Here is a 288358-nt window from a genome sequence, read left to right as displayed (position 1 = left end):
AACGAAAATAATTTTATGGTTGGGGGTCATTACAACATAAGGAATTATATGAAGGGGTCGCGGCAGCATTAGGAAGGGTGAGAACCACTGCTCTAAGGAATCTTATCCAAGTGTTCAGTGTGCTTCCTTTTCAAATCCTAGCAAAGAACAAAGAGAAAGGAAGTATCAACAAATCAGTTATGCTTGGCAATCTAGGTTTGAGATTCAGAGGTCTAATCCTAATATCTCAAACCTGTGACTATCAAAGGGCCAACAGCAGATAAAATAGGAGAAAATGAGTTTTCTTTCTTTCTTTCTTTCTTTCTTTCTTTTTTTTTTTTTTTTTTTGGAAATGAGTTTTCAAACTTGTTCTGCTCTCTGTTCTGGTCTTCTGGTTCTATGTGTTTCTATGTTCAGAGTACAAATGTATATGGTTGAACGGTACAACATCTTTTATGTGGGAGACTCTTAGATTTGATTGCTGAGTACCAGCCAGGCTTTGTAGCAGGTGCTACTACTATTCCATTGCAACTTTATGTCCTACAAGAATCTTGTGAAATGAGTTTATCTCCACGGTACAATGAAATTTAGTAATGTGACCACTAACAGAGCCAATCTTCATCCCAGGTCTGGCTATACTGTCTACATTTGTTACTTTACATTATGCTGCCTTTTAAAGAAATTTTAGAGATCTGTAATCAACAGCTGTCGCTATGCAACAAACCAAAGATATCCACATATGCCTATCCACTTTTCTGTCTTTTCCATTTTTAGACACAGGTAAATGAGAAGTTTGGACTGCATAATTGCTAAGGTCCCTGCCCACTCTAATGCATTGTTTCTAAATAAAGACACTGGGTCAAATGAGTTCTGAACAAGAATAAGGAAACTGCTTCAACATGGTCACTGACTCTGACTAAATCATGTTATATATATTTAATATGTTCAACATATTATATATATGTAAAACAATCACAAAAAACAATGAATAATGTTACATTCTAGTCACAACAAATTGACTCATTCTTACTGATTTAGTGATTGTCAAATGCTATGCATGGAATACACATGTAAGGAGGAATACAAAATGTCATCAGGCAGACACAACTGGAAAACAGGTATTTGTGTTCGCTACTCTCTCTTACTGCTTTTTCTGCAAAAAAGACCTCCTCCTCAGTCATTCAGCATCTTGGAGCTCCATCTGCTCTCAATTAAATCAATTAGCTGTCGGGTCCCTTTCGAATATCCTTCCTTTCCCTGGGGAATTTCTGACTTAAGAAACTGTAGATCCCTGATGTTGACATTAGAATCTCAGGCTCTCTTGAAGATGGGGCACAGGTCTGCACAAAACCTAGAAATCAATATGCATGACACATACTAGACCAAGAATTTAATGAAATATTAGTTAACAGATATCCATTCATTTCTGCTCTGAACTAACTAAACAGAGGGCATTTAAATTTGGTAGACTGTAATAATTCTTACTATCCCATGCAACAGTGGAGTCCAGGCGTAAAGTAGGGTTTATATATTCATTTTATACAGTAAAAAAAGTATTTGTAATTTTAAGTGTTACAGCTCAGAGGAGAAAATCAGTCAGGAGTCAAGGAATACCACAAAGTCACATTGTACAACAAACCTCACACAAGAAATTTATTGGGAAAGATACAGGAGGGTGCCTCCCTCTGCTCAGGAGAGAAGCAGCAAAGAATGGAGCCAGAAGTAGGCTTTGTATAGGGTTTCTTAGGAGCAGAGCTTTCCAGGGTATCCTAGGATTCATTGGGTTTTGTGGCCTGATCTTGGGCTTTTTGCTCTATAGGGTGGGGCTTGGTCACCTGCTAGGGGATGGGTCTGGTCCTAATGGACTTGAGTGTTCTGTGGACAAAGCCTGGCAGTTGGAGGTCCTCAAGGGGTGAGTCTTGGCCACTCACATGCCTCAAGGGGCTTACAGTAATAATGAAAGATGTAATATTATTTACATTCTCTCATGCATTACTTTTACCCATTGTTTCAAATGTTGGTTACTTTCTAAATCCAAAAACCATGAGGTTGGCCATAGAATTTTGAGCTGGAAATGACTCTAGTGATTACTAATTCATTCACTTCACAAATTATTAAATAGAATAATACAAATGGTTCAGGCACATTATTAAGATTGTGGGTCTTGTTACTATATGAGCTTAGAACAATGAGTTCCTGCTTACTCTAGCACCTGTTTTACCTTATGTGAATAAAGAAGATATGTGGCCTGTAGATTCTACCCTAGCTAAGACTTAAACCTGACAAGAATCCCAGTGATTCATCATGAAGACCCACTCCACAGAAGTAATGAGATACAGACATAGCCAGGGTATAGCTATATGCTTTACAAGCTTGGGGGGTGGTAAACTCAAGTCCTTGGGTGTCCTCATGCAGGACACCATCAAATTCTATCTGAGAGTTACTAATTCAGGTCCAGTGTGAGCATGTGAATTTGAATTTCTTGCAAGTTTTCAGGTGATGCTAATGGTGCTAGAGCAATCTTATTTCAAAACTACTCATCGATTTCACCTCAAATCCAAGTATGTTTGTTTTCATTTACTCATTTCCAATACTTTTGGGATTCTCATTTGCAGCTCCTAATATTAGTGGTGGACTTATATAGTGTCTGAATGCAAACATGACAACAGTTGAGAGTTCACTGGAACAACGAAACTTAGGTATAGTTTCTAGCTGCAAAAAGGATGAAAAAAGGCGGCTTGTACTTCTTAGACCTCAAAGCCCACCCCCAGTGACATCCTTCCTCCAACAATGACATACCTATTCCAACAAAGTCACACCTCCCAAAGAGCCTATGGAGCCATTTTCATTCAAACTATCACAGACATCAAGGCTGTTTCCCTTTCCTAGATATTGTGAATAGAGAAGCAATGAACATGAACGAGCAGTTATGAATGTTCATGAGTGATATAGCTGGATAATATGGTACATTTATTTTTAGCATTTTTTGAGGAATCTCCACATTGATTTCCATAGTGGCTACAGAAGTTTGCACTCCCACTAGCAGTGAGTAAGTCTTCCCCTTTCCTTACATGCATACTAGTATTTATTGTTTTATTTTGTTTTCCTTAGCCATTCTGACCAGGATGAGATTAAATCTCAAAGTAGTTTTAATTTGCCCTGATGGTTAAGGATGTTGAACATTAAAAAAAAAAAATGGTTTTCAGACATTTATATTTCATCTTTTGAGAACACTGTTTAATTCTGTGCCTCATTTCAAAAATTGGGTTTTCTCAATGTTTATTTTTTAAATATATATTCCAGATACTAATCCTCTGTCAGATGTATAGCTGATAGAGTATTTGTTCTCATTCTGTAAGCTGTCTGTTAACTTGAGTGATGGTGTCTTTTGCTTTTAAAGAACATTTAGTTTCATGAAGTCATTTATTAATTGTTGATCTTAATGCCTATGATGTTGAGTTCCTATCTTGAAAATACTTTCCTATGCCAATGAATTCAAATATATCCCCTGCTTTTTCCTTTACTGGAGTCAGATATAAGGTTTTATGTTGAGGTCTTTGATCCTCTGGAGTTGAGTTTTGTGCAGAGAGATGCAGGTCAAGTTTCATTTTTCTACCTGTAGCGATCAAGCTTGACCAACACAATTTGTTGAAGATGCTGTCTTTTCTCCAGTGTGTATTGTTGGCTTCTTCATCAAAAACCATGTGACTGTAGGAGTGTGGGTGTATATGTAGGCCCTCAATTCTATTCCCAACCATGTGACTGCAGGAGTGTGGGTGTATATGTAGGCCCTCAATTCTATTCCATTGAAGAACAAGTCTTTTTTTATGCTAGCACCATGCTGTTTTCATATAGCTCTGTAGGTATTACTTGAAATCCTCGAAGGTGGCAAGTCATGTTGTTAGTTAGAATTGCCTTGGCTATCCCAAGTCTTTTGTATTTCCATATGAAATTTAAGATTATTTCTCCAATTTCTGTGAAGAACTGCATTGGAATTTAGGTGGGGATAGTGTTAAATCTGTAGATTGCTTTTGGTAGAATGGCCATTTTCACAATGTTTATCCTGTCAACACATGAGAATGGGCGGGTCTTTTCATCTTCTGGTAACTTTAGTACCTTCTTCAATTAATTAATTAATCAATCAATTAATTAATTAATTAATTAATTTTAGTTTCTCAATGTTTTTGCTGTACAAGTCTTTCACTTCCTCAGTTAGATTTATTGCAAAAAACATTTTTTGAGGCTATTGTGAATGGTATTGTCTTAGTCAGTGTTCCATTGCCATGAAAAGACACCATGATCAAGGCAACTCTTATAAAAAAATCCATTTAATTGGGGCTTGCTTATAGTTTCAGAAGTTTAGTTCATTATCCTCATGACAGGGAGCATGGTGACATGCAGGCAGATATGTTGACTGAAAAATAACTAACAGTTCTACATCTTGATCTGCAGGCAGCAGGAAGAAGCAACACTGGGCCTGACTTGGGCTTCTGAAACCTCAAAGCCCACCAATGAGGTCTCACTTACTCTAACATGGCCATACCTCCTGATTCTTCTCAAGTAGTGCCACTCCCTGATGACTAAGCATCCAAATATATGAGCCAATTGGGGCCATTCTTATCCAAACCATTACACCCTATAAGGCAATGATTCCCCTACTAGACACCAGAAGTTAACAAATAAAAAGTGCCAGGAAATCAGTTACTTCTTTTGGAATTGTTGGCCAGTGTGATCCCATAAACACCCAAACTTTACAGGCTATTTCCATTGTTCTTCATTACCCTCCAGAACTTGACCTGTTGCTTCAGCCTATCACTGAAGACACCAAGTGTTTGACTTATAGAACATGGAGAAATCAAGTTGGTACTGACCCAATTCATCACTACTGGCTAGCTCTCATAGTCCTATGTATGCTAGTGCAGGAGAAAAATAATCAAGCATATCCAGGTGTAAATCTTGTGAGCTACCATGACTGACCCGGCAAGACCTGTCTATTAGATAGTGTAATAGTGGCATCAAATCATGGGAGTAACCAACCACTCTGATCGGATTTAATGCCCTCTCAATAAGATGAATCCCATACCCGGCACCTTCGATGAACCAAGAACCTATGGCTACACAGGCCATGGGCACTAAGGGTGAATCTACTACTATAATTTTGCTAAATGGATGTATAATTAAACAACTCCTAATGACTTATCTTTACATTCTTAGATACTTTATCTCTCAACCCTTATCTGAGAAGCTTCCATTGGCAGTAGGTGGTTAACTATTGAGACCTATAACTTGTCAAAGTGCAGGAAATAAGAGACTATAGAATGCTCAACAGTCAACCATCTACTCCTCCCAATACTCAGTTTTCATTGTGGTAGTGGGGGTGGGAAGAGTTTAAGAGTCAGGGCTGATAGATGACTATAAGGAAACAGTATGTTCTAGACAGCAGGGCATCTGCACATATGAACTCACAGTCAATTGAGACAGCATAAAACCTTTGTAAGCTTACACGCCAAATCCCTGCACAGAGATGAGTGTTAGGCATGACATCCCACCCCTAACCATTGAGCTATTGGCAATTGTTAACTGCTGGGAGGAGAATTTCTTTTAAGAGTGTAGCCTCTGGTAAGTTGACTATGCACCAGTAGAAAGCCATTCATCCAAGACTATCTGGGCAGCAAAATTTGGTCTTGTTGGGTTTAAAAACAATAATTTGAAAGAGGACACGAAGTTGGGTGAGTAGGGAAGGGGAGGCAGATCTGGGAAGAGTTGGGGGAGAGGGTGCATATCAATCAAAACACATTGTATGAAAGTCTCAGAGGAATAATAAAATTTTTAAAAATACAAATGAAGTTTTAAGTTATATTCAGATGAGGTAATACCTTTACCTAAAGCTATCTATTAGCCAAGCTATGGAGACATACGGCATCTTCAAGTTATCTAAGAACCATTATTATAAAGAACTAATATCTCCCCTCTCTCATTTGGAATAATTAAAGTAATAGCTATTGAATATTCATTAAAGTTAAAGACCAGCAGCTGGAACAGAAGTAAGCAGCATCGTGGGAGCTATAGAATGCTTAGCACTTCAGATCACTTCATGAGTAAAAGTATGTTTTAGGTGTCTGGGGACCAGGCCATATAGTTGCAACAGCTATCACAGGTAATTCATTAACATTGAGTAAGAATTCAATTTCCCACTAAAATCAATGAAGAATGTGAATGGGTTGCAGATGATCTATCAATTCTTCAAAAGTAACTCACAAAGTATGTTGTACTTAAAATGAATTTGAACAGGAGAAAAAATTAGTTTGTCAGCTTTATTTTTGATAACAAATAAAACATTCCACATTTAACTGGAGAAAATATGTACTAGAACAGATCCTCTGAAGTTTCACCACTTACATAATGCTTACACAAAAATGTGCATAGATATTCTGCAATGTGGACATTTTATACCCATGCCACTTGGAGGCTGCAGTGAAAGAAGCTGTATTCATCCTCTCTGCAGCATCCAGATCTGCTGTTTTGTCTCTAGAAATCAGTTCTCCCACAGCTAGGCAACATGTCAGTACCAGCAATTATGGCTATAATGGCTGAATGCCATAGATCCCTGTGTGCTGCTATTACCACATTCTCCCACCGAGAAGGGTGTCAGTACATTTTAAATTATTAACATTAACCAGGGCAGTAGTGTGTTTTAGAGGACTTGTAACAGTACATGCATACTGACATCTGTAAAGAAGAAAAATGGATAAAAATGGATAAGTGAAAAACAGAACAAGAAAAATGTGCAAAGTATAGTTATAGTAGCATGGGAGACATCTGAAAATATGCCCTCGCTTCCATAAATGTTACTCCAAGGTTTTCCGTCAAAATGAAGGGTTCACCTTAAAGGATCATAACAAAGCAAGACAGCAGAAAATAAAGTACTAGGAGAGGTTTTAGTTTAGGGAAGGAAAACCACATGAAAGAAGTAAATGCAAGAGTTACTTTTTTATTTATTCTATTTTTATACATTTTAATATAGCAGATGTATTTTCTATGAAGATTAAAAACCCCTACTCTTTTTAGCCTAGCTAACAAACTTCAGAGCATGCAGTTGAAGGAAAATCAGATGCTTATTTCCTGGACCAAATCCATATCTCAAACTGGGCAAAAAGAATGTGAGATAAGAAAATGACTTGCCAGAGCAAACAATGAAAGCTGTCTTGTGCTCTGCTAGAGAGTTGTGCTATCAAGAATAAAAGTCAGGACTTGCTAGGCTTTGGAAACAAATATTGCTAATACTTCTTGATCTCAAGACGAACGTAGAAAATAGTACCCTTTGTGTACTGTAAAGAGGAACTTCCCCAATACACATGTTCAAATAAGTAAGGAGGTCTCATTTCAAAAGAAATATTCATTCTTAAATTTTTGTTCTGTAAGACTCTATCAAGGTATTAGGAAAGTCCTGAGAGAAGAATAAAGGGGTGGAAATAAGAACTAAAGTTGTAATTCTGTGGACAAAGTACTATATTTAAAATTTTGTGAAAGACATAAAGAAATAATTTGGGATTGAGAAAAAAGCATTATAATCATCATAATTTTTTAACCTTCAAGTCTAAAGAAAACAGACAACGGTGAATGAAGCTGTACTTAGGTAAGACATAAAGACTGATTGAGAAGGAAAAAAAGCAGACAATACCAACAAGAAACACAGGCTGGTAAAAGTGTGTGAAATGACTGGAACTCAAGGTCCCTCACAACAAGTTCTGAGACACATACCTGCTGCCATTCACTGACCAGTCCATAGCTTTTTTGTTTCCAGTTTTCTCTCACATCTGTTTTCAAAGCAGTTCAGTGGTCTAAAAGAGCTGGTATTTTTAGTTCAAAAATTGTTCTTTCTAATTTTGTGCACCTTTTTAAATGAAAATAGAATTACATCACTTTCTCCCTTCCCTTCCTCCAGCCCCTCCCAGGTATCCTCCCTCCAGCCCCTCCCATACCACCCTCCTACAGACACTCTCAAAATATTTATTCCTTTTTTTCTGACTTCTTTGTTTGTTTGTCGGTGAAGAGGACTGAATCCAGGACCTTGCACACATTAAGCAGGCATTTTCTGGGCTATATCCAAGCTTCTTGGATTTTACTAATTAACAGGCCTGTCTAGAATGATAGTATTAACAGTTTTGGTATTTTAGCATAATGGGATAAAACAACCTGTTTGGCAAAACATGTAGAGTGATCACTAAGGAAGAGAGATTATACTCCAAACTCACTGGCATAAATTTGAGAATTGTGAAAAGGCAGAGTTTTTGAAGAATCAGGCTTAGATAAAATGAATGTAAAAATATATACTTCAATACTTAATCCTCCACACCAGTGTTTCCCAACCTTCCTAATGCTGTGACCCTATAATACAGTTCCTCATGTTGTGGTGACCCCCCAATCATAAAATTACTTCGTTGTTACTTCATAACTATAATTATGCTACTGTTATGAATCACAATATCTGATTCCTGTAGGGGTCGGGACCCAGGTTGAGAACCACTGCTCTAATCAAAGAACCATATAACAGATCATAAGCAATGACAGTAAATGACAGACAGGATTTGAGTAAACCCTGTGTACCAGGCTATCTTACTTTACAGTTTTAAGTAGGTGTAACTCCCAATTTCTACTATATTACCTTTGTGAAAGAGCAATTTCATTTTACAGATGAGAAACCTGAGGCAGAAAAGCAATTCCTGCATGTATTTAAAAGGTCTAACAGGAACTTTAACCTTGAATCAACTGCAGCCTATACAGTCTATACTAAAGTTCTCATGTTTGAAAATGTCAGGACAGAATCATTTCCCAAGAATTCCTGATGATCTCGGTTGTCACTGTGCTTCCAGTTAATAAGAGGTGCATTTTTAATAAAACACAAGCTGATGTCTTTCAGGTTTGTTAGCTCTGTGATTCAAAGGTGGCTTGCACTTCTACCAGTGTCTTTTTTATACCTAATTATGTTATAAAGTCTTGCCACTTTTAAAGATTAATTTTTCCCTTAAAATTGTAATTTGTTTAATTTGAAATATCTATATAGTATATGAGTACTCCTAAGAGTATATGCTCTCATCTGCCTTTGCAGATTTGTTCCTGGTCACCCAATTTCACTATGGGCATTATAGGCAGCCTTAAAACTTTTGTTTTCACTTCGTTGGTAATGGTTTACCAATGTATTGAGAGCTATCATAGATTTACTAGAGTTTGTCATAAAATTTTAATATGCAAGTGCTTAATTGAAATTGAATAATTAGCAAACACCGTTAGTACAATTTATCTGATAAACTGTATCCTTAATGTGAAGAATTGTTAGATGTACATTTTATATAATTCACTGCAATCTGATTTACCATTTCTATATTCCAAATTTTTTAATAAAGTTTTTTTTTTTTTAGTTTTTCTTTAAATCATATTATTTGCTATTAACCTTTAATATTCTGCAACACTGTAATGAAAAATTCTCAGTATTTACTTGTGCTGGGAATATGGCTCAGTTGGCTGAGTACACACCAGGCCTAAGTCCCAGCACCACCAGAACCATGAAATTAACTCTTAAGCATAAAAGAAGCAAGGCATATTCCTGTACATTCCCAAATGCGCATATTTATCTTGAATAAAAAGACAACAAGATCTTTGGAATTCCAGACAGAGAAAGATGGAGAGGGGTAGTTTCCAATTCACAAGACAAGAAAAAAAAAAGTGGCATTCAGGGCTCAGAAAATTCGAGTGTAAATGCTACACACACTTATCCCACGAGATCCGCCAGGCGGGTGGTGGACGTCTTTTGTAAGTGGGTCCGTTTTTTACATCTATGAAGACGTCTTTCCACATCCCGGCAAAGGTCTGTTCCTCCACGCCCCCGGTGGCAGGCGGTACCGCCTTCGAGAAACCCGAGGCACCTGACGCTGGCCGACCGTTCCAGCTAATCCAGACCCGACAGGCGGCGGTCTGAGAGTCCCACTTCGGTGCCGGACAAACACTGACCACGCGGATCGGACGCCCCGCAAAGGTGTGCGCTGCGGCCAGGAGGAGTCCAGTTCGGGGGGCGCGCCGGACTCCGCATCCCCGCCCGCCTCGGTCTGAGTCTGCGCACGCGCGGCGGCGGCGGCGGCCCCGGGGGGGACGAGCCCACATCAGGACCCCATCCCTCCCTGCGGAGCCGTGCGCGGGCCTCGCGGCTCCCGGAAGGGGGCGGGGCCAGGCGCGGACACGCCCCGGCGCGCCGCAAGCGAGGGGGGGGGTGTCCGGCCGCGCCGTGTTTCCGGCGCGCTCCCCCGCGTCCCGCGTCCCGTGGTCTCGCCCGCCCCCGCTGCCATGTTGGATTGTGCGGCAGCCGCCGCCGCCGCCGCCGCCGGAGGACTGGAGGAGTAGCGAGTTTAGCGCAGCCGCCGGAGTGCGAGGACAACGACCATCCGGCCCGAGCCGAGCCGAGCCGAGCCGGGCGGGAGCCGGGAGCTTCCCTGTCTGCACGCGGTCCGCGGGCGCCCGCCGTCAGCTCCTTCCCTCGGCCTCCGCGCGCTGGAGGAGCGGCGGGATGCTGCGCCTGTGACTGCCCGCCCCGCGCCCCTGTCACCCCGAGTGGGACCCAGTGCTCGCCCACCTCCGGAGGAGACAGCCCTGGACGCTCCACCCCACCGGCGGCACCATGAGCTCGGGCCAGCAGCCTCCGCGGAGAGTCACCAACGTCGGCTCCCTGCTGCTCACCCCGCAGGAGAACGAGTCGCTCTTCTCCTTCCTCGGCAAGAAATGTGTGGTCAGTGGCCGAGACCCCTGTCGCCACCCCCCCCTCCACCCCCCAACGTCCCCTGGCGGGTTCGGGCTGCGGGGACTGGAGAGTAGGAGGGAGAAGGGGGGCGGGCGCGGCGAGGCTGGGGGTCCCGCTGCGGGCCAGGCCTCCAGCCTCCCGGGCCCTGGTGCTGCCCTCGCCCTGCTCCCCCGGTGCAGGCCGGCCCTGCCAGGAGCCGCCTCCCGGAGCTGCTGGAGAACAAGGGAGTGTCACCTCTGCAGGCCTGCCCAGAAGTCCAAGTCGGGGTCCGCGCCCTTGCAGCAGGTTCAAACTTTACTCTAGACCACAAGGGGATTTTCTTCGTGCATCAGCAGCTTAATCTCAGAACAGGATCCCAGCACTGGCCCTTGCTTTACTTCCTACTTCTGGATCTGGGCTATCTTCCTTAACAATGCTTAGAGGTCTTAGGAGTGAATAGATGGCGAGAGAAGCGCATCGGATTTTCGATCCCCCTTTAGGATTCCAGGAGAAGATAGAGTGCGGTGCAGGTTCATGGACACCGGATCAGAGCAAGGGGCAGGAAATACTTTGCCTGCTCCCCATTGCAAAGGAACAGGGTTTATTTCTCCAGCCTTTACGCCTAGGCCTAGTTTCTGTTCTCCGCCCCACTGTTTTTTTTGTTTGTTTGTTTTTTCTCCCCCTTGCATTGGTAAGAAGGGGTGCCGCTCTCTCCGCATCTATGCGTAGAGAAGCCGCAATTTCTAGTAGTTCTTGGCCATTGGAGTCAAAAGTGATTTTGAGTTTGGTCTTGTGGGGCCAATCCCAACCCAAGCTGGCTGATTGGGAGCGAGCAGTTCTGTGGGAAGGGGGAATGCTTGTTGTTGACGGAAGCATTCATCACGTTGGCTGCAGGCGCTTCTGGGGCTGGGAAGGTTCTCCCTGGTGAAGGCCATATCTTAATCGTACGGAGGTGACTCTTGAGTTGAAAGGGGGATTGTTGAAATGCTGGCTAGTCCCTTGCTAGCACCCGCGGGAGTGTGTGCCCCTGACACCCAGGAAACACGCAGAGAAGTTTCAGCTGAGCAGGACCACTTTATATTTTTCCTTAGCAATGTTAGGTATGTCAAATCACACTACACCTGCTTAAGAAGTTAAGAGTAGACAATTTCTGGAAAGTTACCAGCTTAATTGTTAACTTTATGAGCTTACTCTTTGTATCTACTTTTGGAAACTAAATCATTCCACAGTACTTAAGATGTATTTCTTGTTCTAAAATTTAGACTGTAAAGAACACTATGTCCACAACCAAAGTAGCAAACAGTGGTCAAAAAAAAAAAAAAATGGGGTGACAACTTTAAAGGTGAACGAAGACCTTCCTTCTATATAGTATTTTAAACAAATGAGAAAATGGAGCCCTTGGCCCCAAGTCACACAGTAATTTAGGAATGTAACTGGAACTGTATGTCCAGTCCCTTTGTACTTTCCACTACATCATGTTGTTTCGTGAGCGTTTTTTTCCCCCTTAATGATTTGGTTATCAAAGTGGTGTTAAAGGAATAACTACTTCATTTTTACATAAAACTAAAAACATTAAAATGTAAGTTTCTTAAAGCATTAATTTTTTGCATGTTTTCAGTTTAAGACAATCTCCAGCTTTTTTAACGTGAGCTGCCTGCGAACAGGGAAAAGGTCGACTTCTGCTGGCTTCGTTTAGTGTTTAGTATAAGTAGCTTACTGTGTTCACATACCAGGTCCATGAACTTCAGGCATGGAGGACATTGCATTTATGTGCTAGTGTACTCATTGCTCAGAGCTTAACTGTGGTGTTTACCCAGGGTTTCAAGGAAATGACAGATGTGGGAGTATATTTTGATAGACAGAGATAGCATGGCTCACAGTAAGCATAAGTGGGTTGCTGAATCGGTTACAAGTAGTCAGTGCTCAATTTCTTTACATATATTATTAATCAACTTTACCTTTTGAATTGCAGTAATTTAAAACCACATTGTTGCCTTCTCTTGTAAGATGAAATTATTGTGAAAATTAACTAAAATTTGGAGACTGGTTTAATAGAGAGCAATGTAAAAATCAATGTTTTGGAATAATCTTTGTAGGCCTTGCTCTCTTTTTTCATTTAAAACAACAGTGAAATGCATTGTCTCAAGTCGAGCAATAAATTTACAGGTCAGATCAAATGTAGTAAGCTGATGTGATACATTCAGAGCTCTATCTGTGAAGTCAAGAAATGAAACTAGTTCTGTGGTGTCAGATTATAAGCAAGTTCTTCATTCCTTGTTTGATCGAACAAACATGTATTGAGTAATTGAATGTTGAGGTCAAAAATCAAGATTGATGCTTGCCTTTGGGGAATTTAGTGTCTGATGAGGGAAACAATGTGTAAACTGATGAATAAGTCAGTACTTAAGAATAAATATGCAAGAGTTGCCTGTCACAAGCAGAACTATAGCCTTGTAGTCAGGAAATGTGGATTTAAGCTCAGGATCTCTTTGGACAAGGCCCTTAACCCTCCTGTTCTATATTTGCTTTTCCTACCTGTCAAATTAGAATGCTATCTCATGGAGTGGTTGTGTTGGTTAGGAGTATATAGAAATATCTAAAAAGCTATTATACAAGGATGAGAACCCTAGGGGAGAGTATATAAGGAAAAGCTTTATAGAATGGACAATACCTGAATAAGATTAACGGGTACTAATTAGGTTGATAAAGGATATGAAAGTACTTGGAAAATTAAGAGAGTTTGTTAGGGAACAAAGGTTTTGCCTGTATTTTCACATTTGTGTATGTGTTGGAATCATGGTAGGAATTACTAGATATGTGTGGTTAGGTTCAACTTCTTGATAATTACATTTTCTAGGTCTGAGTTAGAGCTTGGTCATTTGTTTTTATTAAGTTTCATGGGAAGATTCAAATGTGCATTATTGCTTGAGAGTAGAAGTCTGTTTCTGATGGCTAATTCTAGACATGTCACGTTGGAAACATTGGACATCGCATTGGCGATAATGGGCTTGCTTTTGATGGAGTTTGTATTTTGTGAGTAGTCAGAACAGGTTCTTTTAGTACAGTATTTCTTTGTCAAGATGGATTTCATAACTAAGAGGCAGATATAGATGAGGGAGGAGCACTGTGAGTGGGGAGCTACAGACCAGGTTTTACTTGGAGAGTGTATTTGGGGTAAGGTGGAGGCAGTATAGAAATGTGCTGTGGGTAATGAGAGGGGTGACAGAGGAGATCCCACAGGTGTTTATAGATGCCCCATAAAATACTAAGGAGGGCTGAATTAAAACAGTTTTGGGTAGAGGATTGAAGTATGATTGAAAAGACTCCCAGAATGACTAAGTCCCACTTGGATGCAGAAGGTAAAGGGAGGGAATTGCAGTAAAGGCAAACATTAAAGGAGAGCAGAAAGGTGTGTAGAAGTAGACACAGCCCATTCGCTGGAAACCATTGGTTTTATGGAGGAAGTGAATCTTAGAAATCTATTGTTACAGTATAGTTCGAATAGTTAAGACTTTATGTAAATTAGAGTTTCGTTTAAAGTTAAATGTAATATGTGAATATGTGTTACAACTTAACATTGGGTTAATAGTCCTGATAATATCATTACCTGGAGTATTGTCTCAAACTTAAAAAGCAAGATTCACTTATTATTTGACAGGGTTTTTCTGTGTCTTGGCTGTCCTGGAACTTGTTCTGTAGATGAGACTGGTCTTAAGCTTACAGAGACCTTCTGCCTCTGCCTCCCGCGTGCTGAGATTAAAGGTGTGCACACTGTGCCCAGCAACGTTCACTTATCTTATTGTGAAGTTCTGTTGATTTTCAAGTAGTGTGATAGCTAACTTGTGTAATTCTTGCCATGTGGACTTTAATATGTGTAGTCGCAAATAAGTAGGGAGTCAGTGGGGAAAATAACACCTGTAGCTAGTTCTGTCCCACCCTCTTTGTTCTGAATGGATTGAGGCTGGTGAGGATTTGCCATTTTTTCCTACCATACTCATCCATTTTGGTTTTTGTTTTGGTTTGGTTCTGTTTTGTCTTGTTTTCACTATTAGTGATTCTTAGAATTTTTTTTTATTAATTAGTGTTTTTTTTTAACCTTCATTTCCTTTACTTCCTTAGCCCTTGTTTTTATTACTCATATTCATCAGTTAAATTGTGTTTCCCAGCTTTGTATGCCATTCTGAGAGATGGACCTAACACCTTGGTACTTTTCTATAATTTTCGCATCTATCACAGGTGAATGAATACTTCGTGGTTGAATAATTATAATTACTCATTTGATTCAGCCTAAGGAACCTAGTCAGCATTTCTTAACTGCTTGATCAAGTTGAAAAAAAGTCAGACTCTTGGCAGATGTTATCTGGAGTTCAGTCTTGCTTTATTAAGCAAAATGGTTTCATTCCCCTACTAAGCTAATATAGGTGGTAGGAGTGGCTGTCTAAAGTTGTTTTGTTTAAGCCACACCTTGTATGTAGCAGTTCTTAAATCGGTGTAGAGGCAGAGATATATTTAAAAGATATTTTCTAGAAGATGGCCTGAATTAAGGCCATAGTGGTAGAATGAAAGTGGGAAATGCCTTTGACCTTGAGCAGTGAGGAGAGAAAACATTAAAATTCACTGGATTTGTAATATACAACCATGAAAAATGCCCTCCTCTGGTGTAGGAAGAAGGTGAGCACCAAAGTATGATGCAGCGTAGATTACATGAGCAGAGGCAATTGGGGGGGGGAGGGGGATATAGCCTACCTGTAAATCTGGTCAGTTTCAGTTCTTAGAGTGGGCACATTTCTCAACCCAAGCATCTAGATCTCTAAAAGGGTCTTACTATAGTGGGTTTTAGAGAATTCCATAGTTACGTAAATCATGGAAGAATGACTGCCACCTATGCAATACTTCAGGAATTTGTAGAAGCATATGAAGATTTTTGTTATTGATACTATTCAATGTTTGTTTATTACATTTCCCATTGATGGCAAGGAGATCTTAGGGTAAAAATTGCTTTGATCTAGGTAAATCAGTTCTAATAATTTTGTTTAAAGTTAGGTATGAAGTCTATAAAGATGAGCTTTTGAATACACCTCTCTGAAGAGTTTCTGAGCCTTTTAAGCCCATCCCCACCCACTAGTTCTGCCACTGTTTGGCCAGTTCTCTTCTGTTATGGGACAGTGTTGGGTGTTTTATATAAAATACATCATTGCAAAAGTTATCCTTTATTTAGTGTAAAAAATACTACTTAACGGTTAATACCAACTTACCCAGTCTAGAAATAAAATGAAGTTTACTAGAATAATTCAGCAGACTTTGCGGTTGGGGATTTAGCTCAGTGGTAGAGCACTTGCCTAGCAAGCACAAGGCCCTTGGTTCAGTCCTCAGCTCCGACAAAAAAAAAAAAAAAAAAAAAAAAAAAAAAAAAAAAAAAATTAGCAGACTTGGCTAGGAACTTCATTATCACTCATCTTAGAATCTGTTGGACGTGCCCTGAAGAGAGGAATTCCACCTGTAGTGCTGCTGAAACCAGTATTGTAGCCTTTAGAAACAATATGTATTTATTTATTGAGAAAAGGCCTCTGTCTAGCCTTAAGCTTGCAATGTTGGTGTGGTTGAACTTTAAGTCCTGATTTTTTGCCTCCAGCTCCAGAGTTATGGGATTGCTGATAAATGCCATCACAGCCTAACCTTCAGAGCGTAAAGCCTGATTTATTTCAAGTTTATAAAAACTGGGAAGAATAAGATTCAGATGAAACATATGCTGATAGCATCTCATTTATTTTATTTCTGTCCATATTCCCCATATTTTAAATAAATGATTTTAATGGAAATATGATAGCTTTTTCAATTTTAGGTAGGAAAATAATTTTAAAAGAGCAGACAGAGTTAGGCTTTGTTATATATTATTTTGTAGGGCTAGAAGTCACAGCTTTCCCACAGGTGATAACCTAGTATTACGAATGCAACTCATTTTTACTATAAAGATTCTGGAGGGAACACAACTCAATACATTCTTATTCACCTTTATAAAGTGTGCACTGCAATTTGTAAATGTAATTCTTACTGGCTTACTAATAACCTAAAATAGCAACTCTTTAACTGCTATTATTAATTAGAAGCTGTTTGACATCTTCAACTGTATTCATAAATGCTACATAGCAGAAATAAATCTCATGTTTATTTACTGTATCACTGTTAGTTCTCCTAGAAGTAGTAGATGATTCCAACATTTTAATGGTGATAAATGATAGTGAACAAATAATTAGAAAACTCCATTCTCACTTTTAATTTTCTGTTATGTGTGACACAGTGGTAACTTGCCTAGCATATGGCAGGTTCTGGAATCTTAGGATGGCCAAAAATAGAAAACTCACTTTAGAAGGTAGAGTCAAGTGAAAGTTAGGTAGTTAAGTTTTTATTTTAATTATCATTAACATTTAATTCAGTATCCTAGACTCCAAGATTCTGTTGTAGTATTAATTCATTTAGATTTATTTTTGACTTGTCATTGAAGATTTAATAAAGGAATCATCTGTAAAAGAAGTGCTCATTGAAGATTTGCTAGATTGAAGCAAAGGAAAAATGAAAAAGGAGTCTAAGAATACATGCTAATGTATTGGGATTATCACAAAGCTATATGTTTAGTAACAGTTTAAAAGTCTTTTTATTTACAAAGTTGAACATTTATCTTAGGTTTTTAAAAAAGCTAGAACTATTTACAAAGTACTTACCAGACCTGTAGTTCCAAATTAAAAAAAAAAAAAAATTAAGTCTTTACATAGTATTGATTATTGAAGTCTAGAAGTTTCCAAGGTTACTGAGGGACCAGTCTAGGCCTTGTTTGGCTTGGCCAGCATTGGAGAAGGATGGCATATTACTGTTCTGATAGCTGGGACAGAATGCCTGACAAAGCACCTTGCAGCACAAAAGGTTTATCTTGGCTAACAGTTTGAGGTTTCAGCCTATCCTAGAAAGGCACGTCAGTCAGAGCAGGTTTACCTGTGGTAGCCGCCCTACCGGTAAGGCAGTAAGGGTGAGGACGCGTGTGCACATGCCAGTTCTTGGCTCACTTTCTCCTTCTCTCATGTTTATTCAGTTGGGGACCCCCAAGCCCTTGGATGTTGCTGTTCATTCAGTGTGGTTCTTCCCTATCTGGGTCTGGAAATGCCCTCACAGGGATGCCTAGGATGTCTCTCCAAAATCATTCCAAATTCCGTGAAGTTGGCAGTGAAGATTAACAATCAGAGTGCTTTTTCCAAATGAGTTGAAGGGCTAGAGAGATGCTTAGTTTACCCAAAAAGCGGTATTTTACATACTGTTCAACTTACCTTTTTTTATGTTAGTGGTATATTTCCTTGTCTACTTATTCTTACTGCATTCTTTTTATTCTTGCGTTTAATGCTGTATTGCTACATTATATGAAGTTACAGTTATATGTGACTTATTAGTCTTTATTGATAATACTACAGATGTTGTAACAAAATACCACAAACCAGGTAGTTTATAGAACAATTTATTCTCTCATTGTTCTGGACCTAAAAATCTAAAATCAAAGTACTAGCAGAGTTTGTTCCTTCTAAGAAACTGAGAATGAATCTATTTCATACCTGTCTTCTAGCTTATAGCAGTTACTGGCAGTCCTTAGGGTTCCTTGACTCCAGTGTAAATAACATGGCATGGTGTACTCACGCTGTCTTCTCCTTTATAAGGACACTAGTCATATTGCAGTAGGGGCAGCCCTAATGACCTTATTTTATCTTGGTTATATTTCTAAAGATCCCTCTTCCAAGTAGGATTACTTCACAAGTATGAGGGTTAGGATTTCAAGGTAGCTTTCTGGAGGACACAATTTAGCCTAATATCTATAAAAAGAAAGGTTCAGTAATGTAATAAACATTCAAATGTGTTCTTTCCAGTTTTTATATAAAATAAGTTGTAAGGAAGAGAACTAGGACACACGCATTAAAAGTCCCATGAGGGTAGATAACTGCCTTACTGCCCTCCAAACAGTTGTTACAAGCTACGTTTTCAGCAGCACGGACGGGGTATTTAAAAAATGTCTTACTGATGAAAGAGTCTCATTGTTGTATTTGTAGTTCTTGTGAAATTGAACAGTTATCTGTTGAGCATGCATATTGTTCTTAGGCCGTTCATTTTTCTCTTAGTGATTTGGAGGAACTGTTTATGAGTACTGGATAGTAGTTCATATCATAGTATTTTGGAAACTTACTGTTTACCTTTTGTTAAAATTATCTTGATGTTTGTGGTCACTCTATAAATCTTAAATTTTCCTATGGGTATTATCTTCTCATATCTTCCCCCCTGTTTCAAAAGCTTTATTTTCATTTGGTTCAAGGTTTGTGAGTGAGGCACTGCAGGACACTTATAAAATTGTTTAGTGGCAGGAGAGGCTCAGACATCAGCTGACTGCTACAGAGTTCAGGAGCCTCTGGTAGGCCTCCAGGACTTCTGGTAGTACTTGAGGTTTGCTTCTCAAACTTCCCCAGAGACAACTGGGGCCTGGCCAACCCTGTCTTATTAATAATCTTCATCTCCTCATCCAGAAGTGGCTCTTGTGGAAGTCACAAAGATGAGAGATCCTTAGGGCAGAACCCAGGACAAGAAGGTCCAGAAAGCCTTGCTTCCGGTTATTATTCCCCAGGGCTGTCTCCATGGGCTCTGGTTTTACCCCCACTTAATCTTGGGAAAGCTTCTGTACCTCCTGCACAGCCCAGCTATGGAGCTAGTTTTCCATCTTGTATAGACAATCTTGGAGCCATCTTTTCTTCTTAGGAGTTTAGGAAGAAGTGACCCATTCATCTAGAACTACATTGCCTGAAAGAAATTGTTGCCTGGAGAAAGGCAGCTGTAGGTTCAGCTAAAGGTTCAAAATAACCAGGCAGTTTACTGTGCCTCCACCTCTGATCATGGGTGATGGGCAGTATGGGAGATGATCACAAATAGGTGGTGGTGGCCGTTTCTGGGGCTGGTGAGAAGGTACTGCTGGAGAGATTTAGAAGGCAGTTGAAAGTTTAAAGGAGGGAGTCTCCAGGTCTGTTCTGTAGAAACACTGTTGAAATAAGACACACATCTAGAACCTTGGTGTGAACTATCTTGTTACATCAAGTTTATTAATTAATTAATTGATTAAATATATTTAATAATTTATACTTTTTTACCAGTTTGAAACAGTCCTTTGAGTTTCCAGGTGTACTTAAAACTAATTTTACATTCTCTTCTGTTTTCTTTAGCCTGCTGCCTGTCTAGTACAGTTTCAGTGAGTATAGCTGTACAGTGATGATAGAGCTGGATTAGAGTAAGGCTTTTCTTACCTCAGTGTTTCCTATGACTTTGATTTTGCTTGTACTTAGTACCAAGGAAAACTATGCTCTTTCTACCTATCACCAGAAAATAGTTGTTTTGATTTTTTTTTTTTTTTTTTTTTTTTTTTTTCCTGGAGCTGAGGACCGAACCCAGGGCGTTGCGCTTGCTAGGCGAGCGCTCTACCACTGAGCTAACTCCCCAACCCCTGTTTTGATTTATAATAGCACTGGATTTTAGGTTAATTAGAAAGAATTGATACACTGAGGCTTCTTGTTGGTTTCGTTTCTTGTTGCTGTGACAAAAAGCATTCTTAGGGAAAAAGAATTTATTTTAGATCACAGTTTAGATTACAGATCATCCTAGCAGGGAAGTCAAGTCAGCAGATATTTAGAACAGCTAGTCACATTAGATCCATGTCAAGAGCAGAGAGAAATCAATGCAGGCACACTAGCTGCTCAGCTTGCTTCCTCTACTCTACCCTAATTCAGGACCCAAACCCACAGAATGGTGCCACCTACTTTGAGACAGTCTTCTCATACCAATTAACATAATTAAAACTGTCCCAATAAATATGCCCACAGGCCAAACCAATCTAGACCGTCCCTCATCTAGACTCTCTTCTCAAGTGATTGTAGATTGTGCCAAGTTGATAATTAAAACTCTGAATTTCCTTTACAATTTTGTAATTTTCTTATGCACTAGTCATTTTTTAAGTACAAGAGTATTGCTCAGATATGCTTGTTTAAATAGTATTTAAATATACATGTGTGTATACACATACTGCATTGCACAGAGTTCCTGGTTTTCCCTAGTATGATTAGGTTCCGCATTAAGCTCTTCTCAGTGGCTTGAGTCCCATCCTTTTTTGTGAATACCTACATATGTATATGTATGTCTGCATTTTATCTAAAAGGAATCACTAGGAGGTTTTGTAAAGAACAGATATATCTATCTCGTGCTTTTTTTTATTATGGGGTCTTAAGTGAATGAAAAATAGGCTAGAGTAACAAATCTAACATGTACCGTGGCGATCAACAGATAGACAGCCTGTCTTGATTGTTCTGTAACTCCCCTCAACCTTTCCTGGATTCTTTTAAAGGGACTCTTCAGCAGCATCTGTCTATCACCCAATCATTCTGGTAAAAGGTTTATCAAGGTTATTCTTTTAAAATAATCAGCTTTTAGTTTCATTGATTTGATTTCTATAGTTTTGTTTTCTATTTTATTAATTTTTCTTCTGGTCCTATTATTTCCCTGTGCTTACTTTGCATTTTTCAGGTTTTCATATGGTAGCGATTATTAAACTGACTTATGGCCCATATTCGTTTTTCTTTCTTCTTTATTAAGAAATTTTTTGTTCATTTTACATACCAACCACAGATCCTCCTCTCTTCCCTCCTCCCACTTCCCCTCCCCCAGCATCCCCTCTCCCAACCCACCCCCAATTCTCTCCTCTGAAAAGGTAAGACCTCCCATGGGAAGTCAACAAAGCCTAGTACATTTAGTTGAGGCAGGTCCAAGCCCCTCCCCCTGCATCAAGGCTGTGCAGGGTGGCCCACCATAGGTAATAGGCTCCAAAAAGCCAGCTCATACACAGGGATAGATCCTGATCCTACTGCCAGGGGGCCCCTTAAGCAGACCAAGCTATACAACTGTCTTGCATGAGGGCCTAGTCCAGTACCATGGGGCCTCCTCAGCTGTTGGTCTAAAGTTCATGAGTTCTAGCTTGGTTTGGTTGTCTCTGTAGGTTTCCCCATCATGATCTTGAACTCCTTTGCTCATATAATCCCTCTTCTTCTCTCTTTGATTAGACTCCCAGAGCTCGTCCTGGTGCTTGGCTGTGGATCTCTGCATCTGCTTCCAACAGTTACTGGATGAAAGCTCTGTGATGACAGTTAGGGTATTCACCAATCTGATTACTAGGATAAGCTAGCTCAGGCACCCTCTCCATTATTGCTAGTAGTCTTAGCTGGGGTCATCCTTGTGGATTCCTGGGAACTTTCCTAGCACCAGGTTTCACCCTATCACTATGATGTAGCCCTTTATCAAGATATCTCTTTCATTGCTCTCCCACTGCATCCCTGTTCTAGCTTAACCATCCTGTTTTCTTATGTTCTCATCCCCTACCCTCTTATTGCCCACTCCCATCCCTAGTTTACCCAGGAGATCTCATCTATTTCCCCTTCCCAGGGTGATCCATGCATCCCTCTTAGGGTCCTCCTTGTTATCTAGCCTCTCTGGAGCTGTAGGTTGTAGTCTGGTTATCCTTTGCTTTACATCTAGTACCCACTTATGAGTGAGTACATTCTGTATTTGTCTTTTTGAATCTGGGTTACCTCATTCAGGATGATATTTCCATCCATTTGCCTGCAAATTTCATGATGTCATTCTTTTTATTGCTGAGTAGTACTCCATTGTGTATATGTAGCACATTTTCTTTATTCATTCTTCAGTTGAAGGGCATCTAGGTTGTTTCCAGGTTCTGGCTATTACAAATAATGCTGCTATGAACATAGTTGATCACATGTCCTTGTGATATGATTGAGCAATCCTTGAGTATATACCCAAGAGTAGTATCATTGGGTCTTGAGGTAAATTGATTCCCAATTTTCTGAGAAGTTGTCATACTGATTTCCAAAGTGGCTGTACAAGTTTATACTCCCACCAACAGTGGAGGAGTGCTTCCCTTGCTCCACATCCTCTCCAATATAAACTGTCATCTTTGTTTTTGATCTTAGCCATTCTGACAGGTATAAGATGGTATCTCAGAGTCATTTTGATTTGCATTTCACCGATGACTAAGAATATTGAGCAGTTCCTTAAATGTTGGCCATTTGAGATTCTTCTGTTGAGAATTCTCTGTTTAGCTCTGTAGCCTATTTTTTAATTGGATTATTTGATATTTTGATGTCTAGTTTCTTGTGTTCTTTATATATTATGGAGATCAACCCTCTGTCAGATGTGGGTTTGGTGAAGATCTTTTCCAGTTTTGTAGGCTGTCATTTTGTCTTATTTACCGTGTCTTTTGCCTTACAGAAGCTTCTCAGTGGCTTATATTCTGACTTTTAAAAAGTAAGTATGGGGCAGGAAAGCTGGCTTATCAGTTAAAAGTACTAACTGCTCTTGCAGAAGACTTGAGTTCAATTCCTAGCACCCATATGGCAGCTCATTACTGCCTGTCACTGTAGTGTTAGGGGATCCAGTGCCCTCTTCTGAACTCCTTGGGCTTCTGCAAGTGCATGGTATACATACATACGTTAAGGCAAATATACATAAGATAAAATAAGTATTTTTTTCGAGTAGGAATTTATTGTCACCTATTTTCTTCTAAGAACTGTTGTAGTGGGGTCTCTCATACCCCTCTGTAGTGTATCAAACTGACCAATAGTTCTCAAGGCTGCTTAACCCTTGCTAGTTTTCTACCTACTAAGCTCTTTGACTGTAATTAGGAATAAAACTGCTTCCTGTAATTTTTTTGCCTCAAATATTTTAAAACTTTATTAGGTGTATAAATATTTGCAGTTGTTATGTCTTGGTGAATTGACCCTTTTGTCATTGTGAAGTGACCTCCTTTGTGCCTCATAATATTTTTCTCTAAAACCAGTCTTGTCTGAAATTAATATCACCACTTCAGCTTTCTTTAGCATGGGGTTAGAGTCTCCTTGCATTCTTCCTTCCTCAGTCTCACTGTCTTTATTCCCGGTATGTATTTCTTGCAGGCATGCTAATAGTTGTCCGTAATATCTGTGGAAGAGTGGTTTGTTTGTTCCACACATAATATCTGTTCTGCTGACTACTTTTCAGATTTTCCTGTTACTAGTTGTATTTTTAAGGGATCTGATAATGGTGTGCTTTTGTATAGATTGCTTAATGTTTTTGTGCTGGGTGGTAGTGGTTGTTTGTTTCTTGGGTATATGGGCTTACACTGGTTTGCCAACTTTGGAAACTTTTCTGGCTTTGTTTTTAAATGCCACTCTGCCCTCATGGACTTCGCTGGCATGTGTCATGGACTGCTTAAAGGCTGTGCTGTACATTACTGCTGTTCTAGTCCTTGTTTTCCTCTCATTTTATGTCTAATGGCTGTCTATGTCTGTCATAAATACTTCATCTGTAGTATCTAACTTACCATTTCAGCACTGTTTTTATAGCTGGAAGCTTAATTTGGTTCTTAGTCCATGTTTCTATATCATGTCTAATCCTACTGTAGCTTTAATATATGGAATACAATATAATTGTATTTCTTTACTGATTGTATCCTAAGGGCAGTTTTTCTTGACTCGATCTTGTCTTCACTGTGGAACTATGTTCTTGCTTTTTTTGTATGCTTGGGAATTTTTAGTTAATACCAACTATTCTAAAGTTTAACTAGCCTTAAATTTTTGATAATGTTATTTTTTAAAATTTTTGTCTAGCTGTGTGTGTGGAGGCCAGAGGTCACTTTGAGTCTTTCTCAGTCACTTTTTACTGAACCAGGGACTCATCTGACTAGACTGCTAGACTGGCAAGGTAGTGAGCTCTGGGCATCAGCTTTTCTCCACACCCATAGTAGTGTTGCTATGCTGGGTTTCATGTGACTGCAGTATACATTTACATGTTATCAAGGTCCTGCTTCACATAACACTGTATTGCCTCGTGGACAGTGGAGAGCCCTTAAAGAGTTTTTCTATCACCACCATATAAATTTGCTGCTGTTTTAGTTACTGTTGTATTGCTATTAAGAGACAGCATGGCCAAAGCAACTTATAAAGAAAGCATTTAATTGGGAGCTTGCCTACAGTTTCAGAGGGTGAGTCCATGACCATCATGGTGGAGAGCATGATAGCAGACAGTTAGGCATGGTACTGGAACAGTAGCTGAGAGCTTACATCTTACAGACAAGTTGAAGACAGAGAGAGGGAGAGAGACTAAGACTGGCATTGGCCTTTTAAACCTCAAAGCCCCAGTAACATACCTCAAAGGTCATACCTAGTCCTTCCCAAAATAGTTCTGCGAACTGGGGTCCAAGCATTGACATAAGAACTTATGGGGACCATTCTCATTTAAATTGCCCCAGCTGCCATTATTTTTACTTACTTAAAAGCTATAATCACAATTCAAAAGCTGTAGTCACTGAATGTTTCTTTTACTAATCAAATTATCTGTTGTTAGGTCAATTAAAAATAAGAAAAATAATACATTACATTTTCTGTTTAGCATCCTTTGTACATATTTGAATTTCTGTCTGTTTTGGTTCCTTTTCTTTTTTAAAAAATAAAAGTCCACATTATTGAAAATAATTTACAAATAAAAAATAGCATGTAGCTATATTAATGTAGCTACTTAAACAAACAAGCTCTTGCCCAGACCCAAAGTCTATACATCTCTCTCAGTGTTGGTTCCTTTTCTTCTATCTCTGATCATAAGCGATGTATGTAAAGAAGGGTTTATTTTCTCCCTTAAGGGTATATCGTCCATCATTGGAGCAGGAACTCAAGGCTGGTGGTCATGTTCCTTCTCAGTCAGAAAGCAGTGTTACAAATGCTGCTGCTCATCTTTCTTCCTCCTTGTGTCATTGGAGACCCCAGCCCATAGAATGAGGCCTCCAGTTTAGGGCAGATAGCACCCCAGTTAACCTAATCTAGAAAATACCTCACAGGCACACCTAGATTTATTTTTTTATCTCCATAAAATTCTAATTTTTTAAAGTCTAATTTTTTTACATTTACTTACTTATACTTTGTGTTGGAGGATGGAGAGGGACATGGTGAGTGTTCCACAGTGGATGTGGAGGTCAGAGGACAATCTTAGGGAGTCAGTTTATTCTGTCTTCCATGTAAGTTCCAGGGATGGAATTTAGGTCCTCGGGCTTGGCAGCAGGTGCCTTTAACCCATTGAGCCAATTAGACAGCCCTTTGTGGAGAAGATTCTAAGTCTCAGCAAGTTGACAATCAAAATTAATGATTGCAGTGGTCCCTTTTTTTTTTTTTTTAACATTTCTGTAAGTCAGTCTTACTGATAGCAGATTCCCTTCATTTATGTTTGAAAAACTATTTCTCCTTTACCTTTGAAGGACAGTTTGCTGGATACAAAATTCTGGGTTGAGGAAGTTTTTACATTATGAGTACTCCCATTATTCTTACTGTTTGTATGATTTCTGAAGACAGTTCATTGTAATTCTTGTCCTTATCCCGCATGAGAGAACATTCTTCAGTATGAACTCTTACAATTATTTGAAGCACATTTAGGGAACTCTTAACTTTTGAACCTATCTAATAATCATTATATTTTCCTATTTTTTGAGAAAGATACAGGGGAGTTTGTGAAGCTTTTTTATCTCTTTCATTAATTTTATTGACTGTAATTTCATTTGTAGCCCAGATTTATGCTCATAAAACATGCCCAGCCAGTGACTATTGAATTTGGCTGTCAGGAATCCACCACTGGAATATGTGGAGATCAGAATTAGATTCATACATGTACTCAAGTACATCACCAGAGGACTCCTGTTAGTGTAGCATTTTAAACTGACTTTTGGTATTGTTCCATAAGCTTTCTCAGCCCAACCTGTTCATTTCTAAAAACAAGCTTCTTCACAGAGTGCTAGGAAACAGCTCAAAGTAATCCAGAAAGTTACGTAATACACAGCTGTGAAGTTTTTGGAAAGGCTCTGATAACAGTCAAGTGACTTACTTTAAAAATGACTTCTTTCTCATTAAAAACAGTGCTCAGTATTAAAGATTTACTATGGTGATAGCCATATAGTGTCTGGTAGCCACTAGCCATGTGGCTGTTAGACAGTTGAAAGGTGATTAATTCAGCTGAGATGTTCAGTAAGGTGAAATGTGCTCTGGACTTCAAGACTGAGTACAGAAAGAATGCATCATGCTATATCATTACACCTGGTTAATGCTAACATTGTAGGAACTTTGATTTTATTTAAATAAAGTTTGCTAAAACTCATTTTGCTTACTCTGTTTACGTAGTGACTACTTAAGCATTTGAAATCTCTTACCTGTCATTTCTACTGAGCAGTGCACACTTAGGGAGGTTGCAGAGTAAAGTCAAGATCAAAGTAGTAATAACCTGTGAACTCTTATGCAGAAATAGTACTTATATTTTTGTCCAAATATTAGTAATAGATTTTGTTATGCATGAATTACTAAATAAATAATTGCCCACACATGCACTTACTCTCAGCTGACACACCTTGGAGGCACACTCATCCATTCTTTTATGGACATTATTTCATGTCAGTGAGCATGTCACTGACAAAGGTCATAATTAATATGTGAACTTAATGCTTCCTGGGGAAAACATTAACATTCTAACACAAAGTTGTGTTGTAGGGAGGTATGAATGTGTATTGGGCGAGGGGTAGTGAAAGCTGTTTTTGAACCTGTAACTCCCCTACCTCAGCTTTCCAAGTTGTTAGGATTACTGGCATGTATCCAATGACAGACTTCAATTATTTTACAATGATAATTTCCAAGAAATAGGCCTGTCTACTTAAAGGAAAATAACTTTTAAAATTTGACTTTACATTGCCAAATTGTACTACATGTTAAGTTGTGCCTCTTACAATGACAACCTAGTATGTCCTTTATAGTTCTTGATAGTTCCTAAGCCCCATGTAATAGCAAGCAAATATGAGGACCAATATTCTTTTATTTTATCCTGTTGAAATGTTCGGCATTTTAAAACATTTACCAAATGCCGGAAATACTTTTTCTGAGCATTCTTAAAGATACCTAATTTTAAAATGAAAATGAACAAATGAGGTAGATATAGCAATATACTTTCAATGAAGTTTGTACATTTTTCTGGTAAGTGAGGAGTGATGTTTCTTTCCTAAAAAGAAAATAAAGAGAGATTAATATTTATTGTTAAAAGGAACTTCTCTTGAAATTAGTTACTTTGAAGTAGGATGTATCAAACAAAGAAGTGGTCAGTGTTGTGTGATTTGCTTTTACCCCTTTCATGTTAAGACACTCATTATTTTAAAAGTTAAGCTGTACAGGTTGGGTATAGTGGTGCACAGCTTTAATCTCAGCACTCAGGAGGCAGAGGCAGGCAGATCTCTGAGTTGCAGTCCACCCTGGTTTACATAGTAAGTTCCAAGATAGCCAGAACTTCAAAGAAAGACCTTGTTTCCAAAGGACAAAAGACCAAAAAAAAAAAAAAAAAAAAAAAAAAGTAGGGCCTGGGAAGATGGCTCAGCTTAAGGACTGGAGTTTAGTTTTGGATCCCCATGTAGTTTTTTAACTCTGTGGAGATCCGCCACCCAGCTCCCAAATAAATACACAGAGACTTATTCTTACTTATGAATGCATGGGCTTGGCTTGGCTTGTTTCTTGCCAGCTTTTCTAACTTAAATCCCGTTTCTCTTTAACTATGTTTTGCCTCTGGGCCTTTTGCCTTTATTCTATATATCTTATCTTTCCTTCTTACTCTGTGGTGGGCTGGGTTGCTGGCCCCTGGGGTCCTCCTCCTTTTCTAGTTCCTCGCTCCTTTCCCTAGATTTCTCCTCGTATTTATTCTCTCTGCCCACCATCTCTGTCTATTTCTCTCTCCTGCCTACCTATTGGCCAGTCAGCTCTTTATTAGACCAATCAGGTGTCTTAGGCAGGCAAAATAACACAACTTTACAGAATTAAACAAATTCAACACAAAAGAATACAACACATCTTTGCATCATTAAACAAATATTCCACAGCATAAATGAATGTAACACATCTTAAACTAATAGTCCACAGTACCCCACTACTCACATAAAAGCTGGTCTGGCCTATCAGTAATCCCACATCTAAGGGTATGTGTGTGGTGGGAGAGGAGGTGTGTGATAGAAGTGAGAGATAGAAACAGGATCCCCAGGGCAAACTGGCTAGCTAGACTAGCTGAGTCAGTAAGCTCAGGGTGCAGTGGGTGACCCTGCCTCATTAAATACAATGGGAAAGGATTGAAGAAGTCACCAATGTCAACCTCTGGTGTCCATGTGCACACATAATGCAAACATGCATACTGCACACGTGCAGAAATTTATTTTAAGGTATTATTTACAAAGGTAAATACTCAGATCTTAAATATTAAGTTTGACAAGTGATATGCTATATATCTTATACTATATATAGATTACCTTCAAAATAAGCTTAAGAGTATCTAATGCCTCAAATAAAGTTTCTTTCCAGTTGTTTTCTTTTTCTGTCATTATTACTTTGGCTGCTTAGACCTTTTGATTCAGCGTATTTTGATATTCATCTATGTTACTACCTAGGTTTTCATTTTTTGCTCAGTAGTATTTCATTGATGAATATACTATGATACATGTTTATTCTCATATTTAAATCATTTATAATTTTGAGTTGGGTTGTTTATAGTGTTTTTGACTGTTACAGAAGAGGCTGCCATAATTGTTACACTCTTCTGTTTATGCACATCTTTTGTTTCCAGTGAATACCTGGAAGAATCGTATTATCAAAGGGTAGATGTGAATTTATCTTTATAAAGAACTGTCAGCCAATGGCCCTGCCAGTTTTGACTTTTCAGTGAATTTGAGCTAATTTCTCTTCAACATTTGGTGTGGGCTGTGATTTGGTTGGTGGTAGTGGAATGGTCTCAAGTGACTCTTACTTGTACTCACTTAAGGACTACTGATGTTGAACACCCTGTCATGGCTGTTGGCCACTTGGGCATTTTGTTCTTTCTTGGTTGGCTTATCTGCTGTTTGTAATGCTTTGTAGCCATTCTTTGTGTATTTGAACATAAGGCAGCACTTAGAAATGTGCACTTCTACAGTCTTTTAGTTGTCTGTTCATTTTAATATCATAAAGACTAATTTTTTTTCTTTTAAAAAAAAATTTTTTTTTGATTTCTAAGAGAACTTGGCCTATGCTGACCATGACAGTTCCTTCCTAGAAGTTTTGTGATCCTGAGTTTTTCTGTTTAGTCTTATGATTCACCTTTTTCTTTTCATACAGAGTTAAGGAAAAGAATCTTGTGGGGTGACTGTAGGACTTTGTCATTGCAGGTTCAGGTTTGTTCTATTTGCTGAGTCATTCAGTACAGCACAGCTTGTTAAGCTTTCCTTCATTGAGTTGTCCTGGAGCCTTGTCTCTCATTTAATGGACTTAATTTGCTCCCCTAATTTGTGTTTTACGATTTTTTTGTTAGTATAATATTAATTTGATTATTGCATACTTACCCTAAATCTTAAAATCAGTTATGGTAAGTCAGCTTTTTTTTTCTATTTAAGGTTGTCTTAGGAATAAATTCATCTCTCAGACTTTTTCAGAAGCTAGTGGTTTGATTGGCATTGTGATAATCTACTTATCAGTTGAAAGCAGCTATTATAACATTGCCAAGTTTTCTAGTTTATAAACACAGTAGCTCAGTATTTACTTTGAAAAATTGTTGATTGTTGGTGTAGGTGGTATTTAACTTATTTTGTTTTTGTTCACTAATATGAAGTACTATACAATGTATTGACTGTGTATCCTTTAACCTAGCTAAACTGAATAATTAGTCCTATGGGCTACCAAGATGGCTTAATGGTTAAGAGTGCTTGCAGCTCTTGAAGAGGACCTGAGTTTGATTCCTAGCAGCAGGGAATCCTAAAATAATTAGTTGTAATAGGTTTGGGTAGGTTTTATATTTTTTAATCCACATAACCATGTCCTCTATGAAGAATCTACTTTTTTTCTGATCTTTGTAACTTTCATTTATCATTTTTACTGGATTTGTAATAAGAATACAAGTGGTAGAGCACTTTTTCAGTATAAATGGGCAAAGCAACACGTGTCTGATTTCCTCCATCTAGTTAAGAAGCTCTGTCGTGAGGTGTTAAATTTTGTCCTATTATTTTCTTGTTGTTACTGAGATGACTATATTATTTTTTCTTTGTCCTTTTGTTGTTGTTAATGTGAAAACTTAAAATGTTGAGGCAGCTTGTATTCCTGGATAAGTAAACCCTATGTGATTATTATTATTACTGTTTTTCTATTTTGGTACAGAATTGTGGGCTCCATTGTGAGTCATTTTGGCTTTCGGACTCATTCACTTCAGGAGGTATTTCACTCTATGGCTGAGAAGTTTAGTAAACATGTTTTAATTTCCTCTTGTATGAAACCAGTTCCTTCTAAGGCTGGTAATTAAGAAATACAAGTAGTTTCACAGCACTGCTTGATACAAGTATTCCATTCTAAATATTTGTTAATAATTTTATTGGGATATTGTAGAGAAGTCATAGATATTTTAAAGAAGTAATTTCATTTTCTTTTTTAGAAATACCACAAAGTAAATTAAAAGCAATGCTTCATAAGTGTAAACAGGACATAAATCTCATGTTCTGCATTTACATATTCTGTACCTGGGTATGTATCCACAGTGGCAGTATACTTGCCTAACAGACCTGAGACCCTAGGGTTCAGTACCCAGCACCACAGGAAGAAAATAAAAATGATATGTTTTTCATTTAATTCTTTTCCTTCCTTTAAATACATTTTTATCAAATGCAATACCTGTTGTGTTTTTTTTTTTCCAACATGAATCTGTATATTAATAGGTATCGGACAAGTGGAAATCATGAAGCAGAGTAAACTGGAAGTAGAGTGACTCTGAAGGGGCTATTATAATACCTCTGGCAAAAGGAAGTGTAAATTTCAGGACTCATTGATATGATATGTAGCTTAGGGGAGAATTGAAATCTTCTAATCCCCTTTTAGAAAGTAGGATAATAAATATTTTCTGTGTTGGTGTCAAAGAGTGCTCGGCATTGTGGGCTCCATCATGAGGCAATTTGAATGTCAACTCCTTTTTGTTGTTTACTACACATCTGTTTTAATTTCCTCTTGTATGAAGTTTGCTCTTTCTAGGGCTGCTAGTTAAAATACAAAATACAAATAAAATTAAGCAGCATAGACAGGATGCAAAAGCATTTTGTTATCATTGGTTTCTTTCAAGAGTTCAGAAGTAAAAGAATGTGTGTACTTTAGGAAGTCTCTAAGAAGTGTAGTGTTAGGTAAGGTATTTTTTTAAAACAAATAGTGAAACTGACTTTGACTGGCTTAATCAGAAAGGAATTTATTGGTCACCGGAGGATTTCATGGAATCCAAAACAGAGGAACAGTAAATCTTCAGCAACGGCAGAAGGCTGGGATGCTCTGAACAAAACAGCAGGAACCAGTGGAACCTTCATCAGTTCCCTACATCACTCCCCACAACCTGTCACTGCTAGAATTAAGTTCCTGGGAGGTGAACTGAGTTGAATGGGAAGAAAGAAAAGGAGGGAAGTGCCATTCATGATTCTCTTATTTTGTGATTTGCTCTCAGGTTCACATCACTTTTCCATGCCCTTCCACTCTGATTGTTTATATGGAAGTCCAACAAATTAAACATAGTTATACATATGCTACATAGATACCTGTCTGTGACTGTCTCTAAGGGCTTGGATAATAGAGAGTTACAGAACGTAGAATGGCAAGTACAGAGTTAGAATACAAAGCCAGTCAGTTTAACTATGCTGGTTAATCACATTTAAGAGTTGAAAAGACTTGGCCTTCATTGTAGATGGGCCTTTCCCTGTAGAAGACAAAGCTTGCTTGTGACTGGACGCCTCTGTAGCTACATAGCATGGCATTAAGGAATCCTAACTTTTCATTTCTAAGCATGCGGCTCAAAAGCTATTTAAAATTTTCCTAGATTGCAGTTTGTCAGAAAGATGGTCTTTTCCAAGGCTGATACTCTGATGTGACTTAAACAGGTCATTAAGTTTTAGAAAGCTAAAACATCCCCTGATTTAAGAGCAAAAATAGGTGTGTAAAAATTAACAAAGTTTCTTTTGTGTTAGTCTGCATTTCCCAGCTGTTCCTCCCCTCTTTAAACACATACACACACAAAAGGACTAGGTAGGTGGCACCTGGAACTAGATGTTTCACCTTTGTGCTTACTTGGGGCAAAGGCAAATGACATATTTTCTTTCACCTTCTGTACATTTGTTAGCATACTCTTGGCCCTTCATTTTACATCTTTCTTTTTTCATAGAACTAACTTTATCATTACTTAAGAAGCACCTCTCTTCTTTCCTTCATTATTAAAGCCACTGTGTATTATCCTGTTGTATAGCTAAACTGGTTTGTTTAATGGATTAAACAAGTATTTTTCTTGTTGATAGAGAAAACTTCCATTGTATCTATAATTTTGGATATAGTTTTAAGGTTTAAAGATTTAAATTAGTGTAAGGTTTTTAAATCTCTAATGATTTTGCTAAAAATCTTTCTAAAATTTACTCTTGCTTAAATAGACCAAATACTACATTGAAATCATTTTAACACTTACATGATAAGACTACATTGTCGGACTGGAGAGGTGGCTCAGAGGTTAAGAGCACTGACTGCTCTTCCAGAGGTCCCGAGTTCAATTCCCAGCAACCACATGGTGGCTCACAACCATCTATAATGAGATCTGGTGTCCTCTTCTGGTGTGCAGACATACATACAAACAGAACACTGTATACATAATAAATAAATCTTTAAAAAAAAAAGACTACATTGTCTTTGTAAGCACTTGGATACTATCCATTTTATGCAATATTTACTTAGTCCAAAGTCCTTTCTTTTCTTGTTGGACACAAACTATCTTATCATGGTATTTTTGGAATGCATTCTTTTTTGACCAACTTGGCTTTTAGGGTTTTTGCTGAACAGTTGTAACTTCTTTTTTTATACCATATACTGTATGGTATTTTGCTTCTGTAACATTTCTCATCCCTCAGAAGCTTCAGTTTTAGTGTTTTGTAGTTTTGCTGCTGTCCTATAAAAACAAGTATTGTTGGAGCGTGATTCCTGTGTTTTCTGAAGTCCAGACATGACTGTAAGGTGGAGGGAAGTTCTTGATTGTGCCCTGTTCCCAGAAATCACTAGTGTATGTGTCCCTGGTGTGAAAACCCTGACTGGCTTTACCAGTGATCATCATTTCTCCCCCAAATGAAATTAGTTTTGTTTCTGAGCATGTTTATTTCTCCATGATACTTTTTGTCTCATCTATTCTTGATATTTCCTACCCACTAAAAATTTAGCCTAAATTTAACCCTAACCCTTTCTAACAAACCAGTCCCCTGGAAAAGGTTCAATAAAAGAGAACTACCCCACTCCCATTGTTCTCCCCCCCCCCCATATCAGATAGGTAGAGGCAAGAAAGTAGAGGCAAAGGCATAGCAGAATTGCCTCAGAGAGGATGGGTGGGAACTACCCTCTTTTGGTTAGGACAGCCCACCAGGCAGCTCCTGAATACAGTCTCTGCCATGCAAAGGAGGGTAGACCTACTAGGTGGACATTTGTTTGGGGGTAGAGACTGGGTAATTGTGTGATAATAACAGGTCATAGTTACTTTTGATTGGCTGCATTCAGTATATCATTTAGCTGCTCAGAGTTGGTGGTGAAGAAGCCTCTGTTCTGCGTTTAGGGACTCTTTCTGGGCAAACTCAGACTGAAAACTTCCTGGTAGGGGCTTGCTCTGTTTCATCCATTTGCAGCTAGCTGTTCTCCATTCCTCCAACAGCGGAATTCAATTTGAGGAAACTAATTGAAGGTGTTTTCTTCAGTAGTTTCTTGGAACCGAGCAGGGGCAACACAGGGCCATCCCTACCTATCATTTGTTAACATTGGCAAGGGCTTTGGGGAACTGTCAAAAGAGAACTATACTTTAGAATGCCTTCTTAGCTGGCTCAGGAAGCTTAAGGGATCTGGGAATTCCCATGATGGGGCTTAATAGGCTTGTCAGAGCACCATTTGGAGATGGAACTGTTGAACCTGGTATGATGTCCATTCTGGGTAAGTACTTGGATGAACAAAATCAGTCTCAGGAGGTCTGGCCAGAAGAAAAAGAGAAACTGTAGTACTCTAGCCCATGTAGCAGAGTCTAGAAACTGTACTGGGAGTGGTAGAAGACTAAGAAAGACAGACACCTTTCTGGGTGTTATAGGAGATTAAGAAAGACATAAGTAACATAAAGCTGGGATCTGGTGGGCCGTGCATTTGGATGGAGATGTACTAGCTGCTTGGATATGCATTATGTTTACATGAACAGGGAAGCAGGTTAGATAATCTTTGTGGGGTTTCTCTGTAGGGGAATAGCTTTAGGGGAGCATGGTCACATAGTCATCTGGACCAGGAAGCTTTGGTTCCATCACATACTGATTTTAGCTAAATTCATTTGTCAACATCTATACTAGGACCAGGGAAGGCCTTGACATTCCCATCTGAAGCATTGAATCCTTGACATGACAATGTTCATGTCGTGAATGCTCATTCAAACTGGGGTACACTCACTTCGCACACTGTAGGGTGTTGTCCTTGTTAGTTTTGTTAACTTGATATAATCCTAGAGTCATCTGAGAGAATTGCTTAGATCTGATTGGCCTATGAGCATGTCTTGATTGTTAATTTGATGGAGGAGGGTCCACTGCTCACTGTGGCTAGTTTCATCTCTAAACAGGTGGTCTTAAGCTGTATGAGAAAGCTAGCATGAGCCTGTGAGCAAGCCCACAAGCAGTCTTCCTCCATGGTTTCTGCTCACAGTCTTGCTGGAGATTCTGCCCTGGCTTCTCTTAGATATGGACTGTACTCTGACCTTGTGTAAGCCAAATAAAGCTTTTCCATAGGTTACTTTTGGTCATGGTGTTTGTCATGAAACTAGAACAGGTATTAAAAATGTCTGCCCTGCTGCTCAGTGCACAGTGAGAACAGAGATTGCCAGAGAAAAAGAAGTTAGCCCTTTTGTAGAGGTTAAGAGCAGTAGGGCCACCCTGTTTCAGGCCTTTAGATCACACCAGAGAATTTGCCTTGGCCAGAGATCCTGGGTTACTGATTATATAGTTAGTTTTTTGTTTTCTGTGATAAAACACCATGACTAGAAGCTGCTTGCAGAAGGAGTTTATTTGGGCTTTTGATTTCAAAGGGACAGGTCCATCCTGGCAGGGAGGCATAGTAGAAAGCAGCAGGCATGGTGGCTGCAACAGGAAGCTGAAAGCTCGTGTCCTTAGCTGGAAGTCTGAAGCAAAGAGCAAACTGAAGTTGGACAAGGCTATATACTCTCAAAGCCCATCAACAGTCTATCCTTTCTCTAGCAGGGCTGCACCACCTGTACCTGCCCAAATAGTGCCACTGTAGCTAGAGTTTTCCTGCCTGGCCCACAGTCAGGACAAATCTCTGTCACCCACCAGTCCCACAGCTGCTCAGACCCAACAAAGTAAACACAGAGACTTATATTGCTTACAAACTGTATGGCCGTGACAGGCTTCTTGCTAACTGTTCTCATATCTTAAATTAATCCGTTTCTATAAATCTATACCTTGCCACGTGGTTCATGGCTTACCGGCATCTTCACATGCTGTTTGTCATGGCGGCAGCTGGCAGTGTCTCCCTCAGCCTTCCGCTTCCCAGAATTCTCCTCTCTCCTTGTCCCGCCTATACTTCCTGCCTGGCCACTGGCCAATCAGTGTTTTATTTATACAGAAGGATATCCACAGCACTTCCCCTTTTCTTTCTTTTTTTTTCAAAAAAGAAGGTTTTAACCTTAACATAGTAAAATTACATATAATTTGGGAATTTGGGCGTAGCTTCTCTTACTACTTCCTGCTGGAGGGGGGGGCGCTGTATCTTATGGGGACACAAAGAAAATTTTAGGAATATAGAGTAATCCATGAGGCTGTATTGTCTGAGCCATTTGCCTTTAAACTGTTCTGGATGTTGGATCATCTAGGCCATGGTGTCATCGGAGACCTTTCAGGTGGTCTTGGCTGGTCAAACCTGATGTATCTTAATCTGGAACAAATCCATAGCCTCTGGATTTCTGTGGAAACAAAAGCAGAGCCTCCTTTCCAAGGCAACATATCCTTACATCCAAATTTTGAAGTCAAGGTACCTTTAAAATACACATTTTGGCATAACTCAGCAGCTTTTACAGTCTAATGTTTTTCTTCAGTTATGAATATCAAAGACAACATAATCCAGATTCTCTGTGTGGTAGCCATCTTTACATGGCTTTTTTTATATTACCTTGAGCCTATTGCTTTAAACTGCAGCATTCTAAGACTGAAAACGGCACTGTGGCTGCTGGCTCCGCCCACTTCAGCTTCCCAACATGGTGGTGGTACGTTTTCCGACAGCTCTGGGAGCCATCAACTCTCAGAAATAGTGGGTCTATGTTTCTATCAAAGCAGCGTGTAGCCCAGAAACCTTTTTTTGTTTTATACTAGCAAAGGCTAAATCCACTACACAGCTTAATGTGCCACTTGCAGAAGCCTCATTCCCGCTATACTGCAGGTCGAGCGCACACGCCAGGAACCTGCCATAGTAGCTCAATCATGCAGGCTGCCACTAACTTGAGAGAAACAACTAGGATATCCACAGCAGTGCCACCAAACTGGGGACTAAGTATTGAAATACCCAAGCCTGTCAAGGATATTCCTCATTTAAATAAACTACTGCACTAAGGGTGGAGTGCCCTTCCACTGAAAGGCCTTTTAAAAGAGAACTGGTCCTAGGGCTATAGGAATTATCTGTGTAACAGAGAAGCTTAGAATATTGCAGTTACTCTGGCCCCCAGCCTTGGGGGGTCACCTCAAATATCTCCAGGTAGAGAAGACAATTCCTAGAGGTGACCAGATCACTCATCTCCCAGGGTGGTGGCAGGCATGTATAGGAGCAGGTGGCCCCAGGCTTGAGTCAGGAGAAATGTGAGAGCATTGAAGTTGCTGCTCTCCTTACTGGCCACTAATATGGCAGGAAGTAGTCAGCCTTGAGTGGATTTGCTTATTAGACTAGAGCAGAGAAAGATGACTTTTGCAGCAGACAAGGGCTATAGCAGAACTTCCTAATGTCTTATGATTGGAGCTGATGAAATTGTCTTGTTAGACAGGCTTATGTCGGGTTATCTTCTCAGTAGGTCAAGTACTAATGCTTTTTGTTTTTAATATGTCTTTTAACCTTTGTATAATTGCATGCCATGTGCCTGTAGGGCCCCCATCATCAAGGAGATGACAGTCTGGTAATAAGACCTAAGCAAACAGATTATGTAATAAAGATGATACGGAATAGGAACATAGAGAACAAACCTCTCCGAGGCTAAACAAGGGTATGTGTTTCACATTTGGGAGCACATACTTTTGAGAGGAAGGATCAGAACATGAGAGAGGACCTTAATGACTCCTGATACAATTCCTTGTATCTTAAGCTCTGTGAGAATGGGGCTGCAACATAAAATTATTTTTATGATTGGAACCTAATTGGTTCTTTTATCATTTCTTCTATACTCTATACTTACCAGACACATGAAAGTTAATTTTAATAAGGGCCATCAGATTGGTAGAGGATTCATACATAACTCCAGTTAGATGGGGAGTTATTAAAATAGTTGGAGTTGATGAAGAGATGACCTAATAAGTAAACTTCTTCAGGGTCCATCTTTGTAGAAGTCAGCATGTTTTTGCCCTTGCATAGTAAGAAGCATGCTGTAAATAGGGAAGGGCTGTGTATTGGCGGTTTTGTTGTTATCTACAGCAACTACGCCTGCCATAGAGCAAGAATAAAGAATATAATGTCTGTGGGTGGGAATTGCCAAGAAAACAGCTAAGACTCAATAATAAGTGTTTTCTAACTTCACTGCTGAATGGCAAAGTACTCTTACTGTTGAAAGAGAAAGGTATTTTCCCTTGAGTATTGAGCCTCCAGTACAAATCAAGCATTTAAGCAAATGCAGTGTAATCATTAAAAAGATTCTTACACAAGTAGCAAAGAATCCCCTCCTACAGACACCCATCTTTGGCTCCTGCCTGTCTTTATCTAGTTGATTTTGAAATCGCTGGCTGTTGTTCCCTAAGTGGGTGAGGTCACTCAGTGTCATTTCAGTAAGTGTGCTTTAGAAAATGGAACATAGTGGTTTAGTTTTTTCTTTAGATACAAAATTCTGTTTTTCTGATTGTGTCATTTTTGTCTTAAGCCAATTAAGTTTTGTGTCTTGAAGTTTATATAATTTGGAGGGGCTCCTCTCAAGAAAAGGTATCAAGGTTAAATACAAAATAAGCATTTATTTTAGCACAAGAAACAACTAGAACAAATAAAAAACAAATTCAAAATTCAGGGAAAAACCTATTATAATATATCACTGTTTTTACTAAATGGAAGTGGACTATGTACTTGGTAAAGTTTATGATGAAATGATACCTAGCAGTTTGACTCTGGAATTCTACATAAACCAAATCCTACCAGCAGCCACAGTGCCTGCCTTTTCTCTTTGTTGTCCCAAACTGTTCCCACAGGGAATGAATGAGAGAAGCAGTAGCACTTATGTGTTGTCAGCCTATTTTCCTTCCATATTATCGGATTTAAATCCTAGCTGGTAATGCTAACCTTTGGTGAGCTGAGTTGGAACCCTAAGAGACCACCTTCATTCCCTGAAATTTCTAATCCCGGTATGGGGATTTACCATAATCCAACAGACTTCAAGAGGGAGACTCAGGAGACTACAACAAGCCTTGCCATTTGTAGTAACAGTGACTGTCATTGTGAGTTCAGATAATTCTAAAAATCTGTGCAGGTGATTTGTAGTTTATGAATTTGCATGTTAGGCTCCTCCTGAGACTTGAGTAAGGGTTGTAACTTTTGAATGATCTTGGTCCACTCAACATATTCCTGTCAGTGTGATTTTTTTTTTTTTTTGTCTATAAAGTGTTTGAGTTTTGTTGTTGTTTGTTTGTTTTTGCTTTGCTTCATTTTGTTTTGTTTTACTTTGAGACAGGGTTTGTCTGTGTAGCCCTGACTGTCCTCGAACTAGTTCTGTAGACCATGGTGGCCGCAAACACGCAGAGATCCACCTGCCCCCTTTTACCTCCCAAGTGCTGGGATTAAAGGCATGCACCGCTACTGCTTGGTTTATAAAATGTTTTTTAAAAATGCCTTCTTGCCACAAATCTGCTCTGGTAATGATAGTAAAGCCTAAAATTTTTGTCATTTACTGCCAATTTAAAGTATATGTCTGTTATAATTAAAATCGAGAAAAACACTAGAGCTGTTTGGTACAGGTGGCTCTTTAGTGTAAGCAGTCTTGAGTGTCTGTCACCCATTGCCGCAAACAAGCCACCTTACTGCTTTATGACTTAAAACAGTGTAAATTGATTTCTCACCCTTTGGCAAATAAGCTCAGCACTGGTGGCATCTAGACTTTGATCCCAGGTCTTTAGAGCAACCCTGCCTTCCAGAAAAACAGATCAGTGTATAAGCACTTTCCAAACTGGTTGTTTGCTGATGTCCTTTTGGTCAAAGCAAATGATAGACAGTTACAGAGTGAGCATGAAGGAAGACATAAAGGGAACTTGACTAGTGAGGTACCAGGGGCCATTGTAAGAACACTGTATCTCCAGCTAAGCTTACCAAACTGTATGGCTGTTTATCTGTCAGAACCATGGTGTTGAGCTGAGTTTGATGTTATTTCATAGTACGTCTAGGACCTTTCCTTCTGTGTTCCTTCATACCCAACCCCACACAGCGCCCCAAACTGCTCTAGCGCCTTTCCTGCTTTGTGCCCCTGATCCGTCTCTTTTCGTGTTTGGGTACATTAATACTTTAGGAAGCCCTTCTGTGATGTTTAGGTTGTTATCTTTTCCTTGCATTACCACATTTTCCCTCTGTAACAGTTACAGTACTCTTAGACTGCATGGTTCATGAAGACCAAGTCTGTCCCGTTCATTTCTCTTCTCAATTCTGCTTTGAGTCTTGCCTTCACCTACTCTTGTTCCCGTGCCTTATATGGAGTAGATACTTAGTAACCATTTGACACATCAGTATTCTTCCACAATAGTTTCTTCGTAGCTTATATGCAGTGATTGAGTGGTTGGAGGTCACTTTGCCCATGGTGTCTGGTCCCAAGTTAGTGGCTGTTTTCATCTGGCTTCATTTTCTTCATTGGGGATTCTGTTTGTTATTTTTGTTCATACTGTCCTGCTTTTCCTCTTCCCACCATAGTTTCAGCTTTACTTTTGTTTCTGTTTTAAATTTCCAGATTCTGTTTTGAGGTTGATGTTGAGCAAAAGTAATACTTATTTTAAAACTTCTTCATTGAGATCACTTCAAAATTATAAGAATTCAACCAAATATTTTGTATTTCTTTACTTTTCTGCTTCTTCTACACTGCATAGAGCAAAGTTTCATTCTCAATGATGAGTTTATTTCATTTGAAGGTGTCAAGTATTATATCAGTATCAAAATCAAAGCTAATTTTTAATTAAATACTTGTTTGGGAACAGTATGGCTAGGCTGTAAATACAGGTTTGCAAAAGTATTTCAGGTGCTATGGGAAATTATAATATTTTCCTGAGTAAGAAATCAGTATGGAAAGTTAGTCTACCTTGAGGTGAGATTTGTGGTATAACAATAGTAGTAGGTCCACAAGAAATTTCTGGAGAAACAGAAAGAAGAGCAGGCAGCAATGATTGGAGCCTGCAAAGCCAACCCTGGAGTATGATAGTGCTTTGCTGAAGGGCAGTGGGAAGGGAATCGCCTCACTTCCCAGGGTATACCTCCCCTCTCATTGCCTCTGACAATGAGAGTTCTGAGTGGGAAGGCCTTGCTAAGTTACTCAGTGCTGAGCTATCTGGAGTGCTTATAGTCTGATGGTTCTGGTTCTGTAAACGTCATTGGTACATTTGTCTCCTTCAGCTTAACAGATTCATGGCCTTTATTGGACTGTTAAGAAATGCATTTCTTACTCCAAAGCACTTGTCCCTGGGTTGTTTTTCATTAATATCTTCTCGATTGTGAAAGACAAGAGTCATATAGTTGATTAACTTCAATTGCTTTAAAGGAATGGAAGGAATGTTTATAAAAATTTAATTAAGCCACTGTCAATCTAATTTTTTAAGGGATACTTGGTGGTTTATCTTATTGTCTAAAATTTATATATTAAATATTTTGTGTCCAAGCTGCTTTTACATATACTGTAGTTATGCTATAATGTGTCATTTTCAAGCTTTGACAGCTTAAAGTAGAAAATGGAGTTGATAAATTTATTCTGATTGCAAACTTTTAGAAATAATTCTGAAAATTGCTTATTGTTGGGTTTTCCTTAGTGTTTTAAAGTGTCAAACTGTGTGTGAAAAATTATAGCATAGTTGAGTCTTCATTGCATAAGCAGATGTTTTAAACTTTTGTTATGTTCCTCATGTTTCCATGCACATCCAGATAATGGTCTGCAGTATTGGTATTGATGCTTCAGTAAAGGGGTTCTGACAGTAGAATTTCAGCATCTAGGCCGAAGATTCTTTTTTACTTTTCTGAAGCTGTTACTTTTTGGTAACAGATTAAATAGAGAGATTGTCAAGTGTCTTAGTATCCCGTTTTGTTTTGTTTTCTCCAGAAATATGTCTGGGCAGCACTATATCACAGAGCTGTAACCTCTAAATTTTCACTAGAACACAAACTTTAGTATTTGTTTAATTTGGTTTGGGTTTTGTTTTTGTTTTGTTTTTCCCCAAGTGGTATTTTGTGCTCTTTCTTTGTTGAAGTTTTCTTTGCTGAGGATACAAGTGGTTCTCAACCTTCTTAACACTGCGACCCTTTTAGTACAGTTCCTCATGTGGTGAACCTCCAACCATAAAATTATTTCATTGCGCCGGGCAGTGGTGGCGCATGCCTTTAATCCCAGCACTTGGGAGGCAGAGGCAGGCGGATCTCTGTGAGTTCGAGGCCAGCCTGGTCTCCAAAGTGAGTTCCAGGAAAGACGCAAAGCTACACAAAGAAACCCTGTCTCGAAAAAAAAAAAAAACACCCAAAAAATTATTTCATTGCTACTTCATAACTGTAATTTTGCTGTTGTTATGAAGTGTAATGTAAATATCTGATATGCACAATGTGGTATGCGACCCCCAAAAGAAGGGATTGTGACCCTACGGGCTGAGAACTGCTGGTGCAGAGGCAGGCAGCCTCTGGACTTGTTAACCAGACAACAGTAATTGTGCTACACAGCAATGCAGGCGTGTCTCCATTGGGCTAGTGTCTGCCCCTTGTTCTTCAATGTCATCATTTAAACCAGGTCCCAGAATATAGACTCTTCATGTTCCTAGGTTATCTTCATAATTTTTAATAATGTTTTTTGTGGAAATCTTCCAATTCCGTCCATGAAGCTTAAGTTTAAAAAAAAAGTTTTTAATTAAAAATACAACATTGAACACTGTAACCCAGAATATTTTTATGAACTTTTGGTTCCTAGTAGTATACTGATCTTACATTCCTGATTTTGACATAATTAAAGATTTATTTATATAATAGTTCAAAGGAATTCTTTTGCCAGAGGGAAGTCCCCAGCTGTAATTAGATGATACCAAAATACCGCACTTCCAAGTCTTAATATAGTCTGCTAAATTTATACAGTGCCACTATTTTATTGAATTTAGATATTGTAATTACTTAATCAGATCCTGATTTTGATTATTTAGATTGTATATGTTTAAAATCCCATGATTCATGACAATGGAAGGGGACTGGTTGGAAAGAAGAGCATCATTGGGAGTAAGGAGGGCAAGGAAGAGTCATAGGAGGTAAATATGAAAATACACCATGTGCCTGTATGAAAATATCACAGAGAAACCCATTATTATGTATAATATATGCAAATTAAAACTAAAAAAGGCTCATGCAGTAATTTACTTTCATATTTACATTGAAATGTAACTGTTTTGGTAACTAATTCCTTAAATTTTAGTTTAGGAATGGGATTAGTGGTCTGGAAACTAATTGTTACTTTCACATTTGTTAGTGCTGTCTTTTTGTGAGTGCCGCTTTAAGAGAAATAGATTAAATATCTGCCTTCAAAAAAAACTTATTTCAGAATAAGTGAGAGTTTACATTGGTTCATACTCACAGGAATGATGGCAACAGGTGCCCTGGAATACCTGTCAGCCCAAGATGTCCCTTGCAGGTGGTGAGATAACTCCTTTTCTGTCAGCTAAGAGCTCCACTGCGTCCAGTTCATAGGAGATTCAGTGGTCAGTCAGATTGGTTTTTACCCTCAGAATAGCTTTTTAATCCCTGTACTACCTATGCAAGTCACTTTAAATCTTTGCTGTGGTTTTACCATTTTTAAAAGAGGAAATATCATCTGTCTTGGTATGCTTATTATTAATAATCCTGAATCTTGCTTTCAGGCTTGATTTAGTTCCTTTGCTATAAAGCGGCAATTGTTTTATGGAAGTTAGCCATCCCTGATAGGATTGTTCCACTGTTTAAATGTTTGTGTCCTCAAAATGCAGTGTGATTAAGGAGATGTGAGAGTATCTCCTTAAGTCACACATTTCAGCTTTCTCACTTAGCAGTTTTTCTATAAGACACATTATTTATCCTCTTTAGTGGTGTGTTTTTTGAGTGTAATGTGAAGTTAGAATAGCAGTAATGATTACATTGGGTTAGTATTTTTCAATGCATGTTCCAGATACATTTTAAGAATCAGTAAATGTTACTTTTTTTTGTTTGTTTGGTTTTTTTTGTTTTTTGAGATAGGGTTTCTCTGTGTAGCTTTGCGCCTTTCCTGGAACTCACTTGGTAGTCCAGGCTGGCCTCGAACTCACAGAGATCCACCTGGCTCTGCCTCCCGAGTGCTGGGATTAAAGGTGTGCGCCACCACCGCCCGGCTTAAATGTTACTTTTTAATAATTATTGGTATTATATCACTTATGACTTCAAAAAGAAGTAACTAAGATAATGCATTGGTCATTATGTTCTGTTCCTGGAAGCTAGCTCAGTTGGGTGGTCCTGGCTTGGTGCTTTGGAAGGTTGCAGTCAGAGCATCAGCAGGGGCTGTGAGTCCAGTTGTTTTGAAGGTAATGGTTGTGCACTTGGTATTTTTTGCAGACTATGTCTTCGGCAGTGGTGCAGTTGTATGCAGCCGATCGGAACTGTATGTGGTCAAAGAAGTGCAGTGGCGTTGCTTGTCTTGTTAAGGACAATCCTCAGAGATCTTATTTTTTAAGAATATTTGACATTAAGGTAAGTTTTGTTTTGACTTCCTTTTAATTTGTTGTTGCCTATCTGCCTTGATTATAATTTAATCTAGATGTTCTGATTGTCTTGTGTGTGTTTAAATTGATAAACTAGAGGAGTGAAATTTATTGTAGATAGTTAAGGATGTTGGAACTGAGTGGGAACCCAGATAAGAATATTGTGACCCCTGTCTTGCCTATGACTTTGTTTTCTGTCCTTTAGTTGTCTGCTGTTAGACACGGTCTTGACATAAAAGTGAAAGGACAAATCCTGAAGCAAACAATTCATTAGTTTTACATGACTTTTATTACAGACCTTTACTGTAGTTGGTCTGTTTTATTACACTTCTTACTATACTTCAAGTATAATTAAACATTATTGTAAGTATGTTTTGTAAGGGAAAGCTGTACATAGGTTCTAGACATGAGTGAAATGTCTTAGAATGTGTACCTCCACTGATGTAGACTCCAGCAGTGCCCTGAAAGTAGCTTTATATTTCTTACCAACACCAAGAACCACTGTCTCAAAATAGAATGCAATACAAATACACTAAGAAGAAATGCCCACGGTAGTGGTCATAATGTATTTATAGCAGTTTCTTTCATACTTTTTCTTTCATTTTTGAATAAATTATACTTTATCCACTTATCGAAGTTCATCAAAGAACTTCCAAAATATTTAATCTTCATTCTTCAAGGAGTATTCATTCTCAAAGTAGGCCACCATGTCATATCTTAAAGCCCAGTGCACTCCTATACTCCTGTGGGCCTCAATGAGATGTCCTCGGTGTTCTTTTTCAGTGATGTGCTCATTGCCTGCCTTCTTCAGCAGCTTCTTCTCCTTAGCTTCAGGTTGGGCAGCTGCTAAACCCAGCACTTTCCGTCCAGAAACGGTGACATATGTACATAAGCAAAGCTCCTGAGCGCTAGCCAACATGAGCTGTCGATTTTTCGTATTTTAAATTTGTTTTGTAGGTGGAGTCTTGGATTTCAGGATTGGGCAGTGTTTACATTTTTCTCACTATTTAATTCTGACTGAAGGTAGCCATTGCTTACTACTCATAATTAGCCAGCCATCTTTGGCATGAAGAATAAATATATTTCTTACACTGTAGCTGTAGATATGGCAGTATTATGTGGATCTCTCATCTCTTGTTTAAACTTACTGTTGCACAGCCCAGGGAAGATGTCTTTGATTATTCTGCATCTGTAAATTGAGGAAAAGAGCAAAAGATATTACTGCAGTGTTTGATAAAGCATAGCCCAAAACTTGGCTAATGGAGCTACACAATGGTCATGGGTGCATCTCACTTGTTCATGGTGGTGTTGGTAATCTAGTGAGCATAGTTATGCATTTGGCTATGTGATGTACTTGGAAATGCTTGCCCTATTGAATGAACCCCTTATATACAGATTTCACTAAATTGTATGATACTGTATTAGCTATGTTATATGTATATGGCATATATATATCCCTAAAAATTTTTGTTTATAGAAACAGTTCCTTTAATGAGTTGCCTACTTTTAGTCCTAGAGGTATTTTTTTAGTAAATTTTAACTTTTCCTCTTTTTCTAGGATGGGAAATTACTGTGGGAACAAGAGCTATACAATAACTTTGTATATAATAGTCCTAGAGGATATTTTCATACCTTTGCTGGAGATGTAAGTCCTATTTTCTTTTTACTTGATAATTGCTGTACAGGCTGCTGTTTTAGTTACTTTTCTCTTGCTGTGAAGAGACACCATGACCAAGGCAACTTGTAGAGGAAAGAGTTTATTTGGAGCTTATAGTTTCAGAGGTTGAGTCCATGACCGTCACGGCAGTGATCCCAGCAGCAGGCAGGCAGGCATGGCTCTGGAGCAGTATTTGACCCACAAGCAAGCAACAGAGACAACAAGCTGGGAATGGCACAAGTCTTTTGAAACCTCAAAGCCCACTCCCAGTATCACAGCCTGTTCAACTAGGCTACACTTCCGTAACCCTTCCCAAACAGATCTACTGACTGGGCACCAAGCACTTAAACCTATGAGCTTATGGGGCCATTTTAATTCATACCAGCATAGTTGCCCTTTTTCTTTTCTTTTTTTTTTTTTTTTTTTGGTTTTTCGAGACAGGGTTTCTCTGTGTAGCTTTGCGCCTTTCCTGGAACTCGCTTTGGAGACCAGGCTGGCCTCGAACTCACAGAGATCCGCCTGGCCCTGCCTCCCGAGTGCTGGGATTAAAGGCGTGCGCCACCACTGCCCAGCTCAGTTGCTCTTTTTCAAGAGCAACTACATTATTTATTTATTTATTTATTTATTTTTTTTATTTTTTTTTTTTTTTGGTTTTTCGAGACAGGGTTTCTCTGTGTAGCTTTGCGCCTTTCCTGGAACTCACTTGGTAGCCCAGGCTGGCCTCGAACTCACAGAGATCCGCCTGGCTCTGCCTCCCGAGTGCTGGGATTAAAGGCGTGCGCCACCACCGCCCGGCTACTACATTATTTATAAAGCTCTATTGAAATCAAAAATAATGATTTTTTTTTTTCTGAAGACAAAGTATTCAGTTTCTGCCATGTTAGGAGGCTTTTGTATTAGTCTTAAAGCCCTTCTAATAGTCTAGAAGCCCTTCTGTGGGCTTTTTTGCTTAAAAGTTACTTAAATCATGAAGTGATTTTTTTTTTTTTTTAAAACTATCAGAAAGCAAAACTTTCTTCTTTGAAGTGTGCTTCTGTGGGTTGCCATTATTGTTGTTACATAAAGCTAAATTCATGTACTTTGTCCTTTTTGATGGAAATATTTCAGACTTGTCAAGTTGCTCTTAATTTTGCCAATGAAGAAGAAGCAAAAAAGTTCCGAAAAGCAGTTACAGACCTGTTGGGCCGACGACAGCGGAAGTCTGGTAAGCATTCCTTGCTCTTCTTTTTCCTTTCTGTACATAAAATGAGCCTGCAAACGGATTACCAAACAGATGTGAATCATTGGCTGTTACTATATAAACTGTAGAAATCTATAGAAATCCATTCATTCATATGCATACCGTCTATGGCTAGTTTTTGTCACAGCACAGTTGAGGTGTTGTGACAGAGTCCATGTAATTATCAAAGGCTGGAATATTTACTGTCTAGCTCTCTCTACAACAAAGTTCCATGATACCTCAAAAGAAATATTTTTACTCTAATAACCTTTTTTGCTGATGAAATTCCATGTTCACTGACTCTTAAATTTGCATTATTAATGCTATTTTTAAGCAAATTTAAGTACTTTATGTGTAGTGAGCAAATACTTTTAAGATGCTTAAGAACAAATTATCAGACTAAGTCCACAAATGCTGTACACATTAATTTAATGTATAAGACAACTCTTAACATATATACACCAATTAGGAAGTGATTCAGGGTACTGTAGAAGCTTTAATTAGCATAGAGCTATCGTTTGACAGCTGTGCCCAGCCTTGCTGGAGTGAAATAAAGGCTGATTAGAAAAGGTGAGCCTCCCTAAAACTATCCTGTTAAGCATATCAGTCTTAGGGGTCTTACAGGAGTGACAGCTGAGCAGATCGCTTAAAAGTAGCCACTCTGAACATCTTTGTGTACTTCTAAGGGTACATGTTACCCCAGATTGAAGATAAGTGTGTTTCCCAGTAGACAGAGGAAGGCACTGGATCTGAAATAGCAGTAGAAAAGAAAATACTATTTTATGTATTTTTATTGTTCTTTAATGAGTTCCAAGAAGGAAGACACTCATTGTGTATAAGGAGAGAACTCCCCCAAGTTGTCCTTTAATTTCCACACATAGTCTCGTGCCCCCCACTCCCTCTCCCTCTCCCTCTCCCTCTCTCTCACTCTCTCTCTCTCTCACTCTCTCTCTCTCTCTCTCTCTCTCTCTCTCTCTCTCTCTCTCTCTCACACACACACACACACACACACACACACACACACACAATTTTAAAAAAAATCCATTGAGATAAAGTAAACCAAGCTGTTGCTTCACTCTATCTTCTGTTTATGATGAATAAATAGGATAATCAGGGCCCTGCAATTGTACAGTCAAGAGCAGCTTACTTGTCTCTGGTTCAGAAAGTATTTAGTGTTCTGATACTGAAACCTTTAGGCATTATGGCTCAGTGTCTTTTTTCTGTTTGTTTGTTGTTGTTGTTGTTTTTCACACAAACATCCCCTTCGTGTGTGGTGTGCGTGCGTGCGTGCGTGCGTGCGTGCGTGCGTGCGTGCGTGCGTGTGTGTGTGTGTGTGTGTGTGTGTGTATGGCTGCATATTTGTTCCCAGATGTACCTGGTGTGTGTGTGTGTGTGTGTGTGTGTGTGTGTGTGTGTGTGTGTGTGTATGGCTGCATATTTGTTCCCAGATGTACCTGGCATGTAGAGGCATGAAAATGGTGTCTTGTGACTTTGGGTGTCTTTTTTTGTTGTTGTTTTGGTTTTTCAAGACAGGGTTTCTCTGTTTAGTCCTTGCTGTCCTGGAACTCACTCTGTAGACCAGGCTGGCCTCGAACTTAGAGATCCGCCTGCCTCTGCCTCCCAAGTGTTAGGATTAAAGGCTTTCTTGATCCTTTCTACTTTAGGAGTCAGGGTCTCTGTCTAAACCCAGAGCTTCTCAGTTCTGGCTAGTCCAGCTAACCAGTTTAATTCTGGGGTTCCCCTGTCTCTGCCTCCTGAATGTTGGGTTTATAAGCCACACCTGCAAAGCTTTTTTGCAGAATTCTGGAATCCTAACTCCAGACCTCACACTTGCTGGGCATGCACGTTATCCAGAGTTCGATCTCTGTGGGCCTTCAGTGTCATTTTTAGTGAGATTTTGTGGTGGTCATCTAGTGTACTTTTGGGAAAACCTTTAGTCAGAACAAGTGACATTTTGAAGTGAAAAAGAATGCAAAGCACCTGTTATGCCTTTTACCTATTATAGGATATTCTCCTGCATATAGTGGACTATCTCAGCTTTTAGGTAAAATGTTTCAGTTGCACAGAGAACATGACGTTAAGGACATAGCTGAGTTGGTCACTGTTGGCTGGCTCTTCATGCTAAGTCAAACCCTGTCTCCCTTTTTACCTTAGTCACATGGATCTAGCTAGTAACAATAGATTGATCTGATTTCTTTCCCTCGCTATATAGCATTTGTAGCCCTTGATCACATACTCTCTAAGGTTTTTCTGTAGTCTTATTGGTTCCAAGTTTTTGAAGTAGTGATACAGTGTATAGATTAAATTGTCCTGAATACTGTGCGTGCAGTTCTCTAGGTTATATGTCTTTTTCAGTATGTATTAGGATTTGAACATAGTACTCCACATTGTAGTATGAGTATTCCTATGATAGATACTAAAGCATCCCAAACTCCAGACACACTGTTCTGTTAATATTTTTAGCAAGCGTCTCATGTGAACCTCAGATTTTGTCTCTTCAGCCAAACTTTTCTGCTTATTTTCACTGAAATGACTTCTAACCAAGGATATATTTCTTCAGGAATTGCTCTTAAAACTTACATTTTGAGGACAGGTAGTGGTGGTGCATGCCGTTAATCCCAGCACTCGGGAGGCAAGGGCAGGTGGATCTCTGTGAGTTCGAGGCCAACCTGGGCTACAGAGTGAGTTCCAGGAAAGGCTCCAGAGCTACACAGAGAAACCCTGTCTCAAACAAACAAACAAAAACACTTACATTTTGAACCTTTTATTTCTCTCAATATATTTTATATTTTAAGTGGTCACCACTATGCATACAGAGATTAATATCATTTTGAAAACTAAAGATTGACGACATAGAAATTGCTTTCTTTAAATGATCAAATTGTTACTTCATCTGATCATAGGATGGAATGTTATATCTGTGGTTCCCATTGGTAAGATTTTTAATTTGTCCACCAATTGAATTTTATTGATTGAGTTTGTTATTATTTACAAGCTAATTATTTTACTACATTAGTCATTAATGTTTCTTTCACAATTTCAGACAAGTTTATATTAGAAAAATACATAGAAATTATATTTGTTTCAAATTCTTTAAACACAGCGTGTCATGGTGGTGCATGCCCATAACCTCAGCACTTGGGATGCAGGTGCAGGGGAATTGTCCATTAAATTGTGGCCAGCCTGACCTACATAGCAATTTCTAGGTCAGCCAATGCTACCTAGCAAGACCCTGCCTCAAACAAACAAACAAAATTGTTAAAAGTGCTTTTTTCTGTGTGTGTGTGGGGGAAGGTACCCTCTGTCTTCCCTATTATTTTACAGTTTTGTTTATATACCTCTCAAATGCCCCTTAATTTTAGCAGTCTTTCCCCTCATTCCCTCCCACTGCCTCCTCTCCTCTTCCCACTTGATCCTCCCAGAAACTCATATAAATATGTCTTACAGTTCCCTTTCCCAATGAGAACTCTCTGTTCCCTCTAATCCCTTACACTTTACCTACCCTGTGTGGTTCTGTGTATGGGTTGTAGCTTGGTTATCATTGACTTAACAGTTAACATCACATATCACTGGTTTCCCAGTGTTGCTATCCATTTCTTCTTCTGCTATCTTCTCCTACAGTACTGAGACTATACTTTAAGTGTAGATTTTATCGTGCCATTTATCCTACCTCCTGAGAGCTTTCTGTCACGTGCTGAGTAAACTCCAGTTCACACCTTCCGCTGTGGGTCTCACCCTGGTGAATCCATCCCTGACCTGTTTGTTGATTGACTTCTTCTTTGCTCTCTCCAGTCCTGTGTCATGGCATTCCCTCACACTCTAATCTTAAGCTTTTGGATAAGTTTTTCTTCTGTTTGGATATCTGCATAATTATCTGATCTTCAGAAAGATTCCTTAGCTATCACCTCAAGAGTAAAAATTTATATGAAGTATGTTATCAAGGTGTAACTTTTATTAGGCGTATAAATGTGTCTGTTTTGATGTATTTTATGTGTCTAATAAATGTTCTGATTTTTTTAAACAGAAAAAAGACGAGATGCTCCAAATGGTAAGCTTTTGATGATTATTGACGTAAAAAGTTTTCAAATTAAAGGTTAATTATTGTAGAAATGTGTACCATGGGTTAATGCTTAATAGTTATGATCAAATACCATAGTTTATTCTTATTTTCAATTATGGAATGATAGGCAAAATGTAGAAATTTACTGTTCCTAATTTGTTTCCTAACATAAAGCAAAAGTACAATGTGAAGGTGGGTATTACTCCATTCTGTACTCCCAAGTTAGTTGTTTAGGAAGTTCATGTGCTTAAGTCTTTCCTAAAGGTATTGCATTTTATTTGGTATATAACATATAATGTTTAATATTTGTCATGTGTTAGGTGACACACTTTGTGTAAGTATGTTTAGTACTAACTATTATGCACATAGCCCTCTAGAGTTTAGTAGTGAACTCTTAAGTGTGATGAATAATTATTATTCTTTTTTCCTCCTCCTTGTCCTCCTCATCCTCCATGTTCTTTTCTCTGGAGAGAAAAAAAGTAAAATCCTATTGCTCTAAGAACCTTAATTATAAGAGGAGACCTAGCTGCTGATTTTTAAATGCATTCCAAATCCTCCCTTCAGAACTTAGAAAATCATTCAGGAAAATTTGCATAATACCACGTTCTTAATATAGGATGACCATTGGTAATTATTAAGGTTTGTGTCTTTTACACAGATAGATTGCCTTTAAATCTATTTTCCAGATACAAAACATGAACCAAAGATAGATGTATTAAATTTCATTATTTAACCTTTTGATTTTTTAATAGGTAATTTCCTTCGATATTGTTTAATCTGTACCAAAATTTGACATAGTTTGCCTTTTGAATGGAAATATTACTTATAATAATTTACAGGAATGCTGTGGGATATAAAAGATAATCAAAATGCTTAGCATAATGGCTAATAAATGTTAATTATCATAAAGATAATGACAATAATAGCAGGTCCAGTTAATTATCATTTACCACCTGCCGGGCATTGTTCAATAATCTTCTGAAGTGTAGCCCCTTTTTTACTACCATTTAGTAGATAAAGAATAGGAATATATAAGTCATTTGCTTCGGATCATGGCGCAGTCAAGATTGGGGGCAGACTTCTTCAAGTAACCTGACCCAAGAGTTGCCCTTAGTCATTTGTTATGTTAAGATGACTTTGAAGGCGAAACCCAGGCCTATAAGAGTAAATAACACATCTCAAGATAGGAAGCTGGTATGTGGCAGAGACAAAAGGAACAGCTGAATCAGGGTTGTTCATCTATGAACCTTTAATGGAGTTTAGAAGGTTTTCCTGATACGTGCCAGTATTTTAGTGTTTGGGGTGTTTATTACGTTGTGTTTGGTGAGCGTATATTGAGTATGAGTTGTAAAGGCCTTCTGGGTGTACCATCTAATTTTTGAGAAAATAACTTGAAATATTAAATAATAGATGTATGAATTATATTTAAAATTTTGGAAACATTTATTTTGATATGCACAGCATGTATTTGTGAACAAACACTTGCTATGAATAGATATAATTTTAATACTCCTATTGAGTTGCTTACAATTGTCTTTCTTGAATTGATCTTAGTTTTGTTTGTTTGTGTAATTTGGTTTATTGGGGGGGTGGTTTTTACTTTTTGGTTTTGTTTTGTTTGGTTGGTTTGGGTTTTTTTGGGGGGTAGGGATGGGCAAGAGTCTCTGCACAGCCTTGACTTCCTAGAACTCAGTGTGTTGACTTCACAGAAATCCTCCTGCTTCTGCCTTCCAGTGCTGGGAATAAAGGCTGCTCTTGATAATCCTTAGTTTTATACTTTCAGTCTTTTGGTGTAATAGTCTGGGGAATTTTTTTTAATAGTATTGTTAAAGGGGGAAATTATGCATCCACTTTTGCCAATATGTTAATACTTTTCAGTTTATAAAGACATATGTACCTATATATCACGTATATAGTAGTGAGTGATGAGATGTATCATGAGAATTTTAATAATTTTTTGACCTTGTCAGTCCAGCCAGTTCTGTTCTCTCCACTGTGGGGAGAACAGTATATAGTTTGACTGTATTTTGATGTGTCACCACTAGGTGGCAGTGGATGCCTTAACTATGGTTTGCTCTGTCTGCTGGCACTCTCAAGTCCTCATGTATTAGCTTATCAGACCTTTTCAAATTGTAACTATTAAAAAGACACTTTATATAGAAGGTACATATATTCCTAAAATGTAATTTGCTTATCTATCTCAGTAGGGCTCTGTGTCACCTGTTTCTCAGCTATCTTACCTTAGTATGATTTTTTTCCACTGTAATTAAAAGGAAACTTGAGGTCCTTTAGATTTGAATTTGAAATTAAGATTAAAATGAAATGAAATATCTGTTGTTCATAGGAATGCTTAAAACCTTTTTCTTGTGACAGTTGTTGTGCATTAGGAAGGGGTGGCTTATATCTTCCTGTCTTCTTTACTCGTTTGCTTTTGTTTTCCTGTGTGTTTGTTGTTATTGTTCATGTAGAACAGTCTGGTCTTAAACTCAAGATAAAGCCAGGTTTGGCCTTCCTGGCCTCCTGTTCATTCTTAACGTTCTTCAGAAATACATTAGTTGCTCTTTCTCATAAGATATAAACCAGGCTTTCAGAAAACTTCAATGATTCCAGTACAGTTAAGATTTCAACATAATTGAAGAATTGCAGTCAAGTTGATATTAAATGATCACTTGCTGTGTATCAGCCTATAATTCAGCAGTTCTCAACCAGTGGGTTGTGATCCCTTTGACAAACCTGTCTACAAATATATTTACATTACGATTCATAACAGTAGCAAAATTGTAGTTAAGAAGTAGCAACAAAAATAATTTTATGGTTTGGGTCACTAAAACATGAGGAACTATATTGAAGGGTCACAGCATTAGGAAGGTTGAAAACCACTGCTATAATTTATTAGGATTTCTATTTGATGTTTTAAAATTCTGTTGGGGATTCCCAAGAAAACTTCCACGGTTAGGGACTCACTCGAACTCATAAGATTAAATATGTAGTTGTTCATACTGGAAGTATCCAGTGTAGTGAAGAGATAGCAAGCAAATTAAGCACAGAAAGCTACGTGGGATGAATTCTATAGACCTCTTGGAGCCACAGACAATGGGCTGCATCTTCCAGTAGCGAATTGTCGAAGTGTGTGCAGTGTTGTCTAAAGGAAAGGCTCATTAGAAAAGCTCATTTGAGATTCATTGCCTAGTGCTTTCACATAGCGTTTTATCACAATTCCAGACCCTTCCTACATGAAGAAAGCAATAGAAGTATAATTGTTGGCACAAAGTTCGGGCACAGTGAGCCCACCTTCTCAGGGAATGCTGAAAGCCCTTTCAAAGTTTATGTCCCCACTAGGCAGTTAAGATGCCGCCTGTCTGTTTTAATTACTACATTTTTGTTGCTGTGATAAAACTCCATGACCCAGGCAACTTATTAAAAAGGTGTGTAATTTAGGGCTGATAACTGTAGAGGGAGAGTTAGAGACCATGCCTATCATGGTGGGGAACATGGCAGCAAGCAAGCCAGCATGGTGCTGGAGCAGTAGCTGAGAGCTTACATCTTGATCCAAAGCAAGAGGCAAAGAGAGAGCTATCTGAGAATGGCATGGGCTTTTGAAACCTCAAAGCCTTCCTCTAGAGACACACCCCCTCCAAGGCCATACCTCCTAATCCAACTGGAGACCTAAGTATTCAAACACAGGAGCCTGTGGGCCATTTTCATTCAAACCAACACACAAATCTCAAGCTTTGTGAGATTTCTTACCTATAGGCAGCAGTGATATTTTGATACATTTTAAAAATTGTTAGTGGAATGATTGCCAAGAAACTTGTTCTGAGAGGAAGTTTTGTCAGAACTGTGTGTTTAAAATGGGATGTTGAAAGAACCTGTGTTGACTTTAAGTTCAGGGATGCAAAGACTTTTTAAATTGAATCTGTTGCATTGAGACTTTCATTTTTTTAGAGTATCTTTTATTATATACAAGTTGTGGAATAGATCATTTAGTGTTGCTCCTAAAGATGTTACTGACAGATATCTCTGAAGGTCCCTGGTACTTTTATCATTAGATCTTTGAAGGAGTTCTGAGTGTTAGAATTTCTTCCACTGTAATTATTTGAGTTTGTGCTTCGGATAGACAACCTACATATGCACTAATGGGAGGATATTAGTGGACTTGAGTCTGGCAGTGTGGGGGCAAGATGGTAGTAAACTATTTTAGAGTATCTTTTTTATGGGTAAATAAGGTTAGAACAAAGAAGACATGAGTAAGGATGTCATCACTGTCTTTATGATTGTTGTTTTTGTTGTATATATCATTTTACCAGAATTACAGTAAAAAAAGAAAAAACCTTGAGGGATTGGGTTAAAGTTTTAGACATTAATGTACTTCATGATACTTAATGTTGATATAAGTAAGCAGGCATAAGTTAAAAAATTATGATTATCTTATATAAGATTATTTTCTTAAATTGTATCCCTCTCATACTGTTTTGGCTTTCTTTGTAGGTCCCAATCTACCCATGGCTACAGTTGACATAAAAAATCCAGAAATTACAACAAATAGGTTTTATGGTTCACAAGTCAACAACATCTCCCACACCAAAGAAAAGAAGAAAGGAAAAGCTAAAAAGAAGAGGCTAACCAAGGCAGATATTGGAACACCAAGTAACTTCCAGTAAGACTTCTCTTCTGTCCTCTCAGCACTCAGAAGAGACAGCTCTTGCTATATAGCCTAGATCCTCCGCCTCAGCTCCAGAGCAGTACCCGGGATTGCTGGTGTGCACTGCTGCACCCAGCTTTATCTCCATTCTTTTCACACATTCCGTCCTGCTCTTCATTTTTAACTTGTCAGAGAAGTTTGGTTTGAGGGTGTTCTATGTAATACTTACTTCTCCGTTGCTCTGGTAGAATATCCCAACAAAAAGCAAGTTAAGGATGAAAGTATTTGTTTTGGTTTACATTTCCAGAGGGGATGTAAGCCATCATGGTGGAGAAGGCATGGCTGCAGGAGTTTAAGAGATGCAGAGAGGGCAGGAAGTGGGGCCAGTCCATAAAACCTGAGTCTGTCACCGGTGGGGACAAAGTGTTCAAATACGTGAGCCTATGGGGAACACTTCACGTTCAAACTACAACAGGAAGGATGTGTATATTCATTGGTGTTTTGTTTGTTTGTTTTTTATTTACACAAAGAGAACGAATAGATTTATTAGGGAAAGGTGAGAAGAAGCGCCGAAGGATCAGGCAGGCTTCCAGGGAAGAAAACCCATGTTCATCTCTTTTTAATAGTTGCGGATGTTGTGGTAGTGTTTGTGTTGTTTGTTTCTCAAGACAGCATGGATCTTCTGTGTAGCCCTAGCTGGCCTAGAATTCCAAGTGTCCAGGAGTGCGTGTACTACCAAGCCAGGCTTGGTCCATGAATCTGACAGTTTACTTTTCTACCCATCTGAAAAGTTATATGTAATTATTTTTTTATTCAACTAATTGTTGAACATGATTTTTTTTTAACTTTGATGTATAAATAACATGGAAGACACCTGTAGGAATTGTCTAGAAGGAAAAGAAATTGGACTGTATACAAGAGATTTCAAGTATTTTTATGCATTATATCACAAGCCCTTGTATACATTTACTTTTCTAATTTTTTTCTATTTTCTACTTTAGGCACATTGGACATGTTGGATGGGATCCAAATACGGGGTTTGATGTAAGTATGTTTTAAAGCTGTATTTCTTATTACTAAAAGTAAACAGAAATGTTATGGCTTATCCTTGGATTTTTTTTTACAATTTTAAGACCTAGTATGTATTAGAATTTGAATGAGCTGCGTTTGTGTGTGCTACTGAAGTTTGAATCCATAATATTATTCTGTCATAGTTGCTAAGTCCCTTAAGACAAAATTTTTGTATTCCTTGATTATGTGCTAAATAAGTACATTTTGTGTTTTGAATGCAAAGAGAGTTATTTTCTAAGTAATAATTTCAGTAATAATTTTAAATAATAATCTGTCAACTTACTGAAAAAATAGTATAACCAAAGGCTTAGTGTGCAGTTACAGACTCGTCTGTCCGGTGTGTTTCTCCACTATAATGATTCTTTGAGTGCTGTTGTCACTCATTTGATTAGCACTGTGACAGACAGCACAGAGATCCTTGCCCTCAAATCTTCAAACTAACTGTGGTGGTAATTCAAGATTAAAGCCAAATATTGTTTAGGACAGGTTGGAATAGATGAACACAAGATCTAGTCTTGAGTGGATTAATACAAATAGGAATAGAATGCCCTCTTTAAGGCATGGAAAAGATGAGAAAATAGAAAATCTCTCTTGTTCTTATCTTTTCATAAAAGAAAATGTGTTAGCATTTAAGTTACATAACCATTTTAAAGTCTGTGAACTTAACTGCAGAAGGACATGGGTAAATTCTAAGTTTTACCGGTTTTGTTTTGGAATAGAATTGCCTACTCAGAAGTTGTTTTATTTTTTGTAGCTTAATAATTTGGATCCAGAATTGAAGAATCTTTTTGATATGTGTGGGATCTCTGAAGCCCAACTTAAAGACAGAGAAACATCAAAAGTTATTTATGACTTTATTGAAAAGACAGGAGGTGTAGAAGCTGTTAAAAATGAACTCCGAAGGCAAGGTAACTTTTAGTCTATTTTGGCACTTGGCTGGTTTTCTCTTTTGAATTTTCTAAAGTCAGTCTTTTATATCAGACAACTGTGCACCCTTCCTTGAACAGAATGTTTAAATTTACATATGACAAATTTGGTCCAGCATCACTGGCTTTGAGCTAGACATGGTAAGATGGCCTTTAATTCCTGCACTCTGGTGGCAGATCAGGCAGATTTCTGAGTTTGTGTCCAGCCCCGTCTACTACATAGATAACTACATAGTGAGATTCCTGTCTTTAAAACAAGCAGATTAAAAACTTGACATGATTATTGGTATAAAAAGTCATAATCTGTAATAAAACATTTTCACGGGGTTGGAAATTTAGCGCAAGGCCCTGAGTTTGGTCCTCAGCTCCTGGGGGCGGGGGACATTTTCAGAATATAAACTATGTAAAAACTTTGTATTTTGAAATGTAAATACTTTGTTTAGTCCAGAATATAATTCTTTCTCTCGGTTCCTGTGACCAGTTTCCAACCTTGTGATGTTGGGTAGTTTAAAGAACTTTGTGTTTTGGTTGCTTCCCAACACTATGACAGTCAGGTGCACAGACAGCCTCTGCAGTCGCAGTCCCATTTCAGCGCCATCTGCAGTTGGAACCGAGCTTCTCCCACTCTGTACTCACACCAGTATGGCTGAGCTAGAGCTCCAGCTAATGCTCTTGATTCTGATTGTCATTTGAAAGTGGGTGTTTAGCTTAGTTTTGTCTGCTTTTTTACTGCTGACACTCGATCTTTGATTGAATATGTTCCTCCCATTCATGTAGTCAGTAAGGTCTCAGAGTCTTTGGAGCCAACTGTGGAAGCTAACAACTGTGTCTCTCGTTGCTGCTGTACAGCCACAGCTAGTTCAACAGAAAGTAGCATTCTGCTCGTTTATCTTACTAGCAGACAAATTACACTTAAAATGCTGGGATTTTAAAGCATACTAAGAATACAGTGTCATTTTAAGTGTGTACGGTCATGATGACTGTTATGTCCAGGTGAAGGAAGGTCTTCAGGACTGCTCTCTGTCATACCCACTGGTGCTTAGGGCTACTCAGCTCTGTTAGTGTGTAATTACACTCAGCATTATTGGCTGCACTGCTATCCTGTGTCCTTCATGCCTAAAGAAAAGTGGATCATACTTACTAGACTGGGTTTTCTTTAAACTTTATTACACTATTTTAAAGACAGACAAGGACTTTCCTTAATTGAGTTACCCTAAAAACAAAAAGTCACAGGCTTTGAAAATCATATTAGCACCAAAATGTCAAGATACCAGATTTTTATATTTCAAGAACCTTTTTTAGTATGGAACCTATGTTTTTATGTAAGTTTTTTTAAAAAGGGCTTTGTTTGTATTTTATTTGTAATTATGTGCTTATGTATGGTGGGGGTAGGGGTGGTTATGTGTATAAGTTTTATCAGTCAGTTGTGAGCTGTTCAACATGGATTAGGAACTAAGCTGAGGTCTTCTGAAGCAGTTCATACTCTTGGCCAATGAGCTCGTCTCTCCAAACCAGATAGATTATTTTTTTAGTAAGATCAAAAACATAAATTATGTATTTTTTTCTAATTAACAGACTTTTTCTAGAGAAAACACATACATAAATTAATATTCAAAAGTATGGAAAATACAGAAGTTAATGTAATTTGTCTTAACCTACTTAATTAAATCTTTTGTCATTTGTTTTATATAATCATGGAATCAGATTTATAAAGGCAAACAAATTTGTGATTTCCATATCTCTGTGTGTAGCTATTGAAGTCCATTAACTTACAACAATCTGTTCTTTAGGTCCACCACAGTGGAGTGGTATGTATGTAGAACAGTATTTGAACCACTGCTCTGAGTTTTGCATGGTTTGCTGTGTTGATTTTTGGAGTAGCTAGAGTTCATATGTCCTGCCTTGAAAAAACTAATGTTTTGAGCATTCATTTTTAATAAAAAGAAATATATGTATTTCTGAGTCAGAGCTTAAATATCATCTGTAATCTAGATTATTTTATTGAACTCTCCGTATTTATTGGGCAATACCTCTTGCCCACAGCACTCTAGTTGTTTTCACTGATACTAATTATACTAGTTTATAATTGCTTTATATACTTGTTTTCCAATAACCTGTATAAAATATGTTTATAATGACAAGGATAAAGGAGGATGGAATAATATTAGTGAGCACAATGTCATATATCCACTTAGAGACTCAACAGTATTCCCATAAATTTAATTATATTAGATAACACTTGTTTGTTATATTTTCATGAGAGAACATGACATCCATTCCTAAATGTTTTATGAATCCTATAATACTATATGCCTTTTTCATATTTTTCTGCTTATAATTCTTATATGATTCTAATTATATATAAGAAATATAATTACTGATATTCTTAATATTGATCTTGATTTGAAATAATAATTTTCAAATACATTAGCCTTTTTATGTACATTAACACAGGTTTTTTTTCCTATAAGATTCAGTATTCCTGTAGATTAACCAAGGGATTTATTTATATTTAATACATAATCTATATTTTATATGTAAAATATAAAAGAATCCTTTTTTATAACTTTATCTTTCATGTTTTCCTCTGTTGCTGTTTTAAAAATTGAAACTAGCACTTGTCATTTTCCTTGTGGTGTTTGTGGTGACTCTTACAAGTCTTTCACACTGGTGATGCTTGGGACTGTCCTAACAGTGGGTCATGTGTCTTCACTTCCTGTGTTCTTTCACAGTTGTCCCTGTGATGTAGTGAGTTCTTTGTGGTAGATAGAATACAGACGGTAATAGCTGAGAATTGGTAATAGATTATTTCCTTAAGAAAATGCAGTGAAGTTTGCTGTTGCTTAAGACAGCGGAAGTCCTGGGGCTGGAGAGAGGCTCAGTGAGCAAGCACTGGCTGCTCATCCAGAGGATGCAGGTTTGTTCGCAGCACCCACGTGACAGCTCACAGCTGTACCGCGAGTTCCATGGACTCTACACTCTTCTGGATTGCACGGCACTCATGGTGTATGACATACATGTAGGCAGAGAACACTCATACATGTGAAACTAAGTAAATAAATACTTTTTTTAAAAACAAAAGAAAATAGAAGTACCAGAGTGTAAGGGCTCTTTTTCCTTTTGTACATTGTAATAAGGTAGATATTTGTAACAGTGCGTTGACTAATGTTACTCAGTACCAGGTACACTTTCCATAGCTAAGATCTCTGTGTACCTATAAAGTCAGTTTCTCTGATCAGTCTGTAAACAAGTGGGAAATGATATACTGCTTAATGTTACATGGATTTGTGTATGTCATTAGTGAAATCATATCTCCAAAAACACAAGATTTAATCTTTAAAGGATTTACTCATATTCCCCAGTATATTCTTATATTCTTTTGGATTTGTTTTCCTAATGTATCTTATATCTTCACTTAAGTAAATTAAGAATAGAAATATTAACTACTGGGGTAGTACTAACTTTTTATTAACTGCAGTGTAATTTTGTAGTTTATAAAAAAAAGTCTTAGTTTTATAGTAATTCAGATCTAAATAAATAATTGAACATTTAACCAAGCAACCACCCTCTCTTAATGCCCTATCTAGAACTGCTGAACAGTTCTAGGTAATGTAAAACACGGTATTATAAAGTAGAAGGACATATGTAAATTAGGTAATGAAACTTTACATTTTGAAAGAAAGTATACTATGTTGGGGTTTAACTGATTAATGTTAATAAATTCTAAATGGTTTTGCCACACTATAAAATTTGTATCTAAATTGATTTTATACAAAATCTAAATGTATTTAATTCTAAAGGGAAGGTACTCATTATTACTATCAGAATGTAAGATAATTCTTACAAGCAAAGTGTTTAACAATGTATATTTTCTTAAATTTGTGGTGTGTATGTGTGTATACGCGCATGCGTCTACTCATGCCTGTGTGCATATGTTGGTACCTGTAGAGTCCAGAAGAATGTCAGAAGCTCTAAAGCTGGAGGTACAGGAAGTTGTGAGCTGCCTGATGTGGGTGCTGGGAACTCAATGGATCCTCTGCAAGAGCAAGCACAGCTTTTAACTCCTGAGCTGTCTCTCCAACCATGTTTTTTTCTTATGGCTTCAGAACTAGTACTGAGTCCTCATAATTAGATCCTATTGTTTATTGACAACAGGAAGGTAATCTTTAAGCTAAATATTTGTTTCCAAATAAAATCGTAGGGTATTACCAGTGCTCAGATATTTGTAAACTATATTGCGAAGTTTTGCTAATTTTGCTCTTCATTTTATACTGGGGTTATGTGTGTTAAAGTAAATTGCTTTATTAATATGTTTATGCTTTCATTTTTTTCTCTGTTCCTATTTCAGCACCACCACCTCCTCCACCCTCAAGGGGTGGACCTCCTCCTCCTCCTCCCCCTCCTCATAGCTCAGGCCCTCCTCCCCCGCCTGCCCGTGGAAGGGGGGCTCCTCCCCCCCCACCTTCCAGAGCTCCCACTGCTGCACCTCCACCGCCCCCTCCTTCCAGGCCGGGTGTTGTTGTTCCTCCGCCCCCTCCAAACAGGATGTACCCCCCTCCACCACCAGCGCTGCCCTCCTCGGCACCTTCAGGCCCACCACCACCTCCACCTCTGTCTATGGCAGGGTCCACAGCACCACCACCTCCCCCACCACCTCCGCCTCCCCCAGGGCCACCACCTCCCCCTGGCCTGCCTTCTGATGGTGACCATCAAGTTCCAGCTCCTTCAGGAAACAAAGCAGCTCTTTTGGATCAAATTAGAGAGGGTGCTCAGCTAAAAAAAGTGGAACAGAATAGTCGGCCTGTGTCCTGCTCAGGAAGGGATGCGCTTTTAGACCAGATACGACAGGGCATTCAACTGAAATCTGTAAGTAATGTGTCCTTTTTATTTTGACTTTTTTAGTACTGTGGGCTTTTACCATACCTCGTTATAGGGTGTCTGTCTTTGATCTTATTCTTTTACTTTTTATAATTTTTTAAATGTTTGTCTGTGTACAGTGAAATGTACATATTTTGGATGTGTACATTCTGAAGCTGTGTAGTCCACACTTAATATCAAAATGTGAAGTATCTGTCGCCATAGAAAGCTACCTTATGCTTTCTCTCAACAGTCAGTAATCTGATGGCTATGTGATACCTTTGTATATTCTAAATATCACATAGATGGAATCTTACAATATGTTTGCAATTCTAGACTTTAAATAAAAGATACCTTAAAGATACTACTTAATAAACTGAGGGGAATTAAAAATAGCCCACTTGGAAGCAGTTGTAGTAATCTTGGTAAGTTCAAACAAGTAACTTTATGAAAATGAAAGCATACTCTTAAACACTGAAGTTTTGCATTTTGAAAATAAAAATAATAAAAAATCAGACTCCACAGAAAATTGAAAGAGGTTCCAACACTAGAATTCACAACAGTGATGGTATATAAATTTGGATTCTCTGTCTCAGAGAAATTGATCATTTCTTCATCTTCTAAAGGTTAAGAAAGCTCCCCACATTGCACTTTAGTTCCAGTAAGCTCTTACCTTGCTGTATGTGGAGGCTAGAGATCAGAACTCAGGTCCTAATGCTTCTCTGGCAAGTACTCTACCCTCTGAGCCATCCCCAGCCCCACCAAGATTCTTTGCTAAGGATTTATAATTGAGTTATGATACTTTTCTTCTCCAAGGTGTCAGATGGCCAAGAGTCCGCGCCCCCGACACCTGCCCCCACTTCAGGAATTGTGGGCGCACTGATGGAAGTGATGCAGAAAAGGAGCAAAGCCATTCATTCCTCAGGTGTGTCCACAGGGGCAGGATGGGAGGGGCGGTGTGTTCATTCCTCAGGTGTGTTCACAGGGGCAGGGTGGGAGGGGCGGTGTGTTCGTATGATACGTGACGCGCTGCAGTTCCTGTTTACTTTTATGATTTCTTTGTTACCTTTTTGTCTGATCATTGGTATGAGTTTTTACAGTATATTTAATCAAATTGTGTTCTTAATGACTGGTCTGCCTAAAATTTGATAGATACCAGGACACCACAGCTATACAGCAAACTAGAAGAAAAAACTTTGTAAAAAGTGATGAATTCATTTTCTGTACTGGAAAACACTATAGAATTATTGACAAGGAGTCTCTAAATAAGGCATGAGATTTCCTAGATATTCTACTAATAAGAGCTACAGTGACAAAGATAGTGTTGTAGTTGTTTTTTTTTTTTTACTCTCTAGTCTTGGGAGGCCTGCCACCCAGCTCCCAAATAGTCATACAGAGACTTACTCTTTTTTATGAATGCCCAGCCTTAGCTTGGCTTATTTCTAGCCAGCTTTTCATGACTTAAATAATCTCATCTACCTTTTGTCTCCAGCCTTTACCTTTCTCTATTTCTGTTCATCTTTTCTTTCTTTCTTATTTCATGTCTGGCTGGGTGGCTGGCCCTTGGCACCCTCCTCCCTTCTCATTTTCTTCTTCTCTCTTTCTTCTCTTCCTATTTATTCTGTCTGTGTTCCAGGCCCGCCTATTTCTCTCTCTTGCCTAGCTATTGGCTGTTCACCTCTTTATTAGACCAGTCAGGTGTTTTAGACAGGCAAAGTAACACGGCTTCACAGAGTTAAACAAATGCAGCATAAAAGAATGCAACACATCTTTGCATCACTAAACAAATACTCCACAGACCAAACAAATGTAACACATCTTCAACTAATTTTTCACAACACAGTGTGGTACTGGTACAAAAATAGAATCCCAGACCAATAGGACACAATAGAGGAATCCAGACATAAACACACAGTAATGAACAAAAAAATACACACTGGAAAAAGGGCAGTCTACTAAATAAAGATGCTGGTAAATGGATATATCCACTTGCAGAAGAATAGAGTTAAACTATTTCCATTTGCCCTGCACAAAAAAATCAATTCAAACTAGATCAAAATACCTTAATTTAAAACTTGGAATGCTGGAGAGAGAGGATTAGATTTCTTTTGCTTTTCTCTACCTTCTATTACTTTTCAAACTTTTCAAGTTCTGGTATTAGTACTGAAATGGTTCCTTATAGAAAATCTGTCTTATAGGGGGAACAGAGAATATTCTGTGTTTTTATCTAGCCCACATATATAATGTCACATACACATTACTTTCTGGCTCTTTATCATTTTAAACATAAGTATTCAATACCATCTTTCTTTACAGACTTGGCTCTTATAGGTTTTGTGAGGTGTGAGTGTCATGGAAAATTGATAGATTGTGGATTTACACTCGTAGAATTAGATGCCATCAAAACCTGAGTATACTTAGAGAATAATGACTGATCGACCTCTGTATAGCACTCCTCTGCTGTTCTGGATCCTATGATATGTAACAGACCAAGACTTAGTTTTTGTGGAGCTTGTGTTCTACTATGAAGACATTAAATTCATAGGCAGTCTAAGAAATTGATTACAAGGAGAGGGACATGGAATAGACAGTTACCGATTCTGGAGAAGAGTTACACAGGATGGTCAGGAAAACCCTCTTTGAGGAGGTGGTTTCTGAGTGGGATGTAAATGATGAGACAGCCAGAAAGAGGAAAGAGCTACTTCAGATGCTGTAACAAGGAGGAAAAGTTTGGTGAGGGTGAGGGACAGAAAGGGAGATGATTGTACTAGAGGCAGAAAGTGGAGGGATGAGGAAGGTGGAAGACTTAAAAGAGGGCAGAAGGTCTGGCCAAGTCATGTGTGATGTTTCAGAAGGAGCTCAGCACGTCCAGACAGCAGTAGCCAGCCACAGGAGGCGTTCGAAGAAAGAGCATGACGTTTGAACTTAGAGTTTAAGTATCCCTCCATCTTCTCTGAGGTGATTCTACTGGAGAACAGCAGTCATGAGGCAAAACCTGACAGTAGGTGTGGACTGTGGTAGAAAGGAGGACACTTGATGGAGGAAGAGGAAGAGGAATGAATAGTGATTCGTGCCTGCTCGCCTGACAGAACAGTGATGTCATTCAGATGGAGAGAAGCAGACTGTGGGAAGAGAGAACAGTGGAAGTTCCAGGGTTACAATTCATGTAAAGAATGGGAAAGTAGTTGTGTTCACCACGTGAATCCAAAATCTAGAAAAGCTAACCCAAGTTTCATTTGACTCAGTAGAACCACACAGGTACTAAGGGGCTAAAACCCAAATCTTGGATCTCCTATTCTCATTTTATTGGATTAATTTTAAGCCATCTCAGTAACTAGATTTTAGAAGTTAAACGTTTGTTTCAGGAGTTAGCTAGTTGATGAAGTCACTGGAGAATTATGTCATTTTATTTATGTATGTTTAACTCTTGGTTTTGGGTTTTAGATGAAGATGAAGATGATGATGATGAAGAAGATTTTGAGGATGATGATGAGTGGGAAGACTGATCTATATATTATATATATTTTTAAGGTGAAATACTAAACACTACTTTCTGTCTATGGATCTGTAAAATTATCATGTAAATGTTCTACCAATTTGCTGTATATTTTTGTTGCCTTGTTTTTGCTTTTTTTTTTAAATTAATCTGTGCAATACCTCATTTAATCTGTAAAGGTTTGTTATAATCCTATACAAAGCTACTCCCTGTTACTGTGTGCAAGTTTACAGCAGGATGCTCACGTGACTTGTGAATATTTTCATTCCATCAGCAAGGGAGTTTAATTATGTGTGAGACTGACACAAACCTTAATGTAATTTACTTAGAATGCCAGAAGGAGAACACTATTTTCATACCCTACTTTTTCTGTACCTAAATTTTCTTAATAAAATTTAGCATAGCACTACATTCTTTTTCAAGTGATGTAAACTTTAGTTTCTTTAGCCCCTTCATTTTGAATATGATGCCACATATGAATGTTGAAGCTGATACATTGCACAATTCTCTAGACATCACTACACTGATGCAGTTTTTCAAATTCTAGCAATATGTTCTGCTTAAAATCACTACAGAGACACTAATGAATAGAAACAGTAGCACACCTCTTCTGTAGTACTGCTTGCCACCGGTAAGCAGTGGCATCTGCAGGCAGGAATCCTGATGAGCCCTCACATACCTGTACTTGACCAAGATTGCTTTTATGTTATGGCACATGTGACAGGCTCTTCTCAGCAAAGAATTGAACTCTTTTGGTATGACTCCCAAAAATAGTTTCAGTTAATATTTATGGAGGTTGTTTCATGCATCATAACCAATTGTAGTCATGCCCACATTTGACTCAAAGTGTTATCAAAACAATGCTAAAATGGTATGAAGTTATCTTTGTATTTTGCAGAGTGTGTGCATTGTTGTATTCAGAAATACGAATTGTAAATGTCAGATTTTTTGGCAAAAGTATGCACAAATGCTAAACCTCACATATACTGTATGTTTTTACTTAGATAGTTTCTCCAGGTTTTTGTCAAATATCTGATGAAAAGTTACATATTTCTTAAAAGATTGATGGTCCCAATGGCAAATTTCTTAGAACACATAACTGATTTGATAGATTTTTTTAAAAAATAAAACTTTACAGCCTGCACACTTGTTATGCATACTAGATGGTATGATAAAATTAGAACTTCCTTGCCTCTTTACAGTACACTAATCTGCCTAAAGGTGGCCGTTTCATATTTACAATGATAATTATCTTACCTACCTACTTTAAATAAATTTTAGGTAGACGGTTATCTGATTTAAATACAGTCATATTTTTCTCACATTGAGTTGTATGCAGAATGTAGCTTCAAATGTATTCATTATAGTCATAATATCCAACTAAAAATTATGCTATCTAGAAGTATACCGACCAAAATCTAGTATTGACATGATCTTGACAGGCTGGACCTGCAAGATATGGCTTGAATTTTAACCAGTTTATCACATAATCTTTAGTGATCATGTATCTAGTTATTGTCAGGAATAATTTAAACGGTTTAGTTGCTGAAAGCAGTTAAGTGGTACAGTAAGATAGTTAAGTTATTCAAAGAGTGTTACCTTCCTTGCGAGAGTAATTACAGCACATTGGAGAGATTCTCCGTTCTGTGTTTCTTGTAAAAAACAGTGCTGTCTGCTGCTAGGAGCCTTTTTCTGCTTACTGTCTTTTTCCTGTGGCTTGAGATCTGTGAGACTGGGGTGGGTGAGGCTGGACAACCACTACCCGTAAAATTAGGAGTTTGTCAAATCGTGATTATGTTACATAAATAACATCGGGCTTTTGTATTCTTTTTCTTTTTGACATAAAAAAACTAAATTCCTAGAAATGTCTTTTGAGATAATGCCAATTCTGATGTCCCATACCTTTTGGCCAGGAAGTTTGGGATTTATCCAACTAACTTGGTATTTGCCCAGGAGCTTGTCTAGAGACTTTCAGTTCTTTGAGTTGCGTATACATGGGGAGTATGTTATTTGCCAAAGATAATTGAAGTTCTTCTTTTTCATACAGAAGAGGGGTTTTGTTTTTGTTTGCTTTTTATTTTTTTGTGCTAAGTCTAAATGACAAGAGCTGTGGAATTCAGTCCAGGCATGAAGACTAAATCCACTCTGCCGAGGAAGGTATCAGCTGTGCGTCTCAGTCCTCCACCATCTTGCACTGTGGGTGGCACTACTTGTGCATCGTCTGGAAGCCTCATGGATATATCCAGCTACGTGATTGTCTGGTAGCCTTTGCATTTAACAAACTAGCATGAGGCCTTTTATATCTAAACGCTATGTGATAGACAATTTCAGCTAGCCACATATTGTATTATGAAATTCATAAAGATTTTCAATCATTCAATTCCATTTATCAACTGAAATTTTGTTTAGTATGTGAATTTTTTTTGAAATGTATAGTGAATAGGATGTTGCACTGGTGGCAATTCATCATGGAGCATAATAAAATTAATTTGACCCAAATAGTATAAAATAGTATGCCTTATTTGTTTATTAAGACATTAGAACAAAACTTTTTAATGGTTGAGTTTAGCCAAGAGTGCACAGCAGTGCTGGGTAACGGTTGAAGTTTCCAGCACTGCATGCCCTGAGAAGTGGAGTACGCCATGAAGTAATCAACATGGTGAGTGAGAGAATGCTGCAGCCTTTCTGGGAAACCTGACAGCTGCTCAGCATCTTCTGTGGAGCTCCTATGTGGTACAGTGCTTCTAACAACATTTGCAGTGAAATGTCAGTGTTTAGGACTCTTGGAAACCAAAAAGGTTCAAGTTTCCAGACTGGAATGATACTGGAGTTGACTGGGAGGTTAATAAATACCAAACACAGTAGTTCATATGGGACATAGTTTTTAATAAACAGTATTAGAGGTCATGTTCATTTAAACTGGAAGCTTAGTTTTTGATGAGTGAGATGTTTTGTTCTACCAACCCTGGCCCAAGTGAGAGTCTGAAGATGAAGCTGTGCTTGGTATCCAGTGTGTAGGATGCTACGGAACACCTTCCAAGAGCTTTGTTCTGTGGAAACGTTTTTGTTGTACAAATGTGAACACTTGAGAATGTACAAAAGAATTGTTACAAAGGCACTGTGCCTTAGAATTATCCTGTTCTCTTTATCTAGATTTCTGAAGTGACTACTTTAGGAATGGGGTTCCTGAAGGGCAAGTTTGTTGATAAGGAATGGTCCGACAAGGAAATCCTCTGCAGAAAAGTTGAGAAGTTTCACATTGTTTGACATACAGCTCCCTGTATAACACGGGTTTCTCTCATTATCTCTTGTTGTTTAATCTGTGATTTAAAATAAAAGAAATGGCGCAGGGCTGGAGAGACAGGTGGCAGAGATTAAGAGCACTGGCTCTTCCAGAGGCCCCGGGTTCAATTCTCAGCATCTACATGGAGGCTCACAACTGTCCATAGAACTGATCTCCAGTTCTAAGAGATCTGACATACTCTTCTTGCTTGCTCAGGCACCAGGCACACATGTGATGCACAGACATACATGCAACAAAACACCATACACATATAAGACTAAATAAAAATTTTTTTTAAGAAATTTAAATTTGGGAAGCCACTAGAGAAAGATTTGGTAAGCACTTGCTACAGATATGATGGGGCACATATTCTGATTTGTATAGGTGTGTGTCTAGATTTCACCTTTCTCATCTCCTGCGTGTTGATAGAAGCCACCAGCACCTGTGCCCATCTCTGCCCAGAAAAGCTGGAGGAATCAGCCTTTTCCTGGAACATGTGGTAATGTTTTGGCTTGATGGTGGTCACCCCATTGCCCAGAAGTTTAGTCATCACAAGATATTTAGGGGTTGACATGAGGTTGAGCTTTTGATTGTACATCCAAATTATTAAATTATTTTCTTAGTAGACATTATTTTTACTTGGGCTTAAGTATTTTATGAACTCTTATAATAAATTTAACCTAAAAGAAAACTAGTTTTCAGATGTGAGTGTCTGACTAATTTTTAATCAACAGAGGCACTGTCAAAGACTAGGAGTTCTTCCAAGGACAACGTGGACATTTAAACCCAGTGTCCTAGTTTACTGAGAGAAGGGACATTCTCATTTGATTGCATGCACTTCACGTTTATTAGAAAAGAATCAGAAGGAAAATATATCTTGTATTTCTCATGTTGAAAGAAACAAGTGGACTGAAGGGATTATTATCATGGAAAGTGTCTACTGGGAAACAGTGCTGATAGTATAGCAAACGTGTTGTTCTAGACAGCAAGTGTAAATAGTGTCTGAATCACCTCTGGCCTTAAAAAACAAAAACCTTGTAAGTTTTTAAGCTGGGCTAGAAGTTGTTAGACTCTTTCTTAGAAGACAGGAGAATTTGTGTTTACAAGCAAGTAGACTTGCTTGTTCCTTTCCCTCCCTCCCGCCCTTTTTCCTCCCCTCCCTCCTTTGACAGGAGAATTTGTAAGTCCACCCCCCCCCCAATGTTGCCCAGCAAATAAAATTTTAAAATGTGTTTGAGTTTATAACCTGAAGGGGGTAACAGGGAAAATCCAGTAAAATGGTTTGTTTGAGAAAGAATGTAAATGTAAAAGGGACAGCTTTTTTTTTTTTTTTTTTTTTTTTGGTTTTTCGAGACAGTATTTCTCTGTGTAGTTTTGGTGCCTGTTCTGGATCTTGCTCTGTAGACCAGGCTGCCTTGAACTCACAGAGATCCTCCTGCCTCTGCCTCCCGAGTGCTGGGATTAAAGGCGTGCGTCACCACCGCCCGGCTAAAAGGGACAGCTTTTAAAGTTGTACTATATTATTAGTTAAAGCTTAATCGATACTAGGCCATATAACACTAAAGGTGTTTTATGTTGGTTCTACCCCCAACCAAAAGTTCAAACAACTTTTGAATTTAAGGTTGCAATATAGTTGAACATGAGCAGGTAAGTATGAGTGTAGTGAGCATAGTCACAGAAGTGCAGCTGCTTTCTAAGCTGTTGGCAGATGAGGGTGCCCTGTAATGCTTTAGTGGACTCAGCCTGTCCATAGATGAAGTCATGTTTGCTTCAGAACATGCTATGATAGACTGGCTGCCTAGGCCTGTTTAGGTAGCTACTGTAGATTCAGAGCCAGGTAGATGGTTTAGGACTACACAGCTCCCACTGGTTCCTTATCCGTTATGCCTGATGTGTGCTAGATAAGAAAACAGCCAGTCAGCATGTGCAAAGAGCAACTCTGCTTCCCTGAGCATTTCCACACTTGGGCACTTTTATCTCCTTATCCAGGACCCCAAACAGCAGAAAAATAGATTTTGAAGAGAATGAACTATCTTTCTCAAATTTGTTTCTTTTTGTTTCCCAACCATCTAAATCTCTTTGAACCTCACATTATTCCAGGCAAATTAAGAGAAACAAACATATTGTGTACTTAGGTTGTTTTAATTCTGCAAAGCCTACTTTACTAATCATTATTTATTGCTAAATCATATTTAATGGGTTGGGAAAATTAGAATATCATGTGCATAAAAATGTGCTCATTGTTTCTACTGTGTGGCTAATAGAGACACTAATATTGGTTTATCTTGGTACTTGTAATCTATGGTCTCCACATATTAGGTGCATAGCATGTTGATAAACTTTGGGACGTTTTCAACTTATGAAAACTTACGGAATGTGCATATTGATTAGATTTTCTACAAAATGGAGTTTACAAATGGTTCTTTCTTTATAAAGCCTTTACAGAGTATTTTTGAGACTTTTCCCCAAAAAACTCAAATTCACCATTTTTAGGTACTGTTTTTATTTATTCTTTGAGAATCCCATACAGTGTATTTTGATTATATTCATGCCCCTCTACCAACTACCAGATCTCCCCCTACTTTCCTACCAACCCAACTTCATATTCACACACATAGCATTTTGTAAAACCCAGTTTGTATTGGCCAACAGCTCCTGTGCATGGGACCTGTCCTGATATGCTGGCTAGTTTTTATGTCAACTTGACATAGACTAGATAGTCATGGGCAAAGTGGGAACCTCAGTTAAGAAAATGCACCCACCAGATTGGCTTGTGGGAAAGCCTATTGGGTATTTTCTTCATAAGTGATTGCTGTGGGTGGGCATCCCACAGAAGGCAGTGTTACCCCTGAGTGGGTGATTCAGGGTCCTATTAGAAAGTCTGAGCAAGCCATGGAAAGCAAGCAAGTAAGTACTCCTCTATAGCCTCTGCCTACCTCCAGTTTCCTGCCTTGAGTTCCTGCTCTGACTTCCATCAGTGATGGACTAATCTGTGAGCTGAAGTAAACCCTTTCCTCCCCAAGTTGCTTTTAGTCATGGTGTTTTCACAGCAATAGAAACCCTAACTAAACAACGGGTTATCAATGTACCAGGTACCATATCATTGAAAACCAGCTTTCCCTCTTACAGCAGCAATAAAATGCCAATAGCTCCTTGGCTAGGGGTAGGACTTTTGTAGTGCATACTACCATAATCTCTGTGAGTTCATATGTGTATCTGTCCTGTTGTGTCTAGAAAATAGTTTTCCTTAAAGTCATTTACCACCTCTCAATTTGCCCCCTCGTCTGCATAGATCTCTGAGCTTTGTAGGGTGGGAGGTGGACATCCCATTTAGGGCTGAGTATTCTATATTATTCTCTACATGTTGGCCAGTTGAGAATTGCTTTATTAGTTGCCATCTGTTGGAAGAATAAGCTTGTCTGATGAGGGTTGAACTATGTATGATCTATGTCTTCTTAGTGGAACAATAATAGTAGGTTTTCCCCTGGGGCCAGTGACCTATGTAACAGGTTCTTGGCCTCATTGGCAGTATCTATGCATGAGTTCGGTCTCATGGAGCAGGCCTTAAAAATGTTCAAAAAGTGTTTGTTCCCATGACATCCATGCCACTATTGCACTCGTGAGCACAGTTTGACATGTTGATCAGTTTTGTAACTTACAGCATTTATAGCTGGGTGGGACTGATGATTCCTTTTCTCCTGTTTCCTGCATAACACATTCCAGCACTATAAACACTATATATAGTCAGTAGGGATGACAGTTTCAGTTACTTGAGTACCAGCTAGATTTCTCCATTCCCTATGATCCAAGTACATGGTGTCTTCAGCAATAGGGTATTACCATCAAGTTCTGGAGGGTTTCCAGTAGTGGTGGCAGTAGTGTGTCATGTTTGGAGGTCTATGGAGCCCCACTAGTCAGTAACTAAAAAGGTAACCCATCGGTAGTAGGCTTTTGGTTGGGGACAGCATATGGTATCTACTTAGGGTACTGCCCCCACTTTATAACCTCCATTTAAACTACTTTTACATATATGTGTATATTTGGGGAAGCTTCTCTAGTAGTAGCTTTCCATACGGCTTTCTCAAAAGGCCTTTAGTGGTATGTTATCCTTTCAAATATTTCATCCTCCACACTACCCTCCCACTCCTACATCATTGAATCCTTCCTATTCCATTTCCCCCTTTCTCCCTTTATAATGTGAACTAGTGAATGAAATAAGAAACAGAGGCATGAAGAAGCATTCTATATTATATTCCTGTCTTCATAAGTTCCCAGTGTATGAAATATTTTCTAAACCAAAGACAAATGTGCTTGAACACGTGTTAGTATCCTAATGTCTTACAATAAAGCAAGCTATTAGAAATGATACTTTTATTATAAATTCAAAGTAAACACCAGGATAAAAATCTCTCATTCCTTTTTCTGACCTCTATAATACTGGTTCTCAACCTTCCTAATGTTTTGACCCTTTAATACAGTTCTTTATGTTGTGGTGACCCCCAAGCATAAAATTATCTTGTTGCTATTTTGTAACTGTAATTTTCTTATGGTTATGAGTTGTAATGTAAATACCTTATATGCAGGACATCTAATATGCAACCCTGTGAAAGAGTTGTTGGACTCCTAAGGGGTTGTGAGGCACAGGCTGAAAATCGATGCTTTATAAGATCATGGTAATAGACCAAATTCATGTGACAATATATAATGCCAATCCCACTGAGGACCTTTTTTTTTTTTTGGTTTTGGTTTTTTGAGACAGGTCTCTACATAGTCCTGACTGTCCCTGTAACTTGATATGTAGACTAGGCTGCCCTTGAACTCACAGAGATCTTCCTGCCTGTACCTCCCAAATGCTGGGGTTAAAGGTGTGCACCACCATGCCCAGCCTACTGAGGAACTGTTTTTAAAATTGCTTCTGGCTCTTTAGCAGGTTTTAGTAATTTAGCAAATTACAGGTTTGAAGGTGTGCTCATGACCAGTTAAGAAAGGGCAACAAAAAGATAATTTCATTAGTAAAGTTAGAACCAGATGATTGGCACTAAATATTAGATATATACTGATATGTTCATTTCACGTTAACAAAGATAATTCTTGGCGTAAATTGCTTTCAGCATCCTTGAGGTGGCATATCCTGTTTTCAGCCATAGTAAAAGAAATTTGCAGAAGTTATATAATATGTTCAAAGCTAAATAGCTAGTCAGTGCAAAGCTGGGTCTTGACTTCCTTGGGACCTTGGCACAGATGATATTAACTGTCTGTAATGATCTGGGCAAGAAATTAAAATGTTATTTCAGCACCTTTGGATGTAGAAGCTTTGGGGTTTTCATGCTTCTCCAGATAGAAAGACCTGAGGGAAATGCCATCATGCTGATTTCAAAACAAAGCAAAATGCAATAGAAACGAAAATGCGTTATAACCATGCAACTAAGCCAACAGCCTCTAATGGCAAACGAAAGCAAGTTCTGAGATTAGGACGCCCCGGGTCAGTAGACTGAATAAAAGGTTTACCTTCTGTATTATTTTTGGTTTTTTTGTTTGTTTGTTTTTTGTTTTTTTTGAGATAGGGTTTCCCTGGGTAGCCTTGGCTGTTCTGGAACACTCTGTAGCCCAGGCTGGCCTCGAACTCACAGAGATCCATCTGCCTCTACCTCCCAAGTGCTGGGATTAAAGGCATGTGCCACCACCACCCACTTTGATTTGATCGTCCCTGATCCCATTTATCTCCTCTATCTCAATTAAAACATTTTTCCAAGTGAAATATACCACGTTAGGTAACTGTCATGTTTGAGTAATCCCACATGCCCAATCATTGATGATGTAAGAATTTATTTAGAATTGCCTCAGGATCCTTCTTGTGAATTTGAAGTAAACCCTGACAGTATATATTTGTTGTTCAAATTCCTAAATGGTCTTAATAAAAAACCTAGAGCCAGATATTGGGGTAAATGCTGAAAGATCAGAGAGACAAAGGAGCCAGCCACTGCCACGTCTCAACAACTCTACGAATCCTCTGACTGTTCGCTTCTGAGTTCTCAGCCGAAAGGCCTAAGCCAAAAGAGCTTCGGCCGAAAAAGCTTCCTCAGACAAAGGCTTTACCCAAAAGGCTTCCTCTGTCGAAAGGCTCCTGGCTCGTCTCCTCATGCCTTATATACCTTTCTCTGCCCAGCCATTAAAGGTGTGTGACTCCCAAGTGCTGGGATTAAAGGTGTGTGCCACCACTGCCTGGCATCTATGTTTAATATAGTGGCTTGTTCTGTCCTCTCAGGTAAATTTCATTATGGTATGCAATATATCACCACATATGTTAAGAATTTCTGTACCCATTTCATATTTTTTAGCAACTAAATGCCACTTTTTACATAGAGATTTGCTTGGGTTTCATCTATTTGTTTCAACCAACAATGACTTAATTTGATTTTGTTTTGTTTATTTGGGGGTTTGTAGGGTTCTTTTTGTCTTGCTTTTTTTTTTTTTTTTTTGAATTGTATTTCTTTAAACCAATTTTTACTAGGGACACCCCTGTAGGAAAATGACTTTAGGATCCCAAATTCTGACAGCTTAAGATTTCAGGTAGCCTGGTGGTGCACACCTTTAGTTCCAGCACTTGGGAGGCAGAGGCAGGTGGATCTCTGTGAGTTCAAGGCCAGCCTGGTCTTCAAAGTAAGATCCAGGACTGTTACACAAAGAAACCCTGTCTTGGGGGAAAAAAAAAGAATTCAGTCACATGTTTTGGCTGTCAACAGGGCTTCTTGGTGGCATCCCGAGAAGAAAGGGCGATAGAGTGTGGATTCTCCTGATTTTCTGCTGTCTGCTGGTCTCCTGTAGCCTGAACATCTCTCAACTAGAGGTGTGTTGAAAAAGCAGAAGCTGGGGCCTGGACAGGTGGCTCGGAGGTTAAGAGCACTGGCTGCTCTTCCAGAGGACCCAGGTTCAATTCCCAGCACCCACATGGACGCTCACAACTGCCTGTAACCCTAGTTCCAGAGGATCCGACGTCCTCACCTCACAGACATACATACAGGCAAAACACTAATGCACATGAAATAAATAAATCTTAGAAAAAGAAAAGAAGAAGCAGAAGCTGTAGAAGGCTAAAGCAGCTTCTAGGAAGACATTCACAAATAGGAATAAACAATGTGTTTTCCCTTGACTTCTCTTTTAACATAATTTATTTTCCAATTCTCCTTCTAGGTCAAGGACTACTCTGGGCTACTAGTTGAGTCTTCTGGTCTTGTTAATATTTTATTGTATTTATATTTTTATTATTATTATTTATTTTGCTTTTTAATCTTGGTAACAGCACTCCAAAACCTGTGTTGAATGAGGATTGTTCTGTGATAAACTTACAGAACACAGCTGGTGAACTTGTAACCTAAAGTGACTCTAGACCATTCGTTACTGTTTATGTAACAGTGAGTAATGGATCATCAAATTTCATTCAGGAAGAGAAATTTAGTACTCATGCCAAAGACTGCTTACTCTGATGAGAGTGGATTGGAATGCTTTTCAATTGGGAGCCTAATTTTCCAGATTTAAATGTATGACTCCAAAATTTTATGTTGTTAACAAACATTTAACTTGGGGTAATCACCCTCCAGCAATTACAGTGTTTCAGTTGGGAACAAAGTTACTTCCAAAACTCCGTGCAGAAGAGCCTCAACCCTGAGTGCAAATTTGTTGAATGGCCTCAAACCCCAAGGCTTTAAAGACTGTGATAACATACCTCAGGATGGCTTCATTTGAGAACAAGATTTTCGTTTTCCAGTTGAAAGTGCTTGCCCCTCCCAGCTCTACTAGTGGAGCCTACACAGCTTCCTAGCTGCATCCTGACCACTGCCATAGACCACACAAGGAAGCAGGGCAGAGTCATTGAGGAGGGCCCTGATGCATGTGCAGAGACATGCCCACCTGGCTGCTCCCTAGCAGCACTCTCTTGAAAACTTAATGGGGAGTCAATAGGCTTTACTCTGTTTGGGACTATGGATCAATGCTGCATCCTCGTTTTTCAGCCGTGATCCTTTTCAACCAGGGTAACGACTCTGAATAATTTGTGAATTGAACACAACTAACCTGTTTTCAGCTCATCATAGTGTGTCAAGACTTGCCTGTGCTCCTTTCCTTCTGTACCATTCCAGCCTCCACTGTGAGGAACCGAGCCAGTACAAGGAGCTCAAAGCTGTTTGCTCTTGAACAACCCAAACAGGGATGGGTTTTGCTCTGGACTCCATGCCTGTTTGTAAATGTTTTCCTAGAAGCAAACTGGGCCTTGCTGGTTCAGTTGGTATGGCTGGCCAGCAAGCCTCCAGGATTTCCCTCTCTCTGTATCTCAGTGCTGGATGACCACACCAGACTTTTTAATGCAGGCTCAGAGTTCCAAACCACATTCTTGACTGAACTGTACCCCCTGCCCTTAAAAGTTTAAGTGGGGAAAATCCACTTAAACGCTAACTTTTTTTTTTTATCAAGTTGTTGTTTTACAAAATAACATTAAATCTTAATTTCTGGACACTTTCTTTACCACTCAAACTGAAGTGTCATCCCACATCATTGAACGTTTGTGCGGGGTTATGTTGTTGTTGTTTTAAGCCTGGTAACATCTATACTTAAAAATCCAGGTTGTCATCCTGTCTGAAAGGTTCTCCTTCTCTCCTTGTCTGTTTCAGGTAAAGGGTCTGTGGTAAAACGTGGCTCACCAACAAATGCCATCCAAAGCCTGATTTTTGTCAATTGAAGAAGGGCTTGACCCTCCTGAAAGGGTTGCTGTCTTTGGCATTTCCACAGCTTTGATATGAAGGGTGTTTCTGACTCAGGGATATCCCCAGCACAGCTCATGCTTTGAACCGTTGGGTACATAAGTGCACAGTGTGTGAGGAATGCTGTAAGCTCCTGCAGACACTGGAAAGCAGGTTCCGTCAAGACCAGGTTCTAGTTCCTTAGTTCCTAACTCCAGTGTTTGGAAGCATGGCTGGATATGCAGTAAACATCGGAAAATATCTGTGGAGACCAAGTGCATCGATGGCGGTGCCATTGTTCTAAGTTTCAGAGCAACCCTTGGCCTTTATACCATGTTATTTGGTGATTAATGGAAATGAAAGTCTGCCTTAAGACCTGATAGAAGGAAGAGACTGTTAACTTTACACACACACAAACACACACACACACACACACACACACACAGAGAGAGAGAGAGAGAGAGAGAGAGAGAGAGAGAGAGAGAGAGAGAGAGAGAGACTCACGCAAGCTCACATTCCACACCTGAAAGGCTTATTCAGAAAAGAAAGTCATTAGGAAACCTTTACAAGAACATGCTGATTTACTCCAGCCTTTGAATCATCTCAATGTAGACATGGCAGAGTGTTCCTACTGCCTTCTCTCGCTCCTTGGTAGTAAGTATCTCAGGGCAGGTGGTAAGTCAAGATCTTGCTGACACAGAGTTATTAAACACCTGCGGCCATGGAGCATTGCCTGGGAAGCAGAGTGAGACTCGGTGTTTGGGGCACCATTTCAAATCAGGATGAGGTGTATTTTCAGAGACCAATGTGCACATATAAATCACCACCTAAACACTTCATCTGGTCTTGGGCAGTCTCCCTCAGTGAGCTGAACGCTTTTTATAGACGATGAACTAATTAGTTTTGACACCAGCTTTGTGGGGTTTCAGGCTGTTGAATGATGATTGTCATAATGGCCTGCCTATCTGCAGCACTGCACCCTGATAGAACATGTTCTACAAGTACTTTTCCCTAATAATTAATGTGCTCACTGGATGCCTAACTCCGTCATACTTGTCTTTAGTCTGAACTTTGTAATATACAAAATATGTTTTTGTGAGCTGTGAGGATCCATATCTATCTATTTCACTTGTGTGGCATGCCTCATAAGTCATTCTGTATTCTCCCAAGGTACACAAAGATCCAGCAAGGCAGGCTGTTGCAGTGTAAAGAGGAGACTTGCCATCTAGTCCCTTGCTTCTGGGAGAAGACTTGGCCTCCACAAGCTAAGCATTTCCTGGTAACACAAAGGATAGCAGCTGTCCCCCCCTCCTTTAGGAAGTCCTGTGTGCTCTTACTAATTATGTGGTTTAGCAGGAGCCCTGCCCCCTCTGTCTCTTCCCTCTCACTCCTTACCTTAGGTGTACCAGAGCCTGTCTCTGCAAGCAAAGGTCAGGAAAAGGGAAGGCCTGGCCTTCTGTTCTGAATGTATATGCACAGGAACATAAACGTACACGCGCCTTTAACCCTAAATAAGACACGATTTTGCACACTAGTAGAAAAGGTAAAAATAGTGAAGACACCACCACCAGAAACAGCAGTTTTCACTGAGTGTCTGGGAGTGAGGGCCACCAGGAGACTAGCATCTGGGTAAAAGCAGTGAGGAGCAGTACACAGCGGCCTAGGCTTTGCAGTCAGTGGTGCCCAGCTTCCCATAGACCTCTGCTCCACCATTTCTCACCTATCAGATGGAGATAGCACCTCTTAATGCCGTGAAATATACATGAAATAACTTAGTTCAGCAAATGACTCTCATCTACTGCCTCATCATGTGAATCTCAGGCACTGACTAAACTTACAGCCTCTGGAATCTTCTTTGATTCCAGTTATTCTTACTAAGAGAGGGGATGAGCAGAAGAGATAATCCTGAGAATTACTAGAGATCTTTTAATGCAAAACATGATCGTCTTCATTGGAAAGAATTAAAAGATCTGCCCAGGAAGCAAAACATTGACTAGATGGCTCAGGGTACCTGCAGGCCAGGAGTGGTACCACAAATCGGAGTTAATACAAAAAGGATCAGGAGACTGGAGGGAAGGAGATCTGGAAAGCATGTTTCTCTTCTTGAATTCAGATGCCTCTGGGATGACTGGAAGAGGTGGGATCATAGTTTGAATTGTGAACAAACAAGTCTATGTCCTCAAGTGTAATTTTATGGATGTTGACATCATTCGTATTTGCATTGGGCAAGAAAAGAAAGGAAGGAAGAAAAGGAGAGAGAGACATAGGGAGAAAAGAGAGAAGGGGGAAAAACAGGAAGAGATGTAGGAATCGGGGAAGGAAAGGGAAGGGAGAAATCAAAGGTTAGAAGGGAGAGCAAGGGGAAGGTGGGGGTAAAAAAGACAAAGCTAGTCCAGGCAAAGAGAAGGAGGAGGGATTCTGTAGTATAGGGGCATCAAGATCATGATGGGGAAACCTACGGAGACAGCTAGTGGGAACACACAGACTTTAGACCGACAGCTGTGGAGTCTCCATGGGACTGGACTAGGCCCTCTGCATATGGGAGATAGTTGTGTAGCTTGGTCTGTTTAAGGGGCCCCTAGCAGTGGGATCAGGATCTATCCCTGGTGCATGAGCTGACTTCTTGGAGCCCATTCCCTAGGGTGGGAGGCCTTGCACAGTCTTGATGTAACAGAGAGGGGCTTGGACCTGCCTCAACTGAATATGCTAGGTTTTGCTGACTCCCCATGGGAGGCCTCACCTTTTTTGGAGGAGGGGATGAGAGGGTCGGTTGGGGGGAGTGGGAGGAGGGAGAAGGGGTACCTGTGGTTGGTATGTCAGATGAACACAAAATTTAAAAAAAAAAAAAAAAAAGACAAAGCTGAGATTCATTGAGCCAGGGATGTCCAAGGAGAGTGCCAAAGGGAGAGCTGAAGTTCCTCTTCAGCGTCCGAGCCAGGATAACTGCATGTTTACCTTCCGTCACTTCCTGAGCACTCATATCTTCCCTAACGAAACTTCCTAAGGTTCCACCTTAGCCTTTCCAGAGCTGTTGATTACTAATGTGATTAGACTGACTTTTGGCTGTCCATTGGACTTCCGAAAACACAGGAGCCAATGCTGCCGTCTGGTTTGCATATCAAAGAATCCAGGGAAACAGCCACATGGGTATCTTTCCCCAAACCTGTCTCATACTTCCCAAAGAGCCTCTTTAGAAAGTTCTTTAACTTAATACTCTGGAAAGGGATTTGGCCAGAGTTTCTTGGGCATGAAGAAAAAAGGCATGAACCCTTTTGGTGTGAGAACGTAATGATTTTAATATTTAGCAATATTACATACATAGCCAGCAGCTGTATTAACTCACAGAAAAATATTAGTTTCTCTTTAAAAAAAAGAAAAAACTTTAATCTAAGGTTATTGGCATTACAAAAATAATAGCACATTTCTTTAAATGATTTGAGCTCAGTCACAGAGACTCCAGAGATGCAAAGAGATCTTCCGAGGCTTCTGCCCATACGAACTTACGACATTAAAAAAAAAAGTTTATTTTCATATTTACAGAAGAAACATGCCGATTGTGTCTTAAAATTCCCTTTGGAATTCCATAGTGACACTATCTTTGAAGTTGGGAAATATTTTAAATTAAAGAAGGCATTTTGGAAACAGCTTACAATGCACCTCAGGTCACACCACTAAGCAGTTCCGGGTCCTCTTCTACAGACCATCCTATCTCAGAGCGTCGGGAACTTCCACCTACAAAAACAGGGGATTGCCTTTCAATGAATCAACATGCATGTTAAAGTAAATTCCCATCATCATCACCGCCACCTATAAGGTTTACCTTTAGCAGTATTATCTGAAGGAAATTTGGATGTAGATTATGATCACCATGTGGCATCCACATTTATAAATTTGGTGGTGAATCACTTGCAGTATTGTGAAAATTCTGACAAGTGATGAATCTTTTTAGATGCAGATAATACTTTGTTTTGTTCTTAATTAGGAAAATCAGAAGTTTTGTATGTTGGAGTGTCACAAAATGATCCTGGCTGAGACAATAAGTTGGCACGAACGGAAATGTGTTCATTCTCTCACTCAGTGTACCCGCTCCTAATGCTGATGCTTGGCATATTTACTCTCACATGCACAAATATTTAAAAGATCAGTAAGAATGTGGAGAGGTGGGTTTGATAGCATCCATCCATGGAGGCTGATTCACTGAATCAGTTTCACCTTAAGGTCAGATCTGGTGTGACTTACCCTCCGTAGCTGTCTTATGCTGCTCCCCCGAATAGCTTCCATGAGGTTCTCATGAGCTGATCTCTGTGGGGTAGAGGGTCGGGAGCTGTCTTCCGTTTTCTTCTCTTGCACTGACCTCAGAGAATTCTTTATTTCCTTTAGGATATTATTGTTTGGCTGTTTCTTAACCTTTTTCCCTTTTTTCTTGCGCTGTCCATTTTGTAGGGCCCGCTGGGCACTTTCCTGTTGTTTAATGACTTCTGCGATGTTTCTGGTGATGAGCTTTTTCTCTGGGAGTGGAGGAGGAGGGGGAGGAGGAGGAGGAGGCAGCATGTGGGGAGGCAGAGGAGGAGGAGGAGGAGGGGGAGGGGCTACAGGAGATGGAGGTCTGCTTCTCCCAGTGTGGACTTTCTTGGAGACTTTGGGAGATGACCAGGGAGATTGCCTGGGAGATGCATACGGAGAAGAACCTGGTGTCCCTCTTTGCCAGACTTTGGTCCTGAGAGTAGCTCCTCCATCATACCCCTCTTGCTGTTTTTGTTCCTGCATGCGCTTTTGCCTCTGTTTATCCATATTCCTTGTTAAAATACTCGTCATACTCATTCTTGGTCCTGGGAGCTCAAAATGGTAGCCCAGCCTCAACAGCGTGGTGTTCTCCTTAAGCAGCTTGACAATCTCCATCTCCACCTGGGAGCCCATGATGTGCCTCTGGTTGTGGAAGCGCAGCTCGGTGAGCACCGTGTTGTGCTGCAGGGCTCTCATGATGGCCAGGATCCCCTTGCCTGTGATGAAGTTGGACTCCACGTTGACACTGGTGATGTGCTCATTGACCTTGAGCATTTCTGCAATGGCGATTGCCGCGGCATCATCTGCATGTGTGTTGGCCAGACTGAATGTCTTCACTACCGTATTCTCCTTGAGAGCATCAGCAAAGCGGGATAGGGTCGGTGTGGTGATGTTCTCGATATTGTTTAGATTGACTTCTGTTGTGTCAGGGTCATTGTTTTTAATCTTTTCCAGGGCATCCTCAATGACAGTGGGATTTCCACAGGGGTGAATGGCAGCTGGTGACTCTGTGTTCCTCTGTGTTCCTCCACTGTTGCCATTGGTTAAATTTATATTTTCTATTTGACTTTTAAATGTCTTTGGCTTAGCGTTATCCGAATTAACGCTACTGTGCTTTACAGTTCCATTAATATGTTTTGTGGCTTCCATTGTAGTTTCCTCGTCCTCGCTGTCCTCCTCTTCCTCTTCTTCCTCTTCCTCTTGAGACTCTTCTTGTCCCTCCTCCTCCTCCTCTTCTGTACACACCTCCTCAGAGACTTCGCTGTTGCTTTCTGTGAAAATTAGTTCTTCCTCACTCTCTTCCTTGTCTTCTTCTGCAACCTGAGGAGTGAGCGTATGGACACCATTAAGGCTTTCACTGGAAGCACACTTATCAGTTGACAAAGGTAACATAAGTACCACAAAGGTCGGTAGTGAACAGGATTAGCAAGCCTTTGCTTCTGACCTCATCTCTAGTTCAAGTGGCCAAGGTCAACATTTTGTTGCATAACCACTCACAGCTTTTCTGTAAACATTTGTCTTCTACAAAATAGCAGGCATTTACTGGATAAAAACATGTGATCATCTTTCTAGTTTGAACACATAAGTCAGAGCTTCAGCTTTGGAAAAGGCTGGGTAAATTTTTCAACATTTTAGGCCTAGCAAGATGTCTCAACAGATGAAATGTACTTGCAGCATAAGCCCAGTGGAGTTTAAACCCCCAGGACCTTTGACCTGCACGTGTGCCATTATAAATAAAATAATAAAATAAAATAAGAAAACTTTGCTATGTTGGCTTTCATGACTCATTTTGTTCCAGTTTTGCAAATCTATACCTCTGAAATCAGTGCGCTGTCTTCTATTTCTTCACACCAAACAAGTACGACAAAAATAAACAATATGGTAATGAATTCCCTGTCCTTAATGCTCAAAATTTCACCAGGCCTGTTGGCACACACCTGTTATCCTGGCTAACTGGGAGGTTGAAGCAAGCAGGTAATGAATTCAAGGATTGTCTAGGATAGAGAGAGTTCAAAGTCAGCCTAGGCAACTTAGGGAGACTGTCTCAAGGAGAGGGCCCTGGGCTGGGAACATAGCCGAGCAACAGAGTGTTTATTCCCCAAATGTTCAGTCCATTGCAGGTGTGACCAAGGTAAGTGCCCTCTGTCCTGTTTGTCTCCATGTAGAGAAGCAGACGTGGTTTGCTCAGCATTTGTCTGTTGTGTGATGACACCCAGCACAAGAATGTGGAAAGGCCACACTCCCATAGAGCTGCTGAGCAGGGCAGATCAAAACCTGCTCTTTGGAAGAACAACAAACAAAGCCCTTGGTGGAAGCCATGGTAAAACATGACAGCCTGCAGAGGACTAGCCTCCCTAGATCCCAATGAGCAGTGTGCATTAGCAGACAGCAGCAGAAAAGTTCAAAGCAGGTATTTGCCCAGCCTAACGCTTTAAACTTATTTAGCATGCATCAACTGTAAAAGGCTTTCAGGTAAACAAGATTTATTCTAGCTTTGTCACTTCTGTTCACTAGTCCCTCTGCACAGACTCCCAAGAGACTGCTTTCTCCTCTTCGTGTTATCTTTTATTAGCAAAAGCCTTGGAAGTGCTGAAAGTGTCTGTTTTTCCCTTACCCTCTTGAGTCCTCCTTATCTCTTTTGAAGCCCATGGCCCTTGCTTCCCCCCCACAGCCTCTACACTGGAAGCACTTTTTTTTTTAACTTCAAGGGGTGTTGCTGTCTGAGGCATGTGCATGTGGATGGAGCTTTGGAAAACACTGTGTTGGTCTCCAGGTTTGTCTGCCCAGTTGCTGTCACAAAATAGCTTCCAGTTAGCTACACTTGTTTGGAGTGGCAGGCACCAAGTGATGGCCTGGGAAAGGGTCAGCCTCTCCTGGGATGACCTATCTAGTCTCAATTTACTTGGTGTATTAGGAGAAGAAGGGTGTGTGTGTGTGTCTGTCTGTCTGTCTGTCTATTTGTCTGTCAAAGGGTTGGAGGGATAGGAGTCATAACTCAGTGATACAAAACACCATGCAAAGAAGTAAGTGGATCAGTTAGACAGAGTTCAGACACTCCCGCTCAAGACCCTTTGCTTTGTGTAAATTCTTGTAAGTGGAGTCTCCATTAGCTACCTAAGGGTGTGTACTGTACCTGCCTGTTTTCTGGCCTGTCTCAAAATCCAGAGTGTGCTGCCATTTATACAACCATGAAATCTCATCTTTTTTAGTACTTAAAGATCTTTAGTCTCTCTCTACAAAAGCTGTTCCCCTTCAAAACACAGCTGAAGATCATGTAAGCTCTCTAGCAATGTGAGCTGTCATGTAATATCTAATGAGGCCTCTTCTGGGAGGGCTTCTTTAACATGACACTTCTTCCAATAAGCTACAGCTCACACTTTAACTGCTTGTCCGCCATTTTCTCAATAGACTGTTTAAAGTGGGCAGAGACCTCGATCTGTTTTCTCACCCAGCACAGTGCTTTGCATGATATGGAGGCTCAGTAAACATTTATTTACTGGGTAGATGAGCTAAGTTGACATTGGTTATCATCGTCTCCTAGGACCATACCTAGAAGAAAACACTGATATGGTCAGGTGAGCTAAGGTGACCACATCTCCTGGCTGTTTGCTCAAGCCTGAGGGCTTTACCAGGATAAAAGAATTTCCTAAAGCAGGCCAGGGCAATCTGAGATTGTTGATCACCCCCAGGAAGGGAGTATACGGGAGAAAAATACCAGCAAAGGCAAAGGGAGAGGTAGGATGGCCCACAGGACAATCCCTGCTCCCTTATGGATCAGTCCTACACAGGAGGGGAGTGGTCAATGGTTTCCTAGTCTGCTGCTTTGGAGTTAGTTCTGGTCCTTTGGGGGATGGGGGTGGAAAGGTGACATAGAGGAAGAGGTGGCAGATGAGGTGGGAGGGACCGAGCAGATGGAATGCAAATGTTGGTGAACATAGAGAGTAAACAGAGCAACAAGAAGGAGACAGCCAGCCTCTTCTGATATCTCCACAGCACCATCATCACGTCTATAAGGAAGCAAGAGGCTTGGCTTTCAGCTCTGGTCCTGGTTCTCCCTACAAAGAGCTGGTTGACTTTAGACAAGTCACTAAACCTTTCTGGGTGTCAAGAAATTGTGTGATTCTTTATAGTCCTAAGATTAGCGTGTGTCCTAATCGCCAGATGGAGTTGTTAGACCACAGCTAGTTAGGCTTACCCTGATAGTTTCCCTCCTGAAGAGGCTTAGAAGTTGTACCTTTTGAAGTACCAGACCATGTTCCTCCTGCTGGGCAGGGGCCTACACGTCTGAAAAACCGCCTTCATGCCCAGAGTCTCTAGTTTCAATTGCAAGTTGACTAACAAGCTTTTACCCTCACACAAGTTCCTTCACTTTTCCTGGTCCCAGCTCTCGAGTGACGAAAGGTAAGACAAGATGAGATAATGTGAGAAAAGTCATTGGCCCCTGTGCCTTAGGCCCAGCAACTACTCAAGTGAGGAGCACTGCACTGTGGCATGTCCAGGGTGCCTAGAGCTGATGTAGGACACACTTATGTCAACCTAGATGGACAGAGAAAAGGCTGTCTCTCACCACGTGCTACACAGGCCATTCCTAAACCCTCACAAAGCCAGTGGCCTCACCACCCTCATCCCATCCAGACCCCAGCTCCTCCTCATGGAATCTCTTTGGGCCATCGTCACTGAGACAAGCACCTGCTCCCCTCTCCCCTAAGCTGCTTGGAAGTTTTCCCTGCGGTGGGACTAGATTTACTCTCTCTGTCAGCCGGCTTCTGCTCAGCACCCTTGTGACTACAGAGACAGCTGGCTGGGACTGTGAAGTGGGAGAAAAGTTAACCAGCCCAGAAAGGAATCAAAGCTCGCAAAGAAGACAGCCTCTCTAATTGGTCCGATAAGCCACTGGCAGGACCAGCAAAACCTTTGGCAGCCTGAGGTGGGTGTCAACAACAGCTGACAACAGGCTTTGCCCTTTGGTTCCCTCCGCTGTCATAACATTCTGACATTAAAATGCCTTTGTCCTGTTATTGTTGTGGCTGCCTCTATGTCCTGGCTTCTTAGAGATAGCTGCATTGTCGTTTTGAGGGAAATTCTTCAGCAAGCCTAAGAAGATGTCATTCCGCTTCCTCAGACTGTTGACACTCATTTTCATTCCAAACAAAAACCAAAAACAAATAAGGAAATTATTAAAGCAAATCCAACTTTTAAGTGACGGTCACGGAAGAACTGACTAGCCCAAATCTTGACTGGCCATACATGTTCCCTCCTCATCTCTCCCTCTTGTTCCTCACTACTGCAGCCACAGTGGCCTTGGAAGGTCCTGGCTTGGTCCCAGTGGCCCTTCCTACGATGATTGACATGGGCAAAGCTCACACATATCTTACTGCAAATGTGGTGCACACAGCTATCACCAAGATCACCACAGCTCCTAGATTAGTAGTGTGGAAAGCTGGCCACTCTGAGCCAGCTTATTTCGATTATAAGTGATTTCAGTGGAGCACGCAGGCTTGTAAATAGTTGTTTACAGCCTGCTTTCTTCCGTGAACTCAGGGTTTCTTTCCTATAATAACATTCTACTGCTATAATGACTTTCCCAGAGGTTAGTTGTTTGAACTTCCTTTCAATGACTCATTGGGAAATTCAAAATGATTCTTCCCTGAGCAGCATACATGGGCTTCCCAGACCCGAGTTCTCCACCATAAGCATGCTTCCTAGTCTCAGAATCCCTATCAAATAGGAAGATTCTCAGAGATGCATCTGTACATGCAGGCTTAACCTGCATCCTTGGCTGGGTTTGTCATTTAGAACTCTACACTAAAGCATGTGTTTTCTTTGGGGGGGAAACTCTAGAACTTGTTGAACTCTCAATAGAGTTGGGGAAATCTTGATTCACAAAAGAAAGACAAATTGAACTCTCTCAATGGACAAATAGAAAAAGAATCCTGAAGGAATGATTGTCTGTGAAACTCTGACAACTTAAGGACAAAATTGGAGGAGGAACGAGGACTCTTGACGCTCATTCTCATATTCTTCTCACAGCCTTGAACTTGGGCACTGCAAATATAAAACTACTTTTACTGCTGCCATTATTGCTGTCAAAGTACCAGGAAATAAATGTACTTAACTGAAAGAAAATTGTGCCAGAAACATGCTACGCAACATCAGTGCCTTAGAGTATTTGACAACTCATTCAAACCAATACTCTGGTTATGAAGCGTTTTCCTCTCCAGGTTCCCGTTTTTAATCAGTAAAACCACTCTCACCAAGACCATTTTGGCCTGAAAAATATTTCAGCAATGAATACAATTGGGCTGTAAGACAGTTTAAGTGATGAAGACTGAGAAACTACAGAAAGCAGGGGTTTCTGACTTCGGAGTGGGGGTGGGAATAAGGATGATGGGCATAGCCAGGGCACAATCTTCAGAGCCTACCTTTCCACATTCCCCAAGCCGTTCCTTCTCCAAAAGTTTTTGGGACTCCTTTTCCCAATAAGCCATCAGCGCTTCTCTGCTGAAGTTCCCTGTGGGGGTTTTCTCCGTCAGACTCTTTTGCCTCATCCCCACAGGAAGGTTCCGGTCAGGCTCAATGTCCTCCAACTCCCTCTCAAGCTCCTTAAGCTCCTCAGCCGAGAGGGAGGCCAGAAGTTCATCCTCATCGATGGATTCATATTTACTAAGTCCCCTTCTGTAGCCAAATGTCGACATGGTCCCAGCCTTGTCAGACCCCCCAAGAGCTGGAAGAACCAGGCATTCAAGGCAAGCAGAGGCTGACCAGGGAGGCAAGTGTCAGGCTGCTGGGCAGCTGGTGTGAGGAGTGGCCTCAGGAGCCTTTTAAGAGTGGTGATGCAGGGCTGTGACAATGTGGAGAGGCTGAAAGCATGGGCTGTTTTAAGCATCAGACGTCAGCTAGACATTTGAACACAAAGAATGTCACATCAGTGGTGGATGGAGGTCTCAGAACCAGCAGGGATTATTCGCACAGTGGCCAGAGCCATATTTAGCTGAGCCTGATAGCTGGTGAGGACAGGCGGAGTTGCTTCAGATAGGAGGTGGCATGGTTCTCCTCACTCTGTGCTCAAACAAACGGAGGGCAAAGTTTGTTTTGCAAAGGTCTTGCCACAGACACCGCGGTGATGAGCGGACTCTTTCACTATGAACTGAGGGTGGAGAAACAACTCCACAATGTCCTGTGGGTAGTTTGGTTCTTCTAGAAACATATCCTGGGTGATGTGATGGGGACAGAAGCTATGATAATACAGAATTTTATAATTTATCATGCTTTGCAGTATACAAAGCCCTGCCATACAATTCCCTAGTTGTGTGTACTTTAGACTAACAGTTTGACCCTCATTTACAGATGTTGGCAATTTGAGACTGAGAGATTAAGTGAAACTCTTGAAGGCTGACAGCTGGAAGGGCAGAAAGTGTCTTCTCTGCATCACCAAATGGATGCCTTCTCCTTCCCATGTGTGAGTAGAAACTGGATTATTCTAATTTGTTAAAGATTGATACTGTGACAGCCCAAAGCTAAACACTCTGTCTATTTTATATCATTTAATCCCACAATCGTATGAAGAATATTATTATTGCCCATATCTGACAAGCAAAGACCCATGAGAGGTTGAGTAACTAGCTTAGGAAAACAAAGCTAAGAAGTAGAAAGGTTTAGAATTTCAACCCAGTTGGTATCTGGGCTGAAAGTCAGAAAGACATTAATTTTTAACTATACATATGCATTCATTCTTGTGAAGATGTTATATTATCTATGGAGTTTGGAGTTTGTAGAATTTCATACTAATTTTAGAATACAGATGTATAAAACTACAGTAAAGTGTGTGTGTAGAAATACAGATATACCAGCACTTGCACAACATAAAATACTTATGCCTTCAACTGAACTGCTGGTGAATATTTGGATTATTTCTAGGCTTGGGCTGGGAATAATGCTGCCAATAACACTTACCTGAAAGTCTTTGAGTACTCATATGTTTTTTATTTCTCTGTAAGAGAAACACTAGGCTGTAGGGTAAACTCACTTTCAGTGAAGTTACAAAACCATTTTCTAAGATGGCTCATCCATGAATTCCCAACAGTGGGGAGAGTTCCAATTTCCTTACATCACCTGTTACAGTTGTTTTCCTGGTCACAGCCATTTTAGTGAGGACAAAATGGTGGCTTTCAGCTTCCCAGTTACTAAAGATGTTGAGTGTAGTTTCATGTGCTCATTGGCCCTTGGTAAAATACTCAAGTTTTGTGCTTATTTCTAAATTCAGTTGTCTTTTTACTCAGTTGTGAGTTGTTTATATATTTGAGAAACAAATATTTAATGTGACAAAAGATTTGCATATATTTCCTCTCATTCTTTGCTTTACCTTTTAGTGTTTTTAGGAGAGTAATTTTTTATGCAGTTCTCCTTATCATTTTTTATTCAGTCATCTGTTTCTTGGTGTTTATAGTTACAACATCATTTCCTAATCCCAGGGTGCAAAGATTTACTCCTGTGTTTTGCTCAAAAGTTCAGATTTGCTTTTTAGGTTTAGGCTTATGATACATTTTGATTAAAATTTTTATGTATGTAGAAAGTAAGATATACATTATAGATATTGATCGATAGATATAGATATCTACTCGTCTTAACACTATTGGTCCAGAAGACTTTCTTCTCTGGTAAATTGTTTGACACTTCTGTGGATTTACTGAGCATCGATGTAAGGAAATCTCCTGGGTGGTTCTGGTCTGTTGATATGTGTGTCTCTACCAAAGCTCCATCAGCTCACTCACTTTCTGTAGCTTTGTGATGCAGTTGAGGTCAGACAGTGTGAGTTCTCTAACTCCATTCTTTTGCATGAATGATTAAATTCAGTTAAATATGTTTTATTTTAACTCATAGTGTTCTGCCTTCAGAATCAAAGGACATATTCCAGAAATGATATTCAGAGAGAGAATAATCAAACTATAAATGATTAACTAACTTTTTAAAATTACTTTTGTATTTTGAAGATAGGGAATATTTGCTCCTATTTCTGAGGTTCAATGTAGTTTTGATTCATTACCACTCTGAGTGATTATCAAGTCAAATAATTAACAGCATTGGGGTTTGTTTCATATTTTGAACCAGTAGCATATGTTTTTGTGGAACACATGGTGCTTTTTTTTAAATTAAAAGATGAATTTGAGTTTTGACAGTGCCATCATTATGATAGATATTTAAATCTGGTAAATGAAATGAATTATCCAGCTCAACAATGACATTTTGTATAAAAATAATCACAAGTATGCTGAAAAAAAAAGCAACTGCTTTTTTTTGTTTTTCGAGACAGGGTTTCTCTGTGTAGTTTTGGTGTCTGTCCTGGATCTCGCTCTGTCCTGTCATATCTATATCATATCCTCTTTTCTTCTTTAGAAAGAGATTGTATTTATAATCAACCTGTTTTAAATAACAATATTGGGGGGGGTTTTGGGGTTTTTTTTTTTTTTTTTTTTTTTTTTAGCAATATGCCTGGGTTTAGAGAGGAAGTGAGCCAATTTCGTCTCCAAAGCCAGCTTGGTATATTTGGGAATTTGGGTGTAGCTTCCCTTGGTATATTTGGAAGGGGGCGCTGTAGCTTATGGGGACACAAAGAAAATTTTAGGATTATGGAGTAGTCTATGAAGGTGTATCATCTGAGCCAGTTGCCTTGAAACGGTTGTGGATGTTGGATCATCTGGGCCTTGGTGTTATTGGAGACCTTTCAGTGGGTCTTGGCTGGTCAAACCTGATGTATCTTAATCTGGAACAAATCCATAGCCTCTGGCTTTCTGTGGAAATAAAAGTAGAGCCTTTTTTCCAAAAGCAACATATTCTTATATCCAAATTTTGAAGTTAAGGAACCTTTAAAATATACATTTTGGCATAACTCAACAGTTTTTGAAATCAAATGTTTTTCTTCGGTTATGAATATCAAAGAGAACATAATCCAGATTCTCTGTGTGGTAGCCATCTTTACGTGGCTTATTTTTTATATTGCCTCGAACCTATTGCTTTAAACTGCAGCATTCTAAGACTGAAATGGTGCTGTGGCTGCTGGCTCTGCCCATTTTAGTTTTCCAACATGGTGGTGGTATGTTTTCCGACAGCTCTGGGAGCCATCAACTCTCAGAAATAGTGGGTCTATGCTTCTGTCAAAGCAGCGTGTAGCCCAGAAACCTCTTCTTCTTCTTTTTTTTTTTTTTTAAACTAGTAAAAACTATATCTAACACACAGCATAGTGCGCAGCTTGGAGACACCTCTGTGTAACATAGCCTAGGTCAAGCTCGCACTCATGCCACGAACCCTCCATAGCTCAAACCCACATGTTGCAGTGTCTAGCCGCCCGTATGAGACATGAAGCAGGAACCTGGTTTGGGCTCCATTTAGAATTGGTTATTAAATATTCTCAAGTTTAAGGGGGAAACTCGAGCTGTTGGGTGCCATTTGTAGCTGGAGAGTTTTCTCTCCAGGTCCCACCAAGCCCCGGCAGTCTGACAGCCCACTTACAAAATAAACATACAGACGCTTATATTATTTAAACTGCTTGGCCATTAGCTCAGGCCTATCATTGTCTAGTTCTTACTCTTATATTCAACCCATTTCTATTAATCTATACTTTGCCACGTGGCTTACTGGTACCTTACATCTTCCTTGTCCTGGCAGCGGCTCTAGTCAGTCTCTCCCTTTGCCTTCCTGTTCCCTCAATTCTCCTCTCTGTTAGTCCCACCTGTCTGGCTACTGGCCAATCAGTGTTTTATTTATACAGAGTGATATCCACAGCAGTAGCCCAGGCTGGCCTTGAACTCTCACAGAGATCTGCCTGGTTTTTCCTTCTAAGTGCTAGGATTAAAGGCATTGCAACACCACCGTCCAGCAAAACAACTGCTTTTAAGACATTAAAATGTGTATAGATTGTAGCACAAACTCGTTATTAATGACACATTAGACACATGGCACATTGGCCAGAATATTTGGGAGTAAATAATTATGTAAAATTAGGACAACTGTGTTTTACTCTTTCCTTTGAGTTTTTGATATATTTAATTCACTTTTGTCTTGAAATTTACTGAATATACATCATATGTTAGACTTCAATTGATTTACTTGGATTAGAGCAGTGAATGAAACCAACCAAGTCCTGTTCTTCATAGAGAACAATATAAACATATAAACAACAGAATACAACTAACAGAAGAGTTACAGAGAAGATCAGACTGGTGTAACTGGAAGTTTTCCTGTGTCCCGCCTGTCCTGCAGCTGCTCAAACAAGTTAACACACAGAGGCTCATATTACAAACTGTATGGCCTAATGGCTCAGGCTTCTTGCTAGCTAGCTCTTTTATCTTAAATTAACCCATCTCTATTAATCTATGTATTGCCACATGTTCCGTGGCTTTACCTGTGTCCCATTATATGTTGTTCCTTGGGTGGCTGGCTCACATCTCTTCCCTTCTGCCTTTCCTCTTCCTGTCTATCTGCTTGTATTTCCTACCTGCCTCTAAGCTGCCTTGCCATAGACTAACACAGCTTTATTTATCAACCAATCAGAGCAACACATGTTCACAGCACACAGAAAGACATCCCACAGCAGACCGGAGGGGAAGCAAGGCTTGCAGAGGGCAATATTTCATTCCAGAAGATTTCTATAATGAGAAGGCGTTTGGACACATCCAGAAAAGGGCTCTATGCATGCGTATTATAACACACATGATGTGTGACCATGAAATAATTGCACAGATATTCTTTAGAATAATAGACTTGGATTTCAAAGGACCTTTGAAATATTCAGTCCTCTGTCATTTCTATCCGTATTGTATTTAACATCATCAATAAAAATAGTCCTTGACAAATGGCTCAGCTCTATGGAAAACTCCTCTTTATGTTGGACTGAAAATGGTTAGAAAACCACTCTGTTTGCTTTTAGTTTCCTCATTGAATGACCCAGAATAAATACAGCCTTGCATGAGTTTCTTTTGTCAAGTCTTGAGTGTCCCGTATGTGACTCTGAAAGTGACTCCAAAGGGTCAGCATTAAAATGTCTTACCATGTGGCACCATCACTGAAAAACACTTGCCTCTTGATAATACCTACCTCTTAAGAACAATGGCCTCCACATGGATGATCCTGTGAAGGAGAAGTGGAGGAGATTTACATGAGTGGACTGCGGGGGGGGGGGGGGGGGATGGCAGAGGGCGAGGAATGGGGGATGAGAACATAGGGAAATGGGAGGGTCAAGCTGGAACAGGGACAAGGAAGAGGCAGGGTGCTGAGGAGGCTCTCAGGAATCCACAAGATTGACCCCACCTTGGTCTGCTGGCAGTGGTCCAGAGGGTGCCTGGACTGGTCTACTCTGGTGACCAGCCTAGCAAATAACCTGTCATCATAGAGCCTTTGTCCAGTGACAGATGGAAGCAGATACAGAGATCCATGGCCAGGCATCAGACTGAGCTCCGGGAATCCAATTGATGAGAGAGAGGAGAGATACTTCAGGCGAGGGACGTCAAAATCATGATGGGAGGACGTGCAGAGATGACTGGCCACACTAGTGGAAACCCATGAACTGTGGACTGGTGGCTGTGGAGCCCCCATGGGTCTGGACTAGGCCCTCTGGATATGGAAGACGGTTGTTTAGCTCGAACTGTTTGAGAGGCACCCAGGGAGGGAGATCGGGATCTGTCCCTGGTCTATGGGTAGGCTTCTGGAATCCGGTGCCTGTGGTGTGACACCGTGCACAGCCTTGGTGCAGTGGGAAGGGGCTTGGACCTGCCTAGGCTCAGTGTGCTGGGCTTTGCTGACTCCCCATGGGAGACCTCAATTTGGGGGATGTGGGGATGTGGGGTGGCTTGGGAAAGAGAGCTGAGGGTGGAAGGAGGGAGGAGGGGGGATCTGTGGATAGCATGTGGAGTGAGTAGAAAAGTTCTTAATAAAGAAAAATGAAAAAAAAAAAAAAGAAATACAACAGAGTGACTAGAAAAAAAAAAGAACAATGGCCTCTTAAAATATCTTAGCACAGTTACCGTCAGTCAGTCTGATTGTAGCAATCATAACTCATACCCAACCAGACTTCATGATATCTACTAGGAAGTATTTTCTACCAACTTTAAGTCCATTTGCTAAAATTCTGCCATGTGACTGAACACTGCCACCCATCCTTCACTTTGACTGATTTATAATGGATAGTATAAATTTTCTTGGAACTTTTTTCTTTTCTTTTTTTCTTTTTTCTTTTTTACATCAAGAAAAAAATCCAGCCCAGCAGTGGTGGCTCAAGCTTTTAATCCCAGCACTCAGGAGGCAGAGGCAGGTAGATCTCTGTGAGTTCAAGGCCAGCCTGGTCTACAAAGTGAGTTCCAAGACAGCGAGGGCTACACAGAGAAGCCCTGTCTTGAAAAACAAACAAACAAAGAAACAAACAAAAAAGAAAAAAAAATCCAGTTGTACAGGTGTTCTGAGAGTCAGCATTTTATATTTTGGAATTTTCACTTGGTGTATTTAGAAACAATGTATTCATTGTATTTAGAAACAAGTATAAGTAAAAGACGACAAAACTTTTTCAAGATTAGTATGTCTTATCTTAAAAAAAAAACACTGCCTTGGTGAGAATTTTTTGTTGTTGTTGTTCTTGATTTACTGATTCACTAAGATATATAATGTCTCATGATACTGTCAATTCCTCGTTAAGGGAAAACTGAGTTTTCTCATTCAACCTGTTGGGGTTTTTTCCCTTCTAGTTTCTCCCTGGTAATGGTCCCTGCCGCTTGTCTGCACACTCACTCTCTGCTTGCTGTGAGATACGGCTGTGCTGCGAGCTTAGGACTGCGGACAGGAAAACAGAAACCAGTTCATTTCAGTTTCTGCCCTCAAGGAGTTGAGACTCCAGGGAGAGAGAGAGAGAGAGAGAGAGAGAGAGAGAGAGAGAGAGTAGACAGCTGGCAATAGCAGTGCCCAGCAGCCCAGCCAGGCGCCGGGGGAGGAGCCAGAGCCCTGCACAGAGCAAGATGTGGGCCAAGTCAGAGAAGGCAGGGCGGTGGGAAAAGGTTCCAGGCGGAGAGCAGCCTCCGAGTAAGCGCCCAGGAGAAAGAGAACAAGAGTGGACACTGTTTGACAGAGGAGGGGAGGGAGGAGGCAGAGGTGGAGACTAGGCAGAAACTTCCCTCATTCAAGGAACTGCTAGGGAGGTGGCCACCCACCACATTCTCTACTAACTATCGGCACTGTGCCCTACCGGTGCTGAGGGATCACACATGTTGACTGTTGGATGTGAAGGGCTCTGTAGGTCAAGCTAGGGAGGTCTTTATTATCAGCTAGCACTGTGTGCTTATCTCTACCATTACCCTACATAGCTGCCATGTGTCAGGTTGCCTGAAAGTCTGTCGTATAGGCAAGTGCCGTGATACCCATAGGGACTCCAGGAGACGGGGAGCGGAGGTCATCAGGACCACCAGAAGTCAGTAGTACCAGTCTCCCCAGAAGGCTGATATTCCACTTCTTGTTTTGTTTCTTTACTTTTTGAGTTTTGTTTGAATATATTACACACATGGTGGAGTTTATTGTGGCATTTTCTTTTTTTAGTATGGTTGTGAGCCACCATGTGCTGGCAACTGAATCTGGGTCCTTTGCAGGAGCCGTTAGTGCTCTTAACCACTGAGCCAGCTTTCTAGCGCCCATGATAATGCTTTCATATATGTACATAGTATGCTTTGGTCATGTCCTTGCCTCCCCTGACCACCAGTCCTTCTGTGTTCATTTTTGCGTTTTAGTGTGGATTCCTCATATTAAGGTAGTAGCAGTGTCCTCCTAGACACCCATGTGCATAGAACTACCTGAGTACATAGAGGAAACTCTGCTTGTTAAAGATTGTTTGGGTAATGGTTTCTGTACTATTGGTGACTGATATTTAGGGGTGTTAAGAGGCTGTATTATTGTTTGTCTTTTTACTTTAGGCTCAAATTTCAGGGAATACTTGATAACTTCAGGAATTGTTCATCTTTCAAAACAATTTCTGGTACAGGCATTCCTATCTGAAACTACAAAAGACAGCTCAAGATATGCATTATGTGAATTTAATTTTAAATTATATTTAATATTTACGTTATATGACATATAATATCTATTTACTAATTAAAACCCATTTCTATGGGCCCCATGCTTTATGGTACAATAGACCCCATCACTATGAGATTTAGTATATGGTATTTAATTTCAGTAAGCTCAAGGGATCCCAAAAGTCCAAGATGGGCACCAATGTGTCATCTTACTCAGTTAAAATCTTTGAGCTGAACACTGATATTCTGTGAAAACACCCAGATAATTTCCGAGCATCTCAAACTGCCTAAGATCAGCCTCTTGCATTCTCTCTCTGCGGCTTCTTCACCCCAAAGGAGGCTCCATATCCTCAGCCACCACTTGCTAGGGCCTTGGGTGTTTCAGCTGCTTCTCTCACAGTGTAGTGGTGTTTAGGCTCCTCTGCTCTAAAGGCCTCTGAATTCCTGCTTTATTTCAAGCTGTTCCCTTTTGTCTCAGCGTAAGTCTACATTGTTTTCATTTTCTTGGCTGGGGATAGCAACGGACTAAAGTCCCTCTTATATTTTGCCTATTGCCCCCCACCCCATCCCCCATCTTCCACAGCAGTCAGAGTGACCTTTTAAGAACACAGATCTCACCAGGTCATTCCCTACCTAAAACTCCTGATTGCCTTCCATTGTTCCTCAGACTGAACCTTTAGCCAGGAGTACTGTTCACCTTTCCTACTTCATGAGGATCACCTTCTAGAATCCACACTTGAGCCGTGCTGGAGTGAACTTGAACCCCTCTGAGCTGCTCTGCCCATTACCCACTGCACTTGCCCCCTCTACACCTACAAGGCCTTTGCCTCTTGAGCTGCCCTGGGGCCCACACGCGCTCAGGCCCCAGGCCAGGTAGAGCTAAACGTAGTTCACAGACACACTGCTCTTGGGATTGCTTGTTTTAAACAGGTCTTCACAGGGAGAACACTTTTCCAAAGGCAGGAGTCTGCTTTACTTGCTGACTCCAAGGCCCAGCACAGTTATTAAGTGTTCAGGGAGTATTTCAAAAACAGAGCACCCCAGAGCTCAGGACAGGAGTGATTAGTCATGAAAGTGAAAACAGTTTTTTAAAACTGACAGACGTCATGACGATGACTGGGTCTGAGTGATTCAGGGTTTTTTGTTTTGTTGTTTATTTTATTCTGAGACTACTCATTTTTTAATTCACGGTTTGTGATCAAACTCAAGTCTGCTTGCCTGCAAGGCAAACAGACACTATAACACTGTGTTTGTCACTGTAACCCCACTGTGTGACCCCTAGAACTGCCTTCAGAGAAAGCCTTCCTATTTGTACCTCAATGACCACCTCCCCTTCGTTTCTTTTGCTCCTGGACACCCAAATACTTACAGGGACCACAGTCCATGCTTTTTGGTCATTGTTCCTTTATCGTATGTGAATCAAAGCTAAGAGCCAGCCCAACTGCCTAGTAGGCAGTTCAGCCTCGGAGTGGTATGTTTGATCATTTCATGAATGCCTTATTTATTCTTTGTTTATTTACTTAGTTATAGTGATTCTGTGAATTGGATCCAGGACCCTGTTCATGTCAAAGAACCACTCTACCACTGAGCTACACCCCCAGCCATATTTTCTTTTGAGATAGGATCTCACTGAGTTTTCTAGATTGGCGGTGAACTCACCCTGTAGCCTCAATAGACTTTGAACTTGTGAGCCTTGTGCATTAGCTTCCTACATACCTGGGAGTTCAGGCAACTTCCACCAGGCCAGACTAACGTTTTGCTTTGTTTTAATTGTCCCTAAGCTGCCTTGGAGACACAGAAATCACGTTATCTTGTCATTTGTAAACACAAGGAAATGTCAAGGACTTTTGCCTGCTTTATACTTATTATTAAGTTTTACCTAGTCCCTCCTTTTCTAGATGCAAAGTTGCCTCCTGAAATAAGTCTAACAAGTTTCCCACTTACACAGAAGGGCTTGCAGTTTCCACATTTCTTACAGATGGTTTGTAACAAGGCTGGAGTGACGTAGTAGTTCCTAAGGAAGTTAAGCTTCCGACTTTGCTCAGGCTGTTTGTTGGAGCTGTTCAGAAGACCAGAGAAAGGCTCCCAGGGGAGAAGGTCAGGGAACAGCCAAGCTCTGGACAGACAGAGGGCAAACACATACTCCAGGGATCAGATGAGAGCTGGTGATTCCCTTATCAAGCCTGTACCCTCAGACTTGGCAGACAAGCAAATCTCCCAGCCATGCCAACTTGTGGCAGAGAGTGTGAGTCAAATTTAAAATTATTAGGGCTATTTATAATAACATCTCACAATTGTGTAACAGTTATAGTTTACAAAATGATTTTATAGCCAGTGTGCCAGGCAGTAGAACATAATATGATCTCCCTCTATTAATGTTTAGTCTAATACTGTGTGTGAGATAACACTTGATGAATAAATGTGATTTATTCCATTTTATAAAAGATAAAATGGGTTCTGAGAATCAAAAAATATCTTTGCATTCTTCCAGCTAACAAGTGATGGATGATGATGTCTACTAACTCCAAGCTGCTTCTCACACTGGGTGTTACTGTTTGGCATTTTAAAATGTATCAAAAGCAAAGACAGACACAATGAAAGACCCAACTTTAGAACGGAGCCTCTACAGTTGGTCACATATAGCTGATGCTCTGTTTATCTGACTCAAACATATGTAAGTAATTGTAGTGTATGCAAATGAAAAGATGAACCAACAGTATTTAAACTGTGAAGCTAAAAATAAAATTTTGAGGGGGAAAAATCCAAAAATGAGAAAGAAATAACTGAATTCCTCCAACCGAGCCTTTCATCTCGTACAACAGACCATGCGTGTGAAATTCCACTTTGGAGACAGGAAACAGATTGTACACTCATCAGCTGAAATCCTAATAAACAAAGTTTTGCTTGTGGCGGAGGAGAAGCTCTTTCATCGGTCTCCCTAGCAACAGATTTGCTCCTTTGTGGTGTCAGGAAGAAAGTGTGGAGGATGGGTCGTCTACACCATGGATGATCCTTTTCCTCAGATTCAGGACAGTCTCTGCTGGGAAGCCAGTCCAGCTGGGACCCCGCAGCTGAAGTATGTTGATCCTGTTGTGAAGAGAGTGGGAGGGCACTGGGGTCAGCCCAACGGACAGGAATGTGGGGAATGCTTGTGCTCCACAGACACTGGGGCCCTTCATTGGCAGTTCTGTCAGGAAAATCCAAAGCACTGTATTTCCAGACTCACAGCTGTAACTGACCTTTCCTTCCAAAGTTCTCCTGACTTCTTCAGATCCAGTCTTCACCGATTCTCCCCCAGACACTCGTTCCTGTAATCCTCTTCTTCCTTTGTGTCCTATCTGGAGCTGTTTCTCAGCTCCAGTTCACACCCTTCACAGGACAGGAAACCCTCATGTATAGCTTTTCAATGTGTACATGTTTGGATATTAGGGTGTGTTTGGTGGTGGTAGTGGTGGTGGCGGTGGTGACTGTGGCGGCGGTGGTGCTCTGTGTGTGTGTGTGTGTGTGTGTGTGTGTGTGTGTGTGTGTGTGTGTGTAAATGTCCTTTTAGAACAAGTATGAACATACCAGAGGCTGTTGATCTGGGATTGGGGACCAATGGGATTGGTGAAGGCAGCCGGCACCTGCTGCCCTTGAGGGCTCTCATCTTCTGCTCTTAATGGTCTTATCAGCACAGAAAAAAATTAAATTATGTGCTACCAGTACAAGGACCAAGCACTTTCCTCAGAGCCATGAGATCCCACTGTTTAGACAGGCACCTGAGCAGGTTATAAACGCTGTCGTTCCCTGGCAGAGATGGATGTGTTCCACCTGGGCTTTCTTTAAAAGTAACTTTTTAGGTTGCAATTTATGTACTATAAAACTCACCTACTGTAAGTTTAAAGTTCGATGGCTTTTTCTTTTAAAAAGTAAATTAACGAAGTTGTTTCACCATCAACAAAAACCAAGTTCTGAACATTTCTTTTGGTCCCAAAAGATTCTTTATGCCCATTTGTAATTAACCCTCTTCCTAACACACAGTCCCAGACAACCACTAACATGTTTTCTGTCTGTGTGTATTACCCAGGTTTGACTATTATAAATAACTGTAACCATACAGTTTGTGGCCACCTGGCTTTTTCATTTTACCTTATGTTTTGGGACTTGACTCAGTTGGGGACATGTTGACTGAAGATCTTTTCACCACTTGCTGTATATCCTGCTGAAGAACACTGAGCTAGCTGTTCTGTTCGAGCTCTTTTAGTGGATAGGCTCTTGATTCTTGATGAACCCAACAGCATGCTATAGAAGGAGCTTTGCATCTGGAGCCAAGGCGCTAAGGTACAGTCTTACTTCTGGTTTTTACAACCTTAACTAATTGTATGGTCTGTTTCCTTATGTGGAGTGGACGTAATTACCCCTTGTACTGCTCTGCTTCTAGGGTAGGAATAATAATCAAGTGAGGAGTACATGTGAAGGACCTTGTGAACTGTGAGCCACAGGACAAGTGAAGGGTGTTGCACAGACGTGGTCCTTCAGCAGGTACTAGAATGAGTTGGGTATTTCTCAAGGTTCCTTTCTCATTTGTGGGACAAATAATGGTGCCTTTGAGGTGCTGGAAAACCTATGATCTTCTATGGCCTTTGGGTTCTTACTCTTTCTTAGCAAAGCCTGTTATTTTTAAATATTTTGAAATCATTCACTTTCTAAGAATTTGTTATTTTTCAAACTATTTTTATTAAGATTTTAGAGACAGCACAACATTGCATAGTAAGCCAAGCTTGTCTCTAACTCATGACCCTCCTCACAAGTGCAGGAACTATAGGTAAATGCCACCACGCCTATTGTAAGAGGATTGTTTTCCTTTGAGCAGATATCTGATAATCATAAATTATACATATGTATAAATCTGCGTAAGTGATATTCAGGTTTTATTAGAATATCCTTCAACTCGAATTCCCCCTTTAGCTTCTCTAGTAGCTCCACTGAGGGGCCAAAATGCAGTCAAAGCAAAGTCTAAGCTAATGTTAGCATCCTCCCATCAAAGGTGTTTAGAAATATTGCTGCATTAACATAATTTTAAAGTAATTTAGTTATAGATTTTCAGAGGTATTCAGACATTTAGGAACACAGATTGCCAAACCCTAGATGCCATGTCTACTCACTTAATTTTCAGAGTATAACAAATACTGTGTTTGCAAAAAGAACATAGACTTGACCTCAAACAGAAAGAATTGGATACTGGCATCCCCCACTCACTCAACTCAACGATAAGTGTCCCAATTAATGTTCCCACACTTTCTAAATTAAATAGCATAGGTGACTTCCAGAACGCTTTAGCTTGAATCTCCTGGAGAAATCCCAGCAGGGACAAATTTCAAGGTAAAAGCAATGGCTGTCTTGTTACTGGAATCTGAAGTGCAGAATGAGTGTTCCTGTTCAGGCCCTGTGATAGAATTGCTGGTCAGTCCAATGTTAGAACTCAGGCACTCCCAGTGCCCCGATTCAAATTACTAGACTGTCTCCTGACGAAAACAGCAAATCCCCAGACATCCCCAGCACTCCCTAAGGTTATACAACATGGGCTGTTGAGGTCAAATGAGTCTGCTCTTCCTCTTCCTACACATCTCTTCCCCTAAGAAGGCCCTTTCCTCCCTTGGCAATAGCTAGGATGACTAGGGCTTCATAAAACCAAGAAAATGTGAGGTTTTTATGTGCTAGGCTCAAAAGTTTTGTGCTAATCTTTCATTCTGTGAATCTTGTCAAAACATTTAGAGATGACAGTGAGATACCATATACAGCTATAACATAGGCTTGAATAATCTCAGATGTTATTATGACAGTGTGTAGTCTTGTTTCTTAAGATGAATGTTTTCATTTCTGCAACTTAAGTCCTAATTCTGGCACTCTGTGATAATGAAAGGACCAAGCAGATGCCATAACAGGCTGCTCAGTCTTTTCTCAGAGATCAGGCCTCAATTTCAGTTTCCTGAGACTTGAGCAAGCAGTTTCTGGGAGGGCTACGACATAGTCCTTGCAGTAGCTCCCTTTCTGTATGTACTCTGACTGCTCAAGGTTCAGCCAGTTGTTTACTGTCTGGGACCCCTCACCAACTTAGAGCTACGTGCATGGGTCAATGTGAATGTGCAAGGCCAGCCAGACTCCATGGCAGTTCAAGGAGAGAGCCTGGGTCACTGAGCCAGCCCCCACAGTCAGTATGTGCAAGGACAGACAGCCAGCCCTCATGGGGCAGCACAAGGACAAAGCCTGCGACTTGTGCAGGCCTGCTCCCAAAAGATAAGTGTAACCCCCAATTTTCAAAGGTTGCACACCCTCACCCAACCATATGACACCAAGGCTTGTACCACCCTGTTTGCGGTTTTTCCCTTTAAAAACCCCTTACCCTGAGAGCTCAGGGCCATCCTCCTTCACCTGGCTAGCTAGCCAGTGTGTTGGACACGGACAAAGCCTGGGCTTGCTTGTTATCAATAAACCCCTGTGTGTTTTGCATCGGATATCAGCTCTGTGGTGGTCTTGTTCAGGGATCTCACGATGCGGCCACAATAATAACAACAGAAATCAGGTTTTTCATGCACCTATTTTATGTGTGTATAATGATTGATATGCTTATATCTTGTTCAAAATCAAGTAGCTAATAATATGTAAAGCATGATTCAATCTGGATCACTGTCTTAATGATCAGATACATTTGCATGCTTCATCTAAGAGTGCTAAAGCAGTCCATATTTTTAAATGTTTGTTAGTTGACAAAAATATATACATATATGTGATATAGAACATGCTGTTTTTAAATGTGTATATATTGTAGAATTGCTAAATTGAGCCAATTTACATATGTATTTTCTCACATACTGATTTCTTTTTTATGGTGAGAATACCTAAAATCTAAACTACTCTTTTCTTTCTCTTTTTGGGGAAGGATTGGGGGGCGGAGATTTGTTCTGGTTTATGGTTTGAGGGAGTATAGCCCACCATGTTGGGGGAGGTTTGATGGCTGGCAGCATTACATTGGGTCAGTAGCTAGGAAACAGACATAGGTTAGGAAAATTGACCTGGTTATAAAGTCTCAAGATTCCCCCATATTTCCTCCAGCTCAGCCTCACCTCCCAAAAGTTCTACCACCTTCAAAAGAGCAGTGCCAGCTGTTCAAATGTGTCTTCAAATATACAAGTGTTCGAGGACATGAGTCTATGAGGTACATCTTATATTCAAATCATAGTATTCCATCCCTGCCTCTTATTGACTATGGCCATCTCATCATACAAAAATGTATTTCATCCAATTTAGTCTTATAGTTCTGATACAGTTTAAAAGTCCAAGGCCTCTTCTAAGACTCAAGGTGATTTCTTAACTGTGAACCCATGTTAAAAAAAAAAATCACAAAACATGTCACATACATCTATCAAACAATGGCACAGAGTAAACATTCTCATTCCAAATGGGAGGAAAGAGACATAACAAGAAAAGATCACACCAAAGTAAGACAATAACCCAGCAAGGCAAGTACCAGGCATTGTAGCTGCTGGTCCAAGTCATGTGGTATCATCTGGGCACTAATGGGCTTAGGCAGTCCTTCCCCTACAACTAGTTTGCTTGCATCCTACATGGCCTCCTGCAGGCCAGCTCCACGTGGCACTTTCAGCTTTCCTCAGCAGATATCCAAATTTCTGGCATCTCCACTATCCGAGGAACTCCATAGTAGCTTAGGCTATATATTCACAGCTTCCGCACACAGCCTACTTAAGAGCTTTTGTAGAGAATCTAACCTTGCTACATATTGTCTCGTCTCAAAGGGCTTCTGAAGTTTGAAGTAAGCTTATATGACCCCCTCAGTTTTGCATCTGAGTGCCTATAAATACAACACTACATCAAGTTTTGTGCCAGCTCAAGATGGACCTGGGCCTCTTAGATTATAGCTACAGTGGTTAAAATTTGTAACAACTGCATCTGCTACACTGTTCTTAACTTAGGTCCATATATCTTTCCTTGTCAACTGTCACATTTTTCCTCTATTTCTGCTCTTTTTGCTCACCATAATCTGGCTAAAAGAGGTGAGTACAAACTATGCCACAGCCTGGATATTATGCTGTCTTAAAATTTCTTTTTCCAAAATACTTAGTTGCTTTTTAATTTAGCTTTGCTCATCATTTTAAGACATGGGGCAGAAACGCAGTCAGGTTCTTTGCCATAACCCATCAATGATCTCTATCCCAGGTCCAGATGTAGTCCTTCATTTTCCTGTGAAAGCTCATGAGCAAATTTGCGTTGTCTGTCTTTTTATTGGCATTCCAGCTTCCAAGCTGTCATTAGGATCAACATTCTTGAGCATTCTTGGACTGTTTAGCCTGTAGTTCCAAACTTACTCACTTCTCCTACAAACCAATTCAGAAAGTTTATGACCCACCTCATCAGCTTTAGCAAAGTAATGATTCCACTACCTGGTACCAATGTTCTGTACTGGTTGTTTTTCTAATCGGTGTGACTAAATGCCAAACAAGAAGAAATCTGAGGGATGCAGAGTTCATTTGGCTCATATTTGAAGAGAAACACCCCATCAAAGTGGAGAAGGCATGGTGGCAGCTTGCTTCATGGAAGACAGTCATGTGGCTGGGACTCTTCTACAGTCCATCATAGTGGAGAAGGCATGGCAGTGGATGACTGCATGGAGGATGAGTGTGTGGGTAGGACAGCTCTTCTCATACCTTGGCAGAACTCTTTTGGTAGTTTTTACATTGTGATGGCTAATCTTCACTGTCATTTCGTCTGAACTTAGAATCAATTAGAAGACACACCTCTGGACATGTCTGTGAGGGCATTTCTAGAGAGGATTAACGTAGGAGGGGAAGGCCGACCCTAAAAATTGTGGTACTACCCCATGGGATAGGGATCCAGACTCAGTGAATAAGCCAAAAGAAAGCTAGATGAGTACCAAGCAACCGTCAACATTCTGTATGTCTTTATTTAGCCAGTTATGAGAAAACAGCCTCGTGCCCTTATGGCTATGCCTCTTCCATCACAATGAATGGGACGCTCTCAAGTCATGAGCCAAAATAAGTCTTCACTCCTTACGTTGCCAACTTTCAAATTATAGAAAGGAGAAAAATAATTCACACACAAATATACATTGCATTGCTTTTAATGACATCCACCATGTTGTATAATAAGCATTTAAAAATTATTTGTGTCTAACTGATATTTGACATCATTTGATTGAGATATTCCCCAATGCCCTCCCTTACCTAACAATTTCTAGTCACTACTGCTTTCTGCTTCTGTTTTGCCTTTTCATGTTCTGCGTATAAGTGAGATCATGTGATTTCTATCTTTCTGTACCTGGCTTGTTCCACTTAAGGTAATGGCTGTTTAATACAAAGTGCATGTTCTTGTATTATATACATGTACTGGCTAGTTTTTGTAAACTTGGCATAAATTAGAGTCACTGGGGAAGAGAAACTCTCAATTGAGAAAATATCTCCATGTGATTAGCCTATAGTTAAGTCTGTCAGTCATTTTCTTGATTATAGATTGTTCTGGATTATAGATCAATTTGAGTGGTGCCACCCTTGGGTAGGTGATCCTGGTTGACATAGAATGCAGGCTGAGCAATCCATGGAGAGCAAGCTAGTAAGCAGCACTCCTCTATGGCTTCTGCATCAGTTCCTGCCTGACTTCCCTGGATGATGGGCTACAAGCTATAAGAAAATAAACCATTTCCTCCTGAAGTTGCTATTGGTTATGATGTTTTATCACAGCAATTAAACCTTAACTAAGACAATATGGCATTGCAGTAGTAAGATATATTAGAATATATATAAGTACAGAAGTGTGACATTAAGTGCTCATATATCATGCACATGTACTGTAGTGTATATATGTGTGTATACATGTGTAATGTTAATTTTTTAAAGAATAAGTTGAAGCAGGTATCATTTTTATATATCCTAAATAATTTATGTTTTGGAAGGTAGGTGCCTACACAGAGTAAAGGGACTTAAAACCCGAACTTAGGAATATCTAGTAAAAGGTACTATTAAAAAGATTAAGTATTTTCTCTGTCTCATGACTCTCTTGTATGTTTCATGCTGTCTGATGTGGATATTGGTTTTGTAAAAGCCTGCACTGAAAGGTGTGTTGCACATTTAAATAATTGTTTCCTCATCTTCTGTGTTGTCTTTCTTTTGCCTGGATATACGTAATCAGTTAAAATGACTAAACCATATTCTTCAAGAAGAAAAAGGTTTCAATGTGACTGTTGAATACGTTCAACCAGAGATGAAAGTAAGATTTGAGTACAGCCTATAGGAAAAGTAACCCAACATCCACTCGACTGAGCGATTATTTCCACTCTTTCCAACCCGGGTTCTCTGAATGACACTAAACAAGAGCTACAGTGACTAAAACAGCCACGAGCAGCTTGGTGGCATGGGGAGATGGCATCCATGCCCCATCCTGTCAGTGCACAGTGGGGACATTGGCACCACTGTAGAATGCCTGGCTTCTTAGCCTGACCGTGGGGCCAGCTGTTGCCCTCTTCCTGATGAAGTGACACAGGAGGATATAACAGTCCTAGTCAGATAGGAATTCACCCCTCTTTTCATCTAGCTCTCTCAAAAACAAAAACACTCTTGGAAAGGTCTAAATTGTAATGAGTTTTGGATACAGTGTCATTTCTAATTCTTAAGATAAATTTTGTCTTTTCAACAAATTAAGGCAATAACTTTAAAAGCCTTTACCATGTGCATCCAGTTCGTATCTTTATATCCAAGTAGTTCTTGCATTTATTTACCCCAAGTACATTTAATATCTGAAATATCAAACAGCAGACTTATAACTTTAGTTCTTTTTTCCATTTATTTAAAGCAGTATTTATAAAAGGAATAAATTTTAAGCACAAGGAAGAAAGCAAACAAGAATTATGAAATCTTGTACATGGAACATCACAGTCCTAAGTAAGTACATTATGGTGTAATTTATATTAAAAATACTCAAGGAAATACAATACATTAAAACCACTATACTAATTATACAGGCTTCTTTCCAGAGTGATTTATCTTTCAAAGATAACTGAAAGTAAATGCAATTCAGAAAACTTTACAAACTAGTGGGATATTACTACCAAGAGAATATTCACTCTTAGGATAAAATAAATGTGAAAAAACACACTATTAAAATGTAAGAACAATCAATTTAAATAATTACATTACTAAGCTTACACATCCAAGTCAGAAATGAAAACGTATCGCTTCACCATGAAGTCACTGATTATTTATGTCTAGTCCTTGTACAGCGTTCAGATTCTAGGGAATGTGTGTGGCTCTGAGCACACACTGGGAAACAAAGCGGACATGATCCTGCCCTCAGGGAGCTTCCAGTCTAGTGTGACATAGACGACCACAAAACCACAGGAGCAGCACTGGGCAGTGGCCTCCATTCCAGAGGAAGCAACGGCTGAGCCAAGATCTGCAGTGTAGGGGTCAGTTAACCAGTGGGAGAGGGGCAAAGGGTGAAAAGGAGAGCTTCAGGTAGAGGGTGACGGAAACATAAAGGTCCTGAGGTTACAGTGGCTCCCGTCAAAGGGATCCAGAGACTTGTGGCCCACAGTGAAGTGTTGCTTGTCAGTGAGGAGATGAGAACAGTACGGTCAGTCTGTCCAAAGCTAAGGTCAATCCATTGTAACAACTGAGCTGACCACCATCTTGTTTTCTAGCATTCTAAGAAATAACCCCTTTTAAAAATGAAATGGTGATAATAGATGGCGTCCTGTTTAAAAAAAAACAGAGGACCTCATTTTTTATTAATAAAACAAACCCTGGTCTTATAAAACCATAGAGCGTGGGAGTCGCCATAGAAGACTCTAACAGTGGTACTGCTAAGCGGGGTGGGGAGGTGCAGACAGGCTAAAGAGGTCGGAGAGAGTTAAAGCATGGAGGCCTTGGGAGAACTCAGGGTTTTTACCCCACAATCATGGGAGTGATTTTCTGCAAGGGAAAGAGCTGTGTTTACGTCTCTGGAAGATCATTCTGGAATGTTGTGTGTAGACTCTGTGGCAGACAGAGGCAGGCCAGCCAGATAAGCAGCACTGTGTTGTCTCAGGAAAAGGAAGATTACAGTCAAGTGTAGAGTGGAATCTGAGGGACAGAGCAGGAAACGGTGGCTTTACGAGAGAAACTCAATAGCATTTGGTGAATCGGCATGCCGGGTGAGAAGAAGAGGGAGGGGTGGGTCAAGACTGATGCCAAGACTTTTTTATCTGGAAACTGAATTGATTGAGCCACTATTGAACAGCAGAATGTTAAGAGAAAAGTGTATGGTGAAGGAAGGATTTGAGGACGCGCTGAACCGAAGCTATCTTCATGTTTAGATGTCCATTACATCAGTGTCTGTCAGGTCTGAAGCACGGGAGACAAAAAGTTGAACTTCATCTGTGAATGGTATAGTCCCCAGCAAAACGATCATAGCTGGGAAAGTGAATGGAGTTTCCCAGAGAACACAGCATGACAGAAAAGGACAGAGGACATGTCTCTAGAGGGCTGGAGGAAGAGGAACAGCATAGAGAAGCAGAGACACAGAGGCCAGGGAGGAGGGCTGAGAGGGAACACAGCGAGACAGACCTATGACGAAAACCAAGGAAGGAACAGGAAATGGAGTCAGATGCTCAAGAATCAACAGGAAGAGGGAGTGAAAGTTGTTTACCAAATTTAGCAACAAGGAAGTCATGAGGGACTGTAGCTGAGGAGTAGAAGGCACAGGGGAAGCCAGGTTACAGGGTGAATCTGCAGGTTCACACAGGCTTTTCTAGAACAGTGTCTGACAATAGAACAGGTTAGCAGCCGGCAGGTATGTGTGGGGATTTGAAAAAGTGGTTATTTGCTTTTTAAGTCTAGTCTCTCAGTCATTGACACTCAGTTGATAGGGAGAATTTGAAGACTTGTAACAACTGAAGACAATCAATGGAAATTCAAATACAGGATATTGCTTGTCTTCGAAACCTAAATGACTTTAGGAGTGTACATGTTCTTTCCATAGGGATGTGGTACAACTACAAAATTCTCCATGGATTTAAATACACTTAAGAATATAAAATGATTCCAATGACTTCTCTAGGGGAATCACATTTTAAAATACTTTAAGAATCACATTTTAAAATATCATTTAAAAGTTATATTAACTTTAGCTGTTGCCCATAGAGATCATATTCTTTAAATAATAAGTATCTTCGAATCGCTGCTGGGAGAGGAAGTTTCTCCATGGAGGCTGGCTGACAGAGTCGCTGGAGTCCCATAAGTCTGCGAATTTTGAGCCGGCACAGGTGCCTTAGTGAGCAAGGATTCTCTAGGAAAAAAAAAAAAAAAAAAAGTGGAAAACAATCAGAAAATCAAGAAGTTGTACTGGCTTCACAATTATGATGCAGATTGTTTCAGGGTAATGTGAGCAATGTTTTTTGAAAATACACACATTAGTAGCTGATGATTTTGATCTCAATTTACATTTCAATTAAGTACTCTAGCCCTTTCCTCATGATTTGAGCTCCAAGAGGATGGGAGTTCTGTCTGCATCTGTGCCAGGAGCCAAGTCTGGTTCCTGATGGGTGTCCAACTAAAGTATGTTAACAAGTGGATTTGATTTTAAACAGCAAATGGGCACATATTTCTCCTTTTTAATAACTAAATATTATACAGACATGTTTATTTACTTCCTCTCTTTTCTACTAGTCTTTCTGATGACTAGTTATCAGTAAATAATTATCATCACTAGATGATTTCATTAATCATTCACGATTCAGTCTGAGGCTTGATTTCAGTGTCTGCTGTGCCACACACCAGATATTAACATTTACATATCTGATGATATGCAAATACATTTTTTCAATTTCTTACTTTATAGTAGAATTAAACACTGATGTTTTATACTGACAAAAAGAGCCAATCAACGGGCAGCATAGTACAAGCACCCAAGTAAATGTTTGGCCCTAGACTCAGTCAGCTGGGACTAAGATCCTGCCTGTGTTACTGTGTGTGACCTCGTACAAGTAGCTTAACCCACATAATTAGTATTCTCATGTATGTAAGGTAGATAACAATAGTACCTCCTTCACAGGATTGTCTGAGGCTAAATAGTTCACATAAGTGACTAGAAAAATCCTGGATACACTGGACCATAACACTCCATAAATGTTAGGGGGGAGGGGAGACAGCTCAGTAGGTAATATGTTTGCTGTGTGAGCATAGAGACGTGAGTTGTATCCCTGAAAGCAATGGAAAAATTCAGACATGGCGGTGCATGCTTGCAATCCCAGTGCTGGCGAGGCAGAAACAGGTTGATCCTTGAAGCTCACTGGCCAGCCAGCCAATCTAGTCAGAAAAACTCAGAGGAATGGCCTCTGATGCAGGCTTCTGGCCTACATACGCACATGCACACTCACTTGCACTTCCACACTCATGTGGGTACACACATATACACAAACAACCAAAGAAACATTAGGTATTATTGACTTCAATGATGAAAATGATCCCATTTTTGTTATATTTGATTATAAAATTTCAAATTACATTCTTTCAATATTAAAACAAAGTTAGCCTTGGTGGCAGATGCCTGCAATCTCAGCATTCGGAGGCCAAGGCAGGAAGGTCACAGGTTTGAGGTAGCCTAGGATATGTATAGGGAGTTTCACACTACAGTGGGATGCAGAGCAAAACCCATCTCAAAAATAAATTCGGACATTTATTTTCTACAAACTTGAGGGACAATATTATGATCAAAATAGGCACCCTCCCATGTTTTAATAAAATAGCAATTTTATTTTGTTCCTTAACAAGTCCACTGCCTTTCTATAGCTGAAGGAACCCTGACATCCAGTGGTTTAGCAGGCTCACAGCAAGCAGCCGACAAGCTGGTTGCAGAAATAAACCACTGAAATAGCAGAAAAGCATCCTGACATCATTCTTACCTGGAGCATCTTTCTAAAATCATCACAACTAGGAATTCATTTGCAATAGAAACACGTGGACCATTAATTCCCATTTCCTAGCAACAATTGTGCTCCTTATGACAGAAATAACAGTGACCATTACAGGAAAAGCCAATGTTACCAAGTAAGATAAACAAGGCTCAAATCCTGGCTTTGTTGTTCCCTGGGCCCAAAACTTAGGGAAATTAATTTACACTTTAGTGGTGTTTTCATTTTAAAATAGCCAAATCATTTAAGCTTTTGAGATTTGAAAATTTTAAACATGAGACTACCTACTTACATGCACAGTTTCATAAATTACAAGTATCGAGTAGAGTATCTTTGACTACCTCTCAGGTTATGAAATGGAACTCTGTCAGCCATAGAGGATGCTTGCATAGCCTTGACAACCTCCATTCTTCCTTCTCCCACCAACCGCCACAATTCTGACTTGTACAGCAATCACCCCTTTGAAGTTTCATCATCTAAATGATCTGTCCCTACACTAATTATAGAATGGATCAAAAACTGTGACCTTCCTGCCTTGGCCTCCAAATACTGGGATTACAGGTATATGCCACCAAGGTTAACTTTCTTTTACTACTAAAAGAATGTAATTTGAAAGTTAATAATCAAATATAACAAAAAAGGGATCATTTCATCATTGAAGTGAATAACTCTTCACGTTTCTTTTTATTGTGTTTGTGTGTGTATGCCCACATGCGTGTGGAAGTGCAAGCAAATGTGTATGTGCGTATGTAGGCCAGAAGTCAACATCAGATGTCATTCCTCTGGGGCTTTCCTATAGTTGGAGGATTAAAAAGTTATCCAATATCCTTTAAATATCTTTTGATCTTCAAGTTCTTTTTCTATCCATTTTTATATCATTTTCATGAATAGGTTTTGCTCATCTATTTTGGTTACCTGTGGCATGTATGATACAAACAGGAAGAAAAAATGGCTTAAGTGTTTTTTAACAAATTTCAAGGTAATCGGTTTTCTATAACCCCTTTGAAATGAACATTTTCAGGTTTTAAGGTTTCATGAATTTGGAAGTTTTGGACATATTTATATTACTTATTGAAACAACTGTGTTTGAAACTTGAATGGCCACTGAGTCTCTTCAAGTTGGCTCATGGACTCTTCTGACCTTGTTAAGGTAGTCACTGAGTTTCTTGGCTGCCTGGTGTGAGCAGATGCTCCAGGTTCATTCTTATGCATTTCCTTCCTCAGATCGGTAACCATCATTTATTATTTCTTTTTGCAGGAAGTGGCATTTCCACACCAAATTCTGTGTGGGAGGGATGCTCAGAACTACTATAGTCATTGCTAATTGTAAGCTTTTCTAAGGATAAACACACACTCACAATCACATTCACATTCACAACTACATATACACACAATAAACAAATAAATAACAATGTAAAGTAAAGGAAATATTTGCTTTTACCTATTATTTGGCGGATTTCTGGCCATTCTCTCTGTAGTTCTAGCACAGACTTCAGTTTAGAACACAGAGGGACATAATCCATATAATCTGTAAGTATACGGACAGTGCTGCCCACCAGGTGCTTCATCCATGGAACTGTAATGAACTCACAGAACTGAGAAAATTGATACTAGTTAATTTAGTGGTACTTTTAATATATTATACACATGATCAGCATTGCTATGAAAAGTTACTCTTTGTCTTTTTACAGGAAAGAAAATATTCCTGCCTATGACGAACAAAAATGAAAAAGAGCTGCCACGATTATTTCTTTGAACTAATAATACTACATGCATATTCATGGTTATCTTGGGATCAGAGTAAACATGGCATGGAAGATCCATTCTTTTTTCACCTCTAGCCCCAATATCTCACCAATTGGATGCAAGTGAATAATTGCAAATACATTTTAAAATTGTTTGACATTCTGTTTCCAATCCAAGAAAAGAAATAGCCTTGTTTCCTGGCCCATTTTATGCTTATCTGTCTATAGTGATAAGAAGTCAAAAATAAGAAGCATATAAATTAAATTTGAATTTTCTTTGCTTGTAACATCCTTAAATGAGTGAAATTTTATGAATTAAATTGTAGATTATATGTTTTACTTAGAGCATGGAACAACCTCCAGAATAGATTATATATACATTGGGCTATAAAACAAGACTTAATACTTTCAATACCAAAGTCATTTCAATGATATTTAATACCACAGTGGTATATGTCTAGGAATAAGTAATAGGAAGAAATGTGGAAGTTTCATCAATAAATAAAAGTTAAGCAACATACTCTTGATCAATTTTGGGGAGGTCAATAAGTAAATCAAAAGAGTTAAATAATCAAAACTTGAAGATTCTTGAGACAAATATGAGTTAGGATACCAAGCCAAAATGAAGGAAAGGATGCAACTTACCGGGATATCTTTTATTATACAAGATGTCCATCCTGGCAGTCCCTCCTCCTCTATCTCTGACCACACGAATGAATTTCCAAAGATGTCTCCGTGCATGCAGTCAAAGCACAGCTCTACTTGGTAACCATTATTCAGCAGGAGCCTCAGCATAACCTCATCATTTAGGGCGTACTGGATGGCGCTGGGGAAACGAGTGTCGTTTACATACAAATAACAGTTGACGTTAGCTCCGTAGGAGAGAAGCAGCCGGACTATTTCATGTCTATTGGCCCTCACCGCCACAAGTAGACAGTTGAGGGGATCTAAGTTGGGGTCTGCACCTGCAGCCAGAAGGACTTCTGTGCAGTGGATATCATTATTAGAGACAGCAAAATAAAGCGCGGTCTTTCTCTCGTCGTCGTAGCTCTGGGAAATGTGGTCAGCAAGCAGGGCGTTGACGTCAAAACCATTATCAATGAGCAGTTCGAGGCACTGGGCATTTTGTCCATCTGCTGCTGAGTGAATTGGAGTTAGGCCACTCTTCCGGATTGCATGTTTGGATGTTACTGGGATGAGATATTTCAGAGCACTGCAGCAAAGAAACAACTCCTTAAATACCCCATTGCATAAAGAAAACCAAATAATTAAATACAACTTTCTCATCAGATAAGTGAATTCACTTATTTTCCATATTTCCTCTATGTAACTCTGTATGTGCTTTTTTAGCCTTTTCAAATCAAGATACTCCTGTTTATTTTATTATTTTAAAGATTTATTTATTTATTTATTTATTTATTTATTTATTTATTATACAGTGTTCTGCCTGTATGTACCTCTGCAGGCCAGAAGAGGGCACCAGATCTCATTACAGATGGTTGTGAGCCACCATGTGGTTGCTGGGAATTAAACTCAGGACCTCTGGAAGAGCATCCAGTACTCTTAACCTCTAAGTCAGATACTATTGTTTAACTTAGATGAGTTTTAATTTAGTTTTCTATTCTGAAAATTCCCAAGGAACATCCTGGATCTTACATGTTTGGTTCTAGGTTTGAGTCCTCAGGACTCTCCCCACTTTACGTTTGTGTAATCAATAGATGTGATTGCAAAAATGCCAAAGAGAGTAAACTCCCCTGATGGCATAGAAACACACTGCATAATCCTGACCACCAGAATCCATGCAGTCTTGGAAAATGACCTCGGACAGCATAAATCCAACCCTTTCATTTAAAGATGAACAATATATAAAGGCTTAAGATAGAACATGACTTGTCCAAGGTCATAAGCTCCATATGAAAGGAAGGGATAGAGTTTTAATCTTTTGATTCTTATTCTTTCTTTTTCATTGATTCCTAAGCCATCTATTAATATTGCCTATGTACTTCTTGTCTTCTATACAGCTCACAAGTGAATTCTAGTGAAAATGAGAATCTTTAGTTTTCGATCAAACTTGCATCCATCCAGATGAAATAACTGTCCCTCGCTCATGTTTCAAAGTACATGTGATGAATACTTGTGAATTTCACACTTCACTAGCCATTTAGACATTTGTGAGAGCCACAAGCAAGGATAACTTGATCTCCTGTGCCTAATTCAGAGCTATCATGTGTGAATTTATGAACGCTGGGAGTAAATCCAGGTAAACTTTAACAACATGTCACTTCGCATTAATTATGCGTCATTCGTCCCTTAACTTTGCCAGTGTGGCCAGCAGATATAATACAACCTAGCTACTTCAGAGTTTTTGAACTCATAAGATATTGTTAATTTCTTAAAGCCATTGTTTCTTGGTGGATAGTTTAATATTGTGATTCTAGACTTCTATTACTATGTTGATTATAACATATTTTATGGTTGAAAAGTCCACTCTACTGTTTGTGTGGGAACAGGAGATCTAAATTTATAATGAATCTTCTCTATTCAATAATATATTTGCTATTTGCCTTTATGGTATTATGTACATCCTGGCAATGCTAGGAAATAACTGGAATAAAGCACAGTATTGTTACAAATTCTAATCCTCAGTCAATGGCAAATTGTTTAGAAACTTTATAGCCATTTGTTGAACCATTTTTTTTTTTTTTTTAGCACAGAAAGACATTCTTGCCAGTTGGTGAAGATTTCTCAGTTACAACTTTATTCCTCTACAAGGAATACTTTTTATTAAAAGAAGAGTATAAATTCATTCTGTGAAAATCAAAACTACAGAATGAAAGAAGAAAAAGCGTTGAAATACAAAATGTGTGAATATTTCCCTTTGAGGTTTGGGAAGCATCATATATTGTAAGATTGTATTGTACACACAACTTAAAGTGATCACCTCAATGTCTTACTCACAGATAATGTCCCTCATAGGCAGCTCGATGTATTGGAAGATGTCCTGCTCTGTTAGGCACGTTGCCGCTTCCACCATATTCCAGCAAGAGGGAAATGCAGTCAGGGTTTCCACTTCCTGCTGCCTCAAATAACACAGATGCCCCATCATCCGCCAAAGCAAACACGTCACCACCTGGTGGTGTAAAGCACGTGGCTTAGATGGCTGAGCAGTGTTAAGTTAGTCTGTTAAAGTCATCTGTTAGCTTCCTTTCTGTTTAAAGCTTAACAATTTTGTTTTTTGTTTGTTTGTTTTTGTTTTTTTTTAATAGTTTCAATAACAGCTAGGCAACATGTTTCATTTTATTAAACTTTCAGGGATAGGGAGTCACAAAAACATGATTGAAAACAAGTAGGTTGCCACATTGGATGCACACTTCCAGTAATATGATCATGAGACTTTAATTTGATGATAGCAGGTAGCACTCTTTCAATCCAACAAATGTTTATGGATACCTATGAGGTGTGAGCATTGTGTGTGACCCTAAGCTCAATTAGCCCGACTAAAGGAGCTTAAAGAGCAAATGAAGATGTAACTAGAGGACATACAGTATATGACACTGGAGTGACAGCTTTAGTAGGGTCATACTGGAAGGGAAGAGAGCCCTCTTTGATTATGGATCTGCTGCTTACTCCATGAACTGGGATAAGGTTTTTAAGTGCCTCTATTTCTTCATCTGTAAACTAGTGTAGCATATTTCTAGAAGTTATGTGATAATTCATTAAGTTACTTTGGGAAGCATTAAAAATGCTCATTTTCACCCATACAAGATCCTTTGGCGATCCTGTAGTTCACTTATAGATGAGGAATCTGGGGCCTGGGCGCTTAACTAGACAAGGGTCTCGTAAAGAGTAGGTGAAGCCAGGAGCTAGTAGTTGAACTTCTCCATCCCTGGTTGTACAGCTGAAGCATTTTGAGGTCTCAGGGTTAGAGAATGACACCATCTGTTGGAGAGACTTAGGAAAGACTTTATGAGAATGTCTCAAGAGACTGACTTTGAATTTTGCGGACTATTATACCAACCGAGAGCAAGGATCAGATCTAAATTGAGGCACAGAGAATACCCACATTCTATTTTCCTGGAGTGGGACACACAGGATTGGAATAGTGAAGTGTAAGCCTGAAAAAACCAATTCTAAATAATGCAGTTGAAGTGGTGTCTTGAGTAGAAGACATCAATGAGGGTGTACTTGAGGGAGAGGAATTAAATTGCAGTATGTAGTATGGATTCTCTGACAGGCAGAATGGAAACCTGGAGAATAGTTAGCAAATGCTCACGTGGTCTAGGGAAGATGGGAAGGACCTGACCAAGATGACAAGACAGATGGCAACATGAAGACCAGAAAAATTTTGGTATTTTGGTTTGGGAAAAGAAGTGATAGAAGATTTAGAGGTAGATCAAACCTCTCAGTCCCACTGGAGAGGGATTGTGACATCAACAAATGGAAAAAGGAGGAATTGAGCAAAGATGACAGTTAAACCCTTCCCACCAAATCTATATGGAAACTAGGCTGTCTGGAATTAGCAATTAGGACCGGGTCTCACAGATCTCTACAGGTCACAGTTAACAGGGCTTTGGTGGTGGCTTAGGGGTTTGATGGGGGGCTAGAACTTAAAGTCTCACTCATTTAAATTCAAGAGAAAGAGGAGACCATGAGCAACGAAAAGGAGAGTCCGAGAGCAGGACAGAATAAAACACTTCACATACCTTTGTGGATCAGATGTTCTAACACATCATAGTGGCCATACTCAGCAGCAACTCCTAAAGGTGTGACTCCGAATCCATCTCTCAGGTGGACGTTGCCTCCATGGCTCAGCAGTAGGGCTATAATATCTTTTCGGCCTTGCTTAGCTGCTTCATGCATTGCTGACCATCGCTTGACGCAGGGTTGGTCAAGGCTGGTGTTGTATTTAATCAGTGCAGATACCATGTCATAGGAACCTTTTTTTATAGCTTGAAATAATTTTTTAAAAAGAACGGGAATATTAACATGAAGTTGCTGTATCAACATTAGCACTTTATATGGAGTTAAGCTAATATCAAAATAAGTATAAGCTATTCCATTTCTTCTATAAAAGGATATTGTATTTCTGATATGCTTTCTTTTTCTCATGCCCAAATTTCTATTTGTGAAGATTAAGTCTTCAAGACTCAGAGTGGGGTAAGAATTTCATGAAAAATGTTTATCATCAAGATAAAATTTTTCGTGTACTCATTCCAAACTTCAACCTTTTTTTCCAAAAAATAGGAACAACATACTATAGGGTTGTACAAATTAAATAATGCATGTTAACCATTTAGTATATTACCCAGTATAAATTATGAACACAATAAGTTATTCTTAGCATCAGTATCATTTCTGGGACTCTGGTGTTCCATATATAAATATCTATCAGATTTGTCCCCCATAGAAACAAGTATTATTTTCCCCACAAAAGATAGTATTTGTCAACAGATTGTACTTCCTGCCCCAGATGAGGGAGTTGAAATTCATCTCCTCCTCCGGTACCACATGTTGATAACTGTCCATTTGCCACTGTGGCTCTCTTTGTGGTGCCTTACCCTATCCTAGCTGCTGTCAATGCAGAGAGGGGTGAGCCCAATTTTATCTTAGTGCTATTGTTTCACGTTTTTTAATTCTTGGGAAAAAATAATCTCACAGTAATGAGGCTCTTCCCTTTCGGATCCTGTCCTGCTTCACTTGTGAAACGTACTTGTAGCGAGATTAGCTTCTTTATGGAAAAACAACAGTGTATGTAGGGAATCTTCAACTTCAACTTATTTCTTTAAATTAATGTTTTCACTTCTTACTTAAGGCTTTGGAAGAATGTATTTTCCATAGAAATAATGATGCCAGTGGTGGGGAGTCATCTTTCAGAGATAATTCAGAAAGACCATCTAAATGATGGTTCTCAACCTGTGGGCCATGACTCCTCTAGGGATCACATATCAGATATCCTGCAAATCAGATATTTTCATTACAACTTATAACAGTTGCAAAATTATAGTTATGAAGTAGCAACGAAATAATTTCATGCTTGGGGGTCACCACAACATGAGGAACTGTATTAAAGGGTCACAGCATTAAGAAGGTTGAGAACCACTGGTCTAAAATAATAACCAGTTGAAGTAATTAAATCTATAAGGCACGTTATTAGTTTAATATAGTTGGTAATAAAACATGAACTTAAAAAATAAAATATGAACTTATATATACAGTTTTATTCTTGTCTTTTATGTATGCTTTACATATAAGTTCTATAGAATCTGCAAACCACCACTTTATAATTGCTTCGTATTATTTAAGATTTCCTTGGAAATTTATGGTTTTCTGGCATTCCATTTTTATTTCTAATTTGTTGTTTTCTTCCTTTTTCTGAATACACGAGTTTCATTCATGTAATTTACTGCTCTGAGTGATTTTCTGACTCATAAGACACACAGAGAAGGGAGCTCTGAGACATAAGGGTATGGACTGAAAAAGTAATAGAGGAAACAGACAAAGAGGGTGTGCTTTGATTTGAGAGAAATGAACTTACCAATTGAGAAAGAAGTGACACGAAGTGCTGTGTGAATGTGGAAAGTCATAGAGAATAGAGGCCAGTAGATCTGAGACCCCAGGAAACAGTCCCCAGAGCTTCTTCTTCCCCCCTACCCCCGTCAGAGTAAGCATGACTACCCAGCAGAAGAAAGGTGACACCACATCCCTTGGATGAGCAGAGAGTCCATCCAAGAGCAGGAAAACCCTAGTAAGTGTCAGATCACAAGTCGGATACCTACCACTCATCAAGGAATGGTAAGATGACTGTGATGCATAAAGCATTGCCAGTCAGAGTCAGATGGCTGATGGGGAAATCTAAGGTTATTTTATTTTTGCCATCTGAGCATACTTCATGAATAGATACAAAGATGAAGAATTAAGTTAAAAAACATCAAAAATGGAGTTACATGGAACAAGGAACATTCCCCCTCTTATCTCTCCTTTGCAAGTTAATGAACCATGAGTAGGAACTTTCTAAGTAGCCCCAAAGCAAAACTGTGAAGCTGACATGGATGATCCATTTTCTTATAAAACTTAAAAGTCGTATTGATGTCTCCATATTGCTAAAAACAAGTTCAGGGAATTAAGTCAGATGCAATGACTCTTTGATTCCCTTAATTTAAGTATTCACCTTCATTGTAGCATTTAGGTTAACTGTCCTCTTACACTTATCTAACTCTCTTACACATTTTAAGCAAAAGATTAATCAGTATCTTTATATCAAGAATGCCCAGCAAAGCATCTGGCTTTAATATGACTTCTCTTTTCCTGGGCAACCATCATACGTGAGAATGTGAAACCCATTATTATAGTCTCCTGCCAAGATATAAGTCCACAGATCTCAAGTACCAAACTCCAAATTCTTATTCCATCCCTGTGTCCTCCAGAAAATGCAATGCTATCTTGGGTTATAATATACATATACACCTACACACACACACACACACACACACACACACACACACACACACACACACACACACATAGTCAGTCTAACCTCTTTCTCTTCAATCAAGAAATTCTTACTTAGCAACTAATAGAGGACATGAACCTCAGAAGCTGACACATGGCAAATTGTGATTGCCATCCTTCCTGCGCAATGTCAGGGGGCAGCTCAGTGTCTCTCACAGAATGTCCTCTTTCCTTCAGTCTTGTTTGACTGCTCTGATGTGGAACTGATATTCCGCTGTTTGTCATCACCTTTATACCCCCTTCCTCTGTGAGCATCTTGCACACACACAACCATCCCTTTCAGTTTGACCCTACCTGGAGGGCATTCCTTTAGACTTGACACCTTGTCACGGAACATTAGGTTCCTCCTTGTTATCTGTACTCTATATTTGAGAGTTACACTATGTGGCATTCTTTCATGATACTCTTTGCAGGACAGCATAATGAAATTGGTGGACTGGTGAAATAGGGCTGGGAGCATGGAAACATTGGACAAGGGAAGGCATTCAGGCAGCCAGGTATAGCCAGTGTACAGTGGTTTCTAATAAACACTTGATAAATATTTGTTTCAAATTACAAAAATTCTAGAAAAAGGAATTTACCAATTAGAAGAGGCGTCTCTCCTTTGTCATTTTTGGTGTTGGGCCAGACCCCTTTTTCTAGCAATGTCTTGACATTTTCCACCAGACCAGCTTTGACTGCCAGAGTCAAGGGTGTTTCTCCATCATAGGTCTTGAATTCCCAGATTGTCTTATAGGAAGCTGAGATGTGAAAGCATTTTGTTGAGAAGTTAAACATATCTGTTTATGTGATTTTATGTAAATCAGAATTACCTAATATTATATACATAATATTGAGCAAAGTAATTAATGATAAATGGAAGGATAAGAGAACATATGATAGAAAGATTACCAAAGGACAGCGAGGATCAGCAGACACACATAGACTTGCTAATCTAGTTGACAGCTAGGAAACCAACACCTAGGCTTCAACAAGTTTTCCCTTAAAGTAGGTTACTAATTCTCATTTCTGAATACATTGTAAATCAATTCTCCAAGCCTTTTAAATATGTAAATTGTATATGAGATTGATTTTGTCAAATGAAGAATGTAAATGAGAAACATATTTGAATGGATGTCTCATTGTGTTGCAGAAGAAATATCATCAATGTCATCTCTATCTGTTTGTCCGGTCATCTATTTCTCTACTTGGCTAGCTAATTATCAACTATTTTTCATCTCTCAAAGTACAAAACTAGGAAGCAACACTAAAGTTTAAAAGGTAAGACATTCTTATGTGTTCTATAAAATGCTGAGATGTGCAAAAACACTTAAAACAATGTGTTGATTTATCACAGCAATGTTTACATCATAAAAAGAATAATGTAATATAAGGACAATTATATTATTTATTATGATATATAATGTATACAACAATATATATCCTTTTGGAAGCTAGATCGAGAATAGTTGAATGTGAAAAATATTAAATTAACTCTTAGAAATCTTTTATTTTTTTATTTCTCTATTAATGTGTATGTGTGTGTGTGTGTGTATGTGAGTGTATGCCACGTGTGTGCAGGTGCCTGCTCAGGCCAGAAGAAGGTTTTAGATCCCCTAGATCTGGAGTTACAGGTGGTTGTGAGTTGCCTAAGGTGGATGCTGGCAACCAAACTCGTGTCATCTGAAAGAGTAGCAAGTACTCCTAACTGCTGTTCTATTTCAATCAACTAATTTATGACCTTTGAAACACTTCTATCAATCACAGGTGGTAACACCACCTTCCTGCCATCCTGTACCTCATTCTTGGGTGAATGGATGCAAAGGCTGAATGGCACATGCCACAAGTTGTGTTAGTCTTTGGTTCTGCTTTTTTATTTTTGCTTGTTATGTTCGTTTGGAACTCCTACAATGAATACATTTTTTTCTCTAGTTTTGTACAAAGGTTGTTATGTTTTCTTACCATCCAGAACAGTCTCAAGTATCTGTTGAATGGGTTGAACAACAGCTTCATGCAACGGGAACCATCCTTTCTCATCAGCTTCATCCAGAGCATGTTTATGTTGCACATACTCCTGGAGCTCAAAAATGTGACCTACATGAAATGTATGGACTCATTACATACTGGCCCCAAAAGGTGAATTGTCAGTTCCACCTCATCGTAGATCATATGCCCACTCACCTTTCCTTATGGCCTCTACAAGCTTTCTGTTTTGTTCACTTAGTGGTACCAGTCTAGCAGAGGAAAAACAAAACAAAACAAAACAATCAAGCCATATTTGTACTAGTGATGTATTTTAAAGATCTGAACAATAAAAGTGAGTTTTAGTAAATATCTGTAATAATCAAAATTTGCAAGAAAATCATATAGCTGATTTTCTCCACTTTAAATTTCCCAGGAGTCAGACAGAGATTATACTAGTGAAGAGAGCAAAATACAATAGAGAGGGCAGAAGGGGGTCTCTCTAAACAATAGAAATGGAGTAAATGACTGGAGTCAGAGTCAAGGGCTTGGGTGCAGATCTGACTTCATGGCCCTGGGAAAGTCCATTAGCCTTTCTGGATGTTGGTTTACTCATCTGGATGGGGTAGGAAGATCGTTAAGACTCTTCCACCTTTCAAAACGATGTGCTCAATAAGTGTTACTTGGCTCTTAGTAATTGCTGAGAGACACTTGGGAGCTTATGGCCCACATGCATGTTAGAAGTATTAATCAACTGATTAGTAGGTAGAACATTTACTGAATATATTCCCAGTCAGTGGCCCAGCAGATCAAGAGTTATGCTCACATGGCAATTCTCTGACACTTGTGCTTCTTAAATGAAAACAGGACCTTCAGAACAAAGGTATTAGCTCTGCTAAACAGAAACATCTGCTAACATTGTAGGGTTCTGAATGCCGTGTGAGGAGCTCTGAGGTTCTAAATTCTGTTGGAAGTTTCAGTACTATGAAAAAGTTAAACACCAGAAATTTTATGTAACATGCATACTTTTAAAATTTAAAAGGTGAGAGCCAGGCGGTGGTGGCGCACGCCTTTAATCCCAGCAGGCAGGCGGATCTCTGTGAGTTCGAGGCCAGCCTGGTCTCCAAAGCGAGTTCCAGGAAAGGCGCAAAGCTCCATAGAGAAGCCCTGTCTCGAAAAACAAAAAACAAAAAACAAAAAACAAAAAAAAAAAAAAAAAAAAATTAAAAGGTCTATACAATCTGAAGAGAAACCAGAGTATTATGTGTTCACTTTCAAAAATTCAAGAGCAGAAGAGTTGGAGAACTAGTTAGTTGGTCAAGTGCTTCTTGCATAGGCATAAGGACCTGAGTTTGGATCCTCAGCACACATCTGCAATCCCAGCACTGGGGATGTAGATAAGAGGATGCTTGGGGCTTTCCCAGCAAGGCAGTCTAGCTGAATTCCAGGTTCACTGAGAGATCCTCTTTTAAACAGAAAGGCAAGAGAAAACCATTCTGTATTGACCTCTAGCCTCCCTGGAGTTGTGTGCACCTCATATCAGAGTAAGAACACACACACACACACACACACACACACACACACACACATACACATACACACATACAAGTGCATTGCACACACAGCTCAAAAGCAATAGTTTCATAGAGTGAGTATACTCACAAGCACTACTAAGTTCCAGACTATAAAATTCTAAGCATGAAAATAGAATGTAAAGGGAAGCTAAGGTCTATTTTTTTTCATTATGTATCATGTATAACAGGTATTTATTTTTGCAGTTTAAGATTGTGTAGTTACAATTTTGTAACATCAATTTCATGACTCTTTTAATGTGTCTGCTCACAAAGGTTAGTTGACAAGGTGGCAGGATGTGCTATATACAAACCTTTGTTTATTTTATGCTGTTCTTACAAATTTGTTCTAACTCTACACATTGTCCTTCTTAACTCCACATTAATTTAGAATATAAGCAATTTTCAAACAAATTCAGCTAGGAATTCACCACTTGGAAAATTTTCATTTTCTACATCAGATGCATATTTGTAGATTATATTATTAAAATATGTGCATAATTGACATTTTAAGGTTGTTAGACTTCATACCAGAAAAAGAGTATGTGTATTGTGGGGGGAAGTAAGTATTTTTATAGAGGAGGAGTGAGCCTCACACAAAATGACTGTCATACAGAAATCTGTTGAGAGCAGTTGGTTAGAATACTACCTTTCGAGATGGAATATAGCCTGGCTTGCTTCAATGGATTCCTGAATACAAAGCTGAATGTCATAACTTGCAAGATGGTCTTCATTAGGGTCATCATTAATATCCATATCTGCAAGTAATTTTGAAATAGATGACTTCTTATTCTCAACAAGGGATTCAGAATAATTGGTATAATTAACGTAACAAATGCAAAATGAAAAGCAGAGTATATTTGATTCTCCTTGGTACAACATACAAATAACTAAGAACTTAATCCATGTATATGGAAACTCCATCTTATTAACTTCAGATGTTCTCTTGAAACCTTTAATTGCCTGCCCCTTGAATGTCTGTGTCTTTGAACTTTGACTTTCCAGCACTATCTACAGAAGGGCTCCTTGTCTTTTATCAAGCTTCTAACAGATACTAACTCAGGCCCATCATTTTACATGCACATTAGAACACTAGAACTCAACTGCAGGAGAAGGGGGTCAGTCAGCAGTGATCCTTTCAGACTCTCTACAGTCCTCAGATGTCAGCTCTGCTGCTCTCTGATCACTTGAGATGAGGGTCGTCTTAACGCCAGTTATTGACCAGGGCTGAGTACCCATTAATTCCCCTGATAATTTCTGTCCACTTATCACATGCCACTGCTTTTGACTAGTCTGTCTCCCCTGAGGATAATATGTAAAAATGAAAAAAAAAAAAAAAACCAGAAGGCTCACTGGTTTCTTTTTTAAACATCAAATTACAAGAGTAAAAGCCTGTCTTTAATGTTAAATCAGCTCCTTTGGTTATAGGCAGGAAGCTTAGTAAGTATAGAAGCTGAAAACAGTCCTCCAGTGCTATGACTAAGCGATATGAAATTATCATTAGTTGGCAGTATTTCCAAGCCCAGTGCATTCCTCTGACATTTGACACAGTACTCTGCCTTTTAAAGGGGAGAAACAGAAATGAAGTCTGCAAGCAGTTTGCAGACCCAGTTGACATATACTGTGTCCTCTCAGTTTTCAAGGTCAGATAATCTTGAAAGACGGCTTTAAATGTACTGATAGTCAAGGTCCCCAACCTCTGGACAGACTGCACAGAAACTCTACAACATTGTGAGGATTCTTTTCCTCATTTTTCTGTTTAGAGCCTTGCCTGGTGGCATCCCCTCTGTGGACCCAGCACTCGGGAGGCTGACAGAGAAGGATCGAAAGTTTCAGGCCAGCCTAAGGGAAGGTTTCAGGCCAGCCTAAGCTGCAGTAATGAGACCTTGTCTCAAAACGTCAAATAAAAACAACAACAACAAAAACATTGTTCTATATAAGTAGCCTTACAACTGTTTTAGAACGGAGGGATAAACAGTGATGCTGAGAGACTGAATGTGAAACTATGCACACTACCTAACACTGGCATAATTGTCTCCTCGTAGGTCCGTGTGCATATCTGGGGCTAATAAATGAACGAGGAGTCACTGAGCTCTTCCTTCTTCTTACAACTGACCATTTCTCTCAGGAATGCAGTTTTTCTTCCAACTGAACCAACCAACTGCTGACTCCGTATCTGGCTTCCTTTTCCTCTGGTTTGTGTTTTTACATCTGTTTCTTTCTTCACAAGGCTGTCCCAGCTGCTTTTTACCCTGGTCCCCACTGCCTCAAGCCTGGCACAGAAGGCTTCCTCCTCCAGCAGCCCTTGCTGGAATTCTCTGCTTCCTCCCTCGCCCTCTTTCTGTGACTATTTCTTCTTATGTAACACTTCCCAAGCATTTGAATTTACATGCATTCCATATCTGCTTTGCAAATTCTTCACATATTTGTGTTTTTGTTCTCATTGGACTATTGCTATCCTGGACAGGAGTGGGGGGGACAAACTCATTTCTTTCTCTAAGTGCTAGGGACCCAGGGTGTCTCACACACACTAAGCTAGCACTGAACCACACCCTAGGCCATCCTTTCTCTTTTATAGAGTTTTCTTCGATATTCCCACCCCTAATTTATCTGCTCTCCAGAGTGGCAGATGACTTCTCAGTGGGGACAGGAAAAGTCTTTGACTCATTTCAAACAAGTGTGCACTGAGTTCTCAGATAACACCATTAGATGACGCAGTTAATCCTTGGGCACTGCTGCCTTTCTTGCTGATGTAACTGGTCAGAGACCGGGTTTGCATGGTTACGACATTAATATGGGATGGATACCTCTCACCTGTTCAAGTACCCAGTTTAAGTCTAAGCCTGACTGAAATGTGGGCAACTAGTACATGAAGCACTGTATGCTCCTTAGAGGCTGGACTTGGTCTGTGAAATGGCTTCCCAACATTTTTCAACAGTCTTTTAACTATCATCTTGAAGGATGTTATCAGCCAGACCCAGCACTCTGGAGGCAGAGGCAATCTTTGTGAGTTTGAGGCCAGCCTGGTCTATAGAGGGAGTTCTAGGACAGCCAGGGGTACCCAGAGAAACCCTGTCTTGAAAAACCAAAATGGAAAAAGAGAGGGTGGGGGTGTTATGGTATTCTTAGCTATCTTATAGCCATAATAAAAACCTGGTGAGATTATAGGAAAACCATGACAGAATGGCTACGACCTACACGCTGTCTCCAGGAGTACTGGCAGTTTAGGTGAGGGTTAGTTCTGTATAGGTGCAGTCAGGTGCCAGAACAGCCATCAAGGGGTGCACTGAGGCAGCCTGGAGGTATTAAGACACAATGAGAAAGGCAGGTAGAGAGTGACTGATCAGTATTGAAAATTTGAAATGATGAGGATGACAGATCAATTGGAAATTCTTAAAGAAAGAGCTGCCCAAGGGTATGAAGAAAAGCCAGATAGCATTTTGGCATTAAGTGTCTCACTTCTCAGTCTAGTCTGGAGAAATTACTTGACCCTCTCAAGGACAACGTGCCATAGAGCACTTAATAATATTCTGGAGAAGCCCAACAGTGAGAGCATCTGCTCTTCACTAGTTGCTGACTTAGAAAACGATCGAAGGAACCCCTCCCCCTCGTGTGTGTGTGTGTGTGTGTGTGTGTGTGTGTGTGTGTGTGTGTGTGTGTATGTGTGAATGTGTGAGTGTATATGAGTGTGTATATGTGTGAATGTGTGTGTTGTGAGTGTGTGTGTATGTATGTGTGTGTGTAGGTAGGCCAGCAATCAAAGTTGGGTATCTTCCTCTATGGTTCTCACGCAGACCGTCTCATTGAATCTGGAGCTCACATTTTCACACAGACTGGCCGGCCAGTGAGCTCTCAAGATCCAGATGTCTCCTTCCTTCTCAGCACTGAGATTACAGATGTTCACCACCACGCTTGGTGTTTTATATGGGTGCTGGGGTCTGAATTCAGGTCCTTACACTTGCTCAGCAGGTGCTTAACCTACTGATCAACTTCCCAGCCCCAATATTAAGGAAATTGTATGTAAATTGATTTCATTTACAGCACTGGTTAGCCTTACTAAGGGTAGAAATGCATTTAGAGGCAAATTATGGATTCTCTCTCTGAAGGAATATGCCAACTTTGAAAAAGTTAACTCATGAACACTTTGAAGCTCCTTTATGTTTTAGATAGTTAAAAAACAAAAAAACAAACAAACAAAAAAAACACCTCGCCGGGCGGTGGTGGCGCACGCCTTTAATCCCAGCACTCGGGAGGCAGAGCCAGGCGGATCTCTGTGAGTTCGAGGCCAGCCTGGGCTACCAAGTGAGTCCCAGGAAAGGCGCAAAGCTACAGAGAAACCCTGTCTTGAAAAACCAAAAAAAAAAAAAAAAAAAAAAACACCTCAATTCCAGGTTTCAATGCTAGGTCCCAAATGTTTAGTTAATATTTAAATGATTATTAATTTGTTTTACAGATGGACTGAGTTAATTCCCAAGTTTAGACGTGGAGAAAAGGAAAGTCTGGTGACTATGAAAATTGTAGAACATGCTTGGAAATGATAAGGATGGTGAGATAAATCACAGAGGGCTGGCTTTGTCTCAAGAAGCTTGCATGAGGCTGGAGAGATGATTCAGCAATTAAGAACACTGGCTGAACAGCTGTCTGTAACTCCAGTTCCAGGGGATCCGAACACATAAAATAAAAATAAATAAATTACGAAAAAGAAAAAAGAGAACCTTGCAAAGCACTTTGCATGCATGCCTGTTTCCCAGTCCTTATTCTAGTCTGACTCCGGCTCCCCGCCATCTGGATTCCTGCCTGCAACTGCGGTCAGCCAAGGTCACCAGCACGTATGTTGTTAGTGATTATGAATCATTGAGAGAATGGAAGCTGAGCCTTATCCGTTTCAACTCTCCCAGCTGATAGCATAGCCTGGGTGGAGAAGGAGAACACGCTCTCCAAGGCTTCAGAAGCTGCAGTCTCTTGTCTTTGACAGAAAACACTTTGATCCTGTTCTTGACAGTCAGCGCTTGGTGACAATAACTTCCAAAAATAAATACTAGCTCCCAAAGGCACATAAATCTTTTCCTTTGGCTCTGTGCGGGGGTGGGGGTGGGGGCAGGAAGGATGTTGTGCTGCCTAGGGTGGTCTGAGATTTCCTAAGCTTGTTTTCATTTTGTACTTTTTGTTTTGGGGGTCTAAACATCACTATCCAAAACAACAACAACAACAACAACAACAAAACAAAAAAACAAAACCAAAGGATCAGCATGCCAGTTGGCGCCTGACTGAAGTGGTCAGGAGGTTCGGATGGCGTTGCAAGGCACGATGTGGTAGAGAGCGTGGATGCTCCCATCCCGCATCTGCGCTGATGCCTTGTTGTCAAAGTGGTTGGTAGGTTTGAGACATCCCTCAGAGCACTCCTTGGATTGTGCTCCGTCCCGTGTCACGAAATCACTGCTTCTTCCTTTTCCCATAACAAGGATAAACATGATCACATTTTTTCATGAATTATTTTGTAGACTCACTCCTGATGACGTCCAAGACGGTTGCCCCACCTGCCATGACTCTTGTCTTGTGCATAACAAAACAAAAACCCTCTCTATCAGTCAATAACAAGGGTGGTGTGGGAATCAGCTGAGTGGACAGTTGTTTCCACGGTGTAAGGAAAGGCTGTGTCCATAAATATCATACTGCCCTCAGCACCTGTCGGTATCATTCTGTCACATTAGTGAGACTATGTCCTTTAGGGCACATTGTGCTTTCTTCCAGTATCCTTTTTCAAATGCAAGAAGCAGCTGGGCATTGTGGTGCACTCCTCTACTCCTAGGCAGCATATGAGTGACTGAGAGGCAGGAGGGCCTGAGGTCAGTTGAACTAACTACATAAGAGAGATCATTTCAAAACAAACACAAAGAAATCAAAAAGTGAAATGCCTATGGCACCATGCTGGTCCCCACTGCAGAGCCAGGGTTTCTAGAAAGAGTCTCAGGAATGGCATGTGTGGCAAGATGGCAGAAGGTCACAGGCTGACACACGGTGGGAAGGGAAAACGGACCAAGACAAGGACAACCCTGCAAGATTAGCGTTTCTTTTCTCTGCATGCAAGCATACCCCATGCGCAGACCCTGGGTTTCCAAAAGAAGTGCCGGTGCCTGCTGTGTGGAATGCTGAGCCTGGTTCACAGAGGGATTTCTCTTTTACCTTGAAAGTGTTGTGATTCCTGATTGGTGAGCTGGCCTCCCAGCATCCCAGAGAGGAACATGGGCATTTATCTTACCAGATGAAAAGTAAGAGTTAAGAAGGAATATTCCCAAGTTTTGGTTTTGTTATGAAGACAGTTATTATATTATATTAAATGATGTTTGCTTTTATTTATCTGCATTATGCCATTTGTATTTATAATTTTTAAAACATAGCCAATTTTTTTGTAAATAGAATATTTTATGACTTTCATGCTTATTGGTGGTCATATACACTTCTTATTTCAGTGAAAGGATCAGTATTGGCTCAGGACCCCCAAGACCAAGTTCTCAGCACAAAGGAGATTTATTTGTCCCAGAGGGACAGAGGGCAGGGAATAAGACACAAAGACAGAAGATAGAGAATGAGGGGAAAAAGGAAGGGAACAAGAGAGAGGGGACAGAGATATTTGTTCCAGAGGGACAAAGGACTGCCTCTGGAGACAGATGTGGCCCATTGGCAAATGGGGCTAAAATGGGAAACCCGTGTTAGGATGAGGTGTTTAATTTTTATTGGGCATGTTAATTATGTAAGCCAAAGGGGCTTCTGATTTCTGGACTTCAGTACTTTGATAGCTGGACTATGGTCGTCAGCCTCAGGAGGAGGAAATGGCCAAATAAGGGAATAGACCTTGGTGACTAGCTTCATGAGTATGATCTAATGGTTTTAGCAAGGCAAAGGGAACTGGGGAGAAGGGGAAGGCCTGCCAGAACCATGTTTGCCATCTTGGGCTGGCTAGAGCTCCTTCACTCGGTGTCCTTTAGCACTAAGCAGCAAACCTGATACATGGTTTTAATTGCTGACTTCAGCAACAGAGTTCACTAGCCCTGAAGAGTTTCCAGAGAAAGGTATACCTGTCAGAGTCGGGCTCCACCTCATAGTCACGTGATCCTTGTTTACAACTAACATAGTATAACAATTCTTTCTTTATGGCATTCCCTTTTTCTATAAAAGAAAACCGATGAATGATGGTAAGAACTAGATAGATTCAAATAGTGTCTTTCTTAACGGCACAAGATGTCCTTCTGGCACATTTGATACACATACACACACACACACACACACACACACACACACACACACACTCACAACCCTTACTCCAGAAAACAACTATCATTTTCATGTTGCTTCAAAGATACATAACTTGATATTTTGGAAAATAAATGAAAAGACAGATGAGACAATGAATCCTAATGTGACAGCTGATACGTGGTGAGAATTTAATAAGAATTGGCTGGATGAATGAATACTTAAACTGATATACATTGCTCTTAAGATGAGATTAGAAGTGGGTTTATCTTGTTTTTCTTTACATCATACACACTTTTTTTTTTTGGCCACTTCACTTCTAGTTTTGGGACCGCGCCGATTAATATTTTATTTCTGTGTAAATTATCTATCAATAGGACCTGTTAGATCAGCTTTCTTCATCTCCAGTTTCACATTGCAAATGCTGACATTTTCCTCTCCACTATTAATTTCTGAGTCAAATTCTTTTATGACAGAAAGGTAGGAGGAAGCATGCTAGCTTTAGGAAATGAGTCAGAGTGTAGGAAGGAGCTTTACATTCCTACACACAAGGACTTCCGGAGGAAAACAAGGATACTGGAAAGGGAAGAGCCCTGCACTAAGAGCAACTGAACAGTGGATGAGCTCCTGTTACAAGCGAAAGTGATAACAGTTAAAAAAAAAAATCTTTTTTTTCTCTATAACTCTCCATCTAGACACCTATATTATAAAAATGATCAGAATGTAGGAAAAGATTTGTATGTGAGAATGTTTATCTAAATTTAAACAGCCAAAACCTTTGAAACAACTCAAATGGCCAATAACATTATAATAATAATTGTGTGAGTATGTACACACAATCAATGGAATTCAATATAGTCATCAAAATTAATAGATGAGACGAATCTTTAGTGTCACACTCAAGAATGATAATCATTTAACCAAATGCAAGCAGATGCTTTCAAGGAAATGAAATTGACTTTTAGTCCCTCAGTTTTACTGAGAAAAAGGGAAACAAGACTTGGCTTTAAAAATGCTTATCCTTAGGCTGCTGTACTCCTTTTCTACTGTTGTGACAAAACACTATGGCCAAGTTAACTTATAAAAGGAAAGCGGTTTATTTTGTGCTTATGGTTCCAGAGCCGTAAGAGTCCATTACCATCATGGCAGGGAAGTGTGGCAGCGGGCATTAGACACGGCAGCAAGAACATCTGAGAATTCCTATCTCAAACCTCAAACAGTAAGTCAGGACATACTTGAAATGGTGTTAGGTTTTTAATTTTCAAAGCCAGTCCCCAGTGACACACCTCCTCCAGCAAGGCTACACCTCCTGATCCTACCCAAACAATGCCACAAAGTCTGGACCAAGTATTCAAATGCCTGAGAATATGGGAGGCATCTCATCAAACCACCACAGGTACATAACTTGAGAGTTCAATATGTATATGTATTGTGAAACAGTCACCACAATGTAGTTAATCTGAAAATGCCATCTTACATAGCTACTTATTTATTTTTGGAACAACCATCACACAAACAGTATGGGAGTTCCACAACAAATTTTAAAATACAGAAAAATGATCTGGTCTATTTCTAGGAATTTCAGGAGGAACTGAGGTCCACACTCTCAGGTCCACTGTGGCATTATTCACAATAACCAAAGGTGGAATCAAGCTAAGTATCCAGGTGAATGGACAAAGTAAATATGATGTATATTTACTGTTGAACGTTATACTGTCCTAAAAAGAAGGGAATGGTGTTATTTGTGACAAGTAGGATGAAGCCGTAGAGCATTATACTACATAAAACAAATAAAACACCAGAGGAAAGATATTGCAGGATCTCAAAACATGAAATCCAAAAGTGTTGGACTCACAGAAACCTAACTGGATGATAATAGTCAGGGGCTTTGAAGTGGGCATTGAGGGAGATGTCTTACAAAGGGCATAGAGTTTCAGTTATGCAAAATGAACACATTTGAGGAGCTATTATATGGCAATGAGTATACAGCTAACAACCCAATATCCTACACTTGAAATGTGCCAAGAGAGGTCTCGAGTGTTCTTACCATCAACAGTAAAGGGAACTGAGTTGAACGTTTTGGAACCAAAGATTTCAAGCCCTCCTGGGAAGTTGTCTGCCCATACCCTCAGAGGAATGATCTACCTGCATTTCAGTAAAGCAGGTGAAGCCCAGTGCAGGTATTTCTTGGCTTGGGAAGCAACAGAAATCTGACAGGTTAATCCCTTACCTGTCTCACCTAAGCAAAGATGTCATTACCTAAAATATTATATCTGTCTGCATGAAGAGAAAATTTTTATGTTTTGATAATTAGTTAAGAGGTAGCTCCCGAGGGAGATGATCCAATGTTAAATAACTTAAAAAGCACCTTTGGCTTACATAGTTAGGGAAGGTGAGTGCATAAATGAGTTATAATTACAGTAAACACTTCTTAAAGAGTATCATGGGTATGCTTGTGAGCCTGTGCTCATGCATGCGCGTGTGTGTGTGTGTGTGTGTGTGTGTGTGTGTGTGTGTGTGTGTTTGTTTGTTTTTAGGAGTGTGCACGCCTGTGGAGGCTAGAGTGTTTCTTTGATAGTCTTCTACTTTATTTACTGAGGCAGAGTATCTTTCTGAACCTGGAATTGTATACTTCTGCTAGTTTAGCTGGCTAGCTTGCTCTGGGAATACCTTGCTCTGCCTCTAGAAGGCTAGGATAATAGGTGGCCTCCATGGCCACCTTGATCTTACATGGGTGCTGGGAATCTGAACTCTAGTCCTCATGATTGTGTGGCAAGGACTGTATACACTGAGCCATTTCCAAATCTCTTGTTTTCTTATACATATAAACATACACACATATTTACATCTATCTATCTATCTATCTATCTATCTATCTATCTATCTATCTATCTGGGTATATATACATCTTAAAATATTTGTTCCTACACATGGCTCATTTTGCTGGACATAAAAATTCCAATGCAGTACTCACGTCTATTCCAGACTCACTCAAGCAGTACTAAGCTGTTATATAACTTAATATCTTGTGTTAAAACCATGCACAACTCATTAATTTCCTCTTGCTGGAGGCTGAGCCTCTGCTCCAGTCTTGGCCTGCCCACATCAGCTGCCTGGCAGTCAGTAAACACTGCCTGTCATTATGAGATGGCTGGACTTCTCTGGAATGAGGAAGTAGGAGCCTATCATAGTTGAGCAATTTTGATTCATCCATGGACAGGCCCTCTAGTATCTTTGATATTTTATTTTCCTTCCATTTCCATGGGACCAGCCACATGCAGAATTGAAAGTCCCCAAGTAGCCCACCAAAAGCCACATTTCCAACATGCCCAATGCATGTCTAGCTAACTTCAGCTTAAGTACAGTGCCAGGAAGTGTCTTTATCTCCACATGACCCCTCGATGCCTTATCTAGGCTTATGGGTTGGGAGAAGCATCAAACTCCTATGCCTACCTTGAAGTCGAAACTCAATAGGCTCTGTTCTCTGCTCTTCAGAACTTTACTGAGAAAATGTGGCTCCTCTGGAGCCTTTCAAATATCTCCTTCAAGGCTGTCAGGCCTCCACTGAGCCTTCTCTCTCCAAGGCTGCACAGGTTCTCTCACTGTGACACGACTGAACTTCCCTTGCTGTCTCCACAGCTTTTCTGTGAACACACTCACTTACCCATTGCTTTCTAAAAAAGGCTCTGAACTGTAGGCTCTGAGTGCAGCCCAATAGCTGTGCAGAGCAGCACACTGTCAAGTGGGCACACTTCACCTCTCTCTTCTTGTACATTACACATCTATTAACTTAGGCCAGGCCCAATAAGCTTGGAGGCTATCGTGTTACACAATGGATTTGAACCTCTCCTGCCCCAAGTTCTACTGGCTATATTTTTCACACCATTTGCTGAGCCATTCTCCACACTACTCTTTGTTTATCCTCGCTGTCTTTCATCTTGTTTAAGTTTCACCTTTGTTTCCATCTGCTAAGACTGAATGCATCTCTACCCTCTTGACTGTTCTTCGACTTGCAGACTTAATAAGCACGTCTTATATGTTCTTGTGCTCTGTTGACAAGGACAAATGTGGAACAGAAGTTAGCATAGAAGAGAGGCCTCCAGGCTGGCATGGGTCTGCTACTTAGCACCCTTGAGAAGAGCTGTTTATCCAGTTACAAATCCTCTTAAAGACACCATCATCCAGTACTCATGCCTCTTTTTTGATGATACTCATGTCCAATACTTTGCTGAAAGACAGACACAGAATATGGACGACATTCCTCTACTGATGGGCAAAGGCACCAAGGCCCAGGAGTTCCCAGCAGTAATCTTCCTGGGGGATTCAGGCTATTCTATCCATCATTCAAAAATACATATTCAATGTTGGCTGTTTTCCAGGCTCAGGGCCCTCTAGGCGCTACCCACCCATACAGTACCAACATGGTTAGCATTTCCTGCTTTTCAATACTGTGTTTAGGTGTTGGGGGATGGTTCCATCAGTAAAGTGCCTAATGCATACAAGGATGAAGACCTGAGTGAGAGTCCTCAGAACCTACATAAACCCAAAACCAAACACAAACAAACAAAAAAGCCACAGTCGCCTATGTCTGTAACCCTAGCACTAGGGAAGTAGAGACAGGTGGAGTGCTAGGGCTCATTCTCCAGGTTCTGCTAAAGACCCTGTCTCAAAATATAAGGTGGAGAGAGACAGTGGGAGATACCCAGTGCTGACCTCAGGCCTCCAGAGGTACATGTACACATGTATACACATACACACATGTGCATGCACAAATAAAAAATAATGAACTTGGGCTATCAAAATAAGTTATTGGTAAAGTTGCTCACTGCCAAGTCCAAATGATCTGAGATCAATCCTTGGTTCCACATGTACACACACAACACACACACACACACACACACACACACACACACACACACGTGAATAAATGCAATGGAAACTTATCAAAATAAACAAATAAAACCTTTAGAAAACAATGCATGGTAGACACCCTGCCCATTCTCTTTCCTCTCTTTCAGAGTTAGCTCTGAGGCAAACACACAGTAGCTCCTCAGGAAGTATGTATTTAATGAATTTAGTAATCACCATAGTAACTGTCTACTGGAGCCTCCTGTACTGTGTGTATGAATGAACTGAACACTCAGTGTTCACAGCACACTTCTCCAGTTTTACAGGTGAAACCAAAGTCGAGTTGGTCAGACAGTCTGCACATGCTTACACACCAACGGGGTGCTGGAGACATGAATTATCTCTAACAGACCACACAGGTTTAGCTGGTTCACTACAGCTGGAGGGATTCATGAAGTACAGGTCACATTTCATTACCTAAAAACTCATAAGCATTGGGAAAAGCTTTGTAAAAGAATTTTCTCACAATTTGCAATTTACACAAACTCAAGGTTAAAAACAAATTAGGCACATTTTCATTAACAATTATTAGATAGTCTTATAAAAAACAAAGTATAAAATGATGATGTTCTTAATGCTCCCACTATGAAGCAGTAATAGTCATTTTATGGAAATAAAACCATTTTCTACATAGACAAGTCCCCAGAAATTCTTCAGTTAAGAACCAATGAGCATTGGCAGCTACCACATTTTAAGGACTGACAACCTCACCGTTCTCTGGTATCATCTGCAGGAGTGAATTTCCAGATCTACAGAGTTATGCTGTTTTTTTCTTTTCTGTCTTAAAAGATCATTTTCTTTAATCTGAACACAAACATCTCTTTTTGCAATTAGTGATAAAAATAAGCCTTCATAGAAATTTATGTTAATGACTCACAAAAGTCATTTCCACCATCTCAGAAACCATGACAACAGATAGGTGTTCTATGTTATTCACATGGGTATTCCTCGTTAGTACATTCCTACTTTATCTGTTTTTCTCATGATATAGTTCTGTAATGAATAATAATTACTGAGTTGACGTTCTATGAATCAATGAATCAATCCTTGTTTTACGCTATAATTAGATAGGTGAGTCCATAGGTGATCAGTCAGATTTCAAAGGACCAGTTTCTACCACACCCTGTGTGTCCATCTGCTCCGAGGATTTCCAATGCTGACACTCCATAGGCGAGCTGGCAAGGTACAGATCAAACATTTCATAATCTCACCTTTGGGAATGATCGTCTTGTTATTCTTATCCAGGGCCTTGCCTTCCTAAACCAGGGGAAGTGCCTTGGAGCTAACGTGTTCCTCAGTGTATCTAAAATTAAGTATCCAGTCGGTGTTTAAATTAAGATCTGACCTTGTGCAGCAGAAACACAAGTGTTCCCTGGCACACGGGAAAGAATTACCCGTGACTTCTGATGACTCTCATCAAAAGAAACACAAGCCCATGGAGGAATAAGACTCACTGTGTTCTGATTGGTTCAAAGACTTTATAGAAAACATAAGCTGGCAAATTAGCAGCAGGGAGGCTTCTTTATTTTTAAATTTTTTTAAAATTTATTTTACATACCGACCAGTTTCTCCTCCCTCCTCTCCTCCTGTCCCTTTCCCCCACCTCATTTCTACCCCCTCCCCGCCTGCCCCAATCAACTCCTCAAAAAGGTTAAGGCCTCCCATGGGAGTCAACAAAGCATGGCATATCAAGTTGAGGCAGGACCAAGCTCCTTCCCCCCTGTATCAAGGCTGAGAGAGGCATCCCACCATAGGGAATAGGTTCCAAAAAGCCAGATCATGCACCAGGGACAGGGCTTGGTCCCACTGCTAGGGGCCCCACAAACAGACCAAGCTACGCAACTGTCACCCACACGCAGAGGGCCTAGGTCAGTCCCATGCCGGCTCCCTAGGGAGGCTTCTTGATGAAGGAACAAGACATTCCGCCCACATGAGCCGAAGCACACTGTAGTATGAATTCAAGAGGTAAATGGTGTTTCAGCAGATCCCCATCCTCTGGGCAAGTTCCAGTGCTCACTACTTTTTCATTCTTCAACTTTTAGACCCAAATCAAACGACGTTGGGCAAGATCATCTTATAGCAATTTACTGCCTTCACTGCGATTTGCTCTTAGTAACTGCCACTGTGACCCAAAGATACAGACAGAGCTCTCAGCCGCATCCATTCTGACCCAAAATGCACAGGTCAACAGGCAAGAATATGGAATAGTAAAACAAACAAACAAACAAACAAACAAACAAACAAATTTTAGTTGATGTAAAGCAAGCAAAAAAAAAAAAGTCTTTTAGTTTAAGGTGCCATTTCCTTAAAGGACCACAAAATCAGAAGAAAAAAAATTACATCCAATAAAATCTGCCCTCTTACCGGTTTCCTGATGGGAACAACCAACCTGTCTTTTTTTTTTTTTTTTTTGACAGGTCTGTCTTTGTGTTACCCAGGCCACTGTCAAAATCCACAAAGCAATCTGGCTTCTGCCTGTCCCTCTCCCTTCCCCCACTGACACAAGCCTGCCCAAGGATCTCCGGCCTCCTGGCTTCTGGGGCTGAGTGACACTCCTCATTCCTCATCTCACAGCTCCAGGTTGGATTCACTGGCGTTGATCTTCCTGCACTTTCTATTGTAGGATTCAGGGAACAGAAGCAGGCTAGACTTGATTTTTTTTTCCACCTCTTTGTCTTTGGGGTCAATGAGTAGCCGATCTGCCATTGCTCTTACACTCCAGAAAAACACAGGTATGAAAGGAGAGGTCCTCCTGCCTCCTCTTTAGCTGTGATAAACAAGGCATGCTTCTATCATCTTTGGAGCAAAACTTTGAAAAACAATTCACATTTATGTAACTGTTACCTGAATACTAGAAGAGTAAAGGGTGGGGATTAAAGAGTTATGCACATTTTCTAAATTATTAACCTGATGGAACTTTTCCATAAAAATGTTGTAAAAGACCCAAGAGATTCTCAATATTTCAATTCATACAACATTGCTTTTGTGCCCATACTAAAAATTCACATAAATCTTCGGAGTTTAATAGAATTTATGGAAGTACGTGAGCTCAACATTTTCAAATATTGTTCAGTGCATTGCTGTGATGTATTTGCTCTTCAATCATTTTGTGTTGTCACATGTGTAGAATAGTTACTATTGATTCTTGTTTCAAATCATGCTTAACATAGTGTTTAAAGTGGCTCATAAAAAGGACAAAAATGAGAGACTTTGTGGTTAGATGAATTGATACAAGCTACAGAATAGTAGACTTACAAATAAATATTGTTTTCCCTCACGGCCTCTGACACCTGGGATTTGCTTTCAAGTGTTGAGACATGTAATGGCAGATGCCTGGGGAGGCTAGGGCAGAGGGATCATTTGATCAAGGCCAGCTGAGGCTACAGACTAAGACCCTTTCTCAAGGGACAAAAAATACTGATACTCAATGTGCTCACCTGTATTATGGAAACAATGATAATAATGTGACCATGTTAGCCACCACCTTTATAAGGCCCATCCCTCAAGTAGTCAACCATCCATACACATGCATATTAACACCCTTTGAGTAAAGAGTGATCTTCTCATGGCATTAATAATTACCTTCAAATTACATTTGTCTTGTTTTAAAGTGGCATTTTCTGGGCATTTTTTCAAAGAGGAAATGAAATGAGTCTCAGATTTCAAACAATGTACCTGTGAAACTGTAAAATAGTAAATAAATTTTTTAAATGTGCCTTTGCTTTGCTAGTGGTGGGGTGAGTTTCAGGAGAGTTATGACTGAACAGCAAAGGATTATTTAATGGCACCATTCTGATGAAGGTGCATGTAATGGGAATGACACCCAGAGTCACCTCCCTTCTCTCTATATTTAGGAACACATGCCTGTCCTGGTTCAAGACGATAATTATAGCAAAGGACATGGAGAATCTAAGGTTAGAATGGCTGAGATGTACTGGTAGAGACTGCCCTTGGACTCACCCATTTCTATTTAGGGAATAAGGGGGTTTGGGTGGTATTGGATGGGAATTCCTGTGGAATGGTGGAGCATCCCTGTGTTCATGTTTAAGGCACCTGCTGGCCCTGAATGCCTCACTTTACCACCAGTACTCTGTGTTCCTGAAAACAAGTGTGAGGTCTGCAGGCTTGTCATCATGAAATGAAATACATCTCTTGCAATCATTACACATAATCCATGCACTGTCTCTCAGAGCCATTTATCAGGCTCCCACTAGACCAGTTCATTTTTATAAAGCCCTATAATAAGTGCACACTAAGCTCTGTCTTGCGAAAAAACTGTGAGGGAGTCCTACTCTATGTTATCTAGCATTGTGCTGACAGTAAGCAATCCCTGTGTATCCCATTCAGAACAAAGTAGAAATGCAAGAAAGGAAGTTGTCTATTTCCAGTTTGCTTCCAAGTGCTTGGATAACGGCCTTGTTTTTCCAGACCGAAAACCAAAGAACTGACACGGAGTTGAATGTTTGAGCACCGAACTCCTCCAGGGGGGCTGACATCATATATCTGTGGAAGAACCCAAACTGCTGACATTACTCTGGTCATTTCACTGACAGGCAGCATCACAAACTCAAGTGCAAGAGAGTAAGTTTTAATGAAATTTTTCAAAAACTTGAAAATAAAAATCCATATGATTTAGGGTCGGAACACTGAAGTCAAAAGAATGACTCATGGTGATCAATGCCTTGGGGAACTGTGGGAGAGGCTCCAGGAAACAAGGCAGAGGGCCTTTTACCTCAGGTGTATTTTGTTCCCTGGGTTGTTCTTGGATGTGATTTCATGCCTCCCAGGACAAATATTTACATTACGTTCATGAGACGTGTTTATTCTTGTTGGATGTCAGAAAGTAGCTGTAGAATCCAATCTGGTCAATGTACCTTAAATCTGGATATGGCCTTCTGCCTTGCTTTCATGCTTTTCCAGATATAATCCATAGTACGTACCAGGCAATTGTGTTTATATTCATCAGTCCTGAGAAAGTTCTGGGAAAGGGCTGCTCTGTTAATATTTAGTATGTGCTTGCTGATATTTATTTACATGTTTTTCTGAACTCAAACAACCTTCCTTAGATCATTGCTTCTTTGTTTCATTTGTGTACGAAAGAACAGAGACCAAAGTAAGGTTGTCTACAGCATTGGACTATAGTCCGCCCCATTCTTTCGGGTCCTCAGATCACAGGTCCAGCGGACAAGATCTGCTCAGGTCAGCTGAAAAGTCGACATCCAGCATCCTATTTCTGAGCATATGACCACTGGAATTAAAAGCCAACATCTTAAAGAGATAATGTGCCCACTTGTGTTCATTGTAGCATGATTCAGAGTAGCCAAGATATGCAACCAAGCCAAATATCTAGCAGTAGATGTCCAGTAAATATTACCATAGAGTGTTATCCAGCCTTACAAAAGAAAGAATCCTGCCATTTGCAGCGAGATGGAGGAACCTAGGAGGACCCGTGAGAAATAACTAGGATACAGACAGACAGACACTGCATGATATCACTTGTATGTGGAAACTAAAGAACAGAATTCACAGAAACAGAGTACAATACTGTTTTCCAGGGTCAGGCGGGTGAGCCCAAAAAGTACATAATTTCAGTTATAAGAGAGTAAGTTTGAGAGTTCTAATGCATAACATGATAATATGTTATATAATCATAGCTTGTTAAAATAGTAGACTGTAAATGTTCTCATTGTATACAATGGTAATTATCCCAGATGATAGCTATATTAATTAATTTGGTTGTGGTAATAATTTTACTTATCTATGTATATCAAATCACCACATTATATACTTTAAGTTGACACAAATTTCCAATTGTCAATGGGACCTTAATACAACTAAAGTTTTTTCTTTTTAAAATTTAATTTTAAAAATACTCATACAATGTATTTTGACCACGTTCTTTTTTTCTCCTCCATCTCTTCCCAGATCCTCCTCACCTCCCTACCCAGACAACTACATATACTTTCCCTCTCGTAAAAAAACAAAATAAACACACACTGCAACCATCACCACAACAATAATAACTACAAAATACTGTGGAGTCCACTCTGTATTGGTCAACTACTTTTGAGCATGAGGTCTACCCTAAAGTGTAGTTGATAGGCCCATTAAAGACATTGCATTTTCTCTCTCCCTTCAGCTATCCCTTGCAAATAGCTTCTTGGTTAGGGGTGGGACTTTGTGCCCATTTCCCATTCTCCATGCTGTTATTTGACAATTTCATACATGTATACAATGTTTTCTGATCACTCTCTTCACTTTTATCTCCCTCCTATAGATCCCCCCAGCCCCTGGCACCACTACTTACCCCTTTTCTAGTTTCATGACTTTGGATTTAGTTTTGTGATGTATTTAGTTTGACCAGGGACGTCAGGGTGACCACTGGGTTAGAACTATCCACTGAAGCCCAGTGAGGTCATCAAGCTGGCAATCTTTTAAAAATAAAAAAAAAAATAATAATAAGGTTGAAACCCAGGTCAGTCAGGACAAATGTTAATCTAGCTGTGTTATATATTAATTCTTACCTGTAATAAGTTTATACTAGTGATTCCTAAATTGTTCTTTAGGGCAAAGGGGAAGGAGTTTTCTCTCTTGTGTGAATAAATTTGTTTCCTCAACAGTTAGCAAGAATAAACAGTTTGTTTTTCATAACTACTAGTTTGAAACAGTGAATTTGTAAGAGGAGGGCATACAACTCAAGCGCAGGGTTATTTGATTTCTTTGTTCAGTTAATTATACTCCCCTGAAGAACTGTTAAGGGAATGCTAACACATTCATTTGCCTGTCTATTCCCTTTACTTGTACCACAGTATTTTAATTATTGCAGCAGCACAGAATGATGTGACATTTGGGGAGAGCAAGCCTTTATTTTTATTTCAGAATTCTTTATGTCACATGCAGTTTCTTACACATGATTTTCAGAATCACTTCCAGTAATAAAAATGAAATTGCAACTGAAAGTACACCAAGAATAGATTCATCTGGGAAAAATTGACTTGTGCAAAATATTGACTCTTCTCCCCAGGAAAATTATATATCTCAATTTATTTAAATTTTTATTTTGAGTTGATAAAGTTTCAAAGATTCTTAGTGAAATAGTGAACAGTCCTTAAACATTTATTCATTAGTATTTTGCAATTTTTATTACTTTGTGAGTAGAATTGTCTTTCTGTAACCTACTTGAACCATAGGCTTCGATATTTTGGAAGCTAATCTATGTGTGCTAATTTTGACTCAGTTGCTTTTCACAGCTCTTATCTGGTCTAGTGATCTCGGGTTGATTTTCTTAACTTCTCTGTGTGTCTAGTGTTTCAGCATTATGGATGCTGGAAAGTTGGAGGGGTGTGTGTGTGTGTGTGTACATAAATATATGCTGGGATGGGGAGGAGGACAGATTCTACTAAAAATTTTGAACAAGAAATTAGTATGCAATGCCAGTATGCCCTCTGAAAAGGTCATAAAGTGAGTACTGTAGGGCTAAACCTGGGTGCTCAGAGAAGAAGAAGGGTCTCCACCTCCTAACATCAGCTCCTAAGATCATCAGAACAAAGTGCCTAGGCATGTCTTCCTGGGCTGGAGTCTCCCTTTTACATGAAATGCTTGGGCTTTTGTTGGGCTTGCAGTTTGATGAGCTTTGATTTATCTTTAATTTTAAGATCTAGAATGCTGTTGTTTGGAGATCTATCTTCTAAGCACCCCCTATTTTACAGTTTGGGATTTTGCTAAAAATATTTCTGTGGTCTTCACCTTGTCTTATCCCTTTTATGAATTATACTTTTGAATCAGAGGCTAATAATTTCTTAAGCAAGATTTCCTATGGTTTCTTTCACAGCTCTCTCATTACCTCTGGACGCCTAAATAAGATGTGACCCCCATGTGTATACAAGGTGTCCATTTATCTACTAAGCATGTGTTGATTAATTACCATGTGTGGGACACAAAGATGGTAGCAAGTTCTCATAATTTGATTTGTACAAGTTCAAATCAAAGAACACTAAGGGTTGCAGAGATGGCTTAGTCGGTCCAGTGCTTACCATGAAGCATGGAGGCCTGAGCTCTGAGCTCCAGCACCTATACAAAAATTAGCACGGTGATATATATCTGCAATCCTGGTGTTGTGAGGGAGGAGGCAGGGTGTGGAGACAGGCATATTCTTGGATCTTGCTAGTCAGTCAATGAGCTTCAGGATCAGTGAGAAATACTGTCTTAAAAAAATAAGGTAGCAGGGCTGGAGAGATGGCTCAAGAGGTTAAGAGCACTGGCTGCTCTTCCAGAGGTCCTGAGTTCAATTCCCAGCAACCACATGGTGACTCACAACCATCTACAATGAGATCTGGTGCCCTCTTCTGGCATGCAGGCATACATACGGGCAGAATACTATATATATATATATATAGTATGTTATATATATATATATATATATATATATATATATATATATATAACAAATAAATCTTTTTTTTTAAAAAAAAGGAATCTTCTCTAAGAGATCAGGCTGAGCAAGCCATGAGGAGCAAGCCAGTAATCGTCACCCCTCCATGGCCTCTGCATCACCTCTGGCCTCCAGTTCCCTGCCCTGTGTGAGTGCCTGCCCTCACTGCTTTTTATGACCAACTGTTATATGAAACTGTGAGTGAAATAAACTCTTTCCTCTTCAAGTTACCTTTGGTTATGATGTTTCATCAGAACAATAGTAACCCTAACCAAGACAGTATAAATAAGGGAGAAAGTACAAAATTCTTGCTATTTATAAGCATTTCATTGATAAAATTTAGGCATTGAAATATGCCATTTGAAAACATGTGTTTCTCTTTCATCTTATGGGTCTATGTGGACATATAGACATAGGCAATCCAGTGAGGAAGGCTATTATGTTCAGTTGAGGTGATCAACTAGTTATTAAAGATTTGAAGTTAAATAAAACCAGCTGGGTTTCTCCACGGTCTATGGCTCAAGTATGTTACGTCTCAGCAATAGGTTTTTATTGTCAAGTTATGGGAGGCAATCAACATCATTGATAACAAACTGTAACGGTTAATAGTCTATGTGACCTCTTTGGGCAACACTCCAAAGGTGGTAACCCATTCCTGGCACTGGGCTGCTGTGGAATAATCCTTTTGTACACTGTGAAGATTTGTCACTGTGATTGGTTTAATAAAGAATCTGGCTGGCCAATAGCTGAATAGGATAAACTTAGGTGGGAAAGCCAAACTGAGGATGATGGGATGAGGAAGGATGGAGTCAGAGGAGTCACCAGCCAGATGGAGAACTAGTCAGACACACAAAATGAGATAGAAGTAAAAGCCATGAGCCTTGGGGCAGCACATAGATTAGTAGGAATGGGTTAAGTTGTAAGTGCTAGTTAGTAACAAGCCTGAGCTATTGGCCGAGAATTTATAATTAAAAAAAAAAAGGTAGCCATCAATAGAAGAAGGCACCCAATATTGACCTTTGTCCACTCCTCAACACACAATTTTTAAAAAGGACATTTAGAAACTTATCTATCATGTAGTGAATCTCACAAACATTTTAGAAGCCAGACCATCAAGAGTCAGATGAAGATACAAAAATATACCCTTAGGACTTTTGCTGGGCAGGATTCCTTTCTGCAGCCTGAATCTAGGCATCTGGAAATTCATCTCATTTTTTTATAATTGTATTATTAAATGGTTATATCTCACCTCTCCTCTACTCAATTACCAATGAACACAATAGGAAAATGAAAGTGTTATTTCACAAATGGATTATTGGTGATATTTTGTTATCAAATTCTAAGTGTTGGGATGTTAGAGAGTTTCTATGTAGAGCTACAGATGCAAAACCTTCCACTGGTTGAGTTTAAGAATATTGTGCAACATTCAGTCTCTGTGAGAGACATGACACATTCACCACAACGAAGAGCTGATGGAAGCCTTGGCGACATAGATATCATGTGGCTATTGAGTTATCAGAAGTAGAAAATGATTTTAAAGGGAATTGAAAGTGAATTACAGTTCACTACAGCTGATGCTGTACCCACAATACAGCCAACACTATCTAATGGGAGATCAGCATATGAGCATAGATTTCTGTTCAGCTTGCTTCCCAATTATCTATTTTGAATTCTTCCAGGATGGAGATATGTATTATAAATACTGGTCTTTTCATAACAGACATAACCATGTGGTCTCCTATAATACTTCAGCACTGTTGCTTTTGGAGTGGCTTGTCCTTTAATAATCATAATGTTGGGTAGTATTTAGTGAGTTTTGTTATAACTAAGCATTATGACAAGTCCTTTGCTTGGGGGCTTCTGTGAAGGTATGCAGCGTGTGCCCTGTACAAAGATACTTGGACGAAGGAGCAAAAAAGATTAAATTCACTTCCATCACCAGGCCCCTATGTTGCTTCCACCAAGAGAGCAGTTTTAGAATTTCTGACCTGGACAAAGCAATTCTTGTCCCCTATGAATGTTTAATCACCACAGCCTTCCTGAAAGGTAGGTGACATGGCCTAACACTGTGACCATTTACCAGGGAGGAAGAAAAAAATGAAAGGGTTAATTAAACTCTTGCACAGTCATTTAACTAATAAGAAGACCAGCTAGGATTTTAACCCAGACAGAGTTAAGCATTATGCTATGTTCTCAGAAGTGTGAATGTGTTTGGGAACAGACACTTACTTGGCATAACCACAGCCATTCTGCTCCCAGTAGAGACAGACATGCTGTGTCTTCCCACCCGGATGAGTGGTTGCCCAAGTGACTGGGGGCAGAGGCACACTCAGAGCTGTCCCCATTCCTGTAGACCAAGTTGGCCTCGAACTCACAGAGATCTGCCTGCCTCTGCCTCCTGAGAACTGGGATCAAAGGGGTACGCCACCATGCCCGGCTCTTGATTATAGGTTTTAAGATAGGTCTACCTCTTGCTTAATGGTGGACAGTGATTAAATCTAAATTATGTGCTATCACTTTCTTCAACAAACAGAGAAACTTTGTGTCACATTGACTCACCCTGTGTGGCCCTTTTTAATGAGAATGGCCCTCATAGGTTCACATACCTGAATATTTGGTCTCAGTTGATGAAACTGTTTGGGAGAGACTCGGAGGCATGGTCATGTTGGAAGAGGTGTGTCACTTGGGGAGGACTTTGAGGTTTCAAAAGCCCATGTCCTTTGGGCTCTCAGTCTCTTTGCCTCATACTTATGATGGATGAGATGCCAGCTACTACTCCAGCTCCATGCCTGCCTGCCTGCTGCCATGTTCCCTGCCATAATAGTCATAGATAGACTTGCTTCTGAAACTGTAAGCCTTGAGCAAATTCTTTCTTCTCGAAGTTGCATTGGTCATGGTGTCTCTTCACAGCAATAGAAAAGGAGCTAAGGCACCCTGAAATTCTTATCTTCAGAGCAAGTCAAGATACTCATCTCATCTAAGTCCACAAGAAAGGGTTCTCCTCATGCTGCAACTCACTGCCTCAGCCTGGACCTCTTGCTGCTTCTGACACCCACTCTCAGTACTTGCTCATCTGTCACTTGGGTCACAGGCCGTTCTTGCCACTTTACCACTCCTGTCTCTACAAACCTTTTTGCCCCTTTAAGACTGTCTTAGTCACTGTTCTATTGCTGGGATGAGAAACCATGACCAAGGCAACTAGTATAAGACAAAGCATTTAACTGAGGGCTTGCTTAGTTTTAGAAGTTAGTCTGTCATCATCATGGTGCGGAGCATGGCAGCACACATGGTGCTAGAGCAATAGCTAAGAGATACATCCTGATCCATAGACAGAGAGGCAGAGCAAGGCATAATTGGCCTGGTGTGGGTATTTGAAATCCCTAGTGACTCACTTCCTCCAACAAGGCCACACCTACTCCAATAAGGCCACATCTCCTAATCCTTCTCAAATAGTATGCATCCCTTTTTTACGACTAGACATTCAGATATATGAGCTATGGGGGTCATTCTCATACAAACCACCACAAAGACTCAGCATAAGCCTTCTTCCACCTTTCTCATGAACTTCTCCCAATCTTTCCAGAACCCATCTCCTTCTTCCTTCATTTTTGTACCATGTTTAACTTGTCTTCAAGAGTAATTATTTATGTCCCTATATTATATCAGGTTTTATTGACGACTGGCAGAGTGTCACTGGGTTTTTCACAGTGTGGACATTTGACAAATATGAATTAACTGAAGGCCAGGGGCTGAACAATGGCAGGAGGAACCTCCAACTTTACCATGTGCTTTATGTGTTTTACTTCAACCAGTATCTAAATAGGACTTTTATAATGTAGGAAAAGATAAATTGGAGTATTAAGCCAAATTCATAATCAACTTGTTTTAAAATAAGAACCTAGTGAATAATTGACTTATGTGATTTTTCATAATTAACTGAGTTCTCGGAAGTTAAAGGACTTTAATATAGACTTGTGAATCCCATAGTATCAGGTAGACTTCAAATTTACTCTCAGTTAATTTTTAACTTTCATTCTGGCTACATTATCTTCAAAGTTATCAAACAAGAGTCAGGCAGAGATAAAGTAAAGGGGGAAAGTAGAAAAACTATTCAGGCATTTCTAAGAGTATTTAGTTTATTTTGCCTAAGAGTAAATTGGTAATGGCAAAGAATTTGGAAACGAATATGTGACCACTATAAGCGAGTATGCAGCAATACAGAGATTTGATGAATGCTATTTTAATAAAAATCATAATGAAGGAAATATTTATCTAAGATATACCCAATTGAATTTTGAAAGAGCTAAGGCAAAACAAAATGCAAGTCAAGAAGACATTTAAGAAGCTGGCACACTGTATTTTTGTTTATCTGTATGTTTATATCATGTCTAAATGTTGAAAAAGGCCTTCAGAAGGTACAGCTGGAGACCCTAAGGGAGGAAGATTTGAAAATAGCAAGCAAGAATTGAACCATACATCAAGGAAATGTTCCTGAGTAAAAGATTTTAATGTAAACAAAAGACAAGCTACAAATGTCAGGGAAAAGTCCCAGCAGCTGTCAGTGTGGAGATGTGAACCAGTGGATTTTGAAGAAACAAGAAAATATGAAAATTTTTAAAAAATCTAATCATTTATAAAAGGGAACACACAGCTCCATGTGACATGTCTCCAAAGTTATGGCTTCCAAGTACTCAGACTTGCAACACTTGGGTCTGTTTTTCAACCAATGACAGGAAGAGTCCCACAAGGCCTTCTTAGAAAATTGCTAGAGACTGACTTGAATCAGATAATAAAGAGAGAAATAAGTATGAGAAATGGATTTGTGGAGACCATTGGAAACATTCCACTATAGGACAAATGATTAAACAAACGCAGGGCCTAGGATTACTAAGTAGAATGCTGATGTCCTATGCTCTGAAATTAGAAATGAGTCTATTAATATACTTTAGAGACAAGGGAGAAGTCAAGTGGTATCGGATGTCTCAGTTGGAGTAGTGAAGGTGAAAGGAAATATCCTGAATGATGTAGCAAATGCTGGAAGTTCAAGCATATTTACAAGAAAGCAAATGCTAAGAAACACAAGCTTTTATTAAAGTCAGTAGAAAAGGAGGTGCAGAGGACACAGGAGAAAGGATATTTTATATATATATATATATATATATATATATATATATATATATATTTGCCTATCAGGGTACTAATAGGTACTATATGACATAGCTGAAAATCAATGCAGTTATATATTAGAGTTACCCACTAAATTAAAAAAATTCAGTCTTCCTAAATACTTAATGAACTGCAAATAAAAACTGAGTGTATAGGAAAATATTTTTTAAATAACGGAGTGCAGCCATATTTATCATACCAAAATGTAAATGAGTCTCATTGACTAAGAAAAAGATTAACACATGCACATTGGATTTTTACCTCTCTCCATATTTTTTCTCTTTTGTGTCTTAGAAGCCAAGGGCCTAGGAATTAACAGGATCAATACAAATCCAATGAAGAATTAAAGACTGAGAGAGAAAAGTAGAGAAAAAATAAGAATGCATCAGGGAAAATGAGACAGGAACCACTCCCATGTTTTGTGAACTGTTTGCTGCTGGGTCAGGAGTGAATTTCTCAAAAATACATTATATGATATAAAATCCTTTATGCAAAGCACAAAGGATTGAGGGGAGAAGTGTAGAACTGTCAGACTGTGGGAGAGACAAGAGCAATGAAATTGGTAGGTAGGACGAGACACCATGTGGGAAGTCCTCAGACACGGGCAGGTAGGCATGATGCTACTGGCCATGGGAGTCTACAGCTGAGTACACTGAATAGGACAGTGCCTGGATGTAAGTACAAGGTGAAATTGTCCTTCTGGAGTGTGGGCCACATCCCACACCCCACAAACATCATCTGGGAATTCGTTAGAAATTCAGATTTAGTTCTTACTCTAGACTTCAAAACTCTACTAAGCATCAGAAACTAGGATTTGCGGGCAGTTTGGGGCAAGTGTTGGTTGAGGTCCAACATTCTCAGTTTTGATAAACCTTTAGATGATGCCAGCACCCTCCAAGGCTGGAGAAGCAATGTTTTAGAAATTATCTGGGTTTGTGAGTTACTCAGAAGCCGTTTTAAAGTGTTGAGAAACTAGAACAGTGTGGCTAGAAGTACTCAGGCAAGTTAAAAAAAAAAAGGGGAGGGGAAGATCTGGTAGCCAATTTTACATAAAAGAAGAGAATGAATACTGAACTAAGAATCGCTGGAAACAGACGTGTTTCCTTTTCCATGAAATTTCAAAATATCACTTCCATTTGTTATCATCGAAGATTTATAAAAGTGATTATCGAATGAAATTAAGTCAAAATACTATGGCTAAGTTTGCAATCCCCTTCCCCTTTACCCACACCCGCCCAAACAAAGCAATGACAGTTTTTCTGCTGTTTTGTTAAATCAGTAAGGAGTAACCATGCTAAAAATAATTTCGAACTTAGGGGGAGAGGGAGAGGTGAGCAAGCATACCTGCCAGACTAAATGAGGAGATTGGGAGGCGGGCTCCTATTATATTCAGCTTTCCCTGGTTATATCTCAAACAGCCCATTAGAAAGGACAAGACTCCCCGAAACAGGCAAGCCAGGAGGGCTCCTATGGGTCCAGTAATAAGAGCGGCCCCAGCAGCCTTCTGTGAAAGGGCAGCTTGAGAACCACCAGAAGGGATAACACATTGTGAAAGAGGAAAACCCCTTCTGTACCTAAGAGCTGGCAAGTGTAAGCTTTAAGCATGATTGGCAAGGATTTGACCATATCCCATCATAACTCATTTTCCTTTAACAGAAGTAATCAGAGCAATCACTGTTTCCTTCATATTTCTAATTGTCTAATTCACTCACTGAAGTCGTTTTCATCAGACTGTACTTCCTTTCTTGTAACTTCCCAGGCAACCAGTTGTGTTTGGTTCGCTTTCCTCCCAGAGTTTCCTGGAGTCTCTTCAGTAGCTCCTGACATCCATCACAGCTGTGCTCTTAAGGTATTATGTAAATTCCACTTCATTTTCTTCCTCCACCTTGTTCTTTGGTGTTGAGCTGTTGTGAGCATTCCTGTCCCACCTCTTGCTCAGCTGGATTTCATTGTAACCATAGACACTTTTCATCATCCCAGTCTTCTTCTAGGCACTGACAACATACTGACTCCTTTATTTCCCCAGCCCCTTAAGTCAGTCTCACAATCCTCTATTAAAAATGCAGGTGATGTAACACACTTAAACATCATATAAGGCCACATGACTGAGGCTTCGTTAAGTTATTTACTGCTACTATCTATGACTGTCTGAATGGAACGGGATTCTGTTTGAGTTCCTGCTACTTTGGAATAGATTCTTTTCCCTACTATCTACATGATGCTGAGATATTTTAGCCCAGATTTTTTTTAATGCTTTACTGATTATATTTCAACTCAAACAAATCTTCCAGAATATGTAAAAGAACACACACACACACACACACACACACACACACACACACACACACACACCAAACAAACAAACAAAAACCAAACAGCAAAAAATCCTCCGTCATCTAAGGGATGTAAGCTTGTCATTAACTTCTGCCACCACCTGCTGGTCAGAAAGCTGCATGTCTCATGAGTTAACTGGAAAAGGAAGAGGCATTTGGGAGGCTTCAACTATTTTTGCATTACAAAATTACCTGGTAGCCCAGAAAGGGTGGGTTGTTTAAACATAAAGACTCCAAAGACTGTTTCTTACTGCATTCTGAGTTATACATTCTGTATTAGGTAATATTTTATATTACAAACAAGGAAGCGCTTAGGCCCCAAAGCCATGTTGACTATGAAATTTTAAGGTGTGTGTGTGTGTGTGTGTGTGTGTGTAGACACATGATGAAAATATTTATGCAGGCTTTCAAACCATGCAGATTAGTATGAAAATTCCACCCTGTACCTTTGTGAAAGCTTTCATAATTTTAGCCAGGATTTGGGAGGTCCTCAAAGTTTTCTTCTCCGCAGTTGTTAATGCAGATGCTGTTGTCCACTTCCCTGTCAGCTCCTAAGGCAGGCATTGCACTTTAAATTTATTCCCTTTTTCACCCCCTTGTACCGCTCTTTAAATGTTTTGACCAGTCCTACTAGGAAACATGACATTTTTGCTATTATTTGCTTCTTTCTACTGGAATTTTTCCAAAGAAGTAGGCTTTGCTAAAGTGAAAGGTGGGGGAGTCCAGTTAGTTAGAGCTGAAGGTTTTGCATTCATCAGAGGGTGCCTTGGTTCAATGATGTTGACCTTGAAGCTGCCTGGGGCAACAGGACTTTCTGTACTCAATACTTCTGCTCCGACTGCTCCCTCCAGCTGCAGCATCCTTTAGCTAGTTCTGTGTGACAAGAATTCCTTACCTTCATGTCTCCACACAAATGCCACCTTCTCAGAGAGGCTTCCGTGCCCTCCTAAGTGCACGCTGTGCACTCTTCATTTCCTTTGGAGATGGTCACAGTGTATGAATTTACTTATTAATTTTGAATTTTTTTCTGTGTCTCCCACAACAAAGCTCGCTGGGGACTGAGACCCAACTCCCTCAGTCCCATCAGAGCTTTCTTGTCCCTACACCTTTGTCACAGAATAAGCAATCAGTACAACAGCTTAGTGAATGATTAGTTCAGACTTGTAGTGTGTGATCACATTTCGACTCATTTGTGAAGTCCCTTCTCTATATTAGTTATTCTGTATCCCTCTAGTCTTATTTCACTTGTCATTTTATGTTGGATGAGATTAGTCAAACAAAGTATTAACACTTAGGAAAAAATTTTTTTTTTTGCCATATTTAAACTTTATTCTTAAGCCTACTTTTATCTTTTTATTTATAAGTTTAATCTCAATATTTAACTTAAATTCAATCCAGGTTGGAGGATTAGATGTCACCATCTTCACAGTTTCTAGAACTGTCCATAATAGGATTGAAAACCCTGGGAATGGCATAAATAATTGGAAACATGCCTGTTTCCAGACAAATGGCACAAGAGGTAGATGATCTCCGAATGTCTGGGGTTTGGTTGTTATTCGACTTTAATAACTCACTTAAACGGGCCTTTTTTTTTCCCTCTCGCTTTTTGAGGGGACGCAAGCTCCCTGGCTAGGCATCATTTTCACCTTTGCTGTCTGCTTATGAATGACAAGAGACAGATGTCAAAGGAAGGAGCTGTGCCCTTGGGCAGGTTTTCAGGAACGACCTCACCGGTATAGGAACCAAGACTCTCTCTTTCAGGTGTTTTCCTAGTATTTCCCTCTGTCGAGCTAGAGGCCTGGATTTCAAGGAGACGCTTTGATCACCCAATTTTGATAAAATCGAGCCTCTCACAAAAATAAAAAGCTTCCATCACCGAGAAGCAGAACTGGAGGCTCCAGCTCTCTTTGGACAGGCTAGAGGGCCCAAAGAGTATTAAGTTCTGTAAGATGCAGGGTCAAAAGTTTGGCTCTGGCTCTCCCGGCTCTAATCTCTCTCTAGCATTTACAGAATTTCATAAGATCCCTTTTCCCCAGGATTGGAATATTTACTCCTCTGGGTAACACAGTGCACTTCTACCACTTAAGAACCCAGAACATTCTATCCTCTTACAATGTTTGTTAAGACATTTCTAGATCCCCTTCTGATATCACAGATGCTATGAGATGTGCCCTTTATAGCGAATTCTACTGTCCCTAGCTTAGAATACCATTAGCAATTCTTCATTCACAGTATGCCCCTCTACAAAGGGTTGGTTCAGAAAACTACTTATTGTACCACATGGAAACGATCAGTTTTGTAGTACCTTAACCAGGATCAGCCAGGTCTGTCTACCCTCGGTGTCTTTAGCAAATACCGCACAGCAGATGCCTGAATCCAAAGTTACAAAGAACACATGCATCCTTTATAAAGCCATGATTCTACATTCTAGAACACACTCAACAACGGCAGACATTCTTAGCATCTGGCGGCAGAGGGAACAGAGACTATGACCTCATAAACTCCCACTGGAACAAAGACTATGACTTCATAACCTTCCATTTATCAGTTTCCTCAAGAGCAAACGGATGCATCAGATGGTTAATTCCACTTTATAGTTTCCACTTATGAGGACGTATTCACACATGCGGAGGAGAGCATTTTTTCGTGATGCTCAGGCCGGCTCTCACCCTCATTTCAGTAAGCTGGGGAAATGCGGTGAAGACATCAATCAAAGGCTAAGCAAAACTAAAGCTCCTGCAGAGACTACATTTGAGGTTTTTCGTAGTGTAGCGTTTTCCCCAACGGCGGAATCAGTCTCTGCAGCGCACAAGCCCCCGCTGAGCCTTGTGCATGAGCTGCACACGCGCAAATCCCTTCCAGGTGGGCGGGAATAACACTCACCCCGCCTTTGGAACCAAGTCGTTTCCTAGGTGACCCAGCAGCGGCGGCATCGACGCTCGATTGAGCAGGCCTGGGAGGGGTTCCCAGAGGGCCGTGCGCTCGGGGCCGGGGGTGCCGTCATGGCGGGTTTGTTGAGGAAGGTGAGCGAGTGGAGGTCACCGTGGTGCCGTGGACGGGGCAGTGGGCAGCCGCGTGGGTGGAGACGCCAAGCCGACGGGGTTGGGGAGTGTTCCGCTGTCCTGGGAGGGGGCGAGCGGGTTCGTGGTTCCGTCCGGAGGGGCGGCCGATCGGCGGGCGGGCCCTCGGCGGCGGGGCGGTCGCGGGAGCGGCGGGCCGGCTTTTCCGCGCGCGGTGACGCGTGGGATTACGGTAAATAGCACGGCTGTGTTTTGTTTCTGCACAGACCACTGGCCTGGTGGGATTGGCTGTGTGCGACACTCCACACGAGGTAAGTACGGTGTGTGTGCGTGTGTGAGACCTTGGTCTTGCAAGGTTGTGTGTGTGTGTGTGTGTGAGACCTTGGTCTTGCAGGTTGTGTGTGTGTGTGTGTGTGTGTGAGACCTTGGTCTTGCAAGGTTGTGTGTGTGTGTGTGTGTGTGTGAAGTACGGTGTGTGTGTTCCTGTGTGTGTGTGTGTGTGTGTGTGCGTGTGTGAGACCTTGGTCTTGCAGGTTGTGTGTGTTAAGTACGGTGTGTGTGTGTGTGTGTGTGTGTGACCTTGGTCTTGCAGGTTGTGTGTGTGTGTTAAGTACGGTGTGTGTGTTCGTGTGTGTGTGTGCGCGCGCGCGCGCGGCAGATTTTTTACATTGCCTTTGCCGTGGCCTCTGCATTAAGACACTTTTCTTCTTGACCCTTTTCTTGGCATTTTCGTAGCTTCAGTTGTATGAGCTGTTCTCAGCGCCCTCCATGTCGGCATTTTCCTTTTCCACCCTTTCCCTGCCTTAAACATTTCTGCTTTGGATTTCACACACAAGTCTACCCCACCCACCACCATAACAGTTGCCTCCTTCAGTATCCATTGGGAAAAAACCAAAGCCAAACAAACCTCAACAGAAAATCCCGTCATTTCCCCGTCTTCAGCAATTACACCATTTCTCTCCTTCCCTGTATGCATAAACAACTCGAGTTATCGATATTTACTATCTGCACCTTCTCGTTACCTCTTGAGAATACCTCAGCCAGACCTGGGCAGAACTGTTCTTTCCAGTGTTACCCACGATACCAGTGATGCTAAATCTAGTCAGTTCACATTTCTCTTAATTGTACCAAGAGTAGCATTGAAAATGTTTTTATTACATTTATTTATTTGTGCATGTGCCAGTGTGCGTAGATCAGAAAACAGCTCTCTGAAGTTGGTTCTCTTTTCCCCGTGTAGGTCCTGGGAATTTAACTCAGGCCAGCACCTTTGAGTCTCCTGACCCAAGAGCAGCATGTTTGACATTTTTGATGCTCTACACTAAGTACTTTGTTTACCGGGTGTCAGGGCTTCGAAGTATCCTGTTTTTTGTTTTTTGGGGTTTGTTATTGTTTATTGTTTTTTCCCTAATCCTTTGCCCTTTCCAGTTGTTTCCTCCCCACTTTTATACTTTGTTGTGGTATTCATGACCCAGTTCTTAGACAGTTTTTAGGTTTGCTCTGTTCTCATTGAGTGGAGATTTCAAGCATTACCTATAAATAGTTAATTCTTCTGTTTCTATACCAAGTCCTGACCTCTCCTCTTATCAAGTCATGTATGTATGCATGTATACACACACACATGCTGTCAGTGAGCATCTTCACTTATATGTCAGGCAGGTAACCCATACTTAACATATCCAGCTAAGATTTCCCATTGGAAATGATACTGGATTGCTTTCATTATCTCACATCTCGCTACTTCAGTAAATCGTCTGGATTCGACTCTCAGAATATATCCAGAGTTTGTATGCGCCTCTCCACCTCCTTGGCTAGAACCACTTTTCTGTCGCTCTCCTCACTCCTGTGATAATTTCATTACTTTCGTAACTACTATTCCTGACTTTTTTTTTTCCAGCTGATTTGCAAGTGCTAAAATGTATCGGGTTATGCCACTTCTTTCTTTAAAACCTTCTCAATTTTAGGGTCCTTTTAGGGATTCTCCAGATCACTGTGTAACAGACCACAGTCTGCTGATGTATCTTGTCTGTCCCAGGCTTCACAAAGATAAGATTTTATAGTGTGTTCACTGCTAGAACTCTGACTAGTACATGGTGTGTAGTCAGTGCATAGTGAATGACTCCCTTGCATTCTTTATGCATTTGTACTTCAGACTTACTGTGGGGACAGAAGTCTTGGTTTTCTGTTTATAGTATTCTTCCTCTATGGATTGTATGTCTCTTGATGGGCCCCAGCTCAGAGTTCGAATGTTGTCGTTGATATTAGAATCTTTTACGTTCATATTTATTCCAATAATGAATTGTGCTGAGTTTTTTCTCTAACAGTCTCATTTGACCTCCTCCATCCTCCTTTAGTTATCAGTACAGCTTAAGCCCTTGTTCTTGTTTAAACAATTGCAACAGCTTTATTACTGGCCTTGATTTGTTTCTTTCTTTAACTCATGACTGCCAGGTTAATTTTTCTAAAACCTGACTTAACCGCACCTTTTTCTTATGTCTTTTAGTTCCCCACACAAAGAGGCCCAAGTTCTTTAACTTGGTATGTAGAACTACATGCAGTCTAACTCTTCCTCCTACCTTATCTCCTCGGTGTTTCTTTGGTATACTCATTTCTAGTCAGATGCTACCCAAATAAATGTGAGCACCAAACGTGTAAGCTATCTTAATGTAATTTTAAGTTTTCTAGAAATTACATTAGAAATTTTTTTTTTTAATATAAAAAACTAAAAGTGGTATATGATTGTCATCCCAGCACTTGGGACACTAAGACAAGAGGATCTTCAGTTTGAGGGCAGCCCGAGCTATATAGAAGACGTTGTTTCAATGGGAAAAGAAGGTTTTTTTGTTTGTTTAAATTATTTTTTATGATTTAACGTAACATCTGGTATACTATCATTTTAGTATAGAATCAATATGAAAATAATGCTGGTCTGCAGCCTCTTTTCCAGTCTGTTCTTCTTACACCATATCTCAGTCTGAGTGAGGTGCATTTCACGTACTCTACAGCTGTATTGGATGAGCAGCTGCTTACTGCACGGCACAGCTGTGAGTTCTATCCACTTCCTTTGTAGATTTGGTGGTTTTTGCCATCTAGTCCTATGTTCCTTTGCATGTAAATTGCTTCTTCCAACACCTTTGAGCTTTCAATTCCCTTTCTCCCTCTAAGGTGGCTCAGATGCATCTTTTTTTTATGAACCCCTCTGCTTTCTGCTAAAGTGATTCTTCCTTTCTAGGATGCTAATATTGAGGTGGAGACACTCTGTGGCTGGTATTGTTCTGATCTAACATCCTATACATTCTCTAGGCAGCGAAGCTCTGTGAATGCAGGTAATCAGTTTAGTGTTGTTTAGTACTACCTCTCTGCTCTGTATCTTACCCCAGCCTACCTTAAATGGATTTTGTGTTTTATGTTGTTTATCATGTTCTCCTCTTGTTTTTTTTTTCCAGTCTCTTCTATATAGAAAGCATTTGATCCATGTCCAGTCTGTCTGTATATCCAAACAGCACATAGTACTTTACATGGCAGCACTGGAAAAATCCATTCTTACTGAGAAAAGAAAACTGTTGTTAAGAAGTGTTGATTGCTTGTGATTACGGAAATGCTTAGGTGGAGGGTCTGCATGGATCTTGTTTGAGAGGACTGCTCTGGTTTACATCTGTATTTTGACATAATGATGTCAGAGTCTGCTTTCACTGTGCGAAGTGTCCCAGTTTGGATAGTAAATTAGATAGACACTTTTTTCTTTGCATTGTCCTATGTTGATCATTCTTATTCTCATCTGACTTTCTGTAAGACTAGATGCATTCTCTTTTATCCCAAAAGATGAAAATATTTGTTTTTAGTTTATTTGATACTCAAGTGTATGAGTGTTTTGGTTGCATGTATGTCTGTGTACACTTGTGTGCTGGGTACCGGTGAAAAGGGTGTCACATCCCCTAGGACTAGGGTCACAGATGGTTGTAAACTGCTGTGTGGATGCTGGGAATAGAACCCATGTCCTCTAGAAGGGCAGCCAGTGCTCTTAGACACTGAGCCATCTCATCACTGCCCCCACCCCAATCTTTTTTTAAACCCTCAAAATTTGAATCAGATTGAAACTTATTAAAATACTGTCTAAAAATGAATATATGCACTATATTCATAAATTTGAGAGGATAAGAATTAAAAGAATGCCAAAATTAAGAGTTAAATCAGATCACAACCTTTCAAATTTCTTAAAAAAATTCAGTGTACTGAGTTTAGATCCCTAGCAACCACTTAAATGCTGTGTGGGTGTGGCAGCATTCGGAAGACAGAGGAAGGATCCCCTGAGGAAGCTCCAGCTAGTTCAGTCCTGTTCATGAGCCCTGGGTTCAATCAGGAAACCCCACCTCAATAAATAAAGTGGAAAGAGATGGAAGTAGATTCCCAACATCAAACTGAGTTCTCCGCACACACAGGGTACACCTATACGTTCATAAACACCTATATGCTTACACATGCAAACATGCATACAGATGCATGTATACTGCATACACATGTTATCCAAAGTCTCCGAATTGTAGGTTCCTGTAAGATCACAAACAAGTTCCATACTTCCTTATTCCAAGAGGAAAGAACAGAGCACAGTTAGAACCACATCAAAGCAAAACTAAAACCCAACAGTGTAAATAGCGTAGGGTCTGACATCTGGAATGTACTTAGGATCTTCTGGGTGCCAGAGAGCTTGGAGTAGACCCACTCCTCAGGCTCTGCCATCCACAGTACAAACAGCTTGTCTGGGAGGCTCAGGCGGCTCCTTCCAAGTCTGCTGCTGTCCTTGGTGGTCTTGCCATAGACCTGGCATCTCTGATGTGCTCTGTACCATTTGTAGTACCCATTACCTCAAGATGAGGAATTCTGCCTTAATAAAGATTAGATTTCCAAAGAAGGCCATTAGATACAAGTTAGTTTTAATTTAGCTTATTATTATACTTTTGATATATGTGCACACAATTTTTATATGTATCACAGCTAGGAAGAATTTCCATGTTTGTATTCCACTTTTCCTCAGGTTGTACAGAGTGAGATTGAGCATAGATATGAATTTTAGTAAAGCACAGTTTATAATTGTGAATCCTCTTTTAGTTTTTCCTGTGAGATACTTAACGTATGTTCTGTGTAATCTGGTGGTATTTTAACTTACTGAAATGTGTATGGTTTGTCTTTTCAGAGGCTAACAATATTGTATACAAAGATTCTTGATATTATGAAGCAGTTCCCTAAACATGTAGCCTACAGAAAATACACAGAACAGATCACCATTGAGAAGCTGGATATGGTCAAAGCGGTAAGTAGCTAAGTCAGTTTGTTTGGGTTGGGTTTATACATCCAGGAAGACATTTAAGGAATATTTTCAGTTACTTACTTGGCTCTTAATGTGTACTCTCCTTCCTTCAGTGCTATTCTGCCATCTTTTCTCCTTTGCATTCAGCAAACACCCGTATTTTGACTGATTTCTGTGTGTGAAGCACTGTTACAGGACAGGAATAAAACTGGATCCATGGCCTGAGGTGACGTTGCAGGTGTCTTTTGTACCTCTTCTCCTTGTCTAGTTGTCAGTGACCTTTTACCTCTTACTGTAGAAGCATCCATCTTGATTTCCAGTCACCGTAGAGAAGAACAGAAGCACAAGAGAATTGTGTCATGGTGAGGTGACAGAAAGCTGTCAAAGTAATTATTTTAGAAAGTACTTGGTCCTTGGTCATGCAGGCCTGTAAGCCTCAGCTTCTAGGGAAGCTGAGGCAGGAAGATCACAAATTCATGTCACCTTGGGCTACAGAGGAAGCTTAGAGCCAACCTGGGTAACTTTATGAGACTTTGTTTCAAAATAAAAAGCTGGAAGTATGGCTTAGGGGTAGAGCTCTTAGCATGTATGAGCCCTAGATTCAATGGCTTTGCTGTACAAGAAGAGGGCCACACTTGGTTTTCTTACCTACTCAGAAGCTCCACTGAAGAGTGTTAATCCTGGAACTGAATACTTTGTTCCCAGAAATCTGTATGTCACAGCTATAATATGTAGTATTGCTTTATTTAGACATAAATCATCACTGGAAATAATTGAAGTTAAATAAACTCACAAGGCTGGGACCCTGATCCTGTAAGGACTAGTATACATATAGAAATAGACACCAACAGTCAGGGCTTGCCCCTTTCCCATGAGCCCAGCGAGGGAAGGATGTAGGAGTGCATAGCAAGGTGCCAGCTGTCTGTGACTTCAGGGAAAAACAAACCCTCACTAGACCCAGTTATATTGTCACCTTGACTTTGGACGTCTGCTCTCTACAACTGCAAGAAGTCTGGGTTTTTGTGTGCTTGATGGTGCTAGGGATTGAACCTAGGTCCTCACACAAGTAAGGCAAGCATACCGTATGTATCCCTTTTACTTTGTGTGTTGACACAGGCTTTCACTAAACTGCCAAGGATGGACTTGAACTGAACTCTATATATGACTCAGGCATGCCTAGAATTTGCAGTCCTTCTGCCTCAGTACCCAGAATAGGCGAGGTCACACATCTTTATCATGAGGCTCAGCGGAAATTTCTAATGTTTAATTCAGTTGGTCTATGTATTTTGTTATAGTGGCCAACCAAGTGGAGCCTTCCACAGCTTTAAATCACAGTGCTGGGCGGGAGACCATGAGAGAACTGCCACTTTCCTAGAACCGTCAAACTGTGGCTGAGTTTTCACCCCCATGGTTACTTCACAGACTTTGTAGAATTCAAAAACTCTTCATCTGGGCACAAGTGATAACAGCATATGTATTATTAGGTTATCAAAATGCCAGTCAATGAGACCTCTTTCTTTTTTTTTTTTTTTTGGCTTTTCGAGACAGGGTTTTTTTGTGTAGCTTTGTGCCTTTCCTGGAACTCGCTTTGGAGACCAGGCTGGCCTCGAACTCTCAAAGATCCACCTGCCTCTGCCTCCCGAGTGCTGGGATTAAAGGCGTGCGCCACCACCGTCTGGCTGAGACCTCGTTCTTATAGTTAAACAGCATCTGAGTTTTAACTGATCCTTAGCTTGCCAAGTCTGGAAGTAACTTACAAACTCAGTCTTTAAAGGAGGTTAATGGTAGCTTGATTTGTTTGAGGCACATGAACTGATGTCTTTTTCCCTCACAGAATGAGAATGTCCCTGCTTCTCAGAGGTGAATTGTTCCACTGTGCCTTTGATTCTTCCTCAGCTTTCCCTCTCAGTGACCTTTGTCTGTTTATCCTGTCTGTTTTCTTGTTCCCCTCTTCCATTTTGTCACTACTTTCAGTAGTCTGAGCTACTTAGTTGGTTCCCATCTTACAAGAAAAAATGTATCTCAGTATTTTTTTTTTTCACTTACTATGTCTTTATATCATTTCACAGTCAATGTCAGAGTTCGCTGCTGTCACCTCTTCACTTAGGGACCTGAAACCTTTGCTCTGCTATTTCAGCTGCCTCCAAACCAATTATTTATTTGTAGTCCCATCTTACTTACTTTGTGTCTCATATTGCTTATAAAGAATGTGTTCTCAGTATGTAAATCTAACATTTTTTTCCTCTTGAAAAATCATCCTGTGCTTTTCTGTGTTGTGTTTCTGAAAGGCTGAACTTCGGGAGCTTCTTCATGAGCTGGGTATATGAAGCCTAGCTTTAACTGATGGATTTAGAGGGAGAGTCCTGGTTGTGGGTTGATTTTGGCTTGGTCTGTAAGGTCTGCTGAGGTCTAGCTTTTTTATCTTAATCCACCCTGTCATTTCCTGTTAGGTCTTACACTTCAGCAGTTTCAGGCTGCTGGCAGTTCTGTTGAGTCCATGCAGCTTTATTTTGGGGGTCACTTTCTTTTCTTTCTTGAATGCCCCTTACCTTGTCCAACTGGTTTGAATATGTCTGCCCCAAGATCTAGGTGTTCCTGGGCATGTAGCTCAGAGTTGAACATTGCCTCACATGTGCGAGGGCCTGGTTCTGCTTTCCCATACCATCAAAAGTACAAAGTTGCTATCATTAACACTCTTTTCATTTCAATTTATGGGACAAAACCCACCGGGATAATGACTAAACAGTTTAGTCTATTAGAAAAGAGTTTTTTTAGATAGTCTAGGTACCATATTAGCAATTTTCTTAAAAATAATGTACATGAAAAATATATAGAAATCGTAAGTGTAGGGCCTGATGGATCTTCAGAATTAACACATTCTAATTAATATCATACAAAAAAGTGACCTTCTATGTCACCAAATCATTTACTCCAAGTTACTTACCCTCCAATTGATAGCTACTATTTTGATTTTTAACATAATAGATTCATTTTGCCTGTTTCTAAACTCTGTAGGAATGGAATGATTTTCATACACCCATTCATGTCTGTTTTTTCATACTTAGTATATTTGAGGGAATCATCTGGGTTGCTACATATAATTATAATTTGTCCAGTACCATTGCCATATAGTATTCTGTTATATCTCAGAACCATAATTGATGGATCAGTTCCATTGGTGGTGGTCATTTAGGTCATTTCTCGTGTGGGGCTATAATTTATGATATTTGTGACATTTTTGAATATATAATTTATTTATTATGCATTGTTTGATATAGACCCAGAAGAGGAGTTTTTTTTCTCATAGCATTTTATTGTTTAATTCTTTTACTGGTGGTATAGAAAATATTTACAAAAATAAAATATTTGAAAATCTGTTTTAGAAAGACTAAGTAATGTATCATGTCTTACCTTTGTTAAGTATGTCAATATTTAATAATTTTTAATATTAAGAAGTAATCAAATAGAGAATGAAATGGATTTCCAAAAATCAAATTTTTGGTTGAAAAAAATAAGAGCATGGTGAGAGAAGAACTGCTTGTTTGAAGAGCTTTTCTATATGGCTTTTTAATGTGTAGGATATTAAAATATTCAGATATGCTTCTATGTATAATTTTCTTTTTCCTTTCTCCTTAAAACTGTAGGAACCAGATGTTGAAAAATTAGAAAACTTGCTTCAGGGTGGTAAAGTAGAAGAGGTGATTCTTCAGGTAAAGAAACGTTGAACATTTAGTGTTTGGGCATCTCTTGCTGGTTTGGGCATCACTGACTTGCGGCTGATGGCTAAGTGAGAACGTGGGTGGAGTTTGAAAGCCGCTGTTAGCGATGGAGGATGGGCTTTATGTCTCTAAGAGCTTGTGAACACTAACTCCTGCAGATTTCGTTCTCGGAAGTCAGAGCTGACCTTTCTTGGTGGTGACTGTGTGGCTCTGAAGCTTGAATTTTGTAATACTCAACCTTTGATGGTAGAATACCTCATGATTTAGAATCCTGATTGTGAAAATCTGAGTTCTAGTAGTTAACTTCCAGGTATTACTCTGATAATACCTCTTGAATAATCAATCAAATAATCTTATTTTCAAATTTCCTTTTACTAATAGGCTGAAAATGAGCTGAGTCTGGCAAGGAAAATGCTGCAGTGGAAGCCATGGGAGCCACTGTTGGAAGAGCCTCCTGCCAACCAGTGGAAGTGGCCAATATGATCACTGTGTCTGATGGTTGATGCGAAGTAAATGTGCAATTAAATGCTCTGTTATGCTAAACCGTGTCCGTGTTATTGACATCTTATAATTAAGAAAAGTAGTGTGTGTGTCCTACTACCGAGACATGCTTAGGAGACAACACTGTATGGTAACGGCCTGGGAATCCTTTCACACTGGCTTTCTGTTTCTCCTTTCTGAGGTTACACAATGAGCTTGCTGTGCCTTTGTCGTTCCTCACTGAATTTCTCCTGTCGTTTTTGAGCATCTTTGACATTTCACCAACAGTGCTACTATAGCTTTGTTTAGTGGAGGGGACTTTATTGGTGTTTGCATAGGAATTGCTGGTAGCTAATGTGTAAATGTGACAGTAATCGTCTCTGAACCTTGAACATGAATACCAGTCACTCTTCTCAGTACTTAACGAAATCGCTCCACTCTGCAGAGTGCTGTAGTTTATCTCTACTGCTGGTAAGAAAACCAGAAGCCACCCGAGTGATGTGACCCTGTAAAATAAGATGTGCTGGAGGGACAGGCCATGAGGATACTAACCCCTAGGGTAACATAAGCAGCGTGTCTCTAGAACTCATACTCCTAGCGGGCTCAGTTATGTTGCTCTTTACTAACACACTTGGATGCGATAGTCAACCAACCTTGGTATGTTCCAAACATACCAAGATCCTCTTTCCATCACTTGTCTGTCCAAGTACCTGAGCTGAAGCAGTCACTGGAAATTGTGTGCCAAGGTCTTTATATTGGGCATAGACAATTATAATAGGAGTAGCTGTCTGCAAGATTCTGTGTCTTAATCTACCCTTTGCACTTGTTACCATTCTAATAGCCCACACAACCTTACACTTGTTTTCAGTCCTTCAATTCTTTTCTCATTTATTTTACAAACATCCAGATTAAGTGTCCTGATTTCACAGATGGTTCTGTTTGTCTTAGACTTTTACCATTGCTGAATGTCTTCTGGACTAATTTGAGTAGTTTTCACAATGGCTTGTTTCAGTTTTCTCAGTAGCCTTCCGATTACTCATATTTACATTCTTACCATATTCCAGGTGCTTCCAAAGAGAAGCCAATCAGATTTAGCTGTGCAGACAAGAAACTGATCTTCAAGTTGGGTATCCCCTGCCCTTGCTTTGCACATCTGGACTTAATGCCGAATATTTCAGTTACTGGGCAGTCTTTGTTTTTGAATGAAAATGGCTTCTACCTAACATAACCAAAGATGTATTAAGCTTGGAATGATTGTGAATGGGTGTATAATGATTTGATAAGGATGACAGGTATATTTGAGGGCTATCCTGGACAAACAGCATATGGCACCCTAGTAGAGTAAGCTCTGGGGGCTGCCACTTACTGGAGGCCACAGTCTGTTGAGTGTGATGCCACCAAGAGGCAGTTTTCATTGTTCCCTTTTAGCCGCATTCTCCCCTCACCTTTCAGATTTGCAGGTTAGAAGAAAAAGCTTGTCTTTTGCTTTCTCCCTTTCTTAAACAGTAGAGTGAGTCTGAGTGTCTTCAAAATGACGAAAGTAAAAATCTGTGGGGCAATTCTCATATGAAAGCTGGTATCAGCTGGAGTCTCTAGTTATACAAGTTATGTCCCTATAGAAGCATGTGGTGGGCCATAGTGATAAATGCCCAATTGCTAAGTATCACATTTTCGTTTATGTTCAGTAGCTTCAATTTTCCATACAAACTTGTTCAGTGAGGTCCTAAATTGTACATTCAGATTGATAATGTATTTGAAAGTCGCTTTGGAGGGCATCAACTAAAACTGGTTAGTGAAATGAAGTCGTGCAAAGAACTGACTTAGCACAGTCTGTCTCTTGTGTTCATACATATGTGTGCTTGGGAGCCATATGACAACTTGGGGTGTGTTGTTCCCTAGGTGCCGTTCACCTTATTCTTTTAAAAAATTTTTTTCATTTTACTGCTTTTTTTGGACAGAATATCTCACTGACCTGGAAAGGTTTCCCAGCATTGGAATTACAAGCATGTGCCATCAAGCTTGGCTTCATTTGTTTTGTAAACATGGGTTCTGGGAGTCAAATTTAAGGTCTCACAAATCAAGCACTCTACAGACTGCTCTTCTCCCAGGTACCTAGTGTGAAGTCCTTGTTTATTCATGGTACATGTGCAAGGAGACTCAACAAAAGTGCTCCTAAGAGTTCTACCTGGGAGGGACACAGAACTAGGCTGATGCTACCAGAACATTCCTCCATGAACGTGGCTGTGAGGAACTGAAACATAGCAAATCACATGAATAAAGACAAAGTATGTTTGGAAAATGCCATAAAACTCACACATTGTGTTCGCCACACTGCTAGTTAATTTTCAAAGCAGTCTTTGTAGTTTCACAGTAGCATATAATCTTTTGGTGGCATATCTAAATGTAATTGATGATACATTAATTTCTGTTTTTTGATGACTAAATTGTAAGATACATTACTGGATTTCATGATTCTCAGGGTTTTTTTGTGTGTGTATGTGTGGGTCTTGCACGTTTCTTAGAGGTAAGCATACTACCTTGTTACAGAATGTCACATTTTACTGTCTGAGCATGGGTTCCTTTTCTTCAGGGTACAACAGGACCACAAATCTTTTAAGTTTTAAAAATCAATGGAATAGGAAGTTTTCCCATAGCTCGTTTGTAAATAAAACAAACCTAAGTCGATACAAGGCTGTTTCTGGTCTATATCCCATTTTAATATGAATAAGCATCTTTGTCACAGAAGTGTCGATGTATTTGATTTGGGGCTGAAGAGGTATTGCTTAATACTATGTACCCACATTCACCTTCCAAAATTCAGTGAAATGTTGAATCTCAAACATATCTAACGTACTTCAAAAATTTCAGGAAAGTGATGATGGGCCTTCACAAGTTCACAAATGATGCAAATTTAATCCAGAGATAATTTCCAAAACAATTTTCAGGCCCTTAGTGTTGTAAATAATTATTCTAATATTTTTTTTCCTACTTAGCCATTTTTATCAACATGCATTTCCATATGGAGTTACTTTGAAATGCTTGATTTCATAAGGCCACTAGATGGCATCTTTGTAAAAGTGGGAGCACATTAAAAGAAAGCTTATACATAAATGCCAAGGTGACTGAAGGTAGATAAGTCATTTTGAACAAGACCTAAGCAAGTGCACAGATTTAGCATGAAAAGTAAATCAAAAGCTTTATTATGGCACTGTTTTCATTTTGTAATTTGTGCTATTTTTCTATCACCATTTTCATTCAGGGGACATTGACACATAGCCATACACTTTTATGTGTTTGTGAGAGAGAAAGTGTGTTCTCTTGATGTATTAGTAAGTGATTCAAGCTACATAGACCGTCTAAGAAAAGTACACTCTAAGAAAGCCTGTTGTACAATTTAGCATATAAAGTTAAGTTCATAGTACATTCTCAATACGTTATTAGGACAGGTTGTGGATGTCAGGCTACACTTAGGAGTGGTAAGGACATGAACCTATCTGCTGCCTGCTTTTTGCCCCATTTCTCACCTCTATTCCTAACCGTAGTGCTTTCATTACTGCCCCAACAGGAGGACAAGGAATGATAAACCTTTGAAGTGAAGGGGTGGGAAAGTGAGTGTTAGTGGAGAGATGAATGGAATTGTAGCAACAAGGTATGCAGATGAAGACAGTGACTAGTGTGAATGAGGGAGTGGACTGTTGAACAAGTTTTTAGTTGTATTAATCTCTTTAAACACCAGAGGATGTTGAACACAGCAGCACATCGTAGGGATTTAAAATCTGGGCTGGGTTTAATCCTGGCTCTCATCAAATCTTTGTGTATTTGCTCAGTAGTACACTAGTGCTAATAGCAGTCCCTCAATAGAATCATTGCACTGATGATTCGAAATACAGATACGGTCCTTAATGGCACTACTTACTAAACATTAGCTGCTATTATAAGATAACCACATGAAATTTGTGCAGGGAACATATTTGATCTTTTCTCCAAAACTGTGATTTTAAAACTTTAAAGAATTTGATGATAGAAAAACAAAACAAAGCAAAACAAAAGCTTTGCTTTTCCTGACTTATAAAGAGGAGTATTTAATAGTTCTCCTTTTCTTGTTCTCTCTGGCTGCCAGGAAGCTACAGCAAGGGTCGAAATTGGACAAAAGTAAGTAGACAGTCACTGTTGTAATCTTGTATTCTTTTATCATCTCTGTCTCTCAGTGTTCATATTTGCATTTTTAAAGAAAATCACCTGTGAGTTTAGACTGTTACAGACTGCTTTTTCAAAAGTGTAAAGGCTCCCGGAGGAGAGAGGTTAACTTCGAATCATCTTAAGGTCTAGGTTCCTGGCAGCTAACGATCTTCACTTTTGTCTTCTCCCCATTTGCTCTTGCTGACGGATTCCTTTGCAACTGCGCAGGGGCGGTGCCCTGGCGGAGGAAGCTGCCAGTTGCTAGGATACGGCCAGCAACAGAACATCTAAGCAGGAGGAAGCGGCTTCTGAGGACTGGAGAAACCTTTTGGTCTGTATGTAACAGCTGTGTTTCTTGAGCAGGTAAGGGGACACATTTGGCGTCCCTCCTGTAGATGACTGCTGGTTCTAAATGAGGGTGACTCTGGTTTATGGACCTTACAAGGGTGCCAATTTCGGTTGGGACAATCTGGTCAGGAGATAATGCTGAACAAAAACCTTACAAAGCACCACACCTCTTTTTGCCGCTTCTCTAGCTACTTCCTCCCCCGCCCCACCCTCGATTATGATATCGTCAATCAACACAGGGTCAAGATGGGAGGTGTACCTCACTCTGCCTCCTGGGTGCTGATCATGGTAATGCTAGAGAAGGAGAGAAGGTGCCTGGATCTGGCCTTCTATGGAGACCGTTTCCAGTCTGCAAGGAATTCAGGGCCTTTGGACTTTCCTCAGCAGGCATACTGCTTCCCTCCACTCCTCATCTCACCTCCTAATAAATCCTTCAGTAAGCCTTTTTCGTAGAAGGCAAGACAGACTCTCTGCCTCACTGGTATTCCAGATGCAGCAGGCTTTAAATGGGAAGAAATGAAATCATGCACTAGAGTTGAAAATGGCAGGTTTTTTTTTTATATTCAATCTTAATAGCTATTGTGTTTTATTTTTAAATCATAAGACTAAAACCTTTTTGAATAGATAATATATAAAAACGAGGGAAATTCTTCACTCTTGGAGATGCATGCCTCTTAGCACTGGAGAGTTAAGGCCAGCCTTCATTAAATAGTGATATGCTTTATCACAGTAAACAGCATGACAGACAGTCTGTCTTATTCACTGTTCTATTGCTGTGAAGAGACACCATGACCAAGGCAACTCTTATAAAAGAAAGCATTTAATTGGGGGCTCTCTTACAGTTTCAGAGATTAGTCCATTATCATCATGGTGGGGAGCATGGTGGCATACAGGCAGGTGCTGGAGCAGTAGCTGAGAGCTACATCCTGATCCACAAGCAGGGAGAGAGAGAGAGAGGAGAGAGAGAGAGAGAGAGAGAGAGAGAGAGAGAGAGAGAGAGAGAGAGAGAGAGAGAGAGGAGAGAGGGGCTGGGCCTGGCATGGGCTTTGGAAACCTCAAAGCTCACCTCCAGTGACACAATTCCTCTGACAAGGCCACACCTTCAAATCCTTCTAATCCAATCAAAGAGTTCTACTCTACTAAGCATTCAAATATGAGTCTATAGAGGCCATTTCTATTCAAATCACCACATGCTCTAACAACGAAAACTTGAATAGCAAACATCTTTCACCTGCCCATTTCCCTCCTCTCCACCATTCATCTTCCAGAGGTGTTCAAAGTGTATGTGTCGTGTCGCTGACGGGAGTGCACACTGTTCTGTGTTAATACTGTATATCCCAGAACAGCTTCCTATAGGTATTTCCTGCTCTGCCTTATTTTTCATACATTTGTGTGGATGCATATAGGTAGTGATGCTACATGTGAGGCAGTGTTTTTCAGCACGTGGTGAAACTTGGAAACTCATAAGCAAAAAGATTAATAAATTTCACTACCAAAGAATCCAAAAACTTCAGTCTAGTAAAAGACAATAAAACATCACAATTGTTAATACAATTATAACATACAACAAAGGGATATTTAAATGAAGACACTTAATGTCCCAATACAAAGATGAAAAGAAATATCAAGGAGCAGCAATATCGTGTTGAATTTTAAGAAAACCATTTGATGGAATTTGATGTAGATCTACATGCATTTTGACATTTTCACCTGATTATAGGAAATTCTTTTTTTAGTGTGTTTAAACTTGTAAATAAAGATGATGTACATTTGTTGCAGCCCTACTTTTTACTTGTATGAAATTGAACACAGTTGAAATGTTCTTCAGTACAGCAAGAACAGAATGTAATGTGGTTTTCTTAGCTCTGCAATGAAGTTACTACACAATTGTTGAGAAAAATGAGGTAGAAATAAACATTTAAAAATGTTAAGCATAAGCTGGGCAGTGGTGGTGCATGCCTTTAATCCCAGACCTCAGGAGGCAGAGGCAGGCAGATCTCTGTGAGTTCAAGGCCAGCCTTGTCTACAATGAGGGTTCTAGGACAGCCAGGGCTGTTACACAGAGAAATCTGGTTTCTAAAAAATAAATAAATAAATAAATAAATAAATAAATAAATAAATAAATAAATAAATGTTAAGAATATATTAAGTGAAAAACAAAACTGCATCAATGTTTAAAATATGCAGAAAAGTTTATATTTAAAGATATATGGTTCCAATTGTAAATTCATCCATGAAAAATTTGCATAACTATATTGCTTGACACTGAGAAATAAAACTAGAGTATTAACAATAAAAGGTTTCTTTTACTGTTTATTTTATCCTTTTCTGTTCTGGTAGCTTTATTTTTTTCTTTTAAAGATATTGTGGTCTCTTAAAAACTATATTAACTTAATAATAATTTTATAACATTAATTTAAAAACTTACAAATAAATGAAAACACCACAAACCCAAATTTAACCAGACTCAAAGTCGATACAACTCAACGTACTTTCATACAGTTGGAGTAGGCATTTGAAATGAAAGATATGGAACTTTACATTCAATTTTACACTTCAAATATCTAGTACATTTTATGTACTTATTCACTACCAAACATAAAATATTCTAGACAAAAATTAGAATTAGAAGACAGTTATCTTTATATTCTCTTTCATAGCTAATGTTATAAAATTATAGTAAAATTTAGAGAGTTAAAAATTAATTTTAAAATCTTTCAAATTGTAGCTGGGATGCTGTTGGGACCTATGTAGCCTGGAGCATCACAGCACTTTCCAGCTCATCCTGTAATGTGCATGCTTGGTCATTTACAAGTAAAACATGCTGCAGTGAGTGTTTATACATATTCATGTATGCAAGTAGAATGTGTTAATAGACATATGGGGAGTGTTAGGAACAGATATTAATTAGCAGCTTATCTTAGCTGAGTGAAGATGAAATCCTTCTCTATGTTCACTGTACTCCATTTTAACTCATTGCCAGGTTTTGACTTGCAAATACAAGACAGTCTCTGATTGTGAAGTTACTGTTTAACACCTAGAGTTGACCAGTAGCTTATAGTGGGGCATTCCCCAATCTTGGCAGTCCTAAGACCGTTTCTTCTACCATGGTTCTGTCTGACATGAGGTGGTACAGCCAGAAGTGCACTTGCCAGTTTGGCATCAAGTTGCTTAGACTTTCACTCTTCAGGACTGTGAGTTAAATAAACCACTTTTCTTTCCAAGAACATTTATCTCAGGATCCTAGGATAACTATCTCAATGCCTTCTGAAGGGAGACCCTGACGGCCTTCCAGTAGGCTTCATCATTTAAGTGTTGGTCACCACCTCCTTGAATCATGGAAGGCCAACCATGCAGCACAAGAACCCCTGGAATTACAAGTCCAGCTCTTGGTTACTGTAACTTTGACTCCATTTACCTTGCAGCATGTCCTATATTTGATAAGATCTCTATTTTGGGGTCAGAGGTCATTGAGTTCTCTGCTTCTTGTGAGAGTAGAGCTAATGCAAAGTGTTTTTTTTTTTTTTATCTGATTGGTTGTTTGAAAATTTTAATCCTTTCTATTGCCAGAATCGTTAATACCACATTAGTTTTATATTCTGGAAAAAAAAAAAAAAGCTCCAAACCCCAAACAACTAGGTCCTTTCTTAAAGATGTATACTTCATTGAATATGAAAGAAGATTTTTCCCTAAATATTCTCAGAGAATATCATATTCCAAATTCTATTTTAAGGTTCTCTGTTATTTTTACTTTTCAGTAATTTTTAAATTAAAACCCCATTTGTGCTTTAACCTGATGCTCGTCACTAGTAAGAAAATAAACCTTAAAAAAAAAAGGATCAGTATTTCAGGTGTCTGAGAGCTTTGTCTGCATATATGGATGTGTACCACATGTGTGAATGGTATTCATGGATGTCAGAAGAAGGCATCAGATCCCCTGGAACTGAAGTTTCAGACCCTTGTGAGCATTCACTCTGTGGTGCTGGGGAACCAAGCCCAGGTCCTCTGCATGATCAGCAAGTGCTCTTCACCACAGAGCCCCCATCTGTCCAGTTCCAGTGAGGAAACTCTTCTCTGTGGAGTAACTTTAACTATTTGTGTTAATTTAGGAAAATGTCTGACACAGAGGAGCATGTTGATCCTGAGAAAAAAGCCGAGTCCACAGCAGACAGCGAAGCTACTGCTGATGTTATCAGTATACCTCGTCCTTTAGAAGATGCAGAGGAGTCAGATTTTACTGTAGAGGAGGAATCTGAAATCGAGGAATTCACCACCGAGAGCGAGGAAACAACAGAGGGGCAGAGTGAACGCACCATTTCAACTGCAAAGTCCTATGAAGCCAAACCCAGGGAAGAGATTGTGTCCCCTGAAAATACTGCATATTCTCAGGAAGAACAGACACATCCGGATTATCAGAGCCCAGAAGATGACGAGATGAAGTTGCTGAGTAAAATAAAAGCTTCAAAGGAGACTTTGCAGAAATCAATAAGTGAGGCTTCAGCAACAGGTATTAGTTGTAGGAGACCAGACATTTTATTTCTTTGTTTCAAAGGGTAATTTTTGTTTAATTTAAAATTCAATTGTGAGGTTTAAAAGTTCAGTTTAAAGTGTGTGTGTGTGTGTGTGTGTGTGTGTGTGTGTGTGTGTGTGTGTGTTTCAAATAGAATAGGAATTAAATGTATCTAGGAACCTTGAAAAATGGGAACAGGTTCTGAGTAAATTTATTTTATTTTTTTTGGCTTGGAGATTTGGCATTAATTATTGTACATAGCTAGCAAGATACAGCATGGAAGTGGAATCCAGGTCCTCATTTGCATTGGATATTCCCTTATATATCATGATGTGTTTACATTTTGTTGGTTTGTCTTTGTCTGGTTGGTACAAACCATATATATAGCTCAGGAAAACACATATTGGCCTTCACTGTAGGTCAGTTTTAATGACATACATAGAACATGTGGATGTCATGTAGGTGCTGCCAGTACTGGTCACAGAGCAGGGGGCAGCAACACAGTGACTACATCCATGCTGACTGCTCTGATTCTTCTTGGCCAGTGAATTTCGAGATTTTCCACCCATAGCAAAAAGAACATGGGATCTGACTTACTTACCAACAGTAATAGCATCAGCGATGAGGACACAGCGACAGCTCACAGGGTCATCCTCAGCATCTAAAGAGCTCCTGTAATCTTTTTTTTTTTTTTTTTTTAGTTAAAAGGAGATTTATTTAATGGTGTAACTTACAAATTAAGGGATAGGTAGGCCGCGGGGTCTGGGGAAGGTGTATCGCAGTCCAGCAGTGTTCTCTGGAGCTCTGCTTGGCCCACCTCCACCATCCAGGGTCCTGGAACCAACAGAGAGTGCTGGCCCATCCTGTAATCTTTTAAGGGCCTCATTCAACTTAAGCCAAACCAGGATTTGTAACTTCAACACAGAAGGGAACTTCAGAACAAGCCAAAAATGGTTCAGAGTTAGAGAATGTATTAAAGATATTTCACTACAGGCTTTAAGCATGAAGGTTAGAAGAAAGAGAGGCTCTCATGGGGGAAAGTAAGCTATACCAGAGAGTGTGGGATGGACTCTTGGCGCAGAGTCCTAATTAATTGTCTTACCATTTGCCGTATATACCATTTTTGTGGCTTTCAAGTTATACTTCAAAAGGTTGCTAAGAAACATTTATTTCCTTTTCTCTTTCATTTTAAGTGACATTATAGGATGGCTTCAGAGATACATTGGGTGGAGTTATAGTCTGATAAAGTAGAACCAGGAGCCAACAGGATTGCATAAAGGGGTTGATTCAGTATGTGTCTTTTCTCTATGTATGGGTTTTCTGGTGAGATTCCTAGAGGACTGCAGGCTTAGAGCTGGGGTGGGAGAAAGGCTGTAAGCAGTTTCAATTGTACTGGAATCCTTCTTCTCACCCACTGAAAAGCAGTCTGATAGGTCAGGGACTCCTTTTCCTTTTCATGTCCCTATAGTTCCCTGTCTTTCTATCGTATCTCAACCACAGCAACTGACCTTGGTGAAATGTAGCTCTAGAACACAGAGGTGGCCGTTCAGATGATGCTGTATACTGTGCCTGCACAAGTCACAAATGGCAAGGAGCAGGCTGGGAAGATAAAATGAGCCAGACTCGCCAGACAGAACCCAAGAGCTCTCAAATTAGTTACTCCATGTGAATTTTTAGTGCCATTTTGGATATTCCAGTAATTCCTGACACTGTAGTTTATACCACAAGCATAGTGATTAAAAACAAACAAAAACCCCCACGAAACTCAATCGTAAATAGTCTTAACAATAAAAACCTGGAGTCAGATATCAAGGGTGAAAGCTGAAAGATCAGAGAAGCAGGGCAGTAGTCACTAGAAACTTCTTACCTCTTTGGATCTTCAGATTGAATGGGGGAGATCTTGTCTCTACAAATCCTGAGACTGAATGGGGAGGGAGATCCTCTCTCCACCTCTCTAGTGCTGGGGTAAAGGCATGAGCCCCTCATGTGATAAGATCAAAGGCTTGAGCCTCCCAAGTACTGGGATCAAAAGTGTGAGCCTCTCAAATGCTGGGATTAAAGGGATAAAACTCCCAAGTGCTGGGATTAAAGCTATGAACTTCCACCACCCAGCTCTGTTTCTTTTTAGATTGGTTCAATCTCCTGCAGCCCAGGGTGGCCTTGAACTCCTGATCTTCCTGCTTCTACCTTCCAAGTGCTGGGATTAAAGATGTGTGCTACCACTGCCTGGCCTCTATGGTTAACTAGTGGCTGGCTCCACCCTCTGATCTCCTGGCAAGCTTTGTCAGAACACAGACAAAATATCATACAACATTTCCTCCTTTTTGCCTAAACAAAAAGCAAAGGTTTTAACTAACACAGAAAAACTATATACAATAAGTATAATAACAATATACAAATATATACAGGCAATAATTACACTAACAATGTCTAATCCATTAGCATTTGACAAATTCAGAGACAATACTCCATTATCTAAACTAGTTTGGTGAGTCCAAAGTGTTGTACCTAATTCACTTTCTTTCTTAACTTGCATCACCAACCGAAAACTATCTTTTTATGTTTCTCAATCTTATGCACTTTATATCTTTTTAGTGTGTTTCTTTTCTGAGTCTGGTAACAAGGAAAACTACAACTATAACTATCTGGTCTTGAACTTCATAAATAAACAGGAATAAACAGGAATAAACAGGAAGTAATAGAGCAAACAGTTTCCAAAAATAAGAAATGACAGAAACAACTGGCTGCCTGGACAGTCACCCAAGGTTTCTCTGCAATGCTGGGGCATCCATCTTCGACCTAGAATATCTGACAGACTTTACTATGAAGCAGGATTTTTGAAGGACCATCACATCTTGTGTTGGCAAAGTTCTGCAGTCACTTTCTTTTCTGTCCTGCCTGTCCAGTTTGGACAGCATACTGTTAGCAGTCAAGGCAATGGCAATTTCTTGCTTGGTGGCTAACTTTTGCCACAAAGAAAGTAAACTCCATATGGAGTTTTCTTTGATGACCATCACCTTCTCTGAAATAGATTGGTGCTGCCAGGAGCAGACATGTCTAATTGTCATTTAAAAAAAAAACAAGAAAAAACTTACGTTATTAAAACATCTTAAATGCCATATTCTGTAGATTTCTGAAGTGTTTGAAGACCACCTGTCTATCTAAAAGATATCTCTTTTTGACCTTGAAAACATACCTAACATGACTACAAGTTTGATTCTAATAGGTGACTACTAACCCACATTTCCTTTTATCCTAAATAGCTTGTAATAATAACTTTTAAGGACTAGAAATTTATATTTCTAGTATATATATACATTGTTAGATGAGCTATATAGGTACAAGAATAGAAACACATGTACAGTATGTTCTAACCAAAATAACCTTAAATTTATATCAATATACAAAAATCTATATCAGTGTAAAAATATTTAAAAATAGGGGCTGGAGAGATGGCTCAGCGGTTAAGAGCACTGGCTGTTCTTCCAGAGGTCCTGAGTTCAATTCCCAGCAACCATATGGTGGCTCACAACCATCTGTAATGAGATCTGGTGCCCTCTTCTGGCCTGCAGGGATATGTGCAGACAGAACACTGTGTACATAAATAAATCTTTAAAAAAAAAAAAAAAAGAAAAAAGAAAAAATATTTAAAAATAGTAGTTGCATTTTTGGTTTAAAAGTAGATTCAATAATCTATTATCCTATCATTTCTATAACTTATATACAGTATAACAAAAAATAATCTCAAATTTGTATCAATATACAAAAATCCGAGCCAATGTAAAATATTTAAAACTAGCAGTTGCTTTTAAAAAGTAGATTCAATAACCTACCTTTTTAAAAATTCTATTTCTATATCCCCTTTTTATTTTTAGAACATGATCCCTGAATCTAATCTTCTTTGCTCAGATTTTTCCTGATCATTACCAATAACAACTTGTAACCAATCACCCTAAATGATGATAAATATCCATAACCCACCAAACAACCAAAAACCTACCACCTGACCTTCTGGAAATGTTGGCATCATGTTCTTAAAATTACTTCCTGCTGTCTAGGGGCAATGGTGTCTTTAGGGGACCCTGAAAAAAAAATTGGGATAATTGTCAAGTCCTGTGAAAGCTAGCTGTATAATTTGTTGTTCAGTCTCTGTGTAATGGGAAAGTGCAGGGCTTGTCTAAAGTCCTGACTAGTCTGTGAGGCTGGATCACCTTAGCCAGCCACCTTGAAATTGTTCTGAGCATTTGTAGTCCAAAGCTGATCTTCAGGTGGTGTTTTTCAGCTTAGCGGCATTACCATAGTCCCGAGTAGAATCATGCTGGTGAGGTCCCGTCATCTTTTTGGAGACTTCAGAGATTGCTTTAGGTCAGATTATTACTTTTCTTGGTAATTTTTTCTGAGTAGTTCTACCTTCTTCTTTGGATGCTTACTTGTCTAGAGATCTTTAAATTCCTCAAAATGGTTGTATTTATTTTCCTGGAAAGACAAAAACAAAACCCTCCCCAACCCTAACTTTGAGGAGTTTCACTTTTGGCAAGTTATATCTGATCAAATGAAAAGCATTTGATAAGCCGGGCGGTGGTGGCGCACGCCTTTAATCCCAGCACTCGGGAGGCAGAGCCAGGCGGATCTCTGTGAGTTCGAGGCCAGCCTGGGCTACCAAGTGAGTCCCAGGAAAGGCGCTACACAGAGAAACTCTGTCTCGAAAAACCAAAAAAAAAAAAAAAAAAAAGAAAAGCATTTGATAGCCTTATAAATTAGTTTAGATTGAGTGGTCACACTGTTTGATGAACTATCACCTCTTCTAATCAAGAGGACTCTCTTGTTTAAATCTAATCTTTATCAATTTTGATTTATGGTTTCTCCTGAAATTTTTGTTTTATTTTCTGAAGCTATTCTATCATCCAGAGCAGTATGGTTTTTTACAATAGGCATTAAGTCCTTTCATTGTTCTGGGAAGGAGTTTCCCCCATAGTGACAGGAAAAGACTTAACCAAATTTGACATGGGGGTCTGTGAGAGGCCCTCCCCCAGGTGTTTTCCAATGGCAAAGGGCTATCTTGTCTGTCCCTTGCTGATCTACATTCACTGGACCAATGTCTGCCTTTGCCATACCTACTGCATAATCCAAAAGGGAGGGGCCTTTTGTTTGGATTATTCCTAGATAAAGCATTGTTTCTAGGAGTGTTCTGTCTACAATCCCTTGGTGACCTTGTTAGCCATAGTTAAAACACTTGGTGTTTTGATTTTTCTTCAAGCCTCTGAAAATCACTTCTCATATCTAAGCATCATCATGGTTGTGAGATTCAACATCTGTCATTTGGCAGTTTCTGTAAATTGACTGGATAAATTAAGGTTGGTTGTTTGAAAACCTTGGGCTGTTCCTCTCAAATTTTATAATGTGATGGTGAGAGGTTCTCCTTTAAATTCCTCTGTCTGGGTCTGAATATCTCTATGATCCATTTTAATAAGTTTTTCTAAGGCCTGCATCTTGGCACTCATAACAACCAACATTTTTAGAGATAAACCAAGAATTATCCAACTCACAATAGAGATTATCAAAATGATAATTAACATTATGTCAATCCTGGTTAAATTGATTTTCCCCTCATTTAACTGTTCCATTTTTAAACGATGCATTGCATATGTATACAGAGATCTGACTCCCTCCATCATAATAGTGTTTCCTATTTTTTAACATGGGAAAAAACCCTTTCTCTGTCTCTGTCTCTGTCTCTGTCTCTCTCTGTCTCTCTCTCTCTCTCTCTCTCTCTCTCTCTCTCTCTCTCTCTCTCTCTCTGTAACTAATTCCCCCCCCCCTTTAGGAATTCACGATTGTCTTACTGAATCTGCAGATGATGGCAGTGAATTGTGAGGCTGACTGCTGCTGCATAGTAGCAGCAGTAGAAGCTGGAGCAGGTGGTAAGGCAACTACCTAGTGTGGCAGCAGCCTGAGGAGGGGGTCCAAGGAAAGCCCTCAACCCACTGGGAGAGGGAATTAGTCAAAGAGCCAGCTGACTGCACAGGGAAATGTGCAAAAGCAGCTAACTCCAGTGGTGTTTGGAGCCCAAGTGCCTGTGGAGTTTGCTGCAGAGAGGCTGCAACAGAAAAATCCCAAACTTGCTCAGAAGCTTGGGGAAAAAAGAAAGGAAAACCTACTTGGCAGGCAGGTGGTGACTCTGATGGGAGCCCTTGCATGCAGCTCTGGAGTGTGTAGCCACTAGACTTTTTACCTCTATGCATCCTCAGAATAAATGGGGGGGTGAGATCCTATCTCCCTCCATCCATCTTATATTCCTGTCTCTACCTCCCTAGTGCTGGGATTAAAGGTGTGCACCACCACCACCACCACCACCACCACCACCACGCAGCTCTGTTCTCTTTTAGACTGTTTCAATCTCCTGCAGCCCAGGGTGGCCTTGAACTCCTGATCTTCCTGCTTCCTCCTCCCAAGTGCTGGGATTAAAGGTGTGTGTCACCACTGCCTGGCCTCTGATCTCTAGGGAAGCTTTATTTGTCAGAACACAAAGTGTCACACAACAAACATATTTCCTACTTTCCCCTTCTCTAGACATAGGTTGTTAATCCTTCCTGTACTTGATGATGATAATTTTTCTCTCTTTTTGTTTACAGTAAAATTTGTACTTGTTCCTGTAGCCCAGGAAATCATAATGCCTGTTAGAGTTGATATTCCATTTAGATATCTCAAGGAGCACTTTGCACGCATATTACGTATCCCACATTATGTACTGCAAATAACACATGCAGGTAAGTTTGAAGGCTAATAAATTTATCAAGACTGTTCTGGTTTTAACACTTAAATTACCAACATCTTTGATTTTGAAACTATCTTAGTATTTATTATTTCATCATTACAATGTGGTTATATATTAGTTCATTTAAAGCATTTCTATATGTACACATTTTAGTCTAGAGTCTTTGGATATAACTGAACATTCTCAGAATCATGAAGCACTATTCCTGTCCTTAAGTCAAGCAGGGAAGCACTACATGGGGGTAGTTTTCACACACTGTGGAGATGCTTCCATGGCAATCAACACTCACACTTGAATATTACAGAGGAAGGAACCTGGGTGGCTATAGGACGTTTCAGTCAATAAAAATGAAAATTCTTGGGATAAGTTCCAAAGGGGTGGGGAAACTTGGTGAAATTTTGAGTGAGTGGAGGGGAGATGAACAAAAATAGGTGAAGAAGAAGAAGAAGAAGAAGAAGAAGAAGAAGAAGAAGAAGAAGAAGAAGAAGAAGAAGAAATAAAGCACAAATATAGTTTCTGAATTTCCTATACATTAAGATAAATTTCACAATGTAAAATTTACTTACATTTTGTGGATGTTGTTGAAAGTCTCTGCTTAAGTTATTCAGCCTCTGTGGCAATTAGATAAATTCTTTGTAACTGTGGTAGTCTACCAGGTTAGCATAACTGCCATGTTTATACTTGGCACATAAGAACAAATCCTAATGTTTCCATTAAAGTGGTTTTTTTTGTATTGACTTACAACAATGTTACAAATAGTTTCCAGAGAATGAATTTAGTTCTAAATTAAAATTTAAAAGCCTAGGGTAGTATGATAGCACAGCAGGTCAAAGTACTTGATGCTAAGCCTTAAAAACCTAAGTTCTAGCCCTGGGACCGACCAAATGGTGGAAGGAGAGAACTGACTCCTTCAAGTTGTCCTCTGACTTCACTCCTGTGCCATGACATGCACACATATACATGCATGCAAACACACACACAGTGAATAAGTGAATAAAATGCAATAAGTTTTTAATCATACAAGAGTGAATGAATGCCAAATGTTAAGATGTATTGAAATAACCAATTAAAGGTTGATTGGGCAGACCGAACTGAAGTATAGAGTGATTGATTATCAACAAAAATGATAATGATAATCACAATGGTTGAGTCCTTAGCATGCATTAATATGTCTACAAAATATTCTGCTTATTCCATCATTTAATTTACACAACAACCCTTTGAGGGAGATATATATTATTACTATTTGGAAAGTAAACTCAGGGAACTCCTATAAAGTCAATGTGCTAATAAGTGGCTGAGTTTGAAATGTATGACATCCATGAGGGAAGTTTAAACTCCAGGATATGAACTCAAATGTGAAGTTTAAAATTGGAGGCTATAGAGATCAGGTCAAGGGAGCTCTGTCATTGGTGTTTTATGACTGGTCATTCTTTTTATAGTTACCAGTACAACCTCTGGGTAGCAAGTTCATGTCAGCACCAAATAGAGAAATGTGAGTCTATGCTAACCAATCATCCTGCAGAACAGGTGCCTTCTTCCAGCATAAGAACTGTAGCTCAAGCTTGATGGGTCTGTGCTTACTCTAGAAAAGAACAGAGGAATGAAGAGGGCTCAGGGAATGTGTGTTAGTTTTCTATGACGGCTGTAATGATTAATATAACTTAGAGGAACAAAGTAAACTTCCTTTATAGTTCTGGAGGGTGGAGGTCCTATGTCATTTCCAGTGGGATCAAGTTAAGGTGTCTGTGGGGCTGCTTTCTACCTGGGGTATCTAGAGGGAAATCCACTTGCTTGCCATTCCTGCTCCTAGAGTTTTAGGTCTGGCATTCAGTGCTTCCTTGGCCCTTCATCCATCCCCAAAGACACCTATTTCAACAGATCTCACTTTGCTTGTGTCACACTGCCTTTTCCCCTGAGTTAAGTCTTTCTTTTCCCTTCTCTAACGATGGCGTATGTGATGCAGGGCACAGCTAGATAGTGAGGATTAGCTCCCCATTTCAAGTCCTCAATCAAATCTGCAGTCACTGTTGCTCTGTAAGGTTAGGTCCTAAAGATCAGGACATGGGTTACTCTTAGTGCCACTGTACAGCCTGTCACAAGTAGATTCACTCAACCAGGGGCTTCCTGATTTGACTAGACCAGCTAGGGAGCAAGACCCAGAATCCTCCTCTCCACTGCTGGGCTTACAGATGTGTATTCTGGGGATCTGAATTCAAGTCCCCATGTTTGTGCAGCATGCACATTAACAATTGGGCCGTTCTTAGCCCTTTATTGTATTTTTATATTCCATAAACCAGGAAAGTATTAGTTGCTTAATTGAATACAGCAGTGGCAGTGCAGACCAGGAGGGAATGAGTAGAAGTTGAAGCAACACAACAGAAATATGAAGTGATGTATTGTGAAGTTTGTCTTCATCTGACATTCATTGTGTATGACTCTTTTGGAAGAGAAAGGGAATGAATGATTCCTTGGAATTCTAAGTCAATGCTCTTCTATGCTGGAGAATGGAATGGCTAGTAGGGAGATCTGCTTGCTTATTATTCCAGCTTCTAGAGTGGCAGATCATGCCTCACCCATTTGGACATGGCCTGTTTTTGTCTTTTGTTTTGCGTAGAGTAAACATTTAGTACATGATTCTGCTCATACTATATGATGGTTTTATTTTCAAGTGTTTATAGAGTTTTGTGGTTATTAGATATTTACATTTCTGAAGGATTGGCTAGTAGCTTTATTTATAATGCTACATTGCTTAATAATAAATCCAGTAACTATTCCTATTATGGAGTTTTACTTATCATTTTATTTAGACCTATTTATGGGACACAAGATGATTACATGATGCATCTACACCATGCAGAGTTAATCACATAATTAGCATTTTCATCCATCTCCTTAGACAGAGTCTCACACTGTAATCCAGCCTAGAAGTCACTATATAGCTTAGGTTGTACTTAAACTCTTGGGTTGGTAAACCTTCTGCCTCAGCCTCTCCCTTGCTAGGATTACAGCCATGATCCACCATGACTGGATTTATCTTTTATTGATATGTAATTACATGCATATTTGAGGTATGGCATGATGCTTCAACGAAATTTAAAATATGAACCAATTAAAGCAAGACAAACAAAATTTTCATCTCTTTATCTCTTTTCTAATTATCTATGCAATATATTAAATTGTTTTGAACTATAGTTACTGTCTTGTGGGATTTTCTGTACTAACATTATAGCATGAGGTAGATATCAGTAATACTGCATCTAGTAATTTACTGACCTGTGTTCCTACAAGGATTTTTGATATTTTCCATTTCCTTTAAAAAGGAATGCCTGGTTGATCACTGCATATAACTGTGACTATAGTTAACAGCATGTATTACATACTTGAAAATGACTAAGACAGTAAAATTTGAGTGTTCTCACCGTAGAAAGTAAGTGTGTGAGGTATTGGATTTGTTAACTTGACTTGACCATTTTGCAACCTGGGCACATGTTGATGGAAGCATCATTTAGTACAACTTAAACATATACAATTTTCTCAATTTAAAGTAAGGATGAACAGAAACAGCCCTTTCTTTGCCATAAAACATCTTAACACTTTCATTTTTCTCAGGAATAATTGTTGGGAATAGTGAGAGTCTAATCCAATACGGAGTTAAACCACAAGAAATTGTCCAAGTGGAGATATTTTCCACACATCCCGATCAATATCCAATCAGGAGAGTAGAAGGCCTGAGTGAGGGCTCCCATATCATAACAGTCACCATACAGACTGGTGAGTCCTCTGACGTCTTTTAGATGGTGTTTCAGAGTGCCCTTGTGTTGAACTTTCCTTCAGTCTTGGTTTTCATCTCCTTAGGCACTGATCGCTATGAGGAGGTCGCTGTTGAGATAGTAAAATCTGACTTCCACAAGCCATTTCTCGGTGGATTTAGACATAAAACAACAGGAGTAGAATATCACAATGCTGGAACACAAACCATACCTAGGAAGATTCCTGAAAAACCCAATCGGTTTTGTAGGGACACCCAGGTAATGTTTTTATTGTCCCATTTATGTGTGTGATGTTATAGAATCAGCAATTGTTCCCTCAAAATTTTCTAATTTTGTCACAACCTGAACGGCTTTGGGATTGACCTTATTGGGGTGACAGGTAATGAAATGACAGAAAAATGGCGATCCAGTGGTGAGTCATATGCTCTGATGGAGATTCACCAGCTGCCCAGAAACTTGGTGCATTTATGATATACCACTGAATATGAAATCTACTGCAGAGGGCAGAGGTTTGTTTATTACATACAGCAGAATAGGGAGTCAGCTAATCTCATAGGCGTCTCTTGGGGAGCAGTGTCAGGCTGTAGTCATCTGGGAGGAGGAAGCTGTGGTTGATGTTTTCTACACACACTATCAGCATCATTACTTTGACCAAGGGAAGGCCTTGCTATTGCCCTGAGTCTGCCCTGGGGAGAGATTTGTCATTTCCATGGGTCTGAGGCACTGGGTCCTTGACATGGCTGTGCTCATGTCCATAATACATACTCACTCAGGATTTCATCCACTCCGGACATAATTAATTGTATGACAAAAGAAAGATGAATGTAAACATGTAGAAACACACTCTCTACTTGGAGATGTTTATAAGATTTTCTTCACAATGGAAATGATGCAGTTGGTGCTTATTTTTAATATTTTTATTTTAGACAGTTTTTCAGAGGAAAAAGGTACAACAAACTGCAAATACAACATCCACTCAGATGACTAAAATTGGTGTGTATGTATCAAACTTGACTGATAAACTGCTCAAGCCAGGGAGGTACTTCACAGCAGCAGAGTTCCACGCTCGGAGACTGAAGGCGGTAAGACAGCATTCACTGGGGGCGAACACTGAAATTAGATGTATGTGCCTATTCTTCTCTGTGCATTTCCCTAAGCCATGGCAGCTTGAGGAAGAGCAACATGGATAGCATTCTATTGCTACTAAAGGCAATCATCCTGAATATCTCTCCATATAAATAACCAGACTCCATATAAATAACCAGAATTAAAAATGTCGCTAATTCTCCCTATTCCCCAAGAAATCTCCTAAGGTGTTTCTGTGTAGCCCTTGGCCATTATTAGACTTCTCAATACTTCTGTCCCTTCCTCATAACCCTTATGCCAGTATAGTCAAATGGGGACTTCCCTGACCAATTGAAGTCAAACTCGATATGGCAGTTTGACTTCTCTAATACTTATGGAATCTCTCCATTATTTTAGTGTTTGGATGATTTCTCTTTTTTTCACCCATTTTACGTCCAACCTAATTGATCTCTTATAGATAGCTTACAATAGTATCTGTTATCTGTCATCATTTGGATGTGAGTAAAACACACACACATATGTGTGTGTATATATATATGTATATCAGGTCATATATATATATCCTATAGCCTGATATATATATTCCATATATATAAATATATGAAATATTTATATATTCTGAAGCCAGAGTCTTTTTCTAGCCTAACCTGACCAAGATCTTGAGAAATGAACATGGAATACAAAACAGTTCAAGCCTATTAACTCTTTGCCCCTACGGAAACTCTACCAGGGCCGTGTCAGTGCCCAGCTATGTCAACCTGATGAGTTTTTCCGCTTTGTAGATGAAACGAGGGAAAAGATACAATTACACAGAACATTGAGAAACTTGAGTCAAGTTCTCTTGGCATAGTGAGTGCATAACAAGGCTATATGTAAATGGTTCACCATCAACTGTGTCATGGACAAGGGCACAGCTTCCTGGGGAACAAAGTGGATAGTGTTGTCAATGTGTCTGTTCTCTGAAGTTCTCTGAAGATTAGCGTCTCGGTTGTAAATCAAGACCGTGTTTCTTTGTCAAAGGGACTTAGATTGTTTAGGCAGGCGTGATGTCTTTCATTCTCACTGATCTCCTTTCAAACAGCAAAGTTCCTGATGGTTTATGATTTTAGAGAACAAAGTTTCTCAGTGAGTAAGAGAACAGTAGTTGTCCAAAGAAAGGGATTGCTATGACATCTTAAAGTTGCAGAGAGTCCTCAGAAGAAATAGTTTCTTTTTATTCTGTAGCTGACTTCATTAGCGTTGTTAGCTAGCCCTTGTTTCTTTTTTTAAATTTTATTTTTGAGATTACAATATAATTACATTTCTTCCTTCCTTTTCATCCCTTCAAACCTTCCCATATACCTCTCCTACCTCTCCTTCAAATTCATGGCCTCTTTTTTTCACTAATTGTTATTGCAATACACACACACACACACACACACACTACACACACACACACACACACACACACACACACACACATCATAGATGTATTGCATATAATGTTACTTGTATGTATATTTTCAAGGCTGACCATTTAGCACCACACAACCAATTGGTGTGCTCTCTCCTGGGGAAGACCACCTCTCCTGCTCCCAGCTTTCCTCAGCTGCCTAAAGTTATGTAGGCTTGGGGCCTTTTGGACTTTCCTCCAGCTGTATAAACTGACTACATGACCACTCCATGGTATGGTTATGGGAAATGTTTTTATTGTAGAATTAGGGGGGAAACAACAGAGGCATCTGGAAGAGTTCAGAGCAGAGAGAGACAGTAGTAGTCTGAACATGTCTAGCAGACTGGGCCTGGCCAGGAGCAGAGGAAAGAGAGAGAGAGAGAGAGCAGGGAAAGTGAGAAAGGAAGACAAAGAGAGGACCAAAAGAGCTTATGGCCAAAACACTGGTGTTACAAGAATGGGTAGCTGTAGGGAGGGAAGCCCATGAGCTGGAGAAATTCAGGGAAGGGAAGTGGTGAAAAGAGCTGAGAAGAGCCAGGGTGCCAGCATGGACTCTGAAATATGTAGTAGGCACTTGGGACACTGAGGAGCCTGGAGGCTGGTGTGTGCTTTGGTATGCTAATAGGCACCACAGAGAGCCGTTTGTCCCTTTTGCCAATGATAAGGGAAAAGGCTCCTTTTAATAGAGGGGAACTGGCTTCACAAATTCTTGAGAAATGCTGGCTTTTGTCTAACCACCAGAATTTGGGGAAATGGAGTTCCTTTTGCCTCTGATATCATCCTCTTTGAATGTCCATTGGTGTCATCCTTGTTCAGCTTACATTTGGGCAGTCATATTGGTGAGACTTTATGGTGCAGTTCTGACCCTACTAGGAGACACAATCTCACATCAAGCTCCCTGATCCTCTGGCTCTGTGATCTCTGTCCCATTTTCTGCAACATTCCCTAAGCCTTAGGTGAAGGGATGTTTTGTAGATGTAGATGTAGATGTAGCCATTGGGACTGGGCTCAATAACTGCATTTTGATGGGTTGTGATTTTCTGTAGTGGTCTCCGTTGCAAAGAGAAGTTTCCTTGATGAGGGGTGAAGACTACACGTATCTGTTGGTACAAGTATTGAGAGCTGCTGGTAGAAAAAAAAAAAAGGGAGATATTGAGAGCTGCTGGTAGCAAAAGGTCATAGGAGTATACAGTAGGTGACAAGTAGTGTTCAAAAGGTCAACCTATCAGAACCAAGGGTTCTGGTAGAGGACTAAGCCATCACTCAAGGTATGTTGGAGTTATGGCCTTTTGAATGAATTGGCTGTTTCTTGTAAACTGCTTGTGCAGTAACAGCTATGATATCTTCCCATTACCATGCATCTTCATGTAATATATATATATATATATATATATATATATATATATATATATATATATATATATGTAATCTCATGATTACATCTCAGTCTTATGGGCACATATATCTGTGGGTGATCAGGAAGATGACTTTTCATTTAGCTATATAATTTTGATATATAGAAAATATGCTAGGATATACTTCATAGTCAGATCCATTGTCCCATGAGACTGTAGACACTTAAAGACTGCTTTCTTCCTTTCTCTCCTCAGTCCAACACAAACTGCACACACTTAGCTCATTTTTACCTCAGAGCAAGTTCTAACTAGACTAAAGGCCTTTGTATATCGATCATAACTTTAAAACTTTACAGTTATGCACAAGGTCAAAGTTGCAGATGTCTACCAAAAGTACTAACACAAAACACCCTAAAAAAAGCCTGCCAATTCTTCGCTTGCCAAGTCTGTGATAAAAATCGGTGTCTCGGAGTTTGTGGCACTGGGCACTGAGCCCCCTCCCTCTGGTCCTAAGACCTTGGAACCTTGCATTACTACAGCAATGGTTCTGCTCCTTATCGTCTATTCTAGGAATGTGCTATGACCCTGAGAGTTTTGAAACTTTTCTCAGGATTGCAAGGAGTCACCAGTTAGAAATATTGAGGAGTCAGGCAAGAGAGCAGTGAAGAATGAGAGCTGTAAGAAGCTGTAGATTTAGGAGAAAGAACTGACTTAGAACAATAAAATGAGTGGACTGAAAGAGCACGGTGTGCATAGATTCTTTTGATATTCCTAAGATTGGATTCCCAACTGGCTGTAGATTCTTGCCCAGAACCTGGGAAAGAATTATTCAGGGCTAGACTCCAATAGCTCTTGTTATACAAGGACAAATATTTATGGATTGTTGTTAGGGATTGTGCTGGTTTAGTAACTTAGTGGTTGGAAATTCTCCTCCCAATAACCACGATTTCAGTAGCACTGAGTAGCTGGCTAGGTTTCCAGAACAAGGCATGGTCTCCCCCTTGTTAAGCAGGTCTTAAGTCCAATTAGAAGGCTATTGGTTACCACCAATTTATGTGTGTCATTACTGCACTCTTGGGGTTATCATATCATGTTTGTTATTGATGTGATTCATAGGCATCATATCTGGGTACGGCTGTTGGTTGCTTCCCTCCTTTGGAAGCTTGTGTGGTACCTTCTGGTACCATGAAAGCTAGGCCTTGGGAAGAGGGCATCCAGGTCAGTTCCAGTGCAGGGGTCTTTGGATCTTGTTTCTGCAGTGTATAGTGTCTTCAGCAGCAGGGACTTACTGTCCACCTCTGGGTGGCAACCAAAGGCAACAGCAACTAGAAAAGGTCATATTGAGTTAGGTAACTCAGACCCAGAAAGACAAATGTATGTTCCCTCTCATTGGAGGCTCCTAGCTCCAAGTCTTCAGGTGTGAATACATACGTAGCCTGTAGTAACTACAGAAATGAAGAGAGTAAGATGGGACTGTTGTCAGTACAGTGGGAATGGAAAACAACGGAGTGGAGAATATCAGGGTACAGTTGATCTGATCAGGGAAATAGGAAAGGGGGGACTCTTTAGGAGGGCATGGGAGGGAAACACTGAAGGAGGCTAAAGAGGAATACACAGATACAAGTGGAATGATAGGGGAAGAGAGAAAAGAGGAGGCTCCCTAGGAAAGGGATATCTGATATGTAACCCAAGAGGTTGCAAAATGGTCAGTTATTCTTTGGTGTATGCTCAAAGGAAATTCTGATGTGGCCAGAGGGATTAAAACAGAGAATAAAAGACTATTTTCTTTCTTGCCCTCCAAGGTAATACAGGAGGAGGGAAATGGCTAAAATGACAATATGAATGTCTGAAAAAGCCACAAGGAATCATCTTATTAACCATTTGCCTTTAAAAAACTATAATACATACCTTTGAAAAACTATAATTCATATAGCTTTAATCAATTTTTCTCATCTGGACTGATGGTACTCCCTCTAAGAGCCAAAGACCACTGAACAAAACCCCCAATAACAGACTTGAGAAGCCCCCTTTTGAGTTGTTGGCCAAGGCTGTCCAGGAGATTCTCAAAACATGCAGCCTATTGATGTTGCCCTGGTGTCTTATGTAAGATCGGGAAAGTTTTTATATTATTTAAAAAGGCTTCTTTTGGAGCCTTAATGAGTTTAACATGTTCAAAAACACCCCTTACTAAAATACATCCTATTTATTTACTTAGTTTTAATTTCAAAATGTACTTTCTTTGAATTTTGACTGTTTTATACTGGCATCTTTCCCTTTACTCTAAAGACATTAACCAAATCTAGTAGTCTTCTTCTTGTTGTAGTTCTTCACATTAGTGAAAAGGTTCAGAAACTTCACCTTTAGAATCCAGTGAAGGGTGTGCTTCTGTGCTGGACCCATGTTCCTCACCAGTTCAGGGGTGGCACCTGGGCATGCACACTGGTGGAAATTTCCAGATACCACAAATGCTGTTAGTGTGAGCACTGCTCTGTTAACTGTTTTTACAAGTGATTCTCTCCACAAAAGTACACTGCTCTTGTCTTTCCATGAGGGGCCTTTTATTTTGTTGGCTTTTTCAAAATGGTCAGTTATTCTTTGGTGTATGCTCAAAGGAAATTCTGATGTGGCCAGAGGGATTAAAACAGAGAATAAAAGACTATTTTCTTCCTTACCCTCCAAGGTTAATTATCCCAGGGGACAATTAATTTCACAATGTCCTGTAACTGTGGGGTGTCACCCGTTCTCATGTTCAAGGAGGCCATGGAGACTCCATTGGGTAGACTTTGTCTAGTGCAGGTCTACACAGGTGAAGGTCTACAGAGAGAAAAAAATTTCCTCCATGCTTCTGAATATAATAATGATCTAACACAGTGCTTCTCAACCTTCTTAATGCTGCGACCTTTTAATGCAGTTCCTCATGTTGTGGTGACCCCTCAACCATAAATTACTTTGTTGCTTATCCATAACTGTAATTTTGCTACTGTTATGAATCATAATGAAAATATCCGGTATGTAACCCAAGAGGTTGCAGCCCACAGGTTGAGAACCGCTGGCTCTATCCTGTTTTTCGTTATAAGCATGTGTTGAACTCTCTTGCTACATGTTTAGAAAATACAATTTTGTCATAAATATGTGTTTAATCTTGTAGCCACTCTACAAGCGAGGGACAGTTAGGGTTTTTAACTGCTGTAATGTTTATTGAACTAGTCTTCACCTAAGCACTTTCTATGCCTACTGCTATTGTGTAGAGAATGGTTAGTCACTTAAAGCCAGACAGCAAGGAAATAGCAGAGTCTTTGCTCTTTTTATTATTAATTAATTAATTTGTTTACATCACGACTCCAGCCTCACCTCCCTCCTCTCTTCCCTCTCCCTCCTCCACCTGCCCTCTGCACCCCCAATCCACCTCTCCTTATTTGCTCAGAAAAGGGCAGGTCTCCCATGGGCACCAGCAAAGCATGGCAGATCAAGCTGCCAAAAGACCAAGCACCTCCCCCTGTATTCATGCTGGACAAGGCAATGCAGCATGAGGAATAGGTTGCCAAGGGCCAGCCAAACCACCAGGGCCAGCCCTGCTCCCACTGTCAGGAGTTCCACAAATAGACCAAGCTACACAACTGTATGAAGAGGGCAGTCCCAGGCAGGCTCTCTGGTTGTTGATTCAGACTTTGTGAGTTGGCATGAGTGAGGCTAGCCATTTCTGTGGATTTTCCTCTGATGTCCCTGATCCTCCAGGCTCCTACAATCCCTCCTTCCTCTCCTCAGCAGGACTCCCTGAGCTCAGCCCAGTGTGTGGCTGAGTGGGTCTCTGGATCTGCCTCCATCAGTCATTGGATGAAGGCTCTCTGCTGACAAACTGGGAGAGTCACCAATCACAGGGGATGGCCAGTTCAGGCTATGCATCCACTGCTGCCCGGAGTCTTAGGGGGGGCCATCATTGTAGACTTGTAGGAGTTTCCCTTGTATCAGGCTTCTACCTGACTCCAAAAAGAAAGCCCCACTTTCCAATCACTTTTCTCAGTACTCTCCCGCTCCACCTACCCTGTAATCTGGTCCCTCAAGTTCCCATGCCCACCCTCCCCGAATCCAACCAGATGATCTCCTCTATTTCCTCTTCCTTGGGCAATTCATACATTCTCTCCTTGGGCCCTCCTTGTTACCTAGCCTCTCTGGGTCTGTGGATTGTTCCATGGTGCCGTTTACTTTACAGTTAATATCCACCTGTGAGTGAGTACATACCATGTTCATCTTTCTGGGTCTGGATTACCTCACTCAGGATGATTTTTTTTCTAGTTCCATCCATTTGCCTTCAAATTTCTTGATGTCATTGTTTTAACAGCTGAGCAGTACTCCATTGTATAAATGTACCACATTTTCTTTATCCATTCCTTGGTTGAGGGACATCTAGTTTATTTCCAGGTTCTGGCTATTACAAACCAAGCTGCTATGAACATAGTCGAGCAACTGTCCTTACGGTATGATTGAGAATTCTTTGAGTAATATGCCCAGGAGTGGTATACCTGGGTCTTGAGGTAGATCAATTCTCAATTTCATGTGAAGCTGTCATTTTGCTTTCCAAAATGGCTGTACAAGTTTGCACTCCCACTAGCAATGGAGAAGTGGTCCCCTTGCTCCACATTGTCTCCAGCATGAGCTGTCACTTGTGTTTTTGATCTTATTCTGACAAGTGTAATATGGAATCTCAGGGTCTTTCTGATTTGCATTTCCCTGATGGCTAAGGATGATGAACATTTCTTTAACTGTTTCTCTGCCATTTGACATTCTTCTGTTGAGAATTTTGCTTAGGTCAGTACTCCATTTTTAATTTGGATTATTTGAGTTTTTTTTATGTACAGTTTCTTGAGTTCTTTATATATTTTGGGTTGGTAAAGACATTTTCCTATTCTATAGGCTGCTGTTTTGTCCTATTTATGGTGTGTTTGGCTTTACAGAAGCATTTCAGTTTCATGAGGTCCCATTTATTAGTTTTCAATCTTAGTGTCTATACTATTGGTGAAAGTTGTCTCCTGTGCCAATATATTCAAGGTTATCACCTGATTTCTCTTCTACTCGGTTCAATGTAACTGGATTTATGTCGAGGTCTTTGATCCACTTGGACTTGAGTTTTTTGCAGGGTGATAGATATGGATCTATTTGCATTCTTCTACATGCGTACATCCAATTATGCCAGCACCATTTGTTGAAGATACTTTTTCCCCCCATTGTATAGGTTTTTTTTTTCCCTGTGGAAAATCAAGTGTCCACAGGAGTATGGACTTATGCTTGGATCTTTGATTTGATTTTGTTGATCAATGTATCTGTTTTTATGCCAATATTATGCTATTTTTATTATAGGCTGTTCTGTAGTAGATCTTGAAATCAGGGATGGTGATACCTCTGGCAGTTCTTTTATTGTACAGGATTATTTTAGCTATCCTGGATTTTTGTTTTTCCATATGAAGTTGAGTATTGTTTTTTTAATATCTATAAAGAATTGTGTTGGAATTTTGATAGGGATTGCATTGAATCTATAGATTACTTTGGTAAGATGGCCATTTTTACTGTTAGTCATACCAATCCATGTGTATGGGAGATCTTTCTATCTTCTGATATGTTCCTCAATTTCTTTCTTCAATGACTTGAAGTTTTTGTCTTACAGTCTCTCACTTGCTTGGTTAAAGTTACCCTAAGATATTTTATATTATTGTTGTGGCTATTGTGAAGGGTGTTGTTTCTCTCATTTCTTTCTCAGCCCTTTTATGATTTGTATATAAGAGGGCTACTGCTTTTTTTTTTTTGAGTTAATGTATCCAGCAACTTCAGTAAAGGTGTTTATCAGCTATACGAGTTTCTTGATAGAGTTTTTGGGGTTGCTTTTGCATACTATCAAGTCATTTGCAAAAAGCGATACTTTGCTCTTTTTCAATTCGTATCTCTTTGATCTCCTTTTGTTGTCTTATCGCTCTAGCTACGACTTTGAGTACTATATTGAATAGATATGGAGAGAGTGGAAAGCCTTGTCTTGTTCCTGATGTTAGTGGAATTGATTGTCTCCCTATTTAATTAGATGTTGGCTGTTGGCTTGCTGTATATTGTCTTTATTATATTTAAGTATGTTCTTCAGAACCCTGATCTCTCCAAGACCTTTATCATGTCAAAGGCTTTTTCAGCATCTAATGAGATGATCATGTGGTTTTCTTTTTCTTTCAGTTTGTTTATATGGTGGACTACATCGACAAATTTTCATATGTTGAACCATCCCTGTATCTCTGGGATGAAGCCAACTCGATCATGGTGGATGATCTTTTTCATGTGTTCTTGGAGTGATTTGCCAGTATTTTATTGAGTATTTTTGCATCAATGTTCATGAGGGAGATTGTTCTGTAATTCTCTTTCTTTTTTGCATCTTTGTGTGGTTTGGGTGTCAGGGTAACTGTGGCCTCATAAAATGAATTTGGCAATGTTTCTTCTGTTTCTATTTTGTGGAATAATTTGATGAGTATTTTGGACTAATTTGAGGAATAATTGGAGGTATTAGCTATTCTTTGGAAGTCCAGTAGAATTCTAAGCTGGCCCTGGGCCCATTTTTGGTTGGGAGATTTTTAATGACTGCTTCTGTTTCCTTAGGGATTATAGGTCTATTTTAATTGTTTATCTGATCTTGGTTTAACTTTGTTATGTGGTATCTATCAAGAAATTTGTTCATTCCTTTTAGATTTTCCAGTCTTGTTGAGTACAGGTTTTTGAAGTATGGTATAATAATGATTGTCTGGATTTCCTTAGTGTCTGTTGTTATGTCTCCCTTTTTAGTTTCTGATTTTGTTAATTTGAATATTCTCTCTGTGTCTTTTAGTTAGTTTGGATTAGGGTTTGTCTATCATGTTGATTTTTCTCAAAGAAGCAGTTCTTTGTATTGTTATACTTGCTTCTATTTTATTCATTTTAACCTGCAGTTTGATTATTTTCTGCTGTCTGCTCCTCTTGGGTGTGTTTGCACCTTTTTGTTCTAGAACTTTTCAGTGTTCTGTTAAGTCACTAGTAAAAAGTCTCCAAATTCTTTATGAAGACACTTAGTGCTGTGAAATTTCCTCTTAGCACTGCTTTCATTATATCCCATAAGTTTGGGTATATTGCGCATTCATTTTCATTAAATTCCAGGAAGTCTTTAATTTCTTTATTTCTTCCTTGAACTAGAGTTGTTTGGTTTCCATGAGTTTGTAGACTTTCTGTAGTTTGTATTGTTGTTGAACTCCAACTTTAATCCTTGGTGATCTGATAAGACACAGGGGATTGTTTCACTTTTTTTTTTTTTTTATCTGTTAAGATTTGCTTTGTGATTGAGCATGTGGTCAATTTTGGAGAAGGTTCCATGAGATGCTGAGAAGAAGGTATATTCTTTTGTGTTTGGGTGAAATGTTCTATAGCTGTCTGTTAGGTCCATTTGAGTCATAACATCTGTTAGTTCCCTTATTTCTCTGTTAAGTTTCTATCTGGCAGACCTGACCATTGGTGAGAGTGGGTTGTTGAATTCTCCCACTGTTAGTGTATGGGGTTTGATGTGTGATTTAAGCTTTAGTAATATTTTCTTTACAAACGTGGGTGCCCTTGTATTAGGAGCCTAGATGTTCAGAATTGAGACATCATCTTGGTGGATTTTTCCTTTGATGAATATGAAATGTCCTTCATCTCTTTTAATTTTGGCTTGAAGTCAATTTTGTTAGATACTAAAACAGCTACAGCAGCTCTTGCTTCTTAGGTATGTTTGATTAGAATATCTTTTTCCAACCCTTTACTCTGAGGTAATGTCTGTCTTTGATGTTGAGGTATGTTTCTTATATGCAGTAGAAGGATGGATCCTGTTTTCATTTCCATTCTGTTAGCCTGTGTCTTTTTATTGGCTAGTTGAATTAATTGATATTGAGAGATATTAATGACTGGTGATTGCTAATTCCTGTTATCTTTGTTGTTGTTGTTGTTGTTGTTGTTGTGTGTGTGTGTGTGTGTGTGTGTTTCCCTCTTGTGTGGGATTATCTATTGCCTGTGTTTTTGTGGATGCAGCTAACTTCTTTGAGTTGGAGTTTTCCCTCTAGTATCTTCTGTAGAGCTGAGTTTGTGGATAGGTATTGATTAAATTTGACTTTGTCATGGAATACCTTGTTTTCCACATCTATGGTGATTGAAGGTTTCGCTGGGTATAGTAGTCTGGGCTGGCATCCATGGTATCTTAGAGTCTGCAAGAGGTCTGTCCAGGACCATCTGTCTTTTAGAGTCTCCATTGAGAAGTCAGGTGTAATTTTGATAGGTCTGCCTTTATATGTTACTTGGCCTTTTTCCTTTGCAGATTTTAATAGTCTTTCTTTGTTTGTTATGTTTAGTATTTTGATTGTTATGTAGAGAGGTTTTTTTTTTTTTTTTTTCTGGTCCAGTCTGTCTGGTGTTTTGCAAGTTTCTTGTACCTTTATAGGTATGTCCTTCTTCAGGTTGGGAAAATTTCTTCTCTGATTTTGTTGAATGTATTTTTTGGGCCTTTGAGCTGGGATTCTTCTCCTTTTTCTATTCCTATTTTTCTCAGTTTTCGTCTTTTCATAGTATCCCAGATTTCCTGGATGTTTTACATTAGGAATTTTTTTGATTTAACATTTTCTTTTTTTATGGTAGACATTAATTTTTTTTTATTAAAATGTGATCAGGAACAAGTTGATATTCTCACCATAAAATAATTACTTTTATCAACAATGAATCTAAGATTCCTGAAAAGCTGCATTGGCTAATACAGGGGTGACAAGTTGACAGCCAGTCTTCCAAGCTCTGGCTTAATCTAAAGTGGTGAAGACACTCCTTCCCCTTGCTTATGTTGACCACGGAAGACTCATTTACCAAAATGTAGACAGACAGGTGGATACGTGGTATCAAAGAACACATTTTTAAACATTTTTACTTTCATTAAAGTTTTGACAATGAAAAGTTCGTAAGGTATTATTAAATTCTATCTGCTGTACAGTAACTATCTGTTCTCATGTAGGGAACACATGCTGCAGTAATCATTTTAATATGTACAAAATCATTTTAATATGTACAAAGCAGGATGACCTGGATAAATAGCAAGCTAATAACCTAAAGAAACACAGTAGTGGGAAAGATTTCAGAAACACCTTCTGAAGTGACCCAGGTGGCCCCTTGCCAGACATTCTGAAGAGTTCATTAGGGTGCTGTACACCAGACCGAGTTGGGAGACATATCATGTGACTACAGAAGTGCCAGAGCCCCAAGTGACAGTGACTTATGAACCATAAGAAGACACAACACATTCTTCAGGAGTGGCACGAGGAGAGCTCCCCAAGAACCCTCTGCTGAAGGACAGAAAAGCTTTGATGAGACCAGAATCACAAAACAGGCAGAGATCCTTCATGTGACTCTGAAGGGTTCCTCCACGTGTAAGTTGAACACAACAACCAGCTTGGAGGACCGAGGGTTCCACTGGTCCTTTCCTGCTACTGTACTTGGCTACTTGGGGCATTTGCGTGCAAACGCTTAACTGGTGCTAGTCGTGAGAGGCCCAGGAGGGGGCAATGACTTGGGGACTTGGTGGGTGCTCCTGCCAGTGGGTTGCTGCTGGAGCTTCTGCTTCTGGAGGTGGCTGGTGGGACCCACTTGGTCTCTTGTCTTCAGCTGAAGGGCTGCACATTTTTGTTGGATTCCTAGTGGCCTCAGAAGGAAGACAACTGCCTCGGGTAAGGATGGAGATCCTGACTCGATGGCAGCTGGAGCCTCATCTGACGCCTCATATTTGTGTTTCGATTTCCTTTCTTTTTCCACTGCGGGTTTTCTCTGCCCTGCCTTCTTCTTCGTTTCTTTAACTTTACTTTTTCTCACTGCAAAGTCTTCATCACTTCCTTGACTCCCATCACAGTTAGAATCATTTCCTGAATCCTCACCAGTTGCACTGTCCAGTGTCGTTGGCGCTGCTGCAGTCGCTGCCTTCCTCTGGAGAGCGCCCTCCTGGGCTGAGCCTCGGCTTCAGATGCTGTTTTGTTCTCCCCTTCAACACTCCCGGCCTGGGTCCCCCTCCTCCATGATCTTGTCCAAATCGGAATTATCAATGGTTCCACTGCAGGTGGAGGCAGGAGGAGACTTCTCCGTTATCTCTCTTTTCCTATCGCCGTGTTCATCAGTGCTTTTCTCTTGAGACACCTGCACTTGGTTGGTGACTGTTGGAAGTTCCTTCATAGATAAAGCCAGGGCAACTGGAAAACCTGTCATCTAAAAGCCATCCCCTTTTTAGGGGCTTTCACTGGCAGGATGTCTTCTTTTTGGAGATTCTTCAAGTTAGGTTTTGGTCTGTCCTGCTTTAACTCCTTTGGCACGGTTTTGGGCTTTTTGTTTATAGGCATGGTTGCAGAAATAAAATCACCATCAGAGTCACCACCAGAGTCCTCAAACTGTGAGTAATTGACTGTTTTGTTTTGTTTTTTATTTCTGGTAGGGCGCACCATGGTGCCCTCCCTCAGTTTAGAGCTGGAGAGTTCTGGAGCTGGAGCAGGCGTGGAGGTTTCAGTTCCTGCCCCAAACCAGACATCACGCTCCACGCCCTCGATTGAACATTTTCTTAGACGGATGAATCTATTTCTTCTATCCTATCTTCAATGCCTGAGATTCTCTCTTCCATATCTTGTATTCTGTTGGTGATGCTTGCATCTGTAGTTCCTGTTTGCTTACCCAGGTTTTCCATTTCCAGAATTCCCTGTGTGTGTGTGTGTGTGCGCGCGCGCGCGTGCGTGCGTGCGTGCGTGCGTGCGTGTGTGTGTGTGTGTGTGTGTGTGTGTGTGTGTGTTTAATTGATTCTATTTCCATTTTCAGGCCTTAAATGGTTTTATTTGTTTCTGTCAACTGTTTTTTTTTCTTGACATTAAGAGATTTATTGATTTCCTCCAAATTTTTGATTGTCTTTTCCTCCATTTCTTTAAAGGATTTTTTTCATTTCCTGTTTAAGGACCTCTATCATTTTCATAAAGTTATATTTAAGGCTGTTTTCTTGTGCTTTAGCTGCATTGAAATGTTCAGGTCTTCCTGTCACAAGAGACCTGGGTTCTGGTAGTGACACATTGTCTTTTCTGTTACTGATTGTGTTCTTTTTGTTTGTTTGTTTGTTTTTGTGTTTTTTTGTTTTGTTTTGTTTTTTGAGACAAGGTTTCTCTGTGTAGCTTTGCGCCTTTCCTGGATCTCACTCTGTAAACCAGGCTGGCCTTGAACTCACAAAGAACTGCCTGCCTCTTGCCTCCTGAGTGCTGGGATTAAAGGCATGCGCCACCACTGCCCGGCCTGATTGTGTTCTTAAACTGGTGTTTAGGCATCTGGATTTGGGGTGATTATCAGTCTAGGTGCTGATTCCTGTGTTTGTCTTTGTTGGATGGGTGTTTTGTTCCTTGGTTTCTGTTTCCTCTCTGGTCTTCTGGACTAAGTGGCCAAATGTTATGGTGACTGATGAGTCTTCAGGTCCAGTAGGATGTCTCTGCTGGGGTTTGGGGGGCCTTGGGTTCCTTGATCTGGTTTGGCCTCTCGTAAAGCCAAAGTTTTCTTGGGTCTCTAGATCCAGCCTGGCCTCCAGTAAAGCCTGAGTCTTCTTCTGTGGTACCTAGGGCCAGCCTGGCCCCCAGTAGAGTTTCTAGGGCTGTTCTTTTGAATGGTGTGGACTGCATGTGGGCCTATGGCATCTGTTCTTCTATTAGGTGTGGACTGTGTCTGGGCGTATGGAATCTGCTGGAGTTTTAGGGAAGGGCCGCTTGTCAACCGGTGAGGGCAGTTGTGTCTGGTGTGGTCTGCGCCTCAGTGACAGAAGTCCACCGAGGTTGGAGGCAGCAGCAGCCGCAGAACCAGCGATGAGCTGGGATGGCATTGGCCTGAGGAAGGGTCGCAGCGAACAGAATCCAGGGAGGGGGACAGTTCTGCTGCTAGGCAGGTCACACAGCCATTCTGGTTTGTGTGGCCTGGGTCTGCTTGTGGGAAGTCTTCTAGGGTAGTGGGGAGGGCCCAGCCTGGGGCTGGGGATGATCTGGGAATGCCTAGGCTTGGGAAATGGTCACAGGAGGCAGAATCCAGGTGGGAGTGTAGATCCACTGGTAGGTGGGTCATTCACCCATCTGACAGGTGTGTTCCGTGCATCAGTGGTAGAAGTCCCCTGGGATTGGAGGTGGGGGCCAAGCAGCAGAAGGGCCAGGGACAAGCTGGGATGCCATTGGCCTGAGGAAGGCTTGGGGTGGACATACTGGGGAGGAGGTAAGCACATACAAATGGCCTCTTATAGGAATGTATTCCTAGATTTCAAAGCCAAAGTGGCACATATATAAATAATTGTAGATGTAAGGGTCTTATTAAATAAGAAACACAGAGACAAATGCAGAGTTAAAAGCCCAAGAGGTCAGAGGAGTAGCTAAGAGCTGAGACTTAAAACGGCCTTCTTACCCTTCGCTGCCACTGCCATCCTTCCCCTGAGAAAGAGACCTACTTCCTGTGTGTCTGTCATTTTATTGACTTTCTGTTCTGCCTTCTCATTGGTTGTAAACCCAACCACATGACCTCCTCGTCACTGCCTGTATATACAGATGTCCAGGTCTCTATGGTTGGTATTGAGATTAAAGGTGTGTGTCTCCATGCTGGTGGTGTCCTTGAATACACAGAGATCTGCCTGTCATGTGATCGGGATTAAGGGCGTGTGCTACCACTGCCAGACTTCTGCTATGGCTTGTTATTAGCTCTGACCCCCAGGTAACTTTATTTATTAACATACAAATGAAATCACATTTCAGCACAAATAAAATAGCACCATAAATAATGGCACATTATTTATAGTTTTTACATTGTTGTGCATAGTAATGTCTCAGAAAGAATTAAAACCAGACAGCTAGTATTGTTTTGTTGTAGAATTTGAGTAGGAACAATCATTGTTGCCTCTCTGCATGTTCTGATGAACCAGTCCGTGACACTTGGTTTCCTGTTGATTCGAACCCAGGTGATAGTGATACAGACTCGCTACAGGCAATGGCATGCTAAGCGGTATGTAGACAGTTTAAGAGAACAGAAGAGAAAGAGGCTGGACTGGGAAGAAGAGCAAGAGCTCAAGAAGATCAGGGAAAAGGAAGAGTGGCTGCAGATGGACTACTACCGGAGGCACAACCCTAAGACAAGCGAGGACTTTGAGCTCCTTTACAATGCTCTAGAACGTAAGTGCTGTAAGAGCTTTGCAGGACAGACAGGCTTGATGAGGAGAAAAGAGAGACACCGTTGATGTAGGGACTGTCTTAGGAATCTAGGTTAGGAAACACACACACACACACACACACACACACACACACACACACACACACACACACGTTAGTATATTGTTGCGCCAGTACTTCAGCCACATAACTGAAAATGCTCCCTCATCGGATTGTGGGATGCTTTGAGCAGCTTGTGAATTCAGAGCGGAGCTGTTAAATTCTTAAATCCCACATCTTGTCTGATTATGCTCTTTAGCAATTCCCCTTTAGCCCCCAAGAACAACACCAGCAACAACTTTACCTTATATCCTGTATAGGATGTGTGTTACTTATAGATAAAGGCAAAGATTCCATTACTTCCAGTGTTAGGGTCAGTGTCGCCTACTCAAAGGCTTCTGTGACAGACAGCATGATGGAAATAAAGAAGGGGCTTCAAGGAGGGGACTGTTGTATCTACTGCCCTGAGAAAAGAGTTCATGGCCTTTTCAAGTAATGATGTACATCAAAAATCGCAAACAAGGAAGACAAACCCAACAGACAAGTCCGACTACTCTAAGCCCTCCTTAGAATATGGGTACTCAAACCAATGTTCTTCAGCTATTGATATTCATGGAAACTCAGATTAGTGAAAATCAGCTGTATCACACTGCTATTGTCATATGATGGTCCTCACTGCACCCCATACTTTTCACTGTCATCGGCACCTTGTGTTTAGCATTTATTTTTACCAGTGGAGTGCAAACTCCATGAAGGAATGATTTATTTATAATTGGACAATGCCTATTTTTCCGTGCTTAGCTTATACGCCTAACAATAACCACTGAAATGAATTAATGAAGGAGGGAAGGAAGAAAATCAGAAACAGATGACTATAATAGTCCGAAGACAGGAGTCTTTTCTTATACTGCATATCTGAGAGTGCAGAGATTGGGTTCTTGTGAGGATACAAATTTTTTAAAATTTAATATAACCCCAATTTCATTGTAGTTGAACAGCGTTCTTTAAGCCAAGAGAATGAGACTTTGACTTCTCCAGTTGTTTATAACATTAAGCATTGTTATCTGTTTTTGTGGTTACTCCATGTGGTATAAAGATCAATTTTACCGGGCAGTGGTGACGCACGCCTGTAATCCCAGCACTTGGGAGGCAGAGGCAGAGGCAGGCGGATCTCTGTGAGTTCCAGGCCAGCCTGGTCTACAGAGCTAGTCCAGGACAGGCTCCAAAGCTACAGAGAAACCCTGTCTCGAAAAACCAAAACAAACAAACAAACAAACAAAAGATCAGTTTTTAAATTGATGGTTCAATAGAGAGCATTGTTAGCCATGTTTCCTGAAAAAATCCTATAATCGTAAAACTAACATTCTGTTATAGCAGGAAACTATGAGAATAATATTTTAAGTCATGTATGAAGTAGCCAATGATGTCCCTGTTAATTTCATCATGATGATGGGCAATTATGAAAAGCATCAGAAAACAACAAATTCTGATTTCTCTACTTGACAGTATTAGGTAGTACCAATTGCTCTCTTCTTGTAAACCCCAGTTTCCTCAACTCTGAAAAAGATTCCACAGTTCCAGTTACATCTTATTCAGAAAGCTCAATCAAGTGAAAAACACAAAATATAACATTTATGGAAATACATGTGTGAGTTGTCCTGTCTGCAGTGACTAATCTTAACAGTATTTCTGTGTCAAAGTAGAACATGTGCTTTATAAAATGAAAACAAATAGACATTTCTTACACAGGAAAATTTATTTCAGTTTTCTCCATCTTAAAATTATGAATTAAAAGATTTAGAATAACTTAAAAATCCTTTATTTTTTGGGGGAGGTACTCATCTGTTTACAGATCAGTGTTTTATGCCACTCTTGTATTTAATTCTATTTTTTTCATTCCTTCTTCCCAAGTGAGCCTTGTAGTTACTGCCCTCTTGTGGCTCAGAATGACAATTGTGTGGCTTGAAGTACAATTCATAATCCAAAAATTGTTTTTTTTAAGACGTTCTTTCCATAGTAATAAAAACAGAATGCTACTTATTTAAGAAGATAAACATTATTATCCAAGATACATCAGGCAAGACTGTCTCCAGCTGATACTTGATGTTGTGTCGCTCTTTTTATTGCAGTATGATAGGGCAGATTTTCACTAACCAGAATTTCCCTGAACGCCATTAGGGGAAGAATGTTGGTTTGAGTACCCGTATTCTAAGGAGTAATTGGGCTTGTCTTTCTTGTTTTCAATTTTTATGTAAGTAGAATTATTCGGAATGAATTTTTTACGTCTGTCTTTTAAACTTGAATATTATACTGTGAGTTCTGTCTGTGTTATCACACATATTTCAGCTTGTTTGGTCTCATTTCTATACACTAAGCCACAGCAGAAAAGGATTACAGTTATTTTATCCATTTTAACTGTGGATTTGTACCCAGGCTGTCCCTTTGAGGGAGAACGGAAGTGTGCATTTCTCTAGGGTGTTAGACTTGGGGGTGCAGATTCTAGTTGGACGAGTGTGCGTTTTTCAGCTTTAGTGGCCTGACAGCCAGCCTTTCAGAGAGAAAACCAGTTTGTACCTCTTGAGGAAAGTATAAGTTTTAATTACTTCATCATCCTATCTAATCTCAGGCACTCCTGTCTTCATTTTGCTCTTTCTGGAGATGTACAGTCCCATCACCCCAATTCATTTGACTGAGAAACCCAAGAGGTTAGATATCAGGATATCAGAGTCAGTTAAGACATTTTTGTCCCCCTCATAAAGGCTCTATAAGAAGAAGTAAATCGAGAACTTGCTTTGGCCCATGGGCCACTCAGTAAGATCAAAGAAATTAAAAAAAGAAGGAAAGTTATGAAGCAGCTAGTAAAAGTGTTTTGTTGTTGTTGTTTTTTTTTTTTCTTTTTTCCAAGACAGGGTTTCTCTGTGTAGCTTTGCGCCTTTCCTGGATCTCACTCTGTAGATCAGGCTGGCCTCGAACTCACAAAGATCCACCTGCCTCTGCCTCCCAAGTGCTGGGATTAAAGGCGTGTGCCACCACCGCCCGGCTGTTGTTGTTTTTTAAAGTGAGCCATTACTTTGGAGTAGTTTCCAAGAGGATTGTAAGAGGTATTTCAAGGAGTTCTCTTGTGGTCTTTGAAATAAGTTCCTTTAGTTTGAAGTACACAGAGGACTGGTAGTCACCCTTGTCCTGGTAGGTCAGTGTCTGACTACAACCCAGGGTGCTGGAGATCTGGAAGACAACATTGAGGTATATACTACTCCCAGGATATTTTGAGCAGAAACACACAGTTGTCTATCAAACCGAGTCTACACCGGAGAGAATGAATAAACAAGGCCAGGCCCTCCGTTGTCTTGTTCAGCCAGTCAACTGAGAGAAATGATGGCATTTTGTCAGTAAGAGGCTCAAAGTGAACAGCTGGAACCCTTATAAGCAGCTACCCAGAGTTTAGACAACTCTCTCAGGGCCAGGAAATTTGGAGAATGGGAGGTCAGCTCAAGTACCCCGGCATAGTAAGCATGAATCACCTGTCAGGCCAGAGAAGAGGAGCTCTACTCTCTGATAGTAAGAACTTACCTTCTCACTCTTGTGTTTTCTGTAGTGAGTGTCTTTACCTTTGATAAAGTTCAATTTATCAATTTGTTTTTATATAGGCCATATACTTAGTGTTCCATCTAAAAATTCTTTAAACATAGGCTCACATAGATTTTTTTCCTGTATTTTCTTTTGGAATTTTGTGGCTTTATATTTTACATTTAGATATATCATTCAATTTGAAGAAAATTTTATGAGGTATGAAATGTAAGTTGAAGTTAATTTTTAAATGCTTTTGTTTTGAGCATCCAATTGTTGTGTCTCTGTTTGTTGAAGACATAGCCTCATCTCCACTGAATTGTCCTCATATCTTTATCAATTCCTTATTCTTTATAGGCTCCTATAACAAGGTACTGTAGGTTGTGTAGCTTATAAACAATGCACATTCAAGGGTGCAATGCTTGCTTAGGCCTGTTTCATAAGGGCTTAATCTAATTAATGAGAATTTCACTGCCAGGACCTACTCATTTCCAGGAAACACAAGCTAAGATCATTGCCTTGAGGATAAAAGGTCACATGTGAATTTGGGGGCACACACACATTCAGGCCACAGCAATAATCAGTCACGTGACTGTACATGTATAGATCAATTTCTTGGCTGATTACTCTTCTCTCTCTCTGTCTCTTCCACTAGCACTGCAATGTGTTGGCTCTGTGTCTTTATAGTTGGTCTTGAAACTGAGTAATACAAGTCTTCCCATTGTTCTTCTGTCTGTTCTGGCTCCTGTCTTTACATTCAGGTTTTACAATTAACATTATTCTGTTCGAAAAACTTTTGCTAGAGGCTAGAGAGATGGCTCAGTGGTTAAGAGCATTGGCCTTTCTTGCAGAGGACCTGGGTTTGATTCCCAGCACCCATGTGGCAGTTTACAACTGCCTAAATACTATGCCTTCTTCAGCTCTCCAGGGCTCCAGGCACACAGGTGCTGCAGACATAGAAGTAGGCAAAAACACCCATACACAAAATCTTTGGACCAAGTGGTGGTGGCACATGCCTTTAATTCCAGCACCGAGGAGCAGAGGCAGGCACGTTTCTGTGAGTTCAAGGCCAGTCTGGTTTACAGAGTGAGTTTCAGGACAGCCAGGGATACACAGTGAAACCCTGTCTTGAGACAACAGTATCAACAACAAAAACCTTTGCTGGGAGTATAAATGGAATTGTGTTTAATCTCTAGATAAATTGTGATAACTGACATCTTAACAATATTGAACCTACGGATATTATATATCTTTCAGTATCTTAACAATATTTAGCCTATGAACATATGTATATCTTTTCCATTTGTTTCAATCTTTTTGATTCTTTTATCAGTGTTTTGTCTTTTGACATGTAAATCCCTTCACATGTTTTATTAATTTTTCCCCTCTACCTAATTGTTTTGGTATTATTTAAACAGGAGTAAGGATGCAGTTTGGTGGTAGAGTGCTTGCCTGGGTTAAGTTTCCAGCACTGGAAAAGGAAATTTTAAAGAAAAACCCCAGGTGCTTGTTTCTAGTATATAGGAACACAATTGACCTATATACATCAATTTTCTATCCTCAGACCTCACTGAGCTCACTTGTTAACTTTGGATTCTTTCTTAGATTTTATATAGACAATTAGGGCCTGTGCTAACTGTGAAATAAAGGCAGTTATTTCCCTTAGGAAGTATGACTTCAAAGTTTTCCTGCTGAACTAGCTAGGACTTTTGATATGAACAAGAATGACAAGAGAACATTTTATTTTCTAATCCTATAAAGTTGATTTACCTGATGTATGTGTGGAAATAAATTTGTTTTAACCTATTATTATTACTATTTTTTTACTGAATAGCTTTTTCTCCACTGAATTGCTTTTTCATCTTTATCAGAAATCAGTTAACTGTCTACTCGTGGCTCTGTCTATAACTACTAGAACCTTTATACTGTTCCATTGAATTATTTGTTAAACTTTTTACCAATATCACACATTCTTGATTACTGTTAGTTGCATGAATCTTGAAATGAGGGGCTATTAGTCCTCTGAGTGTTTTTGTTTGGTTCAGTTTTTTTTTCAAAGTAGGTTTGACTATTTTAATTCATTAGCTTTTTTTAAATCATTTGCTTTTCTAAGTAATGTTTAAAACAAGTTTGTAAATTTTTTATGAAAGAGTCTGCTATGAGTTTGACTTTAGTGATGACTCACTTCTTATCTGCATCGAATGGACCAGTGTGATGTTAGAGAGAAGACATCCAGTTTTTTACAGTGAGTGTTATTTAATCATAGCTTAGGTGTTTAGTAATGTCCTTTATTTGACTGAAGACACTCCTTATTATGCATAAACATCTGAGAAGTTTTTCTCTCAGGGGGAGAGATGAATGTTGCATTTTGTCACCTGCCTTTTCAATATTCAAAGAATTAGATAGCTTTTTTTTGTAGTCCATGATACAGAGATTTATATCAATTATTTTTCATTTGTTAAGCCAATCCAGCATTCTTTGATAAACTCCATTTATTTATGATGTATTACCTCAGTGGTTCTCAGCTTTCCTAATGCTGCAGCCCTTTAATATAGTTCCTCATGTTATGGTGACCCCCAACCATAAATTTTTTTTGTTGTAATTTTGATACTGTTTGAATTGTAAATATCTGATATACAGTATATCTGATATGCAACCCCTGTGAAAGGATCATTCAACCCCTCAAAGGGGTCATGACTCACAGGTTGAGAATCATTGTATTACCTTTTTTATATTGCCAAAATTTGGTTAGGACTTCTGTATAGATTCCTAAGGGATCTTGGTCTGTAGATTTTTATTTTTTTCCTTGTTATCCTACTGTTTAGTTTTGATGTCTAGATAATGCTGTACTCTTTTTTTCTTCATTTTTTTTCAGTTTTGTATAGAATTAGTATTTTGTTCTTAAAATGTTTCTAATTTACCAGTAAGGTCACCAAGGCCTTGAGTTTTCTTTGTGGGAAAGCTCGAGATTCTAAATGTAATGTCTTTGATAGATATATCTATTTATAGTATAAATTTTCTTGTACTTATCTTTGTTAGTTTGCATCATTTATATGACTTGTTTATTCCATGTATAATCGTGAACATGCTAACATAAAGATATTAACGCTATTCTATATTATCCTTTTGTTATCTGTAGGATCTGTAATAATATCCCCCCAAACTCCTAATACTGGTAATTCTGTCTTTATTCTTTTTTCCCCCGATCAATTGGTCTATGGATTCACAATCTCATTACTCTTTTATTGATTTCTCTATTTTTTTAAAATATTTTTTTATTTAGAGATTTCTATTCATTCCACATATCAACCACAGATTCCTCTGTCCTCCTTCCCCCCACCCCCTAGCCTTCCCCCCCCAACACCCCCCCCTCACCTCCTCCAAGGCAAGGTCTCTCATGGGGAGTCAGCAGAGCCTGGCGTATTCAGCTGAGGCAGGTCCAAGCCCCTCCTCCCTGCACCAAGGCTGTGCAAAGTGTCCCACCATAGGCACTAAGCTCCAAAAAGCCGCTCATGCACCAGAGGACAGGTCCCAGATGAGTTCTTTTGTTTTTATTATTGTCTGTTGCTTCTTTTATTATCATTTCCTCTGTTCTGCTTACTGTTAGTGCAGTTTACTGCTCTTTTTCTCATCATATGGTAAAAGCAAAGATCATTGTTCTGAGATCTGGATTCAGGTACTGCTGCATTAGCTGTTCCCCAACTTTATGTTAAGTTGAGTTTTATTTTCTTTCTTTTCAAAATACTTTCTGATTACCTTTATAATTTGTCTTTGACAGATTATTTTGAAGTATGTTGTTTAAAGATTTTTTCATAGATCTTTGTTACTGATTTCTAATTTTGTTATGGAATATACTTCTACATGACTTGAGTCCTTCTAAATTTCTCACGACTTGTTTTAGTAATAAAACAGGTCATTTTGGAAAATGTTCTGTTGTATCTGAGAAATGTTTGTGTTCTGTTGTAGTTGGAAGTGATAGCTGGCAAATATCAGTTATGTCAACTTGGTTGAGAGTATTATGCAAATATGTGTATTTACTAATTTTCCACTTATGTGTTTATTAGGTGTTAAGAGAGAGGCACTGGGATTCCAAGCTATCATTATGGTTTCTTCAGTTTTTCTTTGCAATTCAATTAGGTACTGCTTGATTCAGTTGGAACCTCTCTTGTTAGGTGAAGAAATATTTAGAATTATGTCCTAATACATACACGAATAATGGAATGAAACCTTTGTCATTATGAGTTTCCTTATTTCTTGTATCATTCTTGACTATGATAAACTTGGACCACCACCAATCTATTCTTTTCCCTTCCTCCTTGTCTCCCTGCTGTCTCCGTCCCTCTCTGCTTCTCTTCCTCCCTCCCTCCTCATCCCTCACTCTCTCTTCTTCCTGCTTTCTTCTATTCAGATAAAGTCTCACTTGGTAACCTAAGCTAGCCTAGAACCTGCAATCCTCCTGCCCCTGTTGAGATTTCAAGTGTACATCTCAATACCCAGCCCCAGCTTTCTTTAGATCACTGTTAGTGTGACACACCTCTCACTATTCTGTGACTTTTTGTTCTTTCTGTTTTCATATTCAGGATATATATGTATATGTATATATTCTGAGACAGGGTTCCTCTGTGTATTTTGGTGCCTGTCCTGGATCTCGGTCTGTAGATCAAGCTGGCCTCACAGAGACCTGCCTGCCTCTGCCTCCCGAATGCTGGGATTAAAGGCGTGCACCACCACTGCCTGGCGAATATATAATTTATGTTATCCTTAAAACCTAATCAGATGACCTGTGCCTTTTCATTGGAATGTTTAGATAATAATTTACATTTAATGTGCTTATTGAGACAATCAAGTATAAATACTTTTTTAGAAAACTATTTGCTCTGTATTTTTCTGTTTTAAAAGGTCCATTTAATTTAGGTGTTCACCTGTTTACTGTTGTGTGTTTAAATCTGCCAACCTTTTCCTGCTACTTTTATCCCTTTCTCTTTCTAGCTTCTCATTTTGACAGTCTTGTTTGGTGTGTGTTGTCCCTTTTCAGGTCATTCGGCCTTCCAGTTTATGATGAGAATTTTATAGTGTGGATGCATGTAAACTGCCATGGCAGACAAACTACTGTAGCTCCCGAGATTTCTTGCTTAGAGATAACAAGTTCAAATAAGATGTTTCAGAGTGAATATGGAATATAGACAGCAGCCCTAATTTGTCTAAGAATATAACTTTAGGGGACAAATTAACTTTATTATCTCCAATTAACCATTTTTTTGATATATTTTGCCTCAAAATTATTTGTAGTTACTGGCTTCTTCATTGATTAAAATTGCGTTCCCCCAAAATTCTTACATTGACATTTGAATTCTTTGTACCTCAAGTGTGGCCATATTTGGTAATATATTTTTTAAAGAGGTAATAAAAAAAAATCAGTAGGCATGTGAGCATGCCTTAACATAGTAAGGACTGGTGTCCCTATAAACACATTTGATTGTACATAGGTGGAGTATTGGGCAGAGCACTAGGGGGAAATGACCATGAGAAGAGAGGCACAGGAACAAACAACCCAACAGTGTTTTACTCTTGGACTTGGGGCCTCCAGAACTGTCAGGAAATGAGATTTTGTTGCTGAATGCAGCAAGCTCTGCATGTGCTTCATCACAGCAACCCCAGAAAACTAGCACATCTCAGTGCTCCTGATTGTTTTCATTGTCATCTCCAGGGACACATGTCACACAAAAGGGGAAGACTCCCTCCTGGTTTCCATACATCATACCTCCTTGAATAGTTCAGATGTCTCCGCCCTGTGACTTTCTACTCCTCTTTGGTAGTTGGGACAATATACTGATGTATTTTATCCCTTAATACAGATTTGCTATCTTCATCTAATGGAGAGGTTTTTTTAAAATTAAAATTAAGATTCATTGGTTTTTGTTTTTAATTAGCTCTATAAGTTACTTTCTTTTCAAATGTCATAGCAAGTAGCTAACAAAAATGTGAAACTTGAGTCTACATGTGTGTTTGAATATTCATGTGTATTTCCAGATTTCAACAAGTCTTAATTGTTGATATAGGAGAATAATACACCCCTCTTTGGAATTTCCAGACTAGTTTGGATAATAACCTCATAGCCTAAACTTACTTTAGGCTCTGGATGTTTCTGATATAAAGCTGGGAAATAAAATAAGCCCACTAATACCAATCAGCTTTTATTTGCTTTTTGGGAGCAACTTTGTAATCCTGTGAGATAAATCTTCTCAGTTATTATTTCTACAAGCAAACAATTTCCCTTTATTCATCAACTGCCTTTTGGTATATGGGGTTTGTCATATTTCTTATTCTGGTTGGTAAAGCTACTTTTAAATAACACACTCATCAATCATAGATTTCCTGGATTTCCATAATATAATATAAAAATTTTACAATTTTTGCTGAAGATAATTTAGCTTTTGTGTTTCAGAATCCTCTTGCTGGATAGATCAAACTGGACAGTGTTTGAATAATGTATTCCTGATAAAGGACAGAGTGGGTTCTAACAAAGAACAGGACTAGCAATCCTTGACCTGATCTGGATGGTTTCAACTTAAAATATGAGAGGACAAAGAAATAGCCTGATAAAATTGCAAAACACAATATTATAAAAGGTAGTGGCTATAAATGGAAGGTCCAAACCCACACTCAGGCTTTAGATATTCATTTTATAATTCCTAGTGACTATTAAAGTAAATCTGAAGTTTTAATAGAAAGCAAACACTTTCTAACTATATAAGTTCATATAAATGAAATACATTTTGAAATATTCCTGCAGCCTGGTAAGAAAGTAACCATGCCCATAGCACCACAGTAGGGGAGTACATTTGCTTGAATCATGTCTATAGAACAAGACAGAGATGCATCTATTCAAACAAACTCTTAAAACCCAGTGGTGGAAAGTGGTGGGCATTGAATGATGGCAAATGGAAAGAGAAGCAGAAACTGTTTTTTTTTTTTTTTTGACTTTTTTCCTTATCACTTATCTAATTAGAGAAAGGCTAGGAAATGTGTTAATCCCTTGAAGAAGAAAGTTAGGCTGTCTCACTTTGTACATCCTGGCATCTCACAGAGCCCCTTTTTCATTATAACATTGGTGAGTGTTTTGAATGAATAAAGAAGTGACAGGACATTGGCAGGTGCAATAACCATACAAGAGAGAAGGCTTTTTAAAGTCCAGAGTAAAGATAAGTTTGATTGTGTGAGCAGAATACATTCTGGGAGCTTCCTTAAACTACCATCCTGACACTGTACTTAAATGCTATTTGTATGTAGAGGGAAAGACTTAAATGACCACTGGATAATTGCCTTTGTAATGTGTAGCTAGAGTTTTCCTGCCTGGCCCACAGTCAGGACAAATCTCTCTCACCCACCAGTCCCACAGCCACTCAGACCCAACCAAATAAACACAGAGACTTCTATTGCTTACAAACTGTATGTCCATGGCAGGCTTCTTGCTAACTGTTCTTATATCTTAAATTAATCCATTTCTATAAATCTATACCTTGCCACGTGGCTCGTGGCTTACCGGGATCTTCACATGCGGCTTGTCATGGTGGCGGCTGGCAGTGTCTCTCTCACCCAGCTTCCTGTTCTCTCAATTCTCCTTTCTGTTAGTCCCGCCTATACTTCCTGCCTGGCCACTGGCCAATCAGTGATTTATTTATTGACCAATCAGCAACACATTTGACATACAGACCATCCCACAGCACTTCCCCTTTTCTTTTCTTAAAAAGGTTTTAACCTTTACACATCTCCAAAGTCAGCTTGGTATATTTGGGAATTTGGGCGTAGCTTCTCTTACTACTTCCTGTTGGAGGGGGGCGCTGTATTTTATGGAAACACAAAGACTATCTTAGGATTATGGAGTAGTCCATGAGGATGTATCGTCTGAGCCAGTTGCCTTGAAACCATTCTGGATGTTGGATCATCTGGGCCATGGTGTCATCGGAGACCTTTCAGGGGGTCTTGGCTGGTCAAACCTGATGTATCTTAATCTGGAACAAATCCATAGCCTCTGGCTTTCTGTGGAAATAAAAGCAGAGTCTCCTTTCCAAAGCAACATATCCTTACATCCAAATTTTGAAATCAAGGTACCTTTAAAATATACATTTTGGCATAACTCAACAGCTTTTGTAATCAAATGTTTTTCTTCAGTTACGAATATCAAAGAGAACATAATCCAGATTTTCTGTGTGGTAGCCATCTTTACGTGGCTTATTTTTTTATATTAGCTTTAGCCTATTGCTTTAAACTGCAGCCTTCTAAGCCTGAAACGGTGCTGGCGCTATGGCTGCTGGCTCCGCCCACTTCAGCTTCCCAACATGGCGGTGGTACATTTTCCGCCAGCTCTGGGAGCCATCAACTCTCAGAAATAGTGGGTCTATGCTTCTATCAAAGCAGCGTGTAGCCCAGAAACCTTTTTTTTTTTTTTGTACTAGCAAAGGCTAAATCCACCACACAGCTTAATGTGCCACTTACAGAGGCCTCATTCCCGCCATACTGCAGGTCGAGCGCACATGCCAGGAACCCGCCAGTAGCTCAAACACGCAGGCTGCCGCTAGCTTAAAAGAGACAACTAGGAGCTGTTTTTAGCTCCATTTTAGAATCTTTTCACTCAGGTTTTAGGTGGAAACTCTTGCCAACACATTGGGTGCCATTTGTAGCTAGAGTTTTCCTGCCTGGCCCACAGTCAGGACAAATCTCTCTCACCCACCAGTCCCACAGCCACTCAGACCCAACCAAATAAACACAGAGACTTATATTGCTTACAAACTGTATGTCCATGGCAGGCTTCTTGCTAACTGTTCTTATATCTTAAATTAATCCATTTCTATAAATCTATACCTTGCCACGTGGCTCGTGGCTTACCGGGATCTTCACATGCGGCTTGTCATGGTGGCAGCTGGCAGTGTCTCTCTCACCCAGCTTCTTGTTCTCTCAATTCTCCTTTCTGTTAGTCCCGCCTATACTTCCTGCCTGGCCACTGGCCAATCAGTGATTTATTTATTGACCAATCAGCAACACATTTGACATATAGACCATCCCACAGCAGTAATGGGGCAACTGGTAAGTCCCATGTTCAAAATAAAGGATAGCGTAGTTTCTGCTTTTGATGGAAGAGTGTATTCCACACAGCTGGACTGCCTGAGCTTGGGTCCCAACACCACCACTCCCTAGCAGTGTGTCCTTGGGCGGGTTCCCAGCACTCTTTCCCTCAGTTCCCTTTTCACAAGAGATGACAGCTTCTGCTTCATTGGCTTGCCGGGAGATTCAGCAGGCTCCTATGTGCCGGGTACTTATAAATAAACCCATTTGTACTTTGACCTGCTTTCTGCAATGTAACGTAGACTTACTGTAGCTGTGTTCGCATGTGGATGGATGGATGGAACATGATCACATGATATCTGGTGTCACCATCCATCACAGTCAGGTCATTAACTGATCTTTCACATCAGGCACTGAGTTTTGAGTTCTTCCATCACATTTCTTATAGGAATGATACAGAGTCTGTTTTCATTTTGCTCATCTTGGCTAACTTGCCATTTCAATTTTGGGTGTCACTCTGTTTCAAACATGCCTCTTGAGAATATCATGCCCTTGTAATCATACAAAATCCCTCTATTTTGGGTGTTGGAAAGATGGCTCAGTGGTGAGGGGTGTTGCCGCTTTCCCAGAGGACTCATGTTTGGCTCTCAGCACTTACTGGTTGGCCCACAACCATCTGTCACTCCAGCTGTAGGGATCTGTCGCCCTCTTCTGGCCTCTATGGACACTTGCAGCATACACGCAAGACAGACATACATGCACATAAGTAAAAATAATTATTGGAAATCTTCGAAGTTATTCTATTTAAACTACAACATTAATATGTAAATTATTAATATGTAATATAATCACACACTAATATGTAAGCATAATCATCCCATATTTTAAACATAGCTTATTACCCATTGCTTTATCCCCTTTCTTTATACTTTGTTTCAAGAATTCTTTTTCTCTACAAACCAGCACAGTTAACCACTGTTTTCAGCTGTGATTTAAAACGTTAGACATTCTCTTTAGACATTTCAGAGACTTTCTCAAGGCATGGTAATCAACTGGCTTCAAAGTCTACCCTTTTCTAGCTCCCAATCAAGCGAATTGAGATTTACCACCTTCTTCCATGAGACCCACTTTCTGAGGTGACACTGAAGTAGTTTGGGGAAACGGTGTTTGCATATTTGGGGGATGATTTATTTTTAATTTATGTGGTGATACTTTATTTGTGCTCAAATGTGATATTTTATTTGTATGTTAATAAATAAAGTTTGCCTGGAGATTAGAGGTCAGTGAGCCATAAACAATAGTCAGGTGGTGGTAGCCCATGCATGCCCTTAATCTGATCACATGGCAGGCAGAGTCTCTCTGTGGTCAAGGACACAGCCAAGCATGGTGACATGAGCCTTTAATCCCAGTACCAACCATAGAGACCTGGAGGTCTGTATAGACAGGCAGTGACGAGGAAGTCATGTGGCTGGGCTTAGAGCCAATGAGAAGGCAGAACAGGAAGGCAATAAAAGTACAGGTTAGGCAGGAAGAAGCTCTCTCTGTGGAAGCTACTGTGTGGTGGTAAGCTAAGGCTAGTTGTGGCTATTCGCTATTTCTCTGGTCTCTTTGGCTATTACTTCTGTATTTGGCTCTGTGTTTCTTATTTACTAAGACTGTTTAGAAATTTGTCCACAAATTTATTCACCCAAATCTTCATTATGTTTCCTGGGAGTTCTGCATGCTATTGGCATATCAAATTCTTTTCTTATTTCCATTGCTGCCTCCTATCTCTCTCCCTCTCCCTCCTCTGTATTTTTGTCACTTCAATCAGGAGAGTGTGGGGCGTATTGTGTGGAAGCCTCCATTTTGACAGAATTTGATAGCACACTTTGAGTGGTGTGTAAGGAAACAGGAAAAGGTTGACCTGGATGTGAGAGGAAATTGTGTCATATAATGCACAATTTAAAAATGGAAGTGTTTATGTCTTGAGAAGGGAAAATGTAAGAGAGACATGAGACACTACCTTCAGCTGCCCAAAGGGATGGCATGTAGCTCAAGAAATTGGTTCTGTGTCAGGCAAATTGTTCCTGTCCGAGCGACTGAAAGGAGGGTACGTGCTCAGATGCAGGACTGAGCAATTTAATTCCTAAGGTCATTTCCTATCCTGTGCTTCTGTCAGTATAAGCTTGACAGTTTTGAAATGTGAAGTGAAAAAGAATTTTCTTCCCCAAATTCCATTTGCATAAGGATTTGAATAGAACCTTTATTAAAAACATATGTGAGTCTAGAAACTTTGATTTAAGTTTGACATATGCCATATAAATTCATATGTGATGATGTAGGTCTATATTTAGACAGAATGGGCTTACTAAATCACTGCTCTTTGGAGCTTTATGATATGGTCTTAGAATACATTTATGCAACATCATCTTTATTTATAGTGATCAGTGCTTTAAAATACATTAAGGATTATTATAGCATAATGCAGTTAATCTAAAATTTGTGATTCGATGAATGTGATAACTAATGTAAACTACTGTGTACAAAACTACTATTTTGGGTTCTTAGAGAAGCAGACCCTAAGATGGAGTAAGAAGTGATAGAGAAAGGGGAAAAAGAACAGAGAAAATCGAAGAAAGTCTTCAGACTCGTAGAAGCTGAAAGAGTAAACGAAAGAGGATCGGTTGTGGAGGACCCAAAACTGTTAAGAACACTTAGTGCTTTTGAATTACGAGTTTTACAAAATTGTTTTATCTTGAGTGTTGGAGAGCTGGGGCCTGAGTTTGATTTCCAGCAATCACAGAAGGTGGCTCACAATCTCACAATCACCTGTAGCTCCAGCTCCAGAGAGATCCGACACCTCTGCCCTCCAAGAGCATCTATACTCATGTGCACACCTCCCCACAGCCATAATTAAAAATTAAAATATTAATATAATTAGATAAATTAATATAATTAAAAAATAAAAGAAATCTGTTTTTAAAAAAGCCATGGATTTTGACAACTCATGAGCCTTTTACGCCCATCCTCTAGTTTGGCGGCAAGAAGAAATTACACAAATTGACCAATATTCGAGTCAAGCCGAGAGGAAAGCTGCCCTGTGTGAGCTTTTGGAAAAAGAGACACAGATCATTTCTTCCATCGGGAGACATAGATATATTGCTAATATGGAGCGCCAGGAAGCAGCTATACAACGTTTTCTGGAAAAGGTTAGTGAACTTATTTAAACATGAGTGTGTCCTGAGTTTAACAACGTGGAATTATGATCCAAAGGAGAGACCGATACCATAAGAACTTTCATAAAGTTTTAACATTTTGATATTTCTTGAAATCCTGTATAGTTACTCTTTTAATGGAGCTGAATACTCGAACTCTACCCTCGAATAGACTAACAGGGACCGTGAGATGCCTGGCTAAGGGGATTTGCTCATGGGAGAAAAAGTGGGATGGTTATTTGAATTTGGAGAGTTTCACACGCTGATAGTGTACAAAGTAGTAAAGCCCCAGAATGTCTGGGTCTGGGGTACCCAGTGGTCACCGGCTCAGGAGGTTGGCTGGAGACCTATGTTTATGCTTTGGCTCACCACAGCCCTGGTTGACTGGACAGCTCTGTCCAACAGGGTATATGTACACTTACTGAAAAGCAAGAAATCATGCAATTAAGGGGAAAACTAAAGTAATTACCTTTTTGTGGTCAAACTGCCTGTTTGATATTGAAAGCCTGTTTCCATAGTAACAAATTTCCTTTTATAAACCTGATTATTCCAGACAATTAAAAGCTAATCCATCCAGAAGAGGAAAAGGATACAGTTTTCTAAGATACTTGTTTGTTGTGATTCTACTTCTGTGGTTCCTGTTATTTGAGAACATTTTTTCCTTAAAAAAAATCACGTTTTTTATTACTTTAAACGCCCTCCTATCACCTCATTTGCACACCCTTCTACCTGACTTCAGACTATCATTGGCTTTAATTTTAGTTCTGGTCCCAGACAAGATCCTTAGGAACTTCTAAACCACGTGTCCAATTGTCCAATTCCCACCATCTTCTGCCCTTTAGAGATCCCAAGAGTATCCTAACCCTAAGTCACATCACCTCACTGCCTTTTGCCACCCTCACCTCCATATGAGTCCTGTTCTGTAGAGTTCATCTAACCTATCTCTCTCTGTGCGTGTCTCATCTACTCACTTGCTCAGCAGTTCTCAGCCTGTGGGTCACGACCCCTTTGGAAGCCAGACAACCCTTTCCCAGGGTCACCTTGGACCACTGGAAAACACAGATATTTACATTACAATTCGTAACAGTTGCATAATTATAGTTATAAAATGGCAACGAAAATTATTTTATGGTTGGGGGTCACCGCAACATGAGGAACTGTATTAAAGGGTCGCAGCATTAGGAGGGTTGAGAACCACTACTCTAGACAGAAACGTGGATGTTATTATTGACTTCTCTACCTGCCTACCAACCTGCTTTTTACTGTTGCTTTATTTTCCTTTAATTATTTATGTGTTCATTTCCAGACTTGCTTTCATTGACTGTAGGAAAACGGCTCGGTTCCGCATCTTGATGATGTTGCCTGTGTCAAACAGATCATGTAGGCAAAGACATGAACTACAGATGTTTGAGTCTGATTGGAATGCTTTGTAATCCACCTTATCCTAGGAGGGTGGGTGGTCATAGCAGCTCCTGACTTCTCCCTCCCTGTCTCTCCAGGGAAATCATTATGAGGGGGGTTCCCTTTCTTGTCTCTTGTATGTTATAATGGATACTCATTTAAGTGAATATGGGTATCCTTCTCACCTGGATTATTTTGTTTTCACATGGGGCCATTATCTCCAGTCTAAATTCTCAGTGCTCTGTTCTATCATTCAACTGACAACTGGGAAGACCTTACCAGGCACACCTAGAGCCTGTCCTTCTGTACTTCTTTGTGGGAGCAATGATTTTAATCACCTCTTGTCTGCACATCCCTTATCCTATTGTTGCCTTACCATCATCTTGTGTGTGTGTGTGTGTGTGTGTGTGTGTGTGTGTGTACACACGCATGCGCACGCACTACATCTAAATGGCTCCAGCCATGCTCAGGTGTTTGCATGTCTCCAGAAAGACCATATACTCCTGATGCTTTTGCATCTAACTTGCCTCTGTGTGGTTTTCTTTCCCAGTTTTCTTAGTTGTCAGTTACTTTCTCTTTCAAACAAGCCTGAATGCTCCCCTTACTCAGAGAGGGAAGGGTTAATACCCCTCTGCCTTTAGACTGTGCTCCTTGTTCTCATGAGACTCATTCTCATCTCTGACTTTATATATGATAGTTATTTTTATTGTATCTAATGTCTTAACCCTTTCTAGGTTATGATAGGCTTTCAAGATTTTTTCTTTTGAGACAGGGTCTTACTACATAGCCTTGGCTGGCCTGCATCTCATTATGTAGACCAGGCTGACCTCAGAGATCCAAGTGCCTCTGCTTGTGGAGTGCTAGGATGAAGTGTATGTGCTACTGCACTCAACTGGCTTATTATTATATTCTTATGGTAAGAGATACCTCTTAGCTCTATGTTCTCATACCTTTATACATTCCTTATATAGATTATCAATACATGTTTATGGAGGAAGGCAGTAAACTATAAGCAGAAAATAATGGTCTGAGTTTCATATTCCAAATAAAGAACAAGTCATGTAGACACTACCATTGTTAAAATTCTCAAATATCTTCATTCCAGGAAAGACAATTGTCAGAAACATTAATATCCATATTTTTGGAGGTTTGGATAAGGATGGACCTCATAGACTCATATATTTGAAGGCTTAGTCACCAGGAAGTAGAACTCTTTGATAGAATTAGAAATGTGAAATGTGGCCTTGTTGGAGAAAGCATGTCACGGGGGAGGGGAGTGGGAATTGAGCTTTCAAAAAGCCCCTGCTAGGCTCAGTCTCTCTGCTTCTCTGCCTGAGGATCAGGACGTAGCTCTCAGCTACTTTTCCAACATCATGCCTTCCATGTCTGCCGCTATGCTGCCTACCATGATGATGTTGGACTAACCCTCTGAAACCGTAAACAAGCCCACAATTAAATGCTTGCTTTTTAAAGAGTTGCCTTGGTCATGGTGTCTTTTCACAGCAATAGAACAATGACTAGGACAGTATTTTTCGCCATCGTATTTCAGACTAAATTTATTGTTTGAACAATTTTATCTTGAACCTGCTTTATGACTAGGAACTGTGATTTCACATGCCTTTTAACCTTACTAGAGGTGATGGCATGGATCTAGTGCAGCCTGAATATTTGCAAGAGTTGGAGGCTTCTAGGTACCAATGGACAAGAAAGACAGGTAGCTCTCATGCATCCTTATTTGAAATTTGTCTTCTTCAGGACTTTCCCTTTATGTTACTCTGGCTTCTTCCTATTTCCTGCAAGGTAGTCTAAATTCTACCGTAAACCCTTATACAATATAACTTCTTGCTTATGCGTTAAATACTTTGCTACCATATCTTTGGGCCCCATATCTAGCATTGCCTCTAAGCAGTTTTTGAAATTATATGTGTGGATCAAATTATATATATATATGTGGGTTATATATAACTTTGACCCACTTATATAATCAGTGGGTCAAAGCACAATATGAAATTGATTGTAGAGTCAATTGATTACCATCATCCTTTCTCATGAAGTAAATATAGCATGCTAAGAAGATTTTTATATGAATCTCATCCAAAATAAAGATAAAATGGAGAACTATTATTCAGAAGAATTTTTATGAGGAAGATTTGGTTTTGATTTCTAAATACTTTGTAAAGAGTAGAGTTCAAAGTCTTGAAGGACTCTAAATATAGGAAGTTCTACCATGTGACAGGGATGTGGTGGGAAGGCTGAGGAGGTGGAGTTGGATTTTGAATGTTGTCCTGGGAAGTAGACTGAAGAGACAGTGGGAAGGCAGTGAGGGGATTATTTAACCTTATTATTATGTAAATAAAACATTAAATCAAAGTGTGTGTGTGTGTGTGTGTGTGTGTGTGTGTGTGTATGTGTGTGTGTGTGTGTGTGTGAAAAGTTGTAAGGGCAGAGAAAAGCAGAGTAATAACTGGCTTTGTGTCCAGAACCAATCAAGCTGACGACCTTGACACCACTGTAATCCAAGATCATCAAAAAGTATGTTTTTGTATATGAAGCTGTACCAAATATCTAGAAAAGAAGGTAAATGATGCAGACATTAGCAGGAAGTAGTTATGCAAGGTCTGTTCTTCTCCATGTCTGTCCATTCCCTATGTCCATCCTGCCATTGTCTCTAACATCAAGGAGGAGTCAGTATTCATTTCATAAATGCTCAAGCAACTTATATCATACAGGACTTTTTGATTGCTGATAAAACAGTTTATGGTTATCCCAGATGTCAGTCAAGGTCATAGTTATTTTAGACATTAAAAGTAACCAGCAAGCAGAGTGGCAATGCAACATTTATCATCAAAAGCTCCATAAAGTAGATATTTAAAGCAAAATTTTACTTTCTTATCACTTAGAAATAACTACGGAGGATAAACATTTATATTTAGTTTCAGTTGAAATTCACTTAGTCCAATGACTGTGGGATCTATTGAAAATAATATTTTATGTTATACAGAACATACTATTTCTCTGAATAATGAATGACTGGCATAATTTCATTGGTCTAATCAAGAAACTGAACTAAAAGGTCCTTACCTTTAAAGGTTCTCATTCTTAGTAAAAAAATTTCACTCTAAAGTTTTTTAAAATTTAATTTAATGTTATTTTATTTTATGTACATTAATATTTTTGCCTGTCTGTGTGTCTGTGTGAAGGTGTCTCAACTCCTGGAGCTGCTATTACACACAGTTGTGAGCTGCTATGTAGGTGCTGGGGATTGAACACAGGTCCTATGGAAGAGCAGTCAGTGCTCTTCACTGCTGAGCCGTCTCTCCAGCCCCTACTCTAAAGATTTTTAAAAGCATTAATTAATTTGTAATTTACCACTTTGAGCCCTGACTTCTGCAGGTTATCAGACGTTAAGAACTGACAGGATGACTGAAGTCAAGGAATTCAGGTTGTGACGTCCAAATGGAAGACCACTAGTTGGTTTGCAGTTTGAATGTTTTGGGTGCATTTTACCAAGCTATGTGAAAAGATCATTTGCATTTCTGTAAGAGATGATCCCTAAAGTTGAGGCCATTTATTTCCTTGATTCATACATCATTTCTCACAGTCACAGGCCTAAAAAAACCTGCAATTTTTGTAGCTGTGCCATGTAAATGCTTTTTCTCCATGCTCAGGTGGCCTACAGCTAATGGGATAGGAAAATGCATCTACCTCTCTCTGAGCTGTGCGTTTAACAGGGGGTCACTGTGGGTGAATAAAACCCCTTTGCTGTATAAAAGAAAGGTTGATCACTACCCAGCGGCTTTGGGGGGCTTAACTTTATGCTTAATTTGTACCCTTGGGGACCTGAGAATTAATTCCGGAGGAAGAAAGGGCCTATTCTCCCAGAGCAGCCATTTTTTTCTCCTCGCAGGGAGGCCTGCTGCTCTCCAGGCTTTTGTCCTCTCCCCTTCCGTCCTGCTGTTCTTCTGTTGCTCTGTTCCACAGCCTCTGCTGTCTCATTTGTTGGCAGCTAAGTGGAATTTATTACGCTTCTATTTCTGAAGCAATTTAAGAACATGATTGTTGTACATCTCTTATTATAGCCGAAGCATTCAAAGAAAAAAGGAACTAGGAAAGAGAAATAAGCAAAGTTGACATTTTCCTTCATCAGAGTTAAGAAAAAAAAAATACCGTAAGGCTTGAAATCAAAGAAGCTTGTACTTGAAGATGAAGTTATCAGTGTTGGCAGAAGGACAGCCAAAGATAAAAACAGCTTTGCTGAACAGATCTTTATATATATGTATATGTATATATATACATATATATAAAGATCTTGTTGGTGCCAACTCTTGGGAACTGGGACTTCATACACAGGATTCTCTGATTATATCATTCAGTTCTCTTTAATCTGGCTAACTCCTGTTTATTCTCTTGGTTTCATTGTAGGTATGGCTTTTTTCTTAGGAGTCAAGTGCTTTATAGACAGTGCATCCTTGCCTGTTTACCTGCAGCTGTCAACATGCTCATTCTCTACTTTAATTAGTTATTTTCTTACCTTTATATCCCATGAGATCTGAGAGCTTTTGAAATCAGGACAGCACTTTATTACTCAGTGTCCAGGGCACTAACTAGTGTAGACACCATAAGTATTTGTTGAATGAATTATTGGGCACTATAAACCCTGTGAAATATACAGAATTACCTGGGAAATTTACTTTTTATAACCTTTTAGGAAAACAGAATTTAAAATCATAAAAACTTATTGAACAATTAAGATCCAGTTTCCTTTGCCATGCGCTACTGAAATAGAGACACTATATACGTGCGCGCGTGCGTGTGTATGTGTGAGTGTGTGTGTGTGTGTGTGTGTGTGTGTGTGTGTTTATAATTGCAAAAGAATTTCCAATGTAAACAGTGCTATGGATTCCAGCATCCAGTACTAGAGAGCATTTCTTGGAAAATGAAAGGCTCGACTTTGGAGTTAAAAGGTGAGAAGCATTTGGATCTACATTTGAAAAAGCCCAAGACCTTGTTGTAGTATCTTGCATTCACCAGAGACATAAAAAGCCAGCAATTGTGATCAACACTCATTTGCAAGTAGAATTAAATAGTGTAGCAACTGCCAACATACAATAAATTAGATAAAGTAGACATTTCAGAAACATGTTGTTAGAAGGATTATTACAAATGAAATAAATTACCAGCCTGCAGAGTAAAAGATATTGTCCTTACTAATGGTAGAAAAGAAATTACATTTTATAGAGTCATGCTGAGGAAATTAGCATATGAAGATTAAGATATTAGTTAGACTTGAGGATATTATAGATGAAATTTAGAGTAAGTATTCTTTAAAACTTTTAAAATGAGCTTTGAAAGAATCATTGTACTTGAGCAAAATACTCAGTGTAAGGTTCTTTCAGTTGTAGAATTGCATTATTTCTAAGTGATAACAATTGAAGTGTCTTTTTTGTTTTTTGGTTTTTTGAGGCAGGGTTTCTCTGTGCAGCTTTGCGCCTTTCCTGGAACTCACTCTGTAGCCCAGGCTGGCCTTGAACTCACAGAGATCCGCCTGCCTCTGCCTCCTGAGTGCTGGGATTAAAGGCATGCGCCACCACTGCCCAGCATTAATTAAAGTGTCTTATTATTAACCCATTTTACTTCTGTAACTCTTCAGCCAGCTCAGCTTTAGCCTATCAGCTGTCTAGTTAATATTACCTATTATTCTATTTCTGATGTGACATTATAAACCAGTTATAGTGCTGTGGCTTGCCATCCCCAGATCAAAACTTCAGCTGAGAATCTGAAGTTTCTACTGGAGGTTATTAGCTCTAAGCAACTTTTATTTTGCTATAACTATAAGGATACTGTTGTTTTGAAAACATATCAAATATAATTGTAAGGGATAACTTTGTATTTCTCAATCTAACATGCAAACAATGGAGGTAAATTGAAGCTGTAACTAAAAACTTCATTGTAAACTGTCATTCTAAGTGCAGTCTAGTATCACTAGGAGTTTCTAACGATTTGCTCCAACACACAGAGAACTCCTCTTAAACTGAAAATTAAACCACATCTAAGATTTAAATGATTGCAATTATGTCATAAATCAGGATACAAGGACCCCAAAGCAATGACTAATTAGCCTACAAAAACATCCAGTATCTGAAAAGCCAGCAATTGTGATCAACACAGGCTTGCTTCTGAAGGACTATAATCAGGCAAAAAGATAGAGCAGCTTTTTACTCTAAAGTAAAAGAGAAAACAAATAGCAAATGATTCCCAAGGGATATGTAGCTGAGTCCTCTGCTTTTACACTCTTGGTAGGAGGAAACAGATCAGTGCTAAGCACAGTGGGGCATCCTTCAAAGCCATCCTGGTGGTACGTACATTCAGTAGACAGTTCAGACCCCGTGCTGTCTCTGACTTCTTCACCTGGGAATCCTTAGCTGAATGTTAGGGCAAGTGGACCAGATCTCCCATCCCTCAGTTCAAGAGGTACACTAGGCTGGGGTGCTCTATGCCATATTTGTCAATAGAAAGTGAGACATCTTGGCAACACTTGGGTAGTAGTGATCATAGGACTGCTAAGACAGTTGTCCCTCGTGTGTGCAAAAGATTGGTTCCCAGAGCCCGTGGATACCAAAATCCACAGTTACTCCAGTCCTGTATGAAAGGACGCTGTATTTGCTTGTAATATATGTACATCTCTGTGTAGTTTAAGTCATCGCCGGATTCCTTTTTTTTTTTTTTTTTTTTTAAGTCCTGAAGACTGAAATTAGGGCTATATGCTTACTGGGTAAGCACTCTACCACTGAGCTACAGCCCCAGTTCCAGATGATTTTTAACACCTAATATAATGTAAATACTATGTAAATATTTTTTGTTGTGCTGACTTGTTCAGGGAGCAATGACAAGAAATGAAAAGGTCAACATATGTTCTATATAGAGACTGAATTTTTGTCCAGCTCACTGTGTAGAAAGAAGCTGGTCTTGAGCTCTTGTTCCTCTGGCCTCCACCTCCCAAGTGCTGGGATTGTGACATGTGGCATCATGTTCAGCTGGACACAATTCTCTTAGAAGTATTTTTTGACCTGGGTTAGTTGAATTTGAGGAGGCAGAACATACAGATGTAGAGGGTCAACTGTAGAACTGTTTCACTGTGGAAACCTGCTTTGTGAAGAACTTTGAACTTGATGCAGATTTATTTTATGTAAGATACTAAGACATAACTCACACAGCCCCTTTCTGAGATATCTGTAGGTCTTCAAATATTGAGGATTACCAACCATAGCTGCTCTATGAAATTTGTCTTTAATCAGCAAGGCACATAACCAAGACACATGAATACATAGTCAATATAGAGCTAGGCAGATAATAATAAAACACATGCTAAATGTATGCTGTTCTCCCTATGGAGTCAATGAATAATTCTTAATATAAATATAGCCACTCACCATTCCAAGTAATATAAATCAGTCTCTAACTCTCAATCTTGGAGATATGTTTTCCCTTCTGCAGACTGAACAAATGTCTACTCTCCCACCCTTTGTTTTTATAAGGCTGACAGATGTGGCCACCTGTGTTGCAGAGGTATCTTTAAATGCCTTTAAAAGATTTAATTTTTCAATATGTTTATATGCTCGAGTCTATGTGTACCATGTGTGAACAGGGACTTATATGATCTGGGACCTCTGTAATAGTTGTGAGCATGCCTAACCAGTGAGCCATCTTTCCAGGAATCATCAGACTTGGATTCACCATCCCCAAGGAATCATCACTTGCTTACATGATATGTTCAGTGGAGTCCAACAATGTCTTACTCTGTCTTTTTTTCTCCTCCCTGACAAGGGTGCTAGGAACAGAGCAGGCTCTGTAAGAGCAGTACACACTCTCTTCAGCCCATAGTAAAATGTCTTAATCGAGAGCTCTGTGAGTTTAGACCTCAATGGTAGAGTCCTTACCTAGCATCTAAGAAGCCCTAAGTTCAATCTACAGTTCATCAAAGATGAATAAATGGAAAAATAAATATTTTACTTTTCCACAGTCTAGAAAGTCTTCAATTATCTTCCTTGAATTTTAGTAATGCATTTAGTTAGGCCTTAAGACAGATTTCTAGTGGATGGGACAAAATTATTATCTTCAGTCTCTAATTAACTATATTTGCAACAATAATATTATTTTCAAGTGTTCAGCTCCAAAGACCTGGAGAAACCCTGATGGCAAAATCATTGAAATGGACACACAGTTCACTCTAAGAGCCAGAGAGCTGCAAAGCATCTACAAGTGTGTCATGCTGAGAGACCTCTCTCAGGATGAAAGGCTGGACATCCTCCTGACGCTCAAGCACACCGTGAAGGTATGTCGACTGTCTCTCTTAGGTTTGTAGTCAAGGTCACTGTCAATAAAAAGATCAGCTGGATACTGGAGTTCCCATGTTCTGTTTCTTTAAGTAATTATAAAGTGATTAATATATGCTTGCATATGTAAAACTGTATAAACAACTAAGTTATTTTGGTAAATTTGGCAATAGATATGGCTTATGAATTAATACTTAACTAAAAACTCTCAAAGTTTGTTGATGAAAATCATGCACAAAGCTGTGGGTCTGACTCGCAGTCTTGCAAACATTACATACATGTTTTCTGATGACATAGTAAAGTGTAAATATAGTATATTCAAATGCAAATTCGTCTTTATACAGCCACGTAAGCATATGATTTTAAAAATAATAGAAGCCATGTAAGCCACTATTTTAAAAATGGAATTAAAAAACAGCAATTGTTATCTACATTTGGGACAGTTTTCAATGAAAAGCTGTTCATAATCATTACAAGTTTTATTTTATCTATTTTTATTATTTGTGTGTGTGTGCATGTGTGTCACAAGATAATTTTCAGGACTGGTTTTCTCCTTCCTCTGAGTTGGATAGATGGAAGTCAGGCCATCAGGGTTGCATTCCAAATGCTCTTATCCACTGAGCCATCTAGATGCCCTGTTTTTTGCCGTTGTAAAGCCATATCGATGTTTGCCTTTCCCCCCTCACAAATGATTAATTTCCTGCTTTTAAGTGAAAATTAGATAGTGGATGTCACGGGTCAGGTTTCCTCCAGAAATAGACTCCGAGAAGGGTTTGAGTTCAGAAGTTTCCCCGGGCATGCTGGAATACAGAAAGTAGATAGGAAAAATGTTCGTGCTCACAAGAGGAAAGCTCCAGGAACATTCGGACACTACAAGTCCGCGCAATCGCGTCAGCTTCACCAGGACTTTGAAGCTGGGGCTGCCGTGAGGATTTGCCCCGTGTCAGAGGAAGGGGCAGGACTGTTCCCTGAGTTAAGGGTGTGAGTTTGCCCTGACAAACTAAGGATGTCTCTGGAAGCCGCACTCACCAATTGACTGAGTTGAGGGGTGTCTTCCCATGACTCACCAGGAGGGGGCGAGTGAGAGCTTCCAGTCCGACTACGGAACACTGGCAGCTGCTGCTTGGATCTACTTGCTTGGCGATCAGTTCCTCTGACTTGGATAGATTTTTTTTTAAATTTTTATTTTTTCTGAATAGAATTATAGTAGTGAGGTTAGTGAGCAAAGTACAGACCCTCTTGTATTTATAGGCATCAAGGCCACAACAGAATTCCCTGTTTCCCCTCTGCTATTCCTTTTAATGTTTCCTCACCCTGGATTAGCACTGAAGGTTTCACAACCTTCCTGTCCGCGTGGGGCTTAAGAGCTCTAGACTACAGGGCAATGTGCTCTTTTCTCAAATCATCTAAGTGTTTACCAGGAGATGCCTAGACCTGAGTGCCAAACACGTGAGTCCTTCTCCCCAGGGGGTAATAACACCTTCCATGTCTTTTGAAAATCAGAGTCAGTTACCTCTCTAAGGATATGATGGGCACTGTTCTCTCCAGATTTCCTGATTTGACGAGGATTAGTCACAGCTCAAAGGAGTAGTGTATCCTCTACTGGAAGCATTTTTTCACTTCGGAATTAGGACCTCTAAACTTGAATTGCCCAAAGTTTAAGGCACAGGATGCAAGTATCTCCGAGAAGTAAGCGAGGCTGTCCCCTCCCTGTCCATGCCCATGCTCCTCCCCCAACCCCCAAGGGCAGTTTCAGCGGCTTCCAGGTTGTCTTCCTGGTTACACAACCTCACAGCTCAAGGTAATACGAGCAAAGGAGGCCCTGCCAACTCCAGCATATTCCATTCCAAGTACATAATAATCACAGAACAGATTAATAAACTCTGACTCTCTCTGATCCTGCTGTATCTCTTTTGTGAGCACGACCTAGGCCAGAAATCCATGTGTTTTTTATTCCCATTTACTCCTGATTCACGTGGAAATCCTGGGGCTTTCTCCCCTCTCTAATTGATTGGTTATTTGATTCAGAATGTCCCTGAGATGACACTTGACACCAGGCCTTTGGGCAAGGCTGGATTTTGGGTTAATATAGTAGTTATCTTCAGCCAAGATGGCGGTGCTTCAGAAGTGGGCAATCCAAGGAGGTGGGGGAGATGTAGGAGAGGGAGGGGAGAGAGAGAGGGAGAGAGAGGGGGGATGTGGGGGAGGGAGGGGAGAGAGAGAGAGAGAGAGAGAGAGAGAGAGAGAGAGAGAGAGAGAGAGAGAGAGAGAGAGAGAGAGAGGAAGAAGAAGAAGAAGAAGAAGAAGAAGAAAGAAGAAGAAGAGGAAGAGAAGGAGGAGGAGGAGAGGAGAGGAGAGGGGGAAGGGAGAGGGAGAGGGGAGAGGGTGAGGGAGAGGGAGGAGAGGGAGGAGAGGGAGGAGTGGGAGAGAGAGGAGAGAGGAGAGAGGGGAGAGAGAGAGATTAGTGAAGAATTGCTATCTGCCACATGCTACAACTAGCAGTGCTTTAGTCCCTATGTGGGGGGCCTGGGGGGCGGGGGTTGTTCTGGGAAGCGCGCACTCCCTTTGCCACAAGGTATATGCTTTCCATATTCCTAAAGGGAGGCATTCCAGTATCACTAGAACCAGTAGTACTCTTGCATTTGACAGCTTAGAATGAAAGTAATCTTGGGCATAAATCATTGGAATTGCTGGGAAATTAAATGAGGGATTTCAGCTACAATGTTTGGTTTCTAAGTTGTGTTTTGAGTTCTTGAAGGTAAGTTCATGGCAGCTTCTTCCTTTGTGACATAATGTGCCATCAGTTTGTGAGTGATCATTTATATGAATGAATTAAAGTTTGGACGTAAGTGATGGATTGAATAACTGTGTGGTCAGTCAGTTTTGCCATCAATGTGGCTCACAGTTTCAAGCAAGTACATATAGACATCTCAATAAAAATCACTGTTTCACTAAAAATAGCAACTGGAAAAATACTGGCTGTATTTAACTCCATCTAATCAAACCACCAATGATAAGCCTGAGAATTTTGCAATCGTAACTTGTAGATACCCCATTTAGGTTCTTTATCCCTTAACTACAAAGAGCTCTTCAGTTGAGAAAAATCAGAACCCCAACACACAAGGGTCTTACGACACACTACGGAGGTAGGTAACTGGCTCACAGGTTTTGTGTATCTCTGCCTTTTGGGAGAGCAGAGGCATGGGCTACCTTTTCTCTGGGCTACCTTTGCAAAGATGCTCGTGTTATAAACAGCCTTGGTGGAAACCTCCATAGATAGCAAAAGAGAAGCAAAGGTGAGAGGCAAGAAATAAGGATGTTTCTAGAGGGTCATGAAAAGACCAGATTGGCAAAGAGAGAAAGAGAGGCCATTTGCAGGGAATCCTCCTACCTGCTAAGTAGGACCAGTTCCTAGTCAATAAAAGAGGCCAGAAATGAATTCCAAAGATGATGCATGTGCCTGAATTTGTTTAAACTAAACTATTTGGATGAAATTTATTTAACAATATTTTGAAGAAAGATAAAGGTGTAAACATAACTCAAATTCTGACTCTATTAACTTAATACAACCTTAAATAAACTACTTGTATATGTACATCTGTTTACTCAAATATGTACTAAATGTATAAAGACCAATAAATTTTAAACCTGAGTATACACTGTAATCACTTAGAGTTTCAGAGATAAACAGAAAGACAGACAGACAGACAGACACACACACACACACACACACACACACACACACACGAGGAGGGAGGGAAGGGAGTAAGTGAGACAGAGAGAGAGACAGACAGACAGACAGACAGACAGACAGACACAGAGAGAAACAAAGAGAGACAGAGAGATTGATCATAAGTCTGTGACTATATGAGTAAGAATAAGGTCGAGGCACCATTTCAGAGAAGCTAAATTAGATCCTCAGACACGAAAGCCATATTAGTGAAATCTGTTCGGTTTTCTCCAAGGCCCTTCTAAAATGCTGCTAGGGTGAGGCACCACTGCTTTCAACTCTCCAATTTACCAATTTTACTGAGTATCTAGAGAAAGTATGCAAAGTGTTGTTTTACAGTTACTCTGTTCACCCTTGGTCTTCCCCACAGAAACTGTGTACCATCCGGCTTCCCCCGGATAGTGAGATGGACTTACCTCTGTGTCACTGCTTATAGCTAGAGTCCTAAGCCCTTAACTCTTACCTGAAGTTTTCTTGTTCAAACTACTCAGTTTCAGTACTTTACTAAAAAGCGTTGGATGATAAAATGGCATGTGGAAAACAGATAAATAGTTTAGCAATGTTATCTTGGCATTCCAACGTTGCTAACCTATGTATTTTACACCCCTTTGCATCCTTCTGCACCCCTCTGTGCCCATTTCTTTCCACTTCTTAGACATCCTTTTGTGTCCTTAAAGTAATCACCAATGGGCAATATCTTTGTTGGGCATCTTTTCTTTGTTTTTTTCTTAATGATTTTGCTTCCTCTGTACAAGCCTATTAATAATTTGTTTCAATGTTTTTACTTTTGACCTTTAGTGAAATTACACTGCATGTAACAGTTTGTATCTGGTTCACTTTGCTGACTTCATAGGATTTAAGCATTAAGATTTACAGCTATCGTATTGTTTACTCATTTCCATAAAGTCCATTGTATTGGTAAACTATGATTTATTTATCTATTCAATTTGCTTGTGAATATTTAGTTGTTTCTAACTATTGGGTACTGTGAACAATAACTTTTTAGATACATTTCTCTAAAGCATCTACTTAAAGAATTGCTGGGTTATAAGTTATACATTATCAAGCCAACTATTTAATGCTAATTTGGTCTCTACTTGGCTGTACCAAATTTTACTCCTGTCACCTTTTAAAATGTTTTGGAACATGGATTCTAGTTTGTTTTGGGTGGTAATTTCAAAAATAGTGATTTAAAAATAATTATACTGAATACTTCTGTGTTTTGTGTAGGAACATGAATGTAAACTGACCCAAGAAATCTTAGAATTGATTGACAGAGAAGTTGACCTCATGATGAGAGGAGTCAAACCTCATAATCTTGAAGGACTCAGAAAAAGAATTACGACACTCTTTTTTCACTATATCAAAACACCTCTGTTTAATCCTGAAGTTGCAAGATACCTTAAGGTACTCTCCTTACTGTATTTATTTTCAAAATCCCAAGATGTAATATTGTCAATTGAAAGATATTCAAAGTTTGCTTCTATGCTTTACTACAAATCTAAGCAAGACCATCCACTCGGTGAGACCTCTGGATTTATTAACATTGATAGACTAAACTTCCCCATTAACCTCTTCTGCATATGAATTTTCAACCTTGAATTCCTTTCTAAGAGCTGAATTGAATTTCCATTTGTCACGTAGTGTTGTAGACACTGTGATCTCTCACACCCCTTCCTTTGGCTCCCACCTGCAATGCTGTGTTCTGTTTGCTCCAGCCAACTCCTATTCATTTTCAAAAACTAAACCCTGGCTCCTTCTCTCTCTCATGAGGCCTCAGAGAGAGTTGGCCTTTCCACTAAAATCCTCCCTTTGAGTCTTGCCTGTCTTCCTTAAGCACTTAGCATGCAAACATAAGTATCAGTGACTAGATCCATGAAAACAGCCTGAAGAACTCCAAGTGGATCTTATAGCTGAGTTAAATCATGTCTTCCCACTTGAGTATCATGATGTTTCTGGAGGATATGTATACCTCATTATTTCCTTACAAAGTTACTTAACACACTTCAGGAAATTGGGAAGTTTCACTAATGAGTCATAGTTGTAGGATTTTTTTTTTTTAGAATTATCAAAATGTAGACAAAAATCTAGAAAAACAAAACGTGCTTACTGTTCATATTCTATTTAATTAATTAGAAAATTATTATGCTATTCAAAAGACTAGAGGAAAAGTTTCCCATTGTATTACTTCAGTTCGTTTTTAATTTGTCTAAGCTAACTTCCTTTTGTTTTTATAGGTTTGTAGCACTATAGTAAGAGAATTTGATACTCTGTACCATTACATAATTCTATATCATGTAAACAGAGGCAGAGTTTTCTGTCCTGACTGTCCGGTCCCAAATAAACACACAAAAGCTTATATTAATTATATACTTGGCCAATAGCTCAGACTTAGTACTAACTAGTGCTTACATTTTAAGTTAACCCATATTCCTCTTGCATGCTCTGTCATGTGGCGGTACCTTTACTAGCATGGCACATTCATTTCCTGTTCCCTCTGTGTTTGGGTGGTAACTCCCTTGACTCCACCCTTCTTCTCCCCATCATTCTCAGTTTGGATTTATCCCCTAACTTTATCCTGTTCAGCTATTGGCTAGTCAGCTTGTTTATTAAACCAGTCACAGTGACAAATCTTCACAGTGTATGAAAGGATGATTCCACAGCAATATCACTACTTTTGAATTGATAAAAGTTCACTCAGGTAAGTTTTGGCAATACATAAAGTCATGTAGCTAACAGTCCAGTCCAGATAAAACTTACTCCTCATAGACTGCCCTGGTATCAGCTCTTAAACAAATTTTGGTAAATGCTGACCTGTGTTGTATTTTGATAGTTTAATTTATTCCAGAATGTCATATAAATGGAATAATTCTATCATGAATCACATGAAATCTTATGATATGGACTTCATTCCACTCATTGCATTTGAGATTCACCCATGCTTTGATGTATCAGTAGTTTGTTGTTACAGTTCAAAAACCTAATATATAGTTAAGAGATGCAGGAGTTTTATTCTTATCCTTTCACAGTTATAGGAAGTCTGAGTTCGTTAGCATAGGGATTTTATGAATAAAGTCACTCTACATTCTCAATTATAATTCTGATATAAATTGATTGGTTTAGGGTTAAATACCAGGTGGTGATGTTCAGCCACATGGTTAAATGCATTTTTGCCCTTAAGAGAGATTATTAAACTTTTTACCTATATGATCAGTACCAGGAAGCACTTGTTGTAGTAGAGATTTGTTGTAGAATATTATTTTAAGATGTGTTACTTTTGTCTATGTTGTGTTTGTTTAACTTTGTGAAGCTGTGTTACTGTGCCTGTCTAAAACACCTGATGGTCTAATAAAGAGCTGAACTGCCAATAGCAAGGCAGGAGAAAGGATAGGCAGGGCTGGCAGGCAGAGAGAATAAATAGAAGGAGAAATCTGGGAGAGGAGGAAGAAGTAACTAGAGAAGGAGGAGGACTTCAGGGACCAGCTAGCCATGGAGTAAGAAACAAAGCTATACAGGAATAGAAAGGAAAAGTACAGAGGCAAAAGATAGATGGAATAATTTAAGAAAAACTGACAAGAAACAAGCCAACCTAAGGTCAAGCATTTATAATTAAGAATAAGCCTTCATGTAGGATTTATTTGGGAGCTGGGTGGTGGGCCCCCAAAAGAGTATAGAGTAAAAAAACAGTAACAACAGATATTCACAGCTACTTGGCATCCTCGTCAGTGCTTGGTGTTAGTAGTTTTTCATTTAGGAAATTCTAACCGGATGTATAGTGGTATCTCATATTTTAATGTATATTTTCCTAATAACCAGTAATTTTACACCTCTTCTCATATACTCATTTGTCATGCACATGCATTTGGTGAAATTCCTTCATCTACCTTTTACCACCCCCTTGTTTTGATTGGATTATGTATTTTCTGTGTCAAATTTTGAGAATTTGTAATATATTCCCTGCATGAAGTGCAAGGAACAGAGAAAAGGACACCAACCACACCAGTGGCCAGGGAGAAACAGCAACTTGTATACAGTAGGACAAAAATAAGGATGGCAGTAGACTTCTCACTGGAACATTGCAGACGAAAAGACAGTCAGACAGCCTTTGCAAAGCTCTTGGGTCAACAGCAAGGAGATCACCGTTACCCACTGCCTCTTCCACTTGAATCGATTTATTTCCCTTCCTCATCATGCAGGAAACAACTTTCAATACAATATCCAATGAGATCACTGAGTGCAGATAGCCATTCCTTGTTCCTAGTAATAGACAAGCCTCCCAGGTGCTGGGATTAAAGGTGTGCGCCACCACCTCCCGCCAGTACTTTGATTTTCTAAATACTCTGCCATCGTCTATCCAGGGGTGGGGGAGTAACACAGATTTTTAATACTTTAGTCAGGAAAATGATTCTTGCTTGGAGTTTTTTTTTTTTTTTTTTTCTTCGAGACAGGGTTTCTTTGTGTAGCTTTGCATCTTTCCTGGAACTCACTTGGTAGCCCAGGCTGGCCTCGAACTCACAGAGATCCGCCTGGCTCTGCCTCCTGAGTGCTGGGATTAAAGGTGTGCTCCACCACTGCCCGGCTCTTGCTTGGAATTTAAGTCTTATACAGAATAGGCAGGTAAAAGGAAAATAGACTTTTTAAGTAACCAATTTTAGAATGTAATTCTAAGTAGTCCTCAGTGTTTCTGTTTAGTATGTGGCTTAGATTTTCATCATCTTTTTTTTTTTTTCTCTATTTAGGTCCCTCAAGACCCACTGAAGTTTTACGATAAGATTTATTTTTGCCACAGTTGCCAGTTGTATTTGCCTTCCGTGGAATTTTCTGTGTCACCCACCTCACATCGTGTGTACCGCTGCCGACACTGTGTGAACCTGGAGAATGAGACTCAAAAACGGGAGTCGTTTTTGAAGTACAAGTGTTTACTTCAGCGGCTCTACTACTCAGAAGCTGATTATGGGGATGACTCTCAGATCGCTTTCCTCATGCAGGTATGACCTGTAGAGGATGCCAATCGTGAAACGTACCAGGCAGAGAGGTTGTCTTCTCAGGGGCTGTCTTGACATGAAGTTCAACACATTTGAACATGGTTTTGTCTGGGAAACATTACTTAGGATTTCCTAAAGCAGACAGCCATTGCATTCCTGAGTTTCATGCACAGATGTGCTCTTGATATTTAAGTTCTATGCTACGTTCTGAAAATTCACTGGTAAATCAGACATCACGTCCTAGAAAAGAAGGCAGATGTTTAAAAGGAACGACAGCAAGGATGGCAGAGTATGCCAGCTACAGGAGACTGGCACTCAGCCAGAGAATGAGATGTCTGATAGCGTATTTCATGTGGGTGATGTTGAAAGACGACAAAGTTTGGGCTGTGGCACAAGAAAGGAAAGTCTTTTGAATGATGTTCCCCTTTAAACATTCATTCAACATAATTTAATTGTTTTCCCAATTAATATGACGATATTTAAACCATTTATTTAGAAGACAATAACATTACTATTCACACTTATTTTGGCGTGTAGCTCCAAGATATTAAGTACTTGACAGAGAACATCTGGGCATCCCAGTCCATCCTCAGTGCCTGGGATGATCTCAATGACCTGGTCATGGTCAGGTGGGATAAGAACGTGGAATGGTCTCCCTGGAACTGCATTCTTCTCACCAAGGATGAAGGGGTAGCTCATCTCAAGCTACAGAGTATTGAGCAGGTAAGATGCTGGACTCTGAAATTTTAGTTCAGCCAATTGGTTATAACAGGCATTTTGAATGCCCTCTAATATACCCAATGACTGTCTGAAGAGTTTCTGTTGAATCAAGAGACCCATATATAAGGTGACAATAGCAAAACATGTGGATGGTGTGTGCTGCAGGTGTGAAAATTCAAAGAAAGTTAAGGTATGTTGGGGTAAGGATGAGAGACTTGAATATACAAGCATCTAACATCATCTTACTCTCTTCTAACAAGTTCAAGCACATTCATTTCACAGCAAGTTTTGTGAAGGACTTTGACTTATGTCTTTCTATTCCTTTAGTGCTTATAATAATACCTGTTGAAGACCAGGAGTTTAATAAGTATTTGTTGAATAACTCTTGACCAAGGTGTAGGGGGCACAGCTGGTGGAATGTCAACTGGGTGCGTCCACTATGGAAATCCTCACATCCTAGAAATAGAACTACTATATGATGCAGCTATGAATCTAAGTCTGACTACCACAGAGAGACCTGTATACAATTTTTCTATGGCACTATTCACCACAGACAAGATATGGAATTAACATTGGTCCAATCGACTGATGAACGGATATACATACGTTTGTGTTGTGTGTTTTAGTTTTATTCAGAACATAGTGTTAAAGGAAAGAAAAATAGCACATGTTTTCTTCTACATATGAAATCTAAAATTTGAAAGTAAAAACCACATAAAAGTAGAAGAGGGACTATTTGGGGGGAGGGGAGGAGGCAGTAGTAGCTAGAGAAGAGGAGAAGAACAGAGATGGGATGAACATTAGTCAAGTATATGATATTCTTGTCTGAAGATGTCATGATGAAATTTATTATTTTGCATGTTAAGTTAAAAACACAAGGCCCAAAATAACTATCTGTATAATGAATAATGCCTATTATCAATATATACATATTATGGAACCCAGAGTTTGTCCTTTGATTTATCAGCAGGAGTCTGCCTGAAAAAGTACTCAACTGCCAAATCAGTTCCATTCACAACTTTGTGATCTACAACAATCATACCGACGAGATTCTGTCCTCCCATTTGCTTCCACCTAACTCGGAGTGGAAAAAGCATTGCAAAACTTAACTGCTACTTAATTTCAGTGCCTTACAGGATGAAATCTGTAATGCGTTCTGATGAATCAACTCGAGGGGCTCTTGGAGCATTCCCAGAGGGCTCCATTTACACTCAGCAAGTGCAAACCCAGGAGCTGGCTCACTTCTCTCCCAGTTTGTTATACCGCTGTACCTTTAACTCGACACGCAAGGTGCAGCTAAAGGAGGACAGAGCAGTGACATCCAGTGCAGCTGTTCTGAACGGTGCTTTCCCAAGATGCCGCTGCTGCTTGTCGTTTGTTTTTTAACGGAAGGTTCAGGGAATTATATAAGGAGAGGAAACTCGTTACAATTTCAGCCTTTTCCAATAATTTTTGAGTTCTAAGAAGCCAGGCTATGAAAAAATTCACTCTAGGGATTGAAAGAAAGGGCAGAAAGAAATTGAAGCTGTGTTAAATGTTATATTTAGTAAACTAAGCTGCTTCATAAATATTTAATCGCTGGAAGTACAGCCAATACTAGCAATATCATTTCATCTAGGACCCACGATGAAACTGAAATTCATTCCCAAAGCTGATATTCCAGTTCTTCTTCAATTAATCCACACAACTCCTTTGTGTACCTAATCAAATCACCAAAGTCTCAAATTAAATGTTCCATTCAGGAGCATTTCTAGTCTCAGGACACCAGTCATTCTGAATTCTGCAAGTGGAGCAGAGGCTCTTGCTCTAACACCAAACCTTTGTCTCTCTCTAAGCCGCCCCCCCCCCCCCCAGTTTGCACCATCCTGCAAGTGTTACTGTTCATTCCATCTTGAACAGTTCAAGTTTTTGCAGCAAATCAAAGCATTTCCAGAATCCTCTTAAAGATATAGACACCTGTTTTCCCCGAAGCGATAAGAAACAGAGCAAAGAAACAAACACAACCACAAAACAGTTACCACCACCACCACCATAACAACCTAACACCATAGCAGCCCCCACCCCGGGTGCTGCCACCACCACCAGCACCACTAAGTATAAAGTTATCTCTGTTCCTTGCAGTGAGGCAGAGGAGAAGGACTCTGTTCTGAGAGGGCAGAGTGAGGAGGACTAAGCTCTCTCTCATAGCATGCAAACTGGCTCAAGTCGGGCCAGTGACTCACTAAAAATCATCTACTATGTTTCTTTCCAGTCTTCGTCACTGTCAAGCTGTGCACACGAAGACTTACTCTCTTTGCATTATGAAATTTGAGATTGGCTAAAGATGTAGAGTTAGCAAAAAGAGCAGGAGTTGCGCTGACCTCATGAAATAGGATTGGCCACATTTGTTAGTGCTTTAGTGCTCTCATTTTCTCATCTATAGCAAGGAGATGAGGCTGTCTCACCCTAGTGAAGTTTTGGAAATGAATAGGCCACTAAACGATCTCCACTTAGTGTCTGGCCTTGGTTACTTTGGGTAATAACTGTGTCTATGAAAGCACTGTGAGCCAGGCTATTTCTACTACACACTTTCTTGTTCTCAGGGCTTTCTTTGATTTTCCTGGTTTCCCTTATAAAGGTTCTGCAGTGCAGAATGTCTTACTCTCAGAACACAAAATTTAAAGGAGACATAGGTAGCATTGTGATTGGGTGAACAGACATGTGATTGCGAACATTGAACAGAATAACTGATATTTATTAATTTAGCCAGAACTTACTTTGGATGTGCTAAATACTGTGTAAAGTGGCTAGAAGAAAAAAAACAACAACAAAGAAATGAAATGAACATAATTTTTCATTGTTTGGGTTGATAACTCTCTTATCAACTATAATAAGAGAGTGAGCAAATGTGCCATCACTTAATCAAATCAGGGTTTTCCTTATGTAACAAGAAGGCTGGGGTGGCAGTGCCCAGCTAGGATGGTGTCTCCACAGTGTTTTCAGAAACTCAGGTCCTCCAGCCTTTCCCTCAGCTTCCTCTAACTTCTGGCTTTCCCCCTCATGCATATGGATTCACAGTGAAAGATGGTCACTTCATCAGTGTTGTATCTACTGCCCAGGTGTGGCAAAAGTGTCAAGTTGCTTAATCTGTGAGTCTTTCTGAGATATCACTATAAAAGGCTTTCCTGTAAGCTTTGTTCAAATGTATGTATATGTAAGTTTGTCACTTGTTATATGTCACTGGAATAAAACACAGAAACCTGGTACATTCTACCCCACATGAGGTAACTACTATATATACAGACGGAGGGGAGAAAGAGTATAGAATTAATAACAGTAGTTTGGACTTGAGAGAGAGAGAGAGAGAGAGAGAGAGAGAGAGAGAGAGAGAGAGAGAGAGAGACTCTTGGTAGATTTTACATTAAAGCACCACAAGAACTAATCTCTGAAAGATAAGAGACACAGTGAGAAAAAATGTATCCTAGGTTAAATAAACTGATACTCAATAAATAATAAAGCCAAGGTACTAAGACATGGTCATGTTTCATCTGGCAAAATATGTATGTATGGATTTCCATAGAATTTTATTTTCTTTTATTTGCAGGGGTATGGACGCCTTTTTATTCACAAGATCAAGCACAAGCATATCCTGGCTAAAAACTATTTTTCACAGATTCCAATGCTTGCTTCACTTATGCTTCAAGATGGGGAAGTAGACGATATCAGAAGTAAATACTGCACAGATAAACCACCTAAAATTATAGAACCCCATGGGACTCGACCTTAGGAGGTTCAGGAATACCAGCCTGATGATGAGCATTTTTGTTCTCTACCAAGAGGTAGAGGTAGAGGTCATGTAATATGGGAACCGCTTTTATATTTCCATTTGTATTTGTTTTATTCACATTATTTTAAGCTATATGACTAGAAAAAAATCTGTATACATGAACCATTGTTGGGTGATTAGTATTTACAGTCAAAATACAACAGCTAAACCAAACCTTGGCTTAAGTTTCAATGAAAATAGTTCATTTACCATATATTTTATGAGTGTAATTATTCTCTATACATACCTGTATTTTGATATAAGTATTTGGAATTTTTTACTTTTATTGTCTACTTTTACCTTTTAATTGCATAATCCAAGAAAAGAAAGTGTAACAAACAAAAAAATCTGCATTACATGCCATGAAACAAGGCAAACAGTGGAAATGTTATTTATGGAGGAGCCTTCCTGTGGGGCAATATTGAAATTCAGTAAGAAGTATGAACTTGATCAAATCAACTGTCAGCCTACTTCTCAATAAACTCAACAATAACCTTGGCTCTATATCTGTCTGGAATATGTGATGAGTGCCGATGCATCCAGAGACGGCACACCCAAAACAGCATGATTCAAAAAGAGTTTATTTGCAAAAGGACCTGTTCTAAGACATACATGATGCAGGGAAACAGAAGGAACAGTACCGGAGTCCAGGGCCAAATCCAGACATACTGAATCTATCCCACAGTCCCCAGTGTACTTGGGGAGGGAGAAGCCAGGGAACCCAGACAGAGTAGAAAGGAGATAAGAAGACCACTGAGAGGATCAACCAACTCAAGATGATCTCAAGAATCAGAAAATAAACCCTCAATTTCACACTTCTGCTTTGTTCCAGTTGCCTTCTCTAATGGGAAAAATCTGAAAAGGAAAGAAACAGAGACTCAAAGTTCACATGGCTTTAGAGTAAAGGACGGGGTAGATAGTGGGTAACCAGATATGGAGGACTAAATGGAAAACACTGGAGAAGAAAACAACCGAAAGTGGGGGTAGAATCAGATAGTAGTGTTTCACTTACATCACAGAATCATAAAAAGCATGTATTTTATTCTAATCTTTTGTAAATTATGTTGTCCTTTTAAGTTTAGAGATTAATAAATTCATTATAAATATTTGTTCCACATAAACATTTGATATTTTAGCAACCTATATCTAGCATATCTACAATTTTCCTTGAATAGTAAGAACATGGCACTTGTCAATTGTCATTAAGAAACCAAACATTTAGAAGAGAATTCTATAGTACTATTTCCCTGTTGATTAATAGTCCAGACAGCTTGAGAACTTCCATAACAAAAAGATTCCAGTTAAGACTAGAATAGAACTAGACTGATCTTTGATATCATGGGAACAATTTATCATGGACACATGCAGGTTTACACAGGAATGGGAATAACCAGATTTTTGCAACATAGTTCAAGAGAATTTGTCATCTCTGAGAAGAACTGAGAAGGCGGTGAGAGAGAAATAGCCAGATAGGGTCGAGTGAAGGATTTTATGGGCCCTCTTGACTCAGTGGTGAAGCAGTTGGCTAAAACATTGGCTCCTAGGAATGGAAGACAAGGAGTAAACAGAAGAAATAGGCATCCAAAGCCTGATAACTAGAAGTTAGGATATTTATTTCTCCCGATCATTCTGTTTCTTTCTTGGTATGTTGGTAGTGGCTGTGTTTCTCTAAGATCATGGCTTTGATTGGGTCTACCTCCAGCATGGTGCAACTCTCCTTCATTTTCCTTCCTGATTTTCCGTCTTTCACTTGAAAGTCTGTTTCCATTTTTTTTTGTAAGAAACTTTAGGATGTTTTGCTTCTGTTGATTTTCTTAGTGTCCTCTCTTTTCAGACAATCCTTTTATTAAATGCTTCTCAAATCAAACAGTTTGAGTATGTGTATTAGTTACTTTTCTGTTGCTGCAATAAAATACAGGATTCAAAGCAAGTTAGGGAAGAAAGAGGTATTTTAGTTTCCAGTTCTAAGGGGGTTCAGTTGATCACAGTGGGGCCAGCCTGGCAGCAAGAGTCTAAAGCCAGCCTAGTAGTCAAGAAGCTGGATGGTCACATTTCACTTCCACATAGAAACCAGAGAAAGAGAATAGGATGTGAGGCCAGGCTATAGAACTTCAAAGTGCTCCCAGTGATACCACCTCTAGCAAGGTTCTTCCTCTTAAAGGTCCTGGAACTTTCTCAAACAAAACCAGCAGCTGGGAACCAAATGTGGAAACATGAGTCAATTGGGGGACATTTGTATTCAAATCACAACTGTGTACCAATGTTCTTGCTGGGCCCTGACCACAAGCAATCATTGAGCCCTATGAGTAGTCTCGAGAAGTTAAACTGAAAATGTAGCCTTAAGCTTGAGTTGTTCATGTGTTTGACTTCCTGTCTAGGGAGGAACAGGACTAAGGTAATATGCAGCATAGGGTAACGTTAACAATTGTTCAGACTATCACCAGCTGGCACAGTATGAAGTGTGGATGAGGAATAAACAGAGATACAAGAGATGGAGCGATTAGTAACTATGTTAGTTAGTTTCCCATCATTGTGACAAAATACTTCAGAAAGACACATCGTATCAGGAGATATGTATTTAGATCATGTTTTCAGAAGTGTCATCACATGTTTGGTTGGTGCTGTTACTATAGTCCTGTAGAGAGCAGAACATCATGGAGGTGGAAATGTATTATTGATGTTGCTGCTTACCTTAGTCCAGCATGAGAGAGAGAGAGAGAGAGAGAGAGAGAGAGAGAGAGAGAGAGAGAGAGAGAGAGACAGAGAGACAGAGAGACAGAGAGACAGACAGAGAACTACTTTCTCCAGCCAGCTCCCACTTCCTAGATTCCTGCTGATAGTGCCATCACATGGTGACTTCACCAATGGATCACTGCCCTGATTGTTAGAGCACACACAATTCAGTCACTACCCATATGTCCATCAACTAGTTACAAAGGCATTTCAATTAAACGATATTAGTTGCTTTGATGACAAAGACTTGCATAGCATGAGTATCTTTTATGTTAGAGAAGATTCATAGAAAAATGATAACTTGGATGTGTTTAATGGCCAGATTAATGCCCTGTCAAAGATTTAGAAGGCAGCTATAGAGAAATTCCCTATCTTCTGTCTATATAGGAAAGATGTGACTAAAGTTTAAACCTGCAGTGTTACTGTAAAATTTACAAGGCAGCACGTTAATTAAATGAATACACATGTTAGAGCTGATACTAAGATTAGGATCTTGGGTAGGAAAATCAATGTGTGATCTGTTATGAATTAGCCTGTACACTGGAGGAGTTGCAGAATCATGACTTTTTTTTAAAAATTAAGTATGAGAGGAGTATGTATAACAGTATATTTTATAAGGATTTCATAACTGCAAAATATAAAGTTAAAGATAAATAAAGCTCAAGCTATGTTCTTGTCTAGTATTCAGGATTTGATGTGTTGTATTGAGGCTGTGAACATTACCAGATATATTTAACTAATCTTATACCAAATATGGCCTCTACCAATGATGTGTGAATTGGAATGGCTCTATATGTGTGTCTTAGGGTTTCTATTGCTGTGAAGAGACACCATGACCACCACAGCAATTCACAAAGGACAACATTTAATTTGAGTGGCTTACATTTTTAGAAGTTTAGTCCATTATCATCATGGTGGGAAGCAAGGCAGCTAGGAATATGGCGGCATGCAGGCATACAAGGTGTTGGAGCAGAGAGTCCTACATCTTGATCCAAAGGCAACAGGAAGTGAACTGAGATACTGGATGTGGCTTGAGCATATGAGACCTCAAAGCCCACTCCCACAGTGACACATTTCCTCCAACAAGGCCATACCTACTCCAACAAAGCCACCCCTCCTAATAGTGCCATTCCCTATGAGCATATGCAGGACAATTACATTCAAATACCACAATGTATAAACTTTAGATACTGCCTCAAGTGGTTTCTTAAGACAATTTACACTCAAGGTACAGAGGCTGGGGGATGGCAAGCTTGATGTCAGTGTGGGCTATATAACAAGTTCCAATGTAGGTGGACTTCTTAATGAATCCTTGTCAAGAAAAAAGAAAGGAAGAAAGGAGGGAAGGGAAGAAAGATGGAAGGGAAGAAGAGAGGTTTGATTAGTAGATCTTTAGCATTATAGAAAATCTCTGGGATTGCTGGTCCCTATATTTTTGAGGTGATAATAGGAAGAGAATCTGATAATCTAGTTTGATGGGGAATGCTTTATGCTAGAATACAGGGAGGCTAAACTTAAATATCAGAGAGAGTCTTAGGAGCTATGAGACACCTGAAGCATAAAAGTAAAAAAAGCAAATAAATACAAAGCCAGAATTGATGAAAGTTATATAGAAATTGGAGCCTTGAACTCTTGTAGTGAGAATGAAAAATGGTTCAACTTCTACAGAAAATAATATAAAACTTCCTCAGAAATTGGAAGTAGCCAGGTATGGTGGCTCACATCTGCAATCCCAGCAATCAGTCTGAGGCCGAAGGGATTACAATGAATTTGAGGTCAGCCTGGGCTGCTCAGTGAGGTCCAGGGCAGTCTAGACTATAGAGTGAGACATTTTCTCAGAAATTGAAAGAAGATTGATCCAGTCATTCTATTTCTGGATAATTAGGATCTCAAAGAAATATTGGTTCTTCCCAATTCAGTGAAACACTATCCACAATAGTTAAAATTAGGGAACAATTTCAATGGACAATTACTCAGCCTTTAAAAATGTTCTGCAATGTTCAACTATATTAATGAAACCTGATGACATTTTGTTAAGTGAAAAAAGTCATTCATAAAAGACAAAAATTATGCAATTCAAGCAAATTACAGAACTGTTGTTGTCATGGGCTGGAGGAGGGGGTGGAAAACTAAATCTGGTAATCAATGAGTATAGAACTTCATTGATGAAAGATAAATAATTTCTAGGTATCAGCTATACTACATTGACCCTATAATTACCAATGTAATATTATATAGCTAAAATTACATTAAGATCTAATTACCAAGATAAAATGAAAAGAGAGGCCCCAGAGGCAGAGTGATTTGGCTTTGTTGAGACTTGTAACAATGACAATGGATTACTTATAAGACTGATAATCAGGACCACACAAATTAAATGAGTAGCTGTATTGGTTTCCCAGGGATATCACAGTAAACTGACATATATTTGGCAGCTTAAAACAACAGAAACTTTTTTTTTTCATTTTAAGAATCCAGAGGTCTTAAGGTGTCTGCAGAATTGCATTCTCTCTGGAATCTTATTTTACTTTTGAGTTGTTAGGAATCAAGTTCGGGGAGTTGTGGATCTAAGTGAGCTGTCCACACTTCTCTCAACCTCAGGCCTCCTGTGGAATGCATATGGGACATCAAACTTTACCTCTTGGCACTCTCTGGTGGCTTTCAACACCACTTTGTTTACTTGCTGTATTTCCTTGATGGCCTTTTTCTGTGTTCAAAGTGCACCCTACTTTCCACATGTTTATGCCTACACTTCTCATTTGATTTGGGGCCTACCTACCTAATCTAGAATGATTTCACATCTAAAGATTTATTACTTCTATTTTACATGAATAAATGTTTCCAAGCATGTATGTATACACAGCACTACGTACCTGGTGTCCGAGGAAGCTAGGGAAAGTCATCAGATCCCCTGAAACTGAAGTCACAGGCAGTAGTGAGCTGCTATGTGGGTTCTGGGAAGCCCGGTCCTCTGCAAGAGCAGCAAATGCTCTTAACTGTTGAGTCCTGATAGCCTATCTTGATATCCAACTTAGTTTTACTTATAAAGATCCTTTATCCAAAATAAGGTTGCATTCATGATGTCTGAGTGCTAAAACATGTAAATATATCTTTGTAGAAGCTACCATTCAACCTATTATATTACAACCTGCTATAGTTCTGCTTAATGTACCTGAGCAGAAAATATTTTCATCCTGAAGGGTCAAATAATGTGTTCAAGATACTGGAGTGGAGAATTACAATCATTTACAACATCCTCGGGTGGAAGCCTCTTCACAGACAGATGGAGAGGCATTGAAGGATGTTTGCTGTGAATGCTCATCCAGGTCTCCAGCAGCAGCTATGTTCTTTACCAGGCGGGAATCCTTTGGGAAAATGTAAATGTCCAGAACTGCTGGGGATTCTTAGAAACTGGCTTTCAAATGACTCTGATCCCTAGATTTGAAGTATTGGGGTCCACTGGTCAGAGTATCAGCCTTTGATAGATAGTTGAAAGCATTGACTGCCCTAATGCCTTCATTAATGAAATGGTAGACTCATTCTATTTTCATTTTCCCATTCCTAGAATACAAAGCAGAAATACTTACAGTTACTGGCAATATGCCCGTATGTATTTTCTCTCTCCTGTGGTGAACATTCCTATTGTTAAAGTAGGAAAGGCCAGTGAAATCTCTAGGGAGTACCCCTGCATCTGCTTCTGTAGAAAGAGCTGAAACAGCACCACATCCATGGCATAACTGATGCCATCAGTGGCAGGATAGGTGATGGATGATTCTGACCATATTTCCTTCTACCTATTATTGTGGAATATTTGTACACTGTGTGAAAACGTTTTGCTGTGATTGGTGTAGTAAAAAGCTGACCAGCCAATAGCTAGGCAGCAGGTGTAGGTGGGACTTCTGGGCAGAGAGAATATTCTGGGAAGAAGGTGGAGTGGCCAGCCAGAGCGGAGGAAGCAGCATGAGCAGTACAGAGAGATGAGGTATGATCCACGTGACAGAATGTAGATTAAAACAAATGGGTTAATTTAAGTTATAGGAGCTGGTGGGACAGCTTAAGCTAAGGCCAAGCTTTCATAATTAATCATAAGTCTCCATGTCATTATTTGGAAGCTGGCTAGTGGGACAGAGAAAGACTCGTTGCAACCTATATTTTATGTTGATATAAATCCTACTCAGGTCTCAAAGGGAAGTTAGAGTATGAAGGGGCACTCAGATTATGGTGCTAACTGCAGTTACACTTACAGATGGGGCATCTTTATTAAAACAAGTCAACAGTATCTCTAGTACTTGACATATACCTGCTGATAATGAATGTTTTCAATGTTTAAAATGTATCACAAATATTTAGCCTCCATGAGGCAGATATACCAACCAGTTCTTATTACATTATCTCAGGTCTCTTTCAATTTCCCCGTTTCTTCTGATAATCCAGAGGGATTTTGATTGACTTTATATCCCACAGAATGCCCTGCTGGTCCATTACATTACATGCTATATTGGTTTTAGTAATCCTGAAACAGCAAGCACCCTTCGAGTCTTAGTAAGATGTCTGGATGCTAAAAAGTGGAAGATAAATATCATAGGAGTTCAGTAGCTCAGTTCACAGGCTGGAGTGATTAAAAACAAGTTTTAGGTAGAAATCATGCAGATGTTTCACACTGTGGTATGGCAAGCAGAGTAAAAACCTTTCCCCCAAAGCAAAGGTAAATTGAAAACTACAGCGACCAAATATAAAACAAGATCATTGGGAACCCAATTATTCAGAAATGAAGATTTTTATTTCCACTAGCAGGTAGAGGATTCTGACTGTTGTGGATGGCTGGGGACAAAGAAAATATGGAACAGTTTGTGGAAAGGGGACATTATAGATATTAGCTAGGCATATGCTACCATACTCAGCTAAGACTGGCACTCAAGCAAAGAAAAGGTGTCGTAGCCACACCAGCTTTCTTACCACTTGGGACACGTGGCTGAGCAGATGAAATAGTTTTGTCCATAATCTGTAGAAGAGGGAGATGCTGAGCGGAGCTTCTGACAAATTCCAGTAAGGACAATAGGATACAAGAGTGTGGGAGGAAGCCCTGCTTTCTGCTGCCCACAAACATTTTCATTCCTCTGGCCTTCTTTTGGGTCATGATAGAAACTGAATACCTAGTTATGATTCACTGAGTGACTGCACTACTCATAATGCCCATAAGAGACTGTATGCTGTCAGATTATTTAATCATTATGCTGACTATGCATAGTTTCATTGCATATAATCTAGAAATTGTGTATTGGCAGGTATATGGTAGATAAACAGATAGATGATACCTTAGATGGCATTGATGCTTTGTTAGGTCTGAATGTTATAGGTAAATTGCAAAAAGCAAGTAGTTCAGAATCTTACTGCATACTATGCTTTTTTTCCCTCAGTTTTCATTTGTTTCTCAAATAGTAGCTATGGTTTCCTATAGCCCCTTAATGAAAATGTGAAAATGAACTGCTTTGCAGAAGATTTGCATACTCTGTCAAGAGAAGGTCTAGTTTACGGTTGGGTCTGCACATCTGCTGGCTATTATCTTCATCTACACGTGAGGTGACCATGGAAGACAGAGACAACGACTTTAGGAGAATCTTTTCACGAGACAGAATGCCAATTTCTATATCTAGTTCCTATATTTTTGTGGAATAGAAAGTGGTTGTTGGTATAGATCCATAGGGATCTGTGACAGTGATTGACAGTGGACCAACTGGCTACAATTGTGGAAAGAAAACCAGAAAACTGGGGGTAAGGAGTTGAGGAACAGGCACTAGACATGCCCTATGTAAATGTATTTCAGAGGCCATTACTGCAGAGGAGCTGTGTTGTGATATAAAGCAGTGTTGTTCACTAGTGTTTGTTCTCTGGCCCATTTGCAAAGTCAATCTGCTGGTATAGATGAAACTTGTTCATGGGCTGAACAGAGATTTGGGTTTTTCTTCACAAAGATTGACTTTGCTCCAGTCACAGATGGGTAGCCCTCTACCCACAACACAGGGCAGTAATAACCCATATAATGATACTGCTTCCCATGGAAACTAGCATGTAATCTGGTGGCTGATTTTATTAAATCTTTTCCATTATAGCTTGGATAGAAATTTGTATTCATGAAATATTTAATATTCACTGATTTATCTTATCAGCTTACAGTATCTCTGTTTACGTAATAATTTACAGAAAGCCTTGTTCATTATGATTGTGTCTCATGTTGCATTGCCTTTGACAAAGGACTCATACTACAGAGAAGGAAGTGAGACAGTAGGCTTCTTGCACACAATTACTAATCTTACTCTGCTTGTGTATCTCAGAAGTATGTGTCCTGACAAGAGGAAGTAAAACAGTCCACTTAAGAACCAATTTTGCACCACCTAGTTGTCAACACCCCAGAATTAGAGTTCTGTCTTACAGGAGGCTGTGTATGGCTGAAACCATGGCTCAATACATAGTGCACAATGGGCAAAGCTCTCCACTTCATGTTGTTTTCTAGCCTGTCTTCAGAACACAGACCTATGTCTCGGTTACTTTTTCTGTTGCTGTGATAAAAATACCCTGACAAAGATAAGATGTCTTAGTTAGGGTTTCTATTGCTGTGAAGAGACATCATGACCATGGCAACTCTTATAAAGGAAAACAATTAATTGGGGTGGCTCGATTACACTTCAGAGGTTTAGTCCATTATCACCATGGCAACGTGCTGGAGCAGGAACTGAGAGTTAACACATTTTGACTTGCAGACTATAGGAAGTGGCCTGACTCACTGGGCGTGGCTTGAACACATATGAGATCTCAAAGCCTGCCTCCACAGTGGCATACTTCCTCCAACCACATCAAGTCTACTCCAACAAGGCCATATCTCCCATTCATGCTGCCGCCTTTGGAGGCCATCATTTTCTTTCAAACCACCACTTTAGGGAAAGGGATTTATTTTAGTTCACAGTTTGAACTTCTATTATTGTTGGGAAGCCAAAGCAGCAAGGAGCTTAAGACCTTTGGTCACTTTGTGTCCACTGTCAAGAGGCAGAGGTAAATGCCTGTAGCTCTCTTTCAACCTCTCTCTCTCTCTCTCCTTTTCCCCTGCCCCTCTCTCTCCCCCTCTCTCAGTCAAGTATCTCAGCCCAGGGAATGGTGCTACTCATAACGTATAGGTCTTCACATCGCAACTCAATCAAGATAACCCCTATCAGGTGAGCCCAGAGGCCCGTCTCTGAATGGAGATGAACCATTATGACTTGGACTAAGAACCTTCTGTTATGCTACATATCCCACGTGAAGAATTACCATTTCCCAGCCCATCAACCTTGGGACCAGTTGCTCCAGAGAGTATTAATGTTCAGGGAAGAAATTCCTCAACATAACACAGCAATATTTCCATTGAATTAGGATTTGGGACTTCAACATAATTCTTTAGAGACCTGGTTAAGTAACTGTTTTCCAAGAGCAGATTATAATTTCCATTTCCCACAGGTTGATACTTTCTAATATCTGATTGAAAAATAACACATTTTCATTTTTTTCTTGCTATAGCTTATTTTATTCTCATCATTTTATAAGTCACAGTCTATGGGAAAGCAAAATGATATCTCACATGATGTGCTATGGTATCCTGTTAGGGCAGCACAATATGTCACTTTTACTGGTTCCAAGAGAAGCATATAGGGGAAATAATGCATCAGTATGTCATAGGCATACTAAACCATCATTTTAGACTTTAAAATATTACAGTTTGCACTGTTTCAGTAGTAGATGTTAAAAAAAGAGTTCAGTCAAGGAAATAGTATATGGAATGATCTTGGCTTAGAGAAAATTTTGACAACATTTTTCTTTACCAACTTAATGTTATTCACTGAAGATACAAAAAGTAATTGGTTATATTATGTGCATATAAGTAAGATACTAAAATGTTATCAATTAATGACATTATATTTGGATACTGAAGTTTTAGTCTTAATGACTCAGAAGGAAAAATGCATTTTTGTAGTCAGGAAAAGAAAACACATACTCAACTGTGAGCCAAATCTTTCAGATACGAACAGTTCATGACATTGACAGAATCAACGTCTTCCATGGCATCATGAAGATAGCTGTTTTAGGATGTTTATGAAACAAAAGACTGAATTTGAGTTTTCTCACTCCCATGTACAGAGTGGAACTAAAAAATACAACCCCAACATGCACACAGCAACACCAATTGTTCTAAAATTCCAGAGAGCTGACATGTCTATATGGTATCAAAACAAATCAACAGTGTATCAAAGCTGAATTCAGAAACGTTTAGTCGTTGGTGACTTGACTGACTTGGTGTGAATCAGAATATGAGGGATGTGGAAACATCGGACAAGTGCTGCATTAAAGTCTTGTACAACTTAGCAGTTTCTATGTTTCAGGCTCCGCATGGAACAGTTTGTTGGAGTTTGGTATTCCATGTCAATATTAGACTTGTGAATTGATTTAGACACAATCCCAACTATTGAAAGGAGACTCGGGGTTTGAGGCTGCTATTAATAGTCTTGCTATCACCTGGCGGTGGTGGCGCACGCCTTTAATCCCAGCCCTTGGGAGGCAGAGTCAGGCAGATCTCTGTGAATATGAGGCCAGCCTGGTCTACAAAGAGAGTTCCAGGACAGCCAGGACTGTTACACAGAGGAACCCTGTCTCAAAAAACAAACAAACAAAAAACAAAGAAAAAGTAGTCTTGTTATCATAGGTATTCTGGGATTGCCTTTTGTTGCTGTTGTTATTTTTTGTTTATTTATTTATTTTTAAAATTTATTCTTCTCTCATATAATACATCCTGACCACAGTCTCCCCTCCCTTCCTTATCTCCCCTCCTCTCCTACCACTCCCCCACTTCTCCTTTCCTCTAGTTCCACTCATCCTGTTTCCCCTTAGAAAAGAGCAGGTCTCTCAGGCATATAAACTGAACATAGAATAACACAGCACAGTAAGATGAATCCAGCATTCTGGGATCACTGTTCCTCTCCTTCTGCTCATTCTAGTCCTATGGGTCTGCCAAGGATAGTCCAACTACACAGCACGTATATACTATGTACGTAAGTTGGAATAGCAATTATGTCTTGACTGTGATGTCTAGTAATATATTAGTCATATGATAAAGAAAACCAGGTAGACTATTTCATGCAAAAAAATTGCATTCTTTCCATACTTTCTTATCTATGATGTGAGGTTAGTTATACTTTAACATCAAGATTATAAAAAAGTTAGAGAACATACATACATATATATATATATATATATATATATATATATATATATATATATCTCCGTGTGTGTATATCCATATATATATGGAACACAGGTCATGTATTATATTTGTTAAATGAATGACTACATGCTTGTCAGAATAATTTTTATTGTTTTGTTTTGTTTCTTTGTTTTTGTTTGTTTGTTTGTTTGTTTTGATACAGGGTTTCTCTATGCAACTGCTCTGGAACACACCCTGTAGACAAAGCTAGCCTCAAACTCTCAGAAATCTGCCCGTCTCTGCCTCCTGAGTGTAGGGATTAAAGGCATAAGCCACTACTGCCGGGCATAATTTTCATTGTTTGATATACAGCATGTGTATAATAGACTCAAGTGAAATGTTGGGTTCACCTTCCAGTGGTTGGTGACCTACTCAGTGATGTGTGTGGCTGCCTACTGCAGACTAATACCATGACATCCTGGAAATTTCCCCCAAAGAATCTGTGTCCTACTTCACCTAAGGGTCCTCCCTTGTCTTTTCAAAATATACAAAAACTACTGAAAAGAGACAGTAAGTTTCAAAGAGAATTGAAGTTTCCAGGTGAACTAGCTACAAGGGAGCTGCCCATCGTCCACAGTTAAGGTAGTTACACAGACTAATGGTTTTTATGAACTCTCTACAGCACTTCCTCAGCAAAAACTTCCTTAGCTTCTCAAGAACTTTATCTGCAAATGGATTGTTGGGTCTCTCCTCCCCCTCAGCTTGGCTCCCTGCTAATGCTTCTGTTTGGCAGCCTCCAGTGGTCTCCCTAACCTGTATTTATCTTTCCCTAATTAGAGGCAGCTGGGCAATTTTTGGAGACAACAACTCACTAATCTCTTTGCTAATTTGCAAAGCCAGTAATTCTTTCAAACTTCAGAAGACTGATTTCCTTTCAAAACAAAGAACTGTAGTCTTAAACTTTCTTAGACTTTACTATTTTACAAAATATTCTGTAACAATGTATATATATTAAAAATATCAATGATCAGGCTGGAGAGATGGCTCAGAGGTTAAGAGCACTGACTGCTCTTCCAGAGGTCCTGAGTTCAATTCCCAGCACCCACGTGGTGGCTCACAACCATCTGTAATGAGATCTGGCACCCTCTTCTGTGTACATAATAAATAAATAAATCTTTAAAAAAAAATCAATGATCAGAATAAACATTATATACAGTTCCATTTGTGGCTGTGTCTGAGTTGAACAGAATCCACCCATCAGGGCTGCCTCATTATTGAATGAAACTGTTTACTTTCTATTATGCACCACAAATACCAAGAAATAGGTTCGTAAAATTGAAAAAAGCCCTTTTCATTGATCTTAGAATAAAGAATATAGAATATCTGCCTGCTAAAGAAAATCTCATCCATTTTATATTAACAATACACTTTTTGCAGTTATCTTTAATGAAGAAAATTCTAGAGATATTAGCAATCTCTCCAATAAATCTGATGTCTGAAATTTGTTTCCATCTTTTATGTTATGTCACTTGACTCATTTAGATCTGCCTTTTGTGTGTGGGGTACATGTGTGTACATTTGCTCTCATGGGGTGCCTGTATATGAGTATATGGGTGCATATGCCCACGTTTTTCTGCCTCTAGTGTTGCCTTGATACAGAGCTCCTACTGAACCTGAAGCTAGCTGCCTGCCTGGGTAAGCTCTTGGGATCTGACTGCCTCCACCCTGTAATGCTGCTGTATAGTCACCATCAGCTATGATGATTTATGTTGTTGTTTTTTCCTGTGGGTGCTGGGGATTGGAACCCAGGCACTAATTATTACAGAACAAGCACCCTTACCCTCTGAGCCACCTTCCCAGCACCTTTGATTTGCCTTTCTAACCATTCTTTATATTTTAGTCTTGAGTGATTCTTATGAAAAAAAATTCATTAAGTAAGCTAAAATGTCAGGCTGGCCAGCTTTCTCCAGCAGGTACCTGAGGATGGAGATGGAGAAAGTAGCTCTAAGTATCTGACACATCATAAAACCACTTTGTTTAAATAATATTAATGCAGTGTGTATACTACGAGTAATACATGTGAAATCATGTCAACTAGAAGGGAAAGAATGCCACTCGGAGATCATTAAGTTACGTGAAACAAAGCAGACTTGATGTGTGTGTGTGTGTGTGTGTGTGTGTGTGTGTATGTGTGTGTGTGTGTATGTGTGTGTGTATACATGTGAGTGTGTGTATTTCTGTGTATATGTGTGTGTGTAAATGTGTATATGTATGAGTGTGTTTGTGTGAGTGTATGTGAGTGCGTCTATTTGTGAGTGTGCAAATGTGTGTGAGTATGTGTGTGAGAATGTGCGTGTATGTATGTGTGTGTTTGAGTATGTGTGAGTGTATTTTGTGCATGTGAGTATGCGTGAGTATGTTTTAGTGTGTGTGAATATGTGTATGTGTATGAATGTGTGTATGTGTGAGTGTCCATGTGAATGTATGTGTGAATGTGAGTGTGTACATGTGTGTGTATGTGTATGAATAAATGTGTGCAAATGTTTGTATCTATGAGTGTGTATATCTATGTATATGCTTGTTTGTATGTGAGTGTATGCTTTAGCGTGTGTATGTGAGTATGTATGTGTAAGTATGTGTATGTGTGTGAATGAGTGTGTACAAATGTGTGTATGTGATTGTATATCTATGAGTGTATGTGTGTGTATGCATACGTGAGTGTGTGAATCAATAAGAGGAGGAGGAGATCTTAAAGGAAAGAGAAAGGGGTTATGAATATATATGACTTATATGTGACTAGGGCAGACGTGGTAACTCCGGTAGGAAGAAGCAGACCATCAAGAGGGGGGCAAAGGTGACGGCAGAGGGAGCTAGGATAAAGGATCAATGTGTAGTGACATAAATCTGTGAAAATTCCAGGGTGAATGGTATGGTAACTCAAAAATAAAAAATGATTAATTAAACATCTTTAATTGCTTGAGTTGAGTCCTCAGATTCGCTCTGTGCACATTATGGTCCTCAGATTCACGTATGAATTAAAGGCATATTTCTGGGAAGGATAATTTGAGGCAGAGTTTTACTCATATGCAATTACATGTGTAATGCATAATTTAATTTTTGGCATAAAATGACTTCCTCTGAAATAATTTATAAGAATATCATTGACTGGATTTATTAGATTTTAAAACTACTCAAATAAAAATGTTAACTCAAAGTAGATTTATTTTAGAAGTTTAATCAACTATAAATCTAGATGAGAAATGTTTTGAAATCATATCAATATGTTCCAGACCACTGTCATTTCCTTTCTCACTCCCTGTTCTCTTCTGTTCTTATATTGCATTGTGGGAGAGGCTAAACACACCTCAATAAAGTTCAGACCTATTGGAAAGATCAGTTATATCCCTGGGAAGGCAATTCCAGTCAGAAACAAAGCCATAACCTGTGAGAGGTCTGGATTTCTATTTTCTAGTATTCCTCAGGAAAGCAAATGTAGCCCCATCTCACCCACCCTGAGAAGGGCCACTGGTTATCATCTTTGGTGTTAATGGTTTTTATCTCCACATGTGATTGTGAACTCTTGGAGATTTGTTATTTGGGAATACTTGTTTTAACTATTGCTTCTGTTTGACATTCTCTCTCTCTCTCTCTCTCTCTCTCTCTCTCTCTCTCTCTCTCTCTCTCTCTCCCTCTCTCCTAACATACAGATATAGTTATATAGGGGGATATATTTTGGTTTTATTTCTCTGGAAAAACTTTGACTAATATAGAGTCTAATACCAAGAATGGGAAATCTATTATGACAAATAGAGGTGTGGAACTGGCTGATGGGTAAAGCCTGGAAGGGTTTTGAGATACATAGGCATGAAGAAGCTCTTAGCAGGAATAGGAACTTAGTGAGTTAAGGAAGTGGGACATTGAACCAACAGTATTATTACTTGTAAGATGAACAGGTTTGCCTTCCTAGGTTTCTTGTAGGGAAGTGTAATGGATATTCTTGGTTGTCAGCTTAACTACATCGGGAATTAACTAAAACCCCAATATGGAGGGCACATCTGTGAGGGATTTTTGCTTAATTTGAAGTAGAAAGATTCACTTCTTTTTTTTCTTTTTTTATAGTTTTATTTTATTTTATTTTATTTTACATTACAATTCAGTTCTACATATCAGCCACGGATTCCCTTGTTCTCCCCCCTCCCGCCCCCCTCATCTTCCCCCCAGCACACCCCCCATTCCCACCTCCTCCAGGGCAAAGCCTCCCCCTAGGACTGAGATCAACCTGGTAGACTCAGTCCAGGCAGGTCCAGTCCCCTCCTCCCAGGCCGAGCCAAGTGACCCTGTATAAGCCCCAGGTTTCAAACAGCCTACTCATGCAATGAGCAAAGGACCCGGTCCCACTGCCTGGATGCTTCCCCAACAGATCAAGCCAATCAACTGTCTCACCCATTCAGAGGGCCTGATCCAGTTGGGGGCCCCTCAGCCATTGGTTCATAGTTCATGTGTTTCCATTCGTTTGGCTATTTGTCCCTGTGCTTTATCCAACCTTGGTCTCAACAGTTCTCGCTCATATAAACCCTCCTCTTTCTCGCTAGTTGGATTCCCGGAGCTCCACCCAGGGCCTAGCCGTGGATCTCTGCATCCAGATCCCTCAGTCATTGGATGGGGTTTCTAGCATGACAATTAGGGTGTTTGGCCATCCCATCACCAGAGTAGGTCAGTTCGGGCTGTCTCTCGACCATTGCCAGCAGTCTGTTGTGGGGGTATCTTTGTGGATTTCTGTGGGCCTCTCTAGCACTTTGCTTCTTCCTATTCTCATGTGGTCTTCATTTACCATGGTCTCCTATTCCTTGTTCTCCCTCTCTGTTGGTGATCCAGCTGGGATCTCCCGCTCCCCCAAGCTCTAAATGGCTGAAAGACATTTAAGGAATTGTTCAACATCCCTAATTATCAGGGAAATGCAAATCAAAACAACTCTGAGATACCACCTTACAAATGTCAGAATGGCTAAGATTAAAAACACTGAAGACTTATGCTGGAGAGGATGTGGAGCTAGGGGAACTCTCCTCCACTGCTGGTGGGAATGCAAGCTTGTACAACCACTTTGGAAATCAATATGGTGCTTTCTTAGAAAATTGGGAATCAATCTCCCCTAAGATCCAGGTATACCACTCGGGCATATACCCAAGGGATGCTCAATCATACCACAAGAGCACTTGCTCAGCTATGTTCATATCAGCATTGTTTGTAATAGCCAGAACCTGGAAACAACCTAGATGCCCTTCAACTGAAGAATGGATAAATAAAATGTGGTACATATACACAATGGAATACTACTCAGCAGAAAAAAACAATGACATCGTGAGGTTTGCAGGCAAATGGATGAATCTAGAAAAAATCATCCTGAGTGAGGTAACCCAGACCCAGAAAGACAAACATGGTATGTACTCACTCATAGGAGGATACTAGATGTGGAACAAGGATGACTGGACAGCTACTCACATCACCAGGGAGGCTACCTGGAAAACAGGACCCCAAGAAAGACACGGGGATCTCCCAATGACGGAGAAATGGATGAGATCTACATGAGCAGCCTGGACATGAGTGGGGGTAATGAAGGAAGATTCACTTCTAATCTGAATCTTTGAGGAGGAAGACTGGCCTTTAATCCAGATCATTTGAGCTAGGAAAAACTCACCTCAAATCTGGGACATACCTTTTGCTGGAAGCCTACATAAAGATGTGGAAGAATGAAGCTTTTATTCTTTGCCTGCTTGCTCTTGCCTTCTTAGCAAGTCCATTCTGTCATAGGCATTAGAGTCTAACTCTTTGGGACACCAGTGTAGACTGAAGAGCAGCTGAGACATCCAGCCTTGTGGAAGAACAACTACTAGATTCTTGGACTTTCTGTTCATAGCCAGGCATTGTTGGACTAGCTGGACTGCAGTCATTCTAATAAATCCCTTTATATATGGAGAGAGAGCTAGAGCAAGAGCGAGAGTGAGATCGTGAAAGAGAGAGAGAGAGAGAGAGAGAGAGAGAGAGAGAGAGAGAGAGAGAGAGAGAGAGAGAGAAAACCCTGACTAATAGAGGAAGTGTGCCTGAGGAAGTCTGTTCAGGTTCTTAGTCTCATCAGTAATGGAATTTATAGATTGTCCCAGCTGGCCAACAAATATTTTACTTAGAAGAGGAAGCAAATGTATGTACACTGGAGAGCCGTGACAGTGACCTTGAGTGACTGATGACATAGGGATGGGACAGTACTATGGAAAGTAGAGATGAATATGTCATGAGTTATGAAGGTTCATTGAGTAGTATTCTGGTAGAGTTATTTGACTACCTCTTTCTTCAATATAAATTAGGTCTTAAGATTGTATCAAGGTTACATTAACCAAAATCATGGGTTCTGGTAATTGACATCTGGTGCCATGTCCAGTGAGATCAAACGCCACCAATGGAAAGCCATGTATTTGTCATCTGGTAGGAATCTGAGGAACTCCACAAATTTGTGATTTTTGTGGCTGGTAGTGATTTCAAAGATCCAGGAAATGAAAACTTTCCTTTTTGTTTAGACAGGAAAAGAAGTCTTAGAACAAGTCAAGGAGAAGATAGTTTGATTGGGGTGGGTGGTGAGTGCCCTCTTCCTTGGCTTCTTGTCTGGTACCCTTCTAGTAACTCTGGGGCTTTGGACTTCCTTGTGACATTTTACTCATCCCCTCTCTCCTGTTTATCTCATTTGGGATAAACAGCTCTTGTGCTTTATCAAGGAAACTTGTTTCTGTAGCAGATGGAGACCATTACAGAAAACCACAACCAATCAAAATGCAGAGAACAAGTGATCGTATTGTATGGTACTCAGTCCTCAGAGCTGGATCTGCAACACAATTATTGCATGTGAGGCTCAAGGAACATCTCAGAAGAGGATGTGGAAAGATTCTAAGAGCCAGAGGAACAGGGAATCTACTGTGAGATTGTGTCCCCTGGAACTGTCAGGGAAGCTATGGCCACGAATTCTCAAAAAACTGTGTCTGCTCAAACAGTATCCAAACAAAGACACCAACAATAGACATGTTGTATGTACATGTTGTAATATGTAAAATGTCATATAGGCATGTTGTAAAATATTCTTTTCAAAATTTAAAAGTATAGATTTAACTTAGTTTAAGACAGTTATGGAACAAACCTCAAGGAGGTAGTAGTGGAATGTTCCAGTCACCTGCCGCAAAGTTTACACTTTGGCTGCCCTACCCTGCGTTGCTCTCAATCAATGGCAAGATTAGTAATGCTGACCCCAAGCAATATATGTGAAGTGCTCTACCCAGACTTTCTCCCTGCTGAGTCGCTGTTGGAGACTGCTCATTCAGTCTCTTTCTCCTGTTCTTCTACATGTGTCAGAGTTGTGTTGTGGTATACCGGCTGTGCTGACATCGCCTGACCCTTTCTCATTAATCTCCATAGGAGTTTTCCCCCAGTCAATCTCTTACACGTCTAGTCTTGTCAGGTGTTCATTGGAGAACCCTAACTAACACAAATTTTTGCATATTCCCACTGTCTAATATGATTTTTAAGAATATTTTTAATTTCTCTTTTTTTGAGATTATATAATCTTCCCCTACTCTTCCCTCCCTCTAAACCTTCCTACATAGTCCTTTCTTTATCTCTTTCAAGTTCATGGCCTCTTTTTTCTTAATTAGTTGCTGTAAAATGTATGTTTGTATAACATGGTTTTTAAAAGCCAATCCTCATATTCAACTTAATCAGGCAAATTGGAATTTATATCTTTCAGAAAAGTGTAGCTCAACATTTTACATAAAATTGTTAATAAGACTTTTGCAATGTAGTAAAAACATCTAAGATAAATTTTGGGCTATATTTCATAAGATAATGTAAAAATAGCAAATACAATTTATATGATACAGGAACTAATGGAAATCAGCACTTCTGTCACCTGTCATAATTCATGTTTTGAGGAGACTATTATTATGAAAATAACACTGATAAATATATATTTTACTATTCATTACCTAACTTTCAATAATGCATTGTATAAGTAATTAAAATAATCATTTATTTACAAAGCAAAGATCATGATAAAAGGCATGCTCTCTCTCAACTAAATTAGTGCACTTGCATATATCAGGGTGATGTTCAGCTTTAGGGAATAATTAAAAAGAATTATGTATGAAAAGTCGAAAGAAGTGCATTAACTTCAGAAGATGTTATAATTAACTTCTCTACATATTCAAAGGCAAAAAAGTATGCACTCTAAAATGTTCATTCAGCAGCTACTAGCATTTTTATGTATTGTTACTAGAGCATGGTAGAGAGTAAATACTTTATAAGATGAAATAAGAATGACTATATTTGGAATAATGAGTTTGATACATAAATATTACATATATGATGTTGATATATATTTTACTAGGTAGTTTTTTCTAATAAAAAGTTAATTGTATTAATGTGTTTTAATTTTATCAAGTTTGTATTTTCATGTTACTTTTGCACCTGCAAGTTTTTTGGTGTGATTAGAATGATGGACATGTATCTCCCTCCTTCACTATTTGGAGGTTCTTCCCATTCTGGCTAATGAGCTTTCTGAAGATGAATACTGACAAAAATGGAAGAGAAATACATTACTTTTAAAAGTTTATTTTTAAAATTAATTAATTAAATAATTTTACATTCTGACCACAATTTCTCCTCCCTCCTCTCCACCCAGTCCTTCCCCTCCACCTCCTCTCTGTGCGCACCCCCCCCCCCCCATTTACTCCTTCTTTGATTCTGTCCAGAAAAGGGCAGGCCTCCCATGGATATCATCAAAGCATGGCATATCAAGTTGCAGTAAGACTAAGCACCTCCCCTTATATTAAGGCTGGGCAAAGTAACCCAATAAGAGGAATAGGGTCCCAAAAGTCAGCAAAAGAGTCAAAGACAGCCCCTGATAGCACTGTTAGGAGTCCCACAAAAAGACCAAATTACCCAACTGTCACACATATACAGAGAGCCTAGGTCAGTCCCATGCATGCTTCCTGGTTGTTAGTACAGTCTCTTTGAACTCCTAAAAGTCCAAGTTAGTTGATTCTGTGGGTTTTCTTGTGATTTTTCTTGACTCCACTGGCTCCTACAATCCTCTCTCCTTCTCTTCAGCAAAATTCCCCGAGCTTCTCCTAATATTTTACTGTGGGTCTCTACATCTATTTCCATCAGTTGCTGGATGAAGTCTCTCTGATGACAATTGGGCTAGGCACCAATCTATGAGTATAGCAGATGTCCCTCAGCCGAAGAATGGATAAGGAAAATATGGTGCATTTACACAATGGAGTGTCACTCAGCTGTTAATAATGACATCATAAAATTTGTAGGCAAATGAATGGAAATAAGAAAAAAATTACCCTGAGTAAGGTAACTCAAACCCAGAAAGACAAACATGGTATCTATTCACTTATAAGTGGATATTAGCTGTAAAGTAAAGGATAACCATGGTACAATCTACAGACCCAGAGAGGCTAGGCAAGAAGGAAGGCTCAAAGGGGGATGCAAGGTTCTCTCTGGGAAGGGGAAATAGAAGAGATTTCATAGGTGGAATGGGATCAGGTTGGGGAGGGATGGAGGAGGAGAGTACTGAAAGAGACAACTGGAAAGGGGGGAAGTTTGAGGTGAGGTAGAAACCTGGTGCAAGGAAAACTCCCAGAAATCTACAAGGATGACCCCAGCTTACACTCCTAACAATAGGGAATACATAGCCTGAACTGGCCATCTCCTGTGACCAGGCAAGGCTTACAGTAGAGGGATTGGGACACGAACCCAGCCTCATAACCTTTGATCTACAGTCTGTCCTGCCTATGGAACGTGCTGGGGTAAAGGTGGCTAAGAGATTATGGGAGTGGCTAACCAATGACTAGTCCAGCCTCAGACCCATGCCATGAGAGTGTGCTTACCCTTGACACTGCCTGGAGGGCCAGGACCCAGAGGTGAGATGGCCCAGAAACCTAGGATAGAATCAAACATGACTGGAGGAAAAACATCAATGTAATTCACTTCCCTGAACAATTATTTGCTGATAGCATAAGGGTATTAGGATTAAGCTATGAAGAGAAAAGCAATAATCTACAATATATATATATATAATGTTAGACCACTGTAATAAGCTAGAGAAATACCCACTTTTACCATTCTTGGTGCATGTCCACATAAGATAGAGGAAAACAATGTTATTTACAGTGACATGAAACTGCTTTTATTACTCTTCAGAGGGACTTCGCTGATAACAATGTTTCTAATTTACCTTTAGGCAGTTTAAAAATATTTATTTATCTATGTATTGTTTTAATAATGTGGAAGTTGTTACTCTTGGAGAAATGTCCTACTGTGCGATTCCCAATGGCTAAAGGTATCTTAGAATAGGGAATGTCACAACAAAAGAAAGAAATAGATTCACTTTATGGTAGGAAAAAATACAAGAGTACTTCAAGAATGTATGAGAAATCATTTTAAACCACCAGCTTCCTACATCTCTCCAAAGTCTCCCTGTTTTCTGATATCTTCTTCAATTTCTTTATTCAGAGACTTAAAGTTCTTGTCATACAGGTCTTTCACTTGCTTCGAGTTACCCCAAGGTATTTTATATTATTTGTGGATATTGTGAAGGGTAATGTTTCTCTGATCAATTGCATATAGGAGGGCTACTAATTTTTTTGAGTTAATCTTGTATCCCGCCACATTACTGAAGGTGTTTAGTTGTAGGAGTTCCCTGGTAGAATTTTGGGGGTCATTTATGTAGACTATTATATTATCTGCAAATAGTGAAAGTTTGACTTCTTCCTTTCCATTTTGTATCCCTTTGATCTCCTTTTTTGTCTTATTGCTCTAGCTGGAACTTCAAGTACAATATTGAATAAATATGGGGAGAGCGGACAGCCTTGTCTTTTTCCTGATTTTAGGGGAATCACTTTGAGTTTTTCTCCATTTAATTTGATGTTGGCTCTTGGCTTGCTGTAAATTGCTTTTATTATGTTTAGGTGTGTTCCTTGTATTTCTGGTCTCTCTAGGACCTTTATCATGAAGGGGTGTTGGATTTTTCAAAGGCCTTTTCAGCATTTAATGAAATGATCATGTGGTTTTCTTTCTTTCAGTTTGTTTATATGGTGTATTACATTGACAAATTTTCATATGTTCAAAAATGGAAAGATCTCCCATGCTCATGGATAGGCAGGACTAACATAGTAAAAATGGCAATCTTACCAAAAGCAATCTACAGATTCAATGCAATCCCCATCAAAATACCAACACAATTCATCTCAGACCTGGAAAGAACAATATTCAACTTCATTTGGAAAAACAGAAAACCCAGGATAGCTAAAAGAATCCTGTACAACAAAGCCACCTCTGGAGGCATCATCATCCTTGACATCAAACTCTACTATAGAGCTATAGTAATAAAAACAGCTTTGTATTGGCATAAAAACCAACATGTGGACCAATGGAATCGAATTGAAGACCTGACATTAACCCACACACCTATCAACACCTGATTTTTGACAAAGAAGCCAAAACTGTACAATGGAAAAAAGAAAGCATCTTCAACAAATGGTGCTGGCATAACTGGATGTCAACATGTAGAAGATTGCAAACAGATTCATATCTATCACCATGGACAAAACTCAAGTCCAAGTGGATCAAAGACCTCAATATAAAACCAGTTACACTGAACCTGATAGAAGAGAAAGTAGGAACTAGTCTTGAACACATTGGCACAGGAGACCACTTCCTAACTATAACACCAGTAGCACAGACTGAGAGCAACAATTAATAAATGGGACCTCCTGAAACTGAGAAGCTTCTGTAAGGCAAAGGACACAGTAAATAAGACAAAAACCAACAGCCTACAGAGTGGGAAAAGATTTTCACCAAGCCCACATCTGACAGAGGGCTGATCTCCAAAATGTATAAAGAATTTAAGAAACTAGACATCAAAATACCAAATAATCTGATTAAAAAATTGGCTGCAAAGCTAAACAGAGAATCTCAACAGAAGAATCTCAAATGGCTGAAAGACATTTAAGGAATTTGCTCAACATCCTTAGTAATCAAGGAAATGCAAATCAAAATGACTCTGAGATACCATCTTACACCTGTCAGAATGGCTAAATTCAAAAACAGTGATAACAGCTGATGTTGGAGAGGAGGTAGAGCAAGGGGAACACTCCTCCACTACTGGTGGGAGTGCAAACTTGTACAGCTACTTTGGAAATTAGTATCGTGGTTCTAGGAAAATTGGGAATCAATCTTCCTCAAGACCCAGCTATATCACTCTTGGGCATATACCCATGGAATGCTCAATCATACTACAGGGACACATGCTCAACTATGTTCATAGCAGCATTATTCGCAATAGCCAGAACCTGGAAACAACCTAGATGCCCCTCAACTGAAGAATGGATTAAGAAAATGTGGTACATATACACAGTGGAATACTAATCAGCAGTACAAAACAATGACATCATGAAATTTGCAGGCAAATGGATGGAACTAGAAAATATCTTCCGGAGTGAGGGAACCCAGACTCAGAAGGACAAACATGGTATGTACTTACTCATAAGTGGATACTAGATATAAAGCAAAATGTAACCAGACTACAACCCATAACTCCATAGAAGCTAGCTAACAAGGAGGACCCTAAGAGGGATGCATAGATTGCCCTGGGAAGGGGAAATTGATGAGATCTCCATGAGTAAACTGCGGATGTGGGGGGAGTGGGGTAGGGAATGGGGGATGAGAACATAAGGGAACAGGATAGTCAAGCTGGAACAGGCACAGGATGGGAGAGCAAGGAAAGAGATGGCATGATAAAAGGAGACATCATAGTGATAGGGAAAAACCAAGTGCTAGGGAGGTTCTCAGGAATCCACAAGGAAGACCCCAGCTTAGACTACTAGCAATAGTGGAGAGGGTACCTGAACTGGCTTACCCCAGTAATCAGATTGGAAATACCCTAACTGTCATCATAGAGTCTTCATCCAGTAACTAATGGAAGCAGATGCAGACATGCACAGCGAAGTACCAGGCCAAGCTCCAGGAGTCCAGTCAAAGAGAGAGAAGAGGGATTCTATGAGCAAGGGGCATCAAGATCATGATGGGGAAACCTACAGAGACAACCAAACCAAACCAAACTAGTGGGAACTCATGAACTTTAGACCAACAGCTGTGGAGCCTCCTTGGGACTGGACTAGGCCCTCTACATAAGAGAGACAGTTGTGTAGCTTGATCTGCTTAAGTGACCCCCTGGTAGTAGGATCAGGATCTATCCCTGGTGCATGAACTGGCTTTTTGGGAGCCTACTACCAATGGTGGGACACCTTGCACAGCCTTGATGCAGGAGGAGTGGTTTGGACCTATCTCAACTGAATGTACCAGACTCTGATGACTCCCCATGGGAGGCCTTATCTTGTTGGAGGAGGGAATGTGGGGTGGGTTGTGTGGGAAGGCTGGAGGGGTGGGAGGAGGTAAGAGAGGGGGATCTGTAGTTGGTATGTAAAAATGAATTAAAAATTCCTTAATAAAAAAAGAAAAAAGTATCTGTTAGGTCCATTTGGTTTATAATATCCAGCAATTCTGTCTAGTTTTTGTCTACATCACCTGTCTCTTGGTGAGAGTGGGGCATCAAAGTCTCCCACTATCAGTATGTGAGGGCCAAAATGTGATTTAGGCTATAGTAGTGTTTCTTTTTCAAATTTAAATATGCTCTTGGTAGATTTTTCCTTTGATGACTATGAAGTGTCCTTCCCTATCTCTTTTGATTAATTTTGGTTTGAAGTCTATTTTGTATTATGATAGCTACACCAGCTTGATTCTTTGGTCCATTTGCTTAGAATATCTTTTTCCAACCCTTTACCTTGAGGTAATATCTGTCTTTGATGTTGAAGTGTGTTTCCTGGATTCAGAAGGATGGATCCTGTTTTCACATTCATTCTGTTAGTTTGTGCCCTTTTATTGGAGAATTGAGATCATTGATATTGGGAGATATCAATGACCAATGATTATTGTTCCTGATATTGGTGGTAGTGGTAGTGATGGTTGTTGGTGGTGGTGGTGATGGTGGTGGTAGTGATGGTGGTAGTGGTGGTGGTGGTGGTGGTGGTGGTGGTGGTGGTGTGTGTGCTTCCCTTCTTTTGATTTTGCTGATCTAAGATTATTTATTCACTTTGTTTTCTTGGATGTAATTAATCTCCTTAGGTTGGAGTTTTCCTTCTAGCTCTTTTTGTAGGGCTGGATTTGTAGCTAGATATTGTTTGAATTTGGAATGTCTTATTTTGTCCATCTATGGTGATTAGAAGTTTTGCTGAGTATAATAGTCTGGACTGGCATCTGTGGTCTCTTAGAGTCTGCAGTACATATGTGCAGGCCCATCTGGCTCTTAGAGTCTACACTGAGAATTCAGGTGCAATTTTAATAAGTCTGCCTTTATATGTTACTTGGTCCTTTTCTCTTGTCACTTTAATATTCTTTCTTTATTCTGTAAATTTAGTGTTTTGATTATTTGTGTTGAAGAGACTTTCTTTTCTGGTCCAATTTATTTGATGTTTTCTATGCTTCTTTTACCTTTATAAGCATCTCCTTCTTGGGTTAGAAAATTTTTCTTCTAAATTTGTTGAAATTTTTCTGGTCCTTTGACCTGGTTTCTTCTCCTTCTTCTTTTCCTATTAGTCTTAGATTTGGTCTTTTCATGGTGTCCTAGATTTCCTGGATGTTTTGTGTCAGAGGTTTTAGTTTTAATATTTTCTTTGACTGATATATGCATTTTTTCAATCATGTCTTCAATGCCTGAGGTTCTTTCTTCCATATCTTATATTCTGTTGGTGAAGCTTGCCTCTGTAGTTTCTTTTAGAATTCCTAAACTTTTTTATTTCCAGAATTCCCTCACTTTGGACTTTCTCTATTGATTCTATTTCCATTTTCAGATATTGAATAATTTTATTCATTTTCTTACACTGTGTTTTCCTGAATTTATTTAAGGGATTTATTCATGTCCTCTTTAAGGACCTCTATCATCTTCATAGATAGAAGCTGTTTTAAGGTCTTTTTCTTGTGCTTCAGCTATGTTGGAATATTAAGGGCCTGCTATGGTAGGGTTGCTGAGCTCTAGTGGAGACATATTGTCCCAGCTGTTTTTATATTGGCTTCTGGGCATCTGGGATTGAGGTGATTATGGGTCAAGGTGCAGATATCTGGTTTTGGCTTTGTTGGGTGGTTGTTTTTTTGCTTGGTTTCTGTTTCCTCTCTGGATTTTCAGACTGTGATGGCTGTATGTTGCCTGGAAGGTGTCAGGGATCAGTGTTGGAGTTCAGCCCTGACCTATCAAAGGGTTCCTTGAAATGGGAGTGAGGAATTGAGAATTAGATTGGAAATATGAAGTAGACAAAGAAAAAAGATAGAGACACAGGATAGCTTTGGGAGGACCCTTGGTCAATATCCAGCAGCCTTGAGTTTATTTCTAATGGGATTTTTATACACTAGTATGGGAAAAGGCAAAAGCCCTCCCTCTTTCAAGACCAAAGTACAAAGTACCAACAAGTGTAGACCTTCAAAGCACCTGGTAACCGCACCCCATGGCAAAGCATCTTGTGATTAGGCCTTGAAGTATAAGACACCTGGTAACCATGCCTTTGTACCCTATTATGCAGCCTTGGAGAGCCACATAAACTCTGACTCTCTGACCTTGAGTCAAACCATGAGATGGAATTATTGCGGGCTCCCACAGGGAGGGAAGTTTTTCATGGACCTGATAGGTGTGGTCACTGGCGGTTCCAAATAAATGTGTTTCTGAGTATTGGGAGCAACACTTAGGAATGCAGATAGACTTGGGATCTGAAGAAGATCACAGGAGGGAGGAGAGCAGTGTCTTCCACCAGTATCTGCTTATTTAGTCTCCTTGGAATGGGGGTAGATGAAGAGAGGTCACCCCAGAAGGTCTGCTATAGAGCTGGGTATGAGGCTGGGGAATTGAATATGGAGGAACAGAAGGAGAGGGGAAGATCTACAGTCAGCCTACCTACTTCCCTGGCCAGAGTGGCCTGTGGGTTAGCAGAGGGTGTCTGCTAGAGTTGGGGGCTGGGATAAAGCAATGAGTGGGAGGAGGGGGGTTAAGAGGAGAAGGTCTATGGGATCTACAGGAGATGTGGGTGGGGGAGGGAAGAGAAGGAAGGCTGCAACAAGTATTCTCTTGTAGAGCTAGGGATGAGACTGGGGAATCGGCTTTGGAGGAGAGAGGGGAGTCTTGAAGATCTTCAGTTAACTTATCTGTTCCCCTGACCTGCTCAGCTAATGTCAGTTGTTTTGTTTTGTTGTTTGTTTTTGTTGCTATTGGTTTTTAGTTTGGGTTTTGGTTTTGGATTTGTATTGCTGCACTTTATATTAACAGGGTAATTGCTAACCCACAGATAGCTTCCAGTGGAAGTTGGAAGACAATGCTGTCTTAGAAAGTTAAAGTGAGGACAGAGTGATATTAAAATGATTATGTTGTTATTTAATCCTATGCCAAGAAAAAGAGACATGTGGGAAATTTGCCTCACTTACGTATGATTTGTTTCCTACAGCTACTCACAGCACATGTAAGTTTGTCAGAGTTCTATAATTTAGTATATAAGTGGGGAAGTGGGAAAGTGAAGTGTTTGCCACACTAGGGAGATAGCAATCAAGGAGCTTTGAAAGATTGACAGCAGGTTTGAATATACCTACCTTCAACAGAAGACCAAAGTATGAGAAACAATGACTGTTGGCAAAAAATTCAGTTTTTTGTTTGCCCAATACTTATTAACAGGTAGCCCTAATTTAGTCTTCATTGAAAAAATATTCATGAGCTTTAAAGTCCTTTTCAAATATGTTCAGTTAAATAAATGTATATTTAATCATCTCTTCCAAAATATAATAATCTCCATGTCCTAATATTTGTTCATTTTAAGTAATTTAAATTAGAAATTTATGCTGGAGGTGTGGCCTGTGTCTATAACCACAGCATTAAGGAGGCTGGTGCAGAAAGACTGTCAGGAGTTCCTTTCTACAGAGTGAATTCTAGATCAACCTAGGCAACTGAGTGAGACCCTATCCCAAAATTTATGAAGGAGAAGGAAGAGGAGAACAAGGAAGAAGATGAGAAGGAGGAAGAGAAGAATATTTTAAATAACATGGAGTTGAGTATAATTTCCTCTGAGATAAAACCTTCCATCTTGGAAGCTGCTTAATAAGCAAGATGGTCTAAAGAGAGGAGAAACATCCCACCCTTCAGGGAAGCTCATTAACAATCAGGAAGTAAACAGCTCAGAAGCTTCTGGACATCCCTGAAACTGACTAGATTCACTGGGCTCCTCCCTCCCATGCTTAATGTATTAGTATGGATTTTATTGCTGTGAAGAGACACTATTATCATGGCAACTCTTATAAAGGAAAACATTTAATTGGGACTAGCTTACAGGTTTAGAGGTTTAGTTCATTATCATCATAGCAGGAAGCACAGCAGTATGCAGGCAGACATGGTAGAAATAGCTGGTGTTCTGGAAAGGTAGGTGAGAGTTCTATATCTGGATCATTGGGCAGCAGAAAGAGAGTGGCATTGGGTTGACTTGAGCATTTGAAACCTCAAAGCCCACCCCCAGTGACAAACTTCCTCCAACAAGTCCACACCTACTCCAACAAGAACATACCTCCTAATAGTGGCAGTCCCTATGAGTCTATGGGGGCCATTTTCTTTCAGACTACCACACTTAATATAAACAGCAGTAACTGCTGAGAAATACTCTCATATAAGACAAGCTGCTTAGAAGAGGCTAAAACCATCCAAGCCACCTGGAAAGACAGAGACCAGCTGAGCTGTAGGAAAGAGACTCAGACCAACTGACATGCCTAAAAGAGAAATTCTCCAACCTGCTGCATATAGTGCAGTGAGCTCAAGTTTTCCAGCTTTCATGAGCCCTCTCATGTCAGAGTGGGACCCTTGGTGACATAAGCTGCCTTTAAATCATCTGCTCCTGTAAGTAATCCCTCATCCATATTCCTGTAAGTAATGCCAATTAACATATTGGATCTCCAAGTCGGACTTTTAAAGTCTCTTGACTTTGGTCTTTCATCAGTTCCTTATCTGGAGTGAATAAATATATTTTCTTGTCGCCTGGAGAATAAGGTCACACAACACATAGTAGTATAAAGTATTTATCAACATAGTTATGTATAAAGTTACTATCACCTGAAAGCACTTTTATTTGTCCATTCAGTGACAGTTTCTGGAATGCCTAGTAAGAACATAGTTTTGGCACAGGAAATACTGCACTCAAGCATTCCCTTTAATTTTTCTTTGAAAGTGAAGGTTAAGATTTAACTTAAAAACCAAATTTCCTCAAGACTCAAACATGATTAGACAATTGTGGCTATTTATTGAGTCTTATTGAAGATGAGAGAGCCTACAAAATCTGTCCAAGAATGGGCCTCTCTGTACGGTGTAAGTCCCAGAAGCTAGGGCCATTTTTCCAATTGTTTGGTGAGTTACCTACTAACCATGGACCTCAGTGGTTTTGTCTGAAAGGTAAACAGATTGAACAGCAAAACTAGGAAAACTATGTGAAGAAAATTTTAAATCAAGTTGAAAAATTAATCAATCATTAAAAAAATTAACTAATGAAGGTGTTGTGTTTCTTTACTCTTTAAAAAGGATTTATAGCATCAAGACAATATTTGATTCATTTGTTATCCCATCTGTCTCCTAATGACTGAAAAAACTTCTTCCAGTTTTTTTAATATTTTTATTGCATTGTTCTTCCTTATTTCTTTCCTATTGTTCTTCTCTTATTTGGGGGCAGATTCCATTCTAGAGTGGACAATTCCCTAGGTACATTTAATTTCTCTCTAGGCATCTATAGATTTTACCTAAGTAAACTTGACCTTCATGATCATTTAATTAATTCTTCTTAAGGATTTCATTGAGAATATGACCTTAGCTTTTGATAAGGGTAGAATTATTGGCTGTCTCTCAGGAACACGACACAGTTTCAAGTTTGCTGAGGTTACACATACATAACCATCTTTTGTTGAAGTCTTTTGCTGACATATAGTCACTATGCAAATATGACATATAGAAGTTTAGATTTGTCTAAAAGATATTTTTCTTTATAAAAATTAAAAGGATTGCTATAAGATGTGTCCTGCCAATTATATTGCATGTCACCAAACACCTTTTTAAAACTATTTAAGAATACATGTTTCCCCTGCAAGGTCCTATAGAGAATGACTGACTGCTACCAGAGAGTTTAGCATCAGAATAAGCTAGAGCTACATAAGAGACAACTAGAACTCTAAAATTGTAAATCAGTTTTAAATAGAGGTATAACTGTCATCTTGTAAACATGGAATGAATTATGCACTCTGATTGAAGTATTAGTGACAGCCCAGGAACTGTGCTTTTGACTGATCTTTAGCCTAGCAGTAGAAACACTAGACAAATGATATGACAGACAATTTGGCTGGCTTGCCCTGACCTCTGCCACTCCATTTCTTATGTTTTGTTGATGTGCCCTAGAAGCTTTTAGTGTATTGGCCAACAGTTAAAGTAACCATCCTCTTGAAGAGTATCATGGACGTTGATGATTGCAGCTTTCTTGCCCTCAGTTGCCTCACTAACAACGGCCAGTCATTAATTGAATGGGTCCAGAAGCCCCTTCCTTTTTCTCGGGGTCAGGAAGTGCCTGTGAAGCAATCCTCATTTCTCATTGCATCATGCTAGCTTTAGACTGTTCAAACACCACGTTCTATTACAACTTCTCATTCTCTTTTCTCTACTGTCTTCCTCAATTAGATTTTTCTATGAAGTGACACCAGCTATAATATATGCGATAGCGTCAAGGATAAGTTTCTGGTACCTGGAAGTGAGCTAGAGTCTTGGAGCTGGTTGCAGAATGCAGAGCTGTGTGAGGCAATGTATCACCACAGGGGCATGTTCCTGTGAGACAGAATCACATGCCCTGGCAAGAACCAGAATGCCCCTCTGAGAAGTCTTATAGGAACATGGGGAAGTGTTAGCTCCTAGTAAGAGAACATAGACACAAGATCTGCACTAGCAGAGAGTTGGAGGGGATTAAAGGCACAATGGAGCAGTAACTAGAAGGCTCTATTATGCAAGTTCTGTAAACACAATTGATTGTGTTTCTCTGCAAGACCTGAGAACACTCCCCTCTCTTGATAAACCCAGCTTCTGCTCTGCCAGCAAGAAAAGAGGGAGCAGATTTTAAAGGCAGCAGACCTTGCCTGGTGAGTAGATCTCTCCAGAACATATTTCAAAGAGAAATTTGATGAATGTTACCAGACCGAGCTTCTAAAAACAATATGGGTCAGATTTCATTTAAAAAAAAGTATATGGGAAATGAATAGAAAAAAAATATCAGGAAGAATTTTAAAACTTTCAAGAAAATCAGTGAGAGTTAAAAAAAATAATTTAGCATATCTTCTCTTCCTTAAAGAAAGGCAACAATAATTAAGTTGACTCAATCTGAAGAGTATTTTATTTGGGCTGGGTATTGACCCCATATAGAGAGTTTTGTGTTGAGGCCAAGCCAGTACCAACATCTCACAGATCTTTCTTGATCCAGCCATCTCAGAATGGGAGAGGAGCAACTTGGCATGTAAGCATAAGACCCTGGAAACAGCACAGAGCAGAGCCTTTACATGACCGTGGAAGTGCAGACCAACCAGCAAGGCAAGCAATTCAAAAGGAGCAGAGTGTTTAGCAAGAGCAGTTACAGCCAGGGCAGTCACAGCCCTGAGGATCAGTGCTTTTGTTATTGTGTCACAGAAAGGGAATTTGGAGTCATTGACACATGGTGTGTTAGGAAGGAACATAATGTTGGCCCCAGAGAAGGGTGCTCTGTAGGCATGAAAAATATAGTCTCCCTCCTAACATCTGTCACCTTTGCTTATGCCCAAAATGTGGTTACTGTTGCTTTTCTCACAATGTATTTTAGACTTTCGTTTTCGGCAAGATCTCACACACACATCGCCCATCAATCCTTTTGCAACATTTGCTGAGACATATGGGTAGAGCAGTGAGCAGCAGAATATCATTGGCGAAGAGAAGACAGAACAGAGCCAAGATCAGTTCTCATCAGTTAACCCAGAGTTCCCCTGGGATGGAGTCATAGGAGCATGGAAGTTTGCAAAACAGAGGAAACACAGAACTCTTAAAGTAGACTCTCCCCAACTGCTGCCATATCTGTGTCTAAACATAAAAGAGAACAGCACCGCACAGCACAGCACAAAGCACTCATCATAAGCACATACCAGCATCTCTATCCTGACGCCACCACGATTTATGTGCAATTAGCTCTCATAAACCCCTTCACCTTAATCATTTTTATTTCAAAACATGGAGCCTACCATGTTGTTAAGACACCGAGGAAGGAGGGCTGGATATCTTTATGAGATATAGGTTTATCATCGGAAGGAATGGTTGTCTTTATTAATCAACTCTCTTCTGATCTGGCACTTACCTTTCTCCACTCTCCAATATCAGCATAATAGGATCATAAATGGCAGGGTAGGAAGCCCTGAAGACTCACAGCATCTCAAAAAAAAAAAAAGTATTCTTTTTTTCTCCTTCCAAAATACATCTGCATAACTATTGTCTTGGATGAAGGCCAAAACTTTTATCCTTGAATGTCCTTTGGCATAGCTGACCAGACACAGATTTTCTAGTAACAGAGATGGTATTCATGCCAGAACATTTTCAAATGCCTATCATATCTTACAAAATGTACTTCCTTTGTTGCTTTATTTTTTTAAAATAATGGCATGGCTCAGAGTAGCTAAAATTAAGACATTTTTTTCTCCCTAGTAAGGAAGACTGATGAACAAGAAGGAGGAGGAGAGAAAGGAGAAGCAGCAGCAGCAACAGCCTTCTTTACCCTCTAGTTCAAATCAACTCAGAGTAGCCTAGAAAATACTGTTTTACTGCAAAGCCTCACCCATGAGAAAATGGAAATCAGAGGAAATCTAAAACCTGTATAGTATAAAACCCTAAAAATCTAGAGGGTTAAGTCTGTTCTGAAACTAGCAATTTTTTCATGGGACTTAGATCAATCTATCCTTGGATGCTTTGGTTTAATGAAGCAGACAGAAAACCAGGAAGTCTCAGGATTGGAAGGTTTGATCAAAGCTCCAGGTAGACATGGTATGTCGGAAGTCAGCATCTTGTAGAGATAACAGTAATAACCAAGCAAGGGCAATAACAGAGTCTGGGAAAATGTATCTTGCAGAAGGCTCACACAGAGGAAAAGGACTTCCTCCTAAGAGTGCACAGCCAACACATCTGGGAAGCAGTTACTAGTGACTGGTGGCTGGAGTCCACTTTTGTGTGAGGCCACGATTTCCCCAGTTGAAAATCAGCTTGGCTGCTCCTCCAGTACATGGCAGGATAAAAAGTAATTTCTCTATGAGGAGAAGGATTTCACTTCAGGCCACTGAAGTCTAAATACAGCCAAATGAGAATTTATGAGAGCCTGGAGTTAGAGATTTTAACTTGCTCTGTGTGTGAGCCAGTGATTTGGGCCTTGGATTTCTACAAAGTGAAAAGAAAGGGAAAGGATTCAGACTCCACAGAAGGGCCCTTCAGGCTGAAAGAAAATCTGCCTACATGAAACAAAACCTCACAAGGATAAATAAATAAATAAATAAATAAATAAATAAATAAATAAATAAATAAATAGATAGATAGATAAATAAATGAATAATAAAAACAAAAAACAAAGATTTATTATGGTTCAAGAGAGTGTGATACTAACAGTTTTAGAAATGTTTGAACTATAAACAGGCTTACACTGAGCCTAGAATTCACATGTGACTTCTTTACATGGACAGGAAAGTCTTACATCAAAAAGAAATAAAGGGTTGGTGGAATGGTTCAGCTGAGAAGAGTGCTTGCCACCAAGTCTGATGATCTAAATTCAATCCCCAGAACCCACATGCAAGAAAGACAGAACCAAGAGAACCAACTATTGCAGTTGTTTCTGACTTTTATACATATGCCTTCTATGTGCGCACTGTACACACACACACACACACACACACACACACACACACAATGTAAAAAATAAGAAAGGAAAAAAATTACAAAAAATAGGAAAAAGGATAAGCAGACTGAATTCAAAACATGTTAAAAATATCTGCAAAGCAGCCTTGGTGCAGTGGGAAGGAGCTTGGACCTGCCTAGGCTCAGTGAGCTGGGCTCTGCTGACTCCCCCTGGGAGACCTCGATTTGGGGGATGTGGGGATGTGGGGTGGCTTGGGAAAGAGGGCTAGGGGGTGGGAGAAGGGAGGAGAGGGGGTCTGTGGATAGCATGAGGAGTGAGTAGAAAATTTCTTAATAAAGAAAAATAAAATAAAATAAAATAAATCTGCAAAGAACTCAGTGGTATCTACAGATAAATAGATCGAGTTAGTACCTGCTATGGCTCAACAGATATGAACTCTTGTACCTGGGTAGGACATTACCTGAAATCAAAGCAAAGATGAGTTTTAGTAAGTATACAGCAACTGAATTACTAAGAAGAAATAAATACTGAATCCATCATTCATACTATACCAGGATAAAGGGAAATAGGTCATATATCTAAGTATGAACAGCAATTCTTATGTACATGTACTATATAATATTGAATCCATTATTTACATTATACCATGGTAACATGCAAATGGCTAAGCATGAACAGCAATTCTAAGGTACAATGTATATCTATTGTACAAATCTATGTCTGTTTGCAGATTTCACTAGCAACTGATTTGATGAATAAATTAGTCAAGCAAATAAAATAAAACATTAAAGTTTATCAACTGTCACATCTTTATAACAATTTGATTATATGATATAATTCATAAACCATTACCAATGAAAAAATTTGAAGCATAGTAGTTGTACAAGTTTGCACTCCCACCAGCAATAGATAAGTGTTTCCCTTACTCCACATCCCAGCTAGCATGAACTTGTGTTTTTTATCTTAGTCATTCTGACAGGTGTAAGATGAAATCTCAAAGTAGTTTTGATTTGCATTTCCCTGATGACTAAGGATGTTGTACATTTCTTTAAGTGTTTCTCACTTTCTGAGAATTTGAGTTTCCTCTTTTGAAAATTGTCTAGTTGGATCTGTATCCTACTTTTAATTGGGTTATTTGTTTTCTTGATATGTAGTTTTTTGCGTTCTTAGTATATTTTAGATATTAGCCTTCTATCAGATGTGTAGTTGGTAAAATTGTTTTTCCTAGTCTGCAGGCTGTCGCTGTCTGAATGACTATGTCCTTTGCTGTGCAAAAGTTCTTCATGAGGTCCAATTTACTAATTGTTGATCTTAGTCCCTGTGCTAATTGTGGCTAGTTCTGGCTTATACTCAACAACCCCTTTTATGCTACTCAGGACCGCCCGGTAGGGGTGGTGCTGCCCACTGTGGGCAGGGCCCTGCTATGTGAACTAACATGACAATACCTTATAGATGTGTTGACAGGACAATTAACTCTCAGATGACTCTAGGTTGAATCAAGTTCACAGTTAAAGCTAAGAAACATGATCATTGATACTTTACAAATTTTTGTACTGCTCAAAGTAAATTACATCTTCTTGTCTGTTTTTATGTTTTGGGATAAACTGTGTACCATAGGTTGGGTTTTGAACTTGAGAACTTTCTGCCTCAGCTTCCCCAGTTATAGAATTATAAAAACGTACTACTGTAGCAAGCTATAAATCTTGAGTTTTAATAATCACTTCTCTATGGCTTAAACAAAGCCTCAAATTAATTCAAACATGTTAGAGACAGTCATTGGCCTGTGTTCTAAAGGAGCTTTCAGGGGATAAGAAATTCAAATGAAATCCTGCCATGATCTCAATCTTTGGAACTAGCCAAAAAATGTGAAAGAAATGAGACATCCTTTCCCACAGATCTACAATAACTGAGTCTACACAGAATATAATCCTCAGAAAGATACAAAAAGCAGACATTGGTTTGCTTGTTGGTATTTTGAATAATTTTCCACACAAACCTCAAAAAGATTCATGCTTAAATGTTCCAATGCTCATCCCATCATTACTCATAATACCCTCATCTTGCAGGCAAATTTTCCATTCTGATACAAGCCTCCCGCCTTCTTCCTACTTAGAACTGTAATTTGTGAGCATTAGAATTGCTAAACCTGGAAATTAGCAGTTACAGACAATTCCCACAGTAGGAGAAAATCCCTCGGCATGGCTACAGACTTCGAGATGCTTTTGAAGTAAATCGTCTTTATTATGCCTTCCTGAATTTCACGAAGTCTATTGTCCTTGCTTCAAGCCTTTGCAGGTGAGAAGCCTCCTTGAAAGTTTGTGCAATGGGCTCTTGAGAGGGAGTGAAGATGGATGAGTTTGCGTATGGTACAGGAAATCATAGCTAACCAATTCAGTAGCAGATTTTTCCATTATTAGTGAAGAGAATTGTTGAAATTCATTAGAAACTCCTGAAACCGCAGGCATTTAAGACACCCTAGGTCCTCTTCCTACAACGTTGCTGTTCTGTACATCCTCCCTATTTTAATAAATGCAGGCACCTGGCTTGAAGCTCATCTTTGGCTCTTCCCCACCACCTCTATAACACAGATTGACCTGACTTTCTTATTCTTTTATCTAGAATTCTTTTATCTTATTAGCTTATTCTGTGCCTCACATCTAGACCTCTTTTTAGCACTCTGCAAACCGCATTCTGATCATGCAGCCCTTTTCATTTCTTCAAGTGTCTGTTAAGTTGGCTCTAGCTGAAGTTATAAGAAAAGTTACCATATTAACTGCTTTTTTTTGCAAACTGCACAGTATGCATACACACAGAGACAGACAGAGACAAAGACAGAGAAAAGCAAAGGAAATTGGACATACTAACTTGTCTCTTTTGACTTGAAAATATTGGCAGAATGTTATCATTCTTCTCCCCAACTACTCCTAAAGGGGTTTCCATTTGAGAAGGCTTGTGAATAGGCTTTTTAAATTTACATTAAATCCCTCAACTTCTGTTATGTATCTTTCCTGGTAGATACATACTATGTATTTGGATTATTGATTATAAGAAGAAAGGAGAAAGAAAAAGGAGAAAAAGAAGGAAATACCAAGTGGGAAGAATCAAGGATTAATATATGTAAACTCCCTCTCAGCTGCATATCCAGTGTTAGCTGGGAAGTGTGCTAGCTTCACTAATTCCTGATTCATTGTTTCCCAGTAATAAGGTAATAAGCATGTATGCATCTCCAAGGAAGCTGACCCACTTTTCTCCACACTGTAACTCCCACCTTTGATCATCCACCTGCTATTCACCTACAAATAATTCTGTCATCAGAACTGTACTCAGTCAGACTCCCTAGCCACGAAGCTAGTTAAGTAGTCCCTTATCTACTGATGTCCAACATCTACATGAAGGAGAGAAGGAAAACTTACACAACATTTCACTTTCATCCCCAGATACCAGATAGCTCTGAAGCAAAGACAGTCACAATTACCTCCTATATTTTTTAGGCCTTTCATTTTTATTTTTATTTTTTATGTAGGCTGTAAGGACATACTTCAGGTCATTCACTTACGTTACTAGTGTTTAGTTTATAGTTCCTTTCACTGTTGAACCTGTTATAACTCAACACATCTAGCAACTCTGCAATCAGCAGGATGTTGTATAACTTGAATGGCAGTATACATAGTGCATAATTTAGAAACAAATGGTAGAAGAATGTGACTTTAAGCTAGGTTTTGGCGAAGATTTGTCAATCCAGAAACATGATCTACTCCATGCCTCATCTGTCAGCATGAAATGGAGAAACTGTAAACTACTCTAGATATTACTAAGAAACCAACTCAGTCTGGGGGGTTGGCAATGGATGTATTATAAAGGATGCTAAAGAAAAGATTCCCAGGGAACCGAGAATGGCCACCACTGCTAAGCAGAGCTAGGGGCCTAGACTCTCCACTCACTGAGAAGGAGCTGTCCTCACTGCCTCATACTGGACAGCCTGGTGTTCATTTGGCACCGAAGCAGCTTTGCTGGGAAACTGGGAAGCTTCCTGGCGTCGGAACAAGACTTCCTCCACTTTATTCCACATGGGACATTTCACACTCAATCTGCTAATTCAAGAGGTACTTGCAAAACAAACTAATAAGTGATTGAACAAGGAAATGGAGGAGTAGAGGAAGGTGCTCAGGAGTGTCAAAGATGCTGTTCAGAAAGGCTTTCCACAGACTAGATGGAGATTGCCAGAGGCCCAGGTGGGATGGCAGTCCTGTCCAGCGGGGAATAGGGAGACGAAAGCAAAATCAGAAGCCCTTATAGGAAAAGAGACAGTAACATTAGGATATCAGGCTCTGATGTTTGAATACACAAGTTCCAACACAGAAGATGAAGGCAAAAGGAAAAGGTTGTGAATTTTGCCTGGAACTAGCCTTCTGGCAAATGACTGGCTTTTATGTTCAATAAGAAACACTTTTGGTATGCCCATGAGATTTGCAAGGAGGAAATTTGACATAGGATCAATCAAATTTGAGCTAAAAGGAAAAAAAAATGGAGGCATCCACTTTCTTCTAAATACCATGGCCAGAATAAATTATGCTAAAGATAAATATATCCCAGAACTCTGGCTGAATGACTGACTTGTGAAATCCCCTAGCCAGTTCCCCTTTCCAATCACAGTCACCCACAGTAACTGCAGGGAAATCTCCTGGAGACATGTGTGGTGATCAGGGTGTCAGTTCCAAACAGGGGGTGGGAAAGGAGGGGAGGGAGATAAAAATAAGAATGATGACATGGCAAGTAAAATTATCATCAGAAAGAGAAAAGAGCTGGGAATCTAAGTGTACATAACTAGCAGAGGCAGCAACAGCTGTTCCTTGGCTGGGTGAGAGATTGGAGAAGGCAGGCACAGCCCTTTTCCTTTCCAGAGAACTTCCAGATGGCCACCTGCAATTTTCCACTATTCCTCCCACCCATCAGCCCATACTCTTCCACTCCCATCCCCTGCATTCTTGACCTGGGCTTGATTTCCTTGGCACCTTACCAACAAAAATGCAGATTAACATAAACGTTAACAGGGCACACAAATGCAACATCCTCCTTGAGAATGAACCCACTTGAGCAGCTGGCTTTCCTGAATGCTTACTTAACACTATCAGCATCTAGATGTCGTCAATGTATTAAAATTTAGTACACTTAACTGAGGCCATTAGATCAGGAAACAGTACGCCTTCTGCTACTGCTCTAGCAAGGCTTTGCCAGTTGGTTGAAGCATAAGACAGGCAGCTTGTCTTGCCACAATCACAACAGTGGCATAAATTATTAATGTGGATAAGCACAGACAACAGCGAAATTAAAACAGCGTTAATGAATTTCACCATGTCCTGCCTGGTCTTTGTTCGACTGTGCTCTAAAGCTTTTTGGAATGAAAGGCATGTGGTGGAGGAGGGAACGTGTATTAGAACATAATAATCTGAATAGTCTTTCTGGTTCAAGTCTAGTAAAAGTTCTCGTCAATTCTCTACCCATGGCCAGATAAATCGGACAAGTCAAGTTCTGTAGAGCAGTTGCCGAGTTTGACAGATAAAAAGTACAACATATAAATACAAATACAAATATTTAAACATGCACAAATATAACTGGGCATTTTGTGTGTGTGTGTGTGTGTGTGTGTGTGTGTGTGTGTGTGTGTGTGTATACAACTCTGTCCTATAGTATCAGGGACTATGGGGGTCCAGCCCCTGGATAGTCCCCTCTCAGGGTCCGGGAAGAATGTACAACCAGCTGATAATTAATCTTTGATGAAAAGAAATGAATCTATGTACATGAAACTCCTTAGTTCATATACTTTATTATTCTGTGATAGTTCTCTCTCTACATAGCTTCTCTTCTGCTCTCATGCCTAGCTCCTTTCTTGCCTGATTTCTCTCTATATTTATCTACTGTCCCCTCTAGGTTCTATCTTAATTCCTTCATCTAGTTCTGTCCGTTCTAGGTTCTCATCCATCTAGTTCTTTCCCCTATCAGCTCCTCTCCCATTTCCTTCTCTCATCTGGCTCTTCCTCATCTTGTTCTTCCCCATCTGGCTCTTCCTCATCTCCCATCTCGTTCCTCTAGTCCTCTCTTCTAGCCCTTCAATCTAGTTCTTCCCCATCTCAGTTTGTTCCTCTCAAGTTCTTACCCATCTAGTTCTTCCATTCTCTTTTCTCTTCTCCCTCCCGTGCCCTGGAAGTCCTGGTATATAAAGGGAGGGTCCGAGCCAAATTGTGTAAAGCTATTATTTAACATCCACCTCATCTAGGTGGTGTCTCCTTGTGGAATTTACCTTAAGTCAGGAGACTTGTATGTGGGCTGTTATCACTGTTAGTCCTTGAAAGTTGGGCATCAACCTAGGCGTTATCTCCTGTTAGCCCTTGAAAGTGGCTAAGGGAGATATCTGATTCCAGAGAAAGCCTTCCTAAGGCTGTTCTCCAAATTCCTGGAATGTGTATGTCCAGAGAGTGATCAGTCCACACTGTTAGACCTTCTAGGGAAAAGTCAACTGGGAAAACTATGAAGGCATACATGATTTTCATAACAGAATACAGCTGATATATAACAAGGCAAATAACACCAAAATCTCCTTGGAATTTGGCTTCCTCTGGAGGAAATCCTTGATCCCTCCAGGTAGTGACTTTGCCATAACCAGCTGAGTTTTTATGATATATTCCTGTGGCCTGCAGCACTATAGACACTTACATTTAATGTCATAATGAGGAACATGACTTTAAAGAAAAAATAACTTTGTAATCTTAGTAAGTAATGCAACCTTTTTAAAGCCTGTTTCTTTGTAGAATCAGCTAGCAGTAGCACACACTCCATGTAATTGTTTTGGTAATCAAATAATTCCTTTTATTTAATATGGAACATAATGGTGTTTCCCATATAGAAAATGTTACTATTATTTAAAAGATGTTATCCACTGCTCAGGTGCAGGCCACACCAGTCAAAAAAACAGTAGCCCTCCTGCCTGTGGAATGGTCCCACTCCCTAGATTCAGTCCTGAAAAATCCAGTCCACTACTTTCCCTGCCCCAGTTCTGTCCCCTTCTGCTGCTGTACCTCTGGCCCTAACTCAGGTGAACTTCTGCTGTCCAGGAGCATGCCACACCAATCAGAAGAACACCTGCCCAGCTGTAGACCACGCCAGTAGGAAGAACTGGTCCAGGCCAAGCAATCCAGAAAAATAGGCGAATTCAAGCAGAGACTCTCTGCTGGACCAGAGACCACATCAGTGCCCAAACTACAGATAGGTGGCCCTTCTTCACTCACTGAGTACCCTCAATCCCCATTGCCCTCCTCATCACTGTAAGTAACTCTCAACCTGGCAGAGCTGCAATGCTTCACCCAAGGCCAAGTTAGCTACCAAAAGTCCAGAACCCAACTTGGACAGAGACTTCCTACTAGATCACAGTTCACTCTGGTCACCAGAAATCCAGGTCACAAAGACTAGAAAACCGAAGAGGAAACAGAAACCAAGGAATGAAACACACAACCAACAAAGACAAACTCAGAAATCAGCACCTAGAACTATAATCCTCCAAACCCAGATGCCTAAATGCCAGTGTAAGAACACAATCAACAACAGCCAGGACAATATGTCACCACCAGAGTCCAGCTATCCTAGTACATCAAGACCTGAATATTCCAACACAGCTGAAGCACGAGAAAAGAACCTTAAAACCAACTTCATAGAGATGATAGAGGTCCTTAATGAGGAAATGAAAAATTCCCTTAAAGAAATCGAGGAAAAAACAAGCAAAAAATTGGAGGAAATCGATAATAAATTTCTTAAAGCATGCCAAGAAAGCCAAGGAGGTAGGCAGGTGAAGGAAACTGTTCAAGACCTGAAAATGGGAATAGAAGAAATAAAGAAAACAAAAAATGAGGGAGTTCTGGAAATGAAAAATCTAGGTACTTAAACAGAAACTATAGACACAAGCATCACTAGCAGTGTACAACAGATGGAAAAGAGACTCAGGCATTGAAGATTCTGTAGAAGAAACAGATCCGTCAGTAAAAGGAAATGTTAAATCTAAAAAATTCCCGACACAAAACATCCAGGAAACCTGGGACACTGTGAAAAGACCAAACCTAAGAATAATAGGAATAGAAGGAGAATACCAGCTCAAAAACCCAGAAAATATATTTAACAAAATCATAGAATAAAATTTTCCTCACCCAAAAAAGGTCATGCCTATAAAGGTACAAGACATGTACAGAAAACTTAGTTTGGACCATAAAAGAAAGTCCCCTTAGCACATAATAATCAAAACACTAAACCTACAGAACAAAGAAAGAATATTAAAAGCTACAAGGGAGAAAAGTCAAATAATGTATAAAGGTATACCTACCTATTAGAATTATACCCAACTTCTCAATGTATACTCTAAAAACCAGAATGATCTGGACAGACTGCTGCAGACTCTAAGAGACCATAGATGCCAGCCCAGACTACTATACCCACCAAACTTTCAATCACTATAAATGGAGAAAACAAAATATTTCAAGACAAAGTCAAATTTGAGCAATATCTATCCACAAATCCTGCCCTACATAAAGTAATAGAAGGAAAATTCCAGCCCAAGGAAGTTAACTACACCCTAAAAAAGACAGGAAATAGATAATCTCACACCAGCAAAACCCAAAGAAGGAAAACACACACAAATACACACACACACACAAACACACACACACATACACACACACACATACTACTAGCACCAATAACAAAAATGACATTAATTAACAATCATTGGTTATTAATCCTCAATATCAATGGACTCAATACCCCAATAAAAAGATACATGCTAAGAGAATATATACTAAAACAGGATCCATTCTGTTGATCCTTCTACTGATAAAAGAAATATACCTCAACATCAAAGATAGACATTACCTCAGAGTAAAGGGTTGGAAAAATATTTTCCAAGAAAATGGACCCAAGAAGCAAGATGGTGTAGTTATTCTAATATCTACCAAACTAAACTTCAAACGGAAATTAATCAAAAGAGCTAGAGAAGGACATTTCATACTCATCAAAGGAAATATCCACCAAGATGACATTTCAATTCTTAACATTCATGCCCCAAACACAAGGGCATCGTATTTGTAAAAGAAACATTACTAAAGCTTAAATCACGTATCCAAGCTCACAAATTAATAGTGAGGTTGTATTAAATCTAAAAAATTCCTGACACAAAATATCTAGGAAATCTGGGACACTATGAAAAGACCAAACCTAATTATTATGTGATAATTATTATGAGATTCAATACCCATACAGATAAAAACTGAACACAGAAATAATGGAGCTAACATGTTATGAATCAAATAGATCAAACAGATATCTACAGAACATTTCACCCAAACAAAGATTATACCTTCTTCTAGGTACCTCATGGAACATTCTCTAAAGTTGACCATATATTCAGTCACAAAGCAAGTCTCTACAGATACAAGAAAATTGAAATATCCCTTGCATTTTATCAAACAACCATGGATTAAAGCTGAATTTCAACAAAAACAAAAACAACAGAAAACTTACAACTCACGGAAACTGAACAACTTTCATCTGAACAGCCACTGGGTCAAGGAAGAAATAAACTAAAGACTTCAGAGGATTAAATGAAAATGAATGCACAACATGCTCAAACTTATGGGACACAATGAGAGCAGTGCTAAAAGGAAAATTCATAGCACTACGTGCCTATATAAAAAAAATTAGAGAATTCTCGTACCAGTAACTTAACAGCCCCCCTGAAAGCTCTAGGAAAAAAGGAAGAAGAAGAAGCACACACACCCAAGAGGAGAAGATGGCAGGAAATAATCAAACTGAGGGCTGAAATCAATAAAATATATAAAAAAAGAAAACAATGCAAAGAATGAAACAAAGAATTTGTTCGTTGAGAAAATCAACAGAAGAGACAAACTCTTACCCAAACTAACTAAAAGGCAGAGAGAGAATATCCAAGTTAACAAAATCAGAAATGAAAAGGGGAACATAACAACAGACACTGGGGAGTCCAAAAAATGATTAGAGCATAGCACAAAACCTGGTATTCCACAAGATTGGAAAATCTAAAAGAAGTGGACAGTTTTCTCAATAGATACCACTACCAAAGTTAAATCAAGATCAGATAAACAGCTTTAAAAGACCTATAACCCCCGAGGAAGTAGAAGCAGTCATTAAAAGTTTCTCAATCAAAAATGCACAGGACCAGATGGTTTTAGGGAAGAATTCTACCATAATTTCAAAGAAGAGCTAATGCCAGTACTCCTCAAATTATTCCACAAAATAGAAACAGAAAGAAAATTGCCAAATTCATGCTATGAGGCCAGTCACCCTAATACCTAAACCACACTAAGACTCAACTGAGAAAGACAGTTACAGCCCAGTTTCCTTCATGAACATTGATGCAAAAATACTTAATAAAATACTCATAAACCAAATTCAAGAACAGGTCAAAATGATCATCCAGCATGATTAATTAGGCTATATCCCAGAGATGCAGGGCTGCTGTGGGATGTCCTGTATGCTGTGAATATATGTTGCTATGATTGATTGATAAATAAGAGGCTGATTGACCAGTAGCCAGGCAAGAAGTATAGTGTAGGTGGGACAAGAGAGAGGAGAATGTTGGGGAGAAGAAGGTTGAGTCAGGAGACGCAGCCAGCCACCACAGGGAGAAGCATGATGTAAGATTCCAGTAAGCCATGAGCCACGTGGTAAGGTATAAATTTATAGAAATGGGTTAATTTAAGATATAAGAACAGGTAACAAGAAGCCTGCAATGGCCATACAGTTTATAAGTAATGTGAGTCTGTGTGTTTACTTGGGGGACACAAGTGTGAGAGATTTGTCCCAACTGCCAGCAGGCCAGGACATAGGAAAACTTCAGCTACAAATGGCACCCAACGGGTTGGCAAGAGTTTCCACCTAAAACCTAGAAAAAAGGTTCTAAAACGGAGCTAAAAACAGCTTCCTAGTTGTCTCTTTCATGTTAGCGGCAGCCTGCAGGTTTGAGCTACTCTATGGAGGGTTCATGGCATGCAGGCTTGACCTGTGCTATGTTACACAGAGGTGTCTCCAAACTGCGCACTATGCTGTGTGTTAGATATAGTTTTTTGCTAGTTAAA

The 288358-nt window shown here is 39.7% G+C and overlaps 5 protein-coding genes, 1 long non-coding RNA gene and 1 pseudogene across 8 annotated transcripts; 4 read left to right on the top strand and 3 right to left on the bottom strand.

Moving 5' to 3' along the window:
- The first annotated feature begins 10302 nt into the window (after nt 1–10302).
- On the top strand, nt 10303–69501 carry Wasl (WASP like actin nucleation promoting factor). Its single transcript, XM_059257438.1, has 11 exons — nt 10303–10756; nt 44929–45063; nt 46633–46719; nt 47839–47935; nt 51975–51998; nt 56499–56667; nt 57654–57696; nt 58478–58631; nt 62998–63515; nt 64323–64431; nt 66951–69501. Exons 1-11 carry the CDS (start codon nt 10649–10651, stop codon nt 67010–67012), a joined length of 1506 nt encoding a protein of 501 aa, XP_059113421.1. The 5' UTR covers nt 10303–10648; the 3' UTR covers nt 67013–69501.
- Nucleotides 69502–82064: 12563 nt separating this feature from the next.
- On the bottom strand, nt 82065–89996 carry Lmod2 (leiomodin 2). The gene is made up of 3 exons (XM_059257012.1): nt 89724–89996; nt 83257–84621; nt 82065–82232 (listed from the first exon to the last, which is right to left on the bottom strand). The coding sequence occupies exons 1-3, from the start codon at nt 89994–89996 to the stop codon at nt 82065–82067; spliced, it is 1806 nt and encodes a 601-aa protein (XP_059112995.1).
- An 11295-nt stretch (nt 89997–101291) lies between these two features.
- Nucleotides 101292–115456, top strand: LOC131906716 (uncharacterized). Of its 3 annotated transcripts, none has more exons than XR_009378187.1 (3): nt 101292–101421; nt 109209–109294; nt 114993–115456. It is a non-coding gene; the product is annotated as an uncharacterized LOC131906716 (long non-coding RNA). The 3 variants fall into 3 exon arrangements; XR_009378186.1 differs by having other exon boundaries at nt 109206–109294; XR_009378188.1 differs by lacking the exon at nt 114993–115456 and adding an exon at nt 111533–111685 and having other exon boundaries at nt 109206–109294.
- On the bottom strand, nt 111455–156618 carry Asb15 (ankyrin repeat and SOCS box containing 15). Its single transcript, XM_059257436.1, has 10 exons — nt 156462–156618; nt 126717–126825; nt 124716–124768; nt 124497–124628; nt 123137–123295; nt 119750–119995; nt 118005–118176; nt 115692–116259; nt 114743–114896; nt 111455–111677 (listed from the first exon to the last, which is right to left on the bottom strand). Exons 2-10 carry the CDS (start codon nt 126821–126823, stop codon nt 111505–111507), a joined length of 1764 nt encoding a protein of 587 aa, XP_059113419.1. The 5' UTR covers nt 126824–126825; nt 156462–156618; the 3' UTR covers nt 111455–111504.
- Nucleotides 156619–157084: 466 nt separating this feature from the next.
- Nucleotides 157085–166740, top strand: Ndufa5 (NADH:ubiquinone oxidoreductase subunit A5). The gene is made up of 5 exons (XM_059257435.1): nt 157085–157179; nt 157443–157487; nt 162365–162481; nt 166123–166188; nt 166579–166740. The coding sequence occupies exons 1-5, from the start codon at nt 157159–157161 to the stop codon at nt 166678–166680; spliced, it is 351 nt and encodes a 116-aa protein (XP_059113418.1). The 5' UTR covers nt 157085–157158; the 3' UTR covers nt 166681–166740.
- Nucleotides 166741–171093: 4353 nt separating this feature from the next.
- Nucleotides 171094–242687, top strand: Iqub (IQ motif and ubiquitin domain containing). Its single transcript, XM_059257434.1, has 13 exons — nt 171094–171219; nt 175314–175711; nt 182347–182481; nt 186102–186263; nt 186348–186520; nt 187189–187344; nt 203142–203352; nt 219034–219209; nt 228778–228948; nt 233910–234086; nt 237419–237667; nt 238202–238387; nt 241968–242687. Exons 2-13 carry the CDS (start codon nt 175318–175320, stop codon nt 242148–242150), a joined length of 2373 nt encoding a protein of 790 aa, XP_059113417.1. The 5' UTR covers nt 171094–171219; nt 175314–175317; the 3' UTR covers nt 242151–242687.
- Nucleotides 199627–200628, bottom strand: LOC131906713 (RAD51-associated protein 1-like; annotated as a pseudogene).
- Nucleotides 242688–288358: the final 45671 nt, after the last annotated feature.

The sequence above is a fragment of the Peromyscus eremicus genome, chromosome 3 (genome assembly GCF_949786415.1).
Source record: "Peromyscus eremicus chromosome 3, PerEre_H2_v1, whole genome shotgun sequence".
Lineage (NCBI taxonomy): Eukaryota > Metazoa > Chordata > Mammalia > Rodentia > Cricetidae > Peromyscus > Peromyscus eremicus.
This window is presented reverse-complemented; position numbering and strand designations above follow the sequence as displayed.

Coding starts and splice junctions, on each gene's coding strand:
- Lmod2 (XM_059257012.1), bottom strand. CDS start 89,996: ATGTCGACATTTGGCTACAGAAGGGGACTTAGTAAATATGAATCCATC. Junction 84,622..89,723: donor GGCTTGGGGAATGTGGAAAG/GTAGGCTCTGAA, acceptor CTCACTCCTCAG/GTTGCAGAAGAAGACAAGGA. Junction 82,233..83,256: donor GCATAAGACAGCTACGGAGG/GTAAGTCACACC, acceptor ATCCCTTTCCAG/AGTATTAAGTTAAAGAACTT.
- Ndufa5 (XM_059257435.1), top strand. CDS start 157,159: ATGGCGGGTTTGTTGAGGAAG. Junction 157,488..162,364: donor TGTGCGACACTCCACACGAG/GTAAGTACGGTG, acceptor TTGTCTTTTCAG/AGGCTAACAATATTGTATAC. Junction 166,189..166,578: donor TAGAAGAGGTGATTCTTCAG/GTAAAGAAACGT, acceptor TTTTACTAATAG/GCTGAAAATGAGCTGAGTCT.
- Asb15 (XM_059257436.1), bottom strand. CDS start 126,823: ATGGATATTAATGATGACCCTAATGAAGACCATCTTGCAAGTTATGAC. Junction 123,296..124,496: donor ACTTGAGACTGTTCTGGATG/GTAAGAAAACAT, acceptor TTCACATCTCAG/CTTCCTATAAGACAATCTGG. Junction 111,678..114,742: donor AGAAATCCGCCAAATAATAG/GTAAAAGCAAAT, acceptor TTTTTTTCCTAG/AGAATCCTTGCTCACTAAGG.
- Iqub (XM_059257434.1), top strand. CDS start 175,318: ATGTCTGACACAGAGGAGCATGTTGATCCTGAGAAAAAAGCCGAGTCC. Junction 228,949..233,909: donor CGCTCAAGCACACCGTGAAG/GTATGTCGACTG, acceptor TGTTTTGTGTAG/GAACATGAATGTAAACTGAC. Junction 238,388..241,967: donor AGCTACAGAGTATTGAGCAG/GTAAGATGCTGG, acceptor TTTTATTTGCAG/GGGTATGGACGCCTTTTTAT.
- Wasl (XM_059257438.1), top strand. CDS start 10,649: ATGAGCTCGGGCCAGCAGCCTCCGCGGAGAGTCACCAACGTCGGCTCC. Junction 10,757..44,928: donor TCCTCGGCAAGAAATGTGTG/GTCAGTGGCCGA, acceptor TATTTTTTGCAG/ACTATGTCTTCGGCAGTGGT. Junction 51,999..56,498: donor AAGACGAGATGCTCCAAATG/GTAAGCTTTTGA, acceptor CTTTCTTTGTAG/GTCCCAATCTACCCATGGCT.